At 41.6% G+C, this 288,358-nt stretch overlaps 1 protein-coding gene, 1 long non-coding RNA gene and 2 other non-coding genes across 8 annotated transcripts; 1 reads left to right on the top strand and 3 right to left on the bottom strand.

Annotated features, from left to right (window-relative positions):
* Positions 1-47,763: 47,763 nt before the first annotated feature.
* On the top strand, positions 47,764-270,547 carry EPB41L4A (erythrocyte membrane protein band 4.1 like 4A). Of its 5 annotated transcripts, XM_038402801.2 has the most exons (25): positions 66,204-66,379; positions 66,968-67,091; positions 67,339-67,500; positions 135,069-135,173; positions 144,225-144,276; positions 145,821-145,899; positions 151,092-151,189; positions 155,025-155,145; positions 164,358-164,445; positions 166,810-166,898; positions 167,290-167,353; positions 186,751-186,842; positions 189,461-189,538; positions 193,590-193,711; positions 213,915-214,005; positions 217,365-217,448; positions 221,150-221,263; positions 227,868-227,915; positions 230,791-230,868; positions 248,804-248,923; positions 257,613-257,660; positions 258,461-258,529; positions 259,420-259,530; positions 262,338-262,419; positions 268,658-270,547. In XM_038402801.2, the coding sequence occupies exons 3-25, from the start codon at positions 67,420-67,422 to the stop codon at positions 268,784-268,786; spliced, it is 2,043 nt and encodes a 680-aa protein (XP_038258729.1). In that variant the 5' UTR covers positions 66,204-66,379; positions 66,968-67,091; positions 67,339-67,419; the 3' UTR covers positions 268,787-270,547. The 5 variants fall into 5 exon arrangements, with proteins under 5 accessions (XP_043370641.1, XP_038258728.1, XP_038258729.1 ...); XM_043514706.1 differs by lacking the exons at positions 66,204-66,379; positions 66,968-67,091; positions 67,339-67,500 and adding exons at positions 47,764-48,033; positions 48,841-49,229; XM_038402800.2 differs by lacking the exons at positions 66,204-66,379; positions 66,968-67,091; positions 67,339-67,500 and adding exons at positions 48,292-48,521; positions 48,841-49,229.
* An 11,170-nt stretch (positions 270,548-281,717) lies between these two features.
* On the bottom strand, positions 281,718-285,037 carry LOC119855892. Its single transcript, XR_005293060.2, has 4 exons — positions 284,869-285,037; positions 283,631-283,715; positions 282,983-283,045; positions 281,718-281,950 (listed from the first exon to the last, which is right to left on the bottom strand). It is a non-coding gene; the product is annotated as an uncharacterized LOC119855892 (long non-coding RNA).
* Positions 282,210-282,339, bottom strand: LOC119856464. The gene has a single exon (XR_005293314.1). It is a non-coding gene; the product is annotated as a small nucleolar RNA SNORA13 (small nucleolar RNA).
* Positions 283,347-283,478, bottom strand: LOC119856463. Its single transcript, XR_005293313.1, has one exon. It is a non-coding gene; the product is annotated as a small nucleolar RNA SNORA13 (small nucleolar RNA).
* Positions 285,038-288,358: the final 3,321 nt, after the last annotated feature.

Below are 288,358 nucleotides of genomic sequence, written 5' to 3'. Positions count from 1 at the left end.
CCCTGAGCCCACACATCCAGACCCCCATGCCACTGACCCCAGTTAGCTGCACCCCCACCCCACCAAGCCCCACTGCCCCAGCACCCAGACTCCCCTGCTGAGACCCACACACCCCGACCCCACTGCTGAGCCCCAACCACTTTCACCTGGAAACGCCTGCAGAGTCCCGTTGCCCCTGCACCTGGAACCTCCCAATGAGCCTCTGTGCATCCAGATCCCCCCACACCTAGACACCCGACTGAGCTGCCTGCACCCAGATTGTCCCACACAGAATTTTCTTACCCCACACCTGGATCCCCCCACATGAGCCCCTCCACACTTGGATTCTGCCTGCTTGAGCCTGCCTGCCCCACACCTGGTGTGCCTGGCATAGAGGGGCAGGGCCGCAGGGTGTTTCTGGGGCAGGCCCAGGCCTTGTGTTGTGTCAGGATCAGGTGCAGCCTCACCACTGAGTCTGTGTCTCTGGGGTGGGGTGAAGTGTGGGGAGGATGTAGGGTGATCTCCCACCTTCGTGTAGCCAGTGGCCCTTTCTCCCCACTACCATGCTGGAGTCTCTGCATTTATTTATTGACAAATAAAACTTGCAAAATTTTGCAGAATTTTAAAATATTGTATGCAGATTTTTTAATTTGTTGGTGCAGAATGCCCTCAGGAGTATTATTACTAACACCACAATACATCAGGACTGTGATAATATGAGCACAGTTGATATAACGGTAAGACTTCTGGAGTATACAATATGTGTGTATAACAAGAGATGTGTCTCTCTCTTGTATGCCTCTCTATTCCATGTTGAACACGTGGCCTCCACCACTGCCTTCCATCTTTGCTGGTCTCCTGTTGCAGTCTTAGCTTCTTCTTATGTCATTATGATAGCTTTACATTTTGCTACTATTGTGTGCTTCTGTGTTATCCTTTGTCTATCTCATCGCCTCCTGTCTTGGGTGTTCCATGTCTAACACCCGTCTTGTTTTGTTATTCAGGTCTTTCCTCTAAGTATGTCCTAGCCAGCTCCATTTTTTGTTCTGCAATTTTCTGTCCTACCAGTTTCTGTTTTGTCCTCCTACACAGTTCTTTGTTTGTGATATTTTCTGACCATTTAATATTAAGAATTTGTCTAAATCATCTGTTTATGAAAACTTGGAGTTAGATAGGAAGGTCCAAAGGAGTTTCCAAGTCTCAACACCATATAGTAAGACTGACTTTACAATGATGTTAAATATTTGAAGTTTAGTTTAGAGGGCAAGATTTCTGTCTTAGATATAGACATACAGATATTTCTTACAGTTGATAGTCTACACCAGCCTGCCCTCTGTTTTCTCTTGGAAGGTTCTGTCCTTGAAATTTGATTATCTGTTACAAATATTTTCATATGGAGATGCTGCAAACACTTGTACACCTGCATAACCTTACATATATGAGAAGTCAGATTTTATTTTATTCACTAGCTATGGGTCTGGTTCTGTGAATTGCTGAGTGCCCTATACTCCTATTGGAAATCTGATTCTGTTCTTCTTGATTTCTGTGACAGTTTTGCCTTTGGGCCCAAAGAGAGTGGATGATTTGCAGCAACTTGTTGGAGGTGCTCATGTTTCACAGGGTTGGGCAGTATGAGTTAAAATAAGAGTTGGATTTTGGAGAGTGATCCCTTTATTTTGACACACTAAAAGCCAAAACATATAGTTGTTGGGAATGGTAAGCTTTTCTACCCTTTCCCAAATGCCTTGTGACCTGTGGGCCTTATTCTGATTTGACTCACACCATGTTTATATTGGTACAATTCCATTGACTTCAGTGGAGTTACTCCAGATTTACGCTGATGTGAGAAGAGAATTGGTTCTTATGTCTGTCAGCAGGACTTATCCTGGCTTTTCCACACATTGTAAATACAATTCTAAGAAATATATTTAAAAATCATGTTTGCCATAGATTACAGAATGGTGATCATTAATACCTCCTGACACTGAGCTCACAGATTAAATTGAGAGTTTACTGCAAACACAGGGAATAAAGAAAAGGAGTACTTGTGGCACCTTAGAGACTAACAAATTTATTTGAACATAAGCTTTTGTGAGCTGTAGCTCACGAAAGCTTATGCTCAAATAAATTTGTTAGTCTCTAAGGTGCCACAAGTACTCCTTTTCTTTTTGCGAATACAGACTAACACGGCTGCTACTCTGAAACCTGTCATAGGGAATAAATTATGTTTTGATTGACAAAGTGTATAAAATGCCCTTCAATTCCTAGTGATAAAGTAAGTGTTCCTGTCTGATTGTACATACAGAATGCTCAGATATTTGTAAAATAGTACTTGTTTTGTGCTCAGAAATGTATATTCTTATCCAAATTGATAACTGTCAAACAACAACTTCAAATTGCACAAACTTGTATGTGATAGTAAAACTCCAAAAACACACAGTACACAATGTTGTTGTAGCCATGTTTGTCCCAGGATATGAGAGAGATGGGGGGGGTGAGGTAATATCTTTTATAGGACCAACTTCTGTTATTGGAAGAAACAAGCTTTCGAACTTCACAGAGCTCTTCTTCAGGTCTGGAAAAGGTAACCAGATTGCCATAGCTAAATACAAATTAGACAGATTGTTATGCATAAGAGCTTAACAGGTTGCATGAGACCACTTAAAATGAAGTGGACAGTTAACACCTCCTCAGAGGACAAAGGAGGATTAGTAGGTTACAAAGTGTTATAATGAGCCATAAAACCAGTGTCTCTGTTGAGTCCATGATTTTTAGTGTCTAGCAAAGTTATGAATGTAAGTTCCCTGGGCTCGTCTTTTGATGGTGTTGTGCAGGTTTCTTTTGTGAAAAATGTTCACCAACAGGTGATATGATATTTTTGACTTTTATCATTTTTCTGTGCAAATTCAGTCAAGAGTGTAATGATTGTCTTTTTCCTGCCCACATAGTTGTTATTTGTTTGTTTGTTTTCTGTATGGAAGCAGGTTCTCTCGGGGATCTGGGTGGCCTGCTGCAATCTACTTCTCTGGTGGAGTGCCCTTGTTTGCCAAAGACGGTTTTAAGTGTGTTAAGGTATCTTTCTCCTCAGAGCATATTCTGTGGTATTTGAGTGCCTGGCTGTAGATAACAGATTTCTTGGTGTGGCTGATCTGGTTAATGGATCTATGGAGGTAAGTGAGGTGACCTGTAGGTTTCTTATATAGAGTTGTTGGTAGGGTTCTATTGTTGAAGCTGATCATGGTGTCCAGAAAGTTGATGCTGGTTCTAGGAGTGTTCTAGAGATAGTTTGATGGACGGATGGTGGTTGTTGAAGTCATGGTGGAAATTTATGAGGGAGTTTAAGTTGTCCATCCAGAGGATGAAAGTATCATCAGAATATCGCAAGTATATCACTGTACATGGTACATTTTTTTAGAAATTCTTCTTCAAGTTGTCCCATGAAGAAGTTGACATATTGCGGAGTGTGATAGGGGTGTTCACCCTACGCCACCCCTAGGAAGGTGCTACTTGACAGAATGGACTGCACATGAGTGAGGTTTAGGCTGGATATACAGCCCTAATTGAACCTGCAGCCCAGCTGGGCTGGAAGAGGAGCGGCTTGTATAAAGCCAGGGAGAGACCAGAAAGGAGGCCGCACGGAGAGAGAGTCAGCAGTCACTTTCAAGCTTGAGAGAAAGGAGCAGGAAGAAGCCTAGAGAAAACAACAGAAAGGGTGAGACCACATGGACCTTAGCAGCTGATTGTAGGGTCACTACGCTGGAAACCTAGTATAGAGGGTGGACCTGGGTTCCTCTACCAGCCACTGGGTGAGTGGCAGGGACAAAGCAGAGGACTTTGAAGACTGCCTGAGGCAGTTTTGTTTAGAGAGACTTTGATATCTCAAAAGGGGGGAAACTAGAGGACCTGGCTGGAAGGGCAAGCCACAAAGAGGAAGCGTTGCAGCTCATGGGGCATGAGAGAGGCCACGGAGTTAGCTATTAGGACAAGGGACTGAAAAACCACAAGAGGATGTGTCAAACCAGTGGTGAGCTAATCCCCAGATGAGCTACTAGGAGATGGTCTAGTAGTGAGCAGAGTGAACCCTGTGACAGGGGGCCATCCTAGTACCCACAGCTGTTCCCAAGATTTGGACAAAGTGTTTGTTGTTGAATGTCAAGTTGTTATGGGTGAGGATGAAATGGATGAGTTCGGTGATATGTTTGGGATGGATAGCTGAGTGTTGTCCAATGTCTGTCTTGTAGATATATGAGGTCTGCAGCAATACCATCATGGTAGGGATGTTGGTGTGTAGGGAAGAAACATCCATGTTGGCAAGGATGGTGTTCTGAATGTGGTTGTTAATATTGTGGAGTTTCTGGAGGAAGTTGATTGTGTCCTGGAGGAAAATGGCCCTTTGTGTTGGAGTGGTTTGAAGATGGTTTCTATGAGTCCTAATACTCCTTCAGGAAGAGTAGCATGGCCATATATGATGGGTTTGCCTGGGTTATCTTGGTTGTGTATCTTGGAAAGTATGTAGAAGGTCCCTGGGGTGAGTTCGTGTGGGATGAGATTATTGTTTGGAGTTGTTTGGAGAAGAATCTGATGATATCCTTAAATTCCTAGGTGAATTGTGTTTGGGATCTTCTTTGAGTTCTTCTTAGTAGGTGGCATCAGAGAGTTGTTAGTTGGTTTGTTTTTCTGGTGGACACTAAAAATCATGGACTCAACAGAAACACTGGGTTAAAATGGCTCATTACAACAATTTGTAACCTACACTAGAAAAGCAACGAACCAGTGGCTGACGAGCGATGAGTGAGTTACAAGCAAGTGATGAGTACGCGCAATGAGCTGCGGTGCTGTATTGCTTCAGAACAGACACTACCTACACCAACGGAAAGGATTCTCCCATTGGGGTAGGTAATTCACTTCCCCTAGAAGGGGTAACTAGGTCAATGGAAGAATTCTTCTGTTGACCTAGAGCTGTCTACCTGGGGATTACCTACCCTGCCCAGGGGTGTGGATTTTTCACACCTGTGAGCGATGTAGTTATGCCAACCTAATTTTCTAGTGTAGACCAGGCCTAACTCTCCTTTGCCCTATGACTGCAGAGGCGTTAATTGCCCACTTCATTTTAAGTGGTCTCATGCAATATGTGTTAAGATCTTATATTTGACAATCTGTCCTATTTTGTATTTAGCTGTCACAGTCTAGTTACTTTTTCCACACCTGAAGAAGATCTCTGTGCCTTGGTCTACACTACGAGTTGAGGTCGAATTTAGCAGTGTTAAATCAATTTAACCCTGCACCCATCCACACGACGAAGCCCTTTTTTTCGACTTAAAAAAGTCGCTCTTAAGATCGATTTCCTTACTCCACCCCCGACAAGGGGATTAGCGCTGAAATCGGCCTTTCTGGGTCGAATTTGGGGTACTGTGGACACAGTTAGACAGTATTGGCCTCCAGAAGCTATCCCAGAGTGCTCCATTGTGACCGCTCTAGACAGCACTCTCAACTCAGATGCACTGGCCAGGTAGACAGGAAAAGGCCCGCGAACTTTTGAATTTCAGTTTCCTGTTTGGCCAGCATGGCAAGCTGCAGGTGACCATGCAGAGCTCATCAGCAGAAGTGACCATGATGGAGTCCCAGAATCGCAAAAGAGCTCTAGCATGGACCGAACAGGAGGTACGGAATCTGATCGCTGTGTGGAGAGAGGAATCCGTGCTATCAGAACTACATTCCAGTTTTAGAAATGCCAAAACATTTGTGAAAATCTCCCAGGGCATGAAGGACAGAGGCCATAACAGGGACCCGAAGCAATGCCACGTGAAACTTAAGGACCTGAGGCAAGCCTACCAGAAAACCAGAGAGGCAAACGGCCACTCCGGGTCAGAGCCCAAAACATGCCGCTTCTATGATGAGCTGCATGCCATTTTAGGGGGTTCAGCCACCACTACCCCAGCCGTGTTGTTTGACTCCTTCAGTGGAGATGGAGGCAACACCGAAGCAGGTTTTGGGGATGAGGAAGATAGCTCACAGCAAGCAAGCAGAGAAACCAGTTTTCCCGACAGCCAGGAACTGTTTCTCACCCTGGATCTGGATCCAGTACCCCCTGAACGCACCCAAGGCTGCCTCCCGGACCTCCCAGGCGGAGAAGGGACCTCTGGTGAGTGTACCTTTTAAAATATTATACGTGGTTTAAAAGCAAGCATGTCTAATGATTAATTTGCCCTGGCTTTCGCGGTTCTCCTGGATGTACTCTCAAAGCCTTTGCAAAAGGTTTCTGGGGAGGGCAGCCTTACTTCATCCACTATGGTAGGACACTTTACCGCTCCAGGCCAGTAGCACGTACTTGGGAATCATTGTAGAACAAAGCATTGCAGTGTATGTTTGCCAGCATTCAAACAACATCCTTTCTTTATCTCTCTGTGGTATCCTCAGGAGAGTGATATCATTCATGGTCACCTGGTTGAAATAGGGTGCTTTTCTTAAGGGGACATTTAGAGGTGCCCGTTCCTGCTGGGCTGTTTGCCTGTAGCTGAACAGAAGTGTTCCCCGCTATTAGCCATGGGGAAGGTGGAGGGGTGAGCCACATGCTGGGGGAAGACAAAATGTGATCTTGGAATGAAAGCACATGTGCTATGTATGAAATGTTAACAGCAAGGTTTACTGTGAAAGAGTGTACTCATTGCTCTATAAAATGTGTCTTTTTAAATATCACTGTCCCTTTATTTTTCTCCACCAGCTGCATGTGTTTAAGGATCACAGGATCTTCTCCTTCCCAGAGGCTAGCGAAGATTAGAAGGAGAAAAAAATGCACTCACGATGAAATGTTCTCTGAGCTCATGCTGTCCTCCCACACTGACAGAGCACAGACAAATGCATGGAGGCAGACAATGTCAGAGTGCAGGAAAGCACAAAATGACCGGGAGGAGAGGTGGCAGGCTGAAGACAGTAAGTGGCGGGCTGAAGAGAGGGCTGAAGCTGAAAAGTGGCGGCAGCGTGATGAGAGGAGGCAGGATTCAATGCTGAGGCTGCTGGAGGATCAAACTAATATGCTCCAGTGTATGGCTAAGCTGCAGAAAAGGCAGCAGGAGCACAGACTGCCACTACAGCCCCTGTGTAACCAACCACCCTCCTCCCCAAGTTCCATAGCCTCCTCACCCAGACGCCCAAGAACGCGGTGGGGGGGCCTCGGGCCACCCAGCCACTCCACCTCCAGAGGATTGCCCAAGCAACAGAAGGCTGGCATTCAATAAGCTTTAAAGTTTTAAAGTGCTGTGTGGCCTTGTCCTTCCCTCCTCCACCACTCTTCCTGGTGCTTCTCTCCTCCACCACCCCTCCTAGGCTACCTTGGTAGTTATCCCCCTGTTTGTGTGATGAATTAATAAAGAATGCATGAATGTGAAGCAACAACAACTTTATTGCCTCTGCAAGCAGTAATTGAAGGGAGGAGGGAGGGTGGTTAGCTTACAGGGAAGTAGAGTGAACCAAGGGGCAGGGGTTTCATCAAGGTGAAACAAACAGAACTTTCACACTGTAGCCTGGCCAGTCATGAAACTGGGTTTCAGAGCTTCTCTGATGCACACCACACCCTCCTGTGCTCTTCTAACCGCCCTGGTGTCTGGCTGTGTGCAACCAGCAGCCAGGCGATTTGCCTCAACCTCCCACCCCGCCATAAACATCTCCCCCTTGCTCTCACAGATATTGTGGAGCGCACAGCAAGCAGTAATAACAGAGGGAATATTGGTTTCGCTGAGGTCTAACCGAGTCAGTAAACTGCGCCTGCGCGCTTTTAAATGTCCAAATGCACATTCTACCACCATTCTGCACTTGCTCAGCCTGTTGTTAAACAGCTCCTGACTACTGTCCAGGCTGCCTGTGTATGGCTTCATGAGCCATGGCATTAAGGGGTAGGCTGGGTCCCCAAGGATAACTAAAGGGATTTCAACATCCCCAACAGTTATTTTCTGGTCTGGAAAGTAAGTCACTTGCTGGAGCTGTTGAAACAGACCAGAGTTCCTGAAGATGCGAGCATCATGTACCTTTCCCGGCCATCCCACTTTGAAGTTGGTGAAACGTCCCTTGTGATCCACCAGTGCTTGCAGCACTATTGAAAAGTACCCCTTGCAGTTTATGTACTCGCTGGCTTGGTGCTTTGGTGCCAAGATAGGGATATGGGTTCCATCTATGGCCCCACCACAGTTAGGGAATCCCATTGCAGCAAAGACATCCTCTATGACCTGCACATTTCCCAGGGTCACTACTCTTGATATCAGCAGATCTTTGATTGCGTTGGCTACTTGCATCATAGCAGGCCCCAGAGTAGTTTTGCCCACTCCAAATTGATTCCCGACTGACCGGTAGCTGTCTGGCATTGCAAGCTTCCACAGGGCTATTGCCACTCGCTTCTCAACTGTGAGGGCTGCTCTCATCTTGGTATTCTTGCGCCACAGGGCAGGGGAAAGCAAGTCACAAAGTTCCATGAAAGTGCCATTACGCATGCGAAAGTTTTGCAGCCACTGGGAATCATCCCAGACCTGCAACACTATGTGGTCCCACCAGTCTGTGCTTGTTTCCCGAACCCAGAATCGGCGTTCCACCGCTTGAACCTGCCGCATTAGCACATGATGCCCACATTGCCAGGGCCCGTGCTTTGAGAGAAGTCTGTGTCCATGTCCTCGTCACTCTCATCACCGTGCTGACGTCGCCTACTCACCCGGTTTCACTTTGCCAGGTTCTGGTACTGCATATACTGCTGGATAAGGTGTGTGGTGTTTAATGTGCTCCTAATTGCCAAAGTGATCTGAGCAGGCTCCATGCTTGCAGTGGTATGGCATCTGCACAGAAAAAAGGCGCGGAACGATTGTCTGCTGTTGCCAACGGAGGGAGGGGTGACTGACGACATGGCTTACAGGGAACTAAAATCAACAAAGAGGGTGGCTTTGCGAGAAACAGAATGGCCCCCTCAAGGATAGAATTCAAAACTGGATTTAGCAGGCCGTTGATTTCACGGAGGGAGGGAGGGAGGAGAAAATGAATACAAAACAAATCTGGTCTATTTCTTGTTTTGAGCCACTTCATCTATCTTTATACATCTTGCTGGCAGCAGACTGTGCAGTACGACTGCTAGCCATCGTCATCTCCTGGGTGCTTGGCAGAAGACAGTGCAGTATGACTGCTGGCCATCATCTTCTGCTGGCTGCTGATTAAAAGACAGTGCACTGCCAGTAGGACTGAATCGCCATGAGATGAAACTTAAAAGGTAAATGACCTGGCTGAGTCACTCCCATGTTTGCCCTGACACCCCTGACCTCATCGAGGTCGGTTAAAAGACCACCCAGGACTACGTCGACGACGGCTACCAGTCATACTGCACTGTCTGCTGCCAAAAGGCAATAAACTGCTGCTGCGTAGCAATGCAGTACCGCGTCTGCCAGCACCCAGAAGACACATACGGTGATGGTTAGCTGAGCAGGCTCCATGCTTGCTGTGGTATGGCGTCTGCACAGGTAACTCAAGAAAAAAGGTGCAAAAGGATTGTCTGCCCTTGCTTTCACGGAAGGAGGGAGGGAAGGGGGGCCTGACAATATGTACCCAGAACCACCCGCAACAATGGTTTAGCCCCATCAGGCACTGGAATTTCTACCCAGAATTCAAATGGGCTGCAGAGACTGTGGGAACTGTGGGATAGCTACCCACAGTGCAATGCTCCGGAAGTTGACGGTGGCCTCGGTACTGTGGACACACTCCGCTGACTACATGCACTTAGAGCATTTGTGTGGGGACATACACAATCAACTGTATAAAAACGCTTTCTATAAAACCAACTTCTATAAATTAGGCCTAATTTCGTAGTGTAGACATACCGTGTGAAGCTCAAAAGTTTGTCTCTTCTGCCAAGAAAAGTTGGTCCAGTACAAGTTATCTCATCCACCTTGTCTCACATAGTATAAAAAGCATTTTCAAAGGTGCTCTGTGGCTATGTTCTTTTTACACCAAAGATTTTGACTGATTACTGTCTAAGAATGTAAAAGAAATAACAAAATGTAATAGTAAGTGTACTTGTGCAATGCACAAACCTCCATCATGTACAGATCTGTTCAATACTAAGGATCTTTAGAACATGTCACAGTGTGTAGCAGGACAGATACAACTTTAAGAAAGTGAGTGAATGTTGGTTGTACAACCCTACATGCACCTTATTTTGTATTTCTTAGGGTTGTGGAGCTCAAGTGTGGACCATCTCAAAATTAAATGTGAAAAAATCATCTCCTCTTCTTCCAATGCAGCCAAAAACATATCTGTTTAAGCACACAAGTAATTGCAAATCCCTCAGAGCTGTGCTGCATCTGGTACCCATTAACGGGTTAATTTCTAAAAGCCACAGCTCTCACTAGTTGCTAGGTAACAGTCTTCTTATTTCAGGCTGCGATAACCCAATGAGTTTGTTTGGATGATATGCTTGTAACTTTATATTTTGCTGTGAAAGTCTGGGTGGGGCAGACTTTCTGTGAAATCCTGCAAAAATAGAATTAGTTGACTTTGTTGAGTTTGCTTGTACAATTTTTTTTAATTATGCTGAGTTGAATTTATGGTGTTAATGAAGGCAGTTGTAACTCAGCTCCTGTGCACATGTAACATTTTGCATTACTAGTACAAGGTAACTTGAATCCTTTAAAATATACACATGCTTTAATTATAATTGTTGAGATTCATAGCTTTGAATTTCTTGACTTCTATCAATATGGCGAGTGGACAAAGCACTGGATTGGGAATCAGGAGACCTAAGGTTTAATTTCCAGCTCTGGGCTGTTAGGTGAAATAGGGCAAGTCGTTTTGCCTTTCAGTTTCCTCATCTGCAAAACAGAAATAATGATACTGACCTCCTTTGTAAAGTGCTTTGAGAGCTACTGATTAAACCTGTTTATATATAAACTAGGTAGTATTATGCATGTAAAATCTCAATGTAATGTTATATTAATGTATAGTAATATATAGTAGTATGCAAGGTCCTGGAAAAAATTTTGAAGGAGAAATTAGTTAAGGACATTGAAGTCAATGGTAAATGGGACAAAATACAACATGGTTTTACAAAAGGTAGATCGTGCCAAAGCAACCTAATCTCCTTTTCTGAAAAAGTAACAGATTTTTTAGATAAAGGAAATGCAGTGGATCTAATTTACCTAGATTTCAGTAAGGCATTTGATACCGTGCCACATGGGGAATTATTAGTTAAATTGGAGAAGATGGGGATCAATATGAACATGAAAAGGTGGATAAGGAATTGGTTAAAGGGGAGACTGCAACAGGTCCTACTGAAAGGCAAACTGTCAGGTTGGAGGGAGGTTACCAGTGGAGTTCCTCAGGGATCGGTTTTGGGACCAATCTTATTTAATCTTTTTATTACTGACCTTGGCACAAAAAGTGGGAGTGTGCTAATAAAGTTTGCAGATGATACAAAGCTGGGAGGTATTGCCAATTCGGAGAAGGATCGGGATATTATACAGGAGGATCTGGATGACCTTGTAAACTGGAGTAATAGTAATAGGATGAAACTTAATAATGAGAAGTGTAAGGTTATGCATTTAGGGATTAATAACAAGAATTTTAGTTATAAGTTGGGGACGCATCAATTAGAAGTAACGGAAGAGGAGAAGGACCTTGGAGTATTGGTTGATCATAGGATGACTATGAGCTGCCAATGTGATATGGCTGTGAAAAAAGCTAATGCGGTTTTGGGATGCATCAGGAGAGGCATTTCCAGTAGGGATAAGGAGGTTTTAGTACCGTTATACAAGGCACTGGTGAGACCTCACCTAGAATACTGTGTGCAGTTCTGGTCTCCCATGTTTAAAAAGGGTGAATTCAAACTGGAGCAGGTACAGAGAAGGGCTACTAGGATGATCCGAGGAATGGAAAACTTGTCTTATGAAAGGAGACTTAAGGAGCTTGGCTTGTTTAGCCTAACTAAAAGAAGGTTGAGGGGAGATATGATTGCTCTCTATAAATATATCAGAGGGATAAATACAGGAGAGGGAGAGGAATTATTTCAGCTCAGCACCAATGTGGACACAAGAACAAATGGGTATAAACTGGCCACCAGGAAGTTTAGACTTGAAATCAGACAAAGGTTTTTAACCATCAGAGGAGTGAAGTTTTGGAATAGCCTTCCAAGGGAAGCAGTGGGGGCAAAAGATCTATCTGGTTTTAAGATTCTACTTGATAAGTTTATGGAGAAGATGGTATGATGGGATAATGGGATTTTGGTAAGTAATTGATCTTTAAATATTCAGGGTAAATAGGACTAATCCCCCTGAGATGGGATATTAGATGGATGGGATCTGAGTTACCCAGGAAAGAATTTTCTGTAGTATCTGGCTGGTGAATCTTGCCCATATGCTCAGGGTTTAGCTGATTGCCATATTTGGGGTCGGGAAGGAATTTTCCTCCAGGGCAGATTGGAGAGGCCCTGGAGGTTTTTCGCCTTCCTCTGTAGCATTGGGCATGGTTGACTTGAGGGAGGCTTCCCTGCTCCTTGAAGTTTTTAAACCATGATTTAAGGACTTCAATAGCTCAGACATAGGTGAGGTTTTTCATAGGAGTGGGTGGGTGAGATTCTGTGGCCTGCGCTGTGCAGGAGGTCAGACTAGATGATCAGAATGGTCCCTTCTGACCTTAGTATCTATGAATCTATGAATCTATAATGTATTTTTCCATTATATTTTCTAGGCAGTAGAAGGAAAGATATGTAGGACAAGGAAGGTAAAAAGGACAAGAAAAGAAGAGGGATCGGCAACGGGAGAAGACACAACTATAACCCACAGATTTTAATCTCTTTGTAGTATGTGACATTGTTGTAGTAAATATTTCCCAATTACATAGGCTGTTAGGTTTCATATTAAGGTCTCTGTTTTTCAAGGAGTTCTGTGTGGGTGGATCCCCATGTTGTGCAGAGGTCTGTACTCTAAATTGTCCAAGGTAAAGTACAACTCAGCCTGCTACATAACATGTTTATAAAAGTCAGCAAAAGTTAAAGGTAGAAAGACTGAATTAGTCCTTGTGATGATTTTGGAGTCTGTATATGTAATTTATGACTATGTGTGAGATTGTGAACTCTCTGTATGTATCTTTACTTAGCTGCAAATTCTCTTTTGAAATGTGAGGTCTAGTTGCCTTCTCTGTGGTCTCTTTGCCTCTATATTAGATTCAAATTCCAAGTTGTAGGGTAGAGGGGTTGTTACATCGGGATGATCCTCTATTCAAATACAAACATCCTAAACAGTAGGTGGGCTCCCACCCAGAAGAACTGGTATGTTGTGTCCCCCCCGCCTGAGGTTGCCTGGCCATAGAGTCACTTGGCAGGGGTCAGTGATCACCTGTTGAGGCTGATTGGGAGGTCGCCTAACAGAGCAACTATAAAGTCCAGGGGCTGATCTATTTGGAATCTTAAGCTTTTTTCACCATCCAAGATGAGGGAAACTGCTTCAGGAACCTGATGAGGCAGGAGTAACCCTGCTGACCTGAACAAAGATGGTCCCCTGAGGACTTCCAAGGGAAGGGTGAACTAGAGTGAGGGGCACAGTGTTCAGAGTGATTGGTGTTTTCTATATGACCTATTTCTCATGCTAATAAAGAAAGAACAATAGCATTTTAGAACCCTGTGCAAAGTGTCTGTGTTATGTGCTACACTGTATTTTGTGCCCCTTGAAGAGCTAAACCAGAAGGATCACACCTTCAGGTGGAGTTCTGGGAAAGGGTGTGTTTAAGCTAAGGGAGAGTTGGAGAGGTCAGCTCTGGTTCCAGGGGCTGGACGGTTGGACTACATGGTTGCAATTCTCAGGAAGGTTTACTAGATAGAAGATCTGCACCTCAAGAGTGTGCCAAGGGAACCCCAGACTGGGACAATCACTGGCCTCTGTTCAGATTCTGGGGGCTTAAAACACACAGGATCCAGTGGCTGGATCCCCTTCCAGTAGTCCAATGAGCGGCCAAGAGGGAGGTGCTCAACTGGACCTGTGACAATCCAAGTCTGCTGATACCACCCGAGGACTGTGTTGAGATCATGACTCGTAAACAAAAAGAGAATGGAATCAGACATTTATGGACCAAATCAGAAATTAGGTCTAATTGGGTATGAAATGAGAATATAGGCTATTCCTACCATTACCCCCTTCTGGGATCCATAATAAAGAGACTTTAGTGCAGAATCCAAATGGCTGAATGATGAGTGGATTGAAAGGAGAAAGCTTCACCAGCCTGGCGGCCACCCCCTACCATTTCTTGGGATCCCAGGGTACCACTGTGACACCACTGGTACTTTGTCGTCCTGATTCTGAGAGATGTCCTGATCAGGCTGGGCCAGAGAGAGGGAGCTGATGACATCACTGCCTCCACCACCTTTGGCTAAATTCTGAGCACCACTGAAATGTGAGTCTTGGGTTCCTGTTCTCACCCCATCCCTTGTGTGTCAGTTTCTTTCCCCACCTTATTTGTTCTTTTTCCTCTCTCCTTTTGCGTTCTGTCTAATAAGAGTCTAGCTTAGCCAGCCAAGACTGTCTCTTTCACAACATTGTTGTGAGCCTATGACCAGAGAAGCATCTACAAATAATAGCTTAAACTGCCCAATGCTGGTCCAAGTTTGCCAGGTGGCAAATAAGACGGTGAGCTGTGCCTGTGTTTCTCCAGCAGTGAGGTTGCAAGTAAGAGTCAGCACCAGAGACAGAAGCTGTGTTTTCTATTTCTGCTGTTCTTTCCTTTCCCCTTTTGTGTGTGCTTGTCTTGCTTTTGTGTTCAAGGAGGTAGATCTGACTGTAAGCACAACAGTAGCATCCACACCTCCGACTAATCTCACCTAATGTCTTCTCTTTTCCACCAAAAGACATTATTACTATCTTTAATACCATCAAGCAGGGAGATTTCCTTATAAAAACTCTCTACAGATAAAGAGAAAGGGAATAGGAGACATTGTTAAAATTAAAGCCTTATTTAATAATTTACGTTTCAAATGCTTTAACTATTTCTTCTTCTTTCTATGTATGTTTAATAAAAGGTTAAAAGATTTTTAATGGTGTATTTGCCATGAGACTAAACAGGCCAAGGACTCTGTATTCCAACCCCTCCCCCCCACACATCTTGTTCAGCTGTTTAGTGCTGTATAGTGTCAGGGGCATGTTAACACCTTTGTTTCTCTGAGGCCATTTATCCCATTGAAATTAATACAACACCCATTACAGGCAATTGGCTTCTGTACTGGTGCTCCTTGAAGGATCAGGGCTAGAGAAGTTAAATCCACAATAGAAGAACCCATGAAAGCAGCAGACAAAAATTTGCACAAGGCATGATAGCTGATCAAGATAGACTGATGCTGTATTTACATTTATGAACCACTGGGAAGTTGCAATATTCCTCTTCAATCACATTTACAATGCTCTCTGATATTCTCTAATTTGGTAATGCCCATTATTGGTCAGTATTTGAGTAGGTAGAAATAATGTCCAATTTTTCAATGCAATCATACACTTTCACTTTTCAAGAGCTATGTCTACATTGTGATAAAAAAACCCCACAGCACTGAATCCCAGAGCCCAGGTCAGATGACTGAGGCCCAAGGGGCTCAGACTGAGCGGCTAAAAATAGCAGTGTAGACATTCAGACTTGGGCTGCGGTCCAGATTCTGAGACCCTCTCACTTCATCGGGTCTCAGAGCCTGGGCTCCAGACCAAGCCTGAACATCTACTCTACCATTTTATAGCTCTGCAGTTTGAACCCTGCAAGGATGAGTCAGCTGACTCAGGCCAGCCACAGCCCTGCCACAGGTTTTTTATTGAAGTGTAGACATAATCTTTAAAGGAGTGAAGCCATCTATTGCTCTATTAAATGCAGCCCTGCTGCAAGCATGAGATTTCCTGCAACACTGTGAAAATTAGTGAGTATTGGATAAATGCTCCACAAAAATTGAATTTGAACTGGTGTTAAATATTAAAAACAGCTTCACATCATGTCAACGTTGAGCACTTTCCTGAATGCTTTATGCATTATTAAAGCAAGCCAGTGCATCTCAGAAAAAAATGTCAGTTTAACTCATGTGTGAATTATTGCCTGTCTTACATATAGAATCTCATCCATGTAAATCCATGGAATCTATTCTGTAAAAGGGAGCTGCTGTCTACTAGAACAAAAAAAAAAGTTTTAATACAAAGAGACGCTATTTATGGCATAACAGGTCACTATGCTACCGTAACAATAGCTTTTCCAGAAGCAGTTCTGGGTTTCCTGTCCTCTCTTGGTTCTCTTTGCTTGTAAAAGGTTACCTCTATCGAGTGTAGGATGTAGTGACTCTGTGGTTGTGTTTGTATTTGCGTGCATTTAGGATTCAATTACAAGATGAATCCAAGGTGACATTCATTTGGGTGGGGGTTGTAGATAAGAGATTCAATAACTGGATAATCTGAAATATGATTATCTTGCGGTGCAGTGTTGGGGTTTTGTTGTGAAGGAGCAGGCGGAGATATTCATTTATAAGCATTTCTTTTCAGCAAAGGAAGAAAATGGGACTAACTAGGAAGTTTGAGTTTAAGGTAACATTATTCCTTTACATTTAGATGTCAAGGCTGTCACAAGCATTTTACTTTGAGATTTTGGCTGCAGGAAACCTTTATTTGAGAGCTTGTGGAAACATGAAATTTCCAATATATGGGAAATTCCAACATTTTGAAATTTATTTTTGTTTCAAATTAGAACAAACCCCCACAATTTGAAATTGCTCACAAAATGAAATTTAAAAAATTGTCTTTGGGTCAATAAAAATATTCCATTTCAATTTGACTTTTGACTTTTTATATTCTATTTTCTAATAAAATATACAATACATTTAAAAGTATCATTTGAAATGGAACATTTTCATTTTTCATTCTGATAAGGTGAACAAGGAATATTTTAACCTTATCAAAATACTCTTTCAATTTTTTTGTCAAAACAAAATTTTGTCAAAATCAATACATTCCCATGGAAAGTTTCAATTTAGACAAAGTGACATTTTCCGACAGAAAAATATTCCATTAGGAATTTGTCAACCAACTCTACTTTATCCTTTTGGGTCCCTGGTTATCAATAAATCATGTCTGTGCTGCACCTGGAAGAAAACCCAATTGGACAAGTTCTTTTCCTCCCATGTATGTCTGTCTGTTATTGCTCTGGCTGGCTTATCACAGGTACTGCAGGGTGGACCATGGATGGAAAGACAGAGATCTGACAGATGCTTTTCCTTTAATAAAGTGACAGTTCCTCATCACAGGTAAGCAATGTAAGGAGGATGGTTACAATGCTGTTTGAATTCTGCTGTTACAGTTGAGGGTTGCCATTAAAGACAGATATATTTGTATTTCTTGAATGTTTTTATTTGGGTAATGAGTGCAAAGAAAATCTTCAGCGCAGTTTGTCATTGCATATGTGAATTTTGTACTTTTAATAAAGTGCTAGGCTGATAGGTGTAGAGACCCAAATTCTCTTTTTATCTACAAAAAGGGTGTGGCACAGACAGGAGCAGTCTATTCAATGGGCCTGATTATCTGTTGATCTTCATCTTGTGTAGTCATTACACTCTGAGGGCTGGGTAGACCCTACCTACATCAACAGGAGGAATTCTCCCACTGGCAATCCACCACCCCAAAAGGTGGTAGCTAGATCGACATAAGAATTCTTCTGTCATCCTGGAGCTGGGGTTTTAGGTCAGCTTAACCACACTGCTCAGGGGTATGATTTTTTCACACCCCTGTCCCACCCCTGTCCCGTCGTTAATCAACTTAATTTTCTAGTGTCGATCAGGCTTGAGAATGATCTGAAGTAAGCTGAGCCTAGGGTCAGCACTGACCCAGAATCAGTCAGCCATGACTGACTCTTCTGCATCTCCACTGGGGACAAACTGGGAGCAGTAAAGAATCTGCCTCTAAATCTCTATGGGCATGTCTACACTGGAATAAAAGACCTGTGGCATGGTTGTGGCTAGCCAAGGTCAGCTGACTCAGGTTTATGGGGATCAGGCTGTGGGACTAAAAATTGCTGGGTATCTGTTTGGGCTTAGGCTGGAGCCTGGGCTCTGGGACCTTCCCCCATGGTAGGCAATACTATTAGCAGAGACAATGCAAATTAGTTCTTCTTGTACATTCGAAACTCGTAACATTGTATTGAACTGACCAGGTGTATGTATAATGCTACCTCTGTTGTGGAACTGTTCTTCTGCGTTTCATAAGACTTAGATTGCTAACAGTCAGCTGGAAAGGTTTGAATAGTAGGGGCCTGATGCTAAAATATGCTGAAATTGTAGCTCCCCCGAAGTCCACGGGGATTTACAGGTGCCCTTTGCCTCATTACCCTGTTCCATCCAATCCGTGCAACAAACTCACTCAAACACTGCCTCTGCACAAGACTCTTCAGCTGTGTTTGACAACAGTGTTTCCTCACTGATATAGCTCATGAAAGCTTATGCTAAAATAAATTTGTTAGTCTCTAAGGTGCCACAAGTACTCCTTTTCTTTTTGCGGATACAGATTAACGCAGCTGCTACTCTGAAACCTGTCAAAAGATATTGAGGTCAGTTGGTCTGTTGCTGTGGACAGGATCAATAGAGTTTAACACGTTCTTAACAAAGTGTTGCCAGCCCTTTAAATGAAGTCAGCCACTCTTTGTTATAACCGGTGTTGAACTCAGTTGATTCTTTACACCAGAGGAACAGCCATGTTCAACTCCAGTGGCAAGAAGCCTTTTAGACACCCATTGTCAAATTCAAATAATGTGTTTCTTTTAGAGTATCCAAGTGTACCCAATGCCACAGTGAGTCATGGAAACACAAGGCACAAGTGACAAGTGTAGTGTAGACAGATTGAATGATGGACTTCCCTCCCCACCCTCCAATGTTGAAGAGTTGCTCTCTCAAGTCTATTGCCTTATCTAGAACTGTCTCCCTCTGAGTCACACTGGGTAAAATGTTCAAAACTACCTAAGTGACTTGGGAGCCATTTTAAAAAGTGACTTAGGAGTTTAAGATCAAAACTTAGGCTCCTTGGTGCCTAAATCACTTTTGAAAATGGGAGTTAGGATAATAATTTATTTAGGTTCTTTTGAAAATTTTACCCACTCTGTATAAGATCTCCTCTTGAAGCCTCATTTTTCTCTTAAATTCGGGATTGCTTCTCTCTGCAGTATGATTTGTGGTACTGTCTATTAGGAATGTCAGAGAATTAAATGGTATCTTTGCTCCATGTTTAATAATCTAGACAAGAGCCCTAACTTTAATACTCTGGTTTATTCTGCCAAATGAAATGAATAACCTTCATTAGGAAAGTACTTACTTACACTGAACCGTACACAGAGATTAAATGTCATTTGGCTGTAAAATGAGAGACGCACCGATGTCAATCCATTCAGTAATATCCCTTTACATCTCTTTTTGTTTCTTGAAGTGTTGTCACTTCCGATATTTAGAATAAAAATTAATGTCCCATGCTAGTGAAGCCTCTTGAGCTGGGGATCTTTTGGTAATATTTTCTTTCACCTGACAATTCTGTGTTGCCATGGTAACTAGCATATGTTAACAATGTTTTAGAAAAAAAGTTTGTTCCCTATGGAAAAAGCTGTTGTTTTTAATGCTGTCTAGAAAACACTGAACATGGAATGCAGTTGAACAATAGCAGCTATAATGTGAGTTATTTAGCTGCCTTTTTTCCCCTTAGAGTCATCAGCCAAAGAGAGTAGCCCTGCATTTCACCTTTAATCCTCATATTGTAGTTACTGCTAGGGGAATTACTGACTTTTTATGTTCCAGTTAAACCATATGGAACTCAGTAGTTTGGGCAAAGATGTAGAGATCAGAAGAGTGAGGCTGTTTTAAAATAAATTGGTTTGCTCAGTTTGGCAGTACTAATGACCAGATCCTGCCAGAGGTTGAGGGCCTTCAAATTGCATAGGACTTAAGGATGCAGAGCACCTCAAAAGATTAGGCCCTTAATGCCTTGAGTATTTCCATTGAGATCAGTGAGCCTTCTTTCTTGCTTAAAATTAAGTACATGCATAAGTGTTTGCAGGTTTTAGACCATAGCTTGTATATCTTACCTTACTCTCAGAATGGATATATGAGAGTGTTTTAGAACTGTTTAACATTAAGGGACATTAAGGGACAACTAAAGACTGCTGCTTTGATTATGCAATCTGTGTGATTTCAAATTTTAAGATGCTAGAAATAGGAAACATTTCAAAATAAATGACAGACATATCCCTACCGTATGGCTTTCTATCCATCTGATATTATCCAGCAATACTGTAACCTTTGCTTAGATTTAGGTCTGTTATTAGGGGGTGAAAAGAAAAAAAAAGTATTTGCATTTTGTCTCATTCTTAATTAAAGAGTTTGAAAACATTTTTCAGATGATTAACCTAGGTGACACAAAATTGTTCTGAAAGAGATGTATTTATCTGATTAATTGCTGTAGGATCTGTTGTCAAAGGAGTTGGGTGCTTTAATTACAAAATGTAAAAACACAGCTATTACCAGCACAGTGCAGGGCAAAAGTACCACTGCCAAAATGATCTCTCTTAAGCTTAGCTAGACCATCTGTTAGATGAAATATAAAACATAGTCAAAAACAATTAACCAGCTGATAAAATAAAGTCTTACATTTTGCTTAGCGGGCTGCCAGTCTCGAGCTCTGGTATGCTCCCCACCTGGGAAGAGATTACAAAATTGGAGGTCCTCAATTGAGAATGACTTGCCACCAGCCCTTGAGAGTTCAGACCTAGGAAATGACAGTACAAGCGTCTCCACTGATCTCAGTCACCATGAGTGGGTAAGAGCCGGTCTCTCGGATGAGTAATTCCTTTCCAGACCACTAAGGGTTTTGAATCAGGGCTGTCAAATGATTAAAAAAATTAATTGTGAGATTTTAAAAAAATGTGATTAATCAGAGTTTTAATCACACTGTTAAACAAGAATAGAATACCATTTATTTAAATATTTTTGGATGTTTTCTACATTTTCAAATATATTGATTTCAATTACAGCACAGAATACAAAGTGTACAATGCTCACTTTGCAACATTATTTTTATTACAAATATTTGCATTGTAATAAAGATAAACAAAAGAAATGGTATTTTTCAGTTCACCTCACACAAGTACTGTATGCAATCTCTTTATCGTGAAAGTGCATTACAGGGCAGGAGATTACAGGTAGGACCCTGTAAATGTAAACAAACTTGTTTGTCTTAGCAATTGGCTGAATAAGAAGTAGGACTCAGTGGACTTGTAGGCTCTAAAGTTTTACATTGCCTTATTTTTGAATGAAGTTATGTAACAAAAACAAATCTACATTTGCAAATTATACTTTCAAGATAAAGAGATTGTGCTACAGAACTTGTATGAGGTAATTGAAAAATACGATTTTTTTTGTTTATCTTTATTACAGTGCAAATATTTGCAATAAAAATAATATTACAAAGTGAGCATTGTACACTTTTATTTTGTGTTGTAATGAAATCAATATTTTTGAAAATGTAGAAAAACATCCACAAATATTTATAATACATTTAAATTGGTATTATATTATTAACAGTGCAATTAAAACTGTGATTAATCGTGATTTTTAATCGAGTTAACTCAAGTGATTAACTCAAAACAAATTAAATGCAATTAATTGACAGCCTTACTCACAAGGCATACTTTGTACAAAATTTATCATAGTCTTGTAAAAGAGGTGAACATAGAGTACAGACTGTCACAGTTAGATATCTGGGTTACATGGTATTTTGTTTGGGTCTCTGGGACCTTGATTATTTTTGTACTTCTTCTTATTTTATCTTTATTATCCAGGTGTATTTGCGTGTGTGTGTTGTACACTAAACCTTATTCATTGGGATCTCCAGGAAAGTTATTGTCATACGAGCTGTATGTATGAACCACACCTTGTCCTTGATGAGGATATAGATATAAGGTTATAGCTTGGAATTTGGGTGGGTATTACTGTAATAATGACTCAGTATATATATTTTATTTTCTTGCAGCTCAGGTAACATTTCTTATAATACAGACTTAAATTGAATCTTCAGTTTAAATATTTTTTTTTTTAAAAGGACAAATTTCTTGCTATGCAGCAGGCTTGAATAAAGCACAGATGGGCCAAGAGTGACATCTAGTGTTTGGAGCTTCAGATCTCTTGCACTTCTTCCATTTCTATCTCTTTGATGGTCTCAAAGACAGTATGTTATAAATACTATACACATAATATTTTAGCTACCCATAAATATGACCAGAATATAAATATAGCTACCGTAATATTCTTCATGCCTGAGAATGCATATCCTCTAAAAGGTTCACATGGAATATCTCCTCAAGATCATCCTCTCAGCTAATCTTAAATGCTAGAGGCCTATAATATTTTAGATTTCATTTCCTTCCTCTCCTCACACTTTTGTTAATTACAAAGAACAAAATCCTGGTCATATGTAAAAAAAAAATCTGAGAAAATGGGCTTCCTTGTGGAGGGGATTTCTAGCGAGGTTGAAGAGAAAAAAGACCTCCCCTCAAGCTATAGCATACCAATGCAGCTAGTCTGCAACTGCTACTGAAGCCCATGGGTCGTAGTTACAGGTGTTGCTCCTGTAGTCCCCCTACATGGTTTTAACCAGGGGACCCATGCAGCCAGGCTCACTGGACCCCTTAATAAAGAGCCTTGTTCAGGAAAAGCCAGGGTGTGTTTGAATGTGAAAAGCACAGTGCTCCAGGAGAGGGAGGGGATGAGGAGCAGGGAGAACGATGGAGAGACAGGGGGAGGAGATGGAATTGAGGGAAGTGTCAAGAATCAGGGCTTGCAGCAGAGCTGTTTTTTGAGGAACCTAATGAGCATAGCTGGCCTGTAGTAGGCTGCCTGATTGGTTTACCACTTGATTGGTTGGAAAGGTCAGGAGACCAGCTCTTAAGCCTAGTAGCAGGAGCAGTTCAGTAGCTGCTCAAAGTATTTACCCACAGCTGTGATAACACCTGTTTTGTTCTAGCCCTCCTTCTGCCTTAGCTCTAGTATTACCTTGTTCCAGGTAAACCTGGCTCTGATTCTCCGCTCTGATATCTGACTTCAGCTCTGATCCTTGGCTCTAGCATCCAGCTCTGACTCTGGTTCTGACCTTGGGCTCCAATTTCTGCCTGCTCACTTCTGTTCTAAACTACTAGGCATGACCACGCACATGGCAGTCACTGACAGGAAAAGTGGTGGGACTGGATTATCCATTTTTGATAAAGAAAGAACAAACTGTTAATTATACATAACTAACCATGTTAATACACATGTTAAATATTCCCCTTATTGATTTATGAATGATTCACTCAGATTTTCAGGCCAGAAGGGACTACTCTGTGGTTCTTTTTGTAAAGCTTGAATATTGACATCTCTGCAATATTGTCTCTACAGACAGTGATCTAGAGTGGGCCCTTCTCACATTGCTTGGCTGTGTCTTGTACAGTAGGTAGATGCAGCTACATTTTCTAAAGTGGCCTCTAATTTAAGGTGTCTCAGTTGCTGAGGCTCAGATTCAAAAAGGGATTTTGGGGTTGTGACCGTCAGTATCATAGTGCTTAACTTCCAGGTGCTTAGAAAATCACAGGAAACAACACGGTGATCCACAAAACCTAGAATCCCTCTACAATGAATAGGGAGAGAGAGACACCTAAGAATGAGATCTATTCTAGGTGGGGAGCCAATGAGAGATGTGTGCCCTAAATCCTGCCTCCTCTCAGCGATAAGCACCTAAGTCAGGGCTGTAGGGGGGTGCCTATTTCTGCTTACAATCTACAAACTGAGAGAAGATAGGCATTCCCTTGCCTAACTCGGATGCTGGGCCCAATCTAGTAGTGTTCTCCTAACTCCACACCAAACAGCTGGGGTGGGTGGGGGACCACCTGTATAAACTTTAGTCAACTAGGATTTGGGAAACCCTAGTTTGAGTCCCCCAGCTGCCTGAAGAGGAGAGGGGATTTGGATAAGATTCTGCCACTTCTCAGGTGTGTGCTTTAACCACTGGGCTATGGGGTGTTCTGAGGTGGATCTTCTCAGTCTCTCCTGTTGAAGTGGTTCCACTTTAAATAAATAATTTAATAATTATTAATTGGACCAGAGGCAAGAATAAGAATTACTCTATATGCTGGTGGTTAGGGCACTCACCTGAGAGGTGGCAGATCCCTTTCAAATCCCTTCCCATCACCAGAGGGGATACTTGAACAGGGGTTTCCTACATCCCAGGTGAGTACCCTAATCACTGGGCTGAAGGTGATAAAAGAGGTCCTCCTTTTTCCCCACCCCCTGACTGTTTTATGTGGAGTTAGGCAACCTCTGAATACACTCCCACTAACTAGGCCCCACGGACGAGTTAGGGAGCAAAATGCCTATTTTCCCTCAGTTCATGGGCCAATCTAGGGTTTAGATGGGAAATAGGTGTCTGGACAGGTAGAGTGAGGCAGCAGTGTGCATGCTTAGAGGCAGAAACATAGGTACCTAGAGAACTTTTATTGCAAGAACCTAGGCTGTGAGTGACATTAGGTGCCTACAGTGTTCGGCAGCATGAGCAGGGGTTTTGTGGATCTCAGTGATGGGGGTTAGTTGTCCCCATCACTGTGGATCTGGGCCTGAGTGTCCAGATTTCATCCCCATGGACCTGCCTTTCAAATGTGCTGCCACAGCTCCCATTGGCTTCAGTTACAATTTTGAATGCTCTGTACGTCTGAGAAACAAGCCCATGATGTCTCAAGTTGGATATGAAGAAATTGAGGCACACAAAATCAGTGGCTGCTTTTGAAAAAATTAATCTTGGTACCTACAAACAAGATATTTATTTGTGATGAATCCTTGGGGATTGTTCTACTTCTGTCTAGTTCCCTCCCAAGAACAGGTAGTACTTCCCTTTCCAACCTCTAAGTCGCTCTTCACCACATAGCCCAGGTGCTCAAGCTAGGAGACAGGATTTGGTTCTATAAGAAGGAAGGCAAATAAGTACTAGCCCATCTAGTAAGCAGGGATCAACATTTATTTTCTCTGTTTACTGGTCCCAGACCAGTCTCAAAATTTTTTTTGGTCCTGAAATAATATGTGCATGGTCAGCAGCAAAACACTTTTGCAATCATCTTTCCCACATGATTTTGGTGGCTAATATCTCATAAACCACTAGAGTTAGAGATTTGTCTTATACAGTGTGAATACTGAGATGTCACATTCTTTTAAATAGTCTCAAACACTGGTTACTGGCTCCATGGATTCTCAAGCTCGGAGCTGCTAAAATATATGAATGAAAGTGTGTGGGGGGAAATAAAGCAACATGGTAGTCTGATCTATGTGGTTTTAAGATACAATATTGTGCCACATGAAAGGGCTAGAAGCAAATCCTGGTGAAATAGCAGATTGGAAAGCTATTACTGGTCCCTCACCCATGCAATGCCTTTATGGATTGATCCAAGAGTGTATAGAAAAAATCCCAGGCTATTTTCATTATAGTTTCCAGCCTCTAATTTACTGTGTGAATCAGTGAAAATACTGTAAGCAGACATGCAAAATAACTGATATTTCTGTATCTGAAATCTATCTGTCAGGAGACCACTTACATTTTTCATTTAAATCTGCAGGAAAAATAGGATTGAGTTTCTATTTGTTTCATGGTGTTCCTTCTAAAATACCTGAATGGCTTTACCTTTATTATCACTATAATTTGCTATACAATTTCTAATTATGATTCACCATTAATAAACCACAAATAATTGCCTTTGTCTAAAGAACATAATAGAGCTAAAAGCTAACTGCTGCATTGAAATGTAAACAATTTATGCTGTCAACAACTGATTGCTAAAGGTTGATTAAATGGTATCTTAAAGGGAGTACTCTACCATACTGAATGGTTCACCTGCCTTTTCAGGTGAATCCTTTGAGAAGGTGTCCAAAGTTCTCCATAATGAAGAGGAGTCAAGCATAGACAAAGAGAAAATACACAGCAAGAATATGCCTCTGGCGTGTATAAAATTATGAATATGCTAAATTATCTTGTAATGTCTTTCTTAGCTAAGTAGCTGGATATGAAATATCAGTACGAATTATGTGGGTTGGCAGTAATGTAACAAGCTGTCCATTAACTACCAATAGTTTACCAGGTCAGGGAATATAAATGATAAACACACATTTCCATGGAAGAAGTTTCCATGTACTATGAGGCAGAGTAGAGTTTGACTTGTAAAAATGTCATGGAAAACTCAATATCATTGTAAATGTTGTACCAGAAGAAGAGCTTTCAATTGCCCACTACTCCAGAAGTCCTCAATACAGCAAAAACCCCTCTAATTTGTTAAAATAGCCAAATAGAGAAATGCTGATCTCACTGTTTACCTGCAAACTCCTCTGTTCTGTTGATCTGTTCCTACATTCTCTATTTCCATTCCTTAATTTCTCTTCACCTTTCCTGCAATCTGGTTTTCACACTCTTTGCTCCACCAACACTGCTCTAACCAAAGTTAAGACCTTCGCCTGGACAACATAATGGCATCTTGTGTCCTCATTCCCCTGGACTTATATCTGGCCTTTGTATGCCAATATCTTTCTGCCTTGGGCTTCCAAGGTAATGTTATCTTAGTTCTCTTCTGATGTCTTTGAGCTCTCCTTCAATAGCAACTCCAGGCGTTTTACATCCTCCTTCTCTTAATCGGTGTATCCCACAGCTCAGTCTTTGTCCCTCTATTTTCCTTTACAGTCTCCATGGGCAATCTCATTCACTCCTACAGAGTCAGCTCTCACCTCTTCACTTGCTACTTTTCTCTCTATCAAGTCATCATTATCATCAACATTATTAACTATTTTTTATTGTGGTAGCAAATAGAGGCCTCAAATGCACTGTAGAAAGACATAGAAAAAGGTGGTCCCTACCCTGCAGTGTTTACAGTCTATAAGTAATTCAGAGAACAATTAACTTTACTTGAAGGTGTGTGTAGGCATTTTCTATTGTACCAACCCAAGCACACTCTTTACTATAAATATTATAGTAGTCATATTTGTTAATTTGACTATTCTTTTTCTTAATACTTATATAATGTATTTTATTGGTGGATCTCATGGCACTTTAACACTATCTAATAGTCCCACAATAGTTCTGTCAGATAAGTATTAAGTGCCCATTTTACAGACAACTGTGCCCAAGTTATCATTGTCCTATGGGTCCTCCACACCAACACTACTAAAGAACATAGGCTGTATTTGTACATGTATTTTTAATGTATGTATTTGTAATGTACATAGGCTGTATAGCTGCTGTATTTGGCTATTGAGGAGTGCTATTGTGGGGAAAGTCATTGCTTCTTTTTTAAGCTTCCCATGAGGCATCAACATTATTATTTAAGGTTTCAGTGTATCATGGCCTTCTGAGCAGAAAAGTGTCCTACTTTAATGTACTATTAACAAGTTTAATAAAATCTTGCCTGTATTGTTGTGGTGTATTTGTGAATAGTGTTTGGAATGCCATCTAGAGATATAGCTAGTTACATAGCCCTAGATATACTCAGTAGTAAGGAAATACCTATTTGACAATTACCCACACAATCTTAACTGGAAGGTGGTAGTGTCTGTCTGGAAAGAGGAAAAATAAAGAATGATGGGTTGTTAGCAGCAAATGTAATAAGTCAAATTCTTCCAAGTGTAAACCCATTAAGGCAAAGGGTGAATTTGGCTTGAAGTGCCTCTCTTTCCTTATTCATTTCCTATAATTTCTAAAAGTCTGAGGTTGGGGTTTTGGATTTGCTCCTGGATTCCTTACCGGATCCTCCCTTTATATTTATCCTGTGTGTGGTATATTGGCTTTCAGACTGAGTTACTGCTTGGCTTTCAGACTGAGGTACTGCTGAACAAACTGAAGATAACTTCATATCAGTTTGTAGGGCTTCTGGAGGAGAACTGTTATAATACTGGTTTCCTTTCCTTCCTCTCAGTGTTCGTAGAAGAACTGATGTCGTTTTAATGTTTTCTCCAACATCATTTTTGACTGATCAGTAATTTCCCCTCATGAAAGATCACTTCACGGTCAGTGAGGATGCAGTTTTTGGCAAGGTTTTTGGCAACAGATTTAAAATGAGTCTGAATATTGCCTTGGTAGTATACCACCTTTCCTAAAACAAAAGATATCCTTCATGTATACCATCCACCTTTGAAGAGTTAATTAGACCTTAAACTTAGATTCTACATATGGCGAAATAAAAGATTTTACAGATCCAAATTGGTCAGAATCTGATACATTTACTCACATTGTTTAGTACTTTATTTTTGTGAGTAATCCTATGTAAATCAATGGGACTACTTGTGCAATTAGGTGCTGACCCAGAATGAGTACAGCTATCAGAATTTGGCCCATAATTTAAAAAAAAGTCTTTGAAATATAATCATTCCCCTTCTGTAATGGAAACTCCAGCCAACAGAGGTGTTTGTGCTAGCGCAAGAGAACCAGACAGTAAAACTACCAATAAACAACCTGTGAAACTGATCAGTTTGTTTTCATTGATCAAGTTGTGTCAAATGCAAAAACTAAAACAGAATAAATGGTTAAAAGTAAATTCAATTTGGAATAAAATATTTATTTTGATGATCTAGTGTGTTTGCATGACAGGTGAGGAAAAATTATTTTTTAAAGATTTTTTTTTTATCTTGGCGGTGTCCCTTTAACTGGAAGGCTGGGGTGAACTTTGGTTCCTTTGCAATTGCTTTTGACAACAAACTCTGCCGAGACAGATCATCATGACTTCATCCTGATATTTGGCTGGAATGACCAGTTTTAATCAATCTGCAAATAATGCCTCTTTGTCTACCAGAAAACAAATAGCAGCAGTTGCTGAAGCCATCACTTGTCTGACTAGTTTTGCCTATAAGAATCTTAGGCAAGTATGGAATAAAAATCAGAGAGCTGGTTGTGCACAGCAAATGTACTGAATTCAGTCACCTTGTAATTTAATGGGCAAAAACCAACTGTCCGAAAAGCTTAGCTGCTGTGTATTTGGTTGGGTACAATTTACATACTACTTTACACACACACACGGGCTTTTATGAAAAAGGGGGACAACACGTTATATCTTGTCACTTTCTAATCTAATTGCATACAATAAAGCCACACAATCTCCATTTCTATTATAATGGCATCCCAAGGTACATGGAGCTGCATATGAGATATTGAATTTCAGAGGGTTTCTGTAGCATTTAAACATGTAACAAATGCTATTAGAACAGCTACAGGCAGGAAAACCATTCTTGGAATTGTAAAATATCGTTTACAAATATTCACCATTCATTGTTCTCCTGTGTCTGTGACTTCTGGAGTCAGAATAGCTTTTTCGGTATGAATTTCTGATGTATTATTTGAAAGGAATTTTAATTTCGGTAGAACTCAACCAATTTTTGCATTATATACTTTCACTGGCACAATTTATCCAATGACCTAAGTGTTTGTTTAAACCCTGTTTATTTCTGTGCACTGTGCAGCTACAGTTTTAGTTGCCTTTAAGCAGCTGTATTGAAGAGCAACCTTAATAGTCCTGGGCACAGTAATGTGAAATTGGCTCTCATCTTGGATGTACAGCTTAATCATCATGTGGTGACAAATGGGCCATTTACCTGAGGAAAGGAGTAGATGGATAATGCTGTCTTTAAATGACCAGTTTGGGAATGGCTGAATTGTGTACATGGTGTGGATTGACTTTTCTCTTGTTGGAGATTGGCATAATGCTTCGCTTGGGTTTTGCAGTTTTTGAATCATATCAATGCAATTCTCCAGCAAAGAAAGAGAAGGAACAAACTACTTCACCTATTAACAAATGGTCAACAGCTGGCTTCATGGTCACTTATGTGAGGCAGGTCCGACAGCCCAGCGAAATAGCCAGGAGGCAGTTCTGTTTTGCAGAAAGATTAGATCAATGGAAACAGAATTTTCCTCTGTGGGTACAGTCGGAGGCTGAGGCTGAGGCTGGGACTGGAGCAGAGCTGGGAGAGGAGCGGAGTGGGGCTGGGTAGTGTTCCCTCCCAGCCTCCCATGGGGGCTGGCCTGGCCCCACTCTCTCAGAATGTTCCTCCACGCACCTTAGGAGGGCGTTCCCCACGGTTTGGGGACCTCTGGTCTAATAGGAGTGTGAAGCAGAGGCTTTATCAGCCAGGAGACCACATCCTGGTATTACTACCTAGCTCCAAGGGCAAACTGCTTGCTAAATGGCAGGGGCTCTGCAAGATTATGAAATTTGGTTAGGCAGAAAGAGACAGGGCACCCAGTGCATTTACTAAAGCCCTTGAAGAGCCAAGATGCCATGTTTATTCACCCAGACCAGCAAGAATTAGACTTAGGCCCTCAGGCACCAGATACAGGGTTTGTCCTGCTGTACCCCTGGAGACAACCTCACCAGCTCATAGACCAAGCTAGCCTGCAAGCTAGTCTATAGCTTTAGTGATGTCTTCACCACCAAGTCTGGGAGGATTCACCTCATGGAGCATGGCATATAAATTATCCACAGTGCCAGTGTACAGAAGGGAACCTTCTGAATCCCTGAATGAATATGGGAGATGGTCAAGAGGGAGCTAGAAGGTATGTTGGAAGTAGGCATAGTCAAGGAGTTGCAAAGTGAATGGTGCAGTCCAGTTCTAGCACCCAAAGCAGCCAAAAGTGTCAATTTTTGTATTGATTTTAGAAAAGTTAATGCTGTGTCCAAAGCTTGACACTTACCCCATGCCCTGAATAGACAAGACTCAGGAGAGGCTGGATAGGGCCTGGGTCATAACCATGCTAGACCTTACTAAAGGCTACTGGCAAGTGCCTTTGACACCATAGTCCACAGATAAGATGGCCTTTGCCAATCCTTTTGGCCTATATGAGTTTCAAATCCTCCTGTTTGAACTCCATGGGGCACCTGGCCCCTTCCAGTGTCTAATGGATAGGGCATTGTGGCCCCACCGGCAGCACACATCAGCCTATTTCGATGCCATTTTTGTCTGTTCTAGCACCTGGGAACAACATAATGGAGGCATCACTGCCATTCTGCAATCTCTAAGGGAAGCAGGCCTAACAGCTAATCCCTCAAAGTGTAAGGTGGGTTGTGCTGGGACAAAATACTTAAGCTATGCCCTATGCAATAAACGACTCTGACACTTTGCCAGCAAGGTCAAAGCCCTCATCTGCGACTAGGAGTAACCAAAATATTATTTGTGATTTTTGGTGTAAAGGACCATCTATCACAAAGGCAAACTTAGATGGGTGACATGATAGATCGGAATACCCAAGGGAACTGTCCGTGACTCCATGTTGAGGCTGTTATAGTGTCTGAGGAGTTAACACTTGATTCTTGGTTGGTGAAATCTAAGTATAGAACTCACAACCATTTTGGGGAGTGTTGCTCAGCTTCTTAACAGTCTCCCCTGAGGTTGGTCATGCTTCTGAGCCAATCCACACAACTTGAGAAGGTTTAACACACTCAACTATGTAAATAAAAAACCCATACATTTTCCAAATGGTATTTCAACTATGCAGATCTGGTAAGGAAATAAGATACTCAAAATCCAAGCCCTATTGATACTGTATATACACTATACAGAATACATGCACAAGAAAATCAGGAATTCATTGCAATGTTTTGCAAATATAATTTGGAACCTTATATATTGGAGTCAAATTGGCATTAGCATGAATGTAGCAAAATGGCAGGTAATACAGAATGAGTTTTGCTTTAAAGGTGATAGTAGTAGAAAAAGAAAATGGTTTAATCTCAGTGGTGACTATTCTCAGCACTCTGCATCTGGGAAGAGATCTTATGACCTCAGAATGCTACTAAATCAATCCCTGGCAATTTGCTCTACCCTGCAAAATGCTAAGTGTGCAAATATGCATATATTACAGTGCTAATGCACTATTTTATGTACAAAATATTAGCCGAGACAAAGCTAGGTTTTAACATCCCATAAAACTTACAGATTTACTTTATATAGTAAACATTCTTATTTACAGGTTTCAGAGTAGCAGCCGTGTTAGTCTGTATTCGCAAAAAGAAAAGGAGTACTTGTGGCACCTTAGAGACTAACAAATTTATTAGAGCATAAGCTTTCCTGAGCTACAGCTTTCGATGCATCCGATGAAGTGAGCTGTAGCTCACGAAAGCTTATGCTCTAATAAATTTGTTAGTCTCTAAGATGCCACAAGTACTCCTATTCTTATTTACAGGCACTGTATATCCCTATTAGCTGTTAGTATATAATGTAAGATTTATTGTTCTAAAAAGTAATGTGACAAAATTATATATAAACACCCATAAAGTACAAATTCCATAAAGATCTATTTCCTCAACATGAAGGAACCATATCTTCATTGTTTTGCTGTTCACAGTTGTTTCATTTTGTATAGTTAGTTTGAAAAAAAGTTTGTGTGGGATTTGCCTAGCCAACAGTTTTTAATTAATAATGACTAGCAGTTGACATGGGTATGAAGCAGGTTGCACTATCCACACAATCATCATTTGCAGTGCCCACAAGCAGCACACACATTGGGCTGAGTGGGAGCAACCAGATTTTCAAAGTAAAAAGCTAGGATTCCTGTGGTGGGAGAGGAGAGGAGAGGAGCAGAGGATGATTTTGGTGGGAATCACAGAGATGTGCATGGGAGGGCTTTGGCAGCAGGCAATGGAGAGAAGAGAGTACTTACTCCACCATAGTGCTGCACCACCTTCTGCTTCTGCTTCTTGCCTCAAGAGCAAGGTGAGAGAAAATCATACTTACCCTCTGGTCCCCTCATAGCCCTTTACTGTTGTGTCTATGTCCCAGGCCCAGTATTGTATTTTCTACACAATGTGGTAGGTTCAGTTCCTTTAGAAAAGATAAAACTCTACTGCTCAAGTCCTATCTTATTTCTTGTGCTTCCCTTTTGTCACTATACTCTCTTCCTCTATATATTATATAATGGTATTCCTTTTCATCATTTTTACCTCCGCAGGTTCCTTCTCTGTCTGAGTAGATCTGACTCTGAATATACCATTGAGAAGGCTGGCCAGAGAATCATGCAGAAAGACAAACTCATGGAGGGGTCTCGTGGTAGGGAGGGTAGCATGTCAGCGTGTGATGTGCTTTATTGGAGAGGGTCCCTGAGGTGCATGTGTGTTCAGCCAGCCTGTTATGAAGTTCACTGTCTCACTTGCTATATGGCAACTCTCGCTGGTGCTCAGGGTCTACAGGCAGCTACAAAAACCAGGACAAAACACTGGCTTTTTCCTAATACCTACAGATACACGTGGGGTCACTGCAGACAAGTCATTCTTCCTCTATTTCTCTACGGATACCATTATGGTGGCCTTTGATTAGTGACATTCCCCAGATTTCTGCTTGTCATTACTTTCCATTTTCTATCCATCTGCGGTAGGGCTAAGACATAGATAGCGTGAGAAAGTTCACAGGAGACAGTTTTAAATGCAAAAATTCTCATTGGGGGTTTCAGGAATTCTGGTTAATCCAGATAACAAAAACTTGACAAAAGTCACTGACTGCATTACTTCTAAAGATTACATACAAGAAGCTACTAGGCAGCTCTCCAACACCACTTTCTACAAGCCATTACCCTCTGATCCCACTGAGTGTTACCAAAAGAAACTACAGTATTTGCTCAAGAAACTCCCTGAAAAAGCACAAGAACAAATCCGCATAGACACACCCCTGGAACCCCAACCTGGGGTATTCTATCTGCTACAAGATCCATAAACCTGGAATTCCTGGCCGCCCCATCATCTCAAGCATTGGCACCCTGACAGCAGGATTGTCTGGCTATGTAGACTCCCTCCTCAAGCCCTACGCTACCAGCACTCCCAGCTATCTTCAAGACACCAGTTACTTCCTGAGGAAACTACAATCCATCGGTGATCTTCCTAAAAACACCATCCTAGCCACTATGGATGTAGAAGCCCTCTACACCAACATTCCACACAAAGATGGACTACAAGCCATCAGGAACAGTATCCCCAATAATGTCACGGCTAACCTGCATCCGATGAAGTGAGATGTAGCTCACGAAAGCTTATGCTCAAATAAATTTGTTAGTCTCTAAGGTGCCACAAGTACTCCTTTTCTTTTTGCGAATACAGATTAAAACGGCTGCTACTCTGAAACGGCTAACTTTGTGGCTGAACTTTGTGACTTTGTCCTCACCCATAACTATTTCACACTTGGGGACAATATATACCTTCAAATCAGCGGCACTGTGATGGGTACCCGCATGGCCCCACAGTATGCCAACATTTTTATGGCTGACTTAGAACAACACTTCCTCAGCTCTCGTCCCCAATGCCCCTACTCTACTTGCGCTACATTGATGACATCTTCATCATCTGGACCCACGGAAAAGAAGCCCTTGAGGAATTCCACCAGGATTTCAACAATTTCCATCCCACCATCAACCTCAGCCTGGACCAGTCCACACAAGAGATCCACTTCCTGGACACTACGGTGCTAATAAGCTATGGTCACATAAACACCACTCTATATTGGAAACCTACTGACCACTATTCCTACCTACATGCCTCTAGCTTTCATCCTGATCACACCACACGATCCATTGTCTACAGCCAAGCTCTACGATATAACCGCATTTGCGCCAACCCCTCAGACAGAGACAAACACCTACAAGGTCTCTATCATGCATTCTTACAACTACAATACCCACCTGCTGAAGTGAAGAAACAGATTGACAGAGCCAGAAGAGTACGCAGAAGTCACCTACTACAGGACAGGCCCAACAAAGAAAATAACAGAACGCAACTAGCCATCACCTTCAGCCCCCAACTAAAACCTCTCCAACGCATCATCAAGGATCTACAACCTATCCTGAAGGACGACCCATCACTCTCACAGATCTTGGAAGACAGGCCAGTCCTTGCTTACAGACAGCCCCCCAATCTGAAGCAAATACTCACCAGCAACCACACACCACACAACAGAACCACTAACCCAGGAACCTATCCTTGCAACAAAGCCCGTTGCCAACTCTGTCCACATATCTATTCAGGGGATACCATCATAGGGCTTAATCACATCAGCCACACTATTATTGTTCACCTGTGCATCTACCAATGTGATATATGCCATCATGTGCCAGCAATGCCCCTCTGCCATGTACATTGGTCAAACTGGACAGTCTCTACGTAAAAGAATAAATGGACACAAATCAGACGTCAAGAATTATAACATTCAAAAACCAGTCGGAAAACACTTCAGTCTCTCCGGTCACACGATTACAGACCTGAGGGTGGCTATTCTTCAACAAAAAAAACTTCAAAAACAGACTCCAACGAGAGACTGCTGAATTGGAATTAATTTGCAAACTGGATACAATTAATTTAGGCTTGAATAGAGACTGGGAGTGGATGAGTCATTACATAAAGTAAAACTATTTCCCCATGTTATTTCTCCCCCCACCCCACCCCCCACTGTTCCTCAGATGTTCTTGTTAACTGCTGGAAATGGCCCACCTTGATTATCACCACAAAAGGTTTTCCTCCTTCCCGCTGGTAATAGCTCATCTTAAGCAATCACTCTCCTTACAGTGTGTATGATAAAACCCATTGTTTCATGTTCTCTGTGTGTGTGTGTATAAATCTCCCCACTGTATTTTCCACCGAATGCATCCGATGAAGTGAGCTGTAGCTCATGAAAGCTTATGCTCAAATAAATTTGTTAGTCTCTAAGTTGCCACAAGTACTCCTTTTCTTTTTTGCGAATACAGACTAACACGGCTGCTACTCTGAAACCTATACTTAAGTATATAGCTGAACAGTTATTGTTGTCAGCTCTGATAATTTAATCATTAATCTCACAATAATGTTGTTTTTCTTAATGTCCCAGCTCTTGGAATCAAGTAATTACATAAAAATCTCACTTTCATTTAAAAAAATTTCTAGCCCTTGTGATTGCAGAGGAAATATTGAAAATGTGACTTGAATGAAACCTACAGGTTCAAGAAACAGAAGGCAAACCTTCTTGTCCCCAAATTTATTATTTTTTAAAAATCTCATGATTTTTAGGCTAATACCATAATTTGGGGAAGCCAGACTCATGATTTTTGAATGATTGAATGGTTAATACACTCTAAAACAAAAATGCAAACAGAATAATTCTGTTGCCACCGAGCTTCCTGCCCTATCTGCACACACCCAGTCTTCCTCTCTTGCAGGTGCAAGCCACTCCTCTTTAATGTGTGGATGTTAGTTGGATCAGCTGCATTTAATTAACTCCCACATGAGTGCATCCCTGAGCTGACTCTGAATTCTTGCTGGGAATTAACCCAAAATTCTCCCAGGCTATATCTGGCTTGTCAAGGTCTCCTACTAGATTCTTCACTGAGTTGTAGTGTGTCTGGGCTACGGGTTCTTTTTCCAGACTCACTGAAAGACCAGTACACCCCCACACGGACAGTGAGTATCATAGGCTGGGGGAGGCTGGGCCTCCCCAAACAGCCGGGCATGGCTCTGCCCATGCTCCCTCCTGCAGTTCCTGTTCTTCTATGGTCCAGGCTGGCTGGGTCTGGGTCTGCCGCCAGGATTCCGGGTGGCTGGTACTGGGTTTACACCTCGCCACCCAGCACTCAGGGCACTGGGATCACACTGCCCACCCAGCACTCGGGGCTGGGGGTGCTGCAACCATGTCTCTCACCCAGTGCTCTGGGGCTGGGGGTGCTGCGGCCGCGCCACCCGGGTGCCTGGCGCTCTGGGTGCTCAGTCGGTCTGGGACTAGGGTGCTGATGGCCACGGTGAGGGTGCTCTGGGCTCCTGCAGGGGAGGAGGGGGAGAGGAAGGGCTGGGGGCTAATGTCAGGCTGCCCCATGGTTTACAGGCTGCCCATGGTCACACACATACATCCCTCTAAGAAGCAGGGCCTAGGTCTATCTCTCTTGGTATTGATACCCCCATCTTCTTGGGAGGAAAAAGTCCACATTCAGATACTATTTATGAGTAGTGTTGCACTTGAATACTGAAAGGATACCATGTCAGCCAATGATTGGCTTATATCATGGCTTATAGCCAGCACAGGAAGGCATGAACTATCACCAGGATGAAAGGGATTCTCAGCAAGTAGTACCCATGAGCAACTCCCACCCACCTGATTGGAAGACATTCTTTTCCTATCATGGACTGTCCAGTCTTTTGGGATAGATATAACCAGTGCTTAATTTGTGCCAGGGTTTAGCCCAGCATGTTTAGCTGAGCAGTTCATATCGGCAGCACCTCTGGACTTGCTATATCAGTTATGAATGTAAAAAACATTGCTTGAGCCCTGGCACCTCTTTTATTACAAATTAAGCATTGGGTATAGCAGCACATCTTTGAGACCATGAAAGTTGCAGGACAACATTTTTCCTAAACAAGGGAAAGTGGAATGATACTGTGGACTTGGCATTCCTTCACCCCTTTCTGGACTTCTAGCCTGGATCCACCCAATCCAGCTCCCTACCACTCTCAGAAACAAGGGACAATCTGCTCCTTTATTTAGCATTCATGGGGAAAAATGGGCTTCCTCTGAAGGCAAAAGTATTACTTCTAAATTGTCATGGATCTTATGCAAAGTCTGTTTATTCCAGTGGAGAGGATATTTGTTTTATATTTCAAAAGCAATGACTTCAAATCCCATAGCGGTTGTACTTTCAATAAAAATCTTCATCTGTCTTTTTCTCTTGGTGTCAGGTGGCTCACTATATTTCAACATTTAATTATCGTCACTATCCCAAAATATGTGCAAACTTTGTTGAAGAAGCTGAACATCAAGATCATCTGGTTCTTCACAAATTTTTTCATTAGGGATGGTCTGTCAGAGGTTCTCACGCCAAAAAATCTCTTGCTGGTGGCCACTCTGATAATTTTTCCTAAAATACTTAATTAACCATAGAAAAAACAAATATGCACATATATAACAAATAACAAAAATGATGCACACTTGTCTGTATTCTTTACTGGATCTAAACAGAATAGAAACACAAATAAGGTGTTTTGTATGTTCTTTTCTTTTTTTTTTTTTGGTTGGTTTTTTATGACCTGCTAGCTAGTAAGTCATCTTCTGTGAAAAGTGATATTTGTATGTTTATTAATATCACTTTTCACAGCAGCAGACTTGATAACTAGAAGGCAATGAAAAGTGATATTAACAAACATACAGAGACCACTTTTCACAAGACTTATTCAGCCCTGGTAAGCTGGAGGACAAATTAAGCTCTGGATCAGGAGGTGGGTAGGGAGGCAGTAGAGGGCCAGGGGAGGCAGCAGGGTTCAGGGGCAATGTTGTCGAGAGCCCAGGGCTGGGGCCAGAGCCCAAAGCCCCGCAGCCATAGGATGGAGCCTGCTGCTGTGTGGCTGGAGGACAGAGCTTGTCACTCCAGAGCTGAAGCTGGAAGCCTGAACCCTACCACCCCTAGAAAGGTGGGGAACTCACATTGGCTGCCTGCTCCTCTGACATTTGGGGCGGGCGGGGGGGGGGGGGGGGGAGAGCAGCGGAGCCACAATCGCCACCCAGGATGCTGCGGCCACAAGAAAAGCCCCTGGAGGCCGCTTTCGCATTTGAGAAATGCTGGACTATGTCCAGAATCATTTACCAGAGGCACTGTAAAACTACTTCACATGTATGAGAACAGCTTGAGCGAACTCTCAAAGTTTTTGTTGTTGTTGTAAATATAAAGATTAGTTGTTAAATGCAAAAGTAAATAGATACTGCAGGTACCTTATAGATACCTTATAGTTTTCAATTAGTGGGATGTTTTAAGGGGGTTTGTGGTGGTGTGTTTTTTGCTATTTTCTCTAATTTTTCTCACATCTATTTTTTAAAGAACTATTTAAGAACTACAATAAGAGGTACGATATAGCAAAAGAGATACTTTAAAAAGCATTAACCATTTAGCGGTCTGTGTGTGTGTGCGTGCGCGTTTTTTTTTTTTTTTTTGCAGGACCTCAAATTGTTATGTAAACCAGAAAGAAAATTAACAACTTGATCCTACTTCAATTCAGAGTTCCCATAGGTGTTGTTTTTTTTTTTAAACCACAAAAGGGTGCCAAGTTATCCCCATTCACCATTTAAATGATTAACTTGGACTTTTCTAAACTTTAACACTTTTTCTAACGATCATGGCTTCATATGGCTGAACTGTTCTTTGCCTAACAGTTTTTTTTCATACATATGAAATGTTTTTGATCAGTTTCTTATAAAGTACATATATGATAAAAGGTCATTTAATAAGTGGAATAAAAAACACTATGGCATGCCATTTCACAGGCACATGAAATACTGTAAGGCACCCAACCTGTGCATACACATTCATTACACAGGTTTCAGAGTAGCAGCCGTGTTAGTCTGTATTCGCAAAAAGAAAAGGAGGACTTGTGGCACTTTAGAGACTAACACATTTATTTGAGCATAAGCTTTCGTGAGCTACAGCTCACTTCATCAGATGCAACACACATTACACAGTAACAGAATGTATGGTCCCAAACATTCTAAGATGAAATCTTTATCTTGTGCATATTTTAAAGAGTTGCAGGTTCATCCAAAGATGTAATGAACTGATTATGGATTGTGTTTTCAAGTAGGAAAAATTGCTAATAAAATCAGAAGAACAAGTACTTGCATACCTCTGACATATTTACCCTCAGTCTCTGCACACTAAAATCAGTGTGTTGAAGTAATTCTTGTTCTCTTGCCCATTTCAGTTCTCTTTGGGGATGGGTGGGGTAACAATAAGTATACCTCTCAATGGGTTATTAGATGTCATCTGGAGATTCTCTCTTCAAGGACAGTAAATATCTGGGACCCGATACGTGCGGCAGCGGAATATGGGCAGGTGGGGGCATGCTGAAGCAGAGCAGCATAATTCTGAAGAAACAAACTTCCTTCATTTTCACTGTGAGGGCCAAACCTCTAATAGGCTGTAACTGATGAGTAGTGCTCTTGGAAGTCTTTTGGTGGAAGATGCAAAGAACCCCAGATTGTCTGCTTGACTGCATTTGCTGTACAGCTTCTAAATATAGAGCCCTCTGATCCTCTCTGTTACTTAAAAAAGAAAAGGAGTACTTGTGGCACTTTAGAGACTAATAAATTTATTTGAGCATAAGCTTTCGTGAGCTACAGCTCACTTCATCGGATGCATTCTCTGCTACTTGTATAAATGGGGAGCTAAATCCAGTAGAGCTAGAACTCCACATGTGGAAGACAGTGAAGTACTAGTTCCATAGCATATTCTGACCCTTCCATTAATTCCATAGCAGCCCCTCTGCAGGCGCACCAGAGAGTTGGGTCTCTGCTGATTGGGAGAAGATGGGCATGGAACCCCATTAATAGTATCTTACACACAATTCCCCTCCGCACATTCAACCAGAAGTGGTGACCACATGGAAGCAAAGCTGTTGTACTAGCATGCTACCCAGGAAGCAACAGAAAGCCTTAAGATAGCTGGGATCTTCCTGCTGCTCTAAGGATAGCCAATGATTTATAGGTTCAAACTCTCTGCCTGACAATCCTAATGGAACAATTTAGAGATAACACTGTCCGATAAGCCATTGTCTCTGAAGTAAATTTGTCTTTTATTGGTATGGACCACAGTTAACAGGATAGACTTCTTTGATTCCCATCTGTCAACTCAACAGTGACAAGGGGCTGAAAGATGTCTTTTTACTATTTTCTATCTTGAACCAGCTTCATGCCTTCATTCACCTTTAAACCTTTTTGTTCTACATCATTCTTCACCATGTCTATCCAGTGCTTCCTCAGTCTTCCTTTGTTTCTAGTTTCTTGCACTCTGGTATGTATCACAATGTATGGTATTCTTTCGGGGTTCATTCTTGACACATATCCAAACCATTGTAGTTGTCTTCCTTAAATTTTCTGCAACAGCATTGTTTCTGCAGTCTTGAAACTCTATGTTCCCTTCAGCCAGTTCATTCCTGCAGTCGAAATCGTTTGTTCATCGCCTTTCCTCATACTCCAGCATTCCTACCCTTACAGCAGTATAGGCTTGATAACGGTCTCATATATGCTGATTTTCACTTTTATCAAAATGTTCTTAGTCTTCCAAATCTTGCAGAGTTTTCCAAATGTAGTAGCAACAAGTCCAATTCTTTTTATGTCATCTTCATAATTCCCATTCTCTGATATTAGTCCAACAAGATGCACACATTTTTATACTTGTTCTAGTTCTTTGTCTGAGTTTGATCTTTACTGCTTCCTCTTGTCTTCCAATTGCCATAATTTTTGTCTTGTGTGCGTGTGACAATCAAGGTACGGACACCCCGGGGGGACAAAAGGGGGTCTGAACCCCAAAGAATAAGCAATTGAATCAACTGATTTTATACAATATTATTGTACTATAAAAGTGCATTGAGTAAGGTTTTTATGAAAGCTTGTCACATGCTGGTCATGAAGATCATTGTGTGATGCATGTATGGGTGGTGTATAAAGAGTTATGTATGTGTGCTGGAAAAATATTCCTAAAACATATTGTGGAGAGAGTTGATAAACCAGCCTGCCTTGGACAAAGGAATGTGGATTTACCTGTCTGGGTCAAGCTTCGTAAGACAGAGGACAATGAAAATACGTTTACATATAAGGTAAACAGAACAATCAAGCTAACAAGTGGCAGTTTGGTGAGCACACTGGGGGACAGAGTCTGCACCCCAGAAAGTCCTCCTGGCTTAAGGCTGCCAGGTATCTGGTTTTTTTTTTACCAAAATGCCCAGTTGAAACGGGACCCTGGCAGCTCCGGTCAGCACTGCCGACTGAACCATTAAAAGTCCAGTCGGTGGAGCTGCAGGGCTAACGCAGACTCCCTACCTGCCCTGTCACCGAACTGCACCCTGGAAGCAGCCAACAGGTTTGGTTCCTAGGCGGGCAGGCCACAGGGCTCCAAGTGCTGCCCCCGCCCCAAGCACCGGCTCCATACTCCCATTGGCTGGGAACCGTGGCCAATGGGAGCTGGGGTGGTGGTGCCTGCAAGCGAGAGCAGGGCATAGAGCCTCCTGGGCCCCTGCCTAGGAGTCAGACCTGTTGGCTGCTTCCGGGATGCAGTGTGGAACCAGGACAGGCAGGGAGCCTGTCTTAGCCCAACTGACCGGGAGCAGCCCAAGGTAAGTCCATGCCCCAACCTCCTGCCCCAGCCCTGAGCCCCCCCAAACCCAGAGCCCCTTCCTTCACCCCAAACTCCTCATCTCCAGCCCTACCACAGAGCTCTCACCCCCAACCCAGAGCCTGTACATACTCCTGCACCTTGCCTCAACCCACAGCCCCCTCCCACACTTTGAATCCCTTGTCCCCACCCCCTGCCTGGAGCCCCCTCCTGTACCCCAAACCTCTCATCCCAGCCTCACCCCAGAGCCTTCACCCCTCCCACACCCCAACTCCCTGCCCCAGCAAAGCCCTCTCCCACACTCCAAACCCCTCATTTCTGGCCCCATCCTGGAGCCCACCCACCCCCCATTAGAGCCCTCACCCACTCCCGCACCCCAACCCCCTGCCCCAGCACAGTGAACGTGAGTGAGCATGGGGGAAATGTAGCGAGCAGGGGGGTGGGGCCTCGGGAAGGGGCAGGGCTAGGGTGTTTGGTTTTGTTTGGTTAGAAAGTTGGCAACCTGATCCTGGCTTTTGCTACAGAGACAATGGACTTTGGGTAATATAAGGGGAGCAAAAAGACATTTTAGATATCCTTCGCTAAGGGGACATAGGGTAAAGCAACCTTCAAACCTGTGAAACTTGGACCCCCCTAGTCTGGAGGAAGTGTTTCTACTGACATACCATATTTGGATTGAGGAACTATATTCATATTCACAACAGACTATTCATTTAATTTGACAACAACAATATAAAAATTATTATGGAGGCACAAAGTGGTCCTTTCAGCCATAGGATTGGTGCAGTAATAGATAACTTTCCAAAGATTTTCTGTAATAGTGTAAAATGTTGCAGAATGTTTTATTTTCATTCCTATTTCAGTCTTCTCTTTGGCTCCTATTCTGAGATTGTTGGTTTGATGATTTTCTTGTGGGGTTTTTAGACTGGAGAACCTTTTATTTATAATTATCATAATATTTTCAAGTCACAAGTAATTGAAACTCTGTTAGGGTAAATTTTTCACTATTACTAATTTTTCAAAACATGAAACATGTTTCTAATAACATGTGCACTTGTGCTGGTTAAAGGGACAAAATACCAGGCCTAATTTCCTACAGATACAGGTTTCTTAATACTTAAAAGTGAAACTTATTATATGTACTTGAAGTGCTGATATTAAAGTATTGTGAGGGGTAGAATTGAAAAATAAATAATAATAATAATAATAGGATGTTGATATTGCAATGCATTGCCTATTGCATTTCCCTGTATTAATGAGAATGTCAGTCCTGGATTCCTGTTTAAATTATAGAGATTACCTCACCCTCTAGTGCACCCATAAAGAGACTATAAATCCTAATACTGCTACAGGTAATGGAAGTTCTTGATTAGTTTAAATGTTAAGAGCCTGTGGAAAAGAAATTCTGTCTTCTGACAACTATGATATGCATAGATTTTAAGGCCAGAAAGGACCATCTAGTCCAACCTCCTAAATACCACAGGCCAGTACTCTTCATCCACTTACTCCAGTACTGAGCCCAATAACTTGTTTGACTAAAGCACATCTTCCAGGAAGGCATCTAGGCTTGACTTGAATACTCCAAGAGATGGAGAATCCACCACTTCCTTTAGTAGTTAGGTCCAGTAGTTAGTGCAGAACACCTGAGATTGTAAGTGTCAAATCTGTGCAATCATTAAGTTATTACAACTGGTGACCAAATGTTACACAGGAGCTCCTGTAAAGCCCAGCTGTTTGAGGAAGAGCTTTGCCTGAGTGAGGAAAGTGTATATGTGTGTAATGCTTTCTTCTCCTGGATGGATTATTAGATGTACTTAAGTAGTTGACTATGCTACTGTAAGCAGTTTCTCCCTCCCATAACACTCCCTGGCAGCAAGTCATGGCATTGCAAGGGGCTTTACATCTCGTGCTCCCTGCCGAACCCTTCCTTGATACCCATTATAGCCTGTCCCTATCTGTGTCTTCTGTAGCCATACCCTCCAGCCAGGTCACTTACAAATTCCATCCCCTTCCAGAGTAACAAACATCTAAATGTAAGTCTAAATAAATAGCCAAACTAATAATTCTTACACCCCTCTTAGGCTACACTGAAGTCCTCTCCCGTTTTGCTCCTGCAGAGTTTCTCCTACCTTGCTTATTCCTAGCAGGTTTTCCCTACCGCTTCCTTAGCAGCTTCCCTCAGGAATCTCCTTACATCCTACAGACCCAATTGCAGGGTCTCCTTCACAGGAGCCTAACCTACTCCTGGGTGGGGGGAGCGGTTCTTCCAGCTTGATATCACTAGGTCCTTCCCAGAAAAGGAACTCCCCTTACTTCTCTCTCCTGGGTCACCTCTTCTAGACTGCACTCACAGCTCTGAATAAGTCCTCTCTGATCCCCTGTAGCTGGATCAGTCATTATAATTAGATCTCCAACACACTCCGCTGGCAGGTAAGTCTTTGGTCACAGACAAGGCTGAATCCAATTTACCTTAAACAGCCAGCCAGTTTGTGACAGTCACTCTCTGGTTGCTGACCTACCAAGGATGTAACCCATAAAACTAAGGAAATTAATGGAGATTCTTTTTAGATGAGCTGGTAGGAGACTGTGTTTTTAGAGCAGGCTCTAAGGGTTGAGTTTTTTGTTGTTGTTGTTTTTGCTTTGACAGTATTTTTTCAGTCAACCGTCTCAAAAAACATTTGAATGTAGATTTCACCTCTAACCTTTCATAAGAGATTTAAATTCCAGGACAAAAAATTGAAATTTGAAAAATAAAGTATTTTAGATAGTCTGGTAGCTGGGAAGATGGGCAGGAAACAAAACACTGAATTTTTCCTCTCTTCTCCTTGCATCATACACAGCAAAAGAAATGCTAGTAGCCATCCAAAGGCAAGCAAAAGTCAAAAATACACATGTGATGTAGTAATACTGAATTTACACCATTTTTTTTCTTGTGGAATAAAAAAGGGGCTCAGTTTTCTAGTGATTTTGAAAATGTGAAGATGGATAACTTAAGGTTCTTTTTAAAATATCAGCCAATGCAGAACCTGTTATTAGTGAGTTTAGGACTTCTGAGCAGGTGGGTTGTGACCTGGAAATGAGTTGTCAGAGTTACATTTCAAGGGTTTCAAACCTAATACTTAGTTCACTGAACCACCCTGCTTGCTCATTAATCATTGATGGATGATATGAGAATAAATACATATATAGTAATTAAAACTAGCTCTTAGGTGATCAGATAGCAGGGAGATGAGCCTGATGTAAATACCTAGAGATAGATAGACTGAGCAGAATGGATAGGAACCAGACATTCCTGTCCTAGAAAACTGTCCATTACCAGAATATACCACCTGGAGTGGACTGTGTGATTTATATGGACCTGAAAGAAATTGTTGCTGCCCCACTGATTTAAGAAAATAACTCATCCAGGTTACATGATTTGGAATGTCTAGTCCAGGGACAGCAAAGTTTGGGAATGTTCTCAGTTTGTTTCAGCTTTTTCATGTCTTCAGTGTTTATAACTTATTCAAAAGGTTTCTGGTAACTGAGTTAATGATGATTGTAGCACTCTGTCTAGCTTATATGGGCTGTGGTATCATATAGTATCTGGATCTCTCACCATTTTTATCCTCACAACACTCCTGTGAAGTACTATTCTTCTTACAGGTGGGGAACTGATACTCACTGACTTGGCCAAGCAGAGCAGAGGCTGCTTAAGACAATCTGCTGCCCTAGGCACAACTTCAATATGTCACCCCTATCCCCATCCCATCTCCTTAGAAATTCAGGGCAGGGACCTGCAAACTTCCCCCAGCCTCCTCCACCGCTAGAACCAACTGCTCAGCTCAACCACAACCAGACATGGGCATCCCCCTGAACGCCACACCCTCATCTCATCCCTTCTGCCTGGCCCCTTGTGCTCCACAGTCTCAGCCTAGCCCCCTACAATCTGCACCCAGCAACTCCCGCAACCCAAGTGCCCCCCCTTTTTTGGATGATCCTGCAGTTGAGAACATAGCATGCAGCAGCCACAGTGTGAATCTAGAGCGGGGGCAAGTGACTGGGGCAGCAGCAGGGTCCCTGGGGGCTGGGCACAGAGCAGCAGGTACAGGCTGGGTATGGAGATGAAGCCAGGTAGGTAGCTCTGCTTGTAGCCAAAGCCCTGGCAGCACTCATGCCACCAGGAGGAGCCCTGAGCTGCTCAGTGCCTGAGTCATGGCTGTGATCTTATCCATGCCGGAGGCAGGAATGCTTCCCCAGCAGCCTGTCTGAGGGCTACTTCCTGCTTCTGAGAGCCCCAGCTGGTAGCAACCCTCTCGCATGGGCAACCCTGTCAGCCTCATCGCCCAGTGCCACCACCGTCTATGGAAAGAGATGGGGAAAGTTCCAAAATTTGCTGCCCTAGGCAGCTGCCTAAGCCTAGATTGGGCTCTGCCCAAGGTCCCATAGGAAATTTATTGTAAAGTAGGGAACGGCACTTAGTTCTCCCAAACCCAGGCTAGCATCCTTACTACTGGACCATCCTCCTCCTGCATGGTATGGATCTTAACTAGTATAGTTTGTCAACTGAGAAACCTCCTCCGTAAGGCCACAATCACCTCATGTGACTCAGTCACTAGAGGGAGACAAATACTGACACACTTCCAGTGTGGGCTACATACATACTAATGACAGGTTTCAGAGTAGCAGCTATGTTAGTCTGTATTTGCAAAAAGAAAAGGAGTACTTGTGGCACCTTAGAGACTAACAAATTTATTAGAGCATAAGCTTTCGTGAGCTACAGCTCACTTCATTGGATGCATTTGATGAAGTGAGCTGTAGCTCAAGAAAGCTTATGCTTTAATAAATTTGTTAGTCTCTAAGGTGCCACAAATACATACTAATGTGAGTTCTTACCTTTTACCCACTCAATAATCCCTTTCACTTCAACTGAACTGCTTAGGTGTGCAAAGATAAGCACATGCACGGGTGTTTACAGACTCAGGGCCATAGCCTTCTGCTTGCTGACAAAAGAACAGAGGGGACAAGGGAATATAAACCTGTGACAATTAAGACACTAGACTTTCCTCTCAATTTTGGCCACTAAATAAATATTGCAATAAAATTCCTAATTTCTATCTGCTCACGCTTCTTCAGTATGAAAAGCTTTTGAACTAAAGGACAGTACATAGCAATCACTTCCACCTGACAAAACTACCTTTAAAACCAAACTCCTCCAGGCGGTGCCATGTGCCAGGAGTTGTATTCTTATCTTGAATTTCATATTCATCAATCAGTAGAAACCCCGGAGCTCCATGATAGCCCCAGGCAAGGCGGGCTCAAACGGGTAGCTTTTATTCACCCCCCTCCAACCGCACCAACACTGGGATCTGAACCCTGTGGAAGTTTTGCGAGGTTAAACCCACCCTGCCCCATCCACCACCGATTTGCCCAGGACGGAGGCAATCTAGGGTCCCTCCTCACGGCCCCAAAGGACCATCCCTCGGGCTGGTTTTGCAATGCCGCTGCGCACCAGCTGTGCAATTGCAGCCTGAGTCCTGTCCCGGGGCGTGTTGCCCGCAGGCAGGGGCCGGGCTAGCTCTGCGGCCCCTGCACCTGCACGCGGGCCGGCGGCTGCAGCCCGGGGAGCCCGGCGCGTGAGGCGCCTCAGCGCGCGGCCGTGCCAGGGCCGGGACAGGGGACCGGAGCAGCCGGGCCCGGGGAGGAGAAGCTGCGCCCGGAGCGCAGGAGCTCGAGCATCCGCCCTGCCGGCCCCGGCCCTCACCGTCGCCCCTGGAGACGGACACAGCCCAGCGGCGGCTCTGGCCACAACGTGGCTGCGCGCTCGCTGCTCCTTGGCGGCAGCCCCCGCCCGGCCCCCGCGATGCGGCTGGAGGGCTGAGGCGGCGGCTCCAGCCACCGGGACGTGCTGCTGTTGGGACGGGGAGCCGAGGAGAGCAGGGCAAGTCGCCGCCCCGGCAGGCGCGGGGAAGAGGCGGCCGCGGCGCCCCCTCCCCCCCGGCCCTTCCTGCGCCACTGGGGCTTTTCGGAAGCCGAGGGCGGGCAGCGGCCCGGGGGCAGGTGGAGCCGCGCCCCGTCGGGTCCCAGCCCCGCGCCCGCCCGGCCTGTGAGGCGCTCTCTGGCCCCGGGCGGTTCGCGGGAGGGGGGGGGCGGCCTAAGGACCGAGCTGCTGCGCGAAGGGCGCCCCGAAGCCCCAGCCGCCCAGCCCAGCGGCAGCGAGCCCGCACGGGCGGCGCCCAGGACGCGGGCGAGCAGGAGCAGCCGCAGCCGCAGCACGGTGGCGCCGCTGGGGCGCGCTCCGCTCTGCTCAGGAGGAGGAGGGGCGGGAAGGCGAGGAGAAGCGGCTGGGCCGGGCGGAGAAGCCGGGGCACGACTGCACATGGCCCCCGCGACATGCGCTGCCAGCCAGCGGCTCTCCTTTCCGCCTAGGTAACTCGCCCCCTTGTCTCTGCCCCCCCCTCCCCCGTAAGGCGGGGGTGGGTCTGTGGCTCTCCCCTGCCTTGCCGTGCTCTCGTTCTGGACAAAAGAGCAGCCTCCGAAATGGGTGGGAGTGGGAATGTGGCAAATGATTAACCCGGAGACACGGTGAGAACAGGCACGGAGCACAGTGGGTGCGAATACAGCCCATGTGCACAGGGGGTTTAAAGAACAGGGCAGAGACGGACCCTCTGCTGTACCTTGGCAGGTGGGACCTGGCTCGGGACGGCGCTCTCCTGGCTCATTGCAACGTGATTTTTCTTTCCCACAGGGCAGCGGAAGGAGCTTCCAACTCCCCGGCCTTGCTGAAGACTTTTGCAGGATGCCCAGGGAGGAGTTGTTGTTTAGTGTTTAGCTCACCATCTTTATAGCAACTGGATACTCAGCTTTCCAAGAAGTACCTGCACGCCGGGATCGTTGTATTGCATTGGGACTGCGCAGCTGAATGCATTTCTTGTTCATTAGCGGTGGTATTAATTAAACGCGCTGCTTCTCCCCCTTCTGGAGCTTGGGGTCGCCTTTATCTCTCGTTCCCGTTTCCCCCCAGACATCAAAGCAGTGATGGGTTGTTTCTGTGCTGTCCCGGAGGAATTTTATTGTGAGGTTTTGCTTCTGGATGAATCCAAGTTGACCCTAACCACCCAGCAGCAGGGGATAAAGGTAAGCACAGGCTGTGTTGTTTTGATTAGGGTTACCCAGGCACTTGTCAATAATGTTTGAAATGCTTTGTCTAAAGCCCAGCAGCAGGAGATAAATCCTGCCTGGGAACGTGCTGTTCGGAGAGAGTCGTTATCTAATCATGCTCACTGCTAATTACTATGAAATGGAGAGGTTATATGTACTTTAATTAACATTTTGCTTAACTGAAAAGAAGTTTGAATAGTGAATACTTTTTAAAAAGCCCCAAAAGGTGAAAATCATTCCATAACTTTAATTCTCAGTTACTCCATTGACAGAAATTCACCACAAAAACATGTGATAATGATGTGTGGTCTTCTAAAAGATTTGCTACAGTTAATTTCCTAAGGCTAAATGGCTTATTTTATGGCATACACTTGTTTGAACAGATTTCAGCTGTTCTGAAGGACTCATGACATTGTGTATTAGATATTCATTACATAAAAAAACCAAGAGCTCAAAGTCCATTGCTCAAGAGTTAGAAAATACCAGAATTAAGACTGCCTTTGCAACCTTAATTTGTCCCCTTGTGCATGTGCACTATGATACAATGTTTAACTATGACCACATACTGTTTTTTCCACAGTGCCATATTCAATGTATAGTTGGTACTTTGACTTTGGGAATTAATGAGGGTGGTGAGTGAGTCTGTAAGATGCTTGCCTCAGTTGTTGCAGAAGCAGAAAGGTGTATGCTATTTGTGGGGATGAGGGCGGGAGTCCAGGCCTGCCAGATGCCCATCCCCTCCACCAACTGGGAGGAGCCATTGGACTCAGGCTGCCAATTGAATACTGGGGACAGTACATGAAAAAACAGACACTGGAGTGAAGGTTAAAAGTTAAAAATTGGGAATCCAGCTGAAAGGTATGTGCCTGTTGTGGTGGTTGGGAGATGGTGAACTTAAACCCTCCCGAAGCTAAAGGCCCTGCCCTGCCATTAAATCCAGGCCACAAACAAATTCTAGGGACAAGAAATGAAAAAATCAGGGGTGGCATGGAGGTAAGAAGGAGCTGGGTGGCCAGAGAGCAGCTGTCAGGACGCCCCAGCTCCGAGGGCGGTGCGGAGTTGGGGGTGACAGTACTGCAACCCCCCTACAATAGCTTTGCAGTCCCTTCTGGGTCGGGATTCCCAGTTTGAGAAACACTGTGTACTTTTGTATACTTTCACCCTATAGTATAGGTAAAAGTACACAAAAGACCAGATCTCACGGTCTGTGATGCATTTTTCACAGCCATGAATTTGGTAGTGCCCTACTCGTGGCCAAGCATTGCATAGCGTGGATGTCATGGTTAAGTTGCAGAATGGCTCGTTGGTGGCACTGGGGCACCACCAGCTGATTCTGGGTTTCTTGCGTCTGGGGATAGTGGTCAATGTGGTATAGGCATCGCCCATTAACTCAAATTGGAGTGCTGCCTGGCAGGGTTCCGTGACTCTCCTTTCTGGCTTTAAGATTAAACTCAATTAGTTTATTAAGGAGATGGTATGATGGGATAATATGATTTTGGCAATTAATTAATCTTTAAATATTCATGGTAAATAGGCCCAATAGCCTGTGATGGGATGTTAGATGGGGTGGAATCTGAGTTACTACAGACAATTCTTTCCTGGGTATCTGGCTGGTGAATCTTGCCCATGTGCTCAGGATTCAGCTGACCGCCATATTTGGGGTCGGGAAGAATTTTCCTCCAGGTCAGATTGGCAGAGGCCCTGGAGGTTTTTTGCCTTCCTCTGTAGCATGGGGCACGGGTCACTTGCTGGGGGATTCTCTGCTTCTTGAAGTCTTTAAACCATGATTTGAGGACTTCAATAGCTCAGACGTAGGTGAGAGGTTTATCGCAGGAGTGGGTGGGTGAGATTCTGTGGCCTGCATTGTGCAGGAGGTCAGACTAGATGATCATAATGGTGCCTTCTGACCTTAATATCTATGAATCTATGAAAGAAGTGAAATATCAGGGAACTGGAAAGGGACACCAAGCAGAGAACCCCTGACGGAGCCCATGATTCCTCGAAGCCTGTCTAAGGAGCCAGTGGACACCATCCAGAGAAACTTTGCTTGGAGGCATGACTTAACAAGGGAATGGAAAGAGACTCCACAGTCTCAGAGCACTCCCCCCAGCCCCGATGCAGCTTCATCATCCTGGAGTGATGGATGGCCATGTAGGATGGTGCCAGGAGGAGGTTGACAAGGAGGTCCTGTGACTTTGTGGGGCAACTGATGAGATGTGTGTAAATGAGGAGGTACAGGGAAAAGTGTCGCCAGAACCTCAATGAGAAGTTCTGGAGGAGCTAGAAGAGGGCTGATGCACTTTACATAGATGTACACCAGGGTCTCCCTCTCACCCCAGAAAGGAGAGGTGTCGGGGGAGTTTGTGAACTGCACCAGGTACACACCTGTGCTCGCGGCTCCATGAGTGAGCCACCAACTGGTATCCATGTGCCCTGGGGACCAGAATGGAGTACAGGTTGGTCCAGTGGGGTTCGTCCCTCTCCTCATGTGGCAGCAGGTCCCACCACTTTGGATCAGGGTGGGACACAAGGGCAAGGAAGTGTATTGGGTAACCTTAAGCAAAGGCAGCACTGCCAGCTCCACCTATAATGACGTAGGGATTTATTACCAAGATTTTCAAAACTGGGTGCGTGAAATTAGGCTAATAAATCCATATTTAGTTGAATACCAAGCAACTTCCAGTGACATTTGACTTCAGTGTTCATATATGGAATTAAAAATCTAAATGTAGGCATGTAGTTTTGAAAATCTTGATATATATTATAATAAATTATATTAAATTTACATATATGGTTGCTCGTAAACACAGAGACTCGGAGATATAAAAGGAGAGCATCCTACAGAGAGAGGGCATAGAACACAGGACTGGAAGGGACCTGTTGGGTCATCAAATCCAGTCCCCTGCTATCACAGGCAACCCCATCATATAATCCCATTCATAGATTTATCAAGATCCACCCTAAAACTAATTAGGTTGTTTTCCCCCATCACTCCTATTGCAACGCTGTTCCATAATCATAGAAATGTGGGACTGGATGGGACCTTGATAGATCATCTAGTCCAGTCCCTTGCACTGGGCGGAACTAAGTATTATCTAGACCAGCAATTCTCAAACTGGTCGCGACTCCTTTTGAATGGCGTCACCAGGGCTGGCTTAGACTTGCTGGGGCCCAGGGCCACAGCCAAAGCCTGAGGGCTTCAGCCCTGGGTGGCAGGGCTCAGATTGCAGAACCCCTACCTGGGGCTGAAGCCCTTGAACGTCAGCTTTGGCCCCCTGCCCAGAGTGGTGGGTCTCAGATGGGCTCAGGCTTCAGTCCCCACTCCTGGGGTTGTGAAGTAATTTCTGTTGGCAGAAGCGGTCATGATACAATGAAGTTTGAGAACCTCTGATCTAGACCAGTGGATGCCTAAAAAATTTTAAGGTATGAACTCCTTTGGAAATCCTAGACATAGTGTGGACCCTCAGTTGAAAACCACTGATCTAGACCAGTGTTTCTCAAACTTGGGATGCTGCTCGTTCAGGGAAAGCCCCTGGCGGGCCAGGCCGGTTTGTTTACCTGCCGCATCTGCAGGTTCAGCTGATCGTGGCTCCCGCTGGCTGCGGTTCGCTGCCGATCGGCCGAACCTGTGGACGCGGCAGGTAAACAAACCGGCCTGGCCCGCCAGGGGCTTTACCTGAACAAGCAGTGTCCTCCAAGTTTGGGAAACACTGATCTAGACTATTGCTTTCAGTGGTTTGTCTAATCTTTTCTTAATAACCTTCAATGACAGATTTCAGAGTAGCAGCCATGTTAGTCTGTATTCGCAAAAAGAAAAGGAGTACTTGTGGCACCTTAGAGACTAACAAATTTATTAGAGCATAAGCTTTCATGAGCTACAGCTCACTTCATCGGATGCATTTGGTGGAAAATACAGAGGGGAGATTGATATACACACACAGAGAACATGAAACAATGGGTTTATCATACAACCTCCCTAGGTAATTTGTGCCAGTTCTTAACTACCCTTATAGGTAGGAAGTATTTCCTAATGTCTAAACAAAATGTCTCTTGGGAATTTAAGCCCATTACTTCTTGTTCTGGTCTCAGTGCTTGAGAAGAACAATTTATCACCCTCTTCTTTATAACAACCTTTTATGTACTTGAAGACTGTTGACATGTCCCCCTCCAGTCTTCTTGTCTCCAGACTAAACAAACCCAGTTTTTAAAATCTTTCCCTGTATTTTCTAGCCCATTAATAATTTTTGTTGCTCTCCTCTGGACTTTCTCCAGTTAGTCCACATCTTTTCCTAAATGTGGTGCCCAGAACTTGACATAGGGCTCCAGTGGAGGCTTTATCAGTGCTGAGTAAAGTGGAAGAATTACTTCTGGGATCTTGCTTAGAACACTCCTGCTAATACCTGACTCCTCTGATGTAGAAGCTTTCTTATTTCCAGCCTAAATTTATTCATGACCAGTTAATACTCGTTTGTTCTTTTGCCAACATTGTCCTTTAGCTTAAATAGCTTTTTTCCCTCCCTGGTATTTTATACCCTCCCCCCCACCAAGGTATTTATAGAGAGCAATCATATCTCCCCTCAGCCTTCGGTTTGCTATGCCAAACAAGCCAAATTCATAAGATAGTCTGTCCGATTCCCCTGATCATTCTAGCGCCCTTCTCTCTGCACCTGTTCCAGTTTGAATTCATCTTTCTTGAACATGGGTGACCAGAATTATGCTTGGTTTTACTAGTGACTTGTATAATGGCATTAGTACTTCCCTATCTCTGCTGGAATTACCTTCCCTGATACATCCTAGGAACGCATTTGCTTTTTATTTTTTTTTTAACATCTGCATCATATTGGTGACTCATAGTTCTTTTATGATAGACTAATACACCCAGGACTTTACGCTCCTCTGTCATTTCCTGCTGATGAGCCCTGAACTTGTAGCATAAATTCTTATTATTAGTCTCTAAGTGGATGACCTTGCACTTTGTACTATTAAAATTTAATCTCATTTCTATTACTTCAGTCTTTTAGGTTAACCAAATCTTCTTCTATAATATTTTGATCCTCCTCTGTATTAATGATGCATTCCAACTTTGTGTCCTCAGTCAATTTCTGTTTCGGCAGTTAGCACACTCCTACTTTTTGTTTCATGGTTATTAATGCAAATATTAAATATTGGTTCCCAATCTGAGTTTAGAGCAACTCCACGAGTATCCTCCCTCTCTTCCTATGCATAATTTCATAGACCCTTCCAATCCTGAAAGGGCACTGGTTTGTGTGGGTCCTTGCGCCTACATAGTTCCTGTTGAAGTCAGGATTCCACATGAAAATAAGGACTTCAGGGTTGGAGCCATATGGAGTTCAATAAAAGGAATGGTCCATTTTAACTTATTCTCACCATGGATTTCTATTTATAATAAGTTTTGTAATTATTTCTCTGTAACACAGGTCTTTGTTGATAATACGTTGTTACTTGACATTTTAACCTTGAAATAAGCAGGTTTACTAATATTGTTTTACCAGCTGAAAGTTTGAACTGACTCATTAACTTTACTTCTATATCATTAAAGTATTTTTCATGTTAGTGACTTTATTTGTATGTATACATCTAGGCCTGGTCTACACTGGGGGGGGGGGGGGAGATTGATCTAAGATACGTCGACTTCAGCTACGCTATTCTTGTAGCTGAAGTTGCGTATCTTGGATCGACTTAGAATCACTTACTTTGTGTCCTCGCAGCGTAGGATCAACGGCCGCCACTCCCCTGTCAACTCCGCTTCCGCCTCCCGCTGTGGTGGAGTTCCGGAGTCGACAGCAGAGCGATCGGGGTTCAATTTATTGCGTCTACACTAAACACGATAAATCGATCCCCGATAGATCGATCACTACTCACCGATTTGGCGGGTAGTGTAGACGTGGCCTTAGAGATCCAGGGATTAGTTTACTTTGGCATAAGGTATCGGTTGTAAGCCTTTCTATTTATCTTTTTGCTCTGTATCAGGCTTCTATTGGAGCTTCACATCATGGATCTGCCTTCTTCTCTGCGCTCATTCTTTTAATTAGGTCTAATGGTGTGTGTGTGTGTGTGTGTGTGTGTGTGTGTGTGTGTGTGTGTGGAGGGGAAATGTCTCAAGTACTGTTTAACGAACCTTGAACTGCCCAAGAAGAAGGGAAGACTCTTAAGTGTTGATAAAAATAGTTAATTTTTATAAATAATAGTTAATCCTAGCCAATTTGGTGGTGTCTCCAATGAATCTGAACTGGGTATTTGATTTAGTATTTATATATATTTTTGAAAATACCTCAAAGAATAAATGTAAGCTTTTCAAGACATTTCCACACCTGAGGAACTTTTCCAGATTGAAGTATGAATAGAGGTTAAATATGAAATTGCAGAACTACTAACTGTGGTATGTAACCCACTGCTTAAGTCAGCCTCTGTATCAGATGATTGGAGGATAGCTAATGTAACGCCAATTTTTAAAAAAGGCTCCAGAAACAATCTTGGCAATTACAGACCAGTAAGCCTAACTTCAATACTAGAAAAATTGATAATTCCGTTCTTTACTATAGTTTTTATCAGATATATTAGAATTCTTTGGGGATGGCAACAAGCAAGTGGACAAGGGTGATCCAGCTGATGTAGCGTACTTGGACTTTCAGAAAGCCTTTGACAAGGTCCCCACATCAAAGGCTCTTATGCAAAGTAAGCAGTCATGAGATAAGAGGAAAGGTCCAACTTTATGTACAAACTTATGGGGTCTAAATTAGCCGTTACCAGTCAAGAAAGAGATCTTGGAGTCATTTTGGACAGTTCTCTGAAAACGTCTACTCAATGTGCAGTGGCTGTCAAAAAAGCTAACAGAATGTTAGGAACCATTAGGAAAGGGATGGATAAGACAGAAAATATCATAATGCCATTATATATATCCATGGTATGCCCACATCTTGAATAGCCTGTGCAATTCTGTTCACCCCATCTCAAAAAAAGAAATATTAGAATTGGAAGAGGTATAGAAAAGGGTAACAAAAATGAGTAAGGGTATGGAACAAATTCCATATGAGGAGAGATTATAGAGATTGGGAGTGTTCATTTTAGACAAAAAAAAAAAGATAAGACTAAGGAGGCTATGATAGAGGTCTGTAAAATCATGAGTGCTGTGGAGAAAAAGTGAATAAGGAAGTGTTATTTACTCCTTTTCATAAGACAAGAACCAGGGGTCACCGAATGAAATTAATAGGCAGCAGGTTTAAAACAAACAGAAGGAAGTTCTTCTTCACACAAAGCAGAGTCAGTGTTTGGAACTTGTTACCAGGGGATGTTGTGAAGGCCAAAAGGATAACTGGATTAAAAAAAGAATTAACTAGATAAGTTCATGAAGGATAGCTCAATCAACAGCTATTAGCCAAGATGGTCAGAGACACATCCTTATGCTCTGGATGTCCTTAAACCTTTGACTACCAGAACCTAGGACTGGACGACAGGGGATGGATTACTTGATAACTGCCCTGTTCTGTTCCTTCCCTCTAATGCATCTGGCACTGGCCATTGTTGAAGGACAGGATACTGAGCTAGATGAACCATTAATCTAACCCAGTATGGCCATTCTTATGTTCTTACCTATTGCTTCAAGCAATACCATTACTTCTGTACAGGCTGCAGGTTTACTATAAATGACAAGGACTGTTAGCAATACAGGATAATGATCATGACAACTGAGGGGTGTATTAATAAATGTTGTTTTACTACAGGAATGGATTTGAGATTGTACTACAGACTAACAAAATGAGCAGAGGTTCACAAGATTACAGCTCTGAATTCCAATTAATAATATTTAGTGCTTTCCACGTTTAGACCTCAAAGTGCTTAACAAAGAAAGGAAAGTATCATTATCCCATTTTACAGGTGGGGAAACAGAGTCACAGAAGGGTGAAGTGGCTTGGCCAAGATTACACAGTTGGTCAATGGCAGAGTCAGGAACAGAACCCCGACTCTCCAACTTCTATTCCCATGCCCCTATCCACTGGATCACACTCAATTTGAAAGTGTTGTAATGTTGTTTGTTCTCTTCTTGCATCTTCATTTTTAAAAAGAGTTCAGTCATGTGAAAATGAAAAGGTTGGCTGTCTAGCTTTAAGGACCACTATTTCATGTACAAACAGGCAAAATAACCAGGAGAAGGCATGGAATGGAACCAGCCTGATACATTTTGTTCACATTTTGATTTTGTTCTCATACGTTGTGCCTAGAGATGCAGTTCAGAGACTAAATATAGTGAGATTGTAAAGCAATGTATTCTTAATCCAATACAAGTTATTTAAAGAGCAAGCTTTGTGAATATGGCACATACATCTATGTATATAGCGCCATTCGTATATTAAACTGCTAAGATAGAGGCAGGATCTCTACTGTCACATAGAAGAACTCATTCTTCCTTCTTAGAATTAAACAGATGAATTACGACATGGGTGGTTAAAAACCTTGTACTATAAATAAGTTAGAAATTGGTTGTTAATCGAAAGGAAATAGCAAGTTTCCCAATACTGTGATTTTGGCTCGTCTCCACAAATGTAAACAGTAATTTAAGCCGGTTTTATGGTAGAGAACGTTTAGCAAATGGGCTAAGCCTGTTTGAAATAGTGTCACAAAACATTGTCATCAATGTTTTGATCATTTATGGAGATGTTGCCAAACATTACATATTAATAATACATGATTCTTCTGTTAAGAATTAGTCATTTTCCCTGTGTGCAGCTTTACTTATTGCAAATCTGGTTTTGCCATGGTACATTTAGTTGTTATTGCTGGTTTAGGAATCAGAGGCTATGACTATGTAGCTTCTTATAAAATGCTGATTTAGAGTGTACTTGGTAATACAGATTAGATTTCAGAAAGAGCTGGTATCTTGTAATACAAGATATCAAGAATTTCAGAAATTCTTCTGTATTTATTTTCCTTGGAAATGGAATGGAAGTTCTGCAGAAGAAAACAGGTTTATTTGTTCAGAATAACAAACTATTTTGAAACAGCCCAGTCCTGTTTTGCATTTCTGTCTTCCTTGTAATAAGGATTACTATCTTAGGAAAACATTAGCTACTTCTCTAAGCACAGGAATGTCAGTGTTATAATAAATAACCGGTTTAAGTCTATGAGGCTAACAAGAAGTACACTTTTAAAATATTCGGTGTGTGTGAAATTCATCCCTATGTACTAGGCTAGCCCTAGACAAGTGTTCACTTAAGCCCTATTTCAGCAGTTCTCAAACTATGGGTTGGAACCCCAAAGGGGGTTGCAAGACATTTTTAACGGGGTCGCCAGTGCTAGCGTTAGACTTGCTGGGGCCCGGGGCCAAAGCTGAAGCCTGAGCCCTGCCGCCCAGGGCCAAAGCTGAAGCTGTGGCGGGGCTCAGGTTTGAGGCGCCATGCAAGGGGCTGAAGCCCTTTGTCTTTGCCCCTCCCCGGCTTGGGTTTTGGCTTTGCCCCCCTCCCACAGGGTGGCAGGGCTCAGACTTCGGTCTCCCCTCCCGGGGTCATATATAATTATTATTGTCAATGAAGTTTGAGAATCCCTGCCCTATTTAATTAACATATACAGGATAATAGGCCAATACCAGAGCTGCAGTTATGAAAGTTGTGTACAGGACAGGTATTCTAATTCTTGCTTGACAGTTGTATATCCTGAGTACGCGCACATCAGACAACAGCTCTGTAATCAGATATAACCATCAAACCACTGATACTCTGGTCTGTGTACCACTGAAACCTTATGTGGGACTTGTGGTGCCTGGACCTTGTGTAGTCCTCTATACAGGAGTGAATTTTACCTTATGTTTACAAGTTACATTATCAACCAAATCCTGTTTTATTTACACAGAACTCCCTATGAAGGCACTTGGCTATTTTGTAAATTAAAACATGAGCAAATCTATTGCATATTTTCCTGTGCCATAATAACCACCCACTGAGAAGCAAATAAAATGAGGTCCAAATTTTTAAAGTAGCTCTCAGAACCTTTAAAAATCAGACCACTTATTTAGGTGCTTAGCTGTAGGCAACCAAATTCAATGATTTTAATGAAGATATATTCCAGGTCTCAGAAAATTATGCATTTGCTGAAAGCAATGACACTTTTTGGAAAGTTTTGACTATGTGATTTAAATTAATATCCCGCAGCCGTCAGTTAGCTGTGATACCAACTCTTTTAATTTTTTCTGGGGTTATTTTCAGTCATCTTGTAGAGGTTAACATTATTTTTCTAACTAAACTTGAATTTTAGGCAATACAAATATCACAGATTTGACATTTTCAAAATACTACAGAATATTAAAAGTTTTGGTTAGTTTTTTTGTTGGCATAAATTAGCATAGCTCCATTGACTTCACTGGACTGTTTATAAAAGATCTATCTTTCTTGAGGCAAATGCATAATGGATGTGTATGGAAGTTGGGAATAAAACTGCGTACAGAGCCCTCATTTGTTGAAATAAGCCTGATAAAGAAACTTGGTTTTAAAACTCAAATTAGTATTAGTGTGGTATATGGAAATGGAAAGCAGGGACTCCGTTGTTGATAGTGAATTTTGCTATATGCTATATTTCTCAACCCTAGAAAATCCAAAATATCATTTTTGTGATAAGAAATTCACTTAGTTATGAAAGTATGCTTTTAAAAAACGTCCTATAAATTCTGTTAACACTAAACCACAAAGATTTTCCACCTGTGATAATTCTGGAAAGTGTAATTTCTGTCTCAGAGCTACAGAATTGTAATTTTATGTCAGTGCTCAACATGAAAATTAGTCTGCTTGTTGTTTCCTGTACCCTATCTGGTGTAGTATTAAAAGGCCTGTTCTGGATAGAGAAATCCTTTAGAAATTCATAATAATAATATTTTGTAAATAATTGATTAACAAAAAAGAAAACCCAAGTTAAAGGGACCTCAACGTGAAATTTACTTTTGATCCAGTTAACAACAACTACAACAAAACTAGCTTAAAAGTACTGCACCTGTCTGTCTCTAAGTCGTTCTTGGAATCTTTGTGGCTTTACTTCCCTTCTCCCCTCCCAGTCCCAAAACAACAAACATATGAAAAGTATCAATTGCCTGTTGCTGTGTGAAAGACCCACACAAACAATGGGGAAAATGACCATACACAAAATGTTGTCAAATATGCAATGTAAATAAATTGAAGAAAAAATCTCCCTCTATTTTTCCAATCTCACTTAAATAGTACTTCTATTTATAACAATAGTAGAGAAAATATTTAAAGACCAAAGTTTAAATTGATCTATTTTAATACAACATGGTAAGAAAAAAATCTGTTTTGTTGGGAAGTTTTACAACATTGATTTAAAATAATAGTGAGAAATCAGAGTTCATAGAATACAAGTAGTTGGATATGTAATCAGCCCTTTCCACATTTTTGTCATCCAATTAGGAAGGAGTAAAAGGAACAAAGGACTTAACAAACCTTGCCATAAATTAACCACTCTTGAAAATTACTGTCACATATTTGAAATAGATTACTAATTTTTCAGTGTCTTTACAGATGAGACAAGCAATTTTGAATCCTCCAAGGAATAACCATGTAATGAATGAATACTTTGAGACTTTCTTTTTCCCTAGATGCACTTAACTAAATTAATGAAACCAGTCTGTCAGCAAGACAAAAACCCATTAACTTTTAAATGAAGTTACCTCTTAATCAACCTGAGGTTCGAGTAACAATATTGTCAGCTGTTTGGTGGTTTTAATGAGCAGTGATTTCCTAGTACAGTCAGGAAAACTATAAACAGAGATAGTATTTTTATTAAGTCTTTATCTTTTGGATTTCTGTAGTTTTGAGATTTAAAAAGTCACATATATTTGACTGAGTAAAAACAAAATTTAAATACATTTAAAATACCAAGATGTGACATCTAATCATAAACCTTATTTCGTTTAGTCTATTAAAATTGCTAACTCTAATAAAACTACTAACTGGTGAATTAACAGCAATTATGAAAGGCAGTTGCATGAAGTTAGAGGAAAATCTTCAGCTCTTAAAGGGACCATATCATTCAGGAAATACCTGAGTGGGAGAATTTAATGAAAATGATGAAAACTACAACTCACATCACTTTGTGAAATTTCTATTGCCAGGACAATATTAGACTTGTATCAGAAATAAAAATGAGGTAGTAATCACTAACAGCTGCTAGGAAGATGAGAAGCTACCAGTAACTTTATTTTCCCGGTCCCATTCTCAAATATTTTATTTGAGTCCTTTTTTTCCCCTTAAGGGTGTTGTCTTCATTTTCTTCTCTCCCTTTTTTTAATGGTAAGACATATTATTAGCTACATTCAAGAACAATATCTTCCAAAGTGAGTAATCATGCACCAACATCTGGTCACGGTCTGGCAGACTATGTTTACCAGTGCATGTTTCAAATATTTGCATATGATTTTCCCTTTTGGACCAGAGACAAAGGCTTAATACTGATGGCGTATTTTGTACTTCATCCAGTATACAATTCATTTAATAGTTTAAGGCAAGGCAGCAGCCTAAATATAGTCTACTTGTACTTATGTTCCTGCTGCTGCCTTCACATCCTGTCTTTTTGGTGGGGCTGAACCCTCTGGGCTTTGGAGTCCAAAAGTCACACTTTAGACCCATGTTTCTCAACCTTTTTGATCTCAGGGACTGGTGCCTGTCCATGGACCAGTTGTTGAGAAACACTGCTCTAGATCATTCCACATTGTCGCATAGAAGTGGATAACTCACAGTAGTATCCAAAAGACAGAGCTACTAATGCAGAAGATTACTAAATGCTATTGGTTTTTATTGCAGTATTGAAGGAGAGTCTACATAATTTTCTGAAGTGTGGAGCATATTCCTATACCTGGTCAGGAGGGTGATATTACTCCACTTTTCAAAACAAATTTTGAATTTTGGCAGAATGTTGGATAATACTTGGTCACTCATCTTTTTAAAAAAAAAAATTCTGTTGACTGTCAACCAGGCATTGTTTTAACTTCTGCTCCAGCTAGACTTAAGTTTACTGTGCTCAAATGGTGCTTTGGAGGGAGAATACTTCCTTCCTGTTTGTAAGACAGGAAGAGCGAGTACAGCACAGCTTGGCATGGGCAGAGACCAATGGTAACAGTGGTCACAATAACAAGTGGATTTAAAATCAGTAATCAAAAAGGAGAAAAGGAAAAGAGAAATGGTAGAGTTGGATGTGTGGGGGTAAAAGGAACTGAATACAGAAGACAGAATAGAGAGGAAAAGTTGGGCTATGGTGACAGGGTGGAATAGAAAATTCCTCTTGTTAAATGTGAACATTGATAGTTCTTTTTTAGGAATGGCAACTAAAATCTCGATGAAAGCTGGGTTTTTTTGAATTAGTAATACATTTTGTCATGGAAAAGAAGTGGCAAAATTTGACATGCCTGTCTGTTTTTTGAAGAGAAGTCTGGTTATGTTTAATGCATAATGACTCCTATTATCTTTTCCTTCCTTTCTTCTGATCCTTGTGAAATCGTAGTCTTTATCTCTTACTGCGTACTGAAGAATGTGTATATGTGTGCATGCACATATGGCAAGTAATCCATCCTGTGAGATGTTGATAATGTTGAGAGGAATTTTAAAACACTTGTTTAGCTAAATACTATTCCAAGATCGTGACATGTTGAATTTGATACCGTTGTTTTTAGTGTAATACAGAGAAAAGGCAGGAAGAGTGTTTTTAGCTGAAGGTGATGAGCGACTCTTTGTTTATAAGCCAGAAACAAGAAAGTAATCTGTCTTCCTGTTTATGAAGTTTCAGATGGGTGGGTAAAATCAGCAGGAGGCTTGTGGCTGGGTTGTACAGTTTGATAACGAATGTCCCAGTACTCTACTATCCTCAGAGTATACCTGGAAAATAAGAACCAAAAGATCTCAAGGAGAAATTCTTTTGCTGCATGAATCTCTTAGGAATGGCAAAGGGAGGGTCTTTTATATCTCTGCATGCAATAGAGGCATTTGGAGGTCAGAAATCTGTAGCATCTGTGAGTAACTTGTAATAAACTTCAATGCGACTACTCATGTGCTTAAACATGTCTTATGTGCTTCACTGATTTGGGTCCAGCATGCTTAGCATCTGGCAGGATTAAGCCAAAAGGGAGTCTGTCAAGTTAAAAATCCATTGAGCTAGGTTCTGATCTCACTTATTCCAATTTACGTTACTGTAACTATTGATTTCAATGCAGTTACTGCTCATTTATATTGGTCTAAATGTGTATGTGTACTCTGCATTGTAAACCTGGGTCTGTGAGACCCATGCTTGTGGGCTTTCTTGAGTATCCACATGGTATGATAAATCTGGGTTTACAATTGCTGGACCTAGGTGTCTCAACCGTGGTAACGTGTCCCTATTGCACTAGGCAGGTCTTGGGACTTGGATCTGCAGCTTGAGCTGCATCCGCACTGCAAAATGACAGAGCTCGGACCCGAGTCTCACTGGGAATGGTCTCAGACCCAACCCTTCAGATGGGTCCTAGGACGTGGATCCTGAGTGCTTCCTGACCCAAGTCAGACAGATTTGTGTGGAGGGTAGGGGATGTGTGCTCAAACCCGTGACTGAGACCAGATTTACAATGCAGTGTAGACATACCCAAAGAGATCAGAATCAGGTACATATATTGTAAACAAAATCATTTCCCTATCTGTGCTATCATCACCTTGTTACAGACTATTAGAACTGAAAGAATATTAAAGATCCCATTTACTTTTTGCTATTGATGCTGTTTACTTTTTGCATTGCTCTCATTTTAGACAATGAAAATTATCAGTTTCCTACTCGGTTAGTCAGGTTAATTCACAATCTCAGCACTGCATTGTGAAGCATTTCAACAGAAGTTGTTTTTAATGAACTTTGTATTTCCTATTGTGTTTTTCACAGAAAATACAATTTCTACAAAATCAGGTTTACTGACTTTATTTATTTCTATCGGGAAAACAAACAAAATATTTTGTTTTCGGTTGGGTTAACCTTAGCTTAAACATTTTGGTTTGTCGTAATGAATTGCAATATTGCGTTTTGCATCAGTTTGACATAGGCTGACATCAATAGGAGATGTAAGGTGCTCAGCACTTTTGAAAATCAGGTCACTTATTTAGGACCTTTAAATGTGGATTTAGGAGCCTCACATTAGGCACCCATTTTTGAAAATCTTATTCATAAGATAGATCTTAGAACAGGTATACATTGCTTAGTTCAGGAGTGGCCAACCTGAGCCTGAGGAAAAAGCCAGAATTTACCAATGTACATTGCTAAAGAGCCACAGTAATACGTCAGCAGCTCCCCATCAGCTCCCCCACCCTGCTCCCAGCGCCTCCCACCCACTGACAGCCCTGCTGATCCCGATCACCTCCCGCACCTCCCGATCAGCTGTTTCTTGGTGTGCACGAAGCTCTGAGGGCGAGGCGTGAGGGCATAGCAGGCTCAGGGGAGGGGGTGGGAAGGGGTGGAGTGGGGGCAGGGCCTGTGGCAGAGCCGGGGTTGAGCAGTGAGCACCCCCTGGCACAGTGGAAAGTTGGCGCCTGTAGCTCTAGCCGCAGAGTCAGTGCCTATACAAGGAGCCTCAAGTGGCTCCGGAGCTATAGGTTGGCCACCCTGGCTTAGTTTGTAAGCTCTTCAGTATACTTGCCTATTTGTACAACATCTAGCATCTTTTGGGTGCTACTCTAATAATGATTAATAATAATAATAATGAAGCTCTGGAATGGTGGTCATGTCCAAACACGTCATGGTGGGTGCTACTGTCCCTTCCATCTCCACAAAAAGATTAAAATATCAGTAAATGGAGGCATGGAAGGAGGGGTATGCTGCATCCATCATGTCATTTCTAAGATCACTGTCCCACCCACCGTAACCCCTCCACAGGGCTTGGGGGAGTTTGGGCTCCTATGGAAGAAAGGGCAGACCAGAATCAATGAGTTGGAGTACATCAGTTCTCTCCAATAATGTCCCTTCTCCCCATCCCAAGAGGACTTTGGGGTAGTGTAATGCTAAAAAGGTCAGCATAAAACTACTACTTCTGTGGTGTGGGTCTTGGGGCAGCAGTTGGCAAAAAGCCAAAAGGGACTGGACAGTGGGATTCAGGTTTTCCCAGACATTACCTCTTTTTTGAGCCTTTGTCCTCTCTCCTCGTGAATTTTTCAAATAACAGGAAATGTCCTAGATTTTTGTAGAGCAGATGCTGTAGCTCAGAAAAAGCCCTGATTGGTCCACTTCCCGACTGGTCCCTCCCCTGCATCCACAGCTGATTAGTCCATTCCCCTGCAGCTGCTGGATCCCACCCACACAGGCCTTGACTCTCAGCCCTGGGGGAGGGGGTCCTACAGGAAGGTTCTGACTGATGGCTGTTGCTGTGCCCTGCCACTGTGACAAAGGGAGTCACACTGCCCCCACCTCCAGTGGGTGCACCCCCAACTGTACCCCCCCTCAAGCTCTCTTCCCCAACAATTACCCCTCCCAGCAGTGTCTGCTTTTTGGGAACCTGAAATATGGTAACCGTAACAAGACCCAGTGCAGAGGCACAGTTAGCTATGTTCTTATGCAGGTGTTCCCAGGAGCCGAACACCCTACCTCTTGGGTGAATTCAATAAAGAGAGACATTTCCCTCTTCCCATTTCAAAAGAAGAGTGAAGAAGCACTCACAGTGTCTAGTCCCTTAGCTACTCGTTTATATTACTGTGTTAAGATTTTGCCCGGTGAGTAATGGTCAAGCAAGAACAAGATAGCTGGAGAGCTGTTGGAAAACTTTTCTAATGTAGTAAGTGTTAACTGGCTAATAAGATGACTCAATAAACTAAAGTGCCTCAAAATGTAAGTCTGTTTTATAAGTAGATTTGAATGTGTTATAGCTGAACAGATCTTACTGGGGAGTTTCTGAATGTATAAGTATCCTTTTATCTAAAATCTCTGTCCAGCAAACTATTGAAGAACTTGTGATGAGATTACCTTTGAAGAAATGGATGGAGCCTTTTGCACTGTGGAAAAAGCAGTTGGATGTGACAGCGTCATGGCAAAAGAGATATTGACATATGGCATATTGATCAAAGAGCAAATCTGTGAAATCAGGCCCACAATAGACTTGAAGATCAATCCTAGTGAGTAACAAATCTGTTTATGCCTGTTTTAAAGTCAAATGGGCTCATATGTACTTTGAGGTTAAACAAAATACCTGAGTTCTGTTTGAACACATTTACAATCTTGAGTCTCCACCTCTCACCCATCTCTTGCATCTTCTAAGAAATTATGTGTTTGAGGAAAGAGATTTTGTTACATTATAAAGTAGTACTACAATTCTGAATGATTTTTGACAGCAGTCAGTGTTTTCCCCTTACATGACATACTCCCTCATACATTAATTCTACTTTAAATATAAATCATCGTAATACACGGAAGAAATAGAGGCTCTAACAGAGATCATGGTCCATTATGCTAGAGCCTGTACCAACACAGTAGAAGTCAGTCCATACCTTGCATAATCTACACTCCTAAATAAACAAGAGAAAGTGTGTGAGAGAGGAAGTATGATTATCCCCATTTTGCAGATTGGGAACTGAGGGACAGAGAGGTTAAAGAACTTGCCAAAGGTTACACAGGAAGTGAGTGTCAGATCCAGGAATTGGACCCAGATTTTCTGAGTGCCATTCCAATACCTTAACCAGAGGACCATTCTTACTATCTTTCAGCCTCCCCACCCACTTCTGAAGATCCCCTCCTATACATTTCCTGATTTTCTGCTGGGCCCCAGCCTTGCTGAACTCGGATATGTCCTGGAATATGTAATGTTGAAAAGAACAGCCCCAGGCATAGGTAACTTCAAGGGCCGAGCCTAATGATAGGAATCAGGAGTGGGTGTTGTGGGTTGAGAGGGTGGAAGCCAAGGCCTGTTGGAGTGTCACAAGGTTAGAGCGTGTGTGTGTGCATGCGCGTGTGTGTGCGTGCACGTGCATGGCAGGAGGCTCAAAAAGTTTCAGATAACCCTCTGACCTTTTGAATATATATCCAAAGGTGTATCCAATCCACTGGAGGTTAACCCATTGTTTTATCATATCCCCAGATACAAATATTTTGTGGATCAGAACTCATTGACCTTTGGGAAGTATTTCAATTCATCTTCCTCAACAGACTGAGTCAGCAGATGAAAAGTTGTTCAAGTCTCCTGTTGCTGCTTTGGTCTCTCCTCTCATCGCTCCTTTCATCCTATCTTGTTTGGGAAGAGGTGTGTGTACATACCTATGTGCTCAGTCTATATTGATGCACACTCTCCACGCTATGCCTGATCCATTGTCTGTTGTTGACCCTGAACTAAGAGCATTTGTTTTCAGCACACTTTGTCTCTATGGTAATATGAGAGGAAGTACAGTAGAGACATGTGCTGGACAGGAAAGGTCTTGTTGGGCTGAATTCTCATGGGTCTAATAAGCACTGGCCAGTGCTTGCATGGGAGAGCACAAAGGGAAAATCTAGGGGCTGCTGAGTATGGTGTTGGCGATTCAGTAGCTGGCACTTTCTTCCCTTTAGGTCACAGTTTCAGAATGTTGGTAGGGGTATTGAATGTAATGTAAAACTGAGCACCCGACCAGTTGTGGTTATTAAAGGTTCTTGCTACTTTCATAAGAGCAGGAACTTTAACCCCAGTGTCCTAGTTAGTTTATCTACAATGTCAGTCATCTATAATCTTTATTTTTGTTCTGCACTGTTACCTGGTACTGTGTACTGTTTAATAGCTGCCGTGTTCCGCCCAGAGGCTGGGTGAAGTAATTCTTATATATGTCATTGAAGTCTTTGGGAAATTTAGTTTTGGTTGCAACCAATAGATTTTTGGAGGATTTCTATATATGCACAGCCACCATTCTGTAGTAATCGCTCTGAAGAGAGTGGAATTCCTTGATTACTCTTCTGTATTTGTCTTTCCAACGTAGCGTGTCTTTAGGGAACACCTAAATAGGCTATTTATCTTCTTTATTTAACAAACAGCACTCTGAGTAAAAAACCAAAAAAGCATAACAAAGGAACAGGCAACATATATATATAGGAAATACCAAAATGAATCAAATAAGCCAAATACACGGACTTTACTGTAACTCTAATTACACATGACAGAACTGTCTTTTCCAGAATCCATTACTTACATGTAGATGCATGTGCTTTTGGAAATGTGAACTTTCCTGGAATTATTCAGTCCTCAGCCTTTCTCCAAGCTGTTTTTTCTTCCTGCTGAATTCTGGTGAGGTATCTGATGCAAAAGATCACAAATTACCTTCTTTAGATATTGCTCTCTGACTTGAAGGCTACAGTAAACATAGCTTGTATACAATCAATTTCAAGCTGTTTCCTTCCCTCCTACTAGTTTAACTGGTAGCCAGTCTACTCACTGACCTCCTTTTAGAGCTTCCACTCCTAAAAGCATAGAAGACAACATCTCAGTGTGGCTCACTTGTGTGATTTTTTTTTATTGAGAGTCACAAGATTTTTGGTGTTTTCTAAAGCCTCAGCTGCAGGAATCATGTGATTATGTGATAACCTTAGCTTTCATTTAAAAAAAAGTAAACTTGTAGCCCTCAGGGTTGTGGAGAAAAGCTTGTAAATGTGAATCCCAAAGACTCAAACACTAAAAGGCTAATGCATTTATTATTTTTAAAAAAATCTTGTGATTTGGTAGCCTGTCTCATGATTTTTGACTACTTGGAGCTGGAAGTACTGCATTTTGGAGATGTATAATGGTGGTTCTTGATATCACTTCTACAATATTTTAAGGCTACAGAGTCTGAGCTTTACCACAGTGTATGCTGTATTTAGAGCATACAGTGATGAATAATAGCATTATGTGTAGATGTACAGACTGAAAAAAGAGAAGGGAGAGCTGACAGGAAAGGAAGAAGAGAAAGATAACCCTCTAAGTTATCAACATTTCAAATTAGTAACCTGCTGATGTGCTTGGGAAGTGGTAGCACCACCTATAGTTAAGGTTGCCTGATGTTTTCCATTATAGGACACCATTTTTAGTTGGTTATAACTTGGCGAAACACCAAAAGCATGACACTTGTATAAAATTGTGAGAACTGACAACACTGCGGAAGTCTTGTTCTACCTATAACAAGAGCCTTGGGTAGAGGCTTGCTCTAGTTATGAGAGACTTAGTTAAATCTGGAAGTTTAACCTACTCAGGAGATTTTGTAGCCTAGGAGAAGGTTGGTTTTAGAAAGAGAACTATAACTGAAAAGATTTTGTTTAGCCTGGACAAAGCGTGTTCTGTTTTGTTTTTGTATGTTTGTTTTGTGTTGCTTTAGCTGGGAATTATATTCGTCATGTTGTATGGGAATCTTTGTAACCTATATGATTTCATTTCCTATGACACCTAAAATTTAAAAAAGTATATTTCCACCTATATCTTAATGATCCTGAGTCTTTTTTTCTGCCTCCCCTTCATGGTATCTGAGTGTATAACCCACAGTTCACAAGCATTAGAATGCTGTGACAATTTTAAACTCAGTAGCATTTTATAAATGTAACAATTAGCTTTGTGATTGTCAAATCCTCCTTTTCAAAATAGATTTTAATTAGTTCCTATGTAAAGTATTATAGCTTAGAGGCAGACATTTCTTTGTATCAGCAACAGCAGCTGTTCCTTAAAACTTTAATTCACCTTCACTTACATTTAGTTATTTGATTTGATTTCTCTTTTTTTAAATCACAGACACTATTCAATATCTAATCCTTGATCTTTTGTTTCTATTATTGGATAAAAACCAATGCCGAGTTGCTTCATGCTATTAATTTATGGGGCTGATTCTGATTTAGATTAAAGCAGTGGTCCCCAAACTGTTTCTGTCACCCGCACCCCCTTCCCAGTAATGGAATCTGCCTGGGGTCCCCTGGGGGCTGAGGCCAGGAGCAGGGTTGTGGGTAAGGCTGGGATTGGGGCCGTGGTTGGGGCTGGGATCTGGGGGCCAAGGCCAGAAACGGAGCTGTGGTTGCGGCTGGGAGCCGTGGTTAGAGCCGGGGGCCGAGGCCAGGAGTGGAGTTGAGGGCTGGAGCTGTAGGTGGAGCTGGGGGCAGAGCATAGATGAGTGGTACTCCTTCCCCATTCCCCCAAGGGGGCTGCCCCCCCCAGCCAAATGTTCCTCCGCGCCTCCCAGTTTAGGGACCACTGCACTGAAGCCATCTTCTGGCACTGTAAAAGGGCCTTAAATTGGGTGTAAACTATATTTGTCCATTCTCATTCACTTTGTAACTGAGAATTCGGGCCCTGCGCTGGATTTTTAGTTTAGTCACTTAGGTGTTTTTGAGACTCCCACTTGGCAACTAACTAGTTAGGCACATAAATTCCTTTGAAAGTTTGGACCCACGTCTTTTGGGCCTGATTCTGATCTTGCTTACAATGATGTTAAACCAGTGTAACTCTCATTGCCTTTAGTGGGCAGGAAGAGAATCAGGTGCTTTGCATCCTTCCCTTTTCATCTTTTTTGTTTTCAAGTTTACTTTTCCTGTTATAATTCATTGTGAACCAGATGATTTAAGAACCTTTATACTGTTATAAAGGTGTGCACACTAGAGGTAGTGACAGAATAACTGTTTTGGTTTTAAAAAAGAAGTCACACCCCTAACCAAAATAGTAATACTAGTACAAAAACTGCATGTATATCAGGACTTAGGTGCCTTTTTGTATATTCTTATAGGAAAATACATTATCTATGACTAATCATTTATAAGAAAAAAGTCTAGTGCATAAAAATTGTATATGTGATCAAAATAATGGACATAATCTGCTATTCTTCCTTTCTTTCTTTTATCCCCCTCCCTCGTTTGTTGGTTTATTCACTTTTGTACTGTGTAGATCCTAGCTTTTGAATTCTCTTGGACAGGGTCTATCTTTATGTTGTCTGTTTGCACTGTGACCTAATTCCTGATGTGTGTTCTTAGGCACTAGCACAATAGAAACAATAATTATTATAAGTGTAATGTACATTCTGGATTTGTATGACAATATTTGCTCTACTGTTTCATTCTGTATAGGAGGAAATTGCTGTGTATTTTTAAAATAATCCAAATGCCTTATTGTGGCTGAGGGAGTACAAATCAGTGAAATCGAAGGTATTGTTCAATGACTGTTCAGAACCCTCTTGCTGATAAATATGGCTCTAGTGCTCATGACAGGTAGAATTCAAGACTTCCTTTGTTTACACTTGAAAGAAAATCATGACAGCAAGTGTTGATTAAACATTCTGTCTGAGGGTTGGACAGAAGAGTTGAGGAGAATACGTTTTCCCTGTATTGTGAATCCTTTGCAAGCCTGTACCAAACACACACAGCCTGTCAGACAGATCAGGTTTCCTATTTCTGGTAACCATTCATAATGATCTAAGCTGACTCCAAACTGTGTTTGGGTGCATGTTGAACTTCACATTATATACCTGCTGTTTACAGACACTTTGCTGGCTCCTATTATTTTAGTGGTTCAGTACATTTTTGCTTAATCTTCTGTACATGCAGTACCCAACCTTCTCAGCAAATTCAGTTACAACACTTTGCTACCATTTGACTGGATTTGCTTATCCTACATTCCTTCTGTGAGAAAGAAAAGGGTTATGAACCAGAGCAATCTTGAGAAATTTAATAGGCTGCAGTCTGTTAGATGTCTGTCTTTTTATTGGTAACAATACTGAGTCTACTCTGTTCTATATACTGAAAGTTGTGCAGGAAGAAATATATATTAAGACAAGGGGAAAAGCCACTATTGGCATAAGCAAGAGCAATTCCACTAAAATCATTGGATTTGCATCCACTTACTTTAGCAGTGAATTAGATCCAAAATGTATAATTACTCTAATTTGGGTATTGAGAAGGATTGGGAAGTGGGCATACTTAGGACAGACTCTGGAGATAATGAGAGAGTGGAAGAATGGCATCCTTTTGAATGCTTTTATAGCTTCTTAATACACCAGTGCAGTAAAGTTTTAACTTGGCTGTTTTGGAATGTTAGTGACAGAATGCATAGGATAGAACGTAAATAAAACACAATAATGTTTAAATATATTTATTTATTTAATTTTGTAATTTATGAAAATGCCATTATTGCTTATCAAAGGTCCCAGATTGAGAGCCTCTGAATATGAAGCCTCTTTGTCCACACTACAGCTACATAATGGGCAGCAGCAAAGGAGATTCCTTACACTGCTAAGGAGATGCCTTATCCTGCCCTATCAGTGTGCTTCAACTCTGACCTAGATACCATCCACAAACAGAAAAAATGAAAGGGGAATACAAAATGCCGTTGGCTCAGCCTGTGACAGTCTAATCTGTATTGAACTCCTCTATAATGAAAAGCACATTATTGTCTGGTTTACCTTCAGTAAACAAGACTTGTTTAAATTCCTTAATCAGCCTTTCTCTTGACAAAGGGGGGAAAAGGTGGGAGGGAGGAGGGGGAAGAGAGACAAATCATCCTTTGCCTCCCTGCACGACTTGTGTGTGTTCCAGGAACATTTGTATACTAGGTTAAAATATAGAGCTGGTGGAAATTTTTTTGCATAAAATTTTTTTTGGTGAAAAATGGGCATGTTGGTAGAAAACGTTTATTCATGGTGAAATTTTCATTTTTTCTGTTGGAAAAACATTTGTTCTTTCATCGATTCAGAAAATGTCTGAACATTGTTTAAAAAAACCAAACAAATCTGCATTTTTGAAAAAAAAAAAAATTACTTGCCCTTTTCCAGCCATCTCTATTGAAAAGAGAAACTATTAAAGATTGTTTTGGGATAGTTCCCACACTGTCCTTCATGCTGGAGTCTGTAATCTTCTTTATCCTTTCAGGTAATTACTACAGAAAAGGTCCCCCTGCCCTAAAAGAGAGGAGTGGATTCTTGAAACCCTGTTTCCTTTTCAGTTGATGGCAAGGAGAGATGAAGCTCAGATTATGGGTTTGTGAGAGACTAACATCTGAAGGGAATAGACAGACAGGGCAAGAAAAGGTGAATATTTTCTTAACAGTATTGTAATATATCACACCTTCCTCTCCATTTGAGAGATCTTACGGGCACTGCTGTTCGAAGCCAGTCAATAAAGATGATGTTAAAAACACTATAATCTGTGAGGTCTTTTTTGTAAGAGAAGGGAAGAGTATTCAGTGATCCAGAATAAGGGTAATATCTTTAAGAAAGGCTGAATGCTTTTGTTTCCAAACCTGTGCCTTCAAACACAGATGAAAAGACATGCTGTGCTCCTTATGAAGAAGGCTTTTGTTGAAAAGAAAATTGAAGCAAGTGTTCTGTATTCAGCCAAGCAAAAGAGTTATACATGAAAAGAAAATTTACATATTTTCAACAGTCAGTCTGCTGCTGGACCTTTGGAGTGAAAGAAGGAATAGATAATGTCTTAAATTTATGACACTACTTCAAAACAGAGGCAGAATATGGAACCTTCTGAACTTTTTGTGCTTTATCCTCTCTTAGAAATATTATTTATTAATAATTTTTAAATTAAATCCCCAAAGTAACAACACCAGTTACAGCCAAAGGTGAGGGGGCAAGTCAGGTTATTCTAACCCATCCATTTTTATTAATTTAACTGAAAAGGAGATGTCTTACATAATCATATGACTCCACAAGCTTTTAAAAAAAAAACAAAAACCTCCCAGCACTCCCAGCTACTTTGAGACACCATGACTTCCTGAGGAAACTACAATCCATTGGGTGATCTTCCTGAAAACACCATCCTAGCCACTATGGATGTAGAAGCCCTCTACACCAACATTCCACACAAAGATGGACTACAAGTGGTCAGGAACAGTATCCCTGATAATGTCACCCTGGTGGCTGAACTTTGACTTTGTCCTCACCCACAACTATTTAAGATTTGGGGACAATTTATACCTTCAAGTCAGCGGGACTGCTATGGGTACCCGCATGGCCCCACAGTATGCCAACATATTTATGACTGACTTAGAACAGTGCTTCCTCAGCTCTTGTCCCCTAGCTCCCCTACTCTATTTGTGCTACATTGATGACATCTTCATCATCTGGACCCATGGGAAGGAGGCCCTTGAGGAATTCCACCATGATTTCAACAATTTCCACCCCACCATCAACCTCATCCTGGACCAGTCCACCAAGAGATCCACTTCCTGGACACTACGGTACAAATAAGCGATGGTCACATAAACACCACCCTATACCGGAAACCTACTGACTGCTATTCCTAACTACACGTCTCTAGCTTTCGTCCAGATCACACCACACGATCCATTGTCTACAGCCAAGCTCTACGATATAATCGCATTTGCGCCAACCCCTCAGACAGAGACAAACACCTACAAGATCTCTATCATGCATTCTTACAACTACAATACCCACCTGCTGAAGTGAAGAAACAGATTGACAGAGCCAGACGAGTACCAGAAGAGTACCAGTAATCACCTACTACAGGACAGACCCAACGAAGAAAATAACAGAACACCACTAGGCATCCCCTTCAGCCCCCAACTAAAACCTCTCCAATGCATCATCAAGGATCTACAACCTATCCTGAAGGACGACCCATCACTCTCACAGATCTTGGGAGACAGGCCAGTCCTTGCTTACAGACAGTCCCCCAACCTGAAGCAGATACTCACCAGCCACCACACAACAGAACCACTAACCCAGGAACCTATCCTTGCAACAAAGCCCGTTGCCAACTCTGTCCACATATCGATTCAGAGGATACCATCATAGGGCCTAATCACATCAGCCACACTATCAGAGGCTCGTTCACCTGCGCATCTACCAATGTGATATATGCCATCATGTGCCAGCAATGCCCCTCTGCCATGTACATTGGTCAAACTGGACAGTCTCTACATAAAAGAATAAATGGACACAAATCAGACATCAAGAATTATAACATTCAAAAACCAGTCGGAGAACACTTCAGTCTCTCCGGTCATTTGATTACAGACCTGAGAGTAGCTATCCTTCAACAAAAAAAACTTCAAAAACAGACTCCAATGAGAGACTGCTGAATTGGAATTAATTTGCAAACTGGATACAATTAACTTAGGCTTGAATAGAAGACTATTTCCTCATGTTATTTCTCCCCCCACCCCACCCTCCACTCTTCCTCAGACACTCTTGTTAATTGCTGGAAATGGCCCACCTTGCTTGTCACCATGAAAGGTTTTCCCAAGTAAAACTATTTCCCCATGTTTCAGAGTAGCAGCCATGTTAGTCTGTATTCGCAAAAAGAAAGAGAGTACTTGTGGCACCTTAGAGACTAACAAATTTATTTGAGCATAAGCTTTCGTGAGCTACAGCTGAAGTGAGTGCCACTGGGTGAGTACTGGGGGTAATATCTTTTTTTTTTTAATCTCCGCTCCCCCTGACCTGATGCATCCCTCAGTGGTTTGAGCATTAGCTTGCTAAACCCAGGGTTGTGAGTTCAATCCCTGAGGGGGCCATTTGGGGCAAAAATTGGGGATTGGTCCTGCTTTGAGCAGGGGGTTGGACTAGATGATCTCCTGAGGTCCCTTCCAACCCTGATATTCTATGATTCTATTCTATGATTCTATCCGATGAAGTGAGCAGCAGCACTTCGGCATTTGGTCCTTCACTCGCTCCGGTCTTCGGCGGCATTGCGGTGGCCGGGGGGAGGTCCTTCAGTGCTGAAGACCGGAGCGAGTGAAGGACCCGACGCTGAAGTGCTGCTGAAGTGAGTGCCACTGGGTGAGTACCGGGGGTAGCATTTTTTTTTTTTTTTAATCTCCGCTCCCCCTGACCCGCCACCAAAGACCCGGAGCACCGCCGGGTGAGTAAAAATGTAAAAGGCGCCAAATAATTAAAAAGGCGCCACTTCTTCTCAGTAGGGGAGCAGCCGCTGCCCTGCTCTCCCCCAGCTATGCTACTAACTACAAAAGTAATCAGCTGTTGAGAATAGGCCACTTCCACCTTAATTGAATTGGCCTCTTTAGCACTGACCCCTCCCCCCTTGGTAAAGCAACTCCCATCTTTTCATATATATATATATACTGCTTACTGTATTTTTCACTCCATGCATCTGATGAAGTGGATTTTAGCCCACAAAAGCTTATGCCCAAATACATTTGTTAGTCTCTAAGGTGCCACAAGGACTCCTAGTTGTTTTTGTGATACAGACTAACAGGGCTACCACTCTGAAATCTGTCACCAAATATTGTGAGACTCGCAATACAATTATGTGAGTTGGCAACACAAGAAGTTGCTGTCCTTTTCCCTAATATAGCTGCTCATCAGCCCCTTTGATGGCTGTGTACTTCATTGCAAGTGAGGGAGGAGAGTAGCTATGGCTGTTCTAGTAGCACCTGTTTCCTTGCCAGGCTGTGAGATTCCCAGAGGGAGCAGAATAGGAGCTTGCCTGGCTCTGTCTGAGCCTAGTAGAGTGCCAGCAAATGTTGGCTTTGTTCCCCTACACGGCTACATAGGGCCGCTCAGGGGAGGAAAAAAGGAGAAGCTGTTGTGGCTCTGCTCCTCATTTGCCCTAGCCTAGGTTAGTGCAGCCAATGGGTTGCTCTAATTTGCTTTAGTTGCTATGATTCTCAAGGAACCATTATGTCATATGGCTGTAGCCAGAGCTCAGCATTCCTGCCACTCCCTTTCCCCACCCCTAGAAAACTCCTGAGGGGAGAGAGGCATGGGAGCAAGCTATGCTGGCTCTGTGCCTACAGGGGTTTTCTCTGGGCTGGGGGAATCACGAGCAGGGGACCTGTGGCTGGTTTCCACTCTCTTTACACAGTTTAGCAGTGCAAAGGGAACAGAACAGGAAAGTTCTCAACCTTTTCAGCATGGACACCACTGTTAAAGACTATCCAACACCATTTTATTTTATGCACTAATCATGAATGCACTACTGTAGAGCCCACGCTGTAAAGAACAGCTGTAGTTCACGAAAGCTTATGCTCAAATAAATTTGTTAGTCTCTAAGGTGCCACAAGTACTCCTTTTCTTTTTGCGAATACAGACTAACATGGCTGCTACTCTGATTCTTGGTGTGTAACTCCACTAACTCAATAGAGTTACACCAGGGATAAATCTGACAGAGTGCTCTGTTTCATGAGTAGGAGATACACTATTGCTTTAAACTCGCTGATCTTTGCTCTGAATAGCACAATGGAGAATCAAATGTAGGGCAGAACAAACAACAAAGGTAGCAGTATTCCAATGGTGTCTAGTAGGAAAATGGATTATTTTAGTCTTTCTGTCATGAAATTGCAGGATGGCAGCTCTTTGTTCTATCTTGTATTTTTAAAAACTATTTTTGTAAGATTTACTTTTCTTTAATAAGATATAGTGATTAAGGCAACTTTTCTATTACACTAGCTTTCTCTTAACTGGACCAATATTAGCAGTAGATTTAAATTCATATAACTTTATGCCGTATGTTCTAAATTCTTCCTTTGCTTGTGTTAGAGCAGGTCACAATGAAGCTTGTTGTCTCCTAACAGAACTAATTATTTAATTTCTTCATTCTGATCAGAATAGCTTCCATGAAATTCCATAAAGTGTCCACCCAGACCCACCTATTTTGGAGGCTTAGATCAAATATTTGTGTGGAAGGTTTAGAAATTGAAGTCTGCTCTATGCTTTTCCAGAGCTGTAATTCCTAACACATGTAGCTCAATTGGTGGTAGCACCTCTGGAAGCTCAGCTGTTTTGTAAACAAGGCTCAGGCAGTCTCAGGTATTTTTATCAACAGAATTAGAGGACAGGGTGCTAAAATGCCTGAGCCCTGTATATACTTCAGACTCTACCAATGATGCCACTGGTGGAGCTGTACCCTTTGAGAATTATGTTCTGAAAAATCTTAGAGTAGACACAGCCTTAAGTGTTTGTGATGGTATCTTCCTAACATGAATGCAGTTTCATAGTTTTTAATGCAGTTTGTTGCATGGAATGAATTTCAGAGGGAGTTTGCACCGTTGTCTTAGGTCTAAAATAGTTGGTTTGTATGCAGTAAAAAAAAGCGCTCTCTCTCTGCCTTCTCAATTTGTTCTTCAAGCTAGAAGATTTCCCCTTGAAAATATTGGGTAATTTCATATTGCCTTAGGTTCAGTTTGCACATAGAAGAAGGTGTGGTTGCCTGTCTTTCCTCATCTGAATCTGTCCTTTTCGTCTTGCCTCATACAACAGAAGCCTGTTGTCAGCAAGAAGATATTTTATAATCCAGTTAATCATATTAGTTAATTTATGGATTATGTAGGTCTTCCTCCAAATGGTTATCAAAAGGTGTTGCCAGAAACTGAGCTGGTTTAAAATTGTACTGACATCACCTATATAATCTCCCAACCAATTTTAGGAGCTTTGGTGTTTTAAACAATATAATAGCAGATGTAAAACTCTGTTTAAATATAGCCTGTCAGAATGAATTTTCTGAATTTTTGAACATATATTCTTTGCAAGTTACCTGTACAGTTTTGTAATTGGTTTGACATTACTGACTACTCATTGGAAACATTGCCCTGAAACTGAACAGAAATGACCTACTGTAATTATACCTTTCATAACCTTTTCCTCTCTTCCCTGTGATGGGAGATGCAGCAAAGAGGTGGGAACATTCATAAATCTGTTAATTATAAACATGCACAGTAAAAAAAAAAAAAATCACTTTTTTTGCTGAGTAAATAGGATAAAGTAAAAATGGAGTAATTATGCTGATGTGTTTTTTGTAAAGTAAAAGTACAAATCATTTTTAGTGTTATTTTGAAGCTGTGTACCTGATTCTGTTTTCTTGGAATTATATCTAGAGTACACATTTTCTCAATTTAGACAAGGATTCAATGCATACAAAACAGGCGTTAGCATTTTACAGTCATGCATAAAATTACTGAATTGTTTGTCTTTCTTTAATTTTCCTTTGATCTGACAAGTTCAGTGGCGGGCAGCTGAAAAATTGTTTGTCTTGCAATTTACAGTGGAGTTACGCTAACTAATTGTATTTTGGCAATCTGTGATTAATCTTAAATTTAAGGGACTCTTATTTTTCATTTTACATTCTAAGGAATTATCATGCTTGTGAGACAGACACTTGTCATTAATAAGACTGCTACTAATCAGACATCTTAGAAACAGCAGCTCCTCACAGACAAGCAAATGGATCACTATGTAATTTTTGTAGGTAATTAGAGGGTCTGAACTTTCTTCCAATAGAATAGTGATTCAAAGGAATGCAGTTTGAAGAAAAACTACTGGACCAATGCTGTTTCTTATATGCTTGAGTGAGTAGTTTGAAAAGGGTATTTGAATTAATATTTAATATTTTAATAGAAATTAGCTGGAGACGGGATAACAGTTAAATGTATGTTTTATCTTTTGTACATGTAAAGGATTATTATTGCCTCTAGATTAACATGTGGGACTTCATTTACAGGGACAGGGTAAGTTGGAAAAATTGCATTTCGGTCTGAAAATGTATGACTGCTATAGTTACACATAGCACCCAAGAATGTAATAACTGAAAATTATCAAAATTTTTTTAACCTGTTTCTTTACTTTGTGCATGACAGCATTTTTATGTACAACCAGCTTTACTGTTTTTCTTATATACAAGTCAGCTAGGGCCTGATCCAAAACCTATTGAAGTCAATGGAAATCTTTCCCTTGACCTCAGTAGGTTTTGGATCAGGCCCATTGTCAATTACATCCTTTTTAAAACATGCTTAAAAGCACTAACAAGAGAGCAGAAAAACCTTTTTGTTGCAAATTCTTAAAAGAAATTGAAAAATATCAGGCTGTACTGTGTAAAAGTTGCTCTACCAGAAATTGGAACTTTAAAAAAGTTAGTCAGTTTCCAAATTTTCAAATGGTCAGTCCCTTTAATTTTAACGGGAATAATGCATGTGTATTAAAAGGAGATTATATACTAAAACCAAAATTGTTCTGTATGTTAATCTCATGGACAAAAGGCCAATTAAGATGTAATAGATTGTATTTCATAGGAAAAAGCAAAATTTAATACGATGTTAGGTTATAATACTTCAGAGTGTATGTAAGTAAAGTTCCATTATTAATTGTTTAAATCCTAAAAAATAGAATTAGGGTTTTAAGAGAAGAAAAAATATTTTAACATCTTTATCAGACAACATAAATAAAGGTTTTCCAGGCAGTGTATGTTCTGTTTTTTTAATGGCATATTTTCTATTTTTGTACTGCTTTTCAGTTTTTGCACTGAAACTTGTAACTTTAACCATGGAGATTTTTAGTGGCCCAGAATTAGGGGTCTTCTTAAAGTTTGCTTTGTAAGTTTCTTTTCATTAGTAATACTTCATCTTTGTCAAACATTTCATTTTCCTGTTTAGTGATTTTTGGTATAAAATGATATTTTATGTCTTTGTTTTATACTGGACATTACCATAGGTAATCCTAGGTGTGTATTAGTAATTAATTCCCACTTTTTGTGAAAAGGAATAAAGCCCAGGTTTTTAAAGGTATTTAGGCACTGTGGCACTCAGTTTTGTAATGCCTTATTTAATTAGCTGTTACAATGCTAAGCACCACAACACTTAAATATCTTTAAAAATCTGGGCCTAAGGCAGGAGTTCTGGCAGTTCAGACACTGGACCAGGTTTGCTTCCTGCCACAGATAAACTTACACAAAGGACCTGGAGTTGGGGTTGAAAATTCCTCATAGAGAGCCCTATTCTGCTCCCATTGGTTTCATGATCAAAGTTTCCACCTAATCATGGCATGAAGGAGTAGGAGAGCCAGGTTGTGTTTCATTGAGTTCATTCATACGCACACACATACTTTGACTAGAAAGATCCTGAGCAGCAAAGTTTGGATACAGATCTGAAATTTACAAAAGTTTAGGGGACTTGGGGATGATGGTGGGTGTTAGATCTGGTATTCAGGTTTTATGAGAGTAATAAGGGTGTGTGAAGAATGGAAAATGGAATCTGTTATAGCCCCTACTTCTTGACAGATTTGGTTGAGCATCATCATGGAAATAATCTGTCCTGACATGACTGCAGGGAGCCTTGGCTCAGTAGAATTAGGTAGTTTGCTGGTGAAGCCACAAATGAATAAAGTGTTTTTTGTCAGTTTTAAAAGTGAAATGACCATAGTACAAAAACTAATTTTTATGTAAAACTCAACAGCATATCTAGAGCTCAGTTTCAAAGCATTCCTTGTTTCTGTAGGCTGTGCTTCTAGTTACTGACATGCCAGTAACTCTCCAGTAAAATAGTTTAAAATTCTTTCTTCCTCTCCTTATTTGGCAACATGAACTGCCAAGAAACCTAGATTCCTAAATCCGTTCTTACAAATTGCTTTGCCCCATCCTCTGGATGTAAAATCCCAATCCAGTTCATCCTTCTATTTGCTGCTTGTATATAGGAAGATAGGATTCGAGGGGAATGTTGCCTGATACAGGAAATTTGAGTGAATACGATGAGGATATAAAGCCAAGCCAGCATGCATTACTTGGATTTAATATTAATGGAAATATATTCTTAATCAGAGTTAGGTGCATACCAAGAGGAAAGTATATCCACAATGTTTAAGCCATTACTCCAATGCTTGTTGACCTTTTGTTGTTGGAGCTCTGTGTGTTATAAATTGGTGCCTGGGCAAATTCTTCCCCATTTCTCCTATTGTCATGTCCTGGTACAGTTGCCTAGCTCTTTTCCCCCCCCCCCCCCCCATCTCCATTCTCACCCACCTTCTTGTCTTTTCTCTGTTGTTAACCTTTTCTCTTTTTTGTGTAATCTTTGCCCCCCTTCCCTGGTTGCTCTTGTGACTTGATTGTCATGAACTCTGACTATATAGATCATTGTTGAAACCAGGGACCTCTCATAAAACAATGGTGTTGGCCTGCAAAAAGCTGAATCGTTCATGGACATGTGACTTGCCCATGTGGCTACAAACTCCATCTTGTTGCTGTGACTTTGCACAGAAAAAAAAAAAAAGGGGTTTCCATCCATGAGAGAGAGAAAATAAAAGGCCCTGGAAGCCTCTCCATTTTGGTCTTCAGCTGGCTCAAGAGATAGGCATCTCTTTGGGGTGAAGAGGCTGAAAGAAACTGGAACAAAGGATAGTAACTACGGGGGTGTGAGTGATTGCTGGACCCTGACCAGGAAGGAGTCCAGTCTGTGAAATAAGCTTATTGGAACATCTCTGGGGGTGAGATTTCATCTGTAATCGGTTTCTTAATGTATTAGGCTTAGACTTGCATGTTTTGTTTTGTTTTATTTTACTTGGTAACTTACTTCTGTCCGTTATTACTTGGAACCACTTAAATCCTACTTTTTATACTTAATAAAATCACTTTTTGCTTATTAATTAACCCAAAGTTAGTAATTCCTGGGGGAGCAAACAGCAGTGCCTATCTTGGTGTTATAGAGGGTGGACAATTTGAGTTTTATGAGCTTTATAATTTGAGTTTATAAGCTTATACAAAGTAAAAACGGATTCATTTGGGTTTGAATCCCCTTGGGAGCTGGGTGTCTGGGTTCTAGAGACAGGAGCACTTGCTAAGCCATTTTCAGTTAAGTCTGCAGCTTTGGGGGTATGGATCAGACCCTGGGTCTGTGTTGCAGCAGATTTGCATATCTGGCTCAACAAGGCAGGGTTCTGAAGGCTCAAACTGGCAGAGAAATTGGGCTCAGAGGTAGTCTCAGCACATCAGGTGACAGTTCCAAGGAGGTCTCTGTGCTAAACCCATCACAGCTCTCTCTCTCTCTAACCTCACTCACTGGAAGACTACACGTTGCTCAAGGTCAGAGTCATCCATTAGTGGTTCTGTAGGGCCGGAGATCTCACAGCTTAAATTAATGCTGTAAGGGCAGACAAAGGTTTGGCTGGTGAGCTGCTTCCTGAATCTGTGTGCCTGAGCTGCCCCTATATCCAGCTCTGTTAGGTACTGCAGTAAGCGACTATAGGTTCCAAGAAGCTGCTCACACTATTTGCTCTGAGCCACTGGAGGGCTGGCTATAAGTTCAAGTAATTGCTTGGAGCTGTGTCCAGATTGGGGAACTGATGTTTTGGAACATCTTGGTCTTCACTGTCTGACAGGGGGACTAGACAAGGCAGTGTAGCCTTTTTTTACCCCCCCCTCCTTTTTAGGAGCTGGTGTTGTAGAAAAAAGTCCTAGCACTACTACTGATAGAGTTGGGGACTTGGCTTCTTGTGTACACCCCATCAACATTCTGAATTGTAGATTATTCACAACACTCAATATCAATTTATTCAGAACAAGAATTATTGGTATAAAATTTGGTTGAAAACAGGAAAAATGTTTTGTATCCTAGGCTTGTGCCCCACAGTGTTCAGCTGTGGTGGAAATAACAAATGAGCATGTGTCTGAACTGCTGCTTTTCACTCTCTGCATCTATTTTTTGCTGTGTAAAAAAAGGTGATTTAATTTGCTGTATTAAATTAGCTGTAGGAATTTGAATTGTTTGAAAGTAATTCAGAACTGATGCCAACTTTTCAAATGGATTTATAAAACATTAAGTTGTGCAACTGTAAAATCTAGGTGCATTATAATAAAATGGAGCTAGATTTTATATATAAAAAATAAACTCACTCTGATAGTCCTTGGAGGCCCAGGTTGTCTTGTGGGTAGTGCACCCAGGATCCAGCCTCGCCTCCCCGGGGGAAGGCCTTTCACCTGTGTTTATTTTTGCTTAGGTTCACCTCTGGTTTCCAATGTCCTTGCTGTCTTCTTACCAGAGGGAGAGTGAAATGGGGATGAAGCTTTTGCCCCTCCTGCAGCAAGTGGCTACTGGGTCCAGTATTGTCCATTTACCTCTTCAGGCCCAGTGTGGGGTTTGTACACCCCATCACACTCAACTTGAAGATGTCATATTTACATTTTTAAAAATGTAAATAAACTTATTGATGCTCAATACAGAGATACTCTGGTCCTAGCAGTGCAGCTGCCACCAGTGGCGCATGCGAGAGCTGCGGCAGTAGCACCAAGGGATCCCTTCAAGATACATTGCCTCAGAACGAAGACACCAGGCTCCCCACTACTCCAGGATCCCAGGTCAACTCCACTCCCCTCATGTAAGAATCCTCACAAAACTACTTTTGCTCCATTGCACCTCTCCACTCAACCCCTTATGTCCTTCAAAGCGCTCCTCAGCCTCCCTGCCTCTTTGCCACTCCCAGTGCCTTAGTAACCTATAATCTACAACTCCCTGAAAAAGCACAAGAACAAATCCACACAGACACACCCCTGGAGCCCCGACCTGGGGTATTCTGCTACCCAAGATCCATAAACCTGGAAATCCTGGATGCCCCATCATCTCAGGCATTGGCACCCTGACAGCAGGATTGTCTGGCTATGTAGACTCCCTCCTCAGGCCCTTCGTTACCAGCACTCCCAGCTATCTTCGAGACACCACCGATTTCCTGAGGAAACTACAGTCCATTGGTGATCTTCCTAAAAACACCATCCTAGCCACTATGGATGTAGAAGCCCTCTACACCAACATTCCACACAAAGATGGGCTACAAGACGTCAGGAACACTATCCCCAATACTGTCACGGCTAACCTGGTGGCAGAACTTTGACTTTGTCCTGACCCATAACTATTTCACATTTGGTGACAATGTATACCTTCAAATCAGCGGCACTGCGATGGGTACCCGCATGGCCCCACAGTATGCCAACATTTTTATGGCTGACTTAGAACAACGCTTCCTCAGCTCTCGTCCCCTAATGCCCCTACTCTACTTGCGCTACATTGACATCATCATCTGGACCCATGGAAAAGCTCTTGAGGAATTCCACCAGGATTTCAACAATTTCCATCCCACCATCAACCTCAGCCTGGACCAGTCCACACAAGAGATCCACTTCCTGGACACTACGGTGCTAATAAGCGATGGTCACATAAACACCACCCTATATCGGAAACCTACTGACTGCTATTCCTACCTACATGCCTCTAGCTTTCATCCAGATCATACCACTCGATCCATTGTCTACAGCCAAGCGCTACGATATAACCGCATTTGCTCCAACCCTTCAGACAGAGACAAACACCTACAAAATCTATCATGCATTCCTACAACTACAATACCCACCTGCTGAAGTGAAGAAACAGATTGACAGAGCCAGAAGAGTACCCAGAAGTCACCTACTACAGGACAGGCCCAACAAAGAAAACAGAACGCCACTAGCCATCACCTTCAGCCCCCAACTAAAACCTCTCCAACGCATCATCAAGGATCTACAACCTATCCTGAAGGACGAGCCATCGCGCTCTCAGATCTTGGGAGACAGACCAGTCCTTGCTTACAGACAGCCCCCCAATCTGAAGCAAATACTCACCAGCAACCACACACCACACAACAGAACCACTAACCCAGGAACCTATCCTTGCAACAAAGCCCGTTGCCAACTCTGTCCACATATCTATTCAGGGGATACCATCATAGGGTCTAATCACATCAGCCACACCATCAGAGGCTCGTTCACCTGCGCATCTACCAATGTGATATATGCCATCATGTGCCAGCAATGCCCCTCTGCCATGTACATTGGTCAAACTGGACAGTCTCTACGTAAAAGAATGAATGGACACAAATCAGACGTCAAGAATTAACATTCAAAAACCAGTTGGAGAACACTTCAATCTCTCTGGTCACTCGATCACAGACCTAAGAGTGGCTATACTTCAACAAAAAAGCTTCAAAAACAGACTCCAACGAGAGACTGCTGAATTGGAATTAATTTGCAAACTGGATACAATTAACTTAGGCTTGAATAGAGACTGGGAATGGATGAGTCATTACACAAAGTAAAACTATTTCCCCATGGTATTTCTCCCTCCCACCCCACCCCCCACTGTTCTTCTGATATTCTTGTTAACTGCTGGAATTGGCCTACCTGCTTGTCACCATGAAAGGTTTTCCTCCTCCCCCCCCCCCCCCCCCCCCCCCCCCCCCCGCTGTTGATGGCTTATCTTAAGTGATCACTCTCCTTACAGTGTGTATGATAAGCCCATTGTTTCATGTTCTCTGTGTGTGTGTGTGTGTGTGTGTGTGTGTGTGTGTGTGTGTATATAAAAATCTCTCCTGTTTTTTCCACCAAATGCATCCAATGAAGTGAGCTGTAGCTCACGAAAGCTTATGCTCTAATTTGTTAGTCTCTAAGGTGCCACAAGTACTCCTTTTCTTTTTGCGAATACAGACTAACACGGCTGCTACTCTGAAACCTACCAAAACTCAGTTTCTCTCCTAATACTCACCCCTCAGCTTCCTTGCTGCTCAGCTTGGATTGCTCTCGTTTCTGTGAAGAGGGAAGCTGGTCAGCTGATGGATTGATTTGCAGCATCCATCTACTCTTGGTATAGATCAAATCATTTGACAAAATAACTCTTCATACTCTGTTTTAAAAGTTCAGCAGTACCCCTGTCTGTCCTGGTATGAGTGTGTCTGTGCTGGAGGAGAAGGTTGTGATGCAGTTCACCCATTTCTGCACACATTGCTGAAAAAAAAAAATGCATGCAATGGGTGTGCTTTGATAAAGTTAAAATTTTATTGTCCTGTGAGTACATCTTTCAGGTAATCTGGAATCTCTCATAACTAAAGGTCTCTGAAGCATGCAATGTGTTACTTTTCTGAATGGTGCAACATCTAATTTTTTTCCAACTCCATTATGCCACCTCTTCATTGCAGCAGCACTGTCTGCGAACACACTGTAACGCTGCCCACAGTCTAAGCTGTTTGACATGACATTATCCAGACACTTAAAAATCTCATCACTGATCATTTGTCTGTAGTGATCTGCAAAACAGCAGTATTTCTATTTCCCCCATCATCGATGTATTGCACATAAACCAACAATTGAACCTCACCTGTCACATCCAAAGATTCATCCAGTTGTAAGCTGTATTTCCCACTTGCTTGAATCCTGCGTAATAACTGGTCTTTTACATCAAGCTGCAACATCTGTAATTCACCTTTTAATGGTGATGTTTGATATTGGCATATTCTTCAATTTATTAGCAGCTTTGCCCCCTAACATTTCATGGCATATTAATTGCAGATGGCATCAGTAAAGTTTCAGCAATTGTATCTGGCTTTCTGTTTTTATCAATTCTAATTGCAACCTTTGTAGGATGCTTTGAGAGCCTTCGCTTGTACAGTTGACACAGTTTGTCTAGTCTTCTAGTAAGCAATTCTGCTTCCTTTCAAAATACCCCAGTCTTGACAATGCTTTCTGCATGCAAAGACCTCAGCTGTCCTGTAAGTTTTGCCAGCTTAAGTGGTTCATTAGAAAGTACTTCACAAATTACACACTTGAGTCTTGATTCTCCACTGACACACACACACAAAACCAAGTCTAATGCAGTTGTCATTGTATTTCCTCAGTTGTTGTTTCGAGGGGGGGTTCAATTTTGCTACTTTCTTTCTCTTCTGTCTTATTTAGAGGTTTTCTGCTTCATGAACTGCTGAAGTAGATTGAGTCTTTTTACAAACAAACTTATCCATTGTAGAAATTAAATGCAAGTTATATTTCACAATAGCAGCTGAAATCACTAGTTTTTCTTCCCACCCTAAGTTACAAGGTCCATGGTGAACCATTGCCCATAACACAACTGGGATAAGGGGTGATTGGTATGTGATAAATAAAAGTGGAACCTCAGCTTTTACTTCAGTAATTTAAACACATCAGACCTGTATTCCTGTGCATCCTCCCTCCCCCAATCACTTCCAATGTCCCAAACTCTAGAGTCCCATCCCTTTGCACACAACTTTCTTCCCTCCATTCCCACTCATTTCTGCAATAAAACCATATTGGTTTCCCTGGCATACCATGCAATGGAACTGTGGAGTGCTAAGGGTGAAGAAGAGTCCCCATGGCAAGGGGCCATTGGGAGTGAACAGTGTATAGTTATGGGAGGGGAATATATGGGAGAGTTGGTCTTGAACTGGGAGTGATTCCCAAGTTGGAGCATCTGCTCAGGTCTACTCTGGCAAGCCATCTATTGATTGTCAGGACACTGTGCCTCTCCATCTTCCTTTTCTTCCCCTTGCTCCCCAGACCGCTACCAATTCAATTCTGTTTTTCCCATATCCCATCATCCACACAACCCCACTCACTCCCCATGCCCTTTTCCACAGTTCTGCCCCTCCACGTTTCTCCTCATCCCTTTCCCAGATGTAAATACATGTACCATGAGTTAAGCATTTGAAAGCTGAATGTGGTAGGGGAGTTGTGGGCATGGTGTGGAGCACAGGTGTGCAAGGTGGGGGGCTTAGGAATATGGGATCAATCTAGGCCATGCACTGGGGGCCAAGATGGTGGGGTTCTTGAGCAAGAGTGGGAACGTGGTGGTGAGGGGGAGTGCAGATGTCTGAAAGTAACCGAGTGGGACTCTGTGTGGGGATGGGGGTAATCAGGACTCAGAGAGAGATCGAGATCAATACATAATACTGAAAGCCATCCATTTCAATAACTGTCAACTTTGACTATGTACTAAAAGAATACTCTGATAAGTTTTCCCCAGACTAAAAACCCTTTGCAACTGAGTATAAATGATAGTGAATAGAACAAGCAGAGCTGACCATCATCATTAGTATCTGATGAGAAACATAACTGGTGATTTCCTAGATTTTTTTTTTTTTTAAAAAACAAACAAAACCAACCAGATAATGGCATTTAATTGTAAGTGAACTAAATGGTCTGCTTCAGGAGAGGAACTGACTCAGTACCCTGTCACTCAAATCCCTACCAATATAGGTTAATTGGAACCTAATTAGAGGATTAACTAACAAGTGGAGCTACAGCTGAAGGACTAATGGGGTGGGGGGTAGAAGAGCAAACTCAGCGTCTGGGAACAGATAAATGGAGAGAGGAAGGAAGCCCTGAAGGGGGGAAGCTGAGAGCCTGAAGGAAGGGAGAGCTGGTGGCCATGGCTGCTATCTTCCTCCAGAATCAAGGTGGGAGTTGGCTGGGATTTGTGAATATATAAACAGAAAGATACCAAGTCTTGATTTTAAGATTGCAAGTGATGGAGAATCTACCACATCTGTTGGTAAGTTGTTCCAATGGTTAGTTACCCTCACTATTAAAAATGGGTGCTTTATTTCTAGTCTGAATTTGTCTTGCTTCATCTTCCACTAATATGGTTTTTTTTTTTAAATGGATTAAGAAACTGCCTATTGTCAAATCTATTCTCCATGTAGGTACTTGTAGACTGTGGTCAAGTCACCACTTAAACTAAATAGATTGAGCTTCTTTACTCTCTCCCTATAAGGCATGTCTTCCAAACTCCTAATCATTCTTGTAGCCTTCTTCTGAATTTTCCAATTTTTCAACATCTTTTTGAAGTATGGCTACTATAACTGGACACATTATTTCAGCAATGGGCTAAGTGATGTCATATACATATCCCTTTTTCTACTTCATAGTCTCCTGCTTGTATCTCCATTATGTTCTCTCTCTTAGCTACAGTATCATGCTGGGAGCTTATATTCAATGGTTATATACCATGACCTCTAAGCCCTTTTCAGTGCCACTGCTTTCAAGGATACAAAGCCCTATCTTGCAAGTATAATCTGCATTCTTTATTCCTAGTTGTAGGACGTTGCATTTGGCCCAGGTTAAAAAACATATTGTTCAATGAGCCCACTATACCAAACTATATAACTGACCTGTGCCCATCATTATTTTACCATTTTCATCTTGTGCAAATTTTTCCAGCGGTGGTTTTATATCTTTCCAGATAGTCAATATCTGGAGCAACATCAGTCCAAGAACAGATTCCTGCAGGAATCCTACAGGTCCTGCAGGACCCCTCTAGAAATACCCCCTTGGAATGATAATTCACTTATTTTATGATCAATTAACCAATTTTTAATCCATTTAACATGGGCTAAGATTCTGTTTCTGTAAAAATTATGTAGTGTAATAAAGGACAGCAGGTTAGAATTTGGGAAACCACTAAATGTTACACAATCCACAGAGTTCAAATCAGTTTCTAAAATTTAAACCATGAAATTCTAAATACTGGAGGACAGATTCTTAACTGCTCATTTACACTAAGAGGATCTGGCTCAGATTCTAATTTCCAACTTTGTTGACAAGTGAATGCAAACACTAGCTTAGCGGTAGAATTGCAAGTGTAATAGCATATGAATAAGTGGTGCAGTTATGCTGATAATCCAGGCTACTCCTGTTTTTGCATTTTTAATTAGGGTCACTGAAATATTTAAAACTTTGTGCTTGTGTTTAAAATGTTTCTAGTGTGGAAAATATCTATGTAAACTTGGAATGATAGTCCAACAGATCTGCTCCTTCTGTACACTCCCATTGTTTTTAATGGGAGCTGCATCAAGCCCATTACGTGATTTTTACATTAAAATCTGGTCACATGGCTTCCTGCATCTATATGGAGTTCCAGTTAAATCAGTGGTTCTCTGCATGGATGCAGGGATCTGTGCTAGTGCATCCTGTTGCAGGATCAAGGCCTGAAATTTTGACTACTAGTCTTGGAGACATGAGAGATTGCAGTAGGAGGGAGCTGGACTTTCCTTGTGCATCACCACCAGATAAGTGTAATTGATTGATTGGAATTTAGGAACCTATGTAAACCAGTGACTGCAAGGGGACTACCCAGGTGTAAAGACACCATTTGGCCTATAAAAATCTATATTACTGGTGATGAAGGGTTATGGAAAGAACCCAGCTTCACTCTCAGGATATGTCTATGCTGCAGATTAAAAACCTGTGGCTGGTGCCAGCTGACTCGGGATCCTGGGGCTTGAGCTGTGGGGCTGTTTTACTGCAGTGTACGCTTGCAGGTTCAGGCTACAGCCCAAGCTCTGGGACCCTACCACCTCACAGGGTCCTAGAGCCCAGGCTCCAGCACAAACCCAGAAGTCTACATTGCAACTAAACATCTGCTTAGCCTGAGCCCCACTAGCCCAAGTCAGCTAGTATGGGCCAGCCCTGGGTGTCTAACTGCAGCGTAGACATACCCTCAGAGGTCAGTTTGAATTTGCAGGGCTGGAGGTAGAGAAAATAACTGGCATTTTGTTATGGAAGCTATTCAGACATAACTGGAACCAACCTGTGAGACTTTGTACAGATTCATTTTTCAGAGTAGAACCACACTTTATACATTTGAATTTATATCATATCATGTTCACATTTTAAAGCACCATTTTGAAAAGGAAAAATATCAACTTGTGCTGATAAACTTTCAATGTTTATTTATAACTTTACCTTTAATGCAAAGTTCAGTTTGTATTGTATGTGAAATTGAGATTTCCATAAAACCATGCTTGACTTTTCTAACTTTTGGGGTTTTTTTTTTTTCCATCTAGTAACTTTTTTCTCTAGCTGGAAGTGATAAATAAGCTTTCCTTTTTGGCCAGCTGGGGAGGATACATGTTTAATCAGCATGTAAAAAAAAATCTAATGTAAGCTTTGATTGTTCATAGGCTGGGCTGTTTCCTTAATTACTGGATGAACTATTAAAACAGGAAGACTTCATTGTTAAACTCCTGAAACAAGTAGTTTTATATAGATGAAAATGAAACATTTGATAAAAAATGTTACCAACATTTCCTGCAGTAGGTGTGTAATGTTCTAGGGGCAAAAACTGGGACAAAAGAAATCCTCTTTTCATTTATTAAGCTATACACACACAACAAAGTGGGGAATCCGTATAGTACATAGGTTTGAGTGGTAGCAGTGTTAATCTATATCAGCAAAAACAATGAGGAGTCCTTGTGGCACTTTAGAGACTAAGGAATTTGAGCATAAGTTTACATGCTCAAATAAATTAGTCTAAGGTGCCACAAATACTCCTTGTTCTTTCTGTATAGTACATAATTCACCTAGCCAGGCCTTGAAAATTTAAAAAATTTTTTAAAAAGCAATTTCTTTACTAGTCCTGGTTCTGCAGAGAGCTTTCAAAATAAGTGATATAATCTGATACAATCTGTCTACTCAAGTTTGCAGATGGATATTTCCAGTCCTCCTGCCGATTCTCTTTTGAGATACTGTAAATTTCATTGCCATATATGAATAGGATACTGACCTATTGGAACATTTAATACGTTCAAGCCACAGAATCTATGTGAAATCTGTTTTTACTTGTGAACAGAAGTAATGCATTTAAGAAATTGTTTTTCAGTGCACAATACAGTGTTTGGTAAAAACAGATGGCTATAGTCTACATCTGTAGCACATTGGTGGTTGACGCTAAACTCTGGCCTTGGTACCATGTTTATGCTAAGAACTTTAATAGAATAATTTTTATCTTTGCAAATTTGATTAATGTAATGCTTACTGAAAAATGAGGGACTGAATGCAGTTTGTTGGACTGCCTTTCATTCTTCAGACACATACAGTAAGTGTAAACAAGTTCCGTGTTGGCTTGTTTGACAGAAAATCTGCAGTATCGCTATGCTACAAAGATATCTATAGCCAGAGCAACTTAGTCTGTTCAGTTCTCTTAACAATAATCAGTTGCACCTAAAGATTCATTTTTGTATTTTGTTTCACTTTAATATAAGCATTGCATAAAATCAATCCTATATATTGTACATAATACCAAGGTATCAGATCACATTGCTTTTTAAAAGAATGGCTTTGATATATGAATCACTGCGCTGTCTGCATTGTTTCAAAATGGAGCTGGTAACAGCTGAATAATTTCTTGAATGATAGGGAGTTTGAGTTGAGACTTCTGTTAATAATTAGTGAAAGGAATTTTAGATGAGTGTTGGCCTATATCTTTCTAAACGTTCCCTTTAAAAAAATTCTTTAACATTTGTGGAAACCTTGCTAAAGATAAACAGAAGTCAGTGCTACCTATGATAGTGTTTAGTCTAACATTATGTGTATTTGCTTTGTAAGGTTAAAACAGGCTTGTTGGTTAATACTAGAATATCTCACTATGGTTAAGTATTAAGATTCAAATTATTTTCTGGACTTATGCTTTAGTATTGTATTTTTAGCATAGTATTTTAAATGTGCATTCTGAATTTATCCTATTCACATAAAAATACTGTTTTTTCCTGGATATGTATTCTCTCAAAATGTAACTTTCAGAAGTTAGTACCAACCTGGGGAAGTGAGGAAACAGAGTGAGACGGGTACCCAGAAGTCACTTACTACAGGATAGGCCCAACAAGGAAAACTGAACACCACTGGCCATCACGTACAACTGCCCAGCTAAACCCTCTCCAGCATATCTACGATCTACAACCTATCCTGGAAAACAATCCCCCCACCCCGACCTTGGGAGGCAGGCCAGTCCTTGCTTACAGACAGCCCCCCAACCTGAAGCAAATACTCATCAGAAACTACACAACATGCCACAGAAACACTAACCAGGAACCAATCCCAGTAACAAACCCTGTTGCCTACTCTGTCCCCATATCTACTCTAGCAACATCAGAGGACCCAGCCACATGAGACACCATCAGGGGCTCATTCACCTGCACATCTACTAATGTGATATGCCAACATGTGCCAGCAGTGCCCCTCTACTATGTACATTGGCCAGACTGGACAGTCTATACATAAGACTAAATGGATACAAATCAGACATCAGGAATGGTAACGTACGAAAGTCAGTAGGAAAACACTTCAATCTCCCTGGACATTCTATAACATTTAAAAGTAGCCATCCTTCAACAAAAAAACACTTCAAAACCAGACTTGAAAGAAACTGCAGAACTATAATTCATTTGCAAATTTAACACCATTGATTTGGTCTTGAATAGGGACTGGGAGTGGCTGGCTCACTACAAAAGCCATTTTCCCCTCTTGGTATTGACCCCTCAATTATTGGGAGTGGACTACATCCACCCTAATTGAATTGGCCCTGTCACTGATTCTTCACTTGTAAAGTAACTCCCTTCTTTTCATGTGTCAATATATTTATGCTTGCATCTGTATCTTTCACTCCATGCATCTGAAGTGGGTTTTTTACCGATAAAAGCTTTTGCCCAAATAAATCTGTTAGTCTTTAAGGTGCCACCGGTCTCCTCATTGTTTCAGGTGAGAGAGTGTAAGTGTGTGACTTACACTTATAGTGTACATCAACATTATTGGTAAAAGTACCTAAGTCACTTTGTTGCCTTAGTCATTTAGGTGCTTTTGAAAATTTTACCCTATGATTATATAGTTTACATCTTAACACTCATAAGTATGATTTACCAGTTCTTATAATCTGATTACAGATTTATTAAGCTTGGATCCATAAAGGGACTTAGGCATTGAATAGCTTAGTGTCACAACACCTAAGCTTTAGGTACCTTGAAAAAAAAAAGTCACTGAAATCCATAAAGTCTGAGTTAGGTACCTTGGCTCCCTATACATTTAGTCTCAGATGGGTGCTTTACCCACTGGACTATAGAGTCTTCTCACTATCGCCAAATAAATTTAATTACTTAATACAAAGTGGAGGTAGCAGATAGGGGAACTGCCTTTCTCTAGCATGCAAAGACTGTTCTGGTGGACTGTGCGGAGGAAATCAATTTGTGATTCAACGGCCATGAAGGTGGTTCAGCAGCATGTTGTGGGGCATGGAGAACATAAGGCACTGAAGATAGCCTTGTCGCCCACTGCAGCTAAAGTTCCCAGCTGTAATGATTCTTCATGCTGCTGGAATCTGACTTCCATAGCTCTGAGAGTGGGACTGTCCATGTGCAACGGCTTTCTTAAATTTCCTGCACAGGTTCTCACAACTCTCATCCCATTAACATTTTATCAGATATCATTAACATTATCATTAATCCAAGTCCTGCGGCAATGGGGGCGTGGCGAAGCGAGAGGCAGAGATGACCACTGGCAGCTACAATCCTGCATGTAGGTGGCCTGGGACTAGTGGCTGTTCAGTTCTACTCCCTGGGAAGTGGAGAAGTTTGGCAGCATCCGAGGTGATTGAGCAGCTGTTTTTAGGCTAGCACTTCTCACCCCTTTTAAGGGAAGGGGCTAGAAAAGGTGCCCTATACATTGCCTGCCCCATAACATCTGGCCAGACTACTGCAGATGGCAGATCATCCTACAGTGGTCAAAAAACAAAGACTCATTCTAGGAGCATGGAATGTCCGCACCCTTATGGATGGAGGTGTTATACCAAACGCCTGTGAGAAGAACAGCACTTGTTTCCAGAGAACTTGCCTGCTACAATATTAATATTGCAGCACTGAGTGAGATTAGACTGGCTGGAGATGGTTCCATCAGTGATCTAGGAGATGATTACACTCTTTTGGAAAGGAAAAAAAGCAGAGGATGAAGACAGGATCCATAGAGTTGGATTTGCAATAAGAATGCCTCTCCTGAAACAACTCCCTGACCTCCCTGTTGGCATGAATGAATGGCTCATGAAACTTCAATTTCCCCTGAATTCTTTATGGCATGTCACTATCAGTGCCTATGTACCTACACTGACCAGCACCAAGGAAAGCAAGGAACAGTTCTACTCTGACCTTGACTATCATCAGATCAACCTGTGGGTATGACAAGCTCATCCTACTGGGAGACTAACACTAGAGTTGGTAGACACAGTAGTGACTGAAAAGGTGTGATAAGACAACATGGAGTGGGAAAGATGAACAGCAACAGACGACTCCTCTTGGGTAAATGTGCAGAACACAGTCTGCTCATGACTTACACCATCTTTAGGCAAAACGATAAATATAAAACGGCATGTATGCAGATTTCAGAGTAGCAGCCGTGTTAGTCTGTATTCGCAAAAAGAAAAGGAGTACTTGTGGCACCTTAGACTAACAAATTTATTAGAGCATAAGCTTTCGTGAGCTACAGCTCACTTCATTGGATGCATTTGGTGGAAAAAAGGAGAGATTATATACATACAGAGAACATGAAACAATGGGTTTATCATACACACTAAGAGGGATCACTTAAGATAAGCCATCACCAGCAGCGGGGGGGGGGGGGGAAAGGAGGAAAACCTTCCATGGTGACAAGCAGGTAGGCTAATTCCAGCAGTTAACAAGAACATCTGAGGAACAGTGGGGGGTGGGGTGGGGGGAAGAAATAACATGGGGAAATAGTTTTACTTTGTGTAATGACTCATCCATTCCCAGTCTCTATTCAAGCCTAAGTTAATTGTATCCAGTTTACAAATTAATTCTAACTCAGCAGTCTCTCGTTGGAGTCTGTTTTTGAAGCTTTTTTTGTTGAAGTATAGCCACTCTTAGGTCTGTGATCGAGTGACCAGAGAGATTGAAGTGTTCTCCAACTGGTTTTTGAATGGACACAAATCAGACGTCAAGAATTATAACATTCATTCTTTATGTAGACTGTGCAGTTTGGCCAATGTACATGGCAGAGGGGCATTGCTGGCACATGATGGCATATCACATTGGTAGATGCGCAGGTGAACGAGCCTCTGATAGTGTGGCTGATGTGATTAGGCCCTATGATGGTATCCCCTGAATAGATATGCGGACAGAGTTGGCAACGGGCTTTGTTGCAAGGATAGGTTCCTGGGTTAGTGGTTCTGTTGTGTGGTGTGTGGTTGCTGGTGAGTATTTGCTTCAGATTGGGGGGCTGTCTGTAAGCAAGGACTGGCCTGTCTCCCAAGATCTGTGAGAGTGATGGGTCGTCCTTCAGGATAGGTTGTAGATCCTTGATGATGCGTTGGAGAGGTTTTAGTTGGGGGCTGAAGGGGATGGCTAGTGGCGTTCTGTTATTCTCTTTGTTGGGCCTGTCCTGGAGTAGGTGACTTCTGGGTACTCTTCTGGCTCTGTCAATCTGTTTCTTCACTTCAGCAGGTGGGTACTGTAGTTGTAGGAATGCATCAGAGATTTTGTAGGTGTTTGTCTCTGTCTGAGGGGTTGGAGCAAATGCGGTTATATTGTAGCGCTGTAGACAATGGATCGAGTGGTATGATCTGGATGAAAGCTAGAGGCATGTAGGTAGGAATAGCGGTCAGTAGGTTTCCGATATAGGGTGGTGTTTATGTGACCATCGCTTATTAGCACCGTAGTGTCCAGGAAGTGGATCTCTTGTGTGGACTGGTCCAGGCTGAGGTTGATGGTAGGATGGAAATTGTTGAAATCCTGGTGGAATTCCTCAAGAGCTTCTTTTCCATGGGTCCAGATGATGATTGTCATCAATGTAGCGCAAGTAGAGTAGGGGCATTAGGAGACGAGAGCTGAGGAAGCGTTGTTCTAAAGTCAGCCATAAAAATGTTGGCATACTGTGGGGCAATGCTGGTACCCATTGCAGTGCCGCTGATTTGAAGGTATACATTGTCCCCAAATGTGAAATAGTTATGGGTGAGGACAAAGTCAAAGTTCAGCCACCAGGTTAGCCGTGACAGTATTGGGGATAGTGTTCCTGACGTCTTGTAGCCCATCTTTGTGTGGAATGTTGGTGTAGAGGGCTTCTGCATCCATAGTGGCTAGGATGGTGTTTTTAGGAAGATCACCAATGGACTGTAGTTTCCTCAGGAAGTCAGTGGTGTCTCGAAGATAGCTAGGAGTGCTGGTAATGAAGGGCCTGAGGGAGTCTACATAGCCAGACAATCTTGCTGTCAGGGTGCCAATGCCTGAGATGATGGGGTGTCCAGGATTTCCAGGTTTATGGATCTTGGGTAGCAGATAGAATACCCCAGGTCGGGGTTCTAGGGGTGTGTCTGTGCGGATTTGTTCTTGTGCTTTTTCAGGGAGTGAAACTATTTCACATTTGGGGACAATGTATACCTTCAAATCAGCGGCACTGCGATGGGTACCCGCATGGCCCCACAGTATGCCAACATTTTTATGGCTGACTTGGAACAACACTTCCTCAGCTCTCGTCCCCTAATGCCCCTACTCTACTTGCGCTACATTGATGACAATCATCTGGACCCATGGAAAAGAAGCTCTTGAGGAATTCCACCAGGATTTCAACAATTTCCATCCCACCATCAACCTCAGCCTGGACCAGTCCACACAAGAGATCCACTTCCTGGACACTACGGTGCTAATAAGCGATGGTCACATAAACACCACCCTATATATCGGAAACTTACTGACCGCTATTCCTACCTACATGCCTCTAGCTTTCATCCAGATCATACCACTCGATCCATTGTCTACAGCCAAGCTCTGCGATATAACCGCATTTGCTCCAACCCCTCAGACAGACAAAAACCTACAAGATCTCTATGATGCATTCCTACAAACTACAATACCCACCTGCTGAAGTGAAGAAACAGATTGACAGAGCCAGAAGAGTACCCAGAAGTCACCTACTCCAGGACAGGCCCAACAAAGAAAATAACAGAACGCCACTAGCCATCCCCTTCAGCCCCCAACTAAAACCTCTCCAACGCATCAAGGATCTACAACCTATCCTGAAGGACGACCCATCACTCTCACAGATCTTGGGAGACAGGCCAGTCCTTGCTTACAGACAGCCCCCCAATCTGAAGCAAATACTCACCAGCAACCACACACCACACAACAGAACCACTAACCCAGGAACCTATCCTTGCAACAAAGCCCGTTGCCAACTCTGTCCACATATCTATTCAGGGGATATCATAGGGCCTAATCACATCAGCCACATTATCAGAGGCTCGTTCACCTGCGCATCTACCAATGTGATATATGCCATCATGTGCCAGCAATGCCCCTCTGCCATGTACATTGGCCAAACTGGACAGTCTCTACGTAAAAGAATGAATGGACACAAATCAGACGTCAAGAATTATAACATTCAAAAACCAGTTGGAGAACACTTCAATCTCTCTGGTCACTCGATCACAGACCTAAGAGTGGCTATACTTCAACAAAAAAGCTTCAAAAACAGACTCCAACAAGAGACTGCTGAATTGGAATTAATTTGCAAACTGGATACAATTAACTTAGGCTTGAATAGAGACTGGGAATGGATGAGTCATTACACAAAGTAAAACTATTTCCCCATGTTATTTCTCCCCCCCACCCCACCCTGCACTGTTCCTCAGATATTCTTGTTAACTGCTGGAATTAGCCTACCTTGCTTGTCACCATGAAAGGTTTTCCTCCTTTTCCCCCCCCCCGCTGCTGGTGATGGCTCATCTTAAGTGATCACTCTCCTTACAGTGTGTATGATAATCCCATTGTTTAATGTTTTCTGTGTGTGTAACTCACCTCTTTTTTCCACCAAATGCATCTGATGAAGTGAGCTGTAGCTCACGAAAGCTTATGCTCTAATAAATGTTAGTCTAAGGTGCCACAAGTACTCTTCTTTTTGCAACATGTATGCAGCCACTGTCCAAACAATGGCACCTGATAGTCTGTCACCCTCCAATGAGACATCTGCGATGTCAGAATTACCAGAGCCATGCGGGGTGCAGAATGCTGGACAAACAGATTAAGAGCAGTGTTTAACCTGCATATGGTCCCTTCACAGCACAAGAGCCCCAAATGTAATAGAACAGCCTTCAACATAGCAAAGCTCAAGCACATCAACTGTCAGGGGCAGTTTCAGCAGTCACTTGATGACAAGCTTTTTTCATGACCGCCAATAACTGGCAACCCAACAGAAAAATGGAACCAGTTCAAACTTGTGATTGACATAGCTAAATCAGTGATGGGGCAAAGAAAAGGGTACACCAGGATTGATTCGATGAGAGCAATAAGGACATTTCCAAACTAAGTGACAAGCAGAAAGCATTTGTTGAATGACAGAATGAATTCACTTCCATCTCAAAGAAAGATAGGTTTAAAGTACCTACAGAGCAAGGCCCAAATCTGAACTGAGGAGAATGCAGGATGAGTGGTGGGAGAGGAAAGCTGCAGAACTTCAGCATTATGCAGATACAAACAATGCAAAGATGCTCTTTGATTCTCTCAGAGAGACCATCTAAATCTGGCACAGCCCCCTTGAAGTCAGTAGATGGCACAACCCTCAAAGACAATGGAATTGTATAGAGTTGGGCTGAACACTTCAGTATATCATGAATGTTGATCAGTGTGTCCTTGATCAACCCAAGAAGCCCAGCAAAGAGGCTCTCTACCTCCCTCCATCAGTAGAGGAAGTTATGAAAGCCATCAAACTAAACTCTGGCAAAGCCTCCAGAAAGGCTAGTATTCCAGCAAAATTGTATAAAGTAGCTGGCCCCAAGACCATTCAGGTGTTTCATAACATCTTGTGTAGCATTTGGGAGGAAGAAGAAATGACCCAAGATTTCAAAGATGGTATTTTTGTATCACTGTTCAAAAACAAAGGCAGCAAAGCTGACTGCAGAAACTAGAGGCATTGGTCTCCTCTGTACAGCAGGGAAAATACTAGCTCACAGTCTATTGAGCAGACTCATTGCAAATACATCTCAGGAGACTCTGCCAGAAGCACAGTGTGGTTTCTGACCGGGTTGTAGTACTATGGACATGATCTTTGTTGTAAGGCAGGTCCAGGAAAAATGTTTAGAGCAGAACATGGACCTGTATGCAGTTGTCATTGATTTGACCAAAGCTTTTGATATGGTCAGCAGAGAGCTGTTCTGCATAAACTGGGCTGCCCAAGAAGGTTCATACAAATCATCCTTCTGTTCCATGACCATACAATAGTGCAAGTACTCACCATGTGCTTTTCTGATGCGTTGGAAATCTTGAGTGAAGCCAGGCTGCATACTTGCTCCAATGCTGTTCAACTTGTTCTTTGCCTGTGTCCTCAGCCATGCCAAAGGGACTTGGATCAGGGAATATACACATCTGCTACCGACTCAATGATCTCTTTGATCTTAGAAGATTCAGTGCTCAGACCAAGATGCTGGAGAGGCTTCTCATTGAGGAACTTTTTGCAGATGACTGCGCCTTGATGGTGCATAGACATGGCGAACTTCAGGTCATCGCTGATTTTTTTTTTTTTTTTTTCTGAAGCATCCCAGCTCTTTGGCTTTACCATCAGTTTTGGGAAGACAGAGGTCTTGTTCCAAACAGCACCACATTCCAGTGCCAGTCATCTTCATCCAAGGCTCACAACTGACAAATGTGGATAGGTTCAAGTATTTGGGCAGCAGCATCTTTAGTGATGATTCACTTGATAAGGAAATTTCCTCCAGAATTAATAAAACTAGCCAGGGCCTTGGCTGACTCTGAACAAAAGTCCTTAACCAACACAACATTCATCTCTCCACCAAATTGAAGATCTATAGTGCGGTGGTTTTAACATCTCTCCTGTATGGATCTGAGATGTGGATTCTATATAGATGTCACATTAAACAGCTTGAGCAATTTCATATGCACTCCCTCCATTCAATAATGAGTATTCACTGGCAGGACAGAGTGACCAATATTAAGGTCTTTGGAAGAGCAAACAACCAATATTGAGGAGATATTACTGAGAGCACAACTTAAGTGGACCAGACAGGTCATCAGAATGCAAGACCACAGTCTCCCAAAATAGATCTTGTATGGGGAACCGAGTCAGGGCAAAAGAAAGAAGGATCATCCATATAAGCGCTTCAAAAATAATCTGAAGCGCAGTCTCCAGGGGACTGGCATCAATTCCAAAACTTGAGCAAATGACTCAGAACAGGACTCACTGGTGGTCTGACAAGATCAGCATGTAACAGGTTTGAGCATGAACAACAAATTCATCTCCGGGCTGCATGTGAAAGGTGCTGCAGAGCCGTATCAAACATCATAAATGTAGACTTCCCATGCCCTTTGTGCAGCTGACTCTGTGCATCAGGGTTTGGACTTCAGAGTCCTATGCATAGCCATTGATGAGATCTGACAATATTATAGTCAATGGACTTCCACAAAGTGGAATGGCTTCAATGAGAGAGACACCCAGATGAGAATATTCTATAGTTCAGTGGTTAGGTCACTCACCTGAGAGATGGGAGACACTTGTTCAAATTCCTTCTCCCTAGGCACAGGGAGAAATTGAACTGGGGTCTCCCTTATCTCAGGTGAGTACCCTAACCACTGGGCTAAATGTTATAAGCGAGGACACCACCTCTTCCCCCGGGCTGTTTTGTGTGGAGTTAGGTGGGCTTTGAGAATGGCTACGGGATTGGGCGCCGCAGACAAGATAGATGGGGGAATGCCTCTGCCTAGTTTGAGGATTGCTCTGGGATTTAGGCATGAAATAGGCTTCTAGGGAACTTTTTGCAGTGGAAATGTAGGCACCATGCGAGTTTAGGCACCTACAGAGTTAGGTGGTAGCAGAGCAAGTGTTTTGTGGACCACGGTAGCACCTAGACCTGGGATTTGGGCATCTGAGTCCCTTTGTGGATTTGTGCCTTGAAGCCTTAAAATTGAACATGAAATACCATGGCAAAAATTAGGGTTGTGCAACAATAAGAGCAGTTAATAATAATTTGCAGTTCTATACCACTTTGTAAATGGAGCTCTTAAGATGCTGAATACGTATTAAATGAAGCTTCATATTACCCCTGTGAGATAGGCAATAGCCCCATTTTATAGAAAACCAGAAACTCACTAGGACTCAATGATAATTTCTACATTTCCATAGAACAGTTTCAGAGCATGTGTTTATGAAGTGGTGCTTAGGTAGGAAGAAAAGAACTTTCCCTCCAAGTACTTGTAGATGGAAATCTACCCTACTCACTAATTTCCTGATAGATCAACTCCAAAAGCCATTTTGTAAAGGGAGAGCAAAGCTGCCTTTCCCTACTAGGCTGAAATAGAAATCATAAGCTTTCCAATCAAAGGGCACATCTATATACTACAAAATTAAGTCAACCTAACTTATGTTGCCATACAGCCACCGAAGTAATTGCATTGCTTGTGCATGTCTACACTTCGCTTCTTGTGTTGGCAGTGCGCATCCTCACCATGAGTGCTTGTATTGATTGTACTGTGTGTGGGGCATTGTGGGATGGCTTCTGAAAGAGAGTAACAGTTGGTGTAAGCAACACAGTGTCCACACTGACACTGCGTTGACCTAACTACGTCAACATTGACTCTGCCTCTCATGGAGGTGGAGTTAAGTTGGAGTACCAGGGCAGTTACGTTGACGAGAGGGAAATTTTAGTGAGATACTTACATGGTTAGGTTGATATAAGCTGACTTGTGTCGACCTATTTCTGTAGTAGATATATTACACTCTCAACCAGGAGGGGAGAACAAGAAGCTGACATTGTTTTGTGGTAAGACTATAAAATTGTAGCTGATGTGCGCAGCTGCATGATGAAATCTAAAGGGGACAGGTTTAGATTAAAATGTGAACCCTTTTAGTGAAGTTAATTAACCAAACTGCTCACATTTTGATAAAATGTGATTAAATTCTGTTTAGAAACAATAGGCCAAATTCTCCCAGGCATAATTCCATTAGCTTCACTGAAGTTATATGGAAAAGAAAAGAATTTAGCCCAGCCACTGTAGCTAAAATTATAATGCCAGCAAATATGCTAAACAAACATTTTTAGTATAGCGTTTCTGTATTGTTGCATGTTCTCACTAGACCAGGGACTAGTGATCTTGCTTGTAAATCCTTGTATGAAGAATGGAAAACCTCTGATTTTTGTTAAAGTATCAATGGGCAAAATTGAGAAGGCTTTTTTTGTTAGATAATGAATATGGTGATGGACTACTTTTTTTTGCTAAAGCTGCACAAGATCAAAAGCAAGGCAGCACAAGTGCAGAGGCAGCTCAGATCTCTTTGACTATTAGCATACTACTTGCTTCTCACCTGTGTGGTTAGGTGCACAATAGACTGCTGTAGGAACCATGTGGGAATTTTTATGCTTCATTGATGTTTTATTGTAAAACACTAGGACTCTCCAACTAAAGCAGTAGCCATTTTCCTAATGTAGGTTTTAAAGAAATAATGGAAACCTAAACCACAAGGCTATATATAAGGGCTTATATTAGAGGAGATTCTCATTTTAAATGAGAATTTCCCCCCTTTTCACCTATAAATCTGTCTTGATTGAAACTGTTTGCCCCCGAGGGATAATTGCCCCCTGCATAAGTTGAAAACACAACCAATGCTTTGATTTAATTCTACACTGAAGCAAACAATAGAACAATTAATTTCATTCAGTGTGGCAGTACAGGAAAGTAGGGGGTGGTACACTGCACTTGCAACAAGGAGCAAGAGTAAGGAAAAAAAGAGGCTGAACTGATTAAAGAAAACAAAAAGCACTTTATTGATTAAAATGCTCTGGATCATTGAACCTGATGGCTAGTGGTTGGTGCGGCTATGCAGATAGTTCTTTGCACAACAAGGTTGTGTAACTGTTGGGACCACTTGTTCTCAGGAAGATTCCCAGGGGTCCTCTGGCACTGTTTCAGAATTAAAACCTTTTCTTTGCCCTTAACCCACACATTGATGTCCACTCTCACTTTTTTCTCCCTACTATGGGCTAGCTTCTGATGGGACTACTTTGTGTGGGCCAGATTCCTCTTGACCCTTATTTGGGGGTACAGTGGAGTAGGGGCATAAGAACATCCACTTTATGCATGCACAGCCCACATAAGAGCCAGGGAGACTTGCAGCCCCTTTGTGCTCTGAAATGTAGGGGCTGTGCCATCTCTATTCTCCTAGGGATTCACGGTAATCTAAAATGGGCTGGGTAGAGTTGGGATTCCCCCTTACTTCTTGGTCTCCCAGCATTGGCACTTCATACTCATGCTGGTTCTGTGTATGTACAAACTCAGTAGCAGGCATGACACCCCTAAATTCTTCAATTCTTTCTCCTGAACAAATGGCACTAAACTTATTTCTGGTGTTGATAGCGTCTTCAAAGCAGTTATCAATGCCTTTGAAGTCTTTCAGAAGATTCCCAGGAGAGAGTCTTTGCTTTCTACATTGAGAGTGACAGCTGGGAAATGCTAGAATATAAAAACTGCCAGCAAAGACAAAAGTGCACAAATCTGAACCATGAGACCACTAGAATTTTTATTCTGAGAGAAGCAGGGCCATTCTATCAGAGCAACCTATGCCTAGGGCAAGGCAAACTTCAAATCTGGCTTTTTCCATTTGCCACAACCTGGGAGCAGACAAGTGGAAGCTGAACTAGGACATCTGTGATAAATAAGGGAAGGGGGGAGGTAGCTTCCTTTTATGGACCCCCAGCCAACCAGCTAGCTATAAAATCCCTATTAGTAGCTGTTCTCTACTTGCTTACCTGTAAAGAGTTAAAGTCCATAGGTAAAAGGAAGGGAGTGGGCTCCTGACCAAAAGAACCAATGGGAAGGCTAGAACTTTTTAAAATGGGGGGAGGGGGGAACTTCCTTTGTCTGTTCTCCAGAGAGAGGCGACAGGGCAAAGACAGGGCTGGAGCTATGCTGTAAATGCTTGGAGCTAGGTATGAAAATCCTCAGATCATACATAGAAACTACTCATTTGAAATCCCAGATATGCAAGTAGATCAGGAAATGTCTAGAAAGACAATTAGGTTTATCTCATTTCTTTATGGTTTGTGGACTCCTCTATGCTAACCCCAGGTGCTTTTGTTTTGCTTGTAACCTTTAAGCTGGACCTCAAGAAGCTATTGTGACAAAGCTCTGTCCTTGTCTCTATGGGTCCTGTGTTTCCTGGCAGATTTCGCTAGCCTCAGAGGCTCACTGTGCTCCTCCATGTAGCCCTTCTCTCTCTCTAGAGGCAAGGGTCACAGCCTATGGAGCCATTTTCATCATAAGCCAGTGAGGGAGGTGAGGAGAAGCTATCCTCCCTTGCACAGTCTCAGTGATCAGGTGGCAAAGGGGGGAGCCCAGGCTCCAAGCTCCAGCCCAGGGACCCTAATAGTATCAGCTATGGTAGCTGACTTTTTAGAAACAGGACACATACAATTCCCTGGGCTACTTCCCTACAGCAGCCCCCACTTCCTCAAGATCCACTTTACCCTTACCTCAGGGCCTCCTTCCTTATGCCTGATATGGGTATACTGCTTAGTCTCTCCAACAGCACAACTTCCTCCTACAGCTCCTGTCATGTGCACCCACCTGATTAACTAGGAGGCTTTTATCTAGTTTCAGCCAGCCCCTGATTGGCTTCAGGTATCCCAATCACTCTAGCTGTCCTCCCTGCCTTCTGGGAAGATCTTAATTGGCCCTATGTATCTTAATTGACCTGGAACAGCTGCCATTTGCTTATTCTGGAAACAGGGATTTGTTTAGCCTGTGGCTAATATATCTGTCTCCCATTACTTTACTATAGCTATCTGGCCTTGCCCCATCACACTATCTTGATGTTTAATCCTTGTAATTGTTTTTTTTAAAACCTAGCAAAAAGACTAAGTTCCAGATGTATCTTTAAAAAAAAAAAGAAAACAGGATTGGATTTGTATTTAAGAGGTTTGTGCATATGTTTAATTAGCTGGTGGCAACATCTGATTTCCTTCTCAGAAGGGGTGGGGGAATGAAAGGGCTTGAGGGTACCTTCCTGGGTTCCAAAAGGGTTTTTTTTTGCACTTGGGTGGTGGCAGCATCTACCCATCCAAGGTCAGAGAAAAGTTGTAACCTTGTGTACAAGCCTGGAGTGGCCAGTATTAATTTTTAGAATCCTTGCAGGCCCCCACCTTCTGCACTCAAAGTGCCAGAATGGGGAATCAGGCCTTTACAATCTTTGATTATCCCTCCACCAAGTATTTTTCTCGCTCATCTCAACTTATTTCCAGTTTAGCATTCAAGATGTTATCAGCATTTTGTTCTTGATAATGGCATTCTTGGGCATAGAAGATATACAGTACCTTTTTCCTTTGAGCATAAACTCATGTACAGCTTTCTGCAATTTTCTCTGGTTGTCAAAATGGTTTGGGAAGACAGACCAGATAGAGCACCTATAATCTTGACCACATCATATTCCCTGGGCTCGTATAGATAGTACAGAGTTTTAACAGTCTGCTTTATCAGGATCGCCTCAATCACCCTGATTTTCACAGATTTAAGTTTTACAGTGCAGAATCTGAGAGCAATGATCCTTTAATAGTTATTCTCCGGGAGTTGGAGAATGTTGTTGAAATCTTAGAAACCTCCCATAACTAGAGCATACAATGTGCTTTGGGTCAGGATCCATCTGTTTTGTTATGGGTCCCTGATCCAGGATTAGTCTCCCTAGACACTACTGTAATACAAATAATAAATATGGATTTGGGGAACTTCTTAACCTGGGCCTTGACCAGTGGCCATTGCAAAGACTGAAAATGCTCCCATTGATTTCAGTGAGCATTGAATCCATGCTTCTGGTCCATAGAGCTCTGCTTAATTTGCTCCAAATGTCTGACAGATATCCTCTAGCTTCTCATAAATGGCTTCTGTAAGGGAGTAAGTCTTAGTTATTTAGATGTATAATCCTCTGATCTTGGGATTCTTAACTTAAGATTTCTGATATTAGCCTTATACTACACCTTCAGTTCTCATTTCTTCATAGTAGTTATTTGAGACACTTTTGGTGGAGTAAAAAGAAAAGGAGTACTTGTGGCACCTTAGAGAACAAATTTATTAGAGCATAAGCTTTCGTGAGCTACAGCTCACTTCATCGGATGCATTTGGTGGAAAAAACAGAGGAGAGATTTATATACACACACACAGAGAACATGAAACAATGGGTTTATCATACACACTGTAAGGAGAGTGATCACTTAAGATAAGCCATCACCAACAGCAGGGGGGGGAAGGAGGAAAACCTTTCATGGTGACAAGCAGGTAGGCTAATTCCAGCAGTTAACAAGAATATCAGAGGAACAGTGGGGGGTGGGGTGGGAGGGAGAAATACCATGGGGAAATAGTTTTACTTTGTGTAATGACTCATCCATTCCCAGTCTCTATTCAACCCTAAGTTAATTGTATCCAGTTTGCAAATTAATTCCAATTCAGCAGTCTCTTGTTGGAGTCTGTTTTTGAAGCTTTTTTGTTGAAGTATAGCCACTCTCAGGTCTGTGATCGAGTGACCAGAGAGATTGAAGTGTTCTCCAACTGGTTTTTGAATGTTATAATTCTTGACGTCTGATTTGTGTCCATTCATTCTTTTACGTAGAGACTGTCCAGTTTGGCCAATGTACATGGCAGAGGGGCATTGCTGGCACATGATGGCATATATCATATTGGTAGATGCACAGGTGAACGAGCCTCTGATGGTGTGGCTGATGTGATTAGGCCCTATGATGGTATCCCCTGAATAGATATGTGGACAGAGTTGGCAACGGGCTTTGTTGCAAGGATAGGTTCCTGGGTTAGTGGTTCTGTTGTGTGGTGTGTGGTTGCTGGTGAGTATTTGCTTCAGATTGGGGGGCTGTCTGTAAGCAAGGACTGGTCTGTCTCCCAAGATCTGAGAGAGCGATGGCTCGTCCTTCAGGATAGGTTGTAGATCCTTGATGATGCGTTGGAGGGGTTTTAGTTGGGGGCTGAAGGTGATGGCTAGTGGCGTTCTGTTGTTTTCTTTGTTGGGCCTGTCCTGTAGAAGGTGACTTCTGGGTAATCTTCTGGCTCTGTCAATCTGTTTCTTCACTTCAGCAGGTGGGTACTACCCATAACTATTTCACATTTGGTGACAATGTATACCTTCAAATCAGCGGCACTGCGATGGGTACCCGCATGGCCCCACAGTATGCCAACATTTTTATGGCTGACTTAGAACAACGCTTCCTCAGCTCTCGTTCCCTAATGCCCCTACTCTACTTGCGCTACATTGATGACATCTTCATCATCTGGACCCATGGAAAAGAAGCTCTTGAGGAATTCCACCAGGATTTCAACAATTTCCATCCCACCATCAACCTCAGCCTGGACCAGTCCACACAAGAGATCCACTTCCTGGACACTACGGTGCTAATAAGCGATGGTCACATAAACACCACCCTATATCGGAAACCTACTGACCGCTATTCCTACCTACATGCCTCTAGCTTTCATCCAGATCATACCACTCGATCCATTGTCTACAGCCAAGCGCTACGATATAACCGCATTTGCTCCAACCCCTCAGACAGAGACAAACACCTACAAGATCTCTATCATGCATTCCTACAACTACAGTACCCACCTGCTGAAGTGAAGAAACAGATTGACAGAGCCAGAAGATTACCCAGAAGTCACCTTCTACAGGACAGGCCCAACAAAGAAAACAACAGAACGCCACTAGCCATCACCTTCAGCCCCCAACTAAAACCCCTCCAACGCATCATCAAGGATCTACAACCTATCCTGAAGGACGAGCCATCGCTCTCTCAGATCTTGGGAGACAGACCAGTCCTTGCTTACAGACAGCCCCCCAATCTGAAGCAAATACTCACCAGCAACCACACACCACACAACAGAACCACTAACCCAGGAACCTATCCTTGCAACAAAGCCCGTTGCCAACTCTGTCCACATATCTATTCAGGGGATACCATCATAGGGCCTAATCACATCAGCCACACCATCAGAGGCTCGTTCACCTGTGCATCTACCAATATGATATATGCCATCATGTGCCAGCAATGCCCCTCTGCCATGTACATTGGCCAAACTGGACAGTCTCTACGTAAAAGAATGAATGGACACAAATCAGACGTCAAGAATTATAACATTCAAAAACCAGTTGGAGAACACTTCAATCTCTCTGGTCACTCGATCACAGACCTGAGAGTGGCTATACTTCAACAAAAAAGCTTCAAAAACAGACTCCAACGAGAGACTGCTGAATTGGAATTAATTTGCAAACTGGATACAATTAACTTAGGGTTGAATAGAGACTGGGAATGGATGAGTCATTACACAAAGTAAAACTATTTCCCCATGGTATTTCTCCCTCCCACCCCACCCCCCACTGTTCCTCTGATATTCTTGTTAACTGCTGGAATTAGCCTACCTGCTTGTCACCATGAAAGGTTTTCCTCCTTCCCCCCCCTGCTGTTGGTGATGGTTTATCTTAAGTGATCACTCTCCTTACAGTGTGTATGATAAACCCATTGTTTCATGTTCTCTGTGTGTGTGTATATAAATCTCTCCTCTGTTTTTTCCACCAAATGCATCCGATGAAGTGAGCTGTAGCTCACGAAAGCTTATGCTCTAATAAATTTGTTAGTCTCTAAGGTGCCACAAGTACTCCTTTTCTTTTTGCGAATACAGACTAACACGGCTGCTACTCTGAAACTTTTGGTGGAGTAGTGGCACTTCAGCCTGGTTCTGTAGGCCTTCAACTCTAATGTGAGTTTGGCAGTGTTTGACTTGAAGGGCACTAAATCTATAAAGGTAGTCCTGAATGGCACCATCACTGCTACTCTGCTCAGGCTATTTATTGAGACGTCTATAGTGATAGTGGTTAGATCTATATCAATGGTTAATTTGATTAAAACTGCCTTTGAATTTGTGTTTATTGGTAGAGATGCCTACTGACTGAACTCATAAGTTATTGTATACAGAAGATGAGTTTGTCAAAGTGAAAACCACAGATTTGCATGAACAAAATGTATTAATGGGCACATGGTACTTTATATAAAATTCCTATCATTCTTATATGCATATATTTGGTGGTGTAGATCAAAGTAATCATTCCTAATGTCAGACTGTGAACAAATAAGATCTTAGTCACTTGAATGTTGTAGCTACAGAGAGCTGGTTGAAAAAAGGAATGTCCTATTTTTCATCCTGAACCAGGACAGTCAAAATATCAAAACTTTTCATGGAATGTAAAATTCCATAAAATTCAGAATATTGTTTCCATATTTGAGAAAAATTAAGTGTTCAGAGGTTCCTGAAGCAAAACATTTTGTTTTGCTTTGTCAATCTGAAATATTTCAGATTGGGTCAAGTTGACACGAATTTTTTTGTCCACTTGAGCCACTGCTTTTCTTTGTGGGAATTGGAGTTCTGGGTCCCTCTTGCCTTCATTCTTTCACATAGGCTCTGCTCCTGCCTGGACTACATCTCCCATTAGGGGCTGCAGTCCCTCCCGGTGGCTGAACTCTAGGATGCCTCATAAGAGGTAGTATAGCCAGGAAGCAGGGCCTATAGGAAACAGCAGGGGAATGAGGGACCTGGAACTACATATCATGAGGCACCATTGTGGCTTGGTTGGACACAGTTTCATGCTGACCTGGTCTTAAACAAGATATTTGGCTTAAATTTTTCCAAAAATGGAAAATTCCACTGAAATCTCTTGCTGCAGAAAATTGATATATAAATAATGCTGGTTCTTAAATTACAGCAGCTAAAACAGAATGTTTCTGCTCTAAGCCATGCTTCAAATCTGCTGGAATGCTCAGATATTTTGAGCTTTTTTTAAGAAAACATTAGAGATGGCAGTTTGCATTTTAAGGGAACTCTTAAAATATGTTTAAAGGCTTGATACTCGTGTGACTGTCCTTACGCAGTTAATGTCAATGGGAAGTTTCATGAATAAGGGTTTGCAGCATCAGATCCAAAATGTAAAGATTTTAAATTAAGACTGTCTTTTACAAATAAAGGCTCAGATCTTTCAGCAGGCTCCATGCTTGCACCTGTGCGGAGTGCCGTTAACTTTGTAACAATAAAACTTCCAGGCAATTCATTCAGACATAAGGGACAATTCTGGATGCATCCCTTTATAGGAATGCTGTCTATAAGGTTTTGCTCTAGAAATATAGTGCATGTCAACAAGAACTGTATTGGACACAGTTGATTATGAGATTCTGTTGTCTGACCCGAGAGAGGTAGCAGAGGTCCAGGGTAATGTGCTAAAATGGTTTGAGTCCTTCATGGAAGGATGCACTTAAGTGGTGATGGGAAACTGCACTTCCACCTTTCGACCCCCAGCATGTGGAGTTCACAAGGATCATTTCTCTTTCTGGTCTTTTTGAATATCTGCATGCAACCACTAGGTGAACTGGTCAGACAACAGACTCAAGTGCCAGCTATATGCAGATGGCAAACACCTCTACCTATCCTTCAGTGCACATGACCACATGATTACCACCAAGATGGTGCAGTGCTTGGGTGAAGAGCAGCTGCATGAAGCTGAACCTGCGCAAAACAGAGGTGATACTGGTGGGCAGAGGAAAGTATTTGGAAGAATTTACAGCCATGTGCAGTCTCCGTTGGTTGAAGATGCACGCCACTCCGTTGGTTGAAGATGCATAAATGGTCAATTTTGTCTCTATTGTAGGAGTATTCTTGGATTTCATGCTGAGGATGAGCTCTCACATAGCAGCATCCATGAGTAATGCTTTCTATTGTCTTCGGTTGGCTAGAAAACTGTCCCATCCTGATTGAGACCAGGTCATCCTCTGTTATTCATGCTTAGGGCCCTACCAAATTTATGGTCCATTTTGGTCAATTTCACAGTCATAGGATTTTAAGTCATAAATTTCATGATTTCAGATATTTAAATCTGAAATTTCATGGTGTTGTAATTATAGGGGTCCTAACTCAAAAAGGAGTTGTCGGGAGTTCACAAGGCCAGGAGATCAGTTCTGAAAGCAAAGCCACTGCCAGCAGCAGTGAAGTAGTAAGGATGGTATGGTAGGATATTGCCACATGGCACAGAGCTGGGCACCTGGCCAACAGCTGCCACTCTGCAGCTGCCCAGCTCTGAATGCAGCACAGAAGTAAGGGTGGCAATACCGTGACTGCCCCTAAAACAACCTTATGGCCCCCCTGCAATTCCCTTTTGGGTCAGGACCCACAATTTGAGAAACTCTGGTCTCCCCATGAAATTTAGTTCAAGATCTTGGTCCTTATCTTCAGAGGTTGGCCCAGAGTACCTAAAAGGCTGTCTAAAGCTCTGGAATGATGACAGCTATGCTCCTCTGGCACAATGGGTCTTTCAACAAGAACGGTAAACCTCATCTGTGTGGGAGAGAGAAACTTTGAGGGGGTCGGAATGAACTCCTCCAGGAACTAAGATCCATCACAAACCTTGCCACTTTCCACTCCAAGTGCAAGGCACACGTCTTTGATATTGCCTTCTTTAACATAGAGATGGTAACAGGAGTATGTGTGAAATATATAATATAAATAAAAGACACTACCAAAACAAGACACTCTGGTGCATGCGCTTCTCCCACCAGGGAGAGGAGGAGAGATCAAACACATGACAGACATGTAGTCACATTGCTTAATGCACTACTGGAAGGCATTCAGATGTTACAGTGATGAGCGTTTTATAAAAACCCCATATAGAATAAAATAGAACTGATATTTTCAGACTCACGATAGTGCTATTTATTTATGTATTAAAATGGAGGGGAAAAAAAGATTAGGGCTGCCACTTTATCCAGTCCCTACAAACTGCTAGTAGACCACATGTATTTTATTATTAGCCAATCTGATTAAAGTCTAAGAATTTGATCTTTCACTGTTTAAGCCACAGGGAGTTTTGTTATTGACTTTAGTGTGAACAGGATCAAGCCCTAATTGCACAGTATGCTGTATTTAATGTAAAGAAAGATAGTACCACTAATACCATATTTAAATACACTTAAAGTGGAATAAAAACAAAAAACCTGTGATTTTCCTATTTGAAATTTAACAGCCTTGTTAACAGTGCCTATTGTGATTTACCTACCGTAACACATTTGTATTGGGCACTGTCAGCTACTTGGTAATGACTCACTTTCAAACACATTTAGTGGAGTCTTTTCTAGTATTTTGTTGAAGACCTTTTGAGAGCAAAGGCCATATGATTCTAGGATATTCCTTATCAGTAGTGTAATAGCTTGAGATAGAAGCCTCAAAAAATGAAAATGTGAATGGGATGAACAACTTTGTATTTATCAGGTTTATAATTTGTTCTTTTTGCACTATAACCTCTGTTTTCAGTAGTGCTATTTCTATTACTATATATGAAATTATTGTAAAATGGTAAGGCTGTGCACGAAGCAAGTTGTGAGTTCTGTCTCAAGCAAAAGGACAATATATTTCATGGAGACTGCAATTACTAGAAACTAGTTACTTTTAAGAAAATCCTCATCATTTAAACATAGAAATCTTAAATTTCCAGTTTGAGTGAAATCCTGGTCCTATTGAAGTAGATGGAAAGCTACTATTGGCTTTAATGGAGTCAAGATTTCCCTTGAAGTGTCTTAAAATGAGACAATTTGCTGGAAATATTTGTTCAATTTATTCTATTAATCTTTGTGTGAAAATTTTGTATGGATCTTAGTTTTTTCTAATTATATAAAGAGGTGTGTTTTGCCCTTCGGTATTGATTAGCCTTTGTCTAATGCAAAATATTATGATTTGAATATTATGTGCATTTTAAAAAAATTCTTAATGTTTTTCCACTAAAACTGTTGGATGGGAAATGTAATATAAATAAACAGATTTTATGTAGTAACACACACACCGAGCTGCTTTAGGAGAGGGTAGTGTGTCTGGAGCATTTTATTAATTAATCTCTTGGGTCTGGTCCTCAGGATGTTCGAGGGTAGTGCATTTTTCATTAGCATTGGGAATCAAAACAAGCTCAATTGTGGGCACCGAAGAGTTAACCATTTAATAGCCTGTGTGAACAGAGAACCTTACTGAGGAATAGACTTAATTATGAAGTTTTAAAAAGAAGGGCTTTATCCTATGATTTACTGAGCACCTACATCATAATGGTCCCTTTTGACCTTAATATCTATGAATCTCCCATTGAAGTCAGTGAAGGATGAGATACTCAGCCCCTTGCAGGTTTGAGCCCCAAAAGATAAAAAGTTTTTATTCTGAAATAATCTTTTAAGGTATAGAAATACTTAGATAGGTATATGTGACAGGGTTAGGACTCACCACCACTGGCACCTCCCACTGGTTGCTCCAGGAATTAGCTCTGTCCAGTCATGGAGCACCTTTTTCACATGGTGCCTTGCCCCTCATCTGCTCTGCTGTTTTGGGGACCCTCATTGCTCCCTGCTCAAAAGCATCCTCTTCAGGACACTGCCCTCCGGCAGGGCCCACTGCTCCAGTCTCACCCCTTTCCAGGGGTTTGGTGTTATCAGCAGTCCATGATCTGCACCTGCCTTATCGCAGGGCCCAGCCACAGCCTGGATTGGGCCATGCTCCTCTTCAGCCCTGTGTAGTACAAGGGGAAGGGGGGGACCTAGGCCCACCTGGTACTCTGGGTCCCGACCCAAGGACCCTCTAGCGGCAGCCTCTCTGCCCTTCTTCTCTCCCCTTGCCCTGCTATTGTCCCTGGGCCACTTCCCCTTCAGCCCTATGCACCTACTTGGCCTAGCCCGGCAGCCTGGGGTTTTCCTTGGCCGGAGGGCTGGAGCTCCCCAGCTCCTTCTGGCCTTCCCTAGCACTGCTCTGTCCAAGGTGCTACCTTCTAGCAGAGGAGCCAGTCCTCCTCCCTTGACCACCAGGGAAAAACTACCCACTCTCTTACTGGGCAGCCTTTATATATGGCTGAGTCTGGCTCTGATTGGCTGTCTCTAACTTGGCATCGGATTGGCTCCCTAGCAGGCCTTCTCTGATTGGCCACCCACCTGTACTGCCTCCCTGGCCTGTTGAAGCCCCATCTAGGACTGGAGTGGGGCAGCCACCCCACTACAGTATAGTTCTTGATACATTTTTGTAATATATCAAGATCTAACTTAAAAAAAGATAATTGACAGTTTTATTTCCTTTGCCAGGGTTGTTGTTTGCCATTAATTTATAAGAGATCACACCTAAAATACCAGAATAGTCATTATAGAAGATATTATAAGATATGCATTTTTAAAGATATGTATGCACCTCTCTCTCCACTTTTCAAGTTAAAATTACTTGCATATCCGAGGTCTATTTAAGTATATCAGGATTTTCAAAGACAACCTATAATTCACTTATCTAGTGTAAGTTTTCCTATTTCTTTTTTGTAGTACACAGTGGTCAGATTGCTACTGAACATTGACCAGGGAGTTGAGTAACAACCTAAAATTCTCTATACATAGGGTTATCAAAGTTATCTTATATTTGTGTAGCAGAAGAATGTCAAAGCATTTTGAATATATAGAGAAATTGCTGTACCTACTATTAACGTGTGTGGCTGCAGTTGCAAAGTGAAGGGTGATAGCTTTTTAATAGCATGAAGAAAATGCACAATAACTTTGGACAGGAAATGAAGACTATCATCTGAAAATACAGGGGGAGTTTTAGGTTGAGAGAATATAGTTTATTCAACCAAATTTATGTTAATCCAGGACACTTGGGTTAACATCAAATTAACTCAAGTGCCTCGGGAGATTCAATTACTGGAAGTGGACAAGACCTTGGATTTAAGTATTGGTTGAAATACACCACAGTGTTCCTTAATACCAGGAAGGGTATTTAGCTCCATAGTGATTCAGAGAGGAGGGTGGTACCTATTGAATCGCCATCACCATTTCCTGTGGAAGGTGAATCATCACTGGAGGTTCCCACCCGAGTACTAATTCAATCTCACCTGCTCATTTTATAAAATCTGAGTTCGCCGCTATAAATTCAGTTTGCAAAGTACTTCGGGGGTTCTCTGAATGCAAAAGGTATTGTAAGCATGGCAGGTAGAACCACTTGTTAAGGTTGCTCACTATTTCCTTATAAATTCCTGTTTATAGTTGCTTATGACTTTGCCAAACACTGACTCTGTGGACTGAAATTTTTTGTGCTGGGTGTTCTGCTTCAGGCTGAATATTTTTTGGAATGCTTTAGCCAAATTGGTTCAGCTGTTTCAGAGAAAAAGGCTAGAGAAAAATGCATTACTTTGCCATTTAAAAAAATTCTAGTGACCTTTCCTTTGAGAAGGTGTGTAGTGCTTTGGATTAGGGATTTGAGATTTGCCGGGGATGGTCTTGGCATCAGAGATATACCTTTTGCTGCTCCCTTGAAAATCTGCCCAAATTTGGCCAAGTTGTAAGCCTTTGAAAAAGCTCAGTTCACACATGCTCAGTAGAGGCTTCTTAGAGTTTCACAGATAAAATTTCTGACGATTCCACCTTCACTAAGCATTCTCGAGTCTCTCACAGCTGCTAGTGCTGACCACGCTGTGTATGTGCCATCCCTACAGAGCAACTGCTCGCAGTCCCTGTGTGTGACTAGACTGCTCATTAATTGCTTCATCCCCGGAACCGAGAGCAGAGAGTCTCTCTTCTGTGCTTTTAATGACCCTTCCAGCTGGTGGTCAGGCAGCATGGCAGAGGTAGTCACCTTATTTGATTGCAGAAGGGACAAGAGCTGCATTGGGGATAGGGAGGGAAGGGAGTAAATTGGGACAAGGAGCCTGGTGATACTGGGACTGGAGGTGGGGAATGGGTGGAGTTAGGGTGACCATATTTTACCAAAGGGAAAACGGGTCACGATATGAGGCTGGCCAGGCCCTAGCCGCTCTCCTGAGCCTTCCCTCCTGGGTAGGGCTGATGTTGCCACCCACCCCTGCCTATCCCCTCACACTTTCCTCCACTCCTTTCTAGGGGTTGCACCCCCCCTTTTTTTTTTTGGCAAAACTGCATTTGTCCAGTTTGCTTTTGACAACTGATGTTTAGTTGTCAAGAGCAAATGGGGCAAATACCCAGTTTTGCGAAAAAAGTTGGGACGGCCGGGATAGGGTTTAAAAAAGGGATTGACGTGGCCAAAAGAGGACGTATGGTCACCCAACGTGGAGAGAGAAACACTGACTGGGAGTTGTGGACGGAGGGCACTGGGGACTAGTTGAGCAAAGAGACTGGGGCTGGGATCAAAGTATAGAAGGGGAGGCTGGGACTTGGAACTGGAAGGGGAGACAGGAACTGGGAGCCACTGCTATTGCATGAAAAACTGTGGGGAGAGGCTGAGACTGGGAACCTGTAGGGGGGAACAGAGGTGGGGGGTTTGGGGAATGGGCATGAGGGGGCGGGAAGACAGATCTTGAAGAAGCAGGAGTGCAGGAGGAGAACAGGGAGTGGCTGGCAAAGAGACTTGGACCGAGATCCTGACAAGGGAAAGAGTGGAACAAGGAGCTGGAGAGAGGGAGATGGAGACTGAGATTGGATGATGAAACCAGGGAAGGAGACTTGGACTAAGAGCCAGTGAAGTGGGGGAAGCCTGAATGTGACAGGGGTTATTTGGAAAAGATAGTACAGTATGTGATCATGCAATTAGACTCTGTCATAAAGCATATACACGAGGGGGGTGAATTAAGGTTGCACAGACAGCTCATTCTGGTATTTCCTAACTTCCTTCACTTTGCAACAGGGTGGATAAAAATCAATGATTTAAAAAAATAAAAAAAATAAAAAAAATCAGATTTTTTTTATTTAAATGGGATTTTTGATAAAATGCTTTTTGAGGAAAAAACTATCTAAAGACAGTTTTAATTAAGATATATTATAGCTCAAAGATATTTCATCATGGAATAGGAATTATAAATTCTAATTCTATAGTATGAGACAATATATTCAGGTCACGTTTACGAAAAGTTCTGTAAATGAGTTCCAATAGTTCATGGATTAGGGACCCAATCTTATGGGGTTCCTGGGGCTTCTATTTTGATTATTTAGTTTAATCTTTCTATCTACCCAATGGGAATCAGTGCTTAGTCTAGAAGATATCATCAGAGAAGCTTAGATTTGCAGATTTGCAGTTCTCAAACTCTGGATTTGTGTCTCAAGAGATAACATGCTTGTTAACAGCAAAAATGTTTTAAAATAAATAATATATAGAGTTGAGAAATAACAGACCTCAATCCTATTGTCCCTCTGCAAATTTGTGTACACAGAGTTAATCTCTTACCTCTCTCTAAAAGTGCAAAGTTTCAAAAAGTTCAATGAATAGAAGATTGTTGGGGGCGGAATAGATCTGGACAAGGAGAAGAAGTCTGGTGATAAATGTGAGATGGAAGGGACAGGTAGTAGAAACAAAAGTGAAACTGTTTGAGCAGTATATTCCAGAAGTCTTGAGGTCTTTCTGTGCGTAGCCTTCATTGATTTGAGATCTACCATACCATTCTCTCATTGGAAGGGAAAACCTATAATGGCAGCAGGCCATAAAAGAGACCCAGTTTGGGATTATTTTAATGAAGTTCCTCTTTCAGTGGGTAAGACAGTCATGCATACAAAATGCAAACTGTGCAACAAAGAAATGCGAGGCCTGGTTGCCTGAGTGAAACAACATCATGAGAAGTGTTCTTTCTCAGGATCAAACTGTGTTGAAGATGATGAAAGGAACATCACTTTAAAAATGTATAGTGTGTACCTTCTAAAAATAAAACCTACATTTATCTGAGTTGTGAAGAATATGTATTAAGGTTATAACAACCAACAAGAATGCACTTTTATGTAGAAATCCATGATTAAATAGAGTCTTCCTGACTAGTGATTTAAATCAAATCCACTCTGCTTTGCAATCTCAAAGTTCTTTTAACATAATTTTTTTTATGTGTAATATAAATGTACTATGAGTATCATTCCCCAATAAAGTTTGACATATTAGGAACATTCTTTCTCACTTTTTCGTGATTTTCAATGCAGATTGTTAAATCTGAATGCAGTCATATAGCAGCAAAGTGATGCCACAGAGTATTTGGCACTTAAATTTTAATTCTCCAGGACAACTTGTAACTTTAGAGTGGATAGGTTAGAATGTCACTACCTGTGTAGGTAGAGCTGCTGTATTAGCTCAAATATTATAAGGTGCTAATCTGTAGGATATTTTCCCCCAATATGAATATGTAGATTGCTTTATTGTAAATTATACTGACTTGAACAGATGTAAGCATACCAACAAATTTTATTTTGGAAAAAATACTCCCAATATTGTACACTTTTCATATTTTTGTAGCACTCCTATAAGAAAAGGTCATTGTAAATAAAAAAAAATCATCTCTTGGTATGATCTGTTTTTCATTTTCAAACTCCTAGACAAGTCTTATGAAAATTTTTAAAGAGAATTGGAATTTTCTTTAGATTCAGATTAGATTTGATAAGAAAAATGATAAAAGATGACTGCCAAAGTGAGGCTGTGTCACAGAGTCTTTAGGAAAAGTAGTTGTGTCCCATGTGGCATTGCATATATCATTTTTGACTCCCAAATAAATGTAATCAATTTATGTGCATGAATAATAGTTGTTCTTTACAAGATACATAGTCATAAATTAGAAAAATTCAGACTGGAAATAAGACATGACTTTTTAACAATGTGGGCAATTAACCTTTGGAGCATTTACATAGGGTTGTGTTAAACTCATCATCACTTGGAGCCTTTAAATTGAGATTGGATGTCTTTCTAAACAATCTCCTCCACAACAAGTTGTTAGGTTCAATAGTTTTCACTTACGCACTGGGGAACAATAATTTCCTGCAGTACAGGAATTACTGCAGATTTACTCATTAAGGAACTTTTATTCACTGAGGACTGTGCACTGGTTGCTCACTTCATTGATGACATTCAGTTTATAACTGATCCCTTTGCTCATGTAGTCAGTAATTTTGGTTTTGCAATCAGCCTAAAGAAAATAGAAGTACTATACCAACCTGTGCAAGGGGTTGCATGCCTGCCAGATTAATAAGATCAACAATTTCTCTCAAGTCTGTGGAGAAATTTTGCTACCTAGGGAGTATGTTGTCACAGAGTGCCACAATTTATAATATTACCCATCCCACAGCCAAGACGAGCTCTGCATTTGGAAGGCTGTCACACTGCCTATGGAATAATAAGGGCACCAAAATAAGCACAGAGCTAAATCGGTCCATTTATTGGTCCATTGTGCTTATAGTGCTTCTATATGATTGTGAGACATGGATAAGATTTCACTGCCATGGTATGAAGCGCATATGGAATTCATCAAGTTATCTTTGGTGTGTTTGCAGAGTCAAATGATGGGACAAGATTCACAATGTTGAAATCCTTAATCATTGTTAGATGTCTGGCATTCAAAGAATGCTCATAAAAGCTCAGCTGCATTGGTGTAGGCATCTCATTCATATGGCTGACTCAAGACTACCTAAGGCAATATTTTATGGTTGGTTAAAGCAAGGCTCCCGTTCTCATGTTGGCCAGTATAAATGATGTAAAGACACAAAGTCAAACTTGAAAGCATGTCAAGTTGACCCCAGCAACTGGGAAGCAACAGCTTGTGACAGAGCAAGGTGGCAGCAGATTTGTCATGTCACTGTTAATGCACTTGGCTTCGAAGTGGTTAACACCTTATGTGAAAAATGTGAACAGCGCAAAGCTAGGCTACAACAGCCTGCAATGGTCATGGACAGTCTTGTCTGTCCCACATGTAACTGTGTTCGCAGTTCTCTCGTTGGTCTGACCTTGCATATACATGTTTACCTGTAGCGTTTGCTGAATTCTCATAGGTCAGCATCAACGTGAGACTTCATCAGAAACAGTAACTCCTTACAGTACAGGGATTACTGGGTGAAATTCTTTGTTGTGTTACAGACGAGTTCAAGCTACATAATCATGACTTTAAAAATCTATGGGTGAAGTTCTGACATTCTTGAAACCAATGACAAATTCCCGTTGGCTTCACTGGGACCAGAATTGCATCCTATGAATCTGTCATTCCTTTGCTACAATTTGGATTGGACACTATCAGGTGGGTTTGGATTCATATGAGCTCATTTTTTTTTTTTCAATGAACCATTTTCTGACAACTACTCAGGATGAAATCCTGGCCCCATTAAAGTCAGTGGGATTTTTGCCATTAACTTCAGTTGAGTCAGAATTTTGTCTTCTGTGAAGAAACAAAAAGCTCTGGAGGGTTGATATGACTTTCCTATCTTTTTTGGTCAAACTGTTTTCAGCTGAGGTCAAATTGCAATGTTAAAAAAATAGCCATACTTCTCCAACATAAAATACTAATCTCAGAAACTTCAAACTACAATCCCACCATTGTGACCTTTGCTCTCACTGTTTATCATAGTCCAGGCTGGTAGAACTACCTATTATTAAGGTTGCCTGTCATTTCCCAGTATGAGACCTGGTTTTCATTGCTTATAACTTTGCTATACATTACGTGTATAGGCTGAAATTTTCCATGCTGGGTGTCTGCCTCAGGCTGATATTTTTGGAAAGTTTCAGCCAAAATGATTTAGTTATTTGAGAATGAGGATAGGAAAAAATACATTGTTTTGCCATTTTAAAAAAATTCTGGTGTCCTTTTCTTTGAGAAACTCAAACACCCTTATGCTTTGGAGCAGGGACCTGAAATTTATCAGGAGGATAGTCTTTATGTCAGGGATGTGCCTTTTGTCATCCCTGTGGAAAAACTGCCCAGATTTGGCAATATTATGAGTAAGGCTGATTTTGTCAGGGATATTTTTAGTAAAGATCACGGACAGATCATTGGCAATAAACAAAAATTCACAGAAGCCTGTGACCTGTTCCTGATTTTTACTAAAAATATTCCTGACAAAATGGGGAGGGAGAAGGGCCATCAACCATACCTGGACTGCTGCAGGTCCCCCTGCCCTCCCCCTGACCCCTGCTGCGGCTGGGCTGCTGTGGTTGGGCAGCTGCAGGGCTGGGAGGGGCTCCTGCCACCCATAGGGAGTGGGAGCTCTGGGGTTCCCCTGCTGCCCAGGGGTTAGGAGCTGCTGGCAACCTCTGACATAATCAAAGCCCTAATTACAAGCCTTTGTTCTTGCAGTTCTCACATGCTTAGTAGAGACTTTGCTGGAGCTTGGCAGCTAAATTCCCTGAAGATTCTACATGCACTGGGCTAGCTCTAGCTAGGGGCTGAGAAGGACTTTCTATACCACTGCAGTTCTGCACTGCTTCAGGCTGGGCCAGGGATGGGAGAGAGATTAGCAAAGGAGCTGAGACAAGAAACGGGGGGTCAGCGAGGACACCAAGATAGGACAAGGAGCCCGGAGAAGGACACTGGGATTGGGAACCAGTGGGAAATTTGGATAGGAAAGAGGGGAACTGGAACCCAGGGGCATGGAGGGAGACAGGATAAGGATCAGGGAACTGGGACTGGCTGGGCAAGGAGAATGGTACTGTGGAGGGGAGACTGTGACAGTGAATTCAGAGGAGTGAGAATAGGACTTGCTGGGCAAGGAAATGGGGACTGGATGTGAAGTCTGTGGAGTGGGGACTGGGACTGGATAGGCGAGGAGCATGGGACAGAATGAGGAGGGAGGGAGATCCGGATAAGGAAGAGACATGACAGGAACAAGTTGAAAGGGACAGGGCAAAACAGGTCAAACTTAGGGGGAATGGGCAGAAGAGTCTGTGCCCAATAGAGCATAGTATCCTTCAGAGTCTGGAATGGAATTCAAGATGCCTGAGTTTCTCCATTGTTCTTCTGTAAGCAAATATCTGTGAAACTCACTGGAAACAGTATCACTATCCCCTGGGTCAACATAGAAGATGAAAACCTACTACTGCTATCAATGACTCCATTAGCTCAAGTGGAGCTATGTGTGTTGGATCTAAAGCTTCTGCCCTGATGATGGTGTCACCATGATGCAATATGATAGAATTTCTGTTTTCTCAGTTTGCTTTTTAAAAAACTAGAAAATCACGTACACAAAAATTACATTAAAAGAATATTAAGATTGCAAAGTCTACTATTCAAAAGTTAGGAAATGCTAGATTGAAGGTTGCTTGTGCAACACTAATTTGGCCTTCTTGTATGTATGTATTGTTAAAGTCTTAAATTCCACGGAACCCCTCCCTCATTCAGTGTACAACATGGAACTGCTCTGGGGAAGAATTTAGGGTTGACAACTTTCTAATCGCAGAAAACTGAATGCTCTTGCCCTACCCCACCGCTCCTTCCCGGAGACCATGCCCCCTCTTTACTACCCCCGTCGTTCGCTCTCCCTCACCAACTTTCACCAGGCAGGGTTTTGTGGTGTGGGAGGGGGTGAGGGCTCTGGCTGGGAGTGCGGGCTCTGGTGTGGGGCTGGAGATGAGGGGTTCAGTCCTGAGCCCCCTCCTGCACTTGGAGCAGGGAGTGATGGTGGGAGGGTGTGCAGGCTCCATCTGGGATGTGGGGCAGGGGATGAAGGGTTTGGGGTGCAGCAGGGGGCACAGGGCTGGGGCAGGGGGTTGGGGTGCGGGAAGAGGTGTGGGCTCCAGCCAGGCGATGCTTACTTGAGGTGGCTCCTGGAAGCGGCCAGCATGTCTGGCTTCTAGACGGAGGGGCCAGAGGGCTCTGTGCACTGCCTGCATCCGCAGGTGCTGCCCCCGCAGCTCCCATTGGCTGTGGTTCCCGGCTAATGGGAGCTGCAGATCTGGCGCTTGGGGCCGGGGCAGCATACGGAGCCTCTCTGGCTGCTCTGCGCCTAGAAGCCAGACATGATGGCCGCTTCCAGGAGCTGCACGGAACCAGGGCAGGCAGGAAGCCTGCCTTAGCCCTGCTGCGCCGCCAATCGGACTTTTAGCAGCCTGGCCAGTGGTGTTGACTGGAGTCACCAGGATCACTTTTCAACCAGGTGTTCTGGTCAAAAACCGGATGCCTGGCAACCCTAGAAGAATTGGGGTTGTGTAGTGTAGGTACCCTGTTTTATTTGGTGCACAAATTGGAAGATATACACTTAATGAGGCATGAGGCCACCCATTGAACAACAAGGAGAAAACAAAATATTGCATAGCTGCTCATTAAGTGAACACTGTTCATCCATCTTGTGCTCTGAATATGGCAACGATCTTGTAGAAAGTGTTCAATTACATGATCACACATGCACAAGGGAGCTGAATTAGAATTGCACAGGCAACCTGCATTTGGGCATTTCTTGAGTGCTTGACTCTGAACCTTAATAATGTTCTTTTAATGTAATTTTTGTGTGTGTAATCATATAAAGTGGTAGTTGGTTGACTCTCTTTATCAGCGTAGGTTGGTGTTTTAGTAATACCTCATCTCCCTAGCGTAGTATGAACAATTTTAATGTCTTTCTGTTGTAGGTAGGCAGAAGTTGGCTAAAATTATTGATTAGAAAAGAGAGAGAGAGAGAGAGAGAGAAAAAAAAAGATGGTGTTAGAATAGCAAATTGAAAAGCTTCAAAACCAGATCTATGCAAATATAAGAGAAAAGTACAAGACTTCTGGGGAGTCCTCCCACACAAGAAACAATCTGTGATCTTCAGTAAAGACAATCACAACTTTATTTGAGAAGGATATTAAAAGAAGATTCGAGATTCCCTTAAACATCATGAGATGTTACAGGAATTCCTTAAGGAAAAGTAATCAGAAGAACAGTGGCATAGCGGAACCCTTCCTGTGTAGAAGATGATTATGACAACGATAGAGTTCATTTTGTCTGAGAGACAAAGGGTCCTTTTCTTTCTGTGAAACTGGCGATGCAGGCAAGAAAAAGGGAATTCTGTCAATGAACCAAGCCTTTCAGACCACAAACGTCCTGAAGCTCTTCTGTATCCCATAGAATTACAAGTCATGTACTGTAATAATGTAAAATGTATCCTTTTAGAGGCATGGACTCTGCAGATACTTACTAAATGAAATGAAACCAGGTGATATGGGGTTGACTTGAACTGTATTTTAGTAGATACAGATTCAAATCGGGGAGGTGTTGGTAGCAACTCTGTTGTTAAGGCTGCACTGTTTTGCACTTGTGGCAGGTCTAAAATCCCCCTACTTCAAACTTTGATTTAATTTATTCTCCAAATTTGGCGCAATAATTCTTTGGAAGACAAATGGATTTTCCACATAATGTTGTAGAAAAATGTGCTAACCTTTGCAGCCTAAATATACTGTAATGCTCCCTTTTTAAAATGAAGCTCTATTTTCCTCATATTTCTATGGTTTGCTCTACCTAGAAAATAACAGTCTCCAGACTTTACCCACACATTCTCATAATGTTTTGGTCTTAGCCCACTTTTGAACTTTTAAATTAAGACACAAAAGTTCTGTTTATTTATCATTACTTCATTGAGTTTTGCCATGATTATTCAACAAAACTGCTCAGGTCCTTCAACTAATTCAGTTTTCTGAAGCTGTTAGCTTGGGTCCTTAATGAGAGGCATCATATCAGTGAAGAATGAAATTGAAAGTGTTTCTGTTTTTCATCAAAATGTCATTTTTCTGGCCATCTGGGAATCTCCTCTTCCCAATAGTCTATAGCTCCTGTTTCTGACATTACAAACTTCAAATGTATAGCATTTTAGGTATAGAATCTCTGTCACTGGTGCTGGATTGAATCTTGCCTGGCTTGAGTCTTGGGCCAGAGTGGTAATTTACTGGAGAGTCCACATTTGAGGGAAGAGGGAGGAAAGATTGCAGAGGCAGGCTAAGTGTGATGGCTCCAGTGAACTATGAAGAGACCAGTATTGGGAAATGAACTCTGTTTTTTCTACATGACTGTATAGAGCACCCCTAAAAATCCTGAATATAAACAGTATTTAAAATTTCTGAAATTCTGTGAGAGTAAGAGTCTGTATTTCAATGGGATTTAGTATTGTCAAGATGGTAAGGGATCTGTTTTTCATATTCATTGTGAATAAATTAAGTTAATTAAATGTCTAAAATACATTAAAATGTATAATTTGCAAATTCACATGCACTTGGTCTTGTGCCTTACAATGTACTTGTGGTATATTTGTATATCATAGTATCTTCAGCTCTTGTGTGCTCTAGGGTGTTAGGGATTATATTAGGTCAGACTTTTATTTATATATGTACCCTATCGTGTACTGTAGTGCTACTCTGCCTCTCGCTGCTGTAGACTATCCAGTTTTTACAGTTTTACTAAAAGTGTGTGGAATCGTATACAGTACCTATGTGGAAAATCAGCAAATATCAGTTCCTTCAAACCTGAGTATTTCATGTCTTTCTCAAAAACTTCTTATTTATCTCTAATACATTTGATACTTAATATAGAAAATACAGATGATTCTGCTGTCAAAGTAAAATGTGCCTATATCTTCATTTCTGCCTTAGAACGAACAACATTACTTAGCCTATAGAGTTTTCTTTTAAAACTCTCTCACCAAAAAAATTCTAAAACCCAAACTCTTCGCTGTACTTGACAACATAATTTTTTGCTATTTTTTTTAAAGCTGATGCTTTATCAGAAATAGAATAGTTAATAATGGACATCACTGCTATCTCTCAGACTGGGAGGCTGTCATGTTCTATCCTGTACCTCTGTAACTTCTGTAATATATTTCAGCGAGCAGTAGGATAACCTCCAAAATATGTAGCAAATGCCCCTATAATTGATAGCTGGCATTTTCCAACTATACACAGCAGCTGTTATTTGTATCAAGGCAAATAGCATTAGAAGACGATTTAATTGGTCTGTCATACATACAGATGTAGACCTTGGTTGGCTCTGAACCTCACAAGCTGCATAATGTTAGTATTAGTTAATATCCCAGTAAAAAAATTCTTGAAATAAATTCAGATTAGATGAAATCCTGTCCATAAAATTAATTTCTACTATATTATCTAATTTACAAAATGTTGTTTATTTCTCTTTTAGAGATCAATTTCAAAGCATTTTTTAAAAAAAATTACATTTCTGAAGCCCAGTTGTTTCTCCACTCCATTATTTTAATTATTTACACACAATATAATTCTCATGTTTTCTCATTACTGGCCTTTCACTCCTCTTTGGGAGGGTCTTGCACCAATGTGTATGCATGTAACTGTGTTAACCTCCTGATTTACTAAAGAAACACACATGATTAGTTGAACGTATGCATAGGAGACTCTGGTTCAATGGTGTTTTGTTCAGTTTATGTATCTCATGTTACTAACCTACTACTAATTACAGAAGGAACACTGTTCTGAAGAATGAGTTGAACCAGATTATGGTAACTATGAAGTCTAAAAAGGAGTTGGTGGAACATATAGGTCACAAATTTGGGAAAAATACTGGGGAGAGATGCAGGTAGGAAATTGTTGGCTTCTATAACCATTTAGCTTTATGCTTTATAAAGCTTGTGCAAGACTATTCAAAATAAGACTCATAGGATTTCTGAACATTCAGATCAGAGGCAGATTTTATAGTTCACATGTGAAAATACTAAAGGAGTATGCACATTATGAGTATTTATTTTTATCTGCAGCAAGCTCATCAGTTTCCAGGAAAGACGCCCATTGCATCGTGAAAGCAGTTTCAAGTTAGGGAGAGTCAAATATTTATCTTATCACAAGAGATGCTCAGAGTAGAGAGAGGTCAGTTCACATCTACCTGTGAACAAGCTTCAAAGAGCATCTCTAGACAATAGGTATGAAAGGGGTGGCTAATGAACAGCTTCTAACATCACAGAAGCCTCCCTGCTATTAGAGGTTTTTTTTTATATTAAGAAATTGCTTTTAAAATGGCTTTTAAGGTATTTTTTGCTAATACAGGTAAATGGGAAACAGTCAAAACTATTCAAAAATAGTTCAGGTTAGTAACATTTTCCAACACTCTTTTAAAATAATTTTGCCTAATCCACCATGACCAGGTACAATGTGTTTAACCTGCTCTGGTATAAACCATTACAAGTTAATTTTTAAAATCAGTGTCTGAACTGGATAAAACTCCAGTGGATAAGGCAAGAGCTATGTGAGCATGAAGTTCTCCGTTGGAAAATTGTTTGAGATGGTGAGGTGTATGCACCCTATCACATCTTCCTGAAGAGTCCTCAGTGACATAGAAATTGAAAGCAGGTTGGCATGTTGGTTGTCAGGGAACTAAGAGTGAGAGGGGAATGGATTTGGGAGATTCTAATATGATATTCACTTATGTTAAACTCTCTAGTTTCTATAAGTAATTAATATTTACAGACATTCCCCAAGACAATCACATAACACAAATAAACATTATTAAAGTTCTTCTCTGTTTGAACATGTACCCGGCAAATTAAGGCCTACTTATTTGTTTAGGTGAATATTTGTAAATATTAAACAGTATTAACTTAAAGATCTTCTCTGTTTGAACATGCACTTTGCAAATTGAGACTTGGCTGGTTATCAGCCTATGGGGAAAGCGGCTCTGCTTAGAAAGGTAATGACCATCAAGGGCCTTGATTCTATGCTACTTTAGCTCACTTTTGCACCAGTAGAAGGAGTGCATTTGAGGATGTGTGTGTTGTTTCTAAGGCTGGGAAGAGGGGAACATTCTAGGCAGAAGCTCCACAGTGCATAGTGGGAATGGAGAGGGAGAGCTTTTGAGAAACTGTTTCTGTTATTCTAATAAAGTTCCTTGTTCAATGTCAGAAAAAAGTGACTCTGTAATTCTTCCTATTGTTGTGAAGCAGTGTGTGAATAGAGCTCTTCTATGAGAGGGTTAACTAAGTAGGAGATGTGAATTTCTGACAGGCTCAACAATGAAAAAATCAGTTGGCTGATCAAAAAAAGTGATTGAAGTTTTAAAATTTATTTTAAATCTCATCATTCTTAAAACTGCATTATGAGCTTTTGGGGTCTGACTGATTATTTTTTAATGCTTGGGGTTAGCGATACTGTATATGGAGTGGGATGGGCAGTTACTGGGCTGAAGTAGCTTCTGTAGAGAGGCTCTGCAGTTATTGGTTGGTCTGGGAGGGGGAAGACTCTTTTCTGTTCCCTCCTCTTCCCTGCTCCGTCCCCCAGAGATACCTAGCCCACTGCACAGATAGACACAGTATCAGTACCTCTCTAGAGCCAATAAACAATGTACAATGTGAAAATGTAGTGAATTCACAAAAGTGCAGGAATGTGAACATATTAAAATATAATATTTTATTGTATTTGTTAAAAAATAAAATCAGGTCTTTTCTGAATGTTCCACTTGTCATTTTGTTTAGCTAGTAGAAACCTGCCTTTCTGGTTTATAAAGTCATGTTGCTGAAATATAAAGCAAGGTTTTATGACTCATTTGAACAATTCTTTGTTCTATCTTGAAGGCATTGCTGATGTTATTTTCAAATAAACTTGTGCTACTGTGAGTTTCCCTCTAAGAATGCAGGCCTCTAGCAAGTCTGATCATAATGGAAGATAGATTGTATAATTTTTGCACTTTTGTATACCATGGGTGTAATCCTGCTGGCCCTCTCTGATGGAGTTTTGTACTCCAGTTTTGACAGTTTTATCAGTGACAGCTATTGCCTCACATTTTGTAAAGCAGGCTGCATGCATGGTAGCATTCCCTACAAACCAAGTTTATGCATGAGGTGGTATACTGCTACTGAGGCTGCTCGGTTTAGGTCACAAGGTCATGTGCCCCTCTCAGCCACTCTGTATATTGCCAACCTGAGGTACTAAAAAATCACGAGTCTGGCCTCAAAATATCACGAGATTGATTGACTTAAAATATCATGCAATTTAAAGAGAAACATTTTGGATTCTTTTTATTATCTTCTGGTTGCTAAGGCTTTAGTGTAAACTCACTTCATATTTTTAAGATTTCCTTTTAAACCCTGGGGGCTAGCAACTTACTTTGTTTAAATGAAAACAGATCCTCACATAATCAGTTGACACTAAGAACTGGCATTTTAGGAAAAACACAATATATTGTATACAATATATGTATTGTGAGACTCATGATAAAGTAACGAGAGTGGGTAATGCTAACTACTAGTAATACAATTCATATGCAACTCCTGAATCACAAATCTACGTATGCTCCCCTGACTTTGCCTTCTTGATTTCACTAAGATGTCTTCCATGCTATTCTTTTTGAGGATTGACAGACAAAGGTTTCAAAAGCTCATTCAGTCTGAATTTTTTTTGCAATTAAGAGAGTGCACTTAAAATATGGTTTTGTTCTGACAAGTGTCTATATAAAAGTGGCATCTTCTTTCACAACAGAGCTGGTACTGTGTGTATTGTGGGCCATACCTGCCGACTAATGACCAAAATGTGTTTTGCACTGCTTCTTACGTTTGTTAGCTCTTCAGTGCCGACACAGCGGAGAGATCACTGTAGCTGGTCTCTTTCCCTCCTGGTGCATCAGCAGCAGAATAGCTTTGCTAAATTCCACCTGCAGAGCCAGTCACTTATACTAGTACAACTCAATGAAGACAGGTTACACTGAGGGCATAGTTTATAGAAAATGGTGTTGCACAGGTGCCACTGAAGGTCTGATTTGGCCTGCAGAACCTTTATTACTGTTGAGGATGTATGGGACTAAGAAAAGCTAGCTTGAGGCTCCAAACACAGGATGTTGGGTTGCTGTACATTCCCTGGTTCAGCCCCAGTCCCCCTGCTGACTACTCCCTATATGCTCATTCTTGAAAACATAAAGGGTTTGCTGCAGAATCCAAAATGGTGCAGCAGGACAGTGCTACTAAGGCTGCTGCCCCACCTCATTTTGGAAGAAGGAAGTGTGTACACTGAGCATCCTTCATGAGGACCCTGTCCTGCAGATCCCGGGGAATGATTCCCCATCTCTACCTAGTCGATAGGGGAGGAGAACTCTCAACCAGTGCAGCTGGGGCAGCTTTATGCAGAGTTATGCCACCTGTCAACATAAATACTGTGATGGGGAGGAATGTTAACTGAACCATGTAATGACAGTATACATTAGTGGCTCTTTATATCCTCCCTCAGCTTAGCATTATAAGTCAAATACAAAAAGAAAAGGAGTACTTGTGGCACCTTAGAGACTAACAAATTTATTTGAGCATAAGCTTTCGTGAGCTACAGCTCACGTGAGCTGTAGCTCACAAAAGCTTATGCTCAAATAAATTTGTTAGTCTCTAAGGTGCCACAAGTACTCCTTTTCTTTTTGCGAATACAGACTAACACGACTGCTACTCTGAAACAAGTCAAATACAGTGGATAGATTATTACATATCATTACTGTTCATCTGTAAAATGGAAAGTATTGGAGCTTGCCATTTCAGCCAAGTCAGGTGTGGAACATTTAAACATAACCCTGGGACTGCATTGGCCCTTGAATCTAGGAGGTGAAAGGTAGTGTAAAGCTGCCTTTGGCCTCCCTGTCCCCATTCCTGTGCTGAACTCAGCTCAGCTCCAATAGAGATCATAGCCAGGGACTCCAAACTGGTGTAAGAGGGCAGGAGAAGGTATAAGTTACACCACGTTAGAGTCTCTCAAGACCTATGTAGATTCATATCTCAGTTGGTCCAGAATCCTAATGCCTTCCATTGTGGACCAGGCTCCATAGATTGACCATACGTCTTTTTCAGATGATGACATGAATCTAAAATGACGACTGTATCTTTGTCAATGGTTTACTCTTTTGGTGTCCATGATACCACCTGCTGTATGTGTCAAACTACAGGCCAAACAACTCAGTTGTCAAAATCCTACAAACACTGAAATAAATCTATAAGGCTCAAAAGAACCAGCTGCACTGTGACAGCCTCTAAGCTCATCTTTCAAGGACTCCCAGTTTTTTCTAAGAGTCCACAAAGGAACTATTCTCTACATGGTTGTTGAAGAGGCTGTTTTACTCAAAAGTTGGTTTACCAGTTCAACACACTGTACCTGTAGGGACTGTGCCTGTATGGATTTCCTCCTGTACAGAAGCTCTGTACTCTTTATAACTTCAGTACCCAGTTTGAACTTTTGCAATGGTTCAGTTCCAAATTGAATCATTTGTAACAGGGCCAGCTCCAGCGTTTTTGCTGCCCCAAGCGGCAAAAAAAAACAAAAACAAAAAACCTTGGAGTGATGGTGCGGCCGCCGAATTGCCGCCGAGCGCGAAATGCACTGTGATGGAGCGACTGCCAAATTCCCGCCGCCACCAAGGGCAGATTGCCGCCCCACAGCCCAACGTCCTGCTGCCCCTTTACATTTGCCCCCCCAGGCACCTGCTTGGTTCGCTGGTGCCTGGAGTTGGCCCTGATTTGTAAGATCATCAGAGCAGGGTCTGTCTTTTTGTTATGTTTGTACAGTGCCTAGCACAATTGGGTTCTGGTCTTCTGCTGGGATCCCTAAAAAGTATCAGAGTATAAATAAATCATCACCATCAAACTTTAAACTATCAAGGTAATTTTGTCTGGTATGAAAGACAGATAATGAGATAGATGCTATCTTTTCTAGTTGACATCTATACCACTACTTTGAATAAGAACTGACAATATGAGAAAGAAAAGGAGGTAGAATAATTGCTTCTTCTATTTGTTTCCTCACTGCCTGCAGTTTAATCTAATTTTTACGTTTTTCTGTCTGCAATCCTTCTTGAACTTCATTCCATATTTCAGTAGGGATATAGCCACTGAGCCTGATTCTTAATTAACATCAGTTTCACAGCTGTCAACTCCTCCACTTATTTAGTGGAGTTACTCCTATTTTACCCTAGTGAATGTGATATCAGGATAACTATATTTATGCACTATATCCAAAACAAGGGCAATAGGATTTAATGTATTTCAATTTAATTCAATAATTCGTCCTTTAAACATTCTTTATACTTTGATTTTCTGTACAAATTGTTATATTGATATGCCAGTTTTTAATAAACTGTCCAGAATGGCCAGTCAGTGAATTTTACTGTACATCCTGAGAGAGAATATGATTCTACTTACCTGCCTCTAGTAAGTTGAAAGATAAGGTGGATGAGGTAATATCTTTGGTTGGCCCAACTTTGGATCATTATCAAGCAGAACCCGTTATTTGCACGGACACGTCCTCTGGAATGGTGGTTGAAGATGAAGGGACATATGAATCTTTAGCACATCTGGCATGTAATTATCTTGCAGTGCTGGCTACAATAGTGCCATGCGAATGGCTGTTCTCACTTTCAGGTGACATTGTAAACAAGAAGCAGACAGTATTATCTCCTGCAAATGTAAACAAACTTGTTTGTCTGAGTAACTGGCTGAACAAGAAGTAGGACTGAGTGGACTTGTAGGCTCTAAAATTTTACATTGTTTGTTTTATTTTTGAATGTAGGTTTTTTTTGTACATAATTCTACATTTGTAAGTTCAACTTTCATGATAAAGAGATTGCATTACTGTACTGGTATGAAGTGAACTGAAAAATACTATTTCTTTTGTTTTTTACAGCACAAATATTTGTAATAAAAATAAATATAAAGTGAACACTGTACACTTTGTATTCTGTGTTGTAATTGAAATCAATATATTTGAAAATTTAGAAAACATCCAAAAATATTTAAATAAATGATATTCTGTTATTTAACAATGTGATTAATCGCGATTAATTTTTTTAATTGGTTGACAGCCCTAATCTTATTACAATATTAAACCTGGTAATGTAGAAATAATTAGTCAGTTCTTTTAATAGTTTTAGCATCATCTTACCTTATCCCAGAAATGTCCCCTCCTGTCTCCCAGATCTAGATTTCTTAATTCAAAATCAAAACCCACCAGATTTCAAAAGAGAGAGAATCTCATTTAGCTAGCCCCAGTCTTTCTGGAAGATTGGTCAGACGTGCAACATCAGCAGCAATCAGTAATTCAGATCTTCCGCACTAGCTATGAGACAGCATGCAAATAAAAGCCCTTTAAATAGCAATGAGCATCTACCACGCCAACATCACAACAATGAATCAGCAATTTGAGCCACCTTTTCAATATTGTGTGTAAGTATTCATGTAGACCTTAAATGAAGCAACAACACTCCAGAACACAATGGGGTTATTTGGATTCAGAACACTGAATTGGGCCCATCTCTACTTTTAAAAACACTTTTAAATAAAAGGAATAAAAAGCAGCCTTCTTCACAGAGAATAATGGAGCATCTTATGGTTCATAATTTACACATTAAGGGCAACATTTTCCTCAGATACGCAGTGGCAGAGCTTGACTGAGAGATCCACACTTGAAGGGAGTGCAAGATCTTAGAACTGAAATCTGTCATGTGGATCAGAGAACAGATTTTTGCCATGAATACAGATGTCTAAGAAAACTCATAGGTTTATTAACATTCATAAACATAGTTTAGGAAACATGTTTATAACAATTACCAAATGTTCAATATTGTTTACAAAATAATTGATTAAATGTATGTAAGGAGAAATTGAAATTTTTTCTAGGTGTAACTGAGGATTTCGTTAAAGGCAACCTGAATTGTTTCTAATCAATAAAACTGCCACCTCTTTTAGACAAGGCTAACTGAATGCATGAATACCACTGTGCATAGCTGACAAAGACAGAACACTTTTGTGAAAAGACTGTAAATTCTTTCCCACAGAAGTCAACGAAAGGGTCGGTTGTCCTGGGCTACGTATTCCGTCACTTAAACCTCGTGGAGATAGATTACTTTGGATTGCGTTACTGTGACAGAAGTCATCAGACGGTGAGTAAAAGACACAACAGATTGGATTTCCCAGTTGTAAATTTTACCCTTGGTGACCTTTCTCAGTGGTGCGCTTGGCTGTCATACCTTCAATATCTCGTGAAAGAATAAAATTTCCAGTAGCAGTTTCTTTAATTTGCCTGTTGAGAGGACCTATTTTTGTGTTTCTGTAGAAAGGGCCTTTTTCTACTCCCACTGAAGTTAGTGGAATTTTAGCTAGTGACTTAAATGGGAGCAGAAATGTGATGACAGAAAATAAAATAAAAAAAGGTGTTGCAAATGACCAGTAGTGTAAAATGCTGTATATAAAAAGTACTATTAGAATTCTTCCTGTTAAACTAAACCAAACTAGTGCTTAGCCCATGATATTTTCCTGAATAGGAATTCTGTTTGGAAGTGAGCCTGTTGTGACTAATTCCTGGATTGGCTAGAGTTGGGGGGAATGTTGGGGTGGGGGAAGGGGCAATAGAAGCATTGTTTGCAGGTATAGCACAAATTGTTTAATTCAGGGCCACTTCGTGGATCACTGTTTTAGAGTGATGTTACTGATTTGGAGGAGGCTTTTGGCTGCCAGGATGTATTGAATTGTAGCTGCTTATACCCTGAGAAGAAGGGTGTGTGATAATGACTTTTGGACTCCATATGAACTGGCTCTGTTTTGAGGTGAATGGAGGGTGGTGGTCTTTTTGATAGGTGTTCTACATACACACAGTAGAGACAGCCTTTCCCCCAAAGAGTTTACAGTCTGAATAGATCAGTCAAGAGAAAGGCTTTGTATTATTTTCATTTTACAAAGAGATTAAGGTCTGGTCTACATTTAAAAGTTTTGCCAACATAACTGTGTTGATGAGTGTGAAAAAATCATACCCCTAAATGACATAGTCATGCTAGCCAAAGCCCTGAGGGTAGACAGTTATACTGGCAAAAAAAGAAGTCATTTTGACAGTATAGCTTATTTCGTTCAGGAAACTGGTATAAATTTTACCAGCAATAGTAAATTTTTGCCAGTATGAGCAGCATTGCTGGTAGAAAGGAGTTGTTCTAGTGTAGATGAGGCATAAGCGGCTTGTCCTAAATGACAGAGAAAGTCTATAACAGGGCCAGGAATTGAACCCAAGTGTCATGAGTCCTAGTCGAGTGCCTTAATAACAAGACCAGCCTTCCTCCCAAGTTATTGACTGTCTAGTTAATTTAGAATTTTAAACATGCAGGTAACCTCAACTGTTTCAGGGACACTGGAAATCTCTGTTAAATGAACAATTGCAGAACCCCATCAGCTCTCCTAGGAACAGTCAGGGCAGATTTTTCTCTCTCACACCAGTGTAAATGAGGAATAACTCCAGTGAGCTCATTATGATTACACCTGTATAAAACCTGTGTCGGTGATAAGGAAAATCAGGCTCTCATGTCTTTGCTAGTTTGTGATTCATAGTGAAATCCTGTTCAGTAAATGGCCAATATAAAGGAAAATCTCCATGAATGCATGAAACAGTAAATGAAAAATTATAATTTTTCACAGACTTGTTAAAGGTATAACACTAGGGGTTGGCATGGGGGAAGTGGGGGTGATTAGTTCTGCGCTGCCATGCAAGAGACCTGGATTTGAGTCTTCTGGTGTCTCATTTTTAGAACCCCAGAGGTCAGATAGATCTATTTGCTAATTTATTTGAAAACTGTACTTAATGGGAAATACTCCAAAATAAATATCTGATAGAAAAAATGTGTGCCTCATGTTAACACATTACTATCAGAAAGGCATATTCTAACTTCTGATCTGATGGGATTTTAGAGTATTCTCTAATTAACAGTTTAATGAACAAAACATTTCAGATGAATAACATCCTACACACACACACACACTTTAAAACATGCAACAAAATAACTTTTTCTTAAAACTAGGAATATACCTTTTTACTAGGTTTGAAAAGGTACGTTTAATTATTTCCTCCCATTATTTTTTATTTTTACATATATAAAAATAAACAAATAAACAAAAACACCACACCACCAACAACTCTGTTAAAATAACATTATTTAATTTGCAAAGTCAAGAACCTGAAAGTCAGGAAATGACACATTTATGTCATGCATCCGACTAAGTGGGTATTCACCCACGAAAGCTCATGCTCCAATACGTCTGTTAGTCTATAAGGTGCCACAGGACTCTTTGCCTCTTTAACAGATCCAGACTAACACAGCTACCCCTCTAATACTTGCCACATTTATGGTTACCCATGCAACCTTTAAACTGCCACCTTGTGTATCCATCCTATGAACTGAGTAAAGCAGACATCCTATGGAAAAAGTAGCATGCTGTCATGTAATTGAAGACTCTCATAATGCAAACACATAAGAGGGCTGAACTAAGGATGCGCAGACAACTGTAAATCTGGCATTCCCTAAATTTCGAGTGCTTGATTCTTTCCTGCAATGAAGGGTCATAGGTCATCAGGAGGGGACCACTGGAGCAGAATGATGGTGAAAGCCATTCTTGGAGCATTTATGGGGAACCACCAGGTTTTAGAAGCTTTAGGGGCTAGCAACCCAAGCCCCATGAGTCATGGTACACTGAATTAACCACAACTGAGGGCAAGTCTACATTATAGTGCTACATCAGTGCAGCTGCACCACATCTGGTGAAGATGCACTATGCCGATGGGAGAGCGCTCTTCTGTCGGTATAATTACTCCATCTTCATGAGAGGCAGAAGTTATGTTGGCAACAGAACATCTCCCACCAACATAGCGCCGGTGTTGACAGTGCTTAAATCAATATAACTTGTATTGCTCGGGGGTGCATTTTTCATACCGCTGAGCGACTTAAGTTACATCAACTTAAGCAGTAGAGTAAACCAGCCCTGAAAAAGAAGGTTAAAGAACTAGCCTAGCTTAGAAGGGAAGTGAAAGCAGCTTTAAAAAAACAACTCAATATAAACACAAATGGAGAAAAGGGAAGTTGTTAGCAATGAATATAAAATAGAAGCTAGGAATTGTAGAAAATTGATAAGGGAAGCAAAAGGACACTAGGTGAAATCTATGTCCATAGAGTTACAGATAATGTTTTTTTTAAATCCACCAGGAACAAAAGGAACACTGCCAGTGGTACTGGTCCATTGCCAAGTGGAAATCGTAGAAGCGTCAATAATAATGAATAAAAAGCAGAATTGCTCAGTAAATATTTCTGTTTTGTACTTGGGAAAAAGCCAGATGTCTTATTTATATCATATGTTGATGATGAAATGCTCTCCATTGCCATAATAACTAAGGAAGACATTAAACAGTAGGTGCTAAAGTTATACATTTTAAAATCAGCAGGTCCAGATAACTTGCATTCAAGAGCTTTAAAAGAGCAAGGAGCTTTCTGGACCATTAATGTTAATGTTTAATAAGTTTTGGAACACTGGGGAGTTCCCAAAATTGTCAGTCCTCCAGGATTGTCCAGGAGTCTCCAGGAATTAAACATTAATCTTTAATTAAAGGTTGTCATGTGATGAAAACCTCCAGGAATATGTCCAACCAAAACTGGCTACCCTAGAAGTTCTAGAGGGCTGGAAGTAGCTAATGTTTGCCAATACTTAATAAGGGTAAATTGGATGATCCAGGTAATTATAGGCCTCTTATCCTGACATCAATTTTTGGGAAAGTAAGGCTGATATGGGTCTTGATTAATAAAAATATTAAAGGAGAGTAATATAATTAGTGCCAATCAACATGGGTTATTGGATAATAGATCTTATCAAACTACTTGATATCCTGTTTGATAGAAGTAATAGTGTCTAATAGACTTCTGTAAGACATTTAACATGGTACCACATGACATTTTGATTAAGAAACTAAAATGATACACAATCAACAGGACACACACTAAATGGATTAAAAATTGGCTAACTGATAGGTCTCAAAATGTATTTGTAAATGGAGAATCCTCAGCAAGCATATGTGTTTCTAGTGTCACTCTGCAGGAATTGACTCTTGGCCCTATGCCATTTAATGTTTTTATCAAGGACCTGGAAGATAATATAAAATCATTACTGATAAAGTTTGCAGATGACACAAAAATTAGGAGATTGGTTAAATGTATTAGAGAAGTGTTCTCTTCATTAGAATGATCTGGAATGCTTGATAAACTGGGTGCAAGCTAACAATGTGAATTGCATACAGCCAAATATAAAGTCATACATTTACGAAGAAAGAATGTAGGCCGTATTTACTGGATGGGGGACTCTTATCCTGGGAAGCAGTGACTCTGAAAAGTGTTTTTGAGGGATGTATCATGGTGGATAATCTGATGAACATGAGCTCCTGGAGTCACACTGTGGCCAGAAGGGCTAATGCAATCCTTTATTCAGGGGAATATTGAGTAAGAGGAGGGAGGTTTTACTACCTCTGTATTTGGCATTGGTGCCACTGCTCCTGGAATGCTGTAGCGAGTTCTGGTGTCCACACTTCAAGTCTGAAACTCCAAGCGCTCAATCTATGTAGTTTATCAAAGAGAAAGTTAAAAAATGATTTGATCACAGTCTATAAATAACTACCTGGGGAACAGAAATTCAATAATAAAGAAAAGGAGTACTTGTGGCACCTTGGAGACTAACAAATTTATTAGAGCATAAGCTTTCGTGAGCTACAGCTCACTTCATCGGATGCATTTGGTGGAAAAAACAGAGGAGAGATTTTTCCACCAAATGCATCCGATGAAGTGAGCTGTAGCTCACGAAAGCTTATGCTCTAATAAATTTGTTAGTCTCTAAGGTGCCACAAGTACTCCTTTTCTTTTTGCGAATACAGACTAACACGGCTGCTACTCTGAAATCAATAATAAAGGGCTCTTCAATCCTCTAAACTAAGGTATAACTTGAGCCAATTGCTGAAAGTTGAAGTTAGACGAATTTAGACTAGAAGTAAGGTGCAGTTTTTATCAATGAACAGTTTATCAAGGATTGTCCTGGAGTCTCCATCACTGGACAGTTTTAAATAAGATTGGACATGTTTCTAAAATATATGCTCTAGTTCAATCACAGCTATTGGACATGAAGCAGGATTTCATTCAGGAAAGCCCTCGGGCTTGTGTTATGCAGCAAGTCAGACTAGATGATCACACTGGTTCCTTCTGGTTTTAAAAGCTCTGAATTAGAACGAAAATTTGTGTGCCAAAGCATTTCAGTGACCCCATTCGAGACAAAGATTACAATTTCATAGTAATCTGAGCTGCACAACCAGAGCACCAGATGCTTTGTGGACTGTCAGGTGAGAAGCCTACCGATTCCAGTCACTTCATTGATTGACACCACAGCAAATGAAAAAATTTCAATCTAGTTAATGTTTTGTTTCAAACAGGTTCTGAGCGTTTGACCCAGATTTGACCCTACACAGAAACCTGGCATGAAGCTTTAAAAAAATACTTTTAACATTCATTTAAAGAAAGGTAGTTAGGAAATAATATGCACTGCTCAGATGGAATTTACTGCACACTCCCCAAGTTGCTTTGTATGTGTTTAACCTGGAATAGCTTTAAATATACATAATGGAGCCAGATTTTTAAATCCAAGTTAAGAATCAGTAGCATATGCTCCAACCCCCCAGTGGTTCAAAAGAAGGTGTCAGGGTTTGGTTTTTTTAAGATGAGATTATTAGCAGTCCTGTATTTAGGCTTGATATGCATTTAAAAGTTAGGTTGACATAGTTACATGGGCCTGGGGCATGAAAAATCCACACTCCTGAGTGCCGTGGCTATGCCAATCTGACCTTTGGTGTAGATGCAGCTATGTCAAGGGAAGAATGCTTCCGTTGCCCTACCTACCGTCGTGTGGAGTTGGTGTTGGTGGAGGTGGTGTTTCCATAGGTCTTTGCAAGCATGGCTATAGCACAATAGCTATACCAGTATAGTTCCTGTAGTGTAGAATGACCTTAGACTTGGTGGCCAGTAGGACCTTTGTAACCAGTTATATATGGGCTTTGGTGTTTGGTGACTGAAGCCTAAATGATTTGAGGATTTGACATATCATTTATAACTACATATGGATTCAGATGAGATCTGGGTCTGAATACACCCAGATGTTATGGCTGTAAATAATTGAAAGCCCAGATCAGGATTTAAATGTTATGGTAATTATCTCTGTACCCAGTACCCAGCAGCATTCAGTGGGAGTCTGTCCATTTTATTTAGTTGCTTTATCTTTTTTGAAAATCTGGCCCATTGTGGTGAAAATTCCTCCACCATTTACACCCAAGTGACCCCTGCATATTTTTTTAAATTTTACTGTTCTTGAGTCCAATCCTGAAAATTCTTATTCATCATAATATTCACACTGATTTCAGGGAGGAGACTTGGATAAGTAATCGTTCTTATGTCAGGATCAGGCCCTCTCTATGCCTCTAATTTAACTCTGACCCTACTCTCAGATCCTTACATTGACGCCCTAACTCCATGAAAGCAAAACATCTCACAGGATATACAGTTGTTGTGGATGTGTGTGAGAGGGAGACTGAGGTTTGGATCACTGGCTGCCCTGCTCCCAACAGACCAGACTGAGCCTGCCTGGCCAAGACCAGAAAGAGGGAGGGCACAGGAAGGGTTGGGGCTACCACAGAAAGATAGGGCCCCATCTGCGGGGGCCAAACTCTTCCACCACAGGGAGCCACTGTGTGACACAGCCACCATGCTGCTGGTGCTGAACCTGCACCCAAGGGAGAGTCGGGGACAGTGGGGCAGATAGGGGAAGTTCGGATGTCTAGGAATGGAACGGAGTGTCAGGGTGGGCACTTTGCCTAGGGAGCAGGGCAGAGGGGGGATGTGGCGGTGGATTCTCTGCCTGGGGAGCAGGGTGAGTCAGGGGCAAAAGGGTGAGGTCAGGGTATCGGGAATAGGAAGGGGAGTCAGGGTGGGTGCTCTGCATGGGGAGTGAGGGGAGCTACTTGGGGGAGGGGCAGTCGGCTCCAGGCTGGGAAGGGGGGTTCGAGCAGTTTGTGTCTCTCTCGCCAGGGGTAGCTGCTCCTGGCCCTGGTTTGATCACCCTGGTTCCTGTCTACTCCCAGCCTGAACCCAGGTGCCATGGTGGCTGTCCCAGCCTATCCGGGTCCTGCTCTCGCCTCCACCCCCAGAAGCTGCGGAGCCCGAATCACCAGTATGGCCATCGCTGCACCTGCCCCAGAGATAGATGAAGTTGTGACTGGCACAGTTGGTGATATGCATGGTATATGGAAGATTGCTGCAAGGCAGCATGTGCATGCAGTTTACAGAAATTGTTGGTGAGAAGTTAAGGGGCAAAACATGTTTCCCCGCTCAGTGCCTTTGAATAAGACAGAAGTGAGGTAGCCATAAAAGTATTAAGGGGCCCCATGCCCCCAGTATCCCTGTAATTCCAGCACTGCCAGTGACCCATTCCCCTCTGGGATCCTACTTGGCGCAGAATCTCCTCCAACTCTTGGGTTGGGAGAATAGAGCAAATGAGCCAGGCGTGGGCTAGTCTCTTGCACCTCTCTTGACCCATCATAAGGACTCAGCAGCCCATCACGCCCTCGAGGAGAACAGCCATTGCATGCTACTAATGAACATGGTTTTATAGCACAAGCGGTAGCAATCTGTTCTGCAGTGGTGAAGGTTCCTGTAGTTGGCCCATTGTAGGGAAGTTGTTATACCAAATGTAACCAAATTTGTTTATGCCCTTTTCCTTAAAAACAAAACAAACAAGAACCAATGCTAGGAAATTATATACAAACCTCCTTACATTAAAAGAACATAATTTAAGTTGCAAAATCAAGCACTCAAAAGTTAGAAAATGCTAGATTTGTGGTTGCCTAGCAATCTTAATTCAACCCACTTGTGCATATACATTATGATACAAGATAATTACAAAATCACATATTGTTTTTTTCCACAGGTTCCGAGTCATTACACAAAGTAAAACTATTTCCCCATGTTATTTCCCCACCCCACCCCACTGTTCCTCAGATATTCTTGTTAACTGCTGATTAGGGGGTGGGGCTTTGTGCTGAGAGAGCAGCTGAGCCCTGCCTAGGGGGTGGGGCTTCTGACTAGGGGCCCTATAAAGGTAGCCAGCCAGTCAGGCAGTGGCACAGGAGCTAGCAAACAGAGCTCTAAACAGGGGAGTTTGAGTGGGAGTTCTGTTGCAGGAGAAGGTAGTTGTACATGGTTTTGTATTTTTAGTGTGCGTGCATGCGTGCGTGTGTGTGCGTGCGCTGGGAGAGCAGCTGAGCCTGATTAGGGGGTGGGGCTCTCTGCTGAGAGAGCAGCTGAGCCCTGCCTAGGCTCACTAGGCATTACTATTACAAGGTAGGCAAGCTCTACCTTCCTGATGTGTTTATTGAGAATTAGCATATCCCTGCTCTATATTTGATTTTTTTATGATATTACAGTCCTCACTACTTTTTAGCTTTATAAGCATATAGATACCAATTGTATACGAAGAGATACGTTAAAATAATATCATTTAGGTTGAAAAGTCAAGCATGAGGAAATGCCAGATTTATAGTTGCCTCTGCAATCTCAATTCTGCCTTCTTAGGCATCCATCCTGTGAACTGAATGAGGCAAAAAGAAAAGGAGTACTTGTGGCACCTTAGAGACTAACAAATTTATTAGAGCATAAGCTTTTGTGAGCTACAGCTCACTTCATTGGATGCATTTGGTGGAAAAAACAGAGGAGAGATTGATATACACACACAGAGAACATGAAACAATGGATTTATCATTTTCATTTACGGATTGCAGACTGCAACGCTTCAGATTTTTATAGTAATGTGTGTATGTATATGTGTATATATATATATATATATATATAAAACCACCACCAACAAATTACTCAGGCTTCTGTGTTTTACCAATATAGAAGAAAAAGTCAATTTCCTTTGACGTCAGTTGGCTTTGGATTAGGCTCTAAATTCATTGTTCCTAATATTTAACATAATTATTTGTAATTCATTTGTACTGTATTTGTGAAAAAACATTAATATATAAATAAATGTATAATTTGAAGCTAAATCTTTAATAGCTTGCCATGATAAATGACTAATTTCCCTATCTATTCTCACAGTACTGGCTGGATCCTGCAAGGACCCTTGCAGACCATAAGGAATTGATAAACAGTATGTATTTTATTTGAACCTCATAAACAGTTCTTGAAGATGGAGACAGAGGACACCATTTGTGCAGAGTAGTGGGCCTTGATTTTTGAGGCATGACAGAATCATAGTTTCCTGAGCTGTATCAATATTGCAGTTAATAGCCATATCAAAATTACATACATCGACTGAGTGTAATTTCTTTCTCTCACTTAAGGATGTTTCTGTGATTAACCTTTGCTTAAAACAATGGAAGTACTGGTATATGGTATAGTTCTTAATTGTATAATTTAGAATTGTACTGGCTTTGGTTTCTCTGACTTGCTAAGTGAAGTGAATGACTTCTTTTCCCTTCTACAATTGGAAAAATATTGCTTCAGGTCCATATTCAAAAATTTGCCTAGTTTTTTTATGAATTATTTATTGGTGTCAGCCTTTAGATATCAGAGACAAATATCCCATAATTTAAAATATTATTTAATAAGGTTAATAATATTACTTTACTTTAATAGAAAATCAGAAACATTTTGTAAAAATATTAATAATTAATATAGTAAAATTCCAAATAATACAAACAGATTTTTAAAAGTGCTCGGCACCAAGCATCTCCCACAGAGTTATAGATGGTGTCTGCTTTTGGAAATCTGGCATTGTATGTGAAGGATTTCAAATGACAAATACATTCATATTTTAAAAGAAAATATTTGATGAGCAGCAATTTTGTTTATCTACCACAATCTGCATTCAGGATTTGCTTGCAACAGATAATACCATCATAACTACCTAGCACAGAATTCCCTTCAGAGTTTTAAATTGTCATCTCTGAGACAGGAAAGTCTTGTAGCTGCTGAAGGGAAAATACAGACATCTGAACTCTTGGCAGGAAAAGCTGCTTTTCGGTTTGTTTTGTAAAAAAAAAAAAAAAAAAAAAAAAGATAAATATACTTACATTTCACGGGCTCTGTGAAGTCAGTGGGACTAAACACGGTAGTAAACTCAATTCCTGGTGGCTGGTATTTGCAGGATTGAGCATGACTGCAGTTTACTACCATGTGTATCTTTAATATCACACATAGTCTACTGAAGTCACTTGGATCAATGGGACATTGGTTGAAGTTGGTGGAAGTATGCATTGGAATAAATATGATCATAACAGGAATTGTAGGATTGAGTTACTGGATTTTATTGGAGAGCTAAAACTTTTTAAAAAGTAAATTACAAAATTCAAAATATTTTACTAGGTAAATAAGGCATAATTATACTTTCAGTTATTAATTATCATGGGGAATGTTTCACATTGGACACAGTGCTGTATTCACAAACAAATAGAAGAAACAATAACCAAAGAAAACAAAAACATCCTGTTCCAACAAAGTTTTTATGCTCTGTAAAGAGAAAAGAGACTCCATGAGGAGTCCATTAGGAATATCACTCTGTGATGATATGGAAGGGCGGTGGGCTGTGTAAACCCCTTGGATAGATAGGCAGTTCAGTAGCTCTTCTATAATCAAAGATTTTTTTTTTATAAGTATGCACTACAAAAGTTAATTGTTCTCTCTTTCTCTTAGCTGGGCCACCATATACTCTATATTTTGGTGTTAAGTTCTATGCAGAAGATCCATGCAAACTTAAGGAAGAAATAACCAGGTATAGTATTGCATATTGTTTATATATTTGATATGCATATGATGTGCTGATCTGAAATCATAATTAATAAAATTAAGATTGTAATCATATATATACAGGTGCACGCTGCTGCGGGCTTTTTTGTTTGTTTTTGCTTACATACCTGTGTCTGTAAGAAAACTGAGAGGAAGCTTGCATTGTTCAGTACAAACCTCTGTTTGGAAGATCGGATTGAACCTGTGCTATAGGATACATGGGCAGGTGTCAGGGTTTTGTATGGATTGTTGGGAATTTTTCCTTTTTAAGCAATGTATTGTCACATTTGGATTTATACATGTCCTGTGATGGATATACTTCTAGAGAGAGGTTTTAGATTACTCCTCCCAGTTTGTGTATCCAAATACGGCTGTACGGAGTACCTGCTTTCCTTTTAATTGGCCATGGTTTAAATTCCAGAACTATTTTTAAAGAAGTGTTTCTCCTGGTCTCTTGAAAAATATGCAAAACATGTGGAAAAGCAAAATAACGTGTATGATTCATTTAAATAACAGTTCGCCCCTTAAGAGTACACTATAGGAGTACATTTGCATAAACATACACACAAGCTTATCTGTTGTGTTTTATGTATAAAAGATCTCTGACAGTTCATTTCAGATTCACAAAGAAATCTGATATTCAAGTGACATATTTAGACGGATGTAGTGTGCTGACTGGCAGTAATAAATATGTGGAAATGTTCCTCTCTTGCTGTCCACATTTATGCTCAAGTGAAACATGACATGTCAAACTTTATTACAATACACACAAATTTTCATTTCCTAACCCAAGGTGGTTAATGGTGGAAAAATAAGCAAAACTATTTTTCCTGTACTACTATAAGAATGTTTTTATCATATTGGCATTAGTTTTTCCTCATAGTGACAAAACCTCCCAGTTTGACAAGTTTTATATTGAACTAGGAAAAACTAATACTACTATGATTCTGTACAGTGAAAAAGCACACATTAGTTGCAGTGTAATGCCCCATCTGCCCCGAAAGTTTGATATAGTTTTCCTGTACTTTTCCAGAACCACTTTCAACCCTGCTCACAGGGGAAAAAAGATGGCCCTGGGAGGAGAACTCCGGCAACAGAACCTGCTGTGATTACTACTCTGGAGGCAGGTTGGATTCATATCTGTGAAATGACAATTTAAGAGCTAAATTTAAAAAAAATGCATAAAGTTTGCTTATAACAAGGTCAGTTAATGATTTGCACTGCTTATTAGGTGCATACATCTTTGCAAAAAGCATTTTGGCATGCAGGGTGCATTTCTTTAGTCTGTGTTTGTGTGTGCAATATGTTTGCTCACACAAAATTTGTGCTTTTTAAAACTAGGTGGGGAGGGGGCATAGGAAAGTACTACGCTTATAATTGCAATCTTCAATAATACATAGCTAAGAATCTGCATGATCAAATGTCATCAAACTATTTGAGCCTTTATCTCTTTGGGCTCTTACCTTAAACCCTGTAGGAAATAGACACATTTTCAGAAGGAATGCTTATGCTAGAATCACCGCCTTCTACATAGAATACATTAAAGCAATTTTCTTTTCTTTATTGTGATAATTTTCAAACTTAGGTATGTGATTCCAGTGTTTTGACACTGTTATCTATATTTATTCATGGTATATGGTCACTGACTTTTCTTTTTTTTATGTACAGTGGTATGGAGCCTACTGTTATCTGATGTTAATACTTCTGTCACATTATGTGATTTCTATTTTTGAATAGTAAAAACCTATCAAATTTGTAATCTCTTTACACCAGAAATTGATGTGTTCTGTAGGCAAAAAAGATGCTGACTGGTTATCAATATTTCCTGGGTGTGTTTGCTCAAGCAATGTTTAGACTCCATTATCTATGCACTTTGGCAGAGCAAATGGCGAACATTTGAGGTACAAGTTTGGCCTAGAGGCCTGATCCTAAAAGGAGCTAAGTACTGCCATCGTTCTCTGACTTCAGTAGGAGTGAGGAGTATCATCACCTCACAGGAGGCAGAATTGATGCTTCTGACTGCAAATTGTGGGGGTTTTGTTTTGTTTTTTTTAAAAGCTATTTCTTCCTCAAATCCACAGTGAAAATACACAAATAAGGACATTTAAGATAAGGCCCCCAGTTTTGCATTTTGTGCTCAAATCAGCATTTTTGTGCCTGAAATGTCGGTTTAGATGTATATACACTGATTTGACAGCCTTTGATTTGAATGTTTATGCCCATTTTGTATGTTTATTATCTAAATAATTATTCAAAATGTATTTTTTCATCCATATTAGCTTTACATCTTAGCAAAAGAATTGGTATTTATTGCCCACCTACTTTAGAGTATTTAATTCTAAGTTCCCTTTTATAAGGAATTTGATTTCTAGTTTTAATTAACTTTTCTCTGATGATTTGTACCATATATTGTCAGATCTATTCCCACAGTTTATCACCTTTGTAAATACTGTCCCTGCATTAAATGGTATCATATGCTGCTGGCAATAACGTGCAGTGTTAAATTATATGTATTTTGTTCTGAATATAGAGCCAAGTAGTTAAAATTTGAAAATGAACGATGGAGGCAAATCAGTGGATCCAACATGTACCTAAAAATGGGGGATAATTAGAATTTTTTAAAAAGCAGGTTAAGTTGTTTTTGTTTTACTTTAGATTATGCTAACTGTGAGGATAGATATGTATGAAGAAAATGTGAGGTGGTTAAAATGACACTTTTCAGAACTCAGGGGAAACCCTGCTCTAGGGAAATACCAAAGAACTGGCAGATAATATCCATATCCAGGCGAGCTGTAGACAATGGTTGTGCAGCAGGCTACACATAGTAAGGCCATACTCAGTCTTGTGCAACTGCTGGAAATGCTGAGGGGAGGAGAGATATATTGGAAGTGAACTTCATTTTCAGTCAGTCAGCCAACAGATGTTGTAAACTCCCCAAGACCTTTAAATTTCTTCTCTGTCATAATAATTCATCCAAATAAGAATCTGCCTGCTAGTTAAAATGCTAAGGAGCAATAATGAGCGTGCACACTGTGTTTCCTGATACCATTGCAGTATGCCTTCTCATATAAGGCATTTGGCCCTGGGAGGAAGAGAGGCTTAGATAACTGTGCATTTTTCCTCTCCAATAAGAAATAGGGTGCAAATGGCACAGCTGTATATCCTGGAATGCCCAGGGGGTCTGTGGGAACCATCAGCAAAAGAAGCTCATTTGGGCTGGAAGGATCCCAGATTAAATAGCACTGAAAGGTCCTTGAACACTGGCAATTTTTATTTGTGTTTAACACAGTAATGCAAAGATTATTTGCCATATAATCTGCAGTCTGGATTGCCCAAAGACAAAAATATTTCAATAATTTACTATGAACATATAGAAAGTACTAAATATTTGCAAGAATAATAATGATAATGCAATAATAAATACAAAATAACTGCATTATACATTATTATTAATTTTTTTGGCTCTGTAAAATAAATGAGTTCCTAAAGGGAAGTTCAGTATGTAAGTATGACCAATTTGTGCCTGTATAACAAAAAGATCTTTTAAAAACTGCTTTTGTAAGAAATCACTGATATTCTTTCCGTATGATGTGATACGGTATGACGTATATCCATTTGGCATAAACAGCATTTAAAAATATTTCCTTTAAATGTACTAGAGTATCTGAAAAACTGAACTAGATAACTTGTTTTCTTACCTACTATTGCTCTGATCCTGTCTTTAGTTCATAGTGTTTCATTAGGAAGTCAGTGTTCATGTGCTAAAGAGGGGATATCAAATACTCTCATTTAATTTATTCCAGCCTGTGTGAACAGTTTACCATACATGTGTTTGATGTGTGCGGTTGTGATTAAAGAAGTTGTATGCAATACATTTTGTGAATATGGGGCAATATCAGAGTTTAAAGGGACACAGTCAGCTTAAAATGTTGTCAGTTAAAAATATTCTTAAAAGTCGCTTCTGTTACTCCTGACTCCTCTTGCTAAGTTTGGGCTCAGTTGTGGCTTTACCATGAGCCCTGAGTAAGGGGAAGTGCATTTTGCTGCCTCGGGGCAGATTTGGAAGCAGATTGAATGTCACAATCTACCCTTCTGGTTTCCTCCTGCTCTGAGGGGGAAGTACTCTGTACTTACAGTTATGTAGCCCAACTGGCTGGTGCGTTGGGAGGCAGAGCCATGGCTCCACCTCTTCCTGCCCACCTGCAAGTAGAGGAATGGAATATAGTGGCCCTGTGGTGTCTATTTTTCCTCCCACACTTGCTGGCTGTGGTACATAGAGCCCTATCAATGCCTTTTGGGATGGTCTCTTGAGGGGCCTCAGCTTCTCCTGACTGACCCTTCTTTGTTTGCTTTCAGTCAGGTAAGTTCTTGGATCCTCACCTTCAATTAAGCCTGTCAGACCTTCACTTTTTGGGCTTGCCGTCTTTTTCAGTCTCCTGGCTGTTTTCTTGGAGGTAGCCTAGTGCAAAACTGTCACCACCTTGCTATTCCAGGCCTTAGTGCCTCCCTTTCCTTCTCTACACTTCTCCCTTTACAGCAGGCTCTGTTTTCTTTATTGGTTGCAGCTGTGGATGCCTGCCTCCAGGACTGGCAACTGCTTGGGGTTGTGATCAAGCTGCTCGCTTGTAAATGGGAGAGACTTTCCTCCCCCCTCTGTCTGTGTTCAATATGGGGTTTGTAGACCCTGTTACAAGCCCACACAAACGAGTGAGTGAGTGCCTTGTGTCCTGTGTCTCCCTTGCTCTGCTCTACTAGCTAGGTCAAAATTTGTTCCGTGTGTGGGTTAACAATCATATTTTCCTGTTTGATTTTAAACAATGTTTTCTCTCTCCTGCTGCCTGAAAATCCCACACAAACTAGGGGAACCGCCTCTTTCTAGGGAAATTAACTATCAACAGTGTGCTGTCAAGTGCACAAAGTAAACAAATGGGAAAACTAGAGAATTTTTTCCTCCTCCAGTCTTTCAATGATAATAATCATGATGTTACTTTAACATTAATAGTAAAAAAAAATGTTGCAGAGGATGCAAACATGATTTTTGAGTTGACCATGTCACTTTAAGATGAGCTACAGACCTTCCTCCCTCCCCCAAATAAACCTGAAGGCAGTAAAATGTTACTAAGTACACCAGAATCCTTAATATTGAACTAACAACTTCATTTTCTCTCTCTGTTTTAGGTATCAATTTTTTTTGCAGGTGAAGCAAGATGTTTTGCAAGGTCGCATGCCCTGTCCCATCAACATTGCAGCTCAGCTGGGAGCATATGCAATTCAGTGTGAGTTCTTCTGACCAACTGATAACTTTTGTTTGTTAATGTCATAAAAATAAAGGGAAGGGTAACCACCTTTCTATATACAGTGCTATAAAGTCCCCCCTGGCCAGAGGCAAAATCCTTTAATCTGTAAAGGGTTAAGAAGGTAACCTCGCTGGCACCTGACCCAAAATGACCAATGAGGGGACAAGATACTTTCAAATCTGGGGGCGTGGGAAAGGCTTTTGTTTGTCTGTCTGTGATGCTTTTGCCGGGAACAGAACAGGAATGCAAGCCTTACAACTCCTGTTAAGTTAGTAAGTAATCTAGCTAGAAAATGCATTAGATTTTCTTTTGTTTAATGGTTTGTAAAATAAGCTGCGCTGGAGGGAATGTATATTCCTGTTTTTGTGTCTTTTTGTAACTTAAGGTTTTGCCTAGAGGGATTCTCTGTTTTGAATCTGATTACCCTGTAAGGTATTTACCATCCTGATTTTACAGAGGTGATTCTTTTATCTTTTCTTTAATTAAAATTCTTCTTTTAAGAACCTGATTGATTTTTCATTGTTCTGAAGATCCAAGGGTTTGGGTCTGTGTTCACCTGTACCAATTGGAGAGGATTATTATCAAGCCTTCCCCAGGAAAGGGGGTGTAGGGCTTGGGGGATATTTTTGGGGAAGATGTCTCCAAGTGGTCTCTTTCCCTGTTCTTTGTTTAAAAAGCTTGTTGGTGGCAGCATACTGTTCAAGGACAAGGCAAAGTTTGTACCTTGGGGAAGTTTTTAACCTAAGCTGGTAAGAATAAGTTTAGGGGGTCTTTCATGCAGGTCGCCACATCTGTACACTAGAGTTCAGAGTGGGGAAGGAACCTTGACAGTTAATGTTATGATTTATTCCAAATATTGCAGCAAATGGAGACTTTAATCTAAGTCTTTGTATGTTAGTTTAAAAGAATTAAATTACAGAGACTAACAGGAGAATTATAAATAGGTGACACTTCAGTACAGATTATGTAGAACCAATTACATGCATTTTAAATGAAGATACTATGGTCTCTCTTCTGAAATACCTGACGGTTATTGATGGTTGAGTTACCGAGACTGTCCACAGAGAGAACTTTTTATTAGTGCTTGATGACATTACAAGTCAGGGTATGTCTGCAGCCCAATATTATTTATATCATATTTTCTATTTCATCAAACTATGTGTAGATCTGAAGTGCCAGCAGGAGCCTCCAGACAAATCTGTTGATCATCCAAAATGATACAGTCCTGCAAAAACCACTTTATGTCAATACTAATACTTGAAGATAATGAAGGGGAGGGATGTGTTTTGACTTGAAGCGTGAAGTTTTAATTCAACATTTCACTTGTTGGCATGCACTTGAGAAGCAGATTTCATGAGTGCTAGTATATCCCAGGGATTTGGTAGAGCAAACATGAACTACTTCACATTAATGGAAAGTAAGTAAGAAGTAAGATTTTGCTCATCTTTGGGCTAAAATCAGATATCCAAATGCAAAATTTGGCAGTCAGGGATATCGTGGTTTTATATTTTTTTGGGAACTCTGTATAGAAAACTCATAATTTACAGTTTTCATCTGTGGCAGATACTAAGTGAAGATTATCCAGTTTATCATTAATCCAAGTATGATTCAGTAGCAGCTACCCAATGCAAGCTGAAAATATTCTTCCTTTAATTTCTGTTTTAGAACAACATGTTTGAGAGATCACAACAGAATGAAATAACTTATTGAATGTGAAAGGAGATTAGAGACTTTCATGGCATATGACATGCCTCTCAGGAAAGTTAAAACATGTCACATTCTGAGGTTTTTTTCACTGACATTTCCCCAACTATGGAAGGTGATATGACCCAACCCAGAAGGTTGTTTGTAATAGGCCTTTCACTTCAGTGACCGTTGTGCCTTGACTGTGAAATATTGCCATATATTGGTCAGATATAGTGTTTTGCAGTGACTGCATCATCTTCAAACAGATTATGAGAAATAGGAACAAGAATAAATGCTCTATTTCCTGATCATAGGCATAGTGGCTAAACTGTAGGGAATCTGCAGCTCCAGTCAAAGATTGTTTATAGAGTACTAATCTCATTGGCCAATACTTCTTTCTTTTAAATGCCACAAGGAAATAGCTAGAAAAGTTCATTTTGGATAGGAGAGCTAGAACAGGTACATAGTAGTTACAAAGGGCTAAATTCAGTCCTGGCAGAAACAGGCGTATCTTCATAAGACTTCATAAGAAGTTATGCCTTCTTACATCAGGGCTGAATCTGATAAAAAATATGCAAATAGAGACCCTCACATAATGCATATGTTTGTGTGAAACATTGAATTTATAAGCCAGAAGCACTAGCATGGGAATCGCATCTACAGGCTTGGCAACAACATAGAGTGCAGTGTACACTACACATTCTGCAGGCCTTACAGCACACAGAGATACACCTACTCTATTGTGCAGTCTGATTTTTTCTATTAAAGTGCACAATGAAGCCCAAAGTCGTCATTCCTGCTGTTGATTCTGTTTCAGGCATGAGGGTCACTGTTTTATTGTTGGGCTTTTTGTGGGGTGGGTGTTGGGGTTGGAGCGGTGGGGAGGGGAATTCCTGTATCTCTGCTGATCAGATCAGTCTCTTGTTTTGGAGGCAAGACTAATATGTAAACAAAAAAACAAACCCATAACAAAAATGAGCTGATGTTTTATGGGATTTTTTTCATTATGATTTATGGCACTGACCTCATGGTGTGTGAAGAGGCATAGCAATGTCCATGGCTTCAGTGGGATTTGGATGGGAACCTCCAATAAGGTTGGGCTTCTGGGGAGACCCTTGCCTCCTTGAGGGCCTAATGGTACTGCCTTTACTCATGTTAAGAAGCACTTACACAAATTGTCCCATTAACTTCAGTGGGGTTACTCATTTAAATGTTACTCAATGTAAATTAGAATTGTAGAATTGGGCCCTGATTGAGATATACATTTAATATACAGCTGTTTGCAAGGGTATCAGATATGATTGTGGCTCATCAGACAAATAGTTTGTCACTTTATATCATGTCACTTTTGCTTATATGCAAATTCCAGAGCACTCCAAAAACAATTATATTAAAATGCATAATCATTTATTAAATTTTAAAATAAAGTCCCCATATTTCTCTTAAATATGATTTAATCATTATTTTGATTTTTAAAGTGAATTTAGTGTTCAGGAAATGTACTGAAATTAACTGGAGACTAAAGTCTTTTGTTTACCTATAGGTCCTTCAGCTTTCTTCTCAAAGGACTACCTTTAAGCTTGACAGGATAGTTACATCTCCATTCTCATTCAGTCCTTGACTTCTCTGCTAGGACTCCCAACAAGGATAGCAGTCAATGCCCATTTGAATGTTCGTTTTCATTATATGGGCACCAACCTTCTAAGAACTGGACTCAGCACATCAATTCATTTCACATGCACCACAAAGTAGCATATTGTTGCAATTATTACTGACCTCAACTCAATTAGCTCCAGTTCTGCAGAGGTGACAAACTTCATACCATATTTCCTAGCCCTTGAACCTTCCATTCCTCTAAAAAACATGTTACTAATGAAATTTCTCTTCCAGTCTTGCATGGATTGGTCTACAATGCTTTGTTAATAAACTAAAATAAAGGGAAAACATTGCCATGCATTTTTCCTCTCCAATAAGAAAAAATAGTTTTCTTTTACCTATTGAGTGGTGAGCTCATAGAGTTACTTGGAAAAAGGTGCAGTGGCACATGCAGATTGGTTAGACAGTAAATCTTTTGGGTAATGGGAAAATGTGTGAAACTTGTGACAATTTTTTTTCTTGTGCACCATAGCTGAGCTGGGAGACTATGACCCATATAAGCACACTGCAGGTTATGTGTCAGAATACCGATTTGTTCCAGACCAGAAGGAAGAACTGGAAGATGCAATAGAACGGATACACAAAACTCTGATGTAAGAATTCAGTTTTGTTATAATGCATGGGAAATCATGTGCTACAGGTGCTAAGTAGAAGGGAAGAAGGAACTGATGTATTGTCACATAGCTTTGTCATGCCAGAATGAAGGTCTGCAGAATGTGCTAGTGACATGAAACATCCTTTTATGCTCATCAGAAATCTAAAATAGAGATAATACAGAGAGAGTGGCTATATTAATAACTGATTAGAAATATAACTAGAACAGATATGGTACTTTAGGTACCTTTTAGTTAAAAAAAATTCTAAAAATACATATAAATGTCCAGATTATCCACTCTGAATTTTGCAATGGAGGGGGATGAAAGTAGTATCTTATTGTTAAGGCACTGGACTGGGAGCCAAGAAATTTGGATTTAGTTTTCATCTTTACCATAGACTTTTTGTGTAATTTTGGGCTAGTCACTTAATCTCTCTGTGCTTCAGTTCCCCATCGTCTCTCGATATGTGTACATACAGCACTTAATACAATGGGCCCCCGTTTCCTTGCCAAATCGTTAGATGCTGTAATGGAATCATGCATATAGCAATCTTCATGGAACATGGAGGAAGGCTGCAGTAGGGAAGAGTTTGGAGAAGGCACAGGAAGTTAGTCTGTGTACACATGAGTTGAATGCTAAATAGTTCTCTTAATAAAGAGCCTTTTTATATTTATAAGCATGCTGTCCTCTCATGTTGTTACCTAATACACAGAACATGAAACAATGCTTATCTACCCAGTAAGAACTGATCAGGAAGGTTCTTTTATGACTGTTGCACTATATCCCCTGCTTAATTTTGTTTGAGGTATTAAAGGGTTATCTGAAAAGACTAACATTCTTGTATGTAGGTTTAGATACCATGATGCTTTTGCTACATTAAAGTACATATTTTGCTAAATGCCAGGTAAGGCCTTGCAGCTAGTAGCTTCTGCAGATTGGCATTATCTATGTCTTGCTTAATGAGAGGAGGTGTTAACTTCCCTCAGATATATAGAGACATGGCCTCCTTGAACATTCATCCCTTGACATTGGGGTGCTTGCCAGTTAGCATCTTGACTTGAACCTTCCCCTTTTAGGGGAAAGTAGCTATTATTATTTATTTCTATCTATGTATGTAGCCCTCATCACCTTATTGTCTGAGTGCCTCATAATCACTAATATATCACTAGTATAGTCTTATTATAACTTCTCAATGCAGCAGGGAAGTACCATTATTCCCATTTTAAAGATGGGAAACCAAGGCACAGAGAAAGTGACTTGCCCAGTGTCACACAGGAAATCTGTGTCAGAACCAGGAATTGATTCCAAGTCTCCTGAGTCCCTGGTCAGTGCTTAACTGAAGGACATTATTTCCTCCCTGTGTATTGCAGTAGTGCCTAGAATTCCCAATCATTTTGCTAGATCCATTGTGCTAGGCTGCGTGCAAAGTAAAAGACAGCCATTGCCTTTAGATAACTTTAGTCCTAAAAACAAAACACACAGAGGTGTGTGAAACAAATGGGGATAAATTAGTGGTGATGGAGGACAGTTGTGTTAATGAGAATGTTTTTACATATATTTTGTACAATGTGTAGGTTTAATAAACCAATCCATAGTTGTAATATTAGCTTGCACCTGCCTGGCCATTATTAGCTGGCATGGGTTTGTAGCATCAAGGTGAAGAGTGAGACTACAGGAGGGATCTGAAGGTGGATTAGAGGAGAGATCATGCTCGATCATATAGATTTTTTTAAAAAATTACAAGTTTTTGTGTGGAGATGGATGGGCAGGTCTAAGGAGGGAATCAAAGGTGGCAAAATGTTGGCTGTTTTTGTGGCTGTGGAATTCAGTGAGGGAGAAATAGAGCTGTTTGTTTAAGAAAGTGGTAGAAAAAAGAGTGAATTTGCAATGAACACAATCAGTATGGTTGTTGTGGGACTTCCACTAAAGACATTCAGCAGCACAGGAACAAGAGCAGAGGAAACGGATGTTGGAGGAAAGCCAGGGGTAAGAGTGGGAAAGGTTAGACGTTGTGATGGGAGAGAGGGCAAGGGAGTCAAGATTGGAAGAGAGAGTGGAATGGAAGGAATCAATGGAGGAGAGATAAGGGAGGGCTTAAGGGTGGAAAAGAAGTCATAGATGTAGATGTATTTGAAATCATGGACGGTCCTTCAGTTTTCTCTTACTGCCGCATGGTTGGGGTTGGAATCCTCTCTCCTCCGCACTCGTAGTTCGCCTACAAGAGCACTTGTTGGGTGACTAGGCCCTGCATCCCAGGGTTCAAGGACTGAGTGTCATGCTCTCACTTAGTCTCAGTGAGCAATGAGCACTGCCACTGTTTGGACTGCTTGGGAAAGTGCATCTCGTTGCGTGCTGTGAGATCTGTTCACGGACCTATGAGGCTTGTCTCTTGTGACTCCAGAAGTTCCTCGGGGAGGAGGCTCTCCCACGATATGTGGAGTTCTATCTGCGACTGGTGGAACTGATGGTGCCTCTCCCTTCACCAGTGATGAGTGCCGCACCTACCACCTCTCGCCCTGATCCAACAGCACCTCCAGCGCAGGACAGTGCCAAGCGAGAGGGTCATAAGTGCTCGTATCGCCCTCTCAACAAGTCCCTGTCATGGACTGCAGCGAAGCACAGCATTTCCTTCCTGGGCTGCACCAGGTTGCACAAGAAGTCATGTGCAGATCCGATCATGCCACCTCCTAAGCTTACCCATGCAGAGGGTAAAGCCAAAAGGAAGAAAGAAGTATCGGCACCACTAGCAACTGCACCGGCTGTACCAAGGGACAGCCCTCTGCAGCATGCACCCCTGGTATGACTGGAATCCCCACAGTCCTAACCGCACATGCCACCCCTTTTCAGTGGTCAGCGGGATGTACCTTGAACACCCAGACAAGTCGAACTGCTGCTCCCAATGGTGCACTTAGACCTGCCATATCCATTCTTGCCGCTGCTCTTGACACTACAGTTTCCCGTTGGACACACCGGTTATCCTGGGCTAGAGATCATACCTGGTGATTGCGGGACCACCCACACTGACGGCTCTGCCTCTACCTGAGATTTCTTCGGACTGCAACAGATAGCAGAGGAACCGCCATTCTCCCCAACGTCCAGGCGCAGCTCAGACTCCCTGGCATGACTTCTGCACCAGGCAGCGTGCTTTGACACCGCCACCTTGATCTTTGGGGACTGTAGTACCCCAGGACTAGACACCATTGGCACACTGGCTACCCTGGAACCCATACAACCCTCTGTATCTGCAATCACAAGCCTCACATCCTTCCTGGAACATCCTGGAACCATTCAGCTTGGACCTAGAGGCAGACATAGAACGGGAGCCGATCCCAATGGTTCCGCCAGGACTGCCAGCTGCCACCTCCTCTCCCACTGATGCATTGATTCCCCCAGTTCTCTTGCCTCCTGATGATCATGGGTAATACCAGGAGCTGCTGCAGAGGGTAGCCCTGGGCTTGCATACCTTTGGAGGAAGTTCTGGATCAACATCACCAGCTGGTGGACATCCTCTAGACCAGGGGACCATCTCACATCGCACTGCCCATAAATGACACTATCCTTCAACCTGCACGAGCAGTCTGGCACATACCAGCTTCCTGTGCCCCTGCGCCTAAGAGGGTGGAATGCAGCTATTTTATCCCATCCAAGGGGGATTACATTCTTTTTTCCCACCCCGCTTTGCTGGTGGTACATGTGGCAACTGAATGGAAGGCAGCACTCCCATACCTCCACCCCTGGATGGTTCAGCAAACTGCCTTGACCTCCTGGCCACAATGGTTACTCCTCTGCAGCCTGCAGTTCTGCATATTCAAGATCAGCTTGCCAAGTATGACTTTAGTAACTATGACAAGCTAGTAGAGTTCCTGGAGGATTTGCCACAGGACAAGCAACAGCCATTCTAGACTCTAGAGGAGGAAGGCCACCTGACGGCCAAGGGTAGCCTCCAAGCTGCTGTGCATGCAGCAGATGCATCCTCCCGCTCTCTTGCCACGGGCATTGTCGTACGATGAGCCTCCTGGCGGCAATCCTACAGCTTCCCCAGGGAGGTCCAGACCACGATCGAGGACCTCCCCTTCGATGAGGACAAGTTGTTCTTGGTGAAGACGGATGAGTCCCCCCACTCCCTGAAAGACTTAAGAGTGACATTCTAGTCTCTCAGGATTTACACCCCAGTGCTTTGTTGAAAGCAACACAGGCCATCTTTCTGACCAGGCTCCTCGCACCCTACCAGCATGCTTACACCCAGTATCAGGAGCCTGCACGACGGCCCCACAAGATCACAGCATCCGTGACCATCACCTACTGCCACCTCCTCAGCTGTACTATGGCATCAAACAAAGGCCCAGTTTTGACATGCATGTCGAGAGCTCCCCACATTGCTATCTCTGGTCCCCTCTACCACCTTTGAGGTCATCTTGCCCTATTTGCCCACAACTGGGTTGAGGTCACCATGGACTGTTGGGTCCTAGAGATTCTATAACATTGTTACTCTATCAAGTTCCTTACCTTCCACTCCCACCGCCCCTTCCCCCCAGCACCTCCTGGGAGTCTCTCTTTTTTCACAGCCTCCTACATGAGGCAGACAACCTCCTGAGGAAGGGTGCGATCGAACTAGTGGCTGGCCCCTTCGTTGGCAAGGGCTTCTACTTCTTGTACTTTTTTCATCTCAAAAAAGGGAGGTCTCTGCCCTGTACTCAGTCTCTGACTACTCAACACTGTCATCAAGAAGACCAAGTTCTGTATGATGATGTTTCCATCAAATATCCCCTCCCTTCCCCTGGGGTGTGGTTCACGCCCCTCAACATGAAAGATGCTTATTTCCACATTGACATCCATCTGGCCCATTGCAAGTTTCTTCATTTCTGCGTGGGCGACAAACACCACCCTTTGAGTTCTTCCTTTTAGCTTCTTGACGGCCCCGAGGGTTTATACCAAGGTCTCTGTGGTCATTTTAGCCCAACTGCGACAATAGGAGTACCCTATGTTCTCTTACTTAGACAACTGGCTACCAGTGGTGTGAACCCTCACCAAAATGTTGTCGTCCATCTGCGCCCTTCACTTACTCCATGCCACTCTTGGCATCTGTATCAACGAGGAGAAATCCGTGCTTGTTCCAACGCAGACAATTCATTTAATTGGATTCCGTGGATTCATGACAGCTTGGGCCTTCCTCCCAGCGGACCATTTTGCTACCCTGACAGCCCTCATGGTAGCCCTACGCTGCACTCCACACCCCATATTGCAGCATTGTCTCTGCCTCCTTGGCCACATGGTGGCCTGTATCCATGTAATGCTGCCTGCCTGCCTACACCTGCGCTGTCTACAACTGTGGCTCCTATAAGTCTGCAGACTCACCTGGATGTCACCCTGATTGTCCCACATCTGGTCTGGACCTCCCTACTGTGGTGGACCAATCCTGCCAAGGTGTTGCTAGTCACCCCCTTCACCACATCTGCCCCCACAGCCACCATCACCACACCTCTAGCCGGTTGGGGTGCCCACCTTGATGGACATGCTGTGCAAGGGACATGGATGCAGCGCATCAACATCCTAGAGCTTTGAGCGGTCCACTTATCCTACTGTGCATTCCTGCCCCTCATCTGAGCCCAACACATTCAGTTCCTCTGACAATACCACTGCAGTGTCGTACATAAACTGGCAAGGGGGCACCAAGTCCCAGTCACTGTCAAATTTCCTTTTTTTGACAGGGTTCCTGGCCTAGTGATTAGGATAGTTGATTTTAGGAAGGCTTTTGACACCGTCCTATGGCATTCTCATAAGCAAACTAGCCTAGACTAGTGGTCTAGATGAAATTACTATAAAGTGATTACTATAATTAGTTGAAAGACTGTACTCAATGAGTAGTTATCACTGTCAAAACGGGTTTATTGTCAAACTGAGAAGGTGGGTTAGTGGAGCCCCAGGGGTCAGTCCTGGCTCAGGGACTGTTTAATATTTTCATAAATGACTTGTACAATAGAGTGGAGAGCATGCTTATAAAACTTCTGAATGACACCGTGCTGGGAGAGGTTGCAAACACTTTGGAGGACAGGATTAGCATTCAAAATGATCTTGACAAATTCCAGAACTGGTCTAAATTCAACAAGATGAAATTCAATAAAGATAAGTGCAATGTATTCATGTGAGAAGGAAAAACTAAATGCATAATTACAAAATGGGGGATAACTTGCTAAGTGATAGGCTCTACAGCTGAAAAGATCTGGGTTTATAATGGATCACTAATTGAATGAGTCTTATATCATTCTGGGGTGGATTAACAGGAGTTTTGTATGTAGGACATGGGAGGTAATTGTCCCAATTATCTGGAGTATTGTTTCCAGTTCTGGGTGCTACACTTTAGGAAAGATGTGGAAAAACTGGAGAAAGTCCAGAGTAGAGCAAGAAAAATGATAAAAGATTTGGAGAACCTGACCTATGAGGAAATATTTTAAATATTGGGCATGTTTAGTCTGGAGAAAAGAAGACTGAGTGGGGACCTGATAACAGTCTTCAAATATGTTAAGGGCTGTTATAAAGTGGACTGTGATCAATTGTTCTCCATGTCCATTGCAGGTAAGACAAGTAATAATGGGCTTAATCTGCGGCAAGGGAGATTTAGGTTAGATATTAGGAAAAAACTTTCTAACTATTGGGGCAGTTAAGCTCTGGAACAGACTTCCAAGGGAGGCTATGGAATCCCCATCGTTGCAAGTTCTCAAGAGCAGGTTATACAAAAACCTTATCGGAGATTTACTTGATCCTACCTCAGTACAGGGAGCTGGGCTTGATGGCTTCTGGAAATTCCTTCCAGCCCTACATTTCTACGATTCTAAGTAACATTGTGAAGTTTGGAAAATGGTGTATACTGAGAGAAGGTTTAAAACTTTGAGTTGAATTATAGAGCTACACTGGATCCCTTCATTTTAACTTGGAAGATATGATGAAATATTGAAGGTTTGAGAATGTTTTCAGTGAAAAGTTTCTACATCTAGCTCTCCCCTCACCCTGTTTCCTGTATGCTGGGAAAGACTCTGTTTGTGTTCTGTACTAGCCACAGTTTACATCTTCACAGAGCAGTGCCTTTCCTCTTTAGAGATTTTTCCAAATATATGGTTACTGAATGGACAGTTGAGGCATTTGACAGGTTGAGAGGCAGTTTGGAATTGTGGTAGAAGCATGTTATTTAGCATGATGTTTTTGCAAACAAAATCAGAAATGAAATATTTACATGAAATAAGCTGTAGCTCACGAAAGCTTATGCTCAAATAAATTTGTCTCTAAGGTGCCACAAGTACTTCTTTTTCTTTTTATAGTTAGCAGTGTTGACATTTAAATTGTCATTGATTGATAGATTTTAGAGTTAACTCATTGAGATGAGTGGCAATTCACACCTTTTTGTGCTGTTTCAGATTGTCTGCAGACTCTGAAGAAAACAGTGCTTCAGTGAACATTTTGTTTCACAATTATGAGGGCTAGAAATATAATTTTTTTTTAAATGAAAAATCAAAGTCTGGAGCAAAATTTTGCAGTATGGGGTGTATAAGAAGTGATTCCTGTGGCAGATTCCATAACCACAGAATTGGGAAATACATATGACCCTGCTGCATATTAGTAAATACAGCAGTGAACCAAAAATCCACCAAGAAAGAAATCTTGCCCTTTCAAGGTTTCTCTGTAGTGGGCTTTGGATCCTCCTCTTACCCATGAACTCTTGTAAATGGGAGCTAAGCTTAGCCTCAACTTGCTTCAGCTCCTAAATTTTGATAAGGAGGTAGAAGTCTACAATCATTATCTCTACTGCTCCATCCACACAGAGGCGCAACCTCTATCTACAGTACAGATGGAGCCATTTATATATCCATGGGCGGTTTCTGTATTCATGCTGGAGGCTGGCATTTCACTACCATTTTTGCCTCTACATTGCACACATCTCTTCCCTGTCACACATAAAGCAAACACAGGGAGTGCCAGCCTGGGAAGACACCAGCTAATTAGATCTCCACTCTTCTTAACCAAAAGAAAGGAATGGGGAGATAAGAAAAAGAGAGACAGCATGTATTACAGGATTTTTGAAATCTTATTACAAGATCTTGGGCCCCATATCACATCTTGGATATGGATGATATTAAACACAGGAGTGAAACATTTCACCAAGGCAACATTTGCAGGCTAAAGCATAAGATGTGAAGTGTCTTTGGAATACACATTGATGAATCCTTTTGAACTGATGCTGGTATATTCATAAGTTAGTCTCAATAACGTTTATATGAATGCTACTGAGTAATTAACGGAAGTATGGTAAATCCCAGTTGGGAATGAGATTTCAGAAGTATTACTTCAGCCTTACAACGGAGAGCCTTATTCAGTATGTTGCATCTATGATAGTTATTAAGGGAAGAGTAAAATTAAACACTGAGGATGTGTACATTGTTAAAGGCTTTGGATTTACTCATATTTTTATGCAAAGTAATAAATACCTCCTCAATGGTGTTAAATTCATACCTAGGTTTCTGTTTTTCTCCATTATTTCTCTACAGTATATAACTAGTGAAAGTTGCTGGTTGCTGCAATGATACTTACATGGAGAAGGAGATTCGGTTTCCTGCAGATAATTTGTGATACTATCCTGCAGTAGACTCCAAACTGAGTTTTTGCAGTAGAAGGTTAAGGTTTCCAGAGGGCCTGCCTTTCTTTAGGCAAATCTTTATTGAGAAGGGAATATCTTATCTGAACTCATGAAATTCTTGATGCCTTCGTCACGATATCTGCCAGCTTTAGCACTGCTATAGGAAAATCACCCCTTAAATAGTCTCTCTTTCTCTTGCTGATTTATAGTAGTGATGCAGTTATTTAAAATAAGACCTTTTTGCTTTTTAGGCCTGAAGATGAATGCTGTGAAGTATTTTTGGGACAGCAGCAGGAGTATTTTTGGGAGTTAGCAGCAGGTAGACAAAAGTTTTGCCACTGTAGTTAACATCAATTTAATATTTAATATATAAGGTAACAGCATGTAGCTGACACAGTGAACGCTGAACCCATTTTATCTGGAGCAAGTAGGAGCACAGTGCCATGCAGTGAACGAAGGTCTAAGTCAATATCACGGAAGCATTGCTTACCTATTCAACAAGCTATGTTAATACGATTTATTTTAACAACTGTTGTAGCATTGAATTGAGAGGCAGCGTTCTTATTCATTATGCTGTTTACAGGGGTCAGGTTCCTGCTGAGGCAGAGCTGAATTACTTAGGAGTGGCCAAATCACTGGAAATGTATGGAGTAGATCTCCATCCTGTCTATGTAAGTACTGCTTTACTTGAAGCTAAATATTTTAAATTTGATGGCATGACAAAAAGTCTTCTAAACTTAAATGGAAAACTGGGGATGGGGCAGAAGTCACTAGGGATTGAGTAAGTTTTGATAATTCTGCAGCAAAATTTGGATTCAGGTAAAAATTCCACTACATTTTCCTTAGCAAAAGCAGAGCCCAGCATAAAGGAATTTCCTGAAGAAACAAAGGAATCTTTCTGATGCTAGAAATGTAGCTGAGCCCTATAACCCACAGGGAACACAGGTTAGCGTGTTGTGAAAACATACGACTGATTTCTATCCATGATTGCAGCTGGATGCCAATAGAACGTTACTGAGTCACTCCCAGCAATCATTTTAACTCTTGCCCAATACTGATGGATCCAAGAAAATTATGGTGAAAATACATTGTTTATGAGATTCTCAGTAGGGATTCAGTGTAAACCCTACAAAGGTTTCAGAAAGTTTTATTTCTCTTTGGTGCCCTGCCCAAAATATCAGGGGGTTTTAAACCTCAAAAGACTCAAATTCTTCATGGCCTACAAATGCTTTGAAACTGAAACACTAAGTAACAGCCTTGGTAGAGCCAGGAGGCTATATAGTATTAATAAAGGATGTTTTCCTCCTTGTTCCAGTCAGAGTCTCACCACAAATATCTTGGCTTGGCTTAGAGACTATTTCTTGTCAGTTCTCATCTCTTCCCTTCAGGATTTCATCCTGTGTGATTTTGAATATTTACCATGAATTGTCGAGGCAGCTGCAATTTGCCATCAGAATTTTCATGTTATCCTGTACCAAGTTGATTGGCTATATAGACCCCAACAACTTAAGAAGTATTTCATATGAGGAAGGAACTGGGTCCCTCCTTATCATGGGCTTTGTCATCCATTGTGAGAAAAGTGCTCTGAATCCCTCATTGCAGTTGGTTTATTTAGGAACCCTCTCCAGCATCATGAGGGCAACAGTGTTTCAGTAAGGAGAAGGTGTCTCCAGTCATGTTACAGGAAAGCAGGTCAGACTAGCATTATACACCTTAATTCAAGAGTTATGGCATTTGTTGAGTGTCATGTCTTGATAGGGGATTTATTCTCTGGGTTTTGTACCTTTTATCCTCCCTCATGAGATCCTTTCTTTTCCAATGGAAAAATGGAGACCCTCATGCCCCAGATCTTCCTGAAAGTGCATGTTCATTTGTCCATGACATGGTGGGAAGTCCATGTTCATTTGTGAAAAACTTTGGCCTTTGTGGCTGGGCTGCGCACAGGGGTGGGCCAGGTAGAAGAAATCTAAGTCAGCAGATCAGTCTTTGGGAGATGAAGGAGCAGCAAATTAATTTCAGATTGGTGGAGCATTTTGCAGCAATACAATTTTAAGGTAGGAAATAATTTTTTAATGGGTGGGTTGGCATGGTGCTCGTTAAAAAATTAGTTGGACATTTGTCTGAAGGAGAGTACCAAGAAAGTGTGGGTTCAGAAGAACAGTCTGTAGAATATTTCAAGAGACCTCTCTTCTGTTGGAAGTCCCTTTCTTGTGCCTTGCACACTGGTAGCTCCTACCTCCTTACACATGGTGTGGTTAACTAGTAGTATTTAAAAATGGCTTTTATTTAATGTGGAACATGGATGCTGATTAGATCAGGGAGATGACTCGTTGTCATTTTCTGTGTCTTCTTTTGATTACAGTTTTTGACCCCTACATGGTTTCCCAATATGATCATTACATTTTTCAGTTCTGCAGGGACCAGAAGTTAGTTGAGCAGACTGATGGTTCATGTGTCTTGGTTGGTATGGTAGAATGAACCTATTCTAGCATTCAGAAATATATTTACATTATGAGTAAATACTGTATCTTATGCAGTGTGAAGTTTTGACTGTAATTACTTTCTTAAGATTTTTAAAGAAGAGAAATATGGCAATTTAGTTGATGAATTGTTTCTCTTACCTGATTCATGTAAGTAATCCTTACTTATGAGAGCAATCCCACTGAAGTTTATAGGATTACTCCCATGAGTAAAGTTACTCAAGGAAGAAAGAATTTTATAGGTTTGGGTGTTTAGCTTACTAAGATGATGATGATCATTATAACCACTTATACAGAGGTTTTCATTAGCAGATTTCAAAGAGCTTTACAAAGGAGGTCAGTATCATCTCCATTTTATAGATGAGGAGACTGAGGCACAGAGTGGTTAAAGTGACTTTCCCAAAGTTACCCATCAGTAGAGCCAGTAATAGAACCCATTTCTCCTCAGTCCCACATCAGTGCTCTATTTACCAGGCCACACTGCTTCTTAGATGATATCTATAAAAATAAAATTGTGGTTGTAAGTAATAAAATGACATCTGTTCTATTTTCCAGGGTGAAAACAAGTCTGAATATTTTTTAGGATTAACACCTGTAGGAGTTGTTGTTTACAAGAATAAAAAACAAGTAGGGAAGTATTTCTGGTATGTACAACATAATATTGCAGACTGTATTAAAATAATGTGGCTAAAAGGAAAAATAAACAATACTGAATATATGTATGATATGACTGGTTAGTTTTATAAGAACTAAACTGATGTACTTGTTGGAATCATGGATCTTTCTGTCTAGATTAAATTGTCTGTTCTATTTCTAATATTGTAAGAAATGGTTTTAACTTTCCCCACTCACATTAAAGTGTTTAAGTATCACTTTTTTCTTGAGTAATATATGTGGAGCATTGGTAAAAATGATCATGTATGAATGGCTTACTGAAACTCTCCTTTCAATTTTTTTTGTTTCTTCTTTGTGTGTTTCTGATGTGTTGGATTTAAATACCATAACACTTCTCTTTATCTTTTTTTCAACATTTAGGCCTAGAATTACAAAGGTTCACTTTAAGGAAATGCAGTTTGAACTTAGAGTGCTGGGAAAAGATGTAAGTTTTTATTTCAAGTCTGAAGGAAGAAACTGTGAAACTTACCAAGTTAAGAGTTTGGTGTGTTCAGGGAAATGAAACTATTATTTCCAGTTTTGCTTTTAATCACTGCCACAGAAACTCTTCTTATATTTAAATGTATTTCCAAATCTAATCTTTCTTGATGGGTATTTGTAGTTAGGGTTAAGTTTTCTCTTGTTCCCCCTGCCAATTTTTCACTTTGCAGGGAAGGCAGGAAAGCCCTATTGAAGCAGATCAGAATGGGACTTTATAGTATATTATCAAGATTTGTTCTTCTATGCCATCAGTAAGGCCTGTGATTTAGAATATTGCAGAATGCCTATTCATGTACAAACAAGTCTGAGTTCTACTTTAAAGTAAATTACATATAGGTAATGCTGTAGTTACTATCTGATGGCACATGTATGTAGTATGTATTTATGTGAAATGCCTGGAATTATTTCAGATGTTTAACAAACTGAATGGGAAATCTGGAAGCTTGAGAAAGGAGACATAGGTTTACAGTGTAGTTGACTCATAAACTTGTTGAAAGTTCTATATTGTGCTCATAATAGGCCATCTCCCTGATGGCATTTGGCAGTTTCAAGCCCTGACAGGTATTTTTAGAAAACTCTTTAATAGAACAGCAAGAACAAGGGTGTGAAAGATCATTAAAATCTGCACTGCAACTAATGCTTCTTTGAAGTGCTATTGCAATACTATGTATTCTGACAGTATAGGGAGATGCCAGAATGTCCCAACATATCCACCTTCCTGTTTTTGATACATATGGTTTTTTGTTAATACAAAGGAGATTGGTTGATGAAATAAATAATTGTCAGTTGTCTTATCTTTCTGATTCTATATCATCATAATGCTGATTTATGCAGCTACACACACAGATAAGCAAAGCTGGCCAGGGTGGCTTGCCTGCTCCTAAATTCCAACATCATATTATAGGATATTCCCAAATTTATTTTATTCCCTTTATATCCTGGAATAAATGCCAGCACCATGTCATATCACAGGAAAACTGAGACAAGAATTTGCAATATGATACGGGTGCAAAAAATGCCACTTCTGCATTGTGCTATATTCTGGGAGACATCCTACCCTGGAGGAGGAAGGGACTATTCCTTTTCCTTACAGATATAGTGTGACCACACCTGGAATATTGCATTCATTTCCAGGCACCTCAGTTACCAGAAAGATACTGACAATTAGCATTAGCATTATAGGTACAGTAGTTTCAATCTGCTTTTCTAAAACGTTCAAGCAAACCATATGAACTCTGGGTTAGTACTCTCTTGACAGCTGCTTTTCCTTTTTGGACTAGGGAATGTATGGGTGTGTGCATGGTGGTGTCTGCAGGTGTTCGTACTGGATCCTTGAAACACAAATTGAAGTGATGTGCCTAAAACACAAACGCGAACAAGGAATGGTGATAATTGGATATTATTATGCTCTTATACAGTCTAAGAAATGATGAAATTTTACAGCCAAATGCTGAAGTGTGTGAAATAATGGGGAGTTCTACATTAGCATCGAATCCTGAAACCCCTTACTTGAGTATCAGTTCAGTTCATTGTGGCTACTCACATAAACGAGGATTCATCACATGAATAAGGGTTTGCAGGATAAGGCTCGAATTTATCAGTCATGAATTATTGCCTAAGTGAATGAATGGGCTAAGAATGTTGATAGTACAAACAACACCATCACAAATGTTGCATTGTAGGACCAGATCAACTGTCTATTTGAGTCAATGGAAAGACTTCCATTGACTTCACAGGGCTTTGGATCAGGCCCATAGTGAACTGAGACCCCAATTCAGCAATAAACACATGCCTAGCTTTAAACATCTGAATTACCATAGAGAATATTCCTGACTTATTTAGATTCAGTATTTTGTCTGTTTACTTCTCAGATGATACATTGAGGCACAACACTGTGACTATCAGTACCTGTAATCATGAATGCATACCTCATGGGGCTCCTCACATGCTTCATTGGACATGTGCTTAAATACCTTGCTTGCTGAATGGCTGCCTTGGATTTGTTTTTTTAAGTTGCTGTGCTCTGTTTTGTGAACAGAGAAGTTCAGTCTTGAGCCACCAGTTTTGCACCTTTCACAAACACTGTTAATTTTTTTATTAAAAATAAAGAAAAAATTTAAATTGTTGCTAGAATATTTAGATAAATATAGAGTTAAAAGTAATTGGCGGTGATGCTTTGTCTCTAGATTTTTTTTTTTTTTTTTTTTATTTTTTTTTTGAGAAATGGATGTTAATTAAATGGAGTTCTCCTAACTTCCCTTGACAGAATGATGATGATGGCGAAATTTTACAAATGAGAATTTCCTGTCTCTTCGGTAGGACTTCACAGCATAGAGGATTCTCATAGACTTTAAGGCCAGAAGGGACCATTATGATCATCTAGTTTGACCTCCTGCACATTGCAGGCCACAGAATTTCACTCACCCTCTACTGTAATAGACCCCAACCTCTGTTTCAGTTACTGAAGTACCCAAATTATGATTAAAGACTTCAAGTTACAGAGACTCCACCATTTACACTAGTTTAAACCAGCAGGTGACCGATGCCCCATGCTGCAGAGGAAGGTGAAAAAAAAAACAGTATTTGTGCCAGTCTGACCTGAGGGAAATTCCTTCCTGACTGCAAATATGGCGATCAGTTGAACCCTGAGCATATTGGAAGTCCCACCAGCCAGACACCTTGGCAAGAATTCTCTGGAGTAACTCAGAGCCCTCCCCATCTACTGCTCCATCTCTAGTTGTTGGGGATTTTTGCTAGTAACAGTTGCAGATGGGCCACGTGGCATTGTAGGCACTCTCATCATGCCATCCCCTCTATAAATGTATCAAGCTCCATCTTGAAGCAGTTAGGTTTTTTGCCCCTGCTGTTTCCATTGGAAGGCTGTTCCAGAACTTCACTCCTCTGATGGATAGAAACCTTCATCTAATTTCAAGCCTAAAATTGTTGATGGCCAGTTTATATCCATTTGTTTTTGTGTCATCATTGGCACTTAACTTCTCTCCCTCCCTGGTGTTTATCCCTCTGATGTATTACTAGAAAGCAACCATATCTCCCCTCAGTCTTTGTTTTGTTAGGTTAAACAAGCCAGCCCCCTTGAGTCTCCTCTCATAAGGTAGGTTTTCCATTCTTCTGATCATCCTAATAGGCCTTCTCTGAACCTCTCCCAGTTTGAATTCATCTTTTTAAATGTGGGAGACCAGAATTGCACATAATATTCCAGCTGAGGTCTCACCAGTGCCTTATATGAGTGCAATAACACTTCCTCATCTCTACTGGAAATACGTTGTCTGATGCATCCTAGGATTGTTTTAGCCTTTTTCATGGCCAAATCATTTTGGCAGCTCATATTTATCCTGTGATCAACCGATACACTCGGGTCTTTCTCCTCATCTGTTGCTTCCAACTGATACGTCCCCAGCTCATAGCAAAAGTTCTTGTTGTTAGTCCCCTAAGTGCATGACTTTGCACTATTAGATTTCATCCCATTTCTACTGTCTTTTTTGTATTCCTGTCCTCCTCCGTATTGGCAATTGGCAACTTTGTCATCTGCAAATTTTATTAGCATGTTCCCACTTCTTGTGCCAAAGTTATGAATTAAAATGTTAAATAAGATTGGTCCCAAGACTGATCCCTGAGGAACTCCTTCAGTAACCTCCCTCCAGACTGACAGTTAACATTTCAGTATGACTCCTTGTAGTCTCCCTTTAACCAGTTCCTTATCCACCTTTCAATTCTCACATTAATCCCCATCTTCTCCAATTTAACTAATAATTTCCCATGTTAAACTGTATCAAATACCCTACTGAAATCCAGGTAGATTAGAGCTACTGCATTTCTTTTGTCTAAAAAATCAGTTATCTTCTCAAGAAGATAAGGTTCGTCTGGCACAATCTACCTTTTGTAAAACCATGTTCTATTTTGTTCCAATTACTGTTTGATGATGTAGTCCATAATGAAGTAAGTGAATTAATGCCCTATAATAATAATAATTAATAATAATTATAAAAATAACAAACTATTCTTGAATATATTAAATGCTTTATGTAGAACATAGTTTTAATATCACAATGGAAAGTCTGTAAACATAGTTATAATTTTAGGCTTTAATTTATATTTTCAACTATTGGCAGATGTAAATTAAAAGCAATCAAACCCACTTTTCACAGTTATACCAATGTAGGGAGAATAGTCTCTTTGTTGCTTTTAGTACTTTGTGCAGTGGTGCTGCATGTTAACAGTTACTTAATGGAAAACCTTGCTTGTTTTCAGTTTCTCCTTGAGGCAAATGAAAATTAAGGTTGAGATTTTCAGAGCTGTCTAAAGGATTTGGATGCCCATTCAAATTAATGGACATTAAAATTAATTGAAATTAATGGAAAATTAATGGAAATGGACATCCAAATCCCTAGCTGGATTGACAAATTTCAGCCCAAATATACAGAGCACTGTCCTCAGGCAGGTTAAAGATTACAATATGGAGTTTTTGTGTTAGAGAAAATTATTTATCATTGATGCTAGTGAGCCTGTTGTTTACATCATTTGGCTTTTCATAAAGTCAGTGTTTCAACAAGCACAAAATATTTACTTCCTGCATTTATAATGAAATTAAGAGCTTCACCTTCTTTGTTTCTTATACTGAGATCTGTAGTGCTTCAGCAGTTCTGTTCCCTGAAAACCACTTGTATAATTATGACTTGTTTACTCTACTCTATTTCTTAAACCCATTTCTGCTGTGTACTAATATTACTATAAGGTAATTGGATTTAATGTACACCTAATTTATATCCTGTATCTTTTAATTTTTTTCTCCATTACACTTTCTACATTATTTTTTCTCATGTTTTTAATAAATGGCAAAAATAGTATTTCACTGTCCCTGGCTTACCATTGCATAAGAGACCAATTACTTCGATCAGCTGGCAGAAATTTTCTTGCAGTGATGTTAGTCAGTGGATCAATATAACATTGTCCCTCAACTTGAACTATGCTCAGAAGTAAGAGCATGTGTTAAGCATTCCATGAAAGCTTTAAATAGCAACGTGAAGGAGTGAGCCTTTCCCATTTATAGATTGCAAAGGAACAGTCTCTAGGTAAGACAAATAAAGTTAAGACAAATTCTGACAATAAACAAGTATATTTTGGTTGAGCTACCCTTGGGAAAACTACAGGGTCTGATTGTTTCTGTGTGCAATCATCGTTAGGGTAAATGTCAGCTGTGCGCACTTTTATTGAAATTCACCCAGGAACATAGATGGACACAGAAAATCCCCCAGTGCAGCAGAATCATTGTGGTTACACTACATGTGAATGGGTAACTGTTCAGTGGGTGCACAGAGGACGCTGCATCTCCTGAATGTGACAGAACTGGGTTCCACACTAGTGATGCATAGGCCACTACAGAAAGGGGCTGAAGGAATGGGCTAAGGAATGGAAAAAGACCGTGATTACATGTATCCAGTTGGCATGTATTCTTGCCGGCAAGTTAAAGAAGTATGGACTGGATGAATGGACTGTAAGGTGGATAGAAAGCTGGCTAGATCGTCAGGCTCAACGGGTAGTGATCAATGGCTCCATGTCTAGTTGGCAGCCGGTATTAAGCGGAGTACCCCAAGCGTTGTTCCTGGGGCTGGTTTTGTTCAATATCTTCATTAACGATCTGGAGGATGGCAAGGATTGCACCATCAGCAAGTTTGCAGATGACACTAAATTGGGAGGAGTGGTAGATACGCTAGAGGGTAGGGGTAGGATACAGAGGGACCTAGACAAATTAGAGGATTGGGCCAAAAGAAATCTGATGAGGTTCAACAAGGACAAATGCAGAGTCCTGCAGTTAAGGACAGAAGAATCCCATGCACTGCTACAGACTGGGGACCGAGTGGCTAAGAGCAATTCTGCAGAAAAGGACTTAGGGTTACAGTGGACAAAAAGCTGGATATGAGTCAACAGTGTGCCCTTTTTGCCAAGAAGGCTAATAGCATTTTGGGCTGTATAAGTAGGGGCATTGCCAGCAGATTGAGGGACATGATCATTCCCCTCTATTTGGCATTGGTGAGGCTTCATCTGGAGTAGTGTGTCCAATTTTGGGCCCCACACTACAAAAAGGATGTGGAAAAATTGAAAAGCATCTAGTGGAGGGCAACAAAAATGATTAGGGGGCTGGAGCACATGACTTATGAGGAATTGCTGAGGGAATTGGGATTATTTAGTCTGCAGAAGAGAAGAATGAGGGGGGATTTGATAGCTGCTTTCAACTACCTGAAAGGGGGTTCCAAAGAGGATGGATTTAGGCTGTTCTTGGATGTACCAGATGACAGAACTAGGAGTAATAGTCTCAAGTTGCAGTGGGGGAGGTTTAGGTTGGATACTAGGAAAAACTTTTTCACTAGGAGGGCAGTGAAGCACTGGAATGGATTATCTAGGGAGGTAGTGGAATCTCCTTCCTTAGAGGTTTTTAAAGTCAGGCTTGACAAAGCCCTGGCTGGGATGATTTCGTTGGGGATTGGTCCCTTCCAACCCTGATATTCTGTGATTCATGGCAAGGAATGTTTTTAGACCAGCGTGCAGAAATCAGACTCTGGTACAGCAACTGCAAAGAGGATATGTATCTGCTCTGGACAGGTTGGGATGTTTGTTCAGTATACATACACCCCAGCATTGTTCTTTCTTCCAGCCCCTTTTATTTGGGCGTGGTATGTGGAAGTGGCTTGTGTATGTGAGAGTGAATTAAACCCACTTACAGGAGAAGGTACCCTTAAATCTTGACTGTAGCAGGTCTTTGACAGGTTCTATGAATAGTGCACATGAAAAGTATTTATATATGCAGAATATCTTGCTGTACTACTTTCACTATTTTCCTTCTTGAAACTAGAGCTGTGCAGAGGATGGAAATTCCATTTTGCAAAGCATTTTGAAATTTTGATTCGTTTTTAAAAAGAACGAAACCTGAAAATATCCAAATTCTCAGCAAAAGAAAATTCTGAAAAAACCCATTGTTTCAGATTGATCAAAATGTTTTGTTTTGAGAAAATTGAAACATTTGATTTTATTCTAAATTTTTGTTGCATTATAAAATAACTCACAATTTAAAACAAACAAAACAAAGTCATTTCAAAATGAAAACTCAAAATGTTTCATACTGACAATGTGAAAGAAAATGTAGACTCAAATGAAGTAAAAAACTTAAATGAATCCACATGTTCCATAGAATCTTTATGGATAGTAATTTCATGCTATAACAAGAATATAACAGTAGGGATCTATTATTGACCACCTGACCAAGACAGTGATAGTGACTATGAAATGCTAAGGGAGATTAGAGAGGCTATCAAAATAAAGAACTCAGTAATAGTGGGGGATTTCAATTATCCCGATATTGACTGGGTACATGTCACCTCAGGACGAAATGCAGAGATAAAATTTCTCGATACTTTAAATGAGTGCTTCATGGAGCAGCTGGTACAGGAATTCACAAGGAGAGAGGCAATTCTCAATTTAGTCCCGAGTGGAGTGCAGGATCTGGTCCAAGGAGTAACTATAATAGGACTGCTTGGAAATGGTGATAATAAAAAATAACATTTAACATTCCTGTGGTGGGAAGAACACCTCAGCAGCCCAACACTGTGGCATTTAATTTCAGAAAGGGCAACTCTGCAAAAATGAGGAGGTTAGTTAAACAGAAATTAAAAGGTACAGTGACTTGAGTGAAATGCCTGCAAGCTGCATGGACACTTTTCAAAGACACCATAATAGAGGCTCAACTTAAATGTATATCCCAATTTAAAAAGCACATTAAAAGAACTAAAAAAGAGCCACCGTGGCTTAACAACTATATAAAAGAAGCAGTGAGAGATAAGGCATCTTTTAAAAAGTGGAAGTCAAATCCTAGTGAGGTAAATAGAAAGGAACATAAACACTGTCAAATTAAGTGTAAAAATGTAATAAGAAAAGCCAAAAAGGAGTTTGAAGAACAGCTAGCCACCAACTCAAAAGGTAATAAAATGGTTTTTAAGTACATCAGAAGCAGGAAGCCCACTATACAACCAATGTGGCCCCTGGATGATTGAGATACAAAAGGAGCACTCTCAGACAATAAAGTCATTGCAGAGAAACTAAATGAATTATTTGCTTCAGTCTTCATGGGCTGAGGATGTTAGGGAGATTCCCAAACCTGAGCTGTCCTTTTTAGGTGATAAATCTGAGGAATTGTCACAGATTGAAGTGTCTTTAGAGGAGGTTTTGAAATTAATTGATTAACTTAACAGTAACAAGTCACTGGGACCAGATGGCATTCACCCAAGAGTTCTGAAAGAACTCAAATGTGAAATTGCAGAACTAATAGCTATGGTTTGTAACCTGTCCTTTAAATCAGCTTCTGTACCCAATGACTGGAAGATAGCTAATGTAATGCCAGTATTTAAAAAGGGCCCTAGAGGTGATCCCGACAATTACAGACTGGTAAGTCTAACGTCAGTACCAGGAAAATTAGTTGAAACAATAGTTAAGAGTAAAATTGTCAGACACAAAGAAGAACATAAATTGTTGGGCAAAAGTCAACATGGTTTCTGTAAAGGGAAATCATGTCTTAGTAATCTATTAGAGTTCTTTGAAGGGGTCAGACCCTATGGGACTGGGGGGATCCAGTGGACATAGTGTGCTTAGATTTCCAGAAAGCCTTTGATAAGGTCCCTCACCAAAGGCTCTTACATAAATTAAGTTGTCATGGGATAAGAGGGAAGATCCTTTCGTGGACTGAGAACTGGTTAAAAGGCAGGGAACAAAGGGTAGGAATAAATGGTAAATTTTCAGAATGGAGAGGGGTAACTAGTGGTGTTCCCCAAGGGTCAGTCCTAGGACCAGTCCTATTCAACTTATTCATAAATGATCTGGAGAAAGGGGTAAACAATGAGGTGGCAAAGTTTGCAGACGATACTAAACTGCTAAAGATCGTTAAGACCAAAGCAGACTGAAGAATTTCATCTCCTTTCTGCCTCATCTGTGGCATAAAAGAGACAGAACCAGGGCAGAAGATCTGGCCTTCTCACGCAAGCTGCAAATTTAACTTAAAATCCCATCCAAAAAAATAGAGCAATTTGTTCATGTTACTTAAGAATTACAAACAGTGGGTCAGTTTACACTCATTGAAACCAATGGGGTGGTATGAGTGTAAACAAGTGCAGAGAATTTGATCCACTAACTACAGAGTTTTGTGCTTGTCTTTTTCTCCCACTTACCCACTCAACTATCTGCTACGTGTAGCAGTAAGTGTTGTGTATGGTTAATAGGTGAGTCATCACTAAACAGCCTTCTGTTTAAAGTGCAGTGGAATAAAATTCCTTGGCAAACCTGAAGGGGTGGCTTATTTTTCAGGTTTATTTTTTAGCCTTTTGTTAGCTATTGTTTAGTAAAGTTTTTGTATTGTTACTTTATGAGGCTAAGGTATTTAAAATCTTGAAGTGCTTATGCAATAATAGCACAAGTTTATTATTATTTTGATACTTGAATTGTATGATGTACTTTAAGATAATTATCTTCTTGACTGTAGAGGGTGAGGTGACCTTGTGTAACCCGTAATACAGTCTCGATTGCATAAGCTAGGATTGGTATGCATTAGGTAAATGTATTAAAAAAACAAAAACAAAAAACCAAAAACCCTTAAGAACATTTTCTGTTGGAGGAAACAAATGATAATCTCCAGATATGTGTCTAACTTGGCAAAGAATAATGTTTTGCTCTCAGCTACTGCTTCCAAATATGTGTATTCTGCTATTGTTCATCTTACTGAAGCAGAGTGGCAATGTATATGTGGCCAGATCTTCACTTGTACTGAGTTTACACTCGATTCATCTGACAAGAGTGGGCTAGAAGGAGAAGTTGCTGTATATCACTTTTCTGCTTCTATTAACCTGGTCTGGCTGGGGGCCAAAATAGTCCCTGTCATAAATTAGTGTAGCCTAAGGGCAATTGTATGTTATGTTGACTGCCACAGTCCCATAGGGTCTGACCAGTCTGTCAGTTTGTACCAGCTGAGACTCTGGTCTATACATTTTAATGTAGACACAGTCATAACATCCTAAAATCTGCTTCTCTTGTTTCACTTAAAAAAAAAAAAAAAAAAAAAAAAACCTTGACATTAAAAATGTCATTAAAAATCCTAGCTCCAGATTTGTGTCACACAATAAGAGTGAATTGCATTTTGCAGTAGGTGGAATATTGCTCCTGATTGCCAGAGATTCACATATTGCGTGATTCTCCTATTGTATGTCCAGCACAGTAGATTTGGAGTTCAATACCCCCCAGACCCCAGCAATATCTGAGATTGTGTTTTTTATTAATTGCAGGAATATATTGTTGTAAATTAGGGTGACCAGATAGCAAGTGTAAAAAATCGGGATGGGAGTGGGGGGTAATAAGAGCCTATATAAGAAAAAGCCCCAAATATTGTGATCGTCCCTATAAAATCAGGACATCTGGTCACCCTATTGCAAATATAAGTATCATCTATACTCTGCAGCAAATCAGTCTCTTTAGATGAAAGAGTTGCATCTCCCAGTTTCCAGTACTTGGCAATGGTGATGATTCCTATTGCAGGCCCCTCTTTTACTATAATGTCTTTAGGAAAAAAGGTTCCTCTGGGTAAAGGCTGCAGCTTATCTGGGGGCATATTCAGTCTTTGGTAATTTCACCTCAATATCCCAGCCATCAGTGTAATCTTCTGCAGTGGAAAAATATAAATAAAATCTTTACAAGAATGAAGTGGCTCAGGTATATCCCTTATGTTTTTGTCATTGTCAGAGAATGAAACATTAGTTAATTATTCCAATCATTGGTGCAACCCCCCCTTATTATTGTTTATTGCTTGATTCATGTTTAAAGGAAGGCTTTCAAGCAAGTAATTTGTAACTTTCATGAACTGGCCAACAGCATTTAATAAGGGATGTAATCGATTTATTTGTTAGAAGTGAGATTTTGGATTCTGGGGAATGCTCTAGATTAATTCATGATTTACAGGTTTGTTTGCAAATCATAGCTGCGTTTTAAATGAAAAATGTGAGAAACCTGAATGGCCTCTACATGCACGCACACACATCATGCCGTATGTGCAGGCATCCATTTTATAAAATCAGTGACTAAAAATGGTAGAATTCCATTTATAAACACTTGTATATGTTATCAGATTATTGAGGAAACTCTTTTAGGACCTGAGTCTGTCACTTATACTGAGCGATAATTTACCACATGAATAAACCCACAGAAATCAGTGGGACTACTCAGGTAGTAAGGTACTATGTACTCAGGCTATGTCAAATTAGGTTGAATTTATAGAAGTCAATTTTTTAGAAATCGATTTTATACAGTTGATTGTGTGTGTCCCCCCTACTTCAGACGATTAAGTCGGCAGAGTGTGTCCACAGGACTGAGGCTAGCGTCGACTTTGTGAGCATTGCACTGTGGGTAGCTATCCCACAGTTCCTGCAGTCTCCCATTGGAATTCTGGGTTGAGATCCCAATGCCTGATGGGGCAAAAAACATTGTTGTGGGTGGTTCTGGTACATGTCGTCAGCCCCCCCCCCAGCTCCCTCTGTGAAAGCAACGGCAGACAATTGTTTCACGCCTTTTTTCCTGGGTTACCCTTGCAGACGCCATACCACAGCAAGCATGGAGCCCGTTCAGCTCACCATCACCATACGTCTCCTGAGTGCTGGCAGACGCAGGACTGCATTGCTACACAGCAGCAGCTCATTGTCTTGTGGCAGTAGATGGTGCATTATGACTGGTAGCTGTTCTCATCGTCTCCTGGGCGCTCTTGGACGGCCTCGGTGAGGTCAGTCGGGGTGCCTGGGCAGACATGGGTGCTCTTGGCATATCTTGGTGAGGTCTGTCAGGGGCACCTGGACATAAATGCGAGTGACTCAGGTCATTATCTTCTTTAAGTTTTGTCTAATGGAGATTCAGTCCTGCCTGGAATATTGGCAGAGGGATAGCTCAGTGGTTTGAGCATTGGCCAGCTAAACCCAGGGTTGTGAGTTCAATCCTTGAGAGGGCCATTCTATCTCAGGCTGCTCTCCCAGCCAGCAGCACCGCGAGCACTCAGCTGTCATCATCTCCTAGCTGTCATACTGCACTGTCTGCTGCCAGCCTACCCCTTGTTCCCCCCTCACTCCGTGAAAGCAACTGCCGACAATCGTTTTGTGCCTTTTTCCGTGTGGGTGCCATATTGCTGTCAGTATCTTCACCCACCCGCCGCTTCCGCTGCCACAGACTTCTCTCAAAGTACGGGCCCCGGCAATGTGGACATCATGGTGGTAATGGGGCAGGTTCATGTCATGGAATGCCAATTCTGGGCCCGGGAAACAAACACAGACTGGCGGGACCGCATAGTGTTGCAGGCCTGGGACGATTCCCAGTGGCTGCGAAACTTTTGCATGCGTAAGGGCACTTTCATGGAACTCTGTGACTTGCTTTCCCCTGCCCTGAAGTGCCAGAATACCAAGATGAGAGCAGCCCTCACAGTTCACAAGTGAGTGGTGATAGCCCTGTAGAAGCTTGCAACACCAGACAGCTATCAGTCAGTCGGGAATCAATTTGGAGTGGGCAAATCTACTGTGGGGGCTTCTGTGATTCAAGTAGCCAACGCAATCACTGAGCTGCTGCTACCAAGGCTAGTGGCTCTGGGAAATGTGCAGGTCATAGTGGATGGCTTTGCTGCAATGGGATTCTCTAACTGTAGTGGGGCGATAGAACGAACCCATATCCCTGTCTTGGCACTGGAGCACCAAACGGGCAAGTACATAAACCAAAAGGGGTACTTTTCAATGGTGCTGCGAACACTGGTGGATCACAAGGGACGTTTCACCAACATCAACGTGGGATGGCCGGGAAAAGTACATGATGCTCGCATCTTCAGGAACTCTGGTCTGAGTTATATAACTATAATGCCTATAGTTATCCTTGGGGACCCAGCCTACCCCTTAATGCCATGGCTCATGAAGCCATACACAGGCAGCCTGCACAGTAGTCAGGAGCTGTTCAACTGTAGGCTGCGCAAGTGCAGAATGGTGGTAGAATGTGCATTTAGATGTTTAAAAGCACGCTGGCGCAGTTTACTGACTCAGACCTCAACGAAACCAATATTCCCATTGTTGTTACTGCTTGCTGTGTGCGCCACAATATCTGTGAGAGTAAGGGGGAGACTTTTATGGTGGGGTGGGAGGTTGAGGCAAATCGCCTGGCCAATGATTATGCGCAGCCAGACACCAGGGCGGTTAGAAGAGTACAGGAAGGCGCAGTGCGCATCAGAGAAGCTTTGAAAACCAGTTTCATGACTGGCCAGGCTACGGTCTGAAAGTTCTGTTTGTTTCTCTTTGATGAAAACCCCCACCCCTTGGTGCACTCTACTTCCCTGCAAGCTAACCACTCTCCTCTCCCTCCTTCGATCACCGCTTGCAGAGGCGATAAAGTTATTGTTTCTTCAAATTCATACAGTCTTTATTTATTAATTCATCACACAAATAGGGGGATAACTGACAAGGTAGCCCGGGAGGGGTGGGGGAGGAGCGAAGGACAAGGCCACACTGCACTTTAAAACTTATTGAATGCTAGCTTTCTGTTGCTTGGGCAGTCCTCTGAGGTGGCGTGGTTGGGTGCCCACTGGCCCCCCCCCACTGAATTCTTGAGCGTCTGGATGAGGAGGCTATGGAACTTGGGGAGGAGGGCGGTTGGTTACACAGGGGCTGTAGCGGTGGTCTGTGCTCATGCTGCCTTTCCTGCACCTCAGTCATACGCTGGAGCATATCAGTTTGATTCTCCACTAGCCTCAGCATTGACTCCTGCCTTCTGTCAGCAAGCTGACGCCACCTACCATCTTCAACCCATTACTTATTATCTTCAACCCGCCACCTGTCCTCGCATTCATATTGTGCTTTCCTGGACTCTAACATTGTCTGCCTCCACGCATTCTGCTGAGCTCTTTCAGTGTGGGAGGACTGCATGAGCTCAGAGAACATTTAATCGCAAGTGTGGTTTTTTTCGCCTTCTAATCTTCGCTAGCCTCTGGGAAGGAGATGATAGTGTGAGCGTTGAAACATTTGCATCTGCGGGAGGAAAAAATAGGGAGAGTAAAAGTTAAAAAGACACATTTTAGAGAACAATGAGTAGACTCTTTAAGGGTGAACCTTGCTGTTAACACTACATAGCACATGTGCATTCGGTACAAGGTCACATATTGCCTTTTATATTGAGGGTCTGCCGGTTTGGTGTGAGAGATCACACACGCAGGGCTGGCGGGCAACAGAATTCGGCTTGCAGGCAGCCATGATAAGCCACAGTCTTTTGGTTTCTTTAACCTTCATAACATGTGGGAATGGTTTCAAACAGCAGCGTCCTCATTTCCCATCCCAAACAGCCGTTGGGTTGGCAATTTAAAAGGAGAGGCTGCGATTTTCGGGTTAACGTGCAGCACAAACCCAACTAACCACCCCCACACACACCCAATTCTCTGGGATGATCGCTTCACCCCTCCCCCCACTGCGTGGCTAACAGCAGGGAAGATTTCTGTTCAGCCACAGGCAAACAGCCCAGCAGGAACGGCCATCTCTGAATGTCCCCTTAGTAAAATTACCCTGTTTCAACCAGGTGACCATGAATGATATCACTCTCCGAGGATAACACAGAGAGATCAAGAATGGATGTTGCTTGAATGCCAGCAAACACCGGGACCATATGCTGCCATGGTTTGTTATGCAGTGACTCCAGACTATGTGCTACTGGCCTGGCATGGTAAAGTGTCCTACCATGGAGGATGGAATAAGGCCGCCCTCTGCAGAAACCTTTTGCAAAGGCTTTGGGAGCACATCCAGAAGAGCTTTATGGAGATGTCCCTGGAGGATTTCCGCTTCATCCCCAGACACGTTAACAGACTTTTCCAGTAGCTCTACTGGCTGCAAATTAATCATTACACACACTTGCTTTTAAACCATGTATTATATTTACAAAGGTACACTCACCAGAGGTCCCTTCTGCGCCTGGCGGGTTCGGGAGCCCGTCTTGGGTGGGTTCGGGGGGGGTATTGGCTCCAGGTTCAGTGTGAGAAACAGTTCCTGGCTCTCGGGGAAAACGGTTTCTCCACTTGCTTGCTGTGTGCTATCTTCAACCTCCTCCTCCTCATCTTCCTCATCCCCAAAATGTGCATCCCTGTTGCATGATAATCCATTGACAGAGTCAAAGCACAGGGGAGGCGTAGTGGTGGCTGCAGCCCCTAGAATGGCATGCAGCTCATCATAGAAGCAGCATGTCTGGGGCTCTGACCCTGAGCGGCCATTTGCCTCTCTGGTTTTTTGGTAGGCTTGCCTGAGCTCCTTAAGTTTCACACGGCACTGCTGCGGGTCTCTGTTATAGCCTCTGTCCTTCGTGCCCTTGGAGATTTTTTCAAATGTTTGGGCATTTCATCTTTTGGAACGGAGTTCTGAAAGCACAGATTCATCTCCCCATACAGCAATCGGATCCCGTAGCTCCCGTTCGGTCCATGCTGGAGCTCTTATGCGATTCTGGGACTCCATCATGGTCTCCTCTGCTGGTGAGATCTGCATTCACCTGCAGCTTGCCATGCTGGCCAAACAGGAAATGAGATTCAAAGGTTCACGGGCCTTTTCCTGTCTACCTGGTCAGTGCATCTGAATTGAGAGTGCTGTCCAGAGCAGTCACAATGGAGCACTCTGGGATAGGTCCCGGAGGCCAATACCATCGAATTGCGACCACACTACTCCAAATCCTGGCAAGGTCGATTTCAACGCTAATCCCCTCATCGGGAGAGGAGTACAGAAATCGATTTTGACAGCCCTTTAAGTCAAAGTAAATGGCTTCGTCATGTGGATGGGTGCAGGGTTAAATCGATCTAACGCTGCTAAATTTGACCTAAACTCGTACTGTAGACCAGGGCTTAGTGTAACAGTGACGGAACTAGGCCCTTAATAAGTTAACTGGATGACCGATAGAGTTTAAGGTTATTCATGTTGAGTCTTGAATTTTATAATTTGTTGAAAAGATTAGTATAATCCTGGAAGGCTTATTTTAATGTTAGTAGACAAGATCTTCAAACATGAGTATCTAAAGGTAGGTTTCTTATTCTGAGTTTAGAGAGACAAGGCGGATGAGGTAATATCTTTTATTGGACCAACTTGTGTTGGTGAGACAAGCTTTTGAGCTTACATAGAGCTCTTCTTAAGGCGTAGGCGGCGAGTTATATGGGCCGTGGTGCCTTGGCACCTTGGCACCAGCAGTATTCAGAGCCCAGGGGCCCAGCTCCACCAATATTTGGGGCTGGGTATCCCCCACCAGCCCACCTGCCGCCACCCCGCGCCTCCGAGTGTCCCCCGGCCTCCCCTTGCTGCCCCCATGCACGAGAGCAGAGGGTCCCTGCCTCTGCTGTGCAGCTCTATGCTGCCTCCCTGCAGCAACTTCTGCCTCAGAGACCTAGTGCCCTCCCCAATCTAAACTGCCAGGGCAGACTGACTCTGAGCCTGCCCTTCCCTCTCAGAACCTTCCCTTTTCCAGCGGGACCCTCCACCAGCACAGGGGGCCCCCCCCACCTGCAGTCACCACTCCTGCCCCATGCTGGGCAAGGAGGCAGCCCCATCCCTCACCCCCAGTGAGGCTACAGTCAGGGGCAACAGCAGGGGAGGAGGCGCACGCAGCAAGCCCCCGGCACCCACCATGGGGTAGGCGAGGGAGATTCCTGGACCTGAGAGAGGCCCTAGGAGCACATGCAGTGACAGTGGTGGGGGTGAGTGTGCTGCTGGGGGGGGGCTGGAAAGGGGGGCTCCTCCCCCAGAGCTCGCTGCTGCCAGCAGGGAAAGGGCTGTGGGGAGTCCTCCCCTCTGGCCCCTGTCCCGGAGCAGCTTGCCTGCATCGCAAACTCATCCCCAGCCCTGCCCCCCCCACACCCTCTACCCTAGTCCTGAGCCTCTCCAACACTCCAAACACCTTATCCCCAGTCCCAATCCGAGCCCTCATCTCCCTGCACTCCAACCCTCTGCCCCAGCCCTGAGCCTCTCTAACACCCCAAACCCCCCCGCCCCAGACAGAGCCCTCACCCTCCATACTCCTATTTTCACCCTGAGCCCCTTCCACACCCCAAACCCCTTATCTGCAGCCATACCCCACAACTCTCACCCCTGCACTCCCTCCCTCTGCACCCCCTCACATACCCAAACTCCCTCCCAGAACCTGCACCCCAATCCCCTGCCCCAGCCTAGGGCCTGCACCCCAGACCTCCTCCCCCACCCAAACTCCCTCCCAGAGGCTTGGGCAGGTGGGGGAGGGAGTTTGGCGGGGCAGGTTCTGGGCACCACCAAAAATTATACAAACCTGCCGCCCCTGTCTTAAGGATCTTCAGGACCTGAAGAAGAGCTCTGTGTAAGCTCGAAAATTTGTCTTTCTCACCAACAGAAGTTGGTCCAAATAAAATTACCTCACCCGCCTTGTATCTCTAATATCCTGGGACCAACACAGCTGTAACAACACTGCATACAACAATTGAGTTTAGGCACTTTGGCCTGATTTGCAAAGATGCCTAAATATGGATTTAATTCTTAGGCTCAGTGCTTAATTTGTAATGAAAGAGGTGCCGGGGCTCAAGCAATTAGGTTCTGGGGCTCAAGCAATTTTCTTACTTTCATAACTCAGGCAGCAAGCACAGAGATTCCAGGGTGATGAACTGCCACACATAGTGGTGCAAGCCCTGGCACAAATAGAGTGCTGCTTAGGATCTTGGCTTTAGGTGTGCATATTTTGAAAATCTTGGCCTAGGCAGACAGCATTACAAAAAGGGGGAATTCTTTCCTCCCAATGCTATCTTCTAGCTAGCTAGCCACTTAATGTTGAAATTCCTTTTGTGCCAGATATGCACAGTTGATTCATTTTCTGAACATGCTACTGTACATACCAATTTATTTCATAGGCTGGGTTTTGAATGCAGTCTATCAGAAAGGAAATTTATAGCTCAGTTTAGAATCACTTTATTAGACAATGGAGTTCCCATTGTATGCGTAGTGAAGGTTGGTATTAGCGGTAACACACACAAGCCATGGTCTGCACAGACTGCACAGATTTGTGATTTCCTGCAAAACAAAATATCAAAAAATATACACTAGGTGCATGGTCACCTCTTGTAACATGTATCCCAGGAACGATGTTTCAGTAAGCAAAGAAAATAAAAATGGAGACCTGATCATCATTTCAATCCTTTGTTGACACCACTTCATTTGAGGTGTATTATGATTTGTAAATTTCTTTTCTCTACTCCTCCTCCATCATCATCATATGTCTTCTTTATACCATGTATGGCAGTGATGGTAGAAGCTGATAGCAATCTCCCATCTGACTGATTTCCATCTGTTCCAAGCTAGTTTTTAAGTTTTGAGCATTCATTTTTCATCTTTCTGCCTGTAGAAGCCTTCCCAAAGTTGCTATCTTCCAAGATTTTCTGTCTCCTGCTCCCTTTCTCACATATTTCAAATCATTGCATTCTATAGTTAGTTAATTTTCTTCCTAGTCTCTCTTTCTTTGTGTCACTTCTTCCAGTTGTCTTCTTGATTTCCAGTTTTACTACCCCCCCCCTTTTTGTGTCCTTTTGCTTTGCTTTAGTCCACCCCACCTACCTTATTCTTACCTTCCTTTGTTTTTTCTCTGCTCCCTGTTGTTCTTTCCTCTGTGCATTAGTAAATAAAGCCTTTACAAGATCCTAGTCACAGACTTGCACATAGTTTTACTAATGTCATTTGCCCAGGACCTGGTTGTTTATAAGTATTAAGTTATAAATGTTACTTATTTGTACTATCTGAAGTTTCAGATAAATTGAGTTTTGTAATCTCATACAAATTTTAATGTAATAAAATGAAAAATTATTTTGGGGGGAAATGTGTGCTTTTGATTGGCCTTTTAAGATGTGGTTTAAGAAAACATCACTAATGAAATATATGAAAAAATATGGGATTTTGCTAGTAAAATACTTGTCAGTAATATAATACATAAAACCAGAAGTGACAAAGTATTTTAAGGACCTACCATTCTTTTCTTCCTTCACTTTCTGTGATTCTATTTTAAGGGCCTGCTTCGCCTCTCACATACACCAGTATGTCGTTGTTGACTTCAGTGAAGTTTCTGTTGATTTACACTGGCACAAGGGAGAGGAGAACCAGGCCCCACATATGTAGTTTGGCAAGTAAAAATCCACTCCATAGGAATAAATAAATTTTGTTGGTCTCTAAGGTGCCACAAGTACTCCTTTTCTTTTTCTTTTTCCATAGGAAGAATCTTTCATAGTAATGTTGTCTCTTTTTATTTCAGTGCAATGAAACATCCTTCTTTTTTGAAGCACGTAATAAAACTACATGCAAACATCTTTGGAAATGCTGTGTAGAGCACCATACGTTCTTCAGGTGAGTGGAGGTAAAGTTATTAAGATTTTACTATGTTATGAAAACAGAAGATAAATGTGCTGGCTGACATTCTTGCTGCACCTCTCAGAAGGATAGCACAAACTCACAGCACAGGGGGCGAGGGGTTAGGGTGGCCTTAAGCCACTCTCTTGCCCTCCTGATTCTGGGCTCCTCTGTGAGCCATGCCCTGCCCAAGTCTCTTTCCAGGCATAGTTTTATTCTTCTTCTATAGAATGTATGCAAAAACATCAAACACAAAAAGCATTTCCTCTTCTCACCTTGGGCTGTCGCTCCTAGAGGCTTTTCCCTTTGACTCTCACAGTGCTGAAAACGGGATACACCCTTCCTTCCAATTTCCCTGCTTCAGGGCCTATTGCAGAAGCCCACCTCCCTCCTGTAGTTCCCACTCAACTGAGCTCTCTAAGCCCCTCTATAAGGCACACCTGAACCCCTGCTCCCTGGCCCCTTCCCCATCTGGGTCTGATAAATTGAACAGAGCAGGTTGGCCTCAGGTGTCCTGGCCCTCAAAGGGACAAGCTACCCTGTTGCACTGCATGACTGCGTACAGCAAATCCTGAGATGTATGTATGCATCTTCAAATGATATGAGCATGTCCCTGTGCAAAGCAAGTTTCAGCTGGAAGCAAATTTGTTCAGCTGTGTTACAAACCTCTGTAAAAGTCCTGCCCTGATAATATTGCAACACTGACATGCCCTCAACAATGGGCACAATGCTCCCTTAGATGCGTTCTCAGAATGTAAAGATGAGGAAACTCCATGACTTCACACTCAGAATTTATTCACCAATCTTTTGTGGGATAGAAGTTCGCAGGGTTTGTCTCACCACCAAAGAAGTGGAAAGGTCTTTGGACCTCCAAAACTGTGGCACTTGGGGGAGTAACAGGAGGCAAGGGCCATTCAAGACCCTGTAGCTTTGCACTGCCTCCTGTTCCTCAGCTCCCCCAGGATGCATGCAGCACAGCTAATACGGGAGCTGTGCTGCCAGCCCTCTTCCCCCATCAGCTGCTGATCCCAGTGTGTCACTCAAGGGTAATCCACATTACGAAAGAGGAACTTGCACAATTTAACAGTGACTCAGGCCTGGTCTACACTGCAACATTAGATTGACATAAGGCAGCTCACGTAAGCTATGTCAGTGTATACCCTACAGCCTTGCTCCCGCCAGTATAAGTGCCATGCTACACCGACATAATAACTCCACGAGGTGTAGGGCTTATGTCAGTGTAGTTAGGACGACACAGTATTCCTGTCCGTAGACCAGTGTTCCCCAAACTGTGGGGTGCGACTCCTAAGGTGGTGTGGAGGAATGTTCAAAGGCTCTGCTGGAGCCATGAAATGGATAAGAAAGCCAGCTCCCCTGCCAGGCTGCTACCTGGTCTCTGCTATAAGCCAGGCTGCCACCCAGGCTCCTGCGTCAGGCTGCTGCCCGGGCTCCCCACTCCCTACAGGGAGCCCTGCTGCCCCCTACAATTCCAGCTCCCTGCTCCCAGCCAAGCTGCTGCCCAGGCTCCCAGCTCTGATCTGGGCTTCTTGGCTCCCCAATCCCCTCTGTGAACAGGACAGCTGACTGGACACTGGATGTAGATCTCCTTGCTGGGAGCCTGGCTTCCCCCAGGCTCTTGGCTCCCCACCGGGAGCATGGTAGCCAACTGGACTCTGTGTGCGGATCTCCCCGTTGGGAGCCCAGCTGCCCCCCCCTCAGGCTCTTGGCTCCCTGTTCCCTGCCAGGAGCACAGCAGTCAACTGGTCTCCGGGCACAGATCTCCCTGGTGGGAGCCCGGCTGCACCCTCTTGGCTCCCTGCTCCCAATTGGTGTAGTATAGACATGCCCTCACTCAGCATTAACTTTCATGGGAATTGTGACAGGGCGACATCCTGTTCCTGTCTTCTGTTCTGTCTACACCGACTCTAAGACTTTCAGTTGTTAAACACTCAAGCGCAGTTTAGTTACATTAGCTCTTCCCACAACCTTATTGATCCATACACAATAATTATTTATAGTGTCAGTTTCTCCTCAGTTCTTTTCTGTGGAGAGGGAAGAGATCTCGCTACCCAGAGACCTTTCCTGGTTTTGGCTCTGCTAGCCTGCCTCCCTCTCCTGTGTTGCTTTATACATTCTGTGTTAATGGACCAATTTGCTTGTTAGTCCTCCCCCAGCCCATTCAAATCCATTAATTAGGCCCCATCAGGGTCACCGTGGTGGGAATTATTAGTTGGTATTTAAATTACCAGAGTGCTGGCTTAGCTGTTGGTTCCCAGGACTCTGCACAGGAATGTTCTGTGGGGTTTGGGTAAGGGTGATGGCACAGAAAGAAGCCATCCATCTAGCCTCACCTGCATGGATTCATGGAACTCTGAGCCCCATGGAGAGCCTGCCATGACATGGGGATGAGGAGGAGTTTACAGAGCAGCCATGCTTCCCCTTTGTGGACCTGCAAATTTGTGCCTATAACCTCTGTTACAAGTGGAGGAGATTACTTTGTCTTATAATAGCATTGCATCATTAAAACCATTTTACATGTACATTAAGTAGTTTATTTACTATATATTTGAGTGTATGTAATTTTACTGTGTCGTGTTATTCTTCAAATAATGTAGAATGCCAGAAAATGAGTCAAGCTCTCTGTCAAGAAAATTCAGCAAGTTTGGATCCGTAGGCTATAAACATCGGTACAGGTAAATCTATTTCACCTTAAAATCTTTACATTCATATCATTTTCCCTCAGCAAAACTGTTAATCATATCATTCTAGTTCACAGATTAAACAGTGTGAGATGCAGAGCCAGATTTTCTGGTCTGATTTAGCTGTGCTCAAAGCAGGAACTGGGAGGAAGGCAATGAGGCAGGGACCAAGGTTGCTTTGTGACTCCCTGATCCCTGGGGGCCAGTTCAGCCCATAGCACAGCATAGAGAAGCCTCAGGGATGTTCTAAATTACATCTAGCCCGTAGCCTGAAGGGGCTGTTCCAACAAGTGTGGATCACCAGAGCATGGAAAAATCCTGGCCAGGATTCTTATGCAGAGATCTAGCACTAGGGATGGCACAGAGCCGTAGGGAAATCCACCAACTATGGGCATTCCTCAAGAGGCCAGTTAAACTAGCTTTACAGCCCTGAGTGGTGCTAAAGCAGTACAAATGAGCCATAGTGGGGCTAAGGATCTGGTGCTTTTTGGCTAAGCTAGGGATAGCTCAAACCAATCTGGTGAATTTAAGGTTTCCTTGTCTAATGATTGGGGCACAAGATTTGGAGCCAGAAGACCTGTGATTTAGACCCAGCTTTGCCACATATATGCTGTGTGACCTTCAGTAAGTCAGCTATGGTGTGATTTACAGAAGTGCTGAACACTTGCAGCTCCAATTAACTTCCTTGTGAGCTGCAGGTATTCACCATCTCTGGAAATCAGGCCACTGACTTTTCTCAGGCCGGTGACATCAGTCAGGAGTGTGAAAAATCCACACCACTGACCAAAGTAGCTATGCTGACCAAACCCCCGGTGTAGATGCAACAAGGTCAATGGAAGAATGCTTCCGTCAGTCTAGTTACCATTGTTTGGGGGAAGTAGTATTCCTACATTGGCGTAAAAACCCCTTCTGTCTATGTAGATTGTGCCTATGCTGTGTGGGGTTTTGCCAGCATAGCTATGGCGAAGGAGCTATGCCAGTGTAATCCCTATAGTGTAGCTATACCCTCAGTCTCAGTTTCCCCATTGTCAAAGGGAGATAAAAACACTTTTTCATCTTTGTAAGGTGCTTAGAGACCTTTCAACAGAAAGTGCAATACAAGTCTTAAGTACTATACTATACAATACTCACGGAACACCATGGCCAAGTTTGAATGTCACAATATGGAGTACAGTCTCCTTATCATTGCCTCCCAGGAATACAAACCTAAAATTATAAGTCATATAACCCTCAACATCTTAAGCACCTCCGGAACCTTAGTTAACAAAAGAGGGCCAAAATCTTAGTAGAGAAGGATCTGGCTCCACAGGGGCTTCCATCTACTCTTTATTGGAGTGACCTTATATATGAATTTGGAGTGAAAGCTCCTTACAATGAGAAATACTTGATTCTGTGCCAGAGTAGAGAGGACCCAGGCTGTCCACCGCCTGGAACAGTTCTGCTGATTGGGATGTGGCAGACGCTTTGCTGTAGGAGAAGAAATTTTGTCTCCATTGCACCCATGGCATGAGATTTAACATTTTTTTGTTGCAGTTGGCCACACTTAAGTATTTCTGCCCCTGGTGCTCTAGTTTCCTACCTTCCCTCTTCATTTGTCACAGGCTGTCTGTATACAGCATCAAGGTGGCTGGTGATGATAATGAATTCACCTCTTGGGATGGGTCATTGTCAACTGCAAAAATGTTTTTTAAACATTCCAGATAAAATCTTCTCTTATCACCAGAAGGGAAAAAGGAATCCTTACTTGTGCTGTGTTGATCTGCAAGGGTTTTCCCCAGACCTGGGTTAGTGTTTTAATAACTTGGAATTTTAAAAAAGTTTGGGACTATCCTATTAAAATTCAGCTACTGGGCATTTGAAGCATATTGATTACCAATATGATAGTGGACATTATTTAATTGGTTGGTATTTGAGATTCAGTAACTGTTGCTTCATTAAATGCATATTGGCAACTGTAATTAATAGCATCTTCATGTGCTTAAAGTATCAGCTATTTGCTTGCACTGTAGATCTGATTCCCACTACCCCACCTGTTTTTTATTTGATTATTTTTTGGGGGTGGGTTGTATCATTGAGGGGCAACAATAAAGCTGCACTTCTGCATATGTAGTGTAAACTCAAGACAGAAGCTATAATTCCATGCCTGAGGAGAGGGGGTCATAACCTTTTCTTGTTAGCCTCTGGGTTATTTGTTTGTTTGGAGTCTGATAGTTTGTAAGCAAGCTGAACTCCCCATTATCAGATTAGTTGTTTAGAATTGGTGCTGCCCAAAGGGGATTAATGAAGGCTGCTGTTGGTGGTTTACAAAGGTTTAACATGGTTGCAGAGCTATAACATTTGTTAATATTTTCTGCCTAGCCTGCAGAATAAAATAATTTGAAACTAAAAACCAGTAATACTTTGATCCAGTCTGATGGTTTTTTCCTCCTTAAATATATTTTCTGATGTTTAAAGAAATTAAAAAAAAAAAAAGGGTTCATCCAAATGGATGTTCACATAACTCAAATACTGATTACAATGCTTAACACACATCATTGCTCTTCACTCATTAGAAATGCCCCTGAATGTTTTTAAATCATTGCACTGCAGATGTGGCAACTGGGAATTACTGCTAGATCTTTCCAAAAATTTTAATTTAAAATAAATATAAGAGCGATCTATAAAAAAAACTTAAGTCTCTGCATTTTATTTTTGTTGAAACTGAAATAGTGTTAGATAGTATTAGTGTTATTAGTAAAATAATGTTAGTGTTTAATTGATCTTATTGTGTGACAACAGAAAATAAATAAAATTCATAGTGCTATCTGGTTAATACATCTTATTTGTTCATTCACAGAAGTTTTGTATAAATCTGCATTTGTCATTTATGGTTCATATCACTTTAAGGTTAAATCCAGAAATTATAGAACAAATTTTTAGTCTTATCTGGTTTTGTTTTGTTTTGTTTTGTTTTTTACAGGGAGAAGGGAAGTGTAACTTAATTTTATTGAAAACCGTTCAGTAACATAGGTCCAAACTGGAGTCACAGTTTTTTGTGATACAGAGATTTACCTTATTTGTTCATTGTGTGTTATGAAGCTTGTCTCTACTATACATTTAATTTTTTTGTTTGTTTAATATCATTCCCAATTATTGTAAACACAGAAACGCTTAGGTTTTAATTAATTAATTAGGTTTTAATTAGTTAGTTTTGTTTTTTTCCTAATGTCTAAAAGAAAGAAAAATTTGAGAGCTGCAGTGGGTGCGCAACACAATATGTTTTTTAGGAACAAGTGCATATATTTACAACCTATGGCCTAATTCACATTTATACTAAGGCAACTTTTTACACTGTGTAGTCATGTGTGACAGAGCTTTAAAATGAGTGTAAATATAATTTTTCACACTGGTAAGTCCCTTTTACATTGCTTTTGCAATGAAAAGAGGCCTAGCATAAATGAAAATTAGGTCCTATAATTTTTTGGTGTTAACAGCTTGTTGCAGTCTGGCACTGCACTGAGTTTGGTGTCACTTTATCATTCCCATTTTGATGCTGTGAAATATTAAGGCAGCCATGTGTTGCCTCAAACAAAGCAATGTTAAAGGTATATTTTAGTAAGACAAATGACTCTAAAAATTAATTCAGGAAATAAAATTACAGCAATCAAATTACTTAAGAAAATTGTATGCTTGAAGGTTATCGTGAGGCCAAAAAAAGGCCAAACTGTGTAAAAAGTAGCATTTTGTGTGGATTCTGGAACTGTTTCCTTACACTCAGTTGGAAAAATACCAGATGCAGGAGAGATTGGCATGATCTGTTTGCAGTTGTGCTAAGGTATGATTTGAAACAAAATCACAATGAATAGCATTGTAGTTAATACCAAACAACCTGCTGTGTGAGCAGGAATATTAGAACTTGACTCAAGGTTCCATGGTAAAAGGTTGATGACTAATTCTTTGCTCTCCCAACCAGCATAATTGCACTAACTAAAAATGTTAAATTTCTTTAAGGTTCACTTTGCAATTTTCCATTTGTCCATCATATTGATTTTGTTGCATTTTCAAGTGGCAGGACAGCTTTGCAGATGAGCAGAGAACTTTCTGTCCAGCTTCCTCGGCCTGACCAAAATGTTGAAAGAAGTCGTAGTAAGACTTATCCAAAAAGAATGGCACAAACACAACAGACTGGTAAGCCCTATTTGAACACATTTGTTTATTTTGTCTAAGGAGAAGCCTTTTCTTTGGCCAAAGATGATTCACTCTGTTTTCAGGAAGTCAAGCTGAAATGACTGCATTATTCTGAAGTTTCTCTTTAAAATGTGTTTTCTACCCTATTTTTGTTTTAGACTGACATAAATATACTAACATTAGCTGGAGCTAAGAATTCCAACTTTATGAATAAAAGTGATAAAGGAGTATGGATTAGTGATAGAAGTACATTTTTGTAGATTCAAATATATAGTACAGTAGAGTAGTCTGAAAACATGCAATCAAAAGGAATTTCTTTTATTTGCTATATTTATAGCACTCTGCTGTTTGGACTATGTGGGTGTGAATTGCAGCTCACGCTAGCATGCTGTACTGTAACTCCCCTGTGTGGATGCTGCAGGTGCAAATGAAAAGGCACCTAGTTCTCATTAACTTAAGTCCTGTTTAAAGAGAACTTTATTAGCCCAAACTTTTAGTTTGTGCTTGTAGTGTCCACATGAGGGAGTTACAGTGCAGCATGCTAGTGTATGCTACAGTTCATATCCCTGTAGTACAAAATGTGGGGCCATCTACACAAGCTGAGACACTCTGTGAACAAGGTCTTGTCTCCTAAGCAGAATATTAGACCTACATAATTCCTCTGGCATCCCAGAATTATGCATCACTGCTTCACCCAAGGATTCTTCCCCTCACTGTTTCTCTCCAGTACAGTCCAACCAGTCTCACGTAACTTGTGATGTTTATTTTGATGTTAGATTGAATTTAAGTTGCCACCCTCCTTTGGATTTTCAGTGTGCTTTAGATATGTGGGTTGAAAACTCATAACTGCATTGTCAAAATGTCAGGGGGAAGCTGGAAGATCTGGCAGCTAGGTGGGGATATTTAGGACTAAGTGGTGACTGCAGGAATTGGTCCCAACATAATAAATAGTTCCTGAATTTTAGTAATAGAAACAATAGGTTTTACGATTTTAGGCCTCTATCCAGACGAGTACTTATGCATGTACTTAACTTTCCATGCATGAATAGTTTCATTGACTTCAATAGGATTACCCATGTGCACAAAATTAAACATGTGCACAAGTGTTTGCAGGATTGAGGATTTAGTCCATAATACTTGAAAATTTAGCCAAGTTTTCTTCTTATCACAAGTTAATTGAAATATTAGAGGCATTCAAGAGCCCCAGTTTTTTAAACCAAGCCTATACTGATACTAATGTGAAATTTTAGATTTTTTACTTTTTAATCTTAATGTTGTGTTTAATATTTTCATCTTTTCTCCTTTACATTTTCTGATATTTATGCATCACATTTGACAAGATTTTTATAGACTAAATAGGAAACACTAAAATAAGAAACAAAAAACAAAACAAAAAACCCAAACTCCAAAACAACCAGTGTCCCAACAACCTGGAAATCCAACTGCTTGACCGTGAAATAAATGCCAGTGAGTCATTATCTTAATTTATTCCTGTATCGTTTGGATAAAACAGTATCCTCATAAAACATTACCATTCTATAAATCATCTATTCCATCTTACTAATTACCTAAATAGTTATCTAGTGGCTGGGAGCTAGGAAATTGGAGTCTAGTCCTAGGTCTGCCACCAGGTTCTGTGGTCTTGGACAAATCAATCAATCTCTCTGCCTCAAGTGCCCCAACTGTCAAAATTAAGGTAGTAATGGTTACTATTATACCTGCCTTGAATGGGGGGGTTGTGAGTATTAATTAGTTAGTGTCTAAATGCTTAAAATATATAGAGTGGGATTTTTAAAAGCACTCAGCATTGGTTTTACTTTGCTCACATTGAAGTCTGTGGTAGATTTGGGAGCAGAGTCAGGCCAACATGGAAAGCTTTTGAAAATCCTACCAGTATAGCACCATATAAATGATAATCATTATTATTGTGTATTTATTTCCTAATCTGTTTATATAGCTATTCATATCATGGGGCAGATGTTCCCCATCTGTATTAAACACGAGTTAGAGGGAAAACTGCACTGGAAACCCTGAAAGATTTTCTTCATTGGCTTTTCTCAATATCATTTCCTTCTAACGAAGGAGCTTACAGCCTCCTGGAATGGAATCAGAGGGCAGTTACCTGGATCCAGGAATGTTCTGTGCTGGTTACAGGTCTCACCTGTTTGATATTTAAGCAAAAGTTAGTGCTTGCAACAGTAGCATTACTTCCCCATCTGTGCCTGTTAGTTGCAACCGTCAGGAAGGGGTGGAACTACTTTACAGTTCTCAGAAAATGTAAACAATTTATAATACATGATTGTCTGAGCTATGTGTATGAAGAGAGATACTTCTTTGCTTACAGGCTACTTTATGCTGCAGAGGTGTGTCAGTGCATAAACATGTCAGAGACGAGCTTCCTCTTGAAACTAAGGCAATGCCTACACTGTGAGCTAGGGATGTGGCTCCCCAGCTCACACATGTATTTGCACTAGCTCTCATCAAGCTAGCAGGACTGTAAATAGCAGTGTAGCCATGGTAGCACTGGTTGTGGCAGCAGAGACATGTGCCAAGTACAAACCCGCCGCAAACCAGTGGGTATGTACTTGGCACGGCTCAGACGTGTCTCTGCTGCTGCTATGAGTGCTACCCTGGGTACAAGGCTATTTATACTCATGCTAGCTTGATGAGAGTTAGCGTGAGTATGTGTACGTAAGCAGGACAGTTGTATCGCTAGCTCATGGTATAGACATAGCCGGATTTTTGCTTTTTGAAAACAACAGTAGGACTCTGATGGATTTTGAAAAACAAGGTGGACCAATAAAAAATATTACCTCACCCACCTTGTCCAATAAAATGTATTACCTCACCCATCTTGTCTCTCTAATATTCTGGGACCAACATGGCTACATAACACTGCATACAATATCTGGCACAGACATTCATTCATCTGCACTATTCAGTATGTCTGTTGATAGTTCGAAATGGATCTCATTTCCTGCCTCATCTCTCTCCTCTAATTTTGCAGAAAAGTGCATGGCTACTCAGTGAGTGATCCTGTCAGCTGTAACATAAATCTCCAGTATCTGTTCAGTATGGGCACTTGAGTGTCTTGTATTCTTTACTACTCTTTATTGTTTCAGTGGCAGATGTTCTGTGCTCATTGATAGTTGCTGTCATTTTTCTATGGTTGTGAGAAAACTGAGACCTATTCTATATATTTGTTTGTTGCCTGTAGTGATGTGCAAAATACCACAAGCAGTGCATATCTGTGTTGTTTTGTTGACTTACAAAATTTTGTAGCTCACAAATTTAAATAAAAAAATCCTTTTTCCCCATGTCCACTTATATATGCATATGTCTATAGCCTCTTTCACATGCACCGATGTGTAGATTATTTTATTTTTAATTTAACTTGTGTACTCAGTAAACCATTTATTACCAAATGAGTTCCAGAAGTACAGCCACTTTCTGTTGGTGGGTGTGCCTTACTTCTAAATGACTATCCACGAAAATGAATACGTGTTGCATATGTCACTTAACCTCTTGGGAAAGGGGAGAGAGCCAGAACGTTCTCCATGGAGAGCAAGAAGCATTATAAAAGAAAGACGTGCATGTTTCTCTGACAGGCTGTCCTGACACTTGTAACATCCTTGCATATAAATGAGCATCTGTTTGAAACCTCATTTTTCATTTTGCATATGGGCATGTACATTGATAAACAAGGTTAGCCCGCTTTCTCTGTTTAGAAAGACTTTCAGAGGTTGAGGGTGGGTTAATGTTTCTCTCTCCATGCTGGAGTATAATTGGATACCTCATGTGACAGGCTCTGCTTCATCTCATTGGTCTAAAACCTATACTTTTCACATAGACTCTTTCTTGAATGTAATCGTGTTGAGACCAATTAACCCAGTAAATCAATTCTGCCTCACTTGATTCATATTATGCATCATTTGATAAAAATATGAGCGAATAGCAGACTTTAAATCCTACAGAATAATTCTGATTTAGGAGATGAGCTTGGTAGGACGAAGTAGTGTTATGAATTATTTAAAGCTTTCCATGCTGAAAGTATCTGGGAGAATAATATGACATAGCTTATTAAAATAAATACAATTTTTTAGGATAGTTAGAATTAGAATCATAGAATCATAGAATATCAGGGTTGGAAGGGACCCCAGAAGGTCATCTAGTCCAACCCCCTGCTCAAAGCAGGACCAAGTCCCAGTTAAATCATCCCAGCCAGGGCTTTGTCAAGCCTGACCTTAAAAACCTCTAAGGAAGGAGATTCTACCACCTCCCTAGGTAACGCATTCCAGTGTTTCACCACCCTCTTAGTGAAAAAGTTTTTCCTAATATCCAATCTAAACCTCCCCCATTGCAACTTGAGACCATTACTCCTCGTTCTGTCATCTGCTACCATTGAGAACAGTCTAGAGCCATCCTCTTTGAAACCCCCTTTCAGGTAGTTGAAAGCAGCTATCAAATCCCCCCTCATTCTTCTCTTCTGCAGACTAAACAATCCCAGCTCCCTCAGCCTCTCCTCATAAGTCATGTGCTCTAGACCCCTAATCATTTTTGTTGCCCTTCGCTGTACTCTTTCCAATTTATCCACATCCTTCCTGTAGTGTGGGGCCCAAAACTGGACACAGTACTCCAGATGAGGCCTCACCAGTGTCGAATAGAGGGGAACGATCACGTCCCTCGATCTGCTCGCTATGCCCCTACTTATACATCCCAAAATGCCATTGGCCTTCTTGGCAACAAGGGCACACTGCTGACTCATATCCAGCTTCTCGTCCACTGTCACCCCTAGGTCCTTTTCCGCAGAACTGCTGCCGAGCCATTCGGTCCCTAGTCTGTAGCGGTGCATTGGATTCTTCCATCCTAAGTGCAGGACCCTGCATTTATCCTTATTGAACCTCATTAGATTTCTTTTGGCCCAATCCTCCAATTTGTCTAGGTCCTTCTGTATCCTATCCCTCCCCTCCAGCGTATCTACCACTCCTCCCAGTTTAGTATCATCCGCAAATTTGCTGAGAGTGCAATCCACACCATCCTCCAGATCATTTATGAAGATATTGAACAAAACGGGCCCCAGGACCGACCCCTGGGGCACTCCACTTGACACCGGCTGCCAACTAGACATGGAGCCATTGATCACTACCCGTTGAGCCCGACAATCTAGCCAGCTTTCTACCCACCTTATAGTGCATTCATCCAGCCCATACTTCCTTAACTTGCTGACAAGAATGCTGTGGGAGACCGTGTCAAAAGCTTTGCTAAAGTCAAGAAACAATACATCCACTGCTTTCCCTTCATCCACAGAACCAGTAATCTCATCATAAAAGGCGATTAGATTAGTCAGGCATGACCTTCCCTTGGTGAATCCATGCTGACTGTTCCTGATCACTTTCCTCTCCTCTAAGTGCTTCAGGATTGATTCTTTGAGGACCTGCTCCATGATTTTTCCAGGGACTGAGGTGAGGCTGACCGGCCTGTAGTTCCCAGGATCCTCCTTCTTCCCTTTTTTAAAGATGGGCACTACATTAGCCTTTTTCCAGTCATCCGGGACTTCCCCCGTTCGCCACGAGTTTTCAAAGATAATGGCCAAGGGCTCTGCAATCACAGCCGCCAATTCCCTCAGCACTCTCGGATGCAATTCGTCCGGCCCCATGGACTTGTGCACGTCCAGCTTTTCTAAATAGTCCCTAACCACCTCTATCTCTACAGAGGGCTGGCCATCTCTTCCCCATTTTGTGATGCCCAGCACAGCAGTCTGGGAGCTGACCTTGTTAGTGAAAACAGAGGCAAAAAAAGCATTGAGTACATTAGCTTTTTCCACATCCTCTGTCACTAGCTTGCCTCCCTCATTCAGTAAGGGGCCCACACTTTCCTTGGCTTTCTTCTTGTTGCCAACATACCTGAAGAAACCCTTCTTGTTACTCTTGACATCTCTTGCTAGCTGCAGCTCCAGGTGCGATTTGGCCCTCCTGATATCTTTCCTACATGCCCGAGCAATATTTTTATACTCTTCCCTGGTCATATGTCCAACCTTCCACTTCTTGTAAGCTTCTTTTTTATGTTTAAGATCCGCTAGGATTTCACCATTAAGCCAAGCTGGTCGCCTGCCATATTTACTATTCTTTCGACTCATCGGGATGGTTTGTCCCTGTAACCTCAACAGGGATTCCTTGAAATACAGCCAGCTCTCCTGGACTCCCTTCCCTTTCATGTTAGTCCCCCAGGGGATCCTGGCCATCTGTTCCCTGAGGGAGTCAAAGTCTGCTTTCCTGAAGTCCAGGGTCCGTATCCTGCTGCTTACCTTTCTTCCCTGCGTCAGGATCCTGAACTCAACCAACTCATGGTCACTGCCTCCCAGATTCCCATCCACTTTTGCTTCCCCCACTAATTCTACCCGGTTTGTGAGCAGCAGGTCAAGAAAAGCGCTCCCCCTAGTTGGCTCCCCTAGCACTTGCACCAGGAAATTGTCCCCTACGCTTTCCAAAAACTTCCTGGATTGTCTATGCAGTTGTACCAGTTGTCATGATAACTAACCATTCATAGTATTATATTTTCTGACATGGCGTAATAGAATTAAAAATGCTTTGCTTAGCATATTACACTGATTTATTTGACTTGATTTTGCCTGTCTCCTCATATGAATTATATATTCCTGATAGTGTTTTGTGCCAAGCACCATTTATGTTAGCAGCCAGTTGGGGACGGTTTAACTTTTGCTTTATTTTTTGCCTGGTGCTTGTGTCCCCCAGTACAAGGGATAGGCACAGTCAGAGCTCCTGTGGTCAGGATGGAGAGCCATGGCTAGGGATGGTGCACTATGCACACTCCCCCATACACCAGGGAGTTCTGGATGGGACTGTGTTTCCTGAGCCACAATCTATCCTGGAGTTCCCCTTGGGAGGGAACTGCTCCACATTCCCTCCAATGTGGGACTGTTATAAATTACACAATCTAGCCCTTAAAATCCGTACTCCCTCCCTTATCTCATAAAAATAAAGTTTTCTGCCACCCGCCCCCCCCATTCCTTTAGTGCAGGGGTTCTCAAACTCGGGGTCGGGACCCCTCATGGGGATGCGAGGTTATTACATGGGGGGTCATGAGCTATTAGCCTCAACCCCAAACCCTGCTTTGCATCCAGCATTTATAATGGTGTTAAATATATAAAATCATTTTTTTAATTTATAAGTGGGGTCGCACTCAGGCTTGCTGTGTGAAAGGGGTCACCAATACAAAAGTTTGAGAACCACTGCTTTAGTGGCCCTGTGCTGATTGTCATGGCTGATTATATAAAAACATTGAATTTACCACATAGTGTCCATTTCCTATTGTTCTCACCATTGTACTGATAGGGTTAGCAATCCCATGCAACACTGAGTGGCTCATAGTACTTTGTTGTCACATTGGCCCATTATTACATGGGTCTAAAGTCATTAGCATGGCAGCCAGTGACTGAACCCTATATTAAGAGTGGGAGCAGATGCTGAGAGGATAATGCTGGAAACATTTAATTTTTGTGTGTGCTTGTTAAATATATTTGGGGCTTAAAATGGAGATCTGGGGGGGGTACATAGTGAAGAGAGGGAAACTTTAGGTTTATTCCTAAAAATATTAATTAAAAACAATCTGGTTCTCTTGATGGGATAGACAGTTTGGTTTTGGCCTGGCAGATTATCTTCTCAGGAACCAGATTAAAGCTGTACAAAAGCATCCCTCTTATTATCCCTTTGTTAAAACTTTACATATGTCAGCCATTCAGGTATTAGAGAAAAATCATACAAGGAAGCTTTAATCTCTGTGTATTTGATGTGTATCTGTTCCATTAAAGTGAATGACTTTAAAAGACTTTTTAAAGTCAGCTTTTTAATTATCTGTTTTACTGCAACTCATAAAATGCTAGTAGCCAAGGCATATTAGGAGATTTGGGTGCTCTAAACATATGCTAGATACTTGTAATCTATGAACTATGAGCTAAGTATAAAGATCTTATTTAGATCTCCCATTACATTGGTTTCATCCCAGTGTATCTTCATTGTCTCCACTGGAGTTGCTGTGATTTTCACCAGTATAAATGAGGTCAGAATCAAGACCTTAGTGTTGATTTTCTTTATAATATTTTTTTCTATAAAACTTTAAGTCATGGGTTTTTAGAAAATAAATGGGCCATGTTTGACCACAGTAGTTAATGTTTACTAACCACTGTTTGTTCATTTATTAAATAGATTGTCTATTAGATTTTTTTCTACTTTGGAATTTGGAGCCATAACACTGCAGTAAAATTCCAAAGAGCATAACATACACATTAATCACTGTACTTTAATTTTAAAAAGAGAGAAAAAACAAATTTCTTTTCTTTATCCTTAGAATCTACAGATTTTCTCCTCGCTAAACACTCACAAAATTAATTGGCACTCCAGGCTGTTGGGACCAAACAAGCAAGGTTAATTTTCTAATTTGGTGTTAGGTTTGGTGTTAGGAATGAGAGTTTCCTTCATAGGCTCAAGTGTGCGGTATGAATAGCTGACTGTGCTGTGCTCTTAGCCACTTTCTGTTTTAATTTAGTTGGGAAAGGGTTACAGTAAAATTTTGCTCTGATTATAAATCATAAACACCACCAGTGGAGCAGTGTTCAGGATCCCTCATTGTTTTATAGCACTCTATTGTGATCAGAATGGCATTTTGTGCAGCTTTCAAAATGCTGGAGACTAGATTGCCTGATGAAAAGGTTATTTATCCTTTTTGTTAAGTGTTCCATTATAAGAGTTCCTTAGGGGTATTCTCCCTGAGACAATGTTTATATGACCCCCATCTATTGCTACCCAAAGATTCTGGTTTACTCTATAATGAAAATGCATAGTTTACAATACATTAGTATTATTGCTTTAGGACCTGATTCACTAGTGCCTTGCACAGATGTTTACACCTGTGCAAAGTAGTGGGTGTAAAATGCTACCATTCTGATTTGGGAGCAGCCTAGGTTAGGTGCGGTCTGGAAGATCAGGCCATTAATATTTATGTTGCTGTACCATACCTTGTCTTTTCAGGATCAGGGCCCTAATCTACTAGGCACTGTGCAAACACATATTCAGGCACAGTCCTTCACCTGAGAAGACTATATATTATCATGGGATACCACAGGGCACATCTCATTTGTTGTATGCAATATTGTCAACCCCAAACATTCAAAAGCACTAGTCAGGCCCAACAAATCATGACATTGTCTTAAAAATAAGGAATTTTTACATATATAATAGATGTTGAGTTTTTTATTTTAGCCTTCTGATTTTTGAGCCTGACACTTAAGTCAGATTTTCAAGTTTTTCTCTGCAGCAGGGCCAGCTCCAGGCACCAGCGAACCAAGCAGGTGCCTGGGGCAGCAAATGTAAAGGGGCGGCAGGAGTCGGGCTCTGGGGCGGCAATCCACCCTTGGCAGTGGCGGGAATTTGGCGGCCGCTCCATCAGAGCGCGTTTCGCCCTATCACTCCACCTCTGTGTTCGGCGGCAAGGTTGTTGGTTTTTTTAGTTTTGTTTTGTTTTTTTGTCACTTGGGGTGGCAAAAACGCTGGAGCCGGCCCTGCTCTGCAGGTATGGGGAGAACTATTTTTTTAAAGGAATACTGAGATTTTCATGGAAGAACATGTCTCCAGAAGCTGGGAGTTTAAGAAAAATACCAAATAACATGACACTCATGATGAAATCATGAGATTTGACAACAGTGGGTATAGATGCCAGAGTCACTTTGTTTAATTTGAGTTCTCTCACCATAGGATGTACTCAGTAGTATGTAGAGTGGGATTCTGAGATGATAGGTGATTTAGGAAATCACATTTTCATCACGATCTCTGAGTAGTCACTGTGCCCAGATCCATATTTCAGACACTTCCCCAATTCAGATAAGTACTGAGCAGAAAAGGCCTCATTATCTTTTCACCTACCCCTGTGAAAATGAAGAGAAACTCCAGTGGAGTTATACTGGTGTAATACTGATATGGGACTCAGAATCATTCCAAATATCTCCATCTTGCAATGGTAGAGCTATTTTTACCAAACTCTCTTTTTGTGCCATGGAAATTCTCTGCTTAAAGTTGCAGTCCTGGTAAAATTGGGACAGTCCTCTTTTTTTATATGATGTCCCAGTTTCCTGGGAACTTCTTTTGTGATGACTGAAGTTCATCAGTCAAAATGTTTTTTTAATAACTACAAAATGTTTGTTCAAGACTGAGTGTTCAATGTGATGAACAATGTTTGGAGTAAAGAGAAAAGTTTAATGAGGATGAAAACTATGAAAGCTGTTCTTTTGCTCAAAGTGAATGTTGACAAAATTTACTCAGAGTTGTATTTATAAAAGTTAGTTACTGGAATATCCTCCACTCTGAGGAGGATATTGTTGAGTAAGTAGCAGTACCAGAAGTCATTAAAAAGTGTTTTGTATGATTCGTTTGTGACCCTAAGAAATGTTGCCACAGAAAGGTCCTAGTTCTCGATTTTGAAAATATGGTCATTTTTTAATTGACACTTCTATCGAAACTGTAAGATTTTTACCTTTTTGTAAAATGACATTCAAAAAGATGTGAAATACTTTTCTAACTTCGCTTTTTTTGTTTTAATACAAATTTTGATAAAATGTTGATTTGGCTATTTTTACTTTGTATATATATAATTGAGAGAAAAAATAAACTCAGGAGACTATTGGTTTAGGACAATATTTAATGTTTTTATTTAACAGGTAGTTCCAATTTAAAAATTAAACTTGTCAACCAGTTGTCTAGACTATGTCCTAATTACCTTGGGTATTTCTAAAACATATACATATAAAAATCCATCAAGTTTCAATATTCTGGTTAATAACATACAGCACAGTGTGTGAACTTCCAAGAAAGTTGTTTTTTTTCCTTTTGGTATCACTATGCTCTCTCCTCATTAGTGGATTTAAATACAAACACTATATTCGGATAATGTCAAGGGACTGAGTTTGATAAAAAAACAGACATGAGTGAATGATTCCGCAAGACTCGTAAAGTTATTTAAATTTAGGGTTCTTAAAATTGAATAATCTATTTATATTCCACAGCAGAAGTTGACATAATAAGGATTATTGTAAAAGCAAATAAAACCATGTACTTCAACCCTGTCAGAAAGTTCAGTAATGCAAAAAAAAGTTCAGATTTTATTGGACAAAAGGTAGGAAAAACTGCAGCTATTCAGATATGAAAGGATTCTATATATCGAAGATATTTCCAAGATACCTATTACCTTAGTATCTAAGCACCAATAATTGCAGATAACTCATAGCAGTAGGATTAGTGTTGGAACAATTTTTCAAGAGTCCATTCTGTATCCAGAACCACATCACAATTTCTACCACCAGTAATTATATGAACTGCCACAGAAGCATCAAAGGGTACAAAGGGCAGAGTATGCAGCCCCATCCACCTCAACAGCCACCCGACTTCATCCACCAGACAATCGTTACTTTTGACAGGACACTCGAGAGTTGTGACGTAACAATAATGCCATCCCCCCAGTTTCCAAAGTTTCCTTTGGTGGTGCCTAGAATACTTTGCCTGCAACTGGAGAGCTATAACAATAGACAAGTGGGTATCATCCATTTTGGTTACACCATCAAGTTTTTTTTTTTTTCCTCCAAAACCTCCTTCCTGGCCCCTCTTTAGGCACCATTCTCATGAGGAGCTCCTCCAATAGGAGCTGGACACTCCTCGAGCGAGGGGCTATAGAGCAAGTGTCAGCTCAGCATCAAGAAAATGGGTTCTACTCCAGCTAGTTGATAGTACCCAAGAAAAAGTGTGGATGGACGCCCATTCTCGATCTATCTCAGCTGAACATTTTATTCACAAATTAAAATTCTGCATAGTTATGTTGGCATCAGTAATTCCCTCCTTGGAAAAAGATGTGCTTTGCAGCTCTCGTCGTGAAAGATGCTTATTTTCATGTTGACGTTCACCCATCCCACAGAAGGTTTCTCAGGTTTCTGATAGGACAGGAGCACTACCAGTTCAGGATGCGCTCCTGTTCAGTCTGGCAACAATATCAAGGCTCTTCGCCAAGGTCTTCTCAGTGGTGGCAACACAGATTAGATGAGATGAAACAGCTACACCATCTTCCTGTATGTAGACACCTGGCTTCTAACAGTCAGATTCTATCTGGAAGTTCAGTCAGCAACCTTGTCCTTTATCCACCTGCTGGCATCCTTGGGAATCTGCATAAACATGGAAAAGTCTACTTTGACTCCCATGCAGCTCATAGACTTTATAAGGCAAACCTGGACTTGATCTCAGCAAGGGCCTACCTCCCTGTAGACAAATTCCATACCCAGAGCAGTTTGATAAACTAGGTCACTTTCAAACCCTGAATGATAGTCTGTGTCTGTCTTTTTTTGCTAGGCCACATGGCCTCCTGTATTTAGGTAATGCCTGTAAGAACCGCAGGACTAGAATCTGGGACCATGGGTGTTTTGGGCTAGACACTTCAGGAAGTACCACCCAGCGGGACCTGAGTGGCAGTCCCCTGTAGCCCACTGATTGGCTCAAGTTGGTATAGATACCAGGAAGACATCATGGGGAGCTGTCTGAACAATGATGCAGACAAGCTACTTGCTTCCACTCCTGAACTTGCCTCACTGTGAATCCTTGACTCCAGCTTCTGACTCAACTCTATTACTTGCCTGCAGTCTGTCCCCTAGTTCCTGACCATGAATTCCCAGCTTAGCTCCAACTCTGCTACTTGCCTCCCACCTGCAACTTGGTGCCTGACCCTGACCCAACTATTCGTCTCCTGACCATAACTTGGTAACTGACCAATGCACACAAGCTGTCGATGGTCTGGCCCTTAAAACGTTGTTCACCGGGCTGCATCTCCATATTCAACAAATCTGGCTCCCTTCAGTATATACACCAGACAGTCACAGGATGAACAGTATAGTGACAATCCCCATCAATGTCAGGACTTCACTTACCTGGTAGATGAACCCAACATAGTGATAATCATGATCACATCCCTCATGGACAATCAGATGGCACAAGGTGTGTGGATATCTCGGGAAGCCAGGATGCATATCAATCTCTTGGAACTAAGTGCAGTCAGACAGGCCTGCAATGGATTCCTCCCACTCATACGATCCTGATATGCCTAGATAATGTTAGATGACGTGACATTAACTACAGTGTGCTAGCTTTGAATGGTGACCTTTTTATCTCACGTACTTTTAATGGCATGGGCAGGCTAATACATCTACCCACAAAACTAATCAAGCCAAACACCACTAACTCCCTATAAATTAATGCCCCAACCTGCTCCCTTTCACTAATGCCTTTCACCTTTCTTACTATGTCACCTTTTTTATTTTGACCTTAAACATTTTGATCTCTTGCTGCACCTTCCAAAGAGGAAATGTTTGTTGTAGTATTTATTCTTTTATTAAGGTTGGGCTCGGGGAGGGTGTTTCTGTGGTTTTCATATTCAGACTAAGTCAGGAAGAGTCTTTTGATTTTTCTAACTCCTTTATTCTCCCATTCCCTTCCCCCATTCTTTCACAATCCAAGTGATTGTTGTAGCATCATCCCTATTAACCTGTACTAGAAAATAGAAACTAAGCTGCATGGATGAATGTGGACCTCTTCAAATAGATTTTACTCTCGGTTCTCTCTTTAATTACTTATAAAATGGAGCATATTTAGAATCCCTAAATACTGTCTTACATTTTGTTTTTATAAATGGCTTCAAATGTAAATTGCACCTGTTCCATATTTCACTATTTAGGGCTTGAGTCTGCTTAATCCTTATGCTTGTGTGACCACAGTAAAGGGCAGGCAGAATCACAGTCTTTGCCCTCAGAGAAATGCAAGGACTACTCTCTCCTTACTTCCCTGGGGGAGACAGAGGACCGGGGGAGGAGAAAGGGCCTTGGCTCCATCTCCCATAATCACCCGGCAGCAAAGTTGCATGGAAAATAGTAAACTGTAACCCAGAAAGGGTTGGGTGCTTAGCCTTTGCACATCCAGGAGCGCTGGGGTGCAGAATTCCTTTCACTGCTACCTCTGGTGCCTTTTCTCTGCATTGATCCTTACTGTGGGGTGTGCTTACAAGGCACAAATGAGCCCTCACTAAATTTTAAACATTACTTCTAGTTATTATAACCCTGAAAAGAGCTATTATTTCATACCAGGATGCTATAAAAGCTGTTCCTTCCAAACACAAAACTTAGTGTTTCCTTATGAGTAGTTTTATAGATGTCAATCAATCTCTAGCAGTGTGAAGAATTTTAAATTGAAATCTTGCATTGTCTTCGATGTACAATACAAGAGCCCTACCTGGAACTGATTTACAAAGTGGTGTGTGTACTCTGTCTCAGGAGAACAATTTTGAAGATAAGCTTTGTAGGAGGTGACTAAAATTCAGTGATGCAAGTAGAAATCATTTCTTGCCAGTACTGCACTCATGGAAGGAACACAAAGGAGGGCATGTGACCTCCCCACGTGACCCTCCATGCGACCTGGCCCCCATTCCAGGGTCCCCACACTTTCCCCATCCCCTCTGACACCCTCCTTACCTGTTTAAAATTTTACAACTGCATTTGTTTAAAATGATGCTTTGGGTCCCTGGTGCCACCTGTGCTTCCAGGTGTCATTGAGGATCCAGCAGCATCCCAAATTGAAAACTTCTTAAATGAAAGAAGGATAGGAAGGACAATCACTCCACTTTCCCTTAACACATTATCAGTGCTTCCCTTATGTCCAAACTAAGCTTCTGCCAGCTTGCCTTTATCTAAGTATTGCTCTCCGCCAGGCACTAGGATAGCAAAGATGCTGCACCATCTCAGTTTGATGGAAAAGAGGCATAGAACTGTATGTGCCGTGTACATCTTGATAGAACTACAACCCAAATTGTTTTGTTGTTTTCCTCAGCATGACATACAGGAGGGGCAATCAAAATCAGCCTGGCAGAACATGCCTGACAGATCAGAGAATGTGATTTTGATCAATTGATTATCTCTTGGGGCTAAACCCTGTTCCGATTGATATCAAAAGGAGTTTTGCTGTTGAGTTCAATGGGAACAAGCTTTGACATTTGGAGAGGAAAGAATAAAACCACGCAAACAAGGGCTATGATGCTTATACCACAGGTATCAAAGGCTGCTGATTCATGTGAGAAAGTCAACAGACATCTGATCTTTGTCCATTGCAAGGGAGAAATCAGCAATCAATGAGGCTAGAATAGTTTCTGTACCATATACAACTCATAAGTCTATCTGCAAAGGATCAAGGAAATATGAAGGCTCCAGATTACCTTAAAGTCCTCAGTCCCTTGGTTAGAATGCTCCCATTAGTATATGTTCATAGTCCAAAGGCCGGAGCAGGAAAGAGGCAAAAAATGATATGTTTCCAGGCCAGGGCCTTTTCTGCCAAGTGCCAAGTAAAGGGAAATCTGTTTTTACTGTGAACAATGGTGTTTGAAGTCACATGAGCAAGTTACATGTCCATCACCCCCACCCATATTCTAGTTAGAACATTCACCAAAAAGTCCATTAAGTGTAGACAGGCGTTTTCCAGGGTCCATTATGAGCTAATGTTTCTTAATGGGCCATTCAACTTGACTTGTCCATGTGTTGGCTAAATACCTTGTGGGCGTTACCACAGGAGCAAACATGTAGTAAACATAGCTAATATAACTTCAGATACCAAGATGAATATACATGCATAGAAATAGCATAATCATAAGTACCAGCTATTTCACCTACATGGCTATTTCCAAAACAGATTCTGAAAAATCACACCATGTACCTAAGACCCTATGTGCCAACACCATGCCCCACTAGAGTTTTATCTATTATGGAACAACAGAGATGGAGCTAGAGACATGACTCTGTTTAACCTAAAAGGGTAAGGTTCATTTTTAGCTGTTCAGGTGTGACTGCACCTTTAGTCAGTGAGGGCATACTGGCTGGCACACATTCAGGTTAATGGGCTTCAGTGTTCCTTTGCAGTGACCAGGTTTATAAACATTAAAAAGTTATGTGCTAAGGTGGTTTAAAGCATAACACAGGTTTTTAGGTTTGCAAATCTGTGAAACTCTGCCTCTTTGAGATTTTATTATTATTATTTATTATTTTGCTGGTTATAATGTGGGAGGGAAACCTCTCTGCCCTCTGCTCATGAGGTTATTTAAGTGTCTTGTAGCGCTCTTCTGAACACCAGATGGAAGGAATTTTTTTTTCAGTAAGTGTGGACTGATTCTTTTCTCTTAGAAGGCATGTAATTTTTTCAGGTTCACACTGATTAACACAGAAAACAATTGGGGCTGTTAAACTTTCTTCCAGCTATATTTTCCAGTACAATGCTGAAATGGGTGTTTGGATATACAAACATCAGCATGCTTAACTACTCACTTTCCCCCCAAATATGTAGTATTTCAGTCTGTTTATATGGAATATGGGAGTTGGGTAAGGAGCCATTTCATAATATGTATGACTTATTAGAAGACAAATTTTAAGTAGAACTATATCCTAAACTGCTTTATGGTATTGTACCAAAACATTGCATTTCAATTAGAGATACAACTTCTTTTAGAGGAACAGAACAGACAGCTGAAACTCTTACCACAAAAGTGGTCCATAGACATGCAACTAGTCCCATTGTCTTCAATTGGATTGATCAAATGATTAAGGGTTTACAGGATTTGGTCCAAACTGACAATGCCTGAGCTGTCAGATCAGAAGGAGCGTAATTTGAATAAAGGTGGGCAGGTGTGTGATAAATCTTAGTTCCGTTGCGAAGATGAGAAACATATTTTCAGCAAAGTTCTTGGCAGATTCCTGAGGCAGCTTGTTTAAGGACATCAGTGTCCGGCATTATAATCTTCACTTATAGTTCTCTCACCCCCAAAGCTGGAAAATGAGGCATTTGTTTTCTTTGTTTTGCTGCTCCAGTTCCAGTTAGCAAAATGCATGTTAAGCTAGTTAGGCTGCAAAGAAGAAGTCTATGTACGCTATAGACAACACCTGATTCCCATCAGGCTGCAGAACTGGTCTGACATCAAAATCCAAACATCCTCTAGTCAGTGGAGGCAGAGGCATTCCTCTAATGATTTGGACTTGATGTGATGCAGTATGAATGTCATGGATAATTCAGACCAATGGGGAGAAACAGAATCAAAAACACTGTTTAAACACCTTCCATCCCCCCCACCCCACCCCTCCCCTCTTGAGGACTCCTGATCAATTTAACAGCACAATACATATGTTAACAAACTTAAACAAAGCCTTTGAATGAATGCCCTCCCTACCTGTGTTCTTCTCCTTTAAGGAGCAGAGTGCAGCCCCCTATCCGCCCCCCGTTGGGCGGGGGCTAGCCCAAAGTCTTTCTGGTACCCCGTACCCGCTAAAAATCTCTTGCCGGTACTGCGTACTGGAGAGTACCACCCTACTTTCACTACTGCTAAAACTGTCATTGAGGTGGAAAGAGAGAGCGTGAGTTGAAGGGAATGTTATTTTATAAAGCCTGTGTACAGAGAACAGAGACAGAAGTCTCACCCAGATTATTTTTAGTACAATACTAATACCATGCCTCAGGTTAAAAATGATAAATTTTACAGGGTGTGTCATAAATATAAAGGGAAGGGTAAACACTTTTAAAATCCCTCCTGGCCAGAGGAAAAATCCTTTCACCTGTAAAGGGTTAAGAAGCTAGGATAACCTCGCTGGCACCTGACTACAATGACTAATAAGGAGACAAGATGCTTTCAAAGGTGGAGGGAGGGAAAAACAAAGGGTCTGTCTGTGTGATGTTTTTGCCTGGGACAGATCAGGAATGGAGTCTTAGAATTTAGTAAGTAATCTAGCTAGATATGCGTTAGATTATGATTTCTTTAAATGGCTGAGAAATTAGACTGTGCTGAATAGAATGAATATTCTTGTCTTTGTGTCTTTCTTGTAACTTAAGGTTTTGCCTAGAGGATTCTCTGTGTTTTGAATCTAATTACCGTGTAAGGTGTTTACCATCCTGATTTTACAGAGGTGATTCTTTTTACCTTTTCTTATATGAAAATTCTTCTTGTAAGAAATTGAATGCTTTTTTCATTATTCTTAAGATCCAAGGGTTTGGGTCTGTGGTCACCTATGCAAATTGGTGAGGATTTTTATCAAGCCTTCCCCAGGCGGGGGGTGCAAGGTTTTAGTGAGGATTTTGGGGAGAAAGATGTTTCCAAACAACTCTTTCTCAAAAAATAAACCCAGACGTTTGGTGGTGGCAGTGGAAGTCCAAGGGCAAAGGGTAAAATAGTTTGTACTTTGGGGAAGTTTTAACCTAAGCTGGTAAAAGTAAGGTTAGGAGGTTTTCATGCAGGTCCCCACATCTGTACCCTAGAGTTCAGAGTGGGGAAGGAACCTTGACAGGGTGTACCAGAGGTCCAGCAATTTCTTAACTAGTTGCAAATATCTTGCATTGTAATAGTACAATATCTATATGCTATCCATTTTTTAAAAAATCTTGGAATAATATTACTGAGCTCTGGCATCTGTATACTTCACTCTGTTAGATATTTACTCAATATTCAAAATATTGTTTTCCTTGGTAGTTCCCAGAAGGAACAAGGCACCAGAAACGTGAATATATATTGCACAGTGTGGAAGCCAAAAAGGCAGTGTGACCAAAATAAACAAATCTTGATGGTGGTAACAAACCTTCAGGATGTATTTGGTTAAATAGTTTTTCCTTTAATGATTTTGAAATGTGGAAATTTATATACAGTGTAACATTTTTTACTTCTTTGAGTTTAACTGTTTTAGCCTAGTGTGTTATGTGTGAATAAATCTGAGTTTACGGTGTCTCTGCTTCTCAAAGCATAAATCCATGAACCTGTTTCCTTGGATCCTGGAAGGGCAGGGCATGGAAGGAGGGAGTGCTGCATTTTCCTCCCATTTTGTGGAAGCCTCTTTATAGATTCCAGCCCCACAGATTTGGGGTGGATGGAACCAAAATAGGGAGAGCACCTGACAGATTATTGCGAGTAAACTGTTGCCAAGTGTCCTCTATACATATGCTCCTAGTCTCTGGCTGATCCCCTGTGATCCACAAGTATGAGGAGAGGGAGGGTTTGGAACCAACAGCCTGTGCTTCCTCAAACAGAAAAATGGCAAACAAACTCTGAGTGCAGCTTAGAGTGCCCAGTCCCTTACATGGCTCAACATTGGGTCCTAAATTCCTGGGGGTGGGGATTGTGTCAGTTTACATGTTGAGTGCATTGTCAGCACCAATAAATAACTAATACAGTAAAAAATCTAGCCAATCTACACTCCACTGAAACTAAACTACAACTGAAAAAATAAATGAACAAAAGACAAAGTTTCACGAGCATTATTTTGATTGTTTATTGTGTTTGTCTATTTACTTGTCAATTCACAAGTTCATTAATTTATAGCTGTTCTCCGGTCAGAAGTGTAAATTAGCAAAGTTCTATTGTAATAATGAATGTTATACAGGTAAATCATCCAAGCATCAAACAATGTTAAGTTATCAATTTGAGAGATTTTCCTTTAAAAAGATCCATCCATTGTGCTGTATTATTATTTCAGTGGCCTCTTTTCACACAGTTATTACATCAGGGATTACCAACTCTTTTGTCGTATGAACTACATCTTAATAAAGACACCTCCCCTCTTATTCATAGTTGGGCAGACCATGTCCTGTTTGCAGCTGCATAATATCCCTATGGGAACTGAAGCAATTGCTTATGTGGAAAGGTAATATTAAGGAAGTATTTAATGTATTTTTAGCTTTCTTTTAATGCAGTGCAGCTAGATATAAAGTTAAGGAACTAGTATATTTTGATCAGTTTCTCCTCAGGGATTGCTAACACATGCTTCATGTACCAGAGTCTGGGAACCAATAAGCTAGCAACTTCCACCTTCTATGTGTGTGTGTGTGTGTATATATATATATATACAATCTTCTTACTATATGTTCCATTCTATGCATCCGATGAAGTGGGTTGTAGCCCGCAAAAGCTTATGCTCTAATAAATTTGTTTGTCTCTAAGGTGCCACAAGTACTCCTGTTCTTCTAGCAATTGTATGTTTTTGTTTTTCACCAAACTGCAGTAAATGCAATAGAATAGTGTAAAGTTCTGCAAAGTAGCCAAAATATGTAGGAGAGCCATTAAAAGTTGGTTTGGGGTTTTGTTTTTTTCCCAGGATCCAAAAGCACAAATCACGTTACAGCAAATGTGGAAAATGGGGAAAAAGAAGGAACCACAAAAATTATTGCACCTTCCCCAGTAAAAAGGTAAGTTTAGTGAGACCAAAAAAGGTTTAATCTTGGCTTACTGATGAAGAGCTCCCATAAAGTGTTGGATAGAAAAAGAAGTACATTAAATATTAGTAGATTTTTAAGACCAGGAAGGATCTTCATGGTGTCCTAGTCTGACCTTCTGCCTAACACATGCCATAGAATTTACCCAGTAATTCCTGTATCAATGCCTTATCTTCTGGCTGCACTAGAGTGTATTGTTTAGAAAGACATCCAGTCTTGATTTAAACAAAAAACCCACCAGATTATGGCATGAAGGACACTGCCTGGGTTGGGGTTGGGGTGAAGGTCCACTGCCCCAGTGGGAGCTTCAGAAAGCAGGATCGATGTATCCAAGAATGCAGAGGAAGAATGGAGTCTGAGAAATCCTCTGAAAGGACGCAGCATGTGTTCCTACTCTCCACCTCTGTTCCGGGCCAGCTCTTCTTTCCGGTGTGAGGCAGGGGAAAAGGTGGGCATGGCCCCATCCCACCCAAGCTACCCACCTTGGGAAATCTGGCACTGCTGTCAGTCCTTGCAGCCACCACCCACTCTGCTGTGCTGCAGACACTGGTAAGGCCAGGCATAATATTGACCAAAGTTTAAGAATCTTTTGGGCCATATCATGAGCTGATGTAAATCAGCAACACTCCATTGACTATAATGGTCCATTCTCTTTAATTTTCAAAACTGAAATATACTTACTGAAGAGGGAAAGAAAACCTGAATCTGAACCTGAAAACCTGAACATGACAAAATTGAAAGTCTAAAAAATCCTGCAGCAGATTCCCATTGATGTATGTTTTTAAACTGTGTTAATCATTTTAAATTAAAAGAACTGGTTAAAACAACTTCAGAGTATATCTGCTATTCCTTGCAGGCTTCATATCTTATGTATTGTAGGCACTTGTCTATATAGAGACTTGTTCCACTATTAGAGAAGATATTAAGAGAGAAGTTTCTCTAGTATGAGAGGTAAATAACAAAATTCCTAAAGTGCCTTGATTTTTCTTTGTATCTGTATCAGCATTTGAGAAATATTTTCCACCTCTACTGAACATGGGGACCAGACAGCATACTTCCTCTCTGAGGCATTTACAATTTGGTACTCCATCCCACTTCATGCTAGTAGTACACCCTAAGAATGCTTACAAGGCATCATTTATCAACTCTTCTGAGCTGAGTCTTCATAGCTTAGCATCTCATTCACTGCTGAAATAAATAGCTGGTCACCTGTGCATAAATGATATAAATTCAAGATAAACCAGAAAAAAAACAGTAATCTCTCATGAAATTCCAATGCTAACCTTTTCAGAGATATTAAATGAGCTCAATCCCTTTTGCAACTGCATTCCTGAAGATAATGCCAGTATCTGAAGAGCTGCCATGCTCTAGCACTCTAGCTATAAAATGTATGTCTGCTCTGAATGAGAAATGGTTTAGAATTCTAATACTGTTAATTCAGCACCTGGGATTATTCCTCTTTCTCTTTTTTAAAACTGTGTTGGACATGCATTTAAAATGTGTCACCATTCTAATGATCACCTCATTGTGTAATTGTAATGCTATGGGTGGGGGAGGGTCCCCCAATACAGGACAGAACCTATTTATCGGGTTCATTTGCACCAACTGCAGCGAGTTGGGGTTGGGAATAGATTTTCTGCATACATCTGAATTGACAGCCAAATGGGTACAGTATAAAGAAAAATATGATTCACCTTCTGAAGTGACCCCATTTAATTTCTGTCTTTTTCTGCTGCCTTGTTTGTAGCTTTTCAATTTTTACACTACATTAGAATTAAATGATTAACTCAATGACCTGGAGTAACAGAAGGCTGAGGTTAAAATAGATTAACAAATTAAGCATCCAAGTTTTCTTAATAAAGCTGAGTCTATCAGGGAGGTGAGAAACTTTACCCTTACAGTGAAAAATGCTGGCTTGTGTCTCTCTAAACCTCTCTAGAAGCCTCTGTTGATGGTTTGTACTTTGGAAGTGTCTGTAGCATTTATATTTGCAACATGATGCTGTGACAGTTATGAGGAGCTTAATGACAGCTAGCATGATTATCCAGTGGTACGCTGGACTGGGAGTCTAAGTTAGTATTCCCAGCTGCAAAAACTGTAGGTGATGTGGGGAAGGCATGATCAGCCAATGGAGAGAGAGCGAGAGAGCATTCTCCAACCGGAAACCAGTTCTTGGAGTGACACTGATACCCTGTTCAGGGAGTCTTGGCCATTTTTCCTTGGCTGGAGTAGAAAATGTACAAATCAGCAATGGAAAAAGAAACTTAGAGAAAGAAGAGATATTACAGATGATCTTGCACAGATTCTGGTGTTTTAGAACAGGGGTTCTCAACCAGGGGTACACGTACCCCTGGGGATACACAGAGGTCTTCCAGGCGGGTACATCGGCTCATCTAGATATTTGCCTAGTTTTACAACAGGCTACACAAAATGCACTAACAAAGTCAGTACAAACAACAATTTCATACAGACAATGACTTGTTTATACTGCTCTGTATACTATACACTGAATTGTAAGTACAATATTTATATTCCAATTGATTTATTTTATAATTATATAGTAAAAATGAGAAAATAAGCAATTTTTCAGTAGTAGTGTGCTGTGACACTTTTGTATTTTTATGTCTAATTTTTTAAGCAAGTAGTTTTTAAGTGAGGTGAAACTTGGGGTATGCAAGACAAATCAGACTCCTGAAAGGGGTACAGTAGTCTGGAAAGTTTGAGAGCCACTGTTTTAGAACATATTGATGGCTTCTCCTCCATAGGTAGTGTAAGAGTTCAGTCGGATGCTCACTACTAACTACTTGTGAGTCCACTGTCCTATCCCTGGCTGCCTTGGAACAGTTTTTTCCAGAGTTAGTCAGAAATGATATTGCAGAGCTAATTCGCTGGTGCTCTTTCCAACTTCCATAGCTGATGTTTCTGTGAGGAGTTCTTCAGGATGGAGGGCCAACAATTTTATGCCTGAGAACTGGGTTTTCTCAGGTCTTGTCTACACTACAGGGAGAGATCAATCTAAGTTCTGCAACTTCAGCTAGGTGAATAACGAAGCTGAGGTCGATGTACTTAGATCTACTTACCCCGTGTCCACACTATGCTATGTCAATGGGAGACGCTCTCCCGTCGACTCCCTTTGCACTTCTCATTCAGGTGGAGTACAGGAGTTGACGGGAGAGTGATCTGTGGTCGACGCCTGTGTCTATCTGTAGACACGCCCTCAGACAAGCCCCAAGCCCTCAGTCCCTAGAATGAGCATTCATGAGGTCATGGGCAAAAAAAAGTGTTTTTAAATCATTGTCGTGGTTTTTATTTTTATATGTATTTTTCCTTAGCTTTAAAAAGGCAAAAAGTGAAAATAGTCCAGAAACCCAAAGAAGTAAAATAAGTGCACCATGGGAGGAAACTGGCCCCCAGAGGTAAGGTAAACATCATGCAATAGCAAAGATTTGCAAGAGTGGTTGATGTAATACATTCATGATTAGTAAGGTCAGAGTGACAATATATCATGCATTCCAGGAGCCAGACCTGTATGTGTAGCTTGTTACCTGACATTTCTGCATAAGTCCCTGGGTTCCATTTGTACATTCTGCATGCCATCATGGCTTGTTCTTATCGGTGCCCTTTCAAGGAAAGAAGGAAACAATTGATAAGTATTCTGTTGCTAGAAGCGTAAAGTGCATGTATTTATTTTTCAGTAATGTAAATCAGAGTACAAAAGTAATATCCTGGTAGCAAATTACACTTTTGCAGAAGAAATAAGCATTATGCTTAATCTAGTTGAAACATTTAGTATATTATTACATTCATGGTAAATTTGACATTAAAAATGATTTTGTGACCTTTGAAAGAGGAAATGTTATGCAACTGCGATGTTGCTGCTTTCATGTTAAAATGACCTCTTTGGGAAGATGCAAGTTTGATATTTTAGCAGTCAAATGATGACCTTGAAATTGTATAGCTCCTTCCATCCCAAAGTACTTGGCTACATAGGCTGGTTTTCATGGTGTCTAGTAAAGAATTTCCACCATTGAAATGCAGTCACCTCTGGGATGAAGTACAACTCTTGAACTGAGCAGAGTAATGCTCTAAAACAACCATTTATGGCAGGGAGTTAAGAAGAGTAATGTAACTGAAACACCAGAGGGCATTTAGGAAGGCAGAATGTAACACCCAAACTGGATTTTGGGCAGAATACATGGTGTTACTATCATTTTTTTTTTCTTTGTGAAAAATACCAAGTGATCTTCAATGGACCAAGTTAGGACCTTAGTTTTAACATATCTCATTCAAAAAGATTGTGGAGCTACTTAGGTAAGAGCAATAAACCACTCTGTCATAATGAAATATATACTAACTGGGGTTTTGGAAGCACTTGTTTTGCCTTCTACCTGACATTGTGGCCAGAGTATACATATGCTCTCATATACATGACCTTTTCCTTAAATATTTTCATACAAAGAGTATCTGTGGGGAATTATCATATTGTAAATTAATTAACCTGTGCTGTGATCCAATCAGAACATCAGACTTGGTCATTGCTTAGATAGGAGATCTCCAAGGAAAACTCAGGGGGCCTGCAAAGTGGTTTTGATAATTCAACAATTCAAATGTTGTTCACCCCTGAGTTAGAACTGAATCGTTGTGCCATCATCGGGTTATGAGCACTAGGCTGCCAGGTGTGCAGCCTTTCAGACAAGGTGTTAAACTGAAGAGTTGAGCATTAAATATCACTTAGCACTTTTCACAAGAGTGGAAACTTTTAAGTGTCACTGATCAAATTCCCAATGTGGGTAATTAATTCTAAGTTTCCCCTACATTTTCAGTTGGATATTGGATTCTTTTTACTTCAAGCACTAAAACATTGTGTAAAGTTATTATGCACAGTTGAAACATTATTGTACTTCATCCCAGAAACACCTGCATTTCAGTGTTAGGGGAAGTGGTCTCTGTGGGTACATCTTCAGTGCAGTTTATCTGGTCTAGGAACCCGAGTTAGCCAAGCCCAAGTGTGAGCATCCATGCTGCAAAACCACGCTCAAGTCGTACCCATGTAGCTGTGTCTACATTGGTGCTGCACTAACCCAGGTTAGGCACTAGGATTTCTGCGGGCTTACTCCCTGATTCTTAGTACTGTGCAGCTTTATAGACCATTTTGCTGTATATTGTGGGAGAACTTGTCTGTCCTTCCTAGGCCCCTGTGTGAAAGTAGTCTTAACCCTCGAAGTCAGTAAAGTCAAGCACTTCCAGTTTGGCATGCTCCACATTGCTGTGCCTCCATTCCAACAAGTAGCAAGGCATGCGTCCAGCTCAGGACCATGACCTGTTCCAGCTGTTGACATTAATGCAACTCTTATTTCTGGAATAGCTGGTCAGTGCAGGGCATGAAATGTGGTGGAGAGCATTTAGGCAGTGGCTTGTCATCCTGAGAAGGCAACAGTGTGTGTCTTGCTGAGATCAGCAGACTGTATACAGATATGGCGCAATAGGCACAGCTGATTCAGGATTTAGTTGCTGTGAATCCCCTTATCATGACTGATGGTTCTCGAGCAAGACCACAAGAACTGACTGGTGGGACTACATCATCATGCAGACCTGGGATGACCAGCATTGGGTCTTCCCTACACATGAGGAAAGCTACCTATGTGGAGCTGTGTGAGGAGCTTGTGCTGACCCTTCGGTGCCAGGACACGCAGATCAAGAGGCCATATGAGTTCAGAAGCAAGTTGATGATATTCCTGGTGAGATGCCAGACTTGCTGTTGGAGTCTCTTGCCCTGCAGTGTGCACTCCAAGTTTTTGATACTTTTCCTGTGCTGTATTCCCATTTGATGAATCCCCACCTCTGCCAGTCTCTTGGCGATGTTCTCACAGATATGTTGATTTTGGGGACAAACTATGAACCTTACTGACACAACACCAGAGGTCCAACAGACCTTTAGTGTGAGCCTCTGACCAGCCAGCAACACAATGGGATGAGGATTTCCTGGATGGCCTCTCTGTTCTAGTGCTCTCTGAGTGCTGTGCAGAAATGGAGCAGGTCTCATGGAATGTGGGGCATAAATGCTAGTCTGGTGTATATAAACTGTAAGGAGACATCTGGCGGGCTAGAGGAAGGGAATAGGTAGAAGGGCAGGAAAATACAACCCTGGAGGAATTGTGGAAAGGCATTGGAGAACTTTCAGCACTTGAGTTATGTAACCTGGGTATGGGCTGCAGCCACACTGCAAAGTGAGCATGTTCCAGCCCAAGTTAAAGTAGAGCTCAGCTCTGACCTATACCTCTAGCCAGGTAAGCAAGCTGTGTTCAAAGCATCTCTAGACTCAGGTAATAGGTTTTACTGTGTGGATGGTAGTGTGGAGAGCTGAAACCTGAGTGAGAGCTTTGGTTAGTTGCAATTAAGAAAATATCTTGAGAGGTTCATGTTGTTTGGTTCCATAGAATATTTGATTTTAATATTTATAGATGCAATTGCTGACATTTTTATTTCAGTGCACAAAGTCTCTGGAACCCTTTTTAGTTTCAAAACAAGGACTATTCTTTAGGGCATCTATGTTACGGTCTCATAACTCCCATTTGCATTAATTGGATGGTTTATGTTAATTAAAGTTAATTGGGAGAGGGAGCTAAAGTCCCTACATATGTAAATTACAGTATGGATTAGTCTCCTGTTTTCACTAGCATTATAAATAAAATGTGTATCTGAAAGTTTAGCTCTCAGCTATAACAGTTCTTTATTACAAAATCTTCCTATGCCAGAAATAATGGATGGGTCTGTTCTTCTTTGTGGCTGCCCAAAACTACTGAATCAGTGGCAGCGCTCTGTAATGTCCAATTACCACAACCTGAAGGGTTCTGTGTAATTGTCCCTTGTTTTCAAGATTCAGTGTAATATATTTATTTCTGAAAAACAGTAATATCCTCAATCTCAGCTTGACCAAATCTTGTTATCTACACTCCATTCAGTATAGAGAAATGTCTTAATTCTTAACATGGCCATTACAGCTATTTTAAAAAATCTAAGTATGTGCCTGCACAGTATTTCTGTATAATGATGCTGGGATATCTAAATCTTCTAATATTTTTGAGGTCAATTGTTTACTCCTGCTGTTTAACTCTAGTGGACTGTATAATTCTTCCAATGACCGCAATAAATCACCAAAGTTTCCTTACTCTCGACGACGGAACCCATCAGGTGGCAGTGAAAATGAATCTGGGCAACAAGTTAGAAGAAGGTAAGAATGTGGAGAGTTATATTAATTTCTTCTTACAACAGAAGTCTTTTTTTGCAGTTCTCCTTGCTTTGGGCTCAGTAAAGGCTGCTTAATCCAGAGCTGTGTCAGAGAAGAGACGTTGCACCAATAATCAATGAGTGAACAAAAATTCCAGAATTATTGCTCTCTATGTGGAAGGAGGAAAGTGTGGCCCCTGTGACCCAGGAAAATCCTTCTAAGTCCAGTGGGAGAGGTGGGAGGCTGACTTAGCCCTTTTGCCTGCTGTGGTTGCTGGTGCCAGCTGGTTTGTGGATTTGAATGATCTGCCCCGTGTGCTCATCCCAGTTGCTGCTGCTCACTATGTAGAGAGGAGGCCACTTGTTTGGCAATGTGATTTTATAAAGAATATCAGTATTGCACTATTGTTTTCAACAAAAAGGCTAAACTGGTGAAGCCATTAAGGAAACACTCCTCAGTATGGCCTTTGGTGACTCTCAGAACACTGGACAGTACATCTGCAAAAACAGAGCTGTGAACTATTTGGTATGTTCCTTTAATTATACAAACATTTGAGTAACTTAGTCAAATACAATAAAACAATATGGGGTGAGATTCTGTGCTGTGCAAGATACAAAGCCCCGAACTTGCAATCCAGGAAGAACTGGGGCTAATGTAATTCAACGTCCTTTTGCAGCTGCAATCCTGGCCGGCACCGAGGGCTGGGGAGACCCCCAGCATACTTTCAATAGGTCTCCAGGGTTATCTTAGTTATGTCAGCCACAGCACTTCTGGGAATCTCCAGAGTGCTGTGTGCTGCAGCCCTGCCCCGAACACCCTGAGCACTGTCCTCAGCATGCTCTTATATGAGGGGTTGAAAGGGAGTCCTCAGAGACCAGCCCTGAAGGTGAGGGAATCCTCTCCCAGATGGATTATGGGGTTTTGAGGACCATTTATGCTGCTGAAGCCCTTTTATTCTGCATGAATGGGTGAGCAGTGGTGAGGATCTCACCAGGTAAATCTGCCTGATAACCTCATACTAGACCAGGGGTGGGCAAACTTTTTGGCCTGAGGGCCACATTGGCATTCTGAAAATGTATGGAGGGCTGGTGTAGTGTATTAAATTGCTCCCCATAGGAATGTGGTACTTATGGAGCACCAGGACTGGCAGCCATAAGTAGTATACCGTAAGTAGCACATTCCTACAGGGAGCAATTTAATACACTACACTTGGGTTGGGAAGGCTGTGCCTCCCCAAACAGCCTGGCCCCCGCCCGCTCCCACTTCCCGTCCCCTGACTGCCCCCTTCAGAACTCCCGCCCCATCTAACCCTCCCTGCTCCTTGTCCCCTGACTGCCTCATCCCAGGATCCCCAGCCCCTAACCACCCCCCGCAACTCCACCTACTCTGTCCCCTGACTGCCCCAACACCTGTCCACACCCCCTCCCCCGACAGGTCCCCCGGGACTCCCATGCCTATTCAACTGCCCCGTTCTCTGTCCTCTAACTGCCCCCCAGAACCTCCTGCCCCTTATCCAACCCCCCACTCCCCGCCCCCTTACCATGCTGCTCAGAGCACCAGGACTGGCAGCTGTAAGTAGTACACCATAAGTAGCACATTCCTACAGGGAGCAATTTAATACACTACAGCTGGTGGATCTCAGAGCCACGCTGCCCGGCAGGAGGCTTGAAGCCCTGCTGCCCAGAGCGCTGGCTAACCTCCCTAGCCGGGAGCTCAAGGGCCAGGCAGGACGGTCCCACAGGCCGGATGTGGCCTGCAGGCTGCAGTTTGTCCACCTCTGTACTGGACCCTGTGGGCCAGATCCTCAGCTGGTATAAACCAGCATAGCTCTATTGAAGTCACTGGATTATGTTGATTTCCACCTGCTGGGTATCTGGTGCTTGTAATGTACTTGGAATGTCTTACTTGGAATGTATTTTATTTTCCTGAGACCATTATTCTGATTCAGTTCAATTTTAGCCATCAGAATGCTCGCTGGAGTCAGTTTTAAAAGAGGGAATTTAGATGTGCAATGTATAACACCGTATGTCATGAAAAGTATAACACTTGTGTACCATGCAATAAGAGATCTTTCTGAGATGTGTAGCATGTATTACCTGGGACAGGCATCTGCAATATCTACAATATTGTTAGGTGGTCATGCCAATAACACATTTTCTCTTAGGCCACAGCATTATAGAAATGTTTTTCAAACTCTTATCTCATACATGAGATTGTGGACACTGTCAGATGTTAACCCAATTATATCCTGCTGAGTCTTGAATTTCATTAGTGCTCTTTGTTTTTTCATCTGCTTATAACAGAATAATTGTGCTGTTTGTGTGCTGTTTACCAGCCTTAGTAGAAAAAAGTCAGACTTTACTACACTGAATGCACTCTATTGGCTAACTTGCAGAGCTCAACCCTGCTCCCACTGAAGTCAATGCGAGAGCTTTGTCATTGACTTTAGAGGGAACTATAGCCATCCATCTATGCATAGTTAAAGATGACCTGCAAAGTTCAAGGGGAAAAAAAAGAAAGTGTCAATATTTTGCTTTATACTAATGTGTAAAGAAGATCTAGAAGTTTTTGTTATTTTCTAAATACTTAAAAATTCAGGACTTGTCTGCTTTGAAAGACTCTCTGATGACTGGAGAACTAGTAAAACTAACATCACAATAATTGGGAGAGGAAAGGATCTTTTGTCAGTTGCTTATAACCTTCAGACTTGATCCTCAGCAGATGTAGATCAGCTTAGCTTCACTGATTCACACGAGCATCTGGCCCCAATTGGCCTGGTTAACTTCAGTGACTTTTGGAAAAGGAACCTCCTTGTTGAAGATTGAACACCATATCTCCTCCTTGGGTAAGGTGCGAGAACTCAGAATATACATTTCTGGTTTATAGATTCATAGATACTAAGGTCAGAAGGGACCATTCTGATCATCTAGTCTGACCTCCTGCACAATGCAGGCCACAGAATCTCACCCACCCACTTCCACGAAAAACCTCACCTATGTCTGAGCTATTGAAGTCCTCAAATCGAGGTTTAAAGACTTCAAGGAGCAGAGAAGCCTCCCTCAAGTGACCCATGCCCCATGCTACAGAGGAAGGCGAAAAACCTCCAGGGCCTCTTCCAATCTGGAGGAAAATTCCTTCCCGACCCCAAATATGGTGATCAGCTAAACCCTGAGCATATGGGCAAGATACACCAGCCAGATACCCAAGAAAGAATTTTCTCTAGTAACTCAGATCCCATCCATCTAATATCCCATCTCAGGGGATTAGGCCTATTTACCATGAATATTTAAAGATCAATTACTTACCAAAATCCCATTATCCCATCATACCATCTCCTCCATAAACTTATCGAGTTTAATCTTAAAGCCAGATAGATCTTTTGCCCCCACTGCTTCCCTTGGAAGGCTACTCCAAAACTTCACTCCTCTGATGGTTAGAAACCTTCGTCTAATTTGAAGTCTAAACTTCCTGGTGGCCAGTTTATACCCATTTGTTCTTGTGTCCACATTAGTACTGAGCTTAAATAATTCCTCTCCCTCTCCTGTATTTATCCCTCTGATATATTTATAGAGAGCAATCATATCTCCCCTCAATCTTCTTTTAGTTAGGCTAAACAAGCCAAGCTCCTTGAGTCTCCTTTCATAAGACAAGTTTTCCATTCCTCGGATCATCCTAGTAGCCCTTCTCTGTACCTGCTCCAGTTTGAATTCATCCTTTTTAAACATGGGAGACCAGAACTGCACACAGTATTCCAGATGAGGTCTCACCAGTGCCTTGTATAATGGTACTAAAACCTCCTTATCCCTCCTGGAAATCCCTCTCCTGATGCATCCCAAAACCGCATTAGCTTTTTTCACAGCCATATCACATTGGCGGCTCATAGTCATCCTATGATCAAACAATACTCCAAGTTCCTTCTCCTCCTCGTTACTTCTAATTGATGCGTCCCCAACTCGTAACTAAAATTCTTGTTGTTAATCCCTAAATGCATAACTTTACACTTCTCACTATTAAATTTCATCCTATTACTATTACTCCAGTTTACAAGGTCATCCAGATCCTCCTGTATGATATCCCGATCTTCTCTGAATTGGCAATACCTCCCAGCTTTGTATCATCTGCAGACTTTATTAGCACACTCCCACTTTTTTGCTGAGGTCAGGAATAAAAAGATTGATCCCAAAACTGATCCCTGAGGAACTCCACTAGTAACTTCCCTCCAGCCTGACAGTTCACCTTTCAGTAGGACCCATTGTAGTCTCCCCTTTAACCAATTCCTTATTCATCTTTCGATGTTCATATTGATCCGCATCTTTTCCAATTTAACTAATAATTCCCCATGTGGCATGGTATCAAACGCCTTACTGAAATCTAGGTAAATTAGATCCACTGCATTTCCTTTGTCTAAAAAATCTGTTACTTTCTCAAAAAAGGAGATCTGGTTGGTTTGGCACGATCTACCTTTTGTAAAACCATGTTGTATTTTGTCCCATTTACCATTGACTTCAATGTCCTTAACTATTTTCTCCTTCAAAATTTTTTCCAGGACCTTGCATGCTACAGATGTCAAACTAACAGGCCTATAGTTTTCCGGATCACTTTTTTTTCCTTTCTTAAAAAATAGGAACTATATTAGCAATTCTCCAATCATATGGTACAACTCCTGAGTTTACAGATTCATTAAAAATTCTTGCTAATGGGCTTGCAATTTCAGGTGCCAATTCCTTTAATATTCTTGGATGAAGATTATCTGGACCCCCCGATTTAGTCCCATTAAGCTGTTTGAGTTTCACTTCTACCTCAGATGTGGTAATGTCTACCTCCATATCCTCATTCCCATTTGTCATGCTACCATTATCCCCAAGATCCTCTTTAGCCTTATTAAAGACTGAGGCAAAGTATTTGTTTCGATATTGGGCCATGCCTAGATTATCCTTAATCTCCACTCCATCCTCAGTGTTTAGTGGCCCCATTTCTTCTTTCTTAGTTTTCTTCTTATTTATATGGCTATAGAATCTTTTACTATTGGTTTTAATTCCCTTTGCAAGGTCCAACTCTACTTGAACTTTAGCCTGTCTCACTTTATCCCTACATGTTCTGACCTCAATAAGGTAGCTTTCCTTGCTGATCCCTCCCCATCTTCCACTTCCTGTATGCTTTCTGCTTCTTCTTAATCACCTCTCTAAGATGCTTGCTCATCCAGCTTGGTCTACAACTCCTGCCTATGAATTTTTTCCCCTTTCTTGGGAGGCAGGCTTCCGATAGCTTCTGCAGCTTTGATTTAAAGTAATCCCAGGCCTCTTCTACATTTAGATCCATAAATTCTTCAGTCCAATCCACTTCCCTAACTAATTTCCTTAATTTTTGAAAGTCAGCCCTTTTGAAATCGAAAACCCTAGTTGCAGATTTATTTATGTTAATTCTTCCGATCAGTTTGAACTGAATTAGCTCATGATCACTTGAACCAAGATTATCCCCTACAACCATTTCTTCTATGAGGTCCTCACTACTCACCAAAATCAAATCTAAAATGGCATCCCCTCTAGTCGGTTCAGCAACTAGTTGATGAAGGAATCCATCAGCTATCGCATCTAGGAAAATCTGAGCCCTATTATTATTACTAGCACTGGTCCTCCAGTTTATATCTGGGAAGTTAAAGTCTCCCATGATCACGCAGTTTCCATTAGTATTTACTTTATTAAAAACATTAAAAAGGGCTCTATCCATATCCAAATTCGATCTCGGAGGTCTATAGCACACCCCAAGCACTATCGTAGGGGAGGCTCTACTAATTTTCTTCCCCAATGTAATTTTTGCCCAGACAGACTCTGTCTTATCCATTGCATCACTTCTTATTTCTTTACATTCTACCTCATCATTGATATACAATGCTACTCCACCACCTTTACCTTTATTTCTGTCTTTCCTAAACAGCACATACCCTTCAATACCTGTAATCCAGTCATGACTACTGTTCCACAATGTTTCTGTTATCCCTATAATATCTGGTTTCACTTCCTGCACCAGTAGCTCTAGTTCCTCCATTTTGTTACCTAGGCTCCTCGCATTGGTGTACAAACATTTTAAGTTTTGCTGTTTGACCTCGTTCCCCTAGGAGGTCCTCCAAATAAACCGGGGAGAACCAAACTTGACATTCCTCATATTTTTATTGTAAAAAAACAGAGAAAAAAATCAATCTCTTCTTTATACATCATACAAAAGCAAAAGTGGGCACAAGCTCAATGAAAAATCTTTTTCGGGCCACTTTTAAAGGACACTGTTAAACTCAGTAGAATCACAACCTGATCAGACTGTTTTTTCCTTCTGTTTATTTGCAAAGTCCACTTACGTCATTCTAAGTTTTTTAAATTCCTTCAGCACTCTTTAGAAAATAAATTTCAGATCTCACAAATAACTCACCAGTGTTCCATGTGCTTATGGTAGTTTTTAAAATGGTATAAGAATACTTTGATCCTCCAAGTGCTTTACATGCATCAACTATTTTCTTTCTGAAGGCTTTGTTGGAGAAGGTGAGTGTCTATTAATATTAGACTTCTAGTGACCAATAATGTTTCATTCAAAACTTCCTTAATTATCTTTGTCATAGGAAAGCCCAGTACAGTGGTGAAGATTCAGATTTAAAGCAAAGGAGAAGGTAAATATTATTTGACAAGGAGAGGTTGGAAAGAGAATATTGGAGACTTCTGTATTTGTCTCAGTAGGGATGAATTATATTCTAATACAAACAACAAAATGGTAGCATACAGAATGTTGTTTAATTACAATACTTTAATAACCTACAATAGCACAAAGTTGTCTATTTTTTACTTATCCATCTGTCTAAATTGCTACATTTAGAGCTTTGTATTAGTTTTTTTACTGGATCATTTAAAAATGTGTTGAATCCCACCCATGTAAAATTATATAAGTATCCTTTGTCTGCTGAAAAGCTTCATAGTACGACCTCAGTTACTGCTTCTAGACTCACCATGGCAAAATTCCCTAGAAGTTACCCTACCGTACTATACCGCCTCGTGAAAGTTTACTAAGCGCTTGTCTACACTTGAAAGTTATTTTGGATCAACTTGAGGTTTTCAGGATAAATTGCATTGCCTCTACACACACTTTTTGTTTAGAATTATCTGGTGTCTCAACCTACTGTAATTAACTCCCGTTGGAAGCGAGTTTACCAACATTCAGGATGAGTTTTCTCACAAGAAGTTAGGTGTGAACACATCCCTATTTCAATTCAACTGTTTCACCTCCTACTGCAATCCCACATTACTTTGCTGCACACCTGGGTCAGCCTGTCTGTTTACCTGTGTGCCCTCTACTCTTCTGGGGTCATCTAGACTGGCTGTCACCACACTGTTTAAATGCTGGTGTGAGCCAGATGCACCCCTGTGTGATCCAGCTCATGGTAAATTCACACACCAGTGGCTATTAGCCAAAATGGTCAGGGACGCAACCCCATGCTCAGGGTTTCCCTCTGACTGTCAGAAGCTGGGACTGGATGAGAGGGATCACTCGATAATTGCCATTCTGTTCATTCCTTCTGAAGCATCTGTCACTGGCCACTGTTGAAAGACAGGATACTGGGCTAGATGGACCATTGGTCTGACCCAGTCTGGCCGTACTTTTGTTTTTAAAAATGTCATGAAATTGGTTGAAAATTTCCAAAGATCTTTTTTAGAAAGCAACATGAAATCCTTACACAAAGATATAACAGTCTAGCCTCAAAATAGGAACACAACACGTCACTGACCCTGTGCCTTGACCAGTTGCATCATTCAATAAAGGTAATTTCTCTGGCTGTTCATAACATCCAGAAAATCTCTCCAGCTCTTCCTCCCACACATTGGTGAGGGCTCTCTTGCTTGCTGTCTCAGAGGTTGTACAAAATGCAGCAAGCTCAGGGTATAGTTAAACAGCTCCTTTCTCCTGTCCAAGTGGCCAGTGAAAGGCTTGATAAGCGAGGAAGGTGCTAATTGGGAGAGTCCAGAAGCAGTGGCTCAAAGAGAGAAGCCACTCCAAGAAATGATAGGGTGAAAGGAGAGGAATCATCAGAATTTTTTGGTTTGTCCCCAAGTCCTAGAATTGTAGTGGGCTCTGGTAGGTGTGCCAAAACGTGCAGCAAGAAGGAGCTCAGAATGCCTAGAGCCTAGCAGGAGAACATTCAATAGTTTCATTAATGATTTGGGTAATGGAGTAAAGAACATGCTTATAAAATTTGCTGATGATACCAAACTGGGAGAGGTTCCAAGCACTTTGGAGGACAGGATTAGAATTCAAAAGGATCTTGACAAATCAGAGAGTTTGTCTGAAATCAACAATATGAAATTCAATAAAGACTAGTGCAAAGTAGGGAATCTTAGGGAGGAAAAATGAAATGCACAGCTACAAAATTGGGAATAACTGGCTAGGTGCTAGGATTGCTGAAAAAGATCTAGGGGTTATAGTGGATCATAAATTAAATATGAATCAAAAATGTAATGCAGTTGTGAAAAAAGGCTAATACCATTCTGAGATGTATTAAAAGGCGTGTTGTATGTAAGATATGGAAGGTAATTGTTCCACTCTGCTTATCAGTGGTGAGGCCTCTGCTGGAGTAGTGTGTCCAGTTCTGGGTGCCACACTTTAGGAAAGATGTGGACAAATTGGAGAGAATATACGGGAGAACAAAACACTTACAAAAAGTTTAGAAAACCTGACCTATGAGGAAAGATTTAAAAAACTGGGCACGTTTAGTCTTGAGAAAAGAAGACCAGGGTGGGAGGGGGACCTGACAACACTCTTCAGATATATCAAGGGCTGTTATAAAGAGTGAAGTGATCAATTTTCCATGTCCACTGATGGTAGGACAAGAAGTAAATCGGCTTAATCTGCAGTAAGGGAAATGTAGCATAGCTATCCTTCTAACTGTAAAGAGGGTAATTAAGCTCTTGAATAGGTTACCAAGGGAGGTTGTGGAATCCCCATCAGGTTAGACAGACACCTATCAGGGGTGGTCTAGGTTTACTTGGTCCAGCCTCAGCACAGGGGACTGGACTAGCTGACCTCTTGGGGTCCCCTCCAGCCCTACATTTCTATGTTTCTGTGACTACACAGTGGGATGCCCATCCTGAAGGCTGTGCAGTTATTTTAAAGAAATGCAGTACTGTGTGAACTGAGTGGTCCAAAATGTAAGTAGCTAAAGCCTAGAAAACACAGCAGTGTGGACATCTGCTTTCAAAACAATTGTTTCTGATCATTAACACGGAAAAACATACTCTGAAATCACTTTCAAGTGTAGACAAAGTTTTACATTCTCTCGGCATCTCTACTATTTCCTACTTCTTTCTTGTTGGATATTGTTCATAGACTTGTACAGAACTTTACAGTATTATGGACATTCTAATAATAGGAAACAAATGAACACAAGCTCTTTATTTTATAAAGTCTTAATTACAAAATGTTACATAGTTAATATTGAGAGTGAACTAATGGATGATTCTTGTTCTTAGTTCCTGATTTACTGTTCCACTCCCTAGGTCACGATCTCGTTGTAATACAAGCAGTGGTAGTGAGTCAGAAAATTCTAACCGGGAGCATCGGAAGAAGAGAAACAGGTAAACTTTAATTACTGCAGGCATTGAAATACAAAACACAAATAGATTGTTAATATTTCTCGAACAGTTCTGTTTTTCTGCTGATCTTTCTATAGACTATATTAACTTGCTCTAGTTTTATACAATCTCACTGAAACATAGTGTGGCAACTTAAAGCTCAAAATTGCATATAAGTAATTTAATTAGAGAAGCACATATACGTATGTGTGTGCAATCAATTCTAGTCCCCATACTGGTCATTTGGAAAGAATTCATTGTTAATGCACCCCATGCAATCAATTATATGAAGAAGTTTACAACAGATTTGCATTTTTAATATATTGTGATCAAAAAATGAAGTGTTCTAATGACTATGGATGCATATAATCTCTGGCAGTGTAGTGTATGACATTCACATATACTTGTGAATTGTCAGCATCTCAAAATGTTACTAAAATTGAAGGGAAACAACCCACTCTACCATTCAAAGAACAAAGTCTATTTGTAAAAGAAAAGAGTGTGTCAAGAGGATGTCATTACTCCAGCACATTGTCAGCATTGTCTCTGCAGAAGGGAATGGAATCATGGTCTTAGATCTGAATGACCCCATTTCCATTTCTTTTTACTGCAATCTCTTCTAAAAGAAAACTTAGTTCAACTTTCCCATCACTGTCTTGAACCCAAATATTTGTTGGCTCCAGTCAAATCAAATTCCTTACTTACTGTGCACTGATTACTTGGTTGTGGCTGGTGTGTTCGGAGTAGACAGGGATGTTTTAAGGTGTTGGGCGTCAAATATTTTTATCCAATTTTTTTTAAAGTACAGCCTAGAGAAACGAGAAATGGTAGGCTGAATTTTAATATCTGCTTCTTTTAATGCCATTTCAAGGATTTAACCTCCACTATTTTAATTACATGGGTTGCCTGCCACACCTGAGGGGATACCATGATTGAAGACAGGCAGAATAATCACTGTTATTAACTATGACTATTTTATTATTAAAGAAAGGAAAAGAAAGAAAAAGAAAATAAAGACAAAAGAAACCAGAACATAAACAAGCAGTAAGCAATGGTTACTTCAGACACAATCTCTTTTGTATGGTTCTGTGGATAGCTCTTAACAGAGATATTATATATTAGAGAGTGGTTCCATCCTGCTGGGGACATTCTTCTCTAGGTAAGATAAGACCAAAATATATTATTCCCCAAATCAGTAGTGAGTCCTGTTTTAGTGTACCATAGATAACTAACACAGTTTATACATGAACAAAGGAATTTTGTTTCAGGCTTGGTGAATCTGGTTTGGTTTATCATGGATAACATAAACAGTTTATAAATAGGCAGAGGTAAGTGAACTTAACTAGGGGAAGTGTAGTCTAGTGGATAGAGCACTAGCTGTAGACTCATGAGACCTGGTTTCTGTTCCCAGCTCTACCGCGAGCCTGCTGGGTGGCCTTGGGCACGTCACTTCCCCGTCTGTGCCCCTCAGTTTCCACATCTCTTCAATAGGGCAGCAAATGATACTGACCTGCTTTGTAAAGTGCTTTGAGATCTATTATTGAAAAGTGCTGTGTAAGGGCTAGGTTGTTGGTAGTATTAACTAAGACCTATGAAAACGAAGAAAATATTTAACTCAGATTCTTAAGAAGTCATTCAAGAGTTATTCAGTTGAAATAACTATATTTCTTGTAAACTCACTGATTCATTTGCAGGCATGTTATTGAAAAGCAAATTCATGAGTAAAACCCACTGGTTCTCTCTGTTTGCCAAAGTTAGCTTATGTCTTCTCTCTATGGATATGAGGGAAGAATTGGTAGGGGAAGTAGAAGTGGGTGGCAACCTAGGCAGCAGTGACCATGAGATGGTTCAATTCAGGATCCTCACAAAAGGAAGAAAAGAGAGTAGCAAAATATGGACCCTGGGCTTCAGAAAAGCAGACTTAGACTCCCTTAGGGAACTGATGGGCAGGATCCCCTAGGAAGCTAATATGAGGTGGCAAGGAGTTCAGGAGAACTGGCTGTATTTTAAAGAAGCCTTATTGAGGGCACAGGAACAAACAATTCTGAAGTGCAGAAAGAATAGCTGTCATAAAAATAAAGGGAAGGGTAAACACCTTTAAAATCCCTCCTGGCCAGAGGAAAAACCCTTTCACCTGTAAAGAGGTAAGAAGCTAGGATAACCTCGCTGGCACCTGACCAAAATGACCAATGAGGAGACAAGATCCTCCCCACCAGCTTTTGAAAGTGAGAAACAAAGGGTCTGTCTGTCTGTGTGATGCTTTTGCCGGGGACAGAACAGGAATGGAGTCTTAGAACTTAGTAAGTAATCTAGCTAGATATGCGTTAGATTATGATTTCTTTAAATGGCTGAGAAAATAGGCTGTGCTGAATAGAATGGATATTCCTGTCTGTGTCTTTTTGTAACTTAAGGTTTTGCTTAGAGGGATTCTCTGTTTTGAATCTAATTACCCTGTAAGGTATTTACCATTCTGATTTTACAGAGGTGATTCTTTTTACCTTTTCTTATATGAAAATTCTTCTTGTAAGAAACTGAATGCTTTTTTCATTGTTCTTAAGATCCAAGGATTTGGGTCTGTGGTCACCTATGCAAATCGGTGAGGATTTTTATCAAACCTTCCCCAGGAAGGGGTGTGCAAGGTTTTGGTGAGGATTTTGGCGGGGAAAGACATTTCCAAACAACTCTTTCCCAGTAACCAGTTAAATGTTTGGTGGTGGCAGTGAAAGTCCAAGGGCAAAGGGTAAAATAGTTTGTATCTTGGGGAAGTTTTAACCTAAGCTGGTAAAAGTAAGGTTAGGAGGTTTTCATGCAGGTTCCCACATCTGTACCCTAGAGTTCAGAGTGGGGAAGGAACTTTGACAATAGCAAATATGGCAGGCAACCAGCTTGGCTTAACAGTGAAATCTTCAGTGAGCTTAAACTCAAAAAGGAAGCTTACAAGAAGTGGAAATTTGGACAGATGACTAGGGAGGAGTATAAAAATATTGCTAGAGCATGCAGGGGTGTAATCAGGAAGGCCAAGACACAATTGGAGGTCCAGCTAGCAAGGGATATGAAGGGTAACAAGAAAGGTTTCTACAGGTATGTTAGCAACAAGAAGAAGGTCAGGGAAAGTGTGGGATCCTTACTGAATGGGGGAGGCAACATAGTGACAGATGTGGAAAAAGCTGAAGTACTCAATACTTTTTTTGTGTCAGTCTTCCCAGACAAGGTCAGCTCCCAGACTGCTGCACTTGGGAACACAGTATGGGGAGTAGGTGAGCAGCCCTCAGTGAAAGAACAGGTTAAGGACTATTTAGAAAAGCTGGATGTGCACAAGTCCCTGGGTCCAGATCTAATACATCCGAGGGTGCTGAGGGAGTTGGCTGGTGTAATTGCAGAGCCATTGGCCATTATCTTTGAAAATTTGTGGTGATTGGGGGAGGTCCCGGATGATTGGAAAAAGGCAAATATAGTGCCCATATTTAAAAAAGGGAAGAAAGAGAACCTGGGGAACCACAGACTTGTTCATTTCAGCCTCACTTCAGTCCCTGGCAAAATCAGATCCTCAAGGAATCCATTTTGAAGCACTTGGAGGAGAGGAAGGTGATCAGGAACAGTCAACATGGATTCACCAAGGGCAAGTCAAGCCTGACCAACGTGATTGCCTTCTATGAAGAGATAACTGGCTCTGTGGATATGGGGAAAGCGGTGGATGTGATATATCTTGACTTTAGCAAAGCTTTTGATACAGTCTCCCACAGTATTCTTGCCAGCAAGTTAAAAAAGTATGGATTGGATGAATGGACTATGAGGTGGATAGAAAGCTGTCTAGATTGTTGAGCTCAGTGGGCAGTGATCAACGGCTTGTTGTCTAGTTGGCAGCCATTATCAAGCGGAGTGCCCCGGGGTCGGTCCTAGGGCCAGATTTGTTAAACATCTTTATCAAAGATCTGGATGATGGGATGAATTGCACCCTCAGCAAGTTTGCAGATGACACTAAGATGGGGGGAGAGGTAGGTATGCTGGAGGGTAGGGATAGGGTCCAGAGTGACCTAGACAAATTGGAGGATTGGGCCAAAAGAAATCTAATGAGGTTCATCAAGGGCAAGTGCAAAGTCCTGCACTTAGGAAGGAAGAATCCCATGCACTACTACAGGCTGGGGACCGACTGGCTAAGCAGTGGTTCTGCAGAAAAGGACCTAGGGATTACAGTGGATGAGAAGCTGGATATGACTTAGCAGTGTGCCCTCGTTGCCAAGAAGGCCCATGGCATATTAGTCTGTATTAGTAGGAGCATTGCCAGCAGATCAAGGGAAGTAATTATTCCCCTCTATTCAGCACTGGTGAGGCCGCACCTGGAGTATTGCATCCAGTTTTAGTCCCCCCACTACAGAAGGGATGTGGACAAATTGGAGAGAGTCCAGCAGAGGGCAGTGAAAATGATTAGGGGGCTGTGGCACATGACTTACGAGGAGAGGCTGAGGGAACGGGTTATTTAGTCTGCAGAAGAGAAGAGTGAGGGGGGATTTGATAGCAGGAGCCTTCAACTACCTGAAGGAGGGTTCCAAAGATGATGGAGCTTGGCTGTTCTCAGTGGTGGCAGATGACAGAACAAGGAGCAGTGGTCTCAAGTTGCAGTGGGGGAGATCTAGATTGGATATTAGGGAACACTATTTCACTAGGAAGGTGGTGAAACACTGGAATGGGTTACCTAGGGAGGTGATGGAATCTCCATCCTTGGAGATTTTTAAGGCCTGGCTTGACAAAGCCTTGGCTGGGATGATTTAGTTGGTGTTGATCCTGCTGTGTGCAGGGGATTTGCCTGGATGACCTCCTGAGGTCTCTTCCAACCCTAATATTCTATGATTCTAGGAGTCCACAGTATGAATGATCCAATGTTTAATGGAGAAGATGTTAATGGCTTAAATTACCATAGCATTTCAGTATCCCATTACTATTATTACAAGAACAGTTTATATATAATCCCTTGACTTTGGCAATGATTTTGCAGATTGTCTCACCAATGATACTGAAGTCTTGGTGATGTCATCATCTTCCAGAAGGAGTGCTGGGCTGGAAGGTTACTTCTTTTGGATGTTGTGTTGTGGCTTCTTTGTTCTTTGTCGTCTTGCACCTATTTGTTTGGTTGGACAAGAGGGGCTGACCAGGCAGAAATAGTGTGCTGAGCTGGTATCTAAGTTCAGATAGATTTATACTCTTCTCTTTCCATAGTCTTACAGAAGATGGAAGATGCACCTCTTTCAGGGGCTTGACTGCATCCAAATAGCTGCTGTCACCTTTTGATTGGCTCAATACCTTTGTGGGATGGTTTTGGCCACATTTTCAGCCCATGAACTTACTATCTGCTTATGTGTATGCAGGAGGGTTGTAAACCTTCTTCAATTTATGGTGATGTGGCTTTTGTCTGTGGTGGGAAATTCTTAGAACATCTTTAAAGTTAGTTATATTTCTCTTTTATTCAGTTATTTTTCTGCGATATCTTTTTAATCCCATCAGGATCAATAGGAGTTGAAATTCTATTTCATATGAGCCCAAATGCTTCTGTTTTCTATATAAAAGGCTTTTAACTCTTAAAAGTGTCTTTTAAAACTTCTGTGCTCCTTAAGGAGTCTTTAAACTTCTATAAGGACAGGATTTTACATTTACAAAAATGTAAATTGTGCACCTAAACTGCTTGACACTGTCAGTTTTTAAGATGTCAAGTGTCAGAGGGGTAGCTGTGTTAGTCTGAATCCACAAAAAAACAAGGAGTCCGGTGGCACCTTAAAGACTAACAGATTTATTTGTGTATAAGCTTTCATGGTTAAAAAACCCACTTCTTCAGATGCATGGAGTGAAAATTACAGATGGAGGCATAAATATACTGACACATGAAGAGAAGGGAGTTACCTTACAAGTGGAGAACCAGTGTTGACAGGGCCAATTCAGTCAAGGTGGATGTAGTCCACTCCCAATAACTGATGAGGAGGAGTCAATACCAAGAGAGGCAGAAGAATCTGTCCTATTTCAGGGCCTCTCCTTTTGCCCCTCCACCCCGACAAACATGATACAGTTCTGTGGTGACCTAGAATCCTATTTTCAACATCTCCGACTCAAAGAATATTTCCAACACACCTCTAACCAACGTATTAAGCCACAGGGACCATCCTACCAACACTACAAAAAGAAGGATTCTGGGTGGACTCCTCCTGAAGGTCGAAATAACAGACTGGACTTCTACATAGAGTGCTTCCGCCGACGTGCACGGGCTGAAGTTGTGGAAAAGCAGCATCACTTGCCCCATAACCTCAGCCGTGCAGAACACAATGCCATCCACAGCCTCAGAAACAACTCTGACATCATAATCAAAAAGGTTGACAGAAGAGGTGCTGTCATCGTCATGAATAGGTCTGAATATGAACAAGAGGCTACTAGGCAGCTCTCCAACACCACTTTCTACAAGCCATTACCCTCTGATCCCACTAAGGGTTACCAAAAGAAACTACAGCATTTGCTCAAGGTACTCCCTGAAAAAGCACAAGAACAAATCCGCACAGATACACCCCTGGAACCCCGACCTGGGGTATTCTATCTGCTACCCAAGATCCATAAACCTGGAAATCCTGGACGCCCCATCATCTCCGGCATTGGCACCCTGACAGTAGGATTGTCTGGCTATGTAGACTCCCTCCTCAGGCACTATGCTACTAGCACTCCCAGCTATCTTTGAGACACCACTGACTTCCTGAGGAAACTACAATCCATCGGTGATCTTCCTAAAAACACCATCCTAGCCACTATGGATGTAGAAGCCCTCTACACCAACATTCCACACAAAGATGGACTACAAGCCGTCAGGAACAGTATCCCCAATACTGTCACGGCTATCCTGGTGGCTGAACTTTGTGACTTTGTCCTCACCCATAACTATTTCACATTTGGGGACAAAGTACACCTTCAAATCAGAGGCATTGCGATGGGTACCCACATGGCCCCACAGTATGCCAACATTTTTATGGCTGACTTAGAACAACGCTTCCTCAGCTCTCATCCCCTACTGCCCCTACTCTACTTGCGCTACATCTTCATCATCTGGACCCATGGAAAAGAAGCCCTTGAGGAATTCCACCAGGATTTCAACAATTTCCATCCCACCATCAACCTCAGCCTGGACCAGTCCACACAAGAGATCCACTTCCTGGACACTACGGTGCTAATAAGCGATGGTCACATAAACACCACCCTATATCGGAAACCTACTGACCGCTATTCCTACCTACATGCCTCTAGCTTTCATCCAGATCACACCACACGATCCATTGTCTACAGCCAAGCTCTAAGATATAATCGCATTTGCTCCAACCCCTCAGACAGAGACAAACGCCTATAAGATCTCTATCATGCATTCCTACAACTACAGTACCCACCTGCTGAAGTGAAGAAACAGATTGACAGAGCCAGAAGAGTACCCAGAAGTCACCTACTACAGGACAGGCCCAACAAAGAAAATAACAAACACCACTAGCTATCACCTTCAGCCCCCAACTAAAACCTCTCCAACGCATCATCAAGGATCTACAACCTATCCTGAAGGACGACCCATCACACTCAAAGATCTTGGGAGACAGGCCAGACAGGCCCTGCTTATAGACAGCTCCCCAACCTGAAGCAAATACTCATCAGCAACCACACACCACACAACAGAACCACTAACCCAGGAACCTATCCTTGCAACAAAGCCCATTGCCAACTCTGTCCACATATCGATTCAGGGGACACCATCATAGGGCCTAATCACATCAGCCACACTATCAGAGGCTCGTTCACCTGCGCATCTACCAATGTGATATATGCCATCATGTGCCAGCAATGCCCCTCTGCCATGTACATTGGTCAAACTGGACAGTCTCTATGTAAAAGAATAAATGGACACATCAGACGTCAAGAATTATAACATTCAAAAACCAGTCGGAGATCACTTCAATCTCTCTGGTCACTCGATTACACACTTGAGAGTAGCTATCCTTCAACAAAAAAACTTCAAAAACAAACTCCAACGAGAGACTGCTGAATTGGAATGAATTTGCAAACTGGATACAATTAACTTGGGCTTGAATAGAGAATGGGAATGGATGAGTCATTATGTAAAGTAAAACTATTTCCCCATGTTATTTCTCCCCCCACCCCACTGTTCCTCAGACGTTCTTGTTAACTGCTGGAAATGGCCCACCTTGATTATCGCTACAAAAGGTTTTCCTCCTTTCCCCCCTCCTTCCTGCTGGTAATAGCTCATCTTAAGTGATCACTCTCCTTACAGTGTGTATGATAAAACCCATTGTTTCATGTTCTCTGTGTGTATATATAAATCTCCCCACTGTATTTTCCACCGAATGCATCCGATGAAGTGAGCTGTAGCTCATGAAAGCTTATGCTCAAATAAATTTGTTAGTCTCTAAGGTGCCACAAGTACTCCTTTTCTTTTTTTAAGAGAGGGAAAATTGCTTTTGTAGTGAGCCAGCCACTCCCAGTCCCTATTCAAGACCAAATTAATAGTGTTAAATTTGCAAATGAATTGTAGCTCTGCAGTTTCTCTTTCAAGTCTGTTTTTGAAGTTTTTTTGTTCAAGGATGGCTACTTTTTAATCAGTTATAGAATGTCCAGGGAGATTGAAGTGTTCTCCTATTGGCTTTTTTATGTTACCATTCCTGATGTCTGATTTGTGTCCATTTATTCTTTTACATAGAGACTGTCCGTTTTGGCCAATGTACATGGCAGAGCGGCATTGCTGACACATGATGGCATATATCACATTAGTAGATGTGCAGGTGAATGAGCCCCTGATGGTGTGTCTCATGTGCTTGGGTCCTCTGATGGTGTCGCTAGAGTAGATATGGGGACAGAGTAGGCAATGGGATTTGATAGAGGGATTGGTTCCTGGGTTAGTGTTTCTGTGGTGTGGTGTGTAGTTGCTGGTGAGTATTTGCTTCAGGTTTGGGGGCTCTCTGTAAGAGAGAATTGGCCTGCCTCCCAAGGTTTGTGAGAGTGAGGGATTGTTTTCCAGGATAGGTTGTAGATCGTAGATGATGTGCTGGAGAGGTTTTCGCTGGGGGCTGTACATGATGGCCAGTGGTGTTCGGTTATTTTCCTTGTTGGGCCTGTCCTGTAGTAGGTGACTTCAGGCTTCTGGGTCAGCAGTCCTGCTGATGTGAAAGGAAAGTTGTCCCCAAATCTGAAATGGTTGTGGGTGAGGACAAAGTCCAGCCATCAGGTGTGCCATGGCCTCATCAGGGATACTGTTTCTGACAGCTTGTAGTCTATCCTCGTGTGAAATATTGGTGTAAAGAGCTTCTACATCCATGGTGGCCAGGATGGTGTTTTCAGGAAGATCACCAATGTATGGTAGTTTCCTCAGGAAGTCGGTGGTGTCTCGAAGATAGCTAGGAATGCTGGTAGCATAGGTTCTGAGGAGAGAATCCAAATAGCCAGATAATCCTGCTGTAAGAGTGCCAATGCCTGAAAGCTTATGCCCAAATATATCTGTGAGTCTTTAAGGAACCACCAGACTCCTCGTAGTTTTTAAGATGACATCTTCAATTTATAGTGAACTGGGTTCTAATGAGTTTTGATATTGCATTAGCTAAGCAGAACAGCATTAATGGAGCCCTGTCTTTTGTCCCAAGGGGAATCATATAAATAAGATAATGCTGCTAATACAAGCTACTAGTGCTACCCATTATTTCATATACAGTGCTATGCTCAATAAGTTATTTATGAGATATATCAAAGCACTTAGCAATAATTATTTTATTTATATATAAAATCAAAGCAGTGGTATGTCTTATTCTGTTTGTAAAACACAGTGTAAATTTATGGCACTATATAAAGGATTTACAATAATAATAATAATCCAGCTACGAATTGCAGTTGTTAAAGAGATATTAGAAATCTTTTGTGGTTTTCCAATATACTGGTAGGAGGAATATTGATCAATGAGATTTTTGTAGTGATTACTTAAATCAGAGAAAGGTCTTGTGACATGCTCAACTAATAATAAGCTAGTGTGTATGGATGACTTGTTTGCTAGTTGAAACAGGAAGTTAGGATGAAACACTCAATGGAGTGTCAGTGATCACTGGGTATTTAACTTTCTTGTATCTTCTCTTAGAAGGATGCTGTTGGTTTTTTCCCTGCAAGGCTTTGGGCTCAATAAGTTGTTGTTCAGGGAGGTCCACTAGCAAATAAAGGAAGTTAGCTACAAGCCAGCTAACACAGAGAAACACTTAGTAAGAAACTCTTGCAATATAAGGAATGAACTGCAAGAAAATGTGGGTGGCGTTTATTATTTATCATTTTCTTAAGAATAAAAAGAATTTGCTCTTTTATCTAGCCTTTCTTCTGTTCAGATTAAAGAGCTAAATATTTCATAGCTCACATGTATTTTTGTAATATTTTATGATTTCAGGACTGGATGGCATATAAGAATGTTAATGATATAGAGTCTTTTACCTCTCGGTTACCAATTTGATTTGAGCCCAGATCAAAAGTCATTACCAATCTGACAGCTACTTGATAACATATCTGAAATGAGCTGTTGGTCTTAGTTTTGTTCCCTGTGGCCAGATAAAGGGAAAACACCGGCTATAGTCAATTGCAACCTTTGTAAGCAGTTTTAGCAGGTATTCAAAAGTATGGAATGGATATGGACACTGATTCTTTTTACTGTATCTTCTTACGAGCAGAGGTAATTCAGCCAGATCAATATTAAAGTAGCAGGATGACGTGGAGAAATTTGTGCTGCCACAGCCCAGGCTGTATCTGTTTTGTTGATAAATATGAGTTCATTTTCCAGTGCTGTGGATCAGGCACATTGCAGAAATGAGCACTAAATTGTACTCTTTTTGGTCTTGACAAACGAACAGATGGACACAATATTCACGAGTATCAGTTGAAAGCAAATCTAGCATAAGTATGCAAAGAAAAATCAAGAGTAAATATGAGGCCTTGTAAAAACAGTGAAAATGGTGAAGGTTAGGATTAAGAGAACAACAAATATTTAAGCATTCTTAATAAACACATTAGATTTCAATACAACCTTTGTATATTTTATTCTGAGGCAAAATTATGTAAATAAATTACAGCATAATATTCTGAATATATTTAAATAATAAAAGATGCATGCCCTGTATTTTCATGCTGTGGTCAAAAGAAAATGTATGAAGTTATTAGGTATTATGTATACTACCATTGCCTTCTTATTGGTTATATTCATAGAAATCTGATCACATCTCTAGAGTGTAGCACAAAAAATATTAAGCAGATATATTCTCAAATATGTTTGAAATGGAACTTCAGCGGTCAGGTGAGCCTTCATATTCTTACGGTGTTCACCCAAGAGCATACATCATCTGCATAAATATAGTTTGCTATCATATCACCTCTATAGGCTCCAAGTCACTTGTCATGGAAAAATATCTGAAAGCCAACATGTGAATGAATGCATCCTGCTGTTTTCCATTTCATCCCCATGTGCAGTTTCTGTATAGATAATGCCCAATTTTTCTGTCTGGAAGCTATTTATTTCAAGTGGATTTAAAAAAAAATTATTTTACAGTATTAATGATAGGGGGCCAGATTGCTTCCTTCCACAAGGGGAAAAAAAGAAAAAGGAGTGAAGATTGAGGGAAGTTGTAATGGAGCTAAGTAAATGGTAGGACTGGTCAAAATTTTTCCATCAGAACTGTTTTTTGATGGAAAATTGGGCTTGGGGGCTTAATGAATTGTTTCATTAAAAGTATCTGCTTGGTGGAAATTTTCATTTTTTGTCAAAATGTTTTGGCTTAAAACCAAAAAGATTTTAGTCAAAAATGGGAGTTGTGTCTCATGGGAGCTGGAATTTGTTCCTTGTGCCTTTTCAGTTTTTCTCAAAGTATGGTCTTACCGTGGTGATCCTCCACATAGTTAAATGTGAGCCATCACCTGTCCCATACAACCTGGTAGAGCTTCCCTGGCTGGACACTCACCCAGCTGCTCTGTTTGTGTCCCACCACACTGGGACCTGTGCTCTTAAGCTACCCCTTAGTCTGGGTAGGCTGCGGCACTCAATTTTTCCTTGGTGTCTCTGGCACATTTCCTAGGCACAGACTTTGTTACTGCTTCACGGAAATGGGACCACCTGACTCAGCTGCCTTAGGTCCCCAGGACCAGTGTTTACCCCCCTGATAGCTTGGGCACATCCTATCCCAGAGCTCCAGTCTTGTGGGTGCTCTGCATTTAGAGTTCACCTCTTCAGGTACATGTGATAGTGAAGTACACAGACTTCGTAAGGTTTTCCCCAAACCAGTCACTCTTTATTTTAGCTAGCACAAGAAATATACAGCTATCCAATAATACCCAAATATACAATAAAAATAACTGCATGTTTCCTCACTAATCTGAAGCATAAAATAAAAGCATAAAACAAAAAAAAATAACTGCATGTGTCCTCACTAATCTGAAGCATTCTTTGGGCCTTGGTCAGAGTCCTCTGGGGTGTCTGGGATCCCCTTCCTGCACATTACTACTTTTCCTAATCCTGGGTTCTGTCTGTCTGTCTCTCTCTCTCTCTCTGACCCATGCAGTCAGTGCCTTTTCACTCTCTTTCTCTGAAATGGCCAATGAGAGACCCTCTTTTTTTCTAACCTCCAGCCCTTTTTGTCAGGTGACTCCCTGATTGGCCTTTTCAGAGATTTCTCACCAGGTGATCTGTTGCCTTACTTCTGCCCTGGAGTTCAGACTTGAAAAACTGATTTACCCTGGGCAGTAGCTATCTCTTTGTCCAAGAGTCCTCCATTTGAATGGATGATCATTACAGTGAGCTGTAGCTCACGAAAGCTTATGCTCAAATAAATTTGTTAGTCTCTAAGGTGCCACAAGTACTCCTTTTCTTTTTGCGAATACAGACTAACATGGCTGCTACTCTGAAACCTGTCATTACAGTTTAATGACCATTGCTAGCCCGTGCCAGGTGGAAGAATTTCTCTTGTGGGTTTTAGCTCAATATGGAGGCAAAAGACACCGGAGAAGGCAAACAAGCTCCACTTTCAAAATAGAGCTGACAGTCTGACATAGAAACACAGAGAGTCCCCAGTATCAACCAGAATTCAGAATTCATAAGCTTTACATAGACACATTCCCCAAATCATCACAGCTTCATAACCACATCTAATCCAAATCCTGCAGAGATACAACACTGGTGTTTTTTGTTTGCTGATATTGCTTGTTTTTTTAACTGCTTTGGTACTTTATATATGGAGATTTTTTCAATACTATATTTGCTGCAAATTAAGCAGATATGTAAACATGATGGTTATTGTTGGGTGAAATTGTATTAGGGCAATAGTAGGAAAGGAGACAGCAGAAATATAAAGTATTCAGAGATAAATTAATGCATGCCCAAGGATTTGCTTACCATCCAGAAATACATATATCTGAATGTTTAAAAGGCCAATATATATTAACTAGGATATGCAAAAAATATTAAAGGTTAACAAAGAAGCATAGAAAGAAGAAAGCCTCAGGAGTAGAGGAAGGCTGGCTTGAAAATTCCAACTGAGGGCAAGAACTTGTAAAAATTATAAAAAGCAAAGATGGAGAATGAGGAAATTGCAGAAGTGGTGAAGATGAATAAGACATCTTTCAAGTACACGTGGAGCAAGAAATCATTGTTGGAGACAATGCCATCTCTAAGCGCTAGTAAGAGTAATTTATGGACAGAGAAGGCTGAAAAAAATGGAGAGGTGCTGAAAAAGTAAATGAGTTTTTTGCATCAGTGTTCTCAAACCAATGCCTGAAACAGACATATATTTTCAGGGGGAGGAGAAGCGATAAAAAAAAATTAGAGCATCTGAAGACTGACAAATACAGAGCCAGATGGGAAACAGCAAGTTTGATTTCAACAGTAGAAAGTTGTTAGAAATTCTAGTCCAAGTCTTTGCTTTCCTGTATCTAACATTTATGTCATAATGCTTTTAATATCTAATATATGAAGAGTTTTCAGAGATTTTTTTACAAGTAGAAAGTAAAATATCTGGATTCTCAGGCTCAGGTTTAATTTTCAATTTTTACACAGAGCTCACAAAAACTGATGTGGAAGATAAATGTTGCTATATGACAAAAAAGGGAAAAGCTTCAAGGCAATATCTCATTTTAGCAGTGGTCCCAGATTTGGAAAATAATTACAATCTCCTTCTCTGTATTTCAGTCAAAGTGCAGCACCTCACTGTGAGGTGCTGTTCTATAGTACCTCATCCACTTTCAAATCAAGAAGATTTAAAAGTGTGAAACCAGTGCATGCTGGGGAAAGAGGAAGGGGAGAAGTACTTTCTTCCATAGCTGAAGGGAATGTCCAAAGGTGGTCAAATTTTATACATGTGTTCTGGATTTAAATCTTGGAAATCACTGGATGAAGATTGCCTGGGAATCCTTCATAATTATTGAAGTTGTTTCAGAATGCTACCATCAGAAATATTCTAGCTATGGATACGTTTACTTGCACAGTTCTGATCCTGGCATGGACAACACAATTTGTTAATCTCTAAGGTGCCACAAGTACTCCTTTTCTTAATACAATGGTTGTATCACACCAGTGTCATACCAGCACTGAAAACGGCTTTGAAAACTATTCTTGTTCATCACATTGTATTTGTTTAAGCAAAAGGTATTAGCTTGAAATAACACAGAACTGTGGTGTTTGAATCTTTGCTAGCTCAGAAACCAATGGTGATTTCAACCTATACCCAGTCTGCGAGATCTTCTTTTCTCTTTTTTATTTTGTCATTCTTTATCTTTAGAACTGTCAGACTTTCAGCTGTAGAAAAGCACTTTCCTGCTGTAGTTATTTCATTCCCTATTAGCCCCAAGGATTTCCAAAAGTAGAGTGGGCTGCAGAAGAAAGGACTTGTTTGTTTTATTAAGGAAAGACCATTAATCAGAAGCCTATTGACAAAGTGGATGGTCAGCGCAGGAATGTAATTTCAAACACTATCACCAAGGTGTACAGTCTCACTCGCATTGTAGCCAGTGGGTGCGTACATCATGCTCTGCTGTAGTCTGTAGTGTATTGCAGCTGGGTTTTAATTTTTTATGCTAGACAACTAAATATTTATGAAATCTTACCTCCAGCAGAGGTTACATGCCTTCTCAACAGACTGGATACTATCTATTAATAGATACTGGGCCTGGTTCTCCATTGCCTGGCACATTTGTAGACACAAATGAGCAAAACTGGTGTCAAATACTGCCATTCTGATTTGGTAGCATTTTGCACAGATTTAAATGACTGTACTATATCAAGGCAATTGACACTATTTACACCATGTATGATGGCCGCCCTTTCCACAAACTGACTGATTTTTGCTGAAAATCACAATGAATTACCTGTTGATATGCGAGTTCCTATATTACACTTCTATACATAAATTTGTTAATTCTTGCTACTGCAGATTACAGGTTTAAAGTGACTTGTTTAGAGATGAAGACTTGGTGCTCCAATGTGTTCTGACTGCTTTTTGTCATGCAACAGAGCTTTGCTGATTTGCACGAGTTGAGGATCCAGCCCAAGAGTCATTAAACATATATAGAGAAAATCAGATGAAAGAAACAAACAGTTTGCATAACATCGCTAACCTGATATAATTAAAAATTCATCTACATAAAGGTTGTTACTGGCAACAACAATAGGAATAAAATAGCTTATATTTCCAAGGGAGTGATATCTGCTTTCTGACCCTCTTGATCAGCCAGCCTGTCAGAGAAATATCTTTCTGGCATCTTTTTTTCTCATGTTTTCCTTCCCAGTCCTATTTTCAGGTTTCTTTAATATGCCTGGTTTATTGTCATATCATACACCCTCCTCCCTCAGAGTGGTATTTCACATGGTCTGTCTCTAAATTTCCGCAGGATTATATTCAGTGCTGTCGCTAAACAGTTTCATATCCTATTTGCCTGTTCCATCTTTGCATCTGATCACCCCTAATAAACATCTCCACCTCCAAGACTGGCTAACTTTTGGCTAGGCCTGAATGACCTTGCCTTAACATGTTGATTGTTAAGGCATCACCCTGAAATAAGGTCAGTTTGTTATTAGAGATGCAGAGCTTATAATTCATTGCTGACATTCATTCCAATCTGCCGTAGCTGTGAATCATGGACTGATTAACGGATCTGTCATTATTTTTAAAAAAAAATTGCATTTGAAAATAAGTGGGTTGAACTGACACTGAAACCTCTTTGTAGAGAATTTGGACATTTTTAGGGATATAAAAGGTTATAGGGGATTTGCTTTTAAACCCTGTCAAAAGAGATAAACACTAGCTATTCTAGTGCACTGTATATGGGTTTCTGCCTTTTAAGTACGTTCTCATTGGTACATTTCTCATTTATTACATTAGATTATACCTCAGTTTACACTGATCTGTTTTGGGCATTATTAGAATAAGGGTTAGACATTAGAGATCAGTGCAATCATTTGGAAAGAACTATTACTGTTCATTTTAAACAACAAATATTCAAATTTCCGAATAGGATCTATTCTCAGAATGTGTTCTAGATTGGATACTTCCAAGTGCCTGGACTATTTTTGATCTCCTCACTTACAGCAATCCATTCCATCTATCTCTAAAGCATCAGTTGCTGTAGTAACTAGGTACTCTGAACCTCTTAAGCATTGTTCTTACAAACAACAGGCACTTGACTTCATAGTGTCATTCTCTAGGGAAACCCTCAGGACATTTACTGGATTTCTCTTTTCATTTTTGTCCCCTGGATCCATACATGGAGGTAATCCTCTGTGCATAGATCTGCCTCCTGCATGCAAGGGAGACTCAGCAGCATCCATGGCAGTGTCCCTCACACTTCTGGATCCCATATAATGTTGTCCCATGTGAATCCAAGGGCTTTGCAGGGGGGCTGCAGCAGAGACTTGGCAGGTTTGGGGTGAAATGGGTGGGTGGGAGAGGTCTCAACACAGCTGTGGGCAAGGGAGGCCCTGGTCGCCTGGCTTCATTAGAGCCATACTGCCAGGTCTGCAGCCATAGCTGTATTGAGCTTCATGGAGCTGGTGAAGATAGTCCTGGACTTTTCCTCCTCTCTGGAATCTACCCAGATCCTGAGGGCTTTTCAGGCTTTACGGTTTGATCCTGCAGACTGTTTTTGAGCACGTACTCTGCAAGGAGATCTTGTGGACTCTTCCTACTCCTTAGGCCCCTATTAGTGGTTTTGCCACAGAAGGGAGCAAGCTGGACCAGACTATTTAGAAACAATTGTAGAAACATGAACTGCAATACCAGACTTATACTAAAAGTCTGTGGATCTGAAAAGCAAAATAAAATCAGCGTACAGCCCTATGGAGTGCTTTCGGCTTAGGTTAGGAAGATGGTGTAATTCAAGTTGGAGGCCATGTTTTACTGGTTTGGATTGGTTTAACTCTTGTACAAACTGAATTTTTTTTTAAATTTCTAAATAAATTCTGTTTTCTTTCATAAAAGCTATTGTTTTTGTAATGGTTTTAGGAAATAAGTGAAGTAAAAGGAAAGTTATCAATCTTATGTAAATGCGGTTGTAACCAAGCTTGCTGATCAGCTCTTTTTAAGATAGCAGCAGGGGCGTGCACAGGAGTAAAAGTTTGTCAGCTTTTGGAGGGGCACATTTTGTGTCTCCACCATGGCCCCGGGGGCCTGAGAACCTTGCTCCCCCCCCACAGTCTGGGGGTCAGAGAAGCTTGCTCTCCCCACCACAGCCCCAGGGCCAAAGGAATTCAGTACCCCTGCTGATTATTGGGGTGTCCTGTGCCATGGCTTACCTCGCCCAGATAGCAGTTTTAATAACACCAGAATTCCCTCAGAAAATTCTGCAAAACACACACAATGCCAAAGCATTGATTCTCCAGATGTTTACTCTAGATGTGTTGCTCTTTATGCAGGTTACGGCAGGAGAATGACATGGTGGATTCAGCTCCTCAATGGGAAGCAGTACTGAGGCAACAAAAAGAGAAAAACCAGGCTGATCCCAACTACAGGCGATCCAGGCACAGATCTCGATCGTACGTGAGCATTTCCACACTTTGACATGAAATCAAAGACCACTGTAATGAATTTTGCACCAGAACAAATAATTCTGACCGAATTATTATTACTTCTCTGTAGACTGTTCAAGAATGGCAACTTTATTGAAGTTTTACTTGGTTTAATCTCAAATTAGCATGACTTCTAGGAATAGTCCACTTTGTAGTCCCCCTCCAGTGGTGCAGTGGTTTGAGCATGAGGCTGGAAGTAAGGAGATATGAGTTCTATTAAAAAGTCTGCCACTGACTCAATATATGAGCTTGAGCAAGTCACCAGACCTTTTTGTGGCCCTAATTCTATAATGGGCATAATAACATTCCCCACCTTTGTATAGCAAGTTAAGATCTACAAATGACATTTTATTTTACTACAGTATGTGAGGGTTGCTCTTTGTGAAATTCCCACACAATTTAATTTAGCCAAAAAAAAAAAATCTATGAAATACTGTTCCAGATTAGACCAGCCACTAACAGCTTCACTTCAAATTACCATCTGTAAGCAGCAGTCAGGGATTTATTACAACCTGCTGTCAAGATTTCCATGATAGAGTGGTGTTGCTAGGCAATTCCGTGCATATGTTCAGCCATCCCCTGAAGAGTGAAGTTGCCAGTTCCTAAAATTAATTTTCTTGTGAACTAATGAAAACATTGTATTGATTATTTTTTTAATCTGTGCATGGTCAGGGTTTAGAGAGATTACCAAGAATAATATTCTTGGTAGCATTAATGTCCAGCATAATTTGTGACTAGAGAAACAGTCAAAGGAAGGGTGGGAGTCCCAGGTATCTAAAGGAAAGTGCCAGAGGATGCATGGCAGAGGAGAAAGTTTGGAAAGCATGTTGAAGAGTGCCAGGAGACCATCTGGGAGGCCTGGAAGAGTACTCAAGAGAGTAGCTTGACTACTACCATAGCCTAGTTGCCTGGCTAAAATGGATGAATTGTCCATCCCATGATGCCTGTGGCTTAATATGGGAGCAAGATAATTCACTCTAAACACTTACCCAGCTACAGTCTGATAATACAAGTTTAAGTTACCTTCCATATTAAGCCAGAATTATTGGAACTGTGTGAAACATCAAATTGCTGAATTTATTTCCCCTCATAACAATTTACAGATTTATGCCATAAAAATAACAAAATGTTTCTAATACAGAACTGGGATACAGATCCAGGCCTTTGCTGGGACATTGCACCTCTATGTCACCAGTAGATACAGTTCAAACTCTGGCACCCAAGAGGCTGGGAAATAGTAAACACAGTGTGTTTACTAAGTTAACAAAAAATTAACTATTGATTTCAAAATGTAAGCTAATAAAAACGGCGGAGTCAGACTTTTCTACCAAGAGTTCCAATACTTTAAAAACTTGGTTGGGTGGGGAGAATAAATACAGTTGAACCCACATATAGCATGCAACAAATCCAGATGTTGAGGATCCTCTGCAGGCTTATGCCTGGTAGTGGGGTTATGTAGGGTGTCTCTGAATTCATATATACCAGTGGGGTTTTAGCTTGGTTTAAAATATGCTGGTACAGAACCAAGAAATAGTACTTACCCACATCCAGTGGTACCAGACCCCTGGGCATGGACTGCAAAGGGGCAGTGATATCTACTTTGCCCACTGAATGAAACAGCTGCTTTTTGTCTCTGTTTAGCTCCCCACACAAAGAGCGTTATTTACGCATTGTGTAAGGAGGGGTGATCTTGACCCCCCAATGAAAAGATGTAATGAAACTTTGCTTATAGGTAAGTTGAGGGTAAATCCTGAATTGTTTCAATGCATCGCCTTGTGTAGCTTGCAGTTCTACTTCTAGAGAGCTTCCCCTTAAGTGAAGCTCCGTGGAGAAAAAAAGACTTTCCTTTAAGAGGATTGTATCACACTTTAAAAGATTTTTTTAAAATCTGCAAAATTACTTTAATAACTTGTGACTGGAAGGATTTATTCATCGGGGTGCAGAGGAAATAAAATGAAATTTGATTAATACATACAAATGTGCAACTATTTTACTCTAATCTATTGAATATAAGGAACAAAACCAAACTACGATATAAAGCTGTATATCTGTGTTGACATTTCACAGTTTTGATATTACAATCCACCTGAGTTCAGTTCTCATGGTTACCAACATCGTCAGAACCCATTTTTATCTCTAACTCCATATGTCACCGTTTTTCTTCCTTTATGAAAAATGGATAGTGCCATTAAAATTCCAAATGTTAAGTATTTTACAGGCTTTGTACAGATCTGTTTTCTTTTGCCATCACTTACAAATCAAATGTTAATAGGTAGACTTATTATAGGAAAATACATAGTTAAAAAGTGTCAATATAACTCATTTGAGTTGAAGCTGTAAAACTAGAGTAAGTGCAATTTCCATTACTTTTTGTTACCTCCTATATAGAGAGCATGTTTTAAACCAGGAAGTGCATTCTGAATTTCTAGCCCTTACATAAAATTTGTAACTAACTTTTTCTTTGCCAAATAAGTTTGTTACATTAATGAGACACCAGAGGCTCCCTCTCGTGGCTAGTTTAACTCATGCAATGATGAAACACTGAATTAGATCACTGATGTAAAAGGCTTTGACAGGTTATATTTTCATTAAATATTATTGATATTTCAATATAAATGTACACAGTGCTTTACAGAACAAGACAAGATCCTAGATGGTGAGGAGACAAATCTTGGGATATGTTTTTTTTCTCCTCATTGTGATAGAGATGAATATATTTGCATCATTTGTTTATCTTTCTAAGCAAAACAGAACAAAACAAATTGACAATAAAAATATTTGACATGGACAAAAACAGCCTGGGAAAAGAAAACATTAGCTCTTTAAAGATGTTTCTTACAAAAATGATCAAATAAAAGCTTTTTAGACATTTAAATGGCAAAATGAAACAAGAGAGATAAGGTGGGTGAGATAATATCTTTTACCGGACCAACTTCTGTTGGTGAGAGACACAGCTTGTCTCTCTCACCAACAGAAGTTGGTCCGGTAAAAGATATTACCTCAGCCACCTTGTCTCTTTAATATCCTGGAACCAACACAGCTACATCTACACTACATACAAAATTAAACAAGATAAATAGACTCAAGCTACAGTAGGGTGTAACAGCATTTATTAAACTTGGTTGTGGCTCAGCTGTGTGATAACATGGCTTGACCTATGTAAGACGGAGAAAAATCAGGTCCCTAGTGCAGGGTGTGGGTTTGTTTTTTGTTTATTTGTTTTAGTCTAGTCATAACATGATTCATTCCAGTTCACACATTTAACAATGCTTTGAACTCTGTTATTTTAATAGTATAGACATGGCCTTTGTGTTAACTACTATCTGCCATGCATTCAATTTAACTACAAATTGGGTTCACTTTAGGAGCTTGAGGTAGAGGGACAGATCAGCTTTAATTGGGCTCATCACCCTTCATTTCTTTGATAACGAATAACATTCGATGTTAGTTTTTTTACTACATTTTTTTTTTTGGAAAAATATTTGACCCTTGTTTCTTTTTATGGCAACAGCAAATGTAAAAAGATCCAAATTCTAGTTCTGCAAGGCTTATTTTCAAGAGTTCATGTAAAACATCTGTGTAGCCAAAGGGGTTTTTTAATTGAGAAGAATGGCCATTTAAATTTCATGGCTATTCAAATCCACTAAATGCTGCCTATTTGCAAATCATGAATTCAAAATGAATTGTTAAGAAGAGTACAGATGCAAGCATAAAATTAATGTAGACCTTATTAGCATCTAGGGCTGTTCGAGCTTGTAAAAAAACCCCAAAAAATAAAATTAAAATAAAATTTAAAAAAAACAAAACTTGGAGACAGCATTTAATGAAAATTTCCATTAGATTCCTTGAGCATTAGAGAATCTGATTATCTTAGGAATGGTCCAGAAGGTACTGTCTGTTCAGAACTCAGTTCAGATTTATAATAGGACAGTCTGAATATACATTATTCATAACACAGTAGCTGAACTCTTCTCTGAACTGTGGATTATAAAATGAGGGGAGTGGGGGGTGGGGTGGAAGGATGGGAGAGAGAGAGGGAGAGAGAGAGACTGTTTGGTATTAATGGTCCAGGATGTCTTTGATTTAATGGGAAAGCCCCTTGTCCCTTGATGTTGAGTGATGATACACATTAAGGATGAAAGCTCAGAAATACACAGTGGAATTGTTTACAGGTTCAGGATATATGGCTTTTAGAGAATGATGAAAAGTCAAAATAGCTTCTTATCTTGCCTGGTCTTAAGACTTTACACCAGAAATCAGGATTTCTCAATGCAAATCAGGTTGCTGGCAATGAGTGATACTAGGACATCCAGGGCCAAGTAGTGAATAGTTTTATTTGCATAAAAAAGTAAAAATGTGGTCTAATTCAGTGGTTTGGTGGATTGCACAATACATTGTCTTGGGAGAGCACTGGGTTCAGGAGTGATCTGGGTGCTCTCCTACCTCAGGCTAGCTAGGATTTATGAGCATTATAAAAGCAATACACTAGCCTCCCTTGAGGAGCTGGGGTGCATCTTGCATTGAGCTTTCACAGTCCCTAATGGCTGATTATTCAGACTCAGAAGAGCCCCAGGGTGAGTGCAGAGTTCACAGCTGCTGCTTTGTGAGTCTGGGATTGAATGGAAGGAGAAAATCTGTTCAGAATTAAGGAGTGAAATATGCCATTAAAATCCCCACTCCTATACCTAGCTGCTACCTCAGGGAGGTGAAAGCATCATGTCATGAAAGGAGGAAGAGGAGGAAAAAGAGTTGCAGGCAGAAGAGAGAGAGGAGGAGAAGTGGGAGGGTAGAGAAGAAGAAATACATTGACATACACAAAAAAATCACCATCAGATTTCATGACAAACCTAAAAATATTGTAAAAAGATTTACTTTGAATGCCATTAGAGAACCATAAATGCAAAGGGTAATTTCCACATTTCTGATCTCTCTGGTATTTATGTCATGCCAGTCACTATTGTATCTTTCAACACCTGAACACCTGTAAAATCTCAAAAGTTAACAGTTCTTACCTCTAGATCATCTATAAAACATTTAATATTAAGTCAAAACAAATGTTATTAAATGTTATTCCCCTAGACTGAGACCTAGAAATAACTCAAAGATATGAAAGGTGAAACAAAAACATCTTTAATTTTTCCATGAAAGAAAAGGCAATTTGCAGTGCAGGGGATCTTTAAACTATCTTGATTAGGCTCTGCCACTAAGGCTTCTAATACCAATTCAGCAAAGGCTTCTTTACATTTAACACAAATGCAAAACTCTGCCATATCCACCTCTCCCCACTCTTCTTTCAGATTTCTGTACCCTTTCATTTCAGAACATTTCTGGCCATCCTCTCGTTTACAGTGAGAGAGTTTCAAAAAAAATCTAACTATGCTCCTGTTAAAGTCAATGAAGCCCAATGATTTCAGAGGGAGCAGAGTTCAGGGCTGAGTGCTTTTAAAAATTGAACTGTTGATGTCTAGAAATGTGAGAAAACATGTTAGTTGTATAAAAATGGGACCTTTGGGGAAAAAAGCACTATGTAAATGTAACATAATTAATTATTCTTACTATTATTCAGAGAGATTTAAGGCCATGTCAATTCACTCAGTAATTCCAGCATCCAACCTATAACTTGTGGTTCAACTAGAGTAATAGTTATTACTTATTTATTTACTATTATAAACATTAGAAAAGACATAACCAGTTAAATGGTCAAGCTAAACAAAGTACAACTGGAGTTAATGCTGGCTCTTCCTTTCTGTTTAAACATCACCCAAAAGTGGGATTCACTTTCATCCTCATTGTTCTTTTTTCCTCTAATGAGGTTAGAGTTTATGAAAGGTGCCAACCTATGTCAATTGCGGGATGACATAGACCAAAGCCTAGTATGAACTAAAGACTTGGTCTTCAAATGAGGGTAGGGCCAGAGAGCCCAGAAGCCAAGTAAATGCATGGGACAAAAAATGAAAAAAAAACAGGAACATGGGTGAGGATCAAAAGTTTAAAACAAAGGAACTGGATGACGATGCTGAGCAGAGAGCCCTGGACAGCACCCACCTCTCCACAAAGGAGTCCAGCGAGTTGGTGGATGCTGCACACAAGAACTTTGCCCAGCTGCGTGAGACAATCAGGAAATGGATGTAGGCTTCACAGTTGCTGGTCACTCCCTGGTTCAGCTTCCTCCTCCTGGACTGATGGATGGCCATTTTGGCCAGTGCCAGTAGGAGGTTGACAAAGAATGAATGGTGCCAGAATGTCAGCCACAGAGACTGAAGTCATCTGTCTATAGAGCAGGTACAACACAAGGAGGAGTAATGGAAGCTCCTGCACACTAACCTGTTAGGATGCCTGGTCCCTGACGTGGAGAGGGTACACCCCAAGAGGTTCATTCTCAATGCCCATTCAGTCCTAGGCTCCTCACTTAGAACCTGCTCCTGCTCCCACTGAAGTCATCTGTTGATCTGAGATTGTCTATAAGAGTGCCAGTTGTGATGGTGGTTTATTGTTTGCTAGTTATTAGATTGAAACTACCAGTTTATTTTAACAAAGGTCATTGTTCACTTCTACCTTGAAGGCACTGCCCCATGTAGGAGTTCCTCCTCACAGGGTGCTCCAAGAGACATTGTACCTTCCAGAGCTGTGCTGAATGTAGGAACTGTAATACCCTTTTAGAGGATGCAGTATATGATTGGCCAGTGCAGGGGTGTGGGGCCAGGTCACAGCCTCTTGCCATTTGGAGAGGCTAGTGCCACCGTGCACACTAGCCCTGTGCAATCTTTTTGCTCAGGGAGAGCAAAATCAACAATTGTGACAGGCCCTCTTCTCCATTGTGCATCCTTGCAGGGCTGAGCACATTTTGATCCTTTGGATTTGAACCAACATCATAGTAAAAATGCTTTGTATCTCATTTACCAAGTCTCTTGAGCTATTCTGTGTCCCAGGTCCTTCTTGCTTAACTTGACCATTTAAATAGATGATCCTTTGCCAACATGGCTTTTTCAATGTTATATTTATATTATCACATCTTTCTATGGCTGAACTCAAAGAGGCATAGAATTTAAAGCTTAATTCTTATCAGTGTTGTTAGCTACAATCACAATGAAAACAGTTCTGTGAAATGATACTAAAACTACAACCTTCATCCACTCCCTCTGCTGTGTAAAGCACGTTTTATCCACTAGGCTGCATCGCCTTTGGTGACTATGAATGGAATTTTCAAATTTTACCTTAGTTACAAGAGTGCATCCCCACTATTCCCTGAATGAAATACAAACTTACTGGCCATTATAAAGAAAAAAATAAGAAAAATATAATGCCAAGGCTACCGAGTAACCATACAGTGTTTTCCGTAATTCACAAAAAGATGGCAGATGCACTTTACTAGGTGCTTCACTTCAATTGAAAAGTAGAGGAAATTTCCCTACCTTTTGACTATATATTTCACCATGAGCAGTGCACTGACTAAAACCTTTTCATTGTATGTGGCATTAGTGATTAATCATGTACAAAATCACACTGGGTGAAATTTACCACTCACCACACAAAGCCTGAGGAAACAGTCTTTGTGCAGTGAACTCAATAGTAATTCTGTTCCCAAACTGCAGAGAGGCCCTGGGGCTCCAGTACATTTCCTCCCTGGCCGTTTGTTACAGTTTATAGAGTGGAATAGTGACCAAAACTGCAAAAGAGGTCTCATCATTGGATCCACATAAACTACTAGGACTGGATATATTATATCCCCCTGCCTGATCACGCTATCTTCTCCTTCCTGCCTCTACACTGACCTTAAGTGGCAAGAGGGCTTGTGTAGACCCTTTCCTAATGGGTGAATTTAACTCCAAAATATAGGGTATGTCTACACTGCATCTGGCAGCAAGTCTTCCAGCCCAAGCAGACAGACTCATGCTAGTGGGGCTCATGCTGACTGTCTAAAAATAACTGTATGGATATTGTGGCACTGGTGGAGGCTCAGGCTAGCCACTCAAGCTCCAGACCAGCCCTGCCCCTTCAGTGCAAGTGGCTTGCCACTGCCACTGGTGGTGCAACATCCATATGGGCTGTCCATAATTTATGTAATGCATTTTTTGGTGATTTTTCAAGACCCACCTACTGCGTTGTAATACTCTGTTACATGGAATCAAACATGCAGAATTAAGAACCCACCCACCACCTAATGCATTGTGTCATTTATAGACAACCCTTTACAGCGTAGAGCGCTAGTGTGAGCCTCACTAGCACTAGTCTATCTACTAGGACTGGGAGGGTTGTTCCCAGCTGCCGTGTAGACATACCCTGAAAGACCTCAGTCCTCAGCTGTGCCAAGTTCATGTGGGATAGGGTGAGGCAGAAGTGGCTCTAGCTTGCTTCAGCTTGTAATGAAGAACTCCTTCGTTTGGAACGTTTTATACTTTTGCTGAAGGCAAGAGGAAAAGAAATTGTGATTCAACTCAGAGCCTTTCATTCAAGAAATGACTTTTCAGTTTCAGTGAAGTTTAATTCTTTCCCCTTGATAACAAACTTTAACATTCAAGTCAGTGTCAGATTACACTTGGCGTGATTTCTGTCCTTGATGTGTTCCATTAAAGGTCATAATTGTGCCGCAACACATCAGGTAATCTGACATTTTCATATATCTGACTCTCTTTTGTGTGAATGTTGGTGTTTATAGGAGAAGCCCAGATGTACAAGCAAAGGAAGAGTTATGGAAACATATTCAGTAAGTATTGTTATTTTGAAACTTTTAGTTCCTTTATATAAATTATAAAACCAACATGTGGGTAAAACATTTTGCTAGAATGAAATTAGCCTTTAGGAATGTTCCACATTTGGATGTAATACACAGTAATAAGACATGGACATGGCTGGAACTAGTGACACTTGGAGGTACAGTATACGGTGCCTCTACTTAGGAAGGACAACCATTGGGCCAGATTCACTGCTGTTCTGCACCTTGTTTGGTCAGTTATATCATGCAATGTGGATGTAAAACACTAACATTCTGATTTGGTAGTGTGCTATATCCGCTCTGCTCAGGGCAGAGAAGAATCAAGCCCACTATGTTTTAGAACATTTTATAATTTTTTTCTTTCTGTCCATTTATGATGTCTGTCTATTGTCTAGTACATTTCATTGAGGGTTAAGGTGTGTTCCTATCTAGACTCCAAAATGTTCTTATTTTTATTGTTTATTTTTCAGTACAGCACCAGTTAGGATTAGGGCCCCTCTTCTACTAGTTGCAGACGTGTATGAAGATACGGTGCCTGCCCCACAGATCATAGAGTCTGAAAAGACTAGAACAGATGGAAGGTGGGGCAGTAGGGTATAACACACAGGGGAAGTGATCAAGATTTTAGGAACACTTCTAAATAGGTTTCCTATGTTGACATCTAGATAGCTTTAATAATAACACAACTGGTTCCAGAAAATCTTTGTGGTCTAATAAAATGAAGGAATAAATTGTTTGTTATGAATTTGGTAGCTTTTGGAATTTCATCGTCCTTGTCTAATCCTTTCCAGGAAGGAACTTGTGGATCCATCTGGCCTATCTGAGGAGCAGCTGAAAGAGATTCCATACACCAAAATAGAGTGAGCTTATTCATTATGAAATATGGATTTTTTCTGTATGTATGCTTAATAGCCTAATACCCCTTTCATCAGAAGCTCTCACTGTGGAATAGCTTGTCTGAGACTAGAATGGGCTCCCGATAATCTCTGATATTTTGAACTCCTTGGAAAATTTTGATCCAGAATGGAGTAGGTCAAGTAGGGAGGGTAAAGACATTTGAATCATTTTTAAACCAGGTACTTTCCCTTTACCTAAATGCTAACAAAACCATCATCTCTCCTACTCTGCCATCTGTCAGCATTTGTTCTTCACATTACACTCACAAAGGCCTTGGGAAAATTTATTTTCTAAACCTTTCCTTTTTTTAAAAATTTACCTTTTTATTCTGATTCTTTAAAGTCGCTGCTTGACCTATGTGACCCCTCTTCCCCTGCTTATCATGGGCAGCTGCCAATGCATAGCAAGTCCCTTCAGAGCAGACATCCATTTCACTCTGACGACTGGCCATTTGGGAGGCTGTTTAGTGGTGTGGGCAACTGCTTCTGATGAGAGTGGGATCCCAGTTTGCTTTACAATGTGCTTCTGCTGCACCCTTGAGCAAAAAACACAGTGATGGTAAAATTCCACAGAATGGATTATTTTTTGTTTCCATTTTTTTATTCAACAATTTCATTCTCCAATGTACACACATGACAGTATCATTTAGAATGAACTGTGCAACTTTAAATGTGAAGTTTGAAGTACAAACGCTAACGAAAGGGCCAGTCCTTTGAATTCAGTAAGTACAGGAAGCCATCTGTTATTCTTAATAGGAAAAGGGAGGATTTTACAATTCAAAGTTAAATTTCCTTTTCTGGTGCAAAGTCTCAGATGTATTAATTTGCTACTATGAATTTCGTTTCTCATTTAGGACTCAAGGTGACCCAATCCGTATTAGACATTCACATTCCCCCCGAAGCTACCGGCAGTACCGGCGGTCCCAGTGTTCTGATGGCGAGAGATCTGTTCTGTCTGAAGTGAAGTACGTGGAACGTGATGGTTTTAATATGACACAGATGCTCCTCTGAGCTCAGAGATAAATTAGTAGTAGCATACATGTGACTGTTGTGTTGACATAGTGCTCAGGCAACCCAGTAAGAGCTAAGGAGTCTGTGAAGCACAGAACATTTATAGCCTCTGGACCTTGGATGTTTGCTTTGCTCAATGATGACCTGTTCAGAAGGAAGAGCAATCTGCTGCAGAAACCAAAATGAACAGCTCCTCAGGAGCAGGTTGTGAAGATGCATGAGGGAAAAGAGGAGAGTTTGTGTGAATTAGCTTCCAATGAAGTACTCACTTGATAGATTCTGTTGCTCCATTTGCTGCAGTGCAGAGTTCCAGTAGATGCCTACTCATCTGTGGGTGTCTAAAAAGAGACGGACAGAAATTGACTAGAGACCACTTATGAAGCGAGAACAAAATAAAGGGCTTGGTGCATTAAGGCCTTAAAGGGGCAGAAACAGCTCCCTGAGAACGTCCCATGCACAGTGTATAGCTGGTGCAAGGGCTCTACACCAGCCATGCTCCCAGCCCAAAGTATCTAGAAGTGAGCAAAGAAGAGTAGTTGCCTCCTACCCTCTAACCGGGGGAGCTGGGGACGACACGACATGACACGGACAGACTCCCGCCTCTGATTATCTTTTGAGGGGAATGCATATTTGACTTGATGGACCTCAGTAGAGCTAATAGCCAGGAGAAGCCAGTAACTTGGGCCTCCACTCACTACTAATCCTCCCCCACAAACTCCTGTCTAGATGTCTAGAAAAGAGCTCACATCCATGTTTGGTGCCCAGTGTCATTCTCCAGGGGCTAATTGCTGACTGGGCTGGGCAGAGCAGCAGACTCCTCCCCTGTGGGGGAGACCACCATTGAGAACTAATTAGACATTCTGTGTGCATTAGAATGGAGACACTTCCCTTCCTGAATGGGGAACAGTCTCTATAGGAGAAGAGATTCCATGGGCCAGCAGTTTGAGGCTAATTTTGCTGGATTGGACCCTCAAAAATGTGCGTGATATAAAGGATTTTTTAAAGGATTTTGTCATTCTTGATGACAAGGGACAACAGGCTTAAATCACAGCTGTCCTTTGAACAGAGGGACACCCAGTGAGTGCATATAGGGACATTTTTGGACTTTTTCAGCTGTGGTTCATCTGCATTTCTAAACCACATTCTTCTGGCTGGAAATTAACTGCCAGACACCTAGCACTACTGCATGGTAGCAAGCAGCTTGGGAGATTCTTCCTCAGGACACTCCAGAGGGCCCCCTCATGCTTGGCTAGGATCTCAAGAACAGGAAGATTCAGGGAAATAAAAGAGCATAGTCTGAAACTGGCAAACATCACCTATAAAGGGCCCCTATATCGTATTTCAGTGCTAGGTTACCAGAATAGACTGTGCTATACATGTAACCTAGAAATTAAATAAAAGAGAGGGTGTGCAAGGAAAAATGCCTCAGCACTTTGAGCAGAAAGGTTAACAATAATTTAGGATGACCACCTGGTCAGTGTTAAGGGCCGTTTCCTAGTTTGCAGCTCAATTGTGCCTTACAGGCACATGCCAATACTAGAAGTGGTGCAGAGCTGCCCTGATCACCTGCACCCACACCTGCTGGGAGCGATTCTACCTGTAAGAGGGCTGTTCTGCAATTCCCTCCCTCTTCTTCTCCTGCCCCCCACCTCCCTAAAAAATTTTCAGGATACACTTGGAGACTTAAAAAGCAAGATTTTCCCAACTGCATTTCAAGTGAATGCAACCTAGTTAGACAAGCTGGATGAGTTAATACCTTGGTGGACTAAGTTGGTGGAAGAGACAAGCTTTTGAGATACACAGAGCTCTTCTTCAGGTCAGCTCTATGAGGCTCAAAAGCTTGTTTTTTCCACCAACAGGAGTTGGTCCAATAAAAGATATTACCTCACCCACCTGGGTCTCTCTCATATCATGGGATCAACAACACTGGAAACAATAATTTGGTTAGTTATGCTTGTTCCTTTGTGTTACTTCAGTAAACAGATTTCTTACCTATTTTATAGTAGAAGAGACTTTATTAACTAAACTCCATCACACTCCAATCCCAGGCTGAAGTTTTGTGGTCACCTAAATGGACTCTGTTCTATCTTTATGTCACTGTGAATGAATAGGCCTGCACAGAAAAATTGAGCTAATTTCTCAAATCAGAAAAAATCATGGGAAAATATATTTACCTTTTTGGTGCTGGCAGATCTGGTGTTCCTGTGACATTTTGCACTAATATGGGTAGCTATCACCAAAAAGACAAAGCACTCTAAGCCAAATCCTAACCCCTGTGCAAGGCCTCAGTAATGCTCCTGCTTCAGCAGGGGTCTTGACAAGCACATCTGTGTAGCCACAAATCTACTAACTGTACACATCCCCCCACCTCCTGGTCATGCAGAGCCACTACAGAGCTCTGTGCTCTTCTGTGCCCAGAACTGTGCAAAGGGAGTCTGCTTGTCTGGCCTTTTTCTGGTGAGGACCTGTATGTAGTGCGGCAGCATGCCAGTTCCCCTGGTAATGAGACTTTCTATGGCCCTTTAGCAGACCGCAGAATTTGCCCTCAATATTTAAAAAATACAGGAGAAAAAGCAACATGTTTTTTTCTTTTGATCTGTAATTGTTTATTGTCTTAATATGAAAATGTTATCACAAATGCTTTGTTATTACCTGATGGGGGAAAATGCAAGTGGGTTTTTAAACTGCAGGCTTGTTCAGTGCATTCTTTTTTCTTTCACAATAGTCATCAAACTAATATCATCTCAATTTTTTTTCGAAGTGCAAAAACAGACCTTGTGCCTCCATTGCCTGTGACTCGTTCCTCAGATGCTCAGGGTCCCAGCATTCCAGCTTCACAACAGGTTGGTGATTGTGCAGCTTCTTTACCAAATGTCTGGCTAGTGGGTCTTGCCTACATGCTCAGGGTCTAACTGATTGCCATATTTGGAGTTGAGAAGAAATTTCCCCCCAGGTCAGATTGGCAGAGACCCTGGGTTTGGGGGTTTTTTTGGCCTTCCTCTGCAGCATGGGGCATAGATTCATAGGTCAGAAGGGACCATTCTGATCATCCAGTCTGACCTCTTGCACAGCGCAGGCCACAGAATCTCACCCACCCACTCCTATGAAAAACCTCACCCATGTCTGAGCTATTGAAGTCCTTAAATCATGGTTTAAAGACTTCAAGGAGCAGAGAAGCTCCCTCAAGTCAACCATGCCCCATGCTACAGAGGAAGGCGAAAAACCTCCAGGGCCTCTCCAATCTGCCCTGGAGGAAAATTCCTTCCCGACCCCAAATATGGCAATCAGCTAAACCCTGAGCATATGGGCAAGATTCACCAGCCAGATACTACAAAAAATTCTTTCCTGGGTAACTCAGATCCCATCCATCTAATATCCCATCTCAGGGGATTTGGCCTATTTACCCTGAATATTTAAAGATCAATTACTTACCAAAATCCCATTATCCCATCATACCATCTCCTCCATAAACTTATAGAGTAGAATCTTAAAACCAGATAGATCTTTTGCCCCCACTGCTTCCCTTGGAAGGCTATTCCAAAACTTCACTCCTCTGATGGTTAGAAACCTTCGTCTGATTTCAAGTCTAAACTTCCTGGTGGCCAGTTTATACCCATTTGTTCTTGTGTCCACATTGGTGCTGAGCTGAAATAATTCCTCTCCCTCTCCGGTATTTATCCCTCTGATATATTTATAGAGAGCAATCATATCTCCCCTCAACCTTCTTTTAGTTAGGCTAAACAAGCCAAGCTCCTTAAGTCTCCTTTCATAAGACAAGTTTTCCATTCCTCGGATCATCCTAGTAGCCCTTCTCTGTACCTGCTCCAGCTTGAATTCATCCTTTTTAAACATGGGAGACCAGAACTGCACACAGTATTCTAGGTGAGGTCTCACCAGTGCCTTGTATAATGGTACTAAAACCTCCTTATCCCTACTGGAAATGCCTCTCCTGATGCATCCCAAAACCGCATTAGCTTTTTTCACAGCCATATCACATTGGCAGCTCATAGTCATCCTATGATCAACCAATTCTCCAAGGTCCTTCTCCTCTTCCGTTACTTCTAATTGATGCGTCCCCAATTTATAACTAAAATTCTTGTTATTAATCCCTAAATGCATAACCTTACACTTCTCACTATTAAGTTTCATCCTATTACTATTACTCCAGTTTACAAGGTCATCCAGATCCTCCTGTATAATATCCCGATCCTTCTCCGAATTGGCAATACCTCCCAGCTTTGAATCATCTGCAGACTTTATTAGCACACTCCCACTTTTTGTGCCAAGGTCAGTAATAAAAAGATTAAATAAGATTGGTCCCAAAACTGATCCCTGAGGAACTCCACTGGTAACCTCCCTCCAACCTGACAGTTCACCTTTCAGTAGGACCCGTTGCAGTCTCCCCTTTAACCAATTCCTTATCCACCTTTTGATGTTCATATTGATCCCCATCTTCTCCAATTTAACTAATAATTCCCCATGTGGCACGGTATCAAATGCCTTACTGAAATCTAGGTAAATTAGATCCACTGCATTAATCACTTGCAGGTTTAAACTAGTGTAAATGGTGAATTCTCTGTAACTTGAAGTCTTTAAACCATGATTTTAGAACTTCAGTAACTCAACCAGTGGTTATGGGTCTATTACAGGAGTGGGTGGGTGAGGGTCTGTGACCTGCAATATGTAGGTCAGACTAGATGATCATGATGGTCCCTTTTGATCTTAAAGTCTACAAGCTTAGAGTGTTCTCCTGGTGGAATTATCTGAGTAATATTTAATGGGGAAAAAACATCTAACATTTGATCTTTTGCATTCAACTTGTAGTAGAGCAAACAGACTTGGCAGGAAGCTTTACATTATGTAGAAGTAACTGCTTAAGGTAAACTTCATTTTTATAATGTAGATACATTGAATTTCATAATGTACCATACTGCAGTTACCTACTTTCTGTTGTTTGGAAGACATTTCCTCTTTTTGGAGCCTGTTGCTCCCTCAATACAAGGTGGATCAACTAGGGCAATTCCTATAAATAAGCAAATGTGCCCAGGCACCCATTGAGATAATCAACTTTTGAACTAACATTGTCTCTCCACTCCACAGTGCCTTACTGCTGTCCAAGGCTTGTAACTCTGATTTTCTAACCACTGAGAGGAGAGCTATCCTCTTTCAGCTGATAGGCATTTGAGAGGTCTGGTGGACTCAGAAAGGAAAAGCCTACGTGGTAGTAGTTAAAAAGACAGGTTGTCATAAAATGAGACTGCACAGATATCTGCTGTGATACAGTGGCAGTAAACTTTTAGGCACAAGAAGCAGGTGATGTCCTAAAAGAAATCTAGAATTTTATTATAAACACATAAGGCTAAAAGAAAACCAAAGGCCATATTTAATTCAAGCACACAAGGGAAAATATCACACAGGATTCTATCTAGATTTCTAGTCCTTAGAAAGTTGGAACTTCTTCCCCTGTGATTTCCACTGAACTCACTAGTATGGGTTCACCTTTGTAGGCAACAAAAGATGGTGTATTTCTTACATTGAGGTAGGTAACTCAATGTAAAATCCTCAAGGAGAGAAGACACTGTAGGTTTTACCTTTCTGTAGGTAGTCAAGGTCAACCCTATATTCCACCCATCTGAGGTTGACCTTGATTAGCTAAGCTACAGCGAGGTAAAAACTACAGTGCCTTCTCTCCATGAGGATTTTACATGGGATATCATAGCTCAAAAGGAACCTTTCCCAGCACACTCTTTCTGATAGCTAGCCCTTTAAATCTGACAGAGATTAACAGTTGCAGTCTTAAGGTGGCCATTTTGACTCTGCTACACCTCTCTCCCTTCTAGCCAGTAAGTATTCTTAGCTCCTATTGTTTTCCCTCTCTCTTATACCTGAGGTGGCACATCCTCACCTCACTAGTTGCCCTCTTCCCAGAATGAAGAATTGCAGCACCTTTTATTTGCCAGTCAGCTCTTCATGTGAGCCAAAACTCTCTATATGGAGACAGGAGTTGCTTTCAGAGGAAGGTCTATGTGTGGTGGTTGTGATGTAAACATCTAAAATACACTGTAAAAGGTTAAAATCATTTTAAGTTCCTGAATGTCCAGAACTAACTCTTACCACAGGAAGAACTTGTGGGCTTTTCTTTCTTTCTTTTTTTCCCTCATGTGAAAGTGAATTGGCAGACTCGTGGCAGTGATGATTGTGGTCCTCTCCTAAGCTGCACGCAAAAGTACTAAAGCTTCCCTGGCAATGTGCCCCAACCCAGTTCTGTGATGAGAGCATTCTCAGGACCCCAAATATGACACTTTATATGGTAACAAGTGAGACTGAGGCACAGTCTATCCTACCAGATCAGCGTTGTTTTTCCTCTTGATTTCAATTTCAAAATGCTGGTACTTCTATAAGTCATTTCACTAGGTGTCTCACTGCAAAGTATGGTTTGCTTTGATGGTGTTGGTTACATCAGTGTTACTCTGAACAGTATGATCACCGAGAGGAAGTGTAGCCTAATGGTTAAAATGCCAGAGTAAAACCAGCTGTGGTCTCTTTTCTCTGCCAAAGACTTATGTGACATGGAGCATGACTTTTAGCATCAGTTTCCCCATCTAAAATGGGGCTAATTACCTTCTTTACTGGATGTTTTGAGGTTTATTTCATGATTTTTTTTGTAAAGCATTTTGAGATCTTGTTGAAGAAGTGGAAGGTTCTTTTATGTCATGTTATCCCAGTGTTTCCTTTCAGAAGTGGCAGCTGATGTCCAAAAAAGCATCAAGATTTTTATTTATAAAAATCTAATGTAAAAGGAATATCAAAGTACATAATTAATTAAAGTGGACAAGGGAAAAATATCAGGTGGGTTTCTACCTACATTCCTGGTCTGTAGAAAGGTAGGAGCCACTTCCTCTGTGATTGCCACTAACAGTCACTGTCTGTACCAACATCAGTTTGTTGGGAGTTTTTTTCAGCAATGCTACAGGATTTCTAGGAACCAAGGGAAAGCTTTGCTACTCTGATAGCATATTTTGGAAAATGGGGTGCACTCATGCAGGTGTAGTCGGCTTGATTATTTAGTGGATTACTAAGCCTTTTGCTTCCCTGGCAAACCATTTCTTACCTGACATTGTTTCAGTTTTGCGTGCTTATGGTGCTTTTGTTGCTGTTGCTGGAGGTGAGGAAGGCATCTCTGTCCCAGCATGTTCAGTGAACAGTAACAGTGTTTTTGACTTTTAACTTTTTAGAACTTAGTTTATTTTTCTTGCTAAAAATGTCTATCTTCACATGGATGGATTCAGTTATTGAAACGAAATTATTAGGAAGCTAAGTCAGAGCACTTTGAAATGCAATACTCAGACTTTCCCCTAGATTCTGAAAGTCATGCTAAATGAGAAGAGCAGCTCTTCACACCATAGGTGCCGACTCCATGGGTGCTCTGGGGCTGGAGCACCCATGGGGAAAAATTGGTGGCTCCTCTGCACCTACCAGCAGCCAAGCTCTCAACTCCGCCCCCCTCCCCAGCTCGCCTCTGCCTCCTCCCCTGAGCATGCCGCATCCCCGCTTCTCCTCCCAGCACTTTCCTCCACAAAACAGTTGTTTTGTGGCATAACAAGCTGTGGGAGGGAAGGGAGAGGAGCGGGAATGCGGTGCGCTCAGGGAAGGGGGGGGGTCGGGGTGGGGATTTGGGGAAGGAGTCCAATAGGGGCAGGGAGGGAGCAAAGTTGGGGTGGGGACTTTGGGGAAGGGGTTGGAATGGGGGTGGAGCAGGAGGGGGCAGGGCAGAGGTGGAGTCAGGGGGTGGGGTGTGAGCACCACTGGCGGCAGGAGAAGTTGGCGCCTATGCTTCACACTAATTAATGTCTCTTTCCTGTATGGCGATTCATATGATCACCAAGGCTCACAGTACATCCACTCCATTATAATATGGAATACACATATTACAAGTGAGATTAATGCATGCAGCAATTTACAAGCATTCACAGATCCAAACACTAAATGCCAAACAGATTCCAGCTATGTGTCTGTTGAGACATGGGGACCTTGGCATGAGCTGGCACCTGGCCTGCCAGCGTCACAGTGGGTTGTTGTTTTTTTAACATCTCGTCTGGCTAAACAATGTTTAAAAGATTGATTTTTTTCTTGATAAGAATTAAGAATAGTTCAACAATAAGTATGAATTCTTCACAGGGTAAATATTAACCTTGCAGGATTGAGTCCTTAAGGAATAATGAGAATTTCACAGATTTATTTTTTGCATACTCAGGAATTTAGTATGTTGACTTGTTTACACTCTGATCTAAGAGTGTTTAGTTTGAATCTGTTGTCCTGGAAGGAGTTAGCAGCATTGGGATGTCCCACATCAGTTAAACAAGCACTGCCAGGTCATTTATGCCTAACGAATGCATATTTTTAATAATTGGCCAAATAGCAAATAACTTAGTCTTGGTATTTGCTGAATATAGAATATGAATCCAAACAATGGCAAGGGACAACAGATAGGGGTGAGGGAAGGGGTCAGGCAAGCAAGAACAAGCATGTAATGGGTGTCTGCAAAGGGAGGGGTGGCAGAAGTATCCTGGCCTGGGCCAATGGAGAGAAAAGGAAAGCAGTTTTGGTGTGTGATCAAATGCAAATATTCTCCCACAATGCTGGTATAGGTAAGTGAATCGGAGTTGTCACATCCTTAGCCTACATTTCACCTGCCTTTGAAGTAAGCAAATATCCATCCCATTCTGCTAAATGTTGATGGATCATTTATATGTGATTATTGCCACTACTGTAACAATTCACTGTTTTCTTGGAGTCACTACAAAGAAACATCATAGCATTTTTGAAAGGGACACTAAATAATTCAACCAGTTCTATTTTTAATATTTAAGTCCCAGTCCTGCATAAGGATCCAGTGCTTGGTCCTTGTGCTCTTGATGAATTCCATTGACTCCAACATGACTCTGAGGGGCTCTAGAGTAGCAGATCCCAGTGCAGGATTGAGGCTAAGCCTGTAGCAAAGGAAGAGATGAAGGAAGTAATATTTTAATTTTTCATTATATTTTCAACAGTGTATTTTTAATTTGTCTTTGTTCTCTTCAGAGGCAAAATGGGTCCAAAGATAGCCTGATAGAAGAAAAATCTCAGATATCCACTAACAGCCTGGATGGAAAACACAGTGCAAAGACAATAAAAACTGTATATGCATCACGCCTCAAGATAGAGACTTGATTGCCATAACTGAGGATGGTGAATAGATTCAGTTCCTTTGAAATTGGGAATTACACAACAGTTCAGATACTCTTTAGCTGGAAAATGTTTCTTTGTCATAAGGAAAGAAGAAAAATGTAAACTGGAGTGGTGGTAATTTCCTTAAATTTAAAACTCCAAACTGCTTGCTCTGAAGGGCGATCACTGTTTTTTCATCACTGGTCCCAGTTACAGTTGCTCACTTGATTGCAAAGAAGTTGACTGGTTAGACAGTTGGAAGGAGAAGTGTTAATACAATTCAACAATTGCCAGATACTATATTTTCAAAAGAGGAACAGAGGAATTGTCATGACAGACCAGACCTTGGTCTAATTAATTCAGTTGCCTGTCTCCAAGAGGCCAAGACCGGATGCTTCAGAGGAAGCAGTAAAGCCTTCATAATACTCTTGGCCAATTGTGCAATACTATATAATAGCGAGGAAATCTCTTCCTGACTCCATCTGACGATCAGCTTATACCCTGAAACATAATAGCTCTTATGTTTATTTTAGCCTAATGCAACTGCAGACACTGTTCTTGTTCATATAAATGTTGAATCCATGTTTAGATAATTGCCACAATCATATCTTGTGGCATTGAATGTCATGTAAAAATGAATTTCCTTTCACCAATTTTAAATGTGTTGCCTTTTAATTTTAAATAACCTCTTGTTGTATTGAGACAGTACTTGATTAGCCTTCTCTGTACTATTGACTATTTTATATACCCCTACCACATCTCCTCTTAATTTTGGCCCTTGAAAACCACAGTGAAAAATGTCTTGAATGGCCCAAGGGCCAGTGTAATAAGATTGCCTAGTACACACAGACTATATAAATGCTGGCTGGACAAAACTGTGCTATAAATCTTGGAAACACTTCAAAGTGGCTACCTAAGATGGGGTTGGCTAACAGAGTTGGTTCTTTGGCGCAGGCTTCATTGATCTAGTCTTTTTAAGCTCTTCTCGTATGAAATCCCTCAATAATTCTAATCATTTGCAGTGCCCTTCTCTGGACCGTTTCTTCTGCTCACTCATTTCTGATGAGAATACCAAAACTGAATGCAATATGCAAAGTGAAGACAATATCATTGAATTATCTAGTGGCATCTTTTACTCTATATTCCCTTTGTAAAACAGTGTAACATCTTGCTTTTTTGACTCCTGTTGCACATTAAGCATATTATCTTCAATGAGCTGTTCTCACTGATGCCTGGATCTTCTGCTGGGAGGTTACGTCTAATTTAGAACCCATCATTGCTTCTCTGAATGTGCTTTACCTTGCACTTGTCTACATTGAATTTCATCTACTATTGTGCTAACCAGTTTCCTGTGTCAGCTAGGCTGTTATGGAGTCAAGCAAAATCCTTCCCAGGCCTGTAAGTAATTTTGTACTGAGTATATATTTGCCACCGCAGTAACAACAGTCTGGCAGAGGTTGACTAACCACATTGTACACTACTTGTTCTTCTACAGTTTGCTCAGGCAGTCTACTCTTCCATAGTGATAAGTGGCTATTTAGCCCTACTTTTCTATGCTATTGTTTAAAACAGTTTTTAATCTATAACAGGCCTTTACCTCTTATCCTGCACTTACCAAGTTTCCTCAAGTGCCTCTTGAGAGGGACTTCATAAGAAGGCTTGTGAAAGACTAACTTTAATCTATCAAGAGACAAGGTGGATGAGGTAATATCTTTTACTGGACTAACTTCTGTTGGTGAAAGAGACTAGTTTTTGAGGTACAAAGACTCCAATAGTATGTCCTCTCCATTCTCCAAGAGGAGAGTGAGTGGTGCATCATGGGAAATATAGTCCAGCCAGAAAGCCTGCCACAGAGGACAATGGGAGTACAAGGCATCTAAATTACAATTCCTGGTGCAATGCATTGTGGAATCAGTTTGAATTAGAAATGTTATAATCTTTCAGCAAAATATTTTGGCCAAAAATGGAAACTTTCAGGGGCCGGGGGGGGGGGGGGGGAGAGAAGATCCTCTTTTCTGACCAGATTTAATATTTGTAGATTCTTCATTCTTAATTCCTTTAGAATGATTGATGTCATCCAGTGCAATATTGTTTATTTACTATGTCAATCCTAATGAGGATCAGATTCACTCTGTGGTAGTTACTTTACCATCACACAATCACTACCCCCATAGAATTTCAATCAAATCTGCTACTAATTTTTCCCCAGTATTTCTATATTTGACATAGCTTCACCTTCACTACCCATTAACAGTAATCCCGGGATAAATATTACCAGTCCCCAGTATTTTTTGCAAGTGCAAAATAACAAAAAAATTAAACAAAAAACAGCCTGTAAAATGAAAATGGAAAATCCCGCAATGGTTGTAACTGTTCTGTTGGACTGGACCCAGCCCTCCCACTCTGGGCGTTGTGACCTGCAATTTGAGACTCTGCCATTTGGCTCAGTTGCTGCCCTCTTGCCCCCACTATCAGAGGGGCAGCCAGGCCAAACCTAAGCAGTGATGTGACCCTAAGTGCCAGGGCACAATGCCCAGAGCAGAGAGTTGGGGCCACCCCAGCAGGAAAGGAGCCGCCGGCTGCATGCAGGGCGGGCTCACTCTGCAACCCCTTCCCCCCCTCCCCAGGCTTCCCACAGTAAAATGAGATTCTCCCAAAATCCTGCAAAGTTATAAAAATAATAATTCACAGGGCTCTAAATATTCTCTCTTCCTTTGTGGTGAAGACTAATATAAAAGCACTATTTAGTTCCCCTGCAGTTTCCTTATGCTCTTTGAACCTCATTTAGACTGGCAGTCACATAGAATTGGGCTAAAAAGTTTTTAAACATGGCTCAGCTTTGTTTACACTGCCTGGTCCAACTGTTTTTTTATTTGGTCCAACTGTTTTTAAAGGTTGTTTAACAAGATCTCTCACTGTTGCAATCTGCTTCTTTGGCAATACAGATGGAGACAGTCATAGTTCTGTTTTACACTCTGATGGCCTACAGGACCCAATACCACTGTCAGCATACTACTTTTCTGATGAATCAAATAACTACATTACAAAAAAATCCCCCTTCTTGAAGTTTTGTGTCAGAGTACCACCTCTTGGAATGCACCAATGCATATCAAAATTATGTTATGACTAACCCTACTTAATCCTGAATAACACACAGGAATTGATTCAGGAATGTACTGTAAATCAAGGTACACCTCACCTCTTGTTTGTTCAAGAATAAGCTGTTCCAAGGAGCAATTCTACACAACGTGTTTGCAGTGATGTTTATTCATTGCCCATTATTACTGGTATTTTGTTACTTCCCTGATGTTTCTCAACATTCTGACTTCTTTACTGAGATATAGTCTGGTAAAACATCCCTATTACTATACAGTACTTGTACTTTTATGACCTGAATTTTGTATCTGCACAGATACGACATCCTGGCACTCTTCAGTCTATGGAATTCTGTATGTACAAAGCTATTCCCACACATTTGACCTAATCTTGTTTTCTCGTCTAGTGTAGTTTATGGGTTTTGTATAGTTTCTAAGCACCCGCAGCAAGAAATTGTGGTATTTCATTTATTCTACTATGTGTCAGAAATGCTAGGCTTTCTGCCTCCACTATTTTTTCATTTATGCTTCTTGGTAGTTGTAGTCTTATTTATAAGGTGTGCATATTATTATGTACCTCATTTTTGACTGAAGATTGTTTGAACTGTACTTCTAATGTACCTAGCAGGTTTTAATGTGTACCATGTTTACTTCTCATTAGCTGCCATCTTAGTCATAGCTTGTTTTAAATAATCCTTTAAAACCTAGCTAACTTTATATGCTGGCAGTCTTTTTCCTTTTGGATAAAGAAGAAACTACTGTTAGTATGCCACTCTGTAAAACCATGTAGCTCTTATTCAGATTCTTAATCTGCAACTCTTATTTAGGCTAATCTCTTTGTACTGTTGGGCTCTTGGCCCCAAAAACATTACATCATTTTTTCTGTTCAATATCCAAACAAGCCAACCATCTCTGTACAGTTGAACTCAGATGCAAATCAAGATGGAGTGAATTTTAATTCCTTCATGATTTCAGAACAACTTTTACTATAAAGCTAATTATAAAGATTGCTGTTTTAAAATACATGCAAGATCTCAGATCAGACAATGAAATATATACTGTATGTACACAAAGTTAAAAATTATCCATGAAACAGCTGTGTGCTTTATTTTAAATTGAGTTGATAGATGGCAGTGTCAAAACTTATGTCCAGGTTATTTAAAATCAAGTAAAACTGTTAACTTTTACAGTAAATTTTGTGCTTGCATGTTGCGTATATTATTTGCATTACATGAGAAGAAAATCACTGACTAATTTGATGGTAACATCTGTGTAATGCCAACTAAAAATCAACTTGGGGATATAACTTCACCAGGGAAAATATATTCCACAGTAGCTGAAAGTGGTGTCAGTAAATGTTTTTACCCTCTTAAAATGAAGTTTCCATTGCTTAAACACTGACAAGCATCAAGCTATCTTCCCAATGCATAAAGAATGATCTAAAATATATGTGATTTTTCATAAATCAAGCTGCTTGGCTTTCTTTGGTAAATCAAGGACACATTTCCTTAAGACTCCAGCCCCTAATTCCTTCCTACATCCGTTTCCTTGATAGCTAATACAGTGAAAGGAAATCACCACCCTTCCACACAAACATTTCCATGTGCTTCAGTTCTTGTGAGAATTTGAAGAAATATAATGTAATCTGATAGATTACTTGATGGTATCCTTCTCCTCTGATTAACATACAATAGTGTGATTTTTCAATTCTACATATACGTAACCAGCCAAACAATACTATAATCCACCCAACAGCTATGCTAACTAAGTATGTTTGGGCTAGTCAGGACTGGTAGTCAAGCTATTTCAGAAATTCAATCTATGTAAATTACTCAATGTAAATTACTTGCCTGTTAATTGTGGGCTTGACTTTAATGAAAAACACAGGCCTTCACCTCTATAGTTAAATGTTCAGGATTATCAGAGAAGCTCGAGTCATCACTAGAGAATCACACAAGAGTTTGGGACACAATGGGGCAGTATCAGAAAATTAAACCAGTGTAAAATAACTTCAAACTACTCCTGATGAGGCAAACCAAAAAACTGATGCCCCTTAAGCCTTGCTGTAATTGAACACAACAGGTATGTTCTCCTTTTTCCTCCAGTATTTCTTGCACAGTAACTCTACCCACTATGGTGGGGAGGTATAAGTACCCACCTAGAACAGATCAGGCAATTGCCTTCCCCATGAGAATTAAAAGGAAGAGATTTTCCACAATTTGAAGAACAGTGAATAGGCACTAGAGAAATTATCACCATTACAAGCAATTAGTGACTTTGCTGAATGGGTTTTACACCTGAGTCCTGACAATAACTCTGAATGATGATTTTAAGTACAGCTAAATACAAAAAATATTTTTTTATGTCCCTTACAACAGTGGCTTTGGCAAGGTGCCATCCAAATGAATGGTGAGATGTCGTCTTCAGGTATCAGAATGTATTTACTCCTGTTTGGCTGATACGCAGAATAGGCTGAATGAGAGAATACTTGTCACAACACATACTGGTATACATGGTAAGACCACTGAGCAAGCTCTCTGCAGGTCATGAGACTCTGGATAGTAGAAAGAACAATAATTTGCTGTAAGAAAGAAAACATCATCCACTAATCTATATTGACTGTTTTCATTTATTAGGCCTACCCTCACTCAAGTTATACTGAATTGAAAAAATACTGTATGTGGTTTGTTGGTATTAAGACTATGAATCCAAATGAGAACTAGAAGAACAAAGGTGGTGTGGCAGTGTTGTTTTACTGAGCCCTCTCCTTCTCCTGGGGTTCTCAGCCTTTTCGATACCAGGCTCCCTCTTCCATCAAACAATGGGAGAAGGGCAAGGTAGTTGTGACTTCAAACCATATGGCTGCAACATCCAGGTTAGGAATTCTTGCCCTAGACATTAAAATACACCCTTGTCCACTCAGGATTTTTCAGATGGCTGCTAAAGACCATTTCTCCTCCACTGCCCAAGTTTTTAAAAGTTAATGTCAGATCCTAGGGAGCCTGTAAGAGTAAATTGACAGAGCAAGTGGAAGGAAAAGGCCATGCCCTTTAAGAAGCCAGGCTTACCAGACAACAGGCTTTAGAAAGTTTGACTACTTCAGGCTAGGGGGTAGTCCAGCTGGTTTCACTCACTGATAGAGTGGAGCCTTAACTATTAGTATCCTATTAGCTGCACTTATGTTGAAGGTGCTGCCTCTCCTCTTTCTGAGTAGGAAGAGCTTGTATTTTTTAGGGTCCCAGCCTTCTCCCACTCCAGCATGGTTTGCAAAAGCATGTTTCCTCAGTGAGAGGAAAGGCAACAGCAGAGAAAGGTGTACTGTGAACCATAGCAGTGTAAGAAATATTACTTGAAAGATCCTGCAAAGATAAAATCTGTGGGGACATAGAAGTAAGGACTTGAAAAAGCCTATTTACTATAGTGAAGATGACTTTGAGGACAAAAGTTCATTACGTACTCAGGGAACTGGTACTAGAGTGAGCAATGGATGAAAGAAACAGTACATATTACCACAAAAGGGAACTTCAGTCTTGTTATATAGCTCCCAGATCAAGAGGAGAAAAGGCCACATAAATAACTACTCCATATATCTCTTTTTCTTACCATATTTGTTGTGAGCAGGTCATCCTGATCCACTAGTGAGGACTTGGTAACACATCCTGACATTGCTTCCAATGTCAGGCCACCCAAATCAAAAAAGAAAAGAAAAGGAACGCCCTTGAACATGCATTTAGGCAAGGCTTTTTGGTAATAGCATTGTCAAGCTTGCTAGTAGGAAAAGACACCAAATTGAGTGACCATTTTAAAGGCTTTCAGTCTTCTTGAAAGAGAAGTGCCTTTTGATGTCATACAAAAGGAATGGACATGAGAAGAATGTTGGCAGGCTCAGAGACTCACAAAATTGAGAGTATCAACACCATATTAGAGAGGCATTCCCAATGAATCCACAGCATCACTTTTTTCTTGTAAAGTGTACTGTAAGGTTGTGTCAGTCAGTAGGGACCTGAAGCTCATTCTGGAGTTGAAGTCCTCAGGAAAATTACCTTAAATGTCAAAATACTTAAGCTCACAAAAACAGATCAACAAAGCGGATAGCTCCTTTTGAACCAGAAACGCATTAGCAACCCAAACAAGAAAATGGCTTTCCCCCCTTCCCTATGAGTTTTCAGAAGTTTTAAGCCTTGTAAGAATCCAGTGACAAGAGGCTGCAGAAACACTGGTCTAACTTCAGCTAGTTTCTGATAAGTCAAATTAGTTACCAAGTTTACCTGACAGAATTACTCTCTTTTAGACTGACAGGTGAAGGTGGGTGAGGTTATCTTTTATTAGACCAATTTCTATTGATGAAAGAGAAGCTTACACAGACTTCTTCAAGTCTGGGAAAGAAGAACGTGGTCAAAACAAACAGAGGGCAGTTAAGAGACTCATTTGGGCCCAAATGCAATAGGCCACAAAGGCGCAGATTTGCATATCTGATAGATAGCCTGCTCAAAGATGCCATGTGGAACATCAGAGACAACATCTACAGCTTTCTACCTTCTTTAGGAGCTAAGATAGGGTTATGATGAAGCAACATGATCTGCTGGGGGGTGACAAGGGGGGAATGATACAAGGCACCTTCTCAGACTGATGGGAAAAGTTGAAACCTTAGGGAGTGGTTGTAAAGGTGCATCTAATTCTCCCTACACTGGATGAAAAAGTCATTCCTTGCTAACATTGTTTTTCTGAGAATGAGCAGAATGATAAATTCTTATTCAGGTGGATGGAGAAGAAATACATTCTGATGTCCCCAACGGATAATTCCTGATCTATAAAACTACCTGTGGGAATGTCTTAGCTAGAGTGAGAACAAAGTTGGCAGCAGAATATCAGCAAGGAAGAATCAAGGCACAGAGAACATTGCTAATATACTAAGAGAAGTACCTACATTTGAAGCCAGATAAGGGTTGCAAAATAGCAGCACAAAAGTAGAGGCCTTACTACTGTGGATAACTACCATAAATAAAAGTTACATTAATGAAAGGCCACCTTTAGAACCTAATGAAGAACTAGTTCAATAGCCAATGAAGCTAAGTCCATGTCTACATTACAGAGTTAAGTTGACTTAAGTTATGTCAATGATAAGTAGCTTTAATAACATCAATCAACAACATCAATGCTCCTTGTGCTGGCTGAGTGCATCCACAGTCGTTGTTCTTGCATCAACAGTGTTGCATTTTAGGTAGCTATCCCACTGTGCAATTCATCAACCTCTGCTGCTAGGAACAGTTCACAGTGCATCATGGGGACGTGCTCGTCCTCCCGAGATGCAGTTTTTTCCGTCCCATTGTTCCATGAGCTTCCTACTTTATTTCATGCCGTTTTTCTTCAACAGCCCTTGTAAACTGTGTGCCTGCCCTCTCTGCGTAACAGCATGGACCCTGAGCTACTGACTAATCTGGTGACAAGCGTTATGAACACAATGCAGCTGGTCCTGCAGTATTTCAGGAGATGCAAAACAGTGAATTTGTAATGCCTGTCCTGCTGTCTGCCACGGAAGCAAATTATTCAAGATTGCTGCTGGCATTCACGGAATAGTTTGCCATGGTGGACCATCGGTCCTGGGCTCAGGAAACAAGCACTGAGTGGTGGGATCACAGCGTGATGCATGTATGGGATGACGAGCAGTGGATGAAATACTTTCGGATGTACAAATCCACTGTCTTGGAACTGTGTGCAGAGCTCACCTCAACACTGTGGCACAAGGACACCAGAAAAAACCTGTCCGTAACTGTTCTTAGAGATATGGTGTTCATGTCCATTCCTGGGTAGGTGTATGTGTGCTGCGTGCACAGTTGCCAGAAGGTTTTTCCTGCATTGGTATCCATCGAGTTGGCTCCAGCACCCCCTGGAGTCACACCCTCATGGCACTTTATATAGGAGCCTGCCAACCTACCACACTCTCAGTTCCTTCTTGCGGTTAACTCCGACAAAGGGGTAGGAAGGCAGGTTTTGGAATGGACATGAGCAACACATCTCGAAGAACAAGAGTTACAGAAAGTTTACGAACCGTTTTTTCTTCTTTGACTGCTTGCTGATGTCCATTCCTGTGTAGGTGACTCTCAAGCAGATGATGAAGGTGGGTTCGAACTTCAATGGCAAGTGGGAGCGTAGCTCTGCTCTGCCAAAACCAGCATCATCTCTAGCCAGCTGTGTGATGGCGTAGTGGGTTGTGAAGGTGTGGACTAAAGACCCATCTTGCTGCTCTACAGATATCCTTGACGGAAACCTGTGCCCCGAATGCCACAGAAGGCCCTCATGAAACGTGCTATCTGTGCCAGAGCAGGGACTTTCGCCAGGTCATAGCACGTGTAAATACAAGAAGTAATCCATGAAGAAATTCTTTGGGCCAAGACTGGGAGGCCCTTTATCCTGTCTGCCACTGCTACGAAGAGCTGAGAAATCTTCCTAAAAGATCTGGTCCTATCTATGAAGGCGGCCAGCCCCCGCCTGACATCTAGCGAGTGGAGCCTCTGCTCCTGGCTTTTGGCATGTGGCTTTGGGAACAAGACGAGATGGTTGTTTGTGGAACTCAGACACCACCGTTGGGAGGAAAGCTGCGTGGGGGCACAACTGCTCCTTGTCCTTGAAGAAGGCCATGTAGGGTAGTTCTGAAGTAAGGGTCCTGATTTCTGAGACCCTCCTGGCTGAAGTAATGGCTACGAGGAAGGCCACTTTCCATGACAAGCAAAGCAAAGCAAAGAGCATGTCACCAAGGATACAGACGGTCCCCCTGTGAGTCTTGAGAGAACCAAGTTAAGGTCCCAAGGTGGGATCAACTAGCTCACCCGCAGGTCGAGCCTGTCCAGTCCTTTCAGAAAACAACTACAATGCGCCTTAACAAAGATGGACTTACCGCTCACACCTGGATGGAACACTGAACTAGCTGCCAGGTGCACCCTAATCCAAGACACAGACAGCCCTTGCTGTTTTAGATAAAACAAATAGTCCAGGATACATGATATCGAAGTTAGAGTGAGTAAGATCCCCTTCTGCCCAGCCCAGATTGAAAACCTTTTCCATTTTACCAGGTATGTGACCCTGGTGGATGGCTTTCTGCTCCTGAACAGAACCTCCTGAACGGCGCCTGAGCACGCTAATTCCAAAGGATTCAGCCATGGAGCTTCTAGGGCATCAGATGGAGGGACTCAAGGTTTGTATGAAGGAGATGTCCGTGTTCCTGGGAGATCTGATCTGGAAGTAGCGGTAGGGTGATTGGTTTTCTGACCGAGAGCTCCAGGGAGGTGGTGGATCAATGTTGGTAGACAGGATGGTGCTATCAGGATCAGACTCACTCCCTACCCCTTGAACTTCAGCAGGACCTTGTGTATAAGCAGAATGGATGGGAATGCATAGAAAAGATGGTCCTTCCAGGGCAGAAGGAACACATCTGCCTGCAAGGCCAGACTGTGATCATGAAAGGAGCAGAACTGTAGACACTTCCTGTTGTGTTTTGTTGCAAACAGGTCTATTTGGGGAGTTCCACTGCAAAATGTGCCTCACAACATCTGGGTGAATGGACCATTCATGATTGGCAAGGACCTGCTGAGACAAGGCGCTAACCCGTTCTGGGCCCCTGGAAAGTAGGAAGTCTTGAGGTGGATGGAGTAGGTTATGCAGAATTCTCACAGGCTTCCTGGCATAGGTGAAAGGAGCATGCTCCACCCTGTCTGTTGATATAGAACAGGGGTTCTCAAACTTCATTGCATCACAACCTCTTTTCTGACAAAGTTACTACATGACTCCTGGGGTTGGAGCTACCTGGGGTGGAGGGTAAGGGGGCAGCAGGCGAAGCCCTGCCACCCCAACTGGAGGAGAAGGGGCTGCAGCCAGAGCTCTATTGCCCCAGGTGGGGGTGGAACTCAGGCTTCATCCCCAAGTCCCAGCAACTCTAATGCTGGCCCTGGCGACCCTATTAAAATGGGGTCCTGACCCAGTTTGAGAACTGTTGATACAGAACATCAGTCATGTTGTCTGTAAGCATCAACACACATCTGTTTTACAGGTGGGGCTGGAACATTTGCCAAGCAAGAGGCACTGCTCTGAGTTCTCTCACACTGATATGTAGCAAGAGCTCCTTCTGGGATCAGGGGCCTTGAGCCCTGAGGGGCCCCAGGTGAGCTCCCTATCCCAGTTTGGAAGCATCAGAGACTAGAGACATTGATGGCTGTGGTCTCCTGAATGGAACACCAGCACATACCACCCCGGGTCCAACCACCATAAGAGGGAATTGATCACCAAAGGGAGAAGTGTGGCCACTCTGTCCAGGCAGTCCTAGCGTGGTTGGTACACTGTCACAAGCCAGGCCTGAAGCGGTCCGAGTTGCAGCCTCACATGCTTTACAATGTATGTACACAATGCCACATACCCCAGGAGCTTCAGGCAGGTCCTCACAGTGGTGGTGGGATGTTTTCCGAGGCTCTCTGTGATTGAGCTCAGTGTTTAGATGGCCTGGACTGAGTAGAGGACCTCACCTGTGAACTCTATTCTTTGAATGTAGTGCTTGCTTCCTGAACATTAATTATACTAAGCAAATATTGCTACCTACAGCCACTGTGTTTCAATGTTAGCACTGATGACGCATGTATGTCACAAATAGACTTGAATTTAATAACCAGATTAACCAAAAGTTTGTGTTTTGTCTCGCAATTGGGGCTCTCACAGCTGGGTGCAACTCCAACTTTCATTGAGAAACCAGTCCCTAGGGGTGGAGTGCACAGGGTACTGAGAGGGACCAGGAACCCATGAAGAATGTAGATGGGGAGGGTACATACCAGTGTACCTTCAGGACTGAATAGTTCAAACTGCTGACCAGAGCGGTCATGAGCATTGTGGGATACCTCCTGGAGGCCAATTAAGGCATCTCCACTGAGGCTGCGTTGTTCTAACTACATTGCAAGCTCTATGATGCTCATCGAGGTAGTTTTGTTATGTTGGCATAGCAGGGGAGTTGTATCAGCGGGAGGAGCATCTCAGTTTGTACACTTTCGCTGTTCTGCTGACAAAACTATGTAGTATAGACAAGGCCCAAGCCTCTGAGCAGAGTTCCTTTGCTGATCAAAGTTAAAGAAATGACTTTTTTGGAGATCATTTCTATTCAGCAGTAGATGGCCTGCTGACAGCCAGTAGGGGGCCTGCACTGTGTTCCAATGTTGCTTCCCTCAGAGGTAGCAACCCTTAAGGGCTAGGGGAGTATCAATAGTCTTGCTCGAAGAATCAAAGACCCAGGAATGAGAATTTTGTACAGATGGTATGTCTGGAGAATTAATATAATCCCTAATATAATCCCCAAGTTTTCCATTGCATCCAATAATTACATCTTGCTTTACTGAGTTAAACTTGTCTAAGTCTTCCCTTGAGGCAAATTTGGAAATAAGACACACAGTTAACCATTACATATTTGCCTGATCAAGAATGGAATTTTTGATTTCATAGTATTTAGAAATTGGAATTAAGTCACTTGATGGTACAATGAAAGCATAAGTCTTTCAGCCTGAATAGTGGTAGAAATTCCAACCACTAATTTCTGCCTTGTGTATTTGGTTCTACTTGTAATAGGTGAAGGTATAGTTTACAGCCTATGATTGATGCTGAAAGACACATTGATCTACTACATTGAGGTAACACTTGAATGTGTATAAGTGCAATTAAGCTTTATAGACAATGCAACTTGGAAAGTGAAGATTTTCAAATGGAACAGCTGAACAAACATCAGGATCAATATTTTATTACCTCAGTATAAGAACTGATTTTAGTTTACTGAGAAGGTGGTACTTAGAAAAATTCAACAAACGCAGCAATTAAAAATATATAGTCTTTATTTTTTAGTACACAAGACCATTCCCTCACCACTGCCACATATAGTTAAAAGCTACTTGAGTCTTCTTGTGAACACACTAGCAATACATTACCATGATTTTCAGATTTACAAGTTCCATCTTTTTAAAATTCATTTACCTGTATATTTCTTCCAGAACATTCTTCTGGTGGAAGAAATGCTGCCGAACTTGAGCTGGTTCTGTAGAAATGTTTACTGAAAAAAAATATTGAATATCAGATGAGATATGTTTAAATCATTTTTTAGCAATTTGCAAGATCCTCTAGGGTGGTAGAAAATAGCTTCACAAGGTCAGGTTTTGTTTCAGCTTTGAAACAGTCAAGTATCTATATTATAGGGACATCTTCAGAGGTTAATTCCTAAACCAAATTCCTTGCTCCATTAAGCAGGACTTCGGATCCTATTTTAATTCCGAGCACTATTCTAAATTTAGTTATGATAGAAGCTGTCACAAAACTGTCCCTTATATAGCAGAATCATGGGAGAGATTAATTCCCAACATCAAATAATGCTGCAGAAGGACTTTTTTTATGCCTTTCTTGACACCACAAACATTGGTGAAATGAATGGGCAACACAAAGGCAAGAAGGCTATATATTCTTTAAAAATGCCTAGTTGTAAAGTCTGCCAGTTAAACTAGCCTTAGTCAAGAAATATAAAAATGTTATACTGGAAGTTATAGGAAGAAAAGTACTTTTTAAAAAATTGTGTGCGTTAGTTGTAGTGTTATTTAAAATAGTTTAATGCAAATAAGAACAAGAGAACTAAAAAATTCACTTCCAGTAGAAACTAGAAAAAGCTATTATGATTCACTTCTGACTCCTGCAATTTAGCTTTGGGGCAATAGGCCAGATAAGTGCCTGAAGTTTGATTAGCTTATGATATTGTGCACCAATATTCTGCAACTGATTTCAGTTTTGGAAGATACTTATAAACATTTAATAAGTCAAAATAAATTAGATGATCCTTGGACACTAGAGCATTCTGCATGATCTTACAAGCTAAGTAACCAATTAAGCATTACCAAAAAAAAAAAAAAAAAAATCACAGATTTAGAGTTCTGTAGAGTAAAAGTGTTCACCAAACTTTAAATAGACATGACCATCTACTAGCAATTAATCAGTGTTTATGGCATAAGACTTAAAAGGTACTGTCGCATACAAATGGAACCTTTCACTTTAACCAACAGACACTGAATTCAAAAGCACACACACATTTCTATCTTACCATAGTATACAAGGCCGTATGTACAGAAACTGTAATCTTCTATTCATTGACTCATTTTCTCCACTGAACAGAAACAAATACAAGTTAGTACAATTAATATGTATGTATTCTTCCAACCCCACCCATCACCACTTTCTTGGATTTTTTTGTTTATCAAAATTCTGGTGACCTCTAAGAGATTAATTTGATGTCCATTATAATGGTAAAAAAAACAATACTGAAGGAAGGATATAGTGGGGGTGGATGAGGTTGTGTGGCCCACAATGTCCAGGAAGTCATACTACTACTAAAGGATCATGACAGTCTCTTCTGACCTTAAAGGCTGCTCATGCCTACCACTCAAACATCAACTTTTCTACAGAGATTCTGTCCTTGCAGAATTGTGGAGGGAAAAGGTACATAACCATCTCCCAAAACCTTTTCAGCAAGAGTTCTTGTATGCCTTTTTTGACACCACGTTCACTGTGAGAGATAGTGAATGGGTAACACAAAGGCAAGTATTTAAATTTGTAAAGTGATCATTTCATTTCTCAGTGAAAAACCTAGCTTAACAGCATATAAACAAATGGTCACCTCCAAAAGACCAAGTTAGAAGTAAATTTTTGAATTATATACAAATGTCACGTATTCCATTAAAAATAATCATACCATTCAGGAACTGTCTAACCAACTTCTCGTAAAGTGGTATTTGTCAACTAGGCAAAGTGCATCAATAGGCATTCTCTGCCTACATCTGAAAAACAGGAGGAAAAAAGATAAAATATAACAAATGTCTAAACAGATCAATTTAAAGTCAAACTAGTCTTGTATCTAAGTAAATTTTGTCCTCCATACCACTAGCTTCATAGGGCTCTTCTGGCAGCCAGTGATTATGTAGAAGACCCAGCCACATTTCATACTAGCCTTAGGGAGGAGGCTGCTCTACAAAACGGAAGGATTTCTCCCTCCTCCAAATTGTGTGATCTGCCCATGCTGATTTAAAGGGTGCATTGTGCAGTTAAAAAAAAAACAACAGTCCAAAACCGGAGCATATTAGGGAACGTGAGGTCTGGATGCAAAAAACAGGATGCAGAAAACCCAGTCTTCCACCAGGTGAAGCCTTCACCTCTACAGAATTTGACCGATCTCCCAGTAGCCAACCAACCCCTGGGTCGAGCACGTGCGATTTATCAGTCTGCTCGCTGCTGTTCCCCATGCAGCACGAGCACGCACAACCGAGGCACCTAACGCGGCGAGGAGGAGTTTTGTGGCTTTCTTCACATCGTCTGCGTTAGTTACAAACGTGCACGTGCTCCACTCTCAAGCCAGGGGAAGCTCGCGGAGCTGAGCAGCCATTGGGCCGGCAGCACGTACCAAAATCCCCGCGGAGCCGCCCGGGGATGGCCGCTGGGACCCGCGCCCTCATCACACGAGCGGCGGCGGCGGCTCCCCCGCACGCCACAGGGTCAGCGGCGCCAGCCCGCCAGCCACGCCGCTGCGACCCAACAGCTCCGCCCGGGAGACAACCGAGGGGTTCGGCCCCGGACACGCTCGGGCGGCCGTCTGAGGGGCCGAGCGGCCACAGCGCGGCCGGGCCGCGAGCCCCCGAGCCACGAGCCGCTCCCTTTCCCTACCGGACCGACCCACCGGCCTCGCGCCAGGCCAGCCACGGTCACGGGACGCGGAGTCCCGGCTGGAGGGGCGCGCGCTGGACGCGCAGAGCGCGGGGGGGGGGGGCTCGTGCACGGCGCTAGGCGCCGCGAGGCCCAGCCAGATTCCCCCCAACCCGCGGCACCTGGCACGTGAACCGCCTCCTCGCCCCGCCCCCCACTACGGACCCGGCTTCCCCGCCTCTGCTCGCGAACCACGCGCCCCCTGCCCCGCGGCTCTGGCCGGGGCCGGCTCACCACGAGGCCGCTGCTGTTCCCGAACCGACCGGCCCGGCGGCCGAGTAGCAACCATCGGGCACGTCCGGACCCATCCCGCCTGAGAGAGAGAGAGAGAGAGAGACTCCACCCCCCGCTCCCAGCATGCCCCACGCCGGACAAACCACGCTGCAGGGAGGAGCGGCGTGTACCACCGCGAGAGGGGGCCCGACTGTACCAGCGCCTCGCCCAGACAGGGAAGGAGGGGGAGGGGAGTGTACCACACCCGGAAGGGGGGGGGGTGTAGTAAATCCGTTACTCCACCCCCCGCCCCCCCACCGAGGGGCCGGGCAGGAGCTGGGGCGAAGGAAAATTCTTCCCTTGACCTCGCTGCTGGGTCTACAGGGGGGGTTGGGGCAACCTATGTCCACGTGCCCCAGGCAGGACACTTCTCACAGCCTGAGCAAGGAGCCGGGTGGGCCCAAGTTTTAGGTGTAGAGCAAGGTGCTGCAAGACAAACGCTCGCTCCCTGCTGTTAAACCCATCACACTGTGAGGCTCGGGGGGGGGGGGGGTTCGCAGTCCGAGGGCTCCCCACTCAAGCTAGACTAATTTGAGAGGAGTTCAGCTTAGGCCTTGTCTACACGGCCATTCTACAGCGCTGCAGCCGTCTCGCTCAGGGGTGCGAAGCCACACGCTCCTGAGCGCGGCAAGGCTCAGCGCTGTAGAGTGGCCGTGTAGCCAGTGCACCAGCGCTGGGAGCCACTCCCCTCGTGGGGGGGGGGGGGTTACAGCGCTGGGAGAGCTCTCTCCCACCCGCCGTGATGGGACTACACAAGCCACATGAAAGCACTGCCTTAGGGTACGTCTACACTGGCAGGGTTACAGCACTGCTCAGCGAGCGCTGAAGGGAAACCGTTATGTATTCACCCTGTCAGCTGCCTCCACAATAGCGTCTCACTTGCGGCACTGTTTGGAGCGGTGCACTGTGGGCAGCTATCCCACAGAGCACCTCGTTCTCTTCTGCCGCTAAGACTTGTAGGAAGGTGGAGGGGGTTGCAGGGCATCCTGGGTCGTGTACCAATGCCCCATGATGCATTGCTTCGCATCCCAGCAATCCCTGTGCTTCTGGCTGCATTTGATGCCATCTTTCAACCATTTGTGTACTGCATGTCCTGCCTCTTCTGGCTGCAGGAATGGATCCCAAACTGCTGACCAGTATGCTGCTCGCTCTGACCAACACATCACGAGTGGCAGTGGAGTTATTCCTTAAACTACAAAGGCAAGTGGAGTGCGACATTGATCTCGCCATGCATAGTAGCTACGACATGAGATTGCTTGTGGCATTCACGGAGGTGCTGATCACAGTGGGATGCCGCTTTTGGGCTCAGGAAACAAGCACCGAGTGGTGGGATCACATCGTGATGCACGTCTAGGAATGACAAGCGTGGCTGCAGAACTTTCGGATGAGGAAAGCCACATTCATGGGACTGTGATGAGCTCAGAGGTGAAAGCAAGTTAAAGGACTTACCAGTATGCCAAAGTTCTGAGCAGGGGATGTGGCCTCAACCGGAAGAGGCATTGCCTGAACCAGAAGAGGCGGGACCTTTAAATACCTAGGCCCTTTAAATCAAGATTTAAAGGCCTTGGGGTTCTGGCTGCGGTAGCAGCGACTGGGAGCCCCAGGCCCTTTAAATCACCACCGGAGCTTCCAGATGCAGAAGCGTCTGGGAGCCCCGGGGCAATTTAAAGGGCCCAGGGCTCTGGCCACTGCTACCACAGTGGAACTCCAAGCCCTTTAAATTGCCGGAGTCCCAGGGTTTCTAGCTGCCGCTGCTACCCCAGGGGAGCCCCATATCCTTTAAATCACTGCTGGAGCCCTTCCACCGCTACCCCAGCGCTCCAGCAGTGGGCTCAGGAGGCGATTTAAAGGGCCCGGGGCTCCGGCCGCTGCAGGGAGCCCTGGGCCCTTTAAATGGCCAACCTGGGGAAGCCAGTCCAGTGCAGCACAGCGTACCGGACCGGCTTACTTTCACCACTGGATGAACTCGCCCCAGCCCTGTGGTGCAAGGACACGAGAATGAGAGCTGCCCTGCCATTGGAGAAGCACATGGCGGTTGCACTGTGGAACCTGGCTACTCCAGACTGCTACCGATCAGTCGCTAACCAGTTCAGAGTGGGAAGGTTGACTTTTGGACTTGTGTTGATGGAAGTCTGCAGGGCCATTAATCGCATCCTGCTCTGAAAGATTGTGACTCTGAACAACGTGCATGACATTGTGGATGGCTTTGCACAAATGAGCTACCCTAACTGCCAAGTGGCAACAGATGGCACGCATATTCCAATTCTGGCACCAGACCACCTAGTACGTTAATTGCAAGGGATATTTCTCAATGGTTCTCCAGGCGCTTGTGGATCACTGTGGGCGTTTCAGAGACATTAACGCAGGCTGGTCTGGAAAGGTGCATGATGCACCCATCTTTCAGAACACTGACCTGCTCAGGAAGCTGCAAGCAAGGACTTTCTTCCTGGACCAGAAGATCACTGCAGGGGAAGTTGAAATGCCCATTGTGATCCTGGGAGACCCCGTCTACCCCTTAATGTCGTGTCTTATGAAGCCATACACAGGGCAACTTGACAGCAGAAACGAGTGGTTTAACAGGCTGAGCAAGTGCAGAATGACTGTTGAGTGTGCTTTTGGCCATTTAAAAGCCCACTGGCACTGCCTCTATGGGAAGCTGGACCTGGCCAGTGACAATATTCCTATGCTTATAGCCGTGTGCTGTACGCTCCATAATATTTGTGAGGGGAAGAGTGAAAGCTTCACTCAGGGGTGGACCGCAGCAGCTCAGCACCTGGAGGCTGAGTTTGAACAGCCAGAGACCAGGGCTATTAGAGGGGCACAGCGCAGGGCCATAAGGATCATGGATGCCTTGAGGCAACAATTTGAAGCTGAAACCCACTGATATTTGTTGCTATGCTTGCGAGTGCAGTGTTTGTAATGCTAGGAGGTGATTATGTCCAGGGTTCATATCCAACCTTTTCCTTTGGAGTACAGTGCAGCAGGTACTGTGCTTCAGCAGCACCTAACTACAGAGGGATGGCGTCACAGGTCGCAGACTCACCAGCGGCGCTTCCTGCTGGTCGTCTCAGGGAATTAGCATTCCAGCCTCCAGAGCACTCTCTTCAGGCCGGTGTCTTGGTTTGCTGCTGGTTCCCATGTCTCTCCTTTCACTGGGTGCTGTCCCCTCCCAGGGGAACCTCCCCATCCACTATCCCTACCTCACCTCAGTTGGAGGCTCCATCTAGTTACCAACTAGCCCCTGTGCCCTGAGGCAGACTGCAGTATGAGCCACTCATCTCAGGCAAGGTTAGATTTGGACCTGCTGCCTCTGTCTAACCTTGGGCTGAACCCTGCAACCCCAGTACCTGTTGGGCCTAATGCTAGGCCGCAGCCTGGGGCTTTCCTGGCTGGAGTTCCCCAGGCCCTTCCCCAACCCTCTCCAATCTAGGTACTCTGCTTAGGTCCCTGC

This window comes from Dermochelys coriacea, chromosome 5 (genome assembly GCF_009764565.3).
Source record: "Dermochelys coriacea isolate rDerCor1 chromosome 5, rDerCor1.pri.v4, whole genome shotgun sequence".
Classification (NCBI taxonomy): Eukaryota; Metazoa; Chordata; order Testudines; family Dermochelyidae; genus Dermochelys; species Dermochelys coriacea.
The sequence above is the reverse complement of the archived record's forward strand: the minus strand, read 5'-3'. Positions and strand labels throughout refer to the sequence as shown.

Coding starts and splice junctions, on each gene's coding strand:
- EPB41L4A (XM_043514706.1), top strand. CDS start 49,131: ATGGGTTGTTTCTGTGCTGTCCCGGAGGAATTTTATTGTGAGGTTTTG. Junction 164,446..166,809: donor TAGATCTCCATCCTGTCTAT/GTAAGTACTGCT, acceptor TCTATTTTCCAG/GGTGAAAACAAGTCTGAATA. Junction 186,843..189,460: donor GAGCACCATACGTTCTTCAG/GTGAGTGGAGGT, acceptor CAAATAATGTAG/AATGCCAGAAAATGAGTCAA.